Genomic DNA, 288,358 nt, shown 5'->3' on the forward strand with positions numbered 1-288,358 from the left:
AGTACTTGACTGTTAAACTGACAAAGGAACATGGACCAGCGATTAGCGTTTTCCTGAACAGCCTATCAGAATCTTCTTAAAGAAAGAGCAGGAAACCATAAACTGCCCCCCCAGACATGTAACCGTGGCAACTGACCTTCCTCATTGTTTAATCACCTCACATCAAAGAGATACTCTGTCACGCCCAGGTGTGAGAAAATCCAGGACACCAGACAAAGACCTGAACTCCCTTATGCAAACAAAGATTGATGTGCAAGTGTGATAAGCCAGGAATGCGAAAGGGGGACACAACCCCTGCCTTCTTGAGCTAAAACAATATTTCATTATAAACTGTTGTTATCTTTAAATAATAATCCTTGCTAAGTTAGTAGTGGCATTGCCTCTATTTGATTAGTTATGTTATATGTGTTACCATGTTGTTATCTGTTGTTGATATTATTGCTGAAAAGAATCTAATTAAGTTACTTTTGCAGTGTTTTAATTTCAGCAAGGTTAATGACATTCCTTCATTTTATGTGTAACCAATGCTTGTTCACAATGCTTTCTGACACCACCTTTAGAAATGATGGTAAAGAAATGTCATGCTATACTCTATTAATTGCCAGCTTGAATTTAAGGTTAAGTAACCAAATTTCCCAGTTCCTGAGCAAAGATTGTTTTAGGATTAATCAGAGCTATCCCCATGTAACCTGAGCTCCCCCAAGTGGACAAAATAAGTATGTGCCATCGTCCGAAATGCCGTTAATGTATAAATGTCACTCGGTATTTATCATGACCAATAATCTGGCAATTGTTTCCCTTATCAAGTGCTTAAAACTAAGAACGGTACAACCGTTTGACAAGTGAGGTTTGATTGTGGGAAGATGTCTGATTATAATACGCGCAAATAGATTTTCTTTTCGTTTTTATAGACATATTAAAAGCTTAGAAAGACAGTCCCTCAGAAAACCGGAAACAGCCCGCCCCTCTGGGAAACGAAGGACTGCCCTCTGGGAACCACGCCCCAACAGACAAAACAGCGACACACGATGTTGTTCGCTCTCTCTTGACGCTTCCCTCTTGTCTGCCGGCTTGTTCCTGGGCACTTCAAGGGCACTTCGGCACGAGCCCGGCACACGCCCCCTCTCCCGGCAACGAACGGCCTTTGTTTCGTTTGAAGCTACACACGTTGGGTATTCATAAATGTATTAAAAATCATACATAGCTTTAGACCTGCTACAATATATCCTCAAATATTACACACCTAACCGTTAACAGCTAGTGAGTTTATAAGAAGGCTGTGCCTAAATATTCAATTCAAATGCAAATATAAATCGTGTATAGCATAGTCTACAATTTAACCTATGTAAATCAAATAAATAGTACTAGCTGAACCTTTAAGTGTTAGGTTAATTATTATATTATACTCCTACCTTTCTGACAGACACCAATACATTTCGATAAACAACTGCAAATTCTCCACTGTCACAGTCTCGATGGTGTCCCTCAGGGCTTAGTGCTTGGTCCCCTCCTCTTCATCATCTACATCCCGCCATTTGGACAGGTTTGTTAAATGCCAACGATAGGGGCGCTATTGTAGGATACACTCATGCCACCCAGGTCCGCAACCTTGGGACCATCTTTGACCCCACCCTCTCCTTCTTGCCCCACGTCAACCAGGTATCAAAAATTGCCTTTTTCAACTTCGAGGACATTACCTGCCTCCAGCCATCCTTGTCCTTTACTACTGCAGAAATAACCAACCATGCCCACTTCCAGACTCTACTACTGCAACAGCATCCTCTATGGTTCACCTTGTGGAATATTGCCAGCTGAACTTCATAGAATCTGTACACATAAATGTTCCAAACCTACATGGCCCTGTGTAAAAAGTGATTAACTGTCAATCAGCAGTTACTCATACTGCCTCACTAAACTCCTCGTGTACTTGCATCCTTAATGAACAAAGCATTTCAAAGTTTTGCACATTGTTTCAGGAGCCTGTCCTCAACAGAAAAACGACCATATAGGTAGTTTCAGCCACACAAAATTACGGCCCATGTTTACGTTTATTGTGGTAGCTACCTCTAGTGGCTGTACAATGCAAACACATGACAAAGACGGTTAATTTCGGTGGTGATGGATTAGGTGGATGGACAGCATATTAGCTGCTTTTCATCCTGCAGACCAGTGTTCACTTACCATGTTAAACAAGATTTTTTTTTTGATTTAAAAAAAAAATGAAGTTATGTAAAGAAGGTTGCGTAAGTTACATAAGATACGTAGTAGTATTAGCTACATTAGCTTGTTAGCCTTACCATTAGCTAGCTACATTAGCTAGCTGGCTAACTTTGTTACAGCCCCCTGTAGCCCCTTACCCATACCCTAATCTTCACAGGAGTGTGTGCCTGAACCTATGTATAAACTTATGTGATGTAGATAACGAGATTTCTGAAACATAGGTCCAGTTTGAAATTCTCGTTTTGGTAGAAATGGGCATATGCCACCGGTTGGGGAGCTATTGTAGGATACGCTCATGAGTAGTATTTGAAGGTTGGTTAAAACGACCTATGTTGTTGTTGCGGTTGGAGGACTTGTTGGTTTCAGAGTCAAAGCCAATATCTGTCTGATACCCACACCAACGACCTGGCCAATCATTTCAATCAGATTTGCTTGTCCACATTTAACATTATTAAGATTACAGAAATCAGCCCTGGATGTACGACAACATTCGCAGCTGTAACAGAGAATGCAGGAAAGCTGAGCACAGATATAAAAAAAATTCAGTCTCCAAGTTCATTACACTATTTTTCTGAACTCATTTAACTACACATCAACATAATCCTAGATTTTTAGTTAAGACTGTGGATCAGCTGGTAAACCCAGCCCCTCCTTGTGCCTCAAATGAAAGCGATGATGATTGTGAATTGGTTTTATCTTATTTTACTGATAAAGTTATAAAAATTAGAGCCTCTATTGCCCCCTCTTCATCTTACTCAGAGGTCCCTCACCAGCAACAAGACAACAGTATCACAAATGAGAGTGTCTGCCAGCCCACTTGACATAGTACCAACAAAGTTTTTACTAAAAGTAAAGGATTCCGTTGGGCCCTGTTTGTTTTGTGTTTTTACCAGCTCCTTATCTACCAGTTGTGTCCATGCTTATTTTAAAACTGCTTGTGTGAACCCACTATTAAAAAAGCCTGATCTGGAGTCCAAACAACTGCCCTGCACACTGGAAAATAGCAAACTATTCAACAAACTATTGGATTTCCGGATGTACTACAGCACTGAGGCTGCCTTGCTTAAAGTCACCAATGACCTTTTAATATCTGCTGATGACGGCATGTGCTCAGTCCTAGTACTCCTGGACCATAGCTCTGCATTCGACACTGATCACAACATCATGTTAGACAGACTGAGGCACTGGGTGGGGACCTCTGCTACTGCTTTATAATGATTTTCATTGTACCTGTCCAATAGGAGGTTCTGTGTCTTGGTGAATAAATATGTCTCTTCATTTTGTTTCGTTAAATATGATGTTTTATTTTCCTTGTATATGCTTCCCCTTGGACACATTATTGAGAAAAATGGTGTCTCTTTTCATGTTTACGCTGATGACACACAGATGTACTTCCTGTCAGATCCACAGACCCTGGGGTGCTGAGTTCACTTACAGACTGCCCCTTGATGTCAAAAATTGGATGTCAAATAATTTCCTCCAGCTGACAAAACAGATCCTGGTAATTGGGTCCCAGCAAATGGCCATCTGCTGGTTCCCTGGTGAATCACGTTAAGCCGGTTTCACAGAATCTTGGCATCTGGTTTGACAGTAAATTAAGTTTCGCGCAGCACATCACAAAGATTGTGCAATCGTGTTATATATAAAATATGATCAATGTTAACTTTTGACACTGAGATTATCTTTTATTCATGCCTTTATCGCATCACACCTGGATTACTGCAGCAGAATTTTTACTTGCTTTACCCAAAAATCTATTGATCGACTTCAGTCTGTCCAGAACTCAGCTGCCAGGCTTTTAACCAGAACAAAGAGATATGACCAGATCACCCCTGTTCTATCTTCATTACACTGGCTCCCAGTATGTTTTAGATTAGACTTTAAATTTTTATTGATTACTTTTATAGCTCTTCATGGCCTCTCTCCACTTTTAGTCCCATATGCACCGGCACGAACCTTGAGATCGAGAGGCAGAGGTCTGTTGTCTGTTCCAAAGTCTCGACTGAAAACTAAAGGGGACAGAGCATTGGCAGTCGGGGCACCCGAGGCCCTGAAACAGCCTGCACGAGGAAATCAGGTCAGTGAATGAGTCGGTGAACTCCCTTTTTAAAACATACTTTTGTAGGAGAGCCTTTCCTGATTTTAGTTGTTTTTTTTTCCTTTTTAACTTCTTAAGTGTTTTCTTGCTTTGACTGTGTACATTGTCATCTGTTTTATTGTCTTTGCACTTATGAAAACACTTTGTAACATGGTTTTGAAAAGTGCACTGTAAATAAAGATTATTATTATTATGTGTGATGATATTATTCCCATATCAGTCATGTGATCCATTGTTAGCATAAAAACATTGATTATAGCAGCTTAGTTTGAAATGGACACTATACAAACTTCTTAGTAATATCTTGCAAATTGTATTTATTTTCTATACTTCTCTTACTTTCAGAATATCTAATATATTAGAGCACTTGAAGGTACCTTTGTAACCAGATTTTGCCTCCTGCAGGGGGCACTTTTTCTGCTTTAGTGAGTGAGATACCCAGTCCAGCTATGAATCAGTTTAAATGTCGTCATCATTTATAACTGATGACTGTTACCGAAACTGTGTGTGTGACACCTAAAACTTTTAAGTAGTAAATAAATCATTTTAAATCATAATTATAGTAATAATCATTTGATTTGTAATAGTCTTAAGAAACTAGAAAGGGGATCATTACAGTAACATGGAAGGGTTTTTGCAGGCTGAATGAAACAAGATTGAGGAACTGAAAGGACAGATTAAAGTGACACGTTTTTTAAAATCTCTGTACACTGTGTCTCGGAAATTATTGTGAAATTACAGACAAGCAAAATTAAGCCTCACCTCAGAGTGTACTGGTGAGTAAATAATACTTGAACATGGAAATGTAACCTTAGAGGCCCGACTGAACCAAAGTCCACATTCCTCATTTAAAGCCAATTTATGGAGAATACAATAAAAGCAAAACCTGCTGAGAGAAGTGCACAGCTTGTCTCACTGCATTGTGGCCCATGATGAGTTTAATCTCAACATAGTCTCTGTGCTATGATGAGCTCTAAATCCTGATCCTGCTACAGCTTTTCACAAGAGTGATAATGATGGTAAGTTTGTAAGACAAAGCTTTAGCAAAGATTTTACAAAGTTAAATTTTGGAACTCTCTCTTATTTTGCTGCATGCTGCAATAGGATCTGATGGTCAATGGTATCAAATGCAGCACTAAGATCTAATAAAACCAGTACAGAGACAAGTCCTTTGTCTGATGCAATAAGGAGGTCGTTAGTAATTTTCACCAGTGCTGTCTCTGTGCTATGATGAGCTCTAAATCCTGACTGAAAATCCTCAAATAAACTATTGCTCTGTAGAAAGTCACACAGCTGTTTATCAACTGCTTTCTCCAGAATCTTAGAGAGAAATGGAAGGTTAGATATAGGTCTATAGTTGTATTATTATTATTAAAAAAAAATATATATATATATATATATATTATATAAATGCATTATTGTTGTTGTTTATAATATTTCATATTTATATATTTTATTACAAATAGGTTTTGATGAAAGGCCTAGCATCTTTGATATATTGAACTTTCAAGCATGTTGGGTCCAAAATTCATGAATTTAATCAAGGACATACATAAATACATATGTATTATGTAAACATTGCCTGCTTTTATCCTTTTAGCCATATCCAGGTACAAATATGAAGGGTTTTGTTTTTACCCAATGACTGAATGACCAATAATCAGATGACATTTCCACAAAATGGTTTCTTCTAAGGCAAACTGACAAAAAGTGAAAACCTACTTGTAATAAAATGTATAAATATGAAATATTATAAATAACAACAATAATACATTTACAATAATCATAAATGGTATTTTAAATGACATATTCATTGGTAGTGTAGGTACTGTTTTCGTTTATCTTGACGATATCCTGATCTTCTCCCGCGACCCTGGCCAACACACAGAACACATTCGTCTGGTCCTGCAGCGGCTTCTGTAGAACAGGCTTTTTGTTAAAGCAGAGAAATGCGAGTTTCACACACCCTCCGTCCAGTTCCTCGGTTTTGTTATTGAAAGGGGGCGGCTCTGCGCCAACCCCTCAAAGATCCAGGCGGTCGCGGACTGGCCCGCTCCCACCTCTGTAAAGCAACTGCAATGCTTCCTCGGTTTCGCAAACTTTATCTGCAATTTCAGCACCGTCGCCGCCCCCCTCACCCGCCTCACTTCCACCTCGGTCCCTTTTGTCTGGTCTCCAGCGGCCGCTGCAGCCTTCTCCCACCTCAAGTCCCTGTTCACCTCCGCCCCCGTCCTCACCAACCCTGACCCCTCCCTTCAGTTCGTGGTCGAGGTGGACGCCTCGGACGTGGGCGCTCCCTCAAAGATAACAAGCTTCACCCTTGCGCCTTCTTCTCCCGCCGTCTTTCCCCCACCGAACGAAATTACACCGTGGGGGACCGAGAACTGCTGGCCATTAAGATGGCCCTAGAGGAGTGGAGGCACTGGCTTGAGGGGGCTGAGCTCCCTTTCCTAGTCCTGACCGATCACAAGAATCTCTCCTACATCCAAACCGCTAAAAGACTGAACTCCCGTCAAGCCCGGTGGGCCCTATTTTTCGATAGGTTCAACTTCTCCCTCTCCTACCGTCCTGGATCCCGAAACACCAAGCCAGACGCTCTCTCCCGACTCCATTCCCCGGACACTCCCACGAACCCCCCGGACACCATTCTGCCCCGCACCTGCCTCATCGCCTCTATAGTCTGGGAAGGTAGAATCTGCTGTTTGCCGCGCCCAGTCCACCCGGCCCTTGCCTCGAGCCTCCTAACCGCCTCTACGTCCCGCCGAGTGTCTCCTCGCTCCCAGGTTCTCCATTGGGCGCACGCCTCCAGATTCAGTTGCCACCCCGGGATGGCCCGTACCCTCTTCCTACTTCGCCAGCGATTCTGGTGGCCCTCCATGGATAAGGACTGTCGTTCCTTTGTGGCCGCCTGTGAGGTGTGCGCCCGTGCCAAATGCTCCCATCAGCCACCCGCCGGTCTGCTCCGCCCCCTCCCAGTCCCCGGTCGCCCCTGGTCCCACATCGCCTTAGACTTCGTCACCGGTCTCCCCAGATCCAACGGGATCACAGTCATCCTCACCATCGTCGACCGTTTCTCCAAATCCGCCCACTTTGTCCCCCTACCCAAGCTCCCCACTTCCTTGGAAACCGCCCGCCTCCTCATCAACCATGTCTTCCGTCTACATGGCATCCCTCAAGACATCGTCTCCGACCAGGGGCCTCAGTTCACGTCTCAGGTCTGGAGAGCCTTCTGCCGCGCCTTTGGCGCCACCGCCAGCCTCTCTTCAGGTTACCACCCCCAGACCAACGGAGAGGCTGAGCTGGTCAACCAAGACCTGGGGGCACACTCAGGTGTGTGGCGTACAGAAACCCAGCCTCATGGAGCTCTCAGATCCCCTGAATCGAATACGCCCACAACTCCCAGGTTTGCGCTGCCAATGAATGTCCCCCTTCATGAGTTCACTGGGCTACCAACTCCCCCTGTTCCCGTCCCAGGAAGCAGAAGTAGCGGTCCCCTCAGTATGGGCCCACTTCCGCCGTTGCCGCCGCATCTGGAGGGAGGCCACGGCCGCCCTGCCAGGACAACAAGTGTGGCTTTCCTCCAGAGACCTCCCCCTGCAAACTTCGTCCAAGAAACTCGCCCCCCGGTTCATCGGCCCCTATCCCGTCGAGGCCGTCATCAACCCCTCCGCAGTTCGCCTGACACTCCCCTCTCACCTGAAAGTCCACCTGGTCTTCCACGTCTCGCGGATCAAGCCCGTCTCCACCAGCTCCCTCTCTGTACCAGTGGCAGCGCCTCCCCCTCCCCGGATGGTCGACGGACACCCCGCTTACACTGTGCGCCGCCTCCTGGACGTGCGACGTAGAGGCCGAGGCTACCGGTACTTGGTGGACTGGGCCGGCTACGGCCCAGAAGAGCGCTCCTGGATCCCTGCCAGTCAGATCCTAGATCCTTCCCTCCTGTCCGACTTCTACCGAGCTCACCCAGACAAACCGGGGGGGTCCGTCTGGAGGCGTCCGTTGAGGGGGGGGGCCCTGTCGCGGTGGCAGCCCGGCTGTTGGTGAGTGTCCTGTTTCTCCTTTCCCTCACATTCTGGTTTTTCCTGTGCCCTCTCTGTGCGTGTGTGTGTGTGTCTCCCTCCTTGCTCCGGAGCCCGGCTGGCCACACACACCTGCACCTCGTTAACCTCCATCCCCAGCCGCCGCACCTGCCAGCCATCAGCCTCATCACAACCAGTATATCTACCCCGGCTTTCCACTCCATCCTCGCTCGATCGTCGCAGCTCCTGACCTGGTGTCGCCGCTTCGTTCTGGCTCTTTCTAAAATTCCCTCTTGCTTCACGTCCCCATTGCCTACTAACCCTGTCTCTCTGTTTCCCCCTGCCAGGTTCACTCACCTCTGCCTCCCAGCTCGGCCAGCCGGGCTCGCTTGCCTGCCTCCTCCTCTCGCCGCCTCCACGACGCCCTCCGGCTTCTCCTCTCGCACCCCACCTGGACCCCAGTCTCCGCGCCCTCTCCTATCCGTCTGCCAGCCTCCCTCAAGCCTCCAGCCTAAGTGCCCTCCGTTCCTCCAGCTTCCTCATCAGCCTCTCCCCCTCCTTCCACCCGCCCTCGCCTCGAACCCCCTTCTCCTCAATAAACCTCTTTTTCTAACCCTCAGCGTTGCATTTGGGTCCGTTCTGTCTCCCACCGTTACAGGTAGTTTCCTTTTAGTAGTTTGATTCAGGAACCAGAGCTTTAGGTATGAACCCACCCTTGAGGATTATTGTAGAAATTTGTAAAGTGATGCATATGAAGAATCACAATTACTTAACACCAAAAGGACATTTTTACCCTCTGTAAATATAATATTTGCTGCTTTGCACGTATCAAGTTCCAATAGACTGTATATTGGTGAACCAAAGATTTTAAAAAGTTAAATTAAAACACTTAACTACCACCTTCACTGAAATAGCATTCTTACAGAAGAAAAAAGACTATTACTTATTATGTTTAAAGTTAAGCATTCATGAATGCAACATTTATTTATTAAAATACTCAGCTTTACATCTCACACCAAGCCACATAAGAGGGGAAAAGGCTTCACTACATCTGGCACATTTTCCAAGGCTGGTACTGCTGAGGAGCCCTCCTCAAGTTGACCGTTGTGCTGACAACAATATTGATTATGAAATGACATTTTCATTAGCAAATTACACTTCTAATTTGGTGAAGAACTTAGAGCTACTCAAGTGCACATGAACATTGAACTCAACATGGATGGCACCAAAATGCACACTACAGTGTGGACCAAACAGTATCTAGACAAATATTTAACACTTTCAGCAGTCTATTCAACTATCTTAAGTCTTGCAGGTTGCAATCCAACAAGTTTGCGGCAACTATTTTCTTCACAAACAATCTGAATTACTTTAAACTTTATACATACATATAAAAAGTAAAACTGGCTTCCATGTAAAAACTATACAGTCTCCCATTTTAGAATCTTATGTTTGTACCTCTATACAAAGTTTTAAAACTAATTTTCTTGATAAATAACAAAGAAACACACAAACAATCAATTTGCACCTCAATTAAAGTGAAGTGAAAAATCAATCCAACCAATGAATTGCACATGCTTCAAAACAAACAACCAAATTAAGCATCTAAATGATTATTAGTATAGATTTGCTTGATACAATGAGTTTTGTTATTTACTTTCAACAGCAAAAATCTATATTTAAGCTCATTAAGTGTCATTGCGGAATTATTCTCAAAGTTATGTATTCACTAAGACTTTATTTTTAAGAACCAAGTTCAAGTGAACAGAATTTATCAGAGGAGGAATATGTACCTGATTCTTACAGTCAGTCAGACTAGTTCATGGGAAAGCACAGCAGGACATTCAAAATATTTGCAACCCTCAGAAGAACTTAATATTAAAATGTTCAACACTAAGACTGCAGTCAACACAGAGTGAAAACACTTGTAGGGAAATGAAGCAAGTACAAGTATCAGAAGTTCAGGCTAAAGCTCTTAATGGAAATACTGAAGACACGTCTGTTAAGGATAGTGCTGAAACTAGTGACGATCAGTACATACAGTCTTTAAACACATCCTTTTTAGTAAGTAATATAACCTACTGCTACATTTGTGGAAAACCAGTCAAAATGTACACGTCATTTAAAAAGTTTTGTTTCTCCACATGGGAATCAAGAAAAGAAACATTGGAATTAGCGTATAACACATGATCAACTATATTGTGGTATACTAGCCTATACATTCTGCAGGGATGGAGAGAGTCAGGCGATTGATTCATTGCATGTAGGCTAAGCAAAGCTACCGTATTTCTATTAAATTAATTAATATATTCTTAATACATGTTTTTATTTTCCACCCCAATATATTAACACCGCTCTGGAAGGCACATCTCTACAGGTATGACCGAATTGAAATGTTTAACTAGCAAGCCGCTTTTAAAGCTATTTTAATGCTAGTCAGTGTCAATATCACCAAACTTTAAATTTAAAATTAGTGTCTTCACTAGTATTTTGTTGGACAGTACAGCTGCTTGTCCCCATATAAACCTATGTCAGTTTGGTCTCTCTGACTCTTGCTCTCCTGCTTTGCATTTTTTTTTGTCACTCAAGCATTTGCCCTTTTCACTTTAGACTGGTATTTGGTCAGATAGGTGCACATTACATATAACTTCACTAAAAATTGCCATCACTTTCATGATGTCCCTTTCCAGATGACTTAATACACCTCCTAGCCAGTTGCTGTAGAAAACTCTGAAGCTAATGAAAATGTAATTAACATTGCTTTGAAGTTTTAGATTTATAATATCCTGTAACTGACATAACACTTGTAGTAAAGTTGTAAATATTTATACATATGTATTGTTAACATCACAGAGTACGGTCTAGACCTGCTCTTTTATGAAAAGCGCTGTGAGAGAACTGTTGTTGTGATTTGGTGCTATATAAATAAAATTGATTTGAAATTGAATTGAAATTGTTTTGGTTAAAATGGATAAGATTTTTTCTTTTGCACCGTGTAACAAGAACACAGACGAGAGGGACAAACAGGCGAACATGAGGAGGGAAGGGCATAAACCCCATGGTAAATACACAATACAAATACAAAAGTATGTGTTTTACTATCAGTTCAGAGTCATAGTGAGCCATCGACTCAGTTTTTAGTGCCACAACAACCGGTGGTACATACTAATGTATTTGTCATGATATGTAATTCTGTTACTCAAAATGCTTCTTCACAGCAGGGGGCTTCTTTGTTGTTCTGCAATAACCTAATGTTGACATGTAAAACCACTGCTGATTGTAATTCAATCCTTCCTGCATGTGCTTCTCAAAACAAGTAAATAGTATGAAGGCGGGGGCAGGATTTTTTAAATGTGAAACTAGAAGTTTTGATGGTGTGATTTGGGGCTAGCTTATCACAAGCAAAAAACAGACTTCTCCCCAAAACTAGATTTTCACATGCTCTTTTCAGTGATGTAGAAACATTGTGGGGCTGAAATAAAAAGTTTTCACGTCTCATAAAACTTGACAAAAGCAGCTCAGAAAGCAGCTCAGAAAATGAGGACTACTGTTGCGTGTCATGTACTAACTCTTAGTAGCAAGGGTAAAATTTGCAACATGTTAACTTACACAATGAAGATTGAGTGTTGCTCCATGCTAGCTAAGAAGGAACTAAGAGGGAACTCTGTGTCATTACATGCCAGCAAACAATGGATGTTTCTGTAATGCAGTCAATAAATAAAATGCAATCCTATAAAATTTAGACTGAAGAAACAAGTACATTGCAAAATTGATAGAAATCTTGTGGTCGCAATAACTGGTCAATTTCATTTCACAATATTTGGGGACAGAATTATTCCAAAGGTTTGGCAAAAGTTGATAAACCTGTTTTAGTGATTACTTACAAAAAAATTTTTTAAAAAAGGATCTTGCTGCTGAGCATTTTAGTCCTAATTTATAATTATGAAGAGCAAATACAAAATAAGATAAAGATGAAGGCCCTTTAAAAAGGCCTACTTCACCATTCCACAAAGGTCATAAAAATGACCAACCACCACAGACAAACCTGAATTCCCCTAAGAGAAAGTTTAAATGACTGCACTAGTGCAATAAGACATTTTATAATTGAACCCTGGATAAAGTACCTTTTGGTGCTAATACTGCAATCTTTGATATTTGTGCATGCATCCAAATTATTTCTGAATAACAGGTAAAACTATAAATTCTGTGAAAATGTTACTAACAATGATGTTAAAATTTCCATTTTTGAAAGAAACAAAAAGTCTTTAAGAGATACAAACACTCATTAGCTGAAAAAAATTCACCGCATGGAGGTCCCCTCTTTGGTGGGTAGATACTGTTCAAGTATCCAAGTGCCCTCAATTTCTTGAAGACAATGTTCTTGTTTTATTTTCACAGACTCCCATCATTGGCCTATGGTAACCCCTCCTAGTCTCTTATCATTGGCTCACGGCTAACTCTGCCCATCCTCTTATTTTGTATGTGACAGCATGTGGGAGATAACTGGTGAGGGGTTGGGGACTTACTTCTGGTACAACCAGATTATTATATAATGTAGTTCCAAACTCTTGTCTGATAAAAATAGGTTCCTGTTTCGAAAACGAACTCTGTCTGATAAAACCAGACCGTTTTTAACAACCGGAGTCTAGGGTTATAGATAACCATAGTTAATAACTGGTCTGCAAGATTACCTGAAGATGCTAATGACAGTTAAAACACACAACTTGACACAGACTCTAGAAGGATTAAAGTTTAAGACTAGGCTACAGCTTTTCACAAGAGTGATAGTGATGGTAAGTTTGTAAGACAAAGCTTTAGCAAAGATTTTACAAAGTTTAATTTTGGAACTCTCTCTTATTTTGCTGCATGCTGCAATAGGATCTGATGGTCAATGGTATCAAATGCAGCACTAAGATCTAATAAAACCAGTACAGAGACAAGTCCTTTGTCTGATGCAATAAGGAGGTCGTTAGTAATTTTCACCAGTGCTGTCTCTCTGCTATGATGAGCTCTAAATCCTGACTGAAAATCCTCAAATAAACTATTGCTCTGTAGAAAGTCACACAGCTGTTCAGCAACTGCTTTGTCCAGAACCTTAGAGAGAAATGGAAGGTTAGATATAGGTCTATAGTTGGCTAAAACATCCGGATCATGTTTGGGCTTTTTCAGAAGAGGTTTAATTACAGCTACTTTAAAGTATTGTGGTATATAGCCTGTTGATAAAGATAGATTGATCATATCTAGTATAGAAGTGCTGCATCATCTTTAAGCAACCTAGTCGTGATGGGGTCTAAGAGGCACGTTGATGGTTTAGATGAAGAAATTATTGAAGTTAGTTGGTAAAGACTGAGGGAAGCAAAACAGTCTAAACATGTATCTGGTTCCCCTTCGAGGGAACTCGAACAGCGTCTGTGACGACACTATGGGAACGCCTCTGGGCGTGGCAGGGCTGAAACATGAATGAAACTACTCCAATCCTATTGGCGTTGCTAGAACGGTAGCGTGTGACGGCATAACTGGAGGCGTATATAAGCACGCCGGCACACAGGACACATTACCTCTTTTCTATTCAGCAGGCACTCTGGCATGTTTAGAAAGACTACAGCAAGAAGTACCCAACTCTTACCTGGAAGGATGGCAGACAGACAGAAGGCCCCCTCGAGAGCTGCCGCATGCACAGGCAGCTCTCGAGGGGGCTGCTTGCGGCCATTGCGAGGCCCTGCCCCTGAGGGTGCTGAGGTCATGTGCGGCTCTCTTCTCCCAAGACGGCAGGATGTGCTCTCCCCGTGGATCGGGCCCGGCATCGGGATTGCCGAGGCTTCCCATGTCTCGTCTGCTGACTCCGACTCCCCTCGTTCTCGTTTGGGAGGCCGCTTCGCGGTTTCTCCCGCTCGAGGTGTGATCCAGGAGAGGCTACAGCTATCCGGCTCTGAGGAGCTGGACGTGCTTAGCATTGTGGAGGAGGAAGACTTCCGGGAGAGAAAAGCGGAGCGTCATCAGTCGCCACGGAACGGCACCTATGGCTCAACCTGTCGGGCAACCAGGAGAAAGAGAAGACCTTTCTCCTCGATGCACCGATCGCGACTTCTGGCCTGTTTGGCGAGGCAGTTGACGCCGTCGTCAACATGTTTCAGCATGCCAGGACGCAAGGAGAGGCGTTCCGGCAATATCTCCCTCGTCGTTCGGGGACCAGGATGGCTACAGCTGTGGAGAGACGTGAGAGGGCCCAGCTGTCATCCAGCTCCTAACGCCAGACCCAGAGGCAGAGTGTCGCCTCTCGTGCTCCCCCTCAGCATACTCGGGTTTCGAGGCGGTGCTCTCACCCACAACCCCCCAAGACGAGGGATCTGAGGACCGTTCTTCAGTCTCGCCAGGGCCGGGGGAAGAGGTCCTGAGGGTTCTACCGGGGGGTAGACCTCTTCCCCCGGCCCCGGCGAGCCCCCGAGAAGGGGAACAAGACACTGTGTCGGTCCGCCACACCTCACCCCGCCTGGAGTGCCTTGCTTCATAGAAAAGGGCTAATGTGTCCTGTGTGCCGGCGTGCTTATATACGCCTCCAGTTACGCCGTCACACGCTACCGTTCTAGCAACGGCAATAGGATTGGAGTAGTTTCATTCATTTCATTGAATCAGTTTCACAGTTTCATTTGGGAGGGACTGAAACTAGCATAGGAGTCCTCTGTTACTTTGTGACTAGATAATGTGTTTAGAGCTGATGGAATCGCATCCTTAAATTTAGCTACAGCACTATCAGACAGACATCTTGTATAGAAATTTTTGCCCAATGGCGAGTAGTTCAGCAATACAAACTCAAAAGTTATCAAACAGTGGTCGGACAAAGACGGATTCTGTGGGAACACCACTAAATGTTCAATTTCAATACCGTATACCAAAACAAGGTCAAGGGTTGGTTAAAACAGTGAGTCGGTTCATGAACACTCTGAGAGAAGCCGATGGAATCTAAGAGAGAGATAAACGCAGTACTGAAGCTGTCATTCTCAACATCCACATGAATATTAAAATCCCCTACAATAATGACTTTGTCCGTTTTAAGGACTAAAGTTGACAAAAACTCTTCATTCAGATAAGAATTCAGAATACGGACCAGGTGCTCGGTACACTATAACGAAAAGAATTGGTTGCAGTGATTTCCAACTTGGGTGCGAAAGACTATGAACAAGGCTTTCAAATGAGTTATAGTTTAGTGGGGGGGGTGGATTCACAAAATAAATCAATATCATAATCTGATATTAATTCATTTACAAGTACACCTTTAGAAGAGAGAGATCTGATGTTTAAGAGTCCACATTTAACTCTCCTATTAGTTTACACTATTGCTCTTGTGGTTTTAATTTTTATGAGGTTTTTATGTACAGCTCCTCTTCTGTTTACCTTTGATTTAAATAATTTTGATGGTCGGGGGAGCAGTAACTCCTGAAATGGAGGAGTAGAGAAGTGTGTTAAACTGCGACTCTGCCTCCTGGTCTCAACTCTGGGTTGTCATGGATTTGGTCCACTAATAAACTTGGCCAGATTTCTAGAAATGAGAGCTGCTCCTTCCCAAGTGGGATGGACGCCGTCTCTCCGAATCAGACCAGGTCTTCCCCAGAAAGTCTGGCAATGATCTACAAAGCCCACATCGTTTGCTGGACACCACCTCGACAACCAGCAGCGGAATGACGACATGCGGCTATACATGTCATCACTGGTCAGATTTGACAGGGGTCCAGAGAAAACTACGGTGTCCGACATTGATTTTGCATATGTACACACCGACTCAACATTAATCTTAGTGACCTCCGATTGGCGTAACTGGGAGTCATTACGTGAATAACAATCTTACTGTATTTACGTTTATCCTTAGCCAGCAGTTTCAAATAAGACTCAATGTCGCCCGCTCTGGCCCCAGGGATGCATTTAGCTATGGCCGCTGGCTTCGCTAAATTCACTTTTCTCAAAATGGAGCTGCCATTGATCAGAGTTGGTTTCTCAGCGGGTGTGTCGTTGAGTGGGGAAAATCTGTTGTGACGTGAACAGGTTGATGATGCCCCGTGGGCTTTGAATGCTACTATTTTAAATGCTACCATGCTCACAATGACAATGTTTAGCAGGTTCACCATCTTCATTTAGGGTGTAGGATGCTGACATTTGCTAATTCATGCTACACACAATGTATATTTTAAGGCTGATGGGAATGTCATTCATTTTGTAGGTATTTACTCACAAACCAAAGTATAAAGAACAATTTGACCAGGTAATGCCACTAAATGAAACGTCAGGGGATCATCAAAATGATTACACTTCCTCCTATCAGCCCATGAATGTGTGTAGAATAATGGTCAATTGTTTGTGAGATATTTCAGTCCCGACCAAAGTGGTGGACCAAGCAACGCTACAATCCTTAGAGCTATGTAGCTAGCACACTTAAAATACCTGCATAACATTTTAAAAGCCAATAAATAAGATAAAGTAAAGTATGACAATGAATTGTCAAATAAATATGGCAATACATACATTATTGGTAAAATTATAAAACTGTGATTGCACTGAATTCCTGTCACGTAGTATACAGCAATATTACAACCTGTCATTGGTAGGAAATGCATGCAAACTGTTTAAGATGTGGTCTTTGCACCACCCCACCAGGTTTAAATTCACACAGAGATCCTGCTTTATTTTTGACTAGCACTTGTGAAACTCCATTTTTCACAACGTCAACTTGTGACTGCTGTTCCTCTTAGTCAGTTCTCTTTTAGTTTTATATTGGTTTTTTTTCTGTTCCCCTTAAAATATTAAATAATTTTACGAATGACCTGCAATTTATATTGGCTGTTTTATAACGTAAGAGTTTTGCAGGTCTCTGAACTCAAAAAGTTCCAGCTGCTCTTATTTAGCTGGTAAATTCTTGGCATTCAAACTGCTTGATAACAGCGAGGGTTTTGACTGCAAAGACTTCTTCCAATTAATCTAGTAATTTAATTATATTTCCCTGTAACAACTATGGACCATCACACCTCATTAGCAGCAATGTATACTGTGCATCATCACTGATAAATAAGTTTTACTTTGCTCCTAATAAAATTTATTGTTAAGGTTCTTGTGAATCAGATTTTCGCAAACACTGAGTGCAAAGTGAACCTGTTCATCATGATTTTGTGCAGAAATACAGACACGTAAAAACTACTGTAGACTGTGTTGATAGCTGTTGTCTGTCCTGTGGTGTGAGCACAGGTGTTATAACAGGGGCATGACTCAGAGAATGTCCGTTACAATCAAACCTGTCACTTTTCATGTTTCAAAAACATTTTCTTCAATTTTCACATCATCAGAAAAGAAATAAGTGAGAAACTGTTTGTGATCAAGAATCAGTAAAAAGAAACTCAATGGGAGAGTTTTAGCTGTTTTTTTCAAAGACGTTGAGGTGTGTTGTTTCATTGATGAACATTCAAGGTTTAAGATGTACCGAGTTTTACTGGTCATTGGTCTGTTACACTCCACTTACGTGGGAGAATCTGACTCAAGAGGAGCTTTTTAACTGAAATAGCAATGTTTTATTGGCCAGAGTGAATCAAAGGTCAGACGTGCATGTGACCTCACATCATACAGTATTATAACATGCAAACATAATCTCAAAACATCTGGCTTTAACAGTCTATGAAGAGCAACTTTAATTCTAAAGAAAAAAGCAAAATCATCAGCCACTACAAACAGCAGGTCACTACTATAAATGTATGTGGTGTACATGACAATATATATATGTATGCATTTTGAGTTTTAGGCTACATTTTTTTGTCTACATCTTCCACCTCATACTGATAACAGTAAACATGTAACCAGCCTTCTATGATTTTAACAAAAGAGCGTATGAAAAATATAATTTGGCAGACATGTCATAAGCCCTCAGCCCACAACCAAACGGTTGCGTCCTATCGACCCACGGCCTGTGTGGTGACCACTACGGTGTTGGGGGGCCGGTTGCCTCTGATCTTCAGCTCACGATTCATCTGGCACCAAGCACATGTGTAACACCACAATACCTTGCAGCAGTCGTCACAGCACGAGCCCTGCGGGAGAAAGAAGGAGACGAAAGAGAGAGTCTGAGTCTGACAGTCAGTGAAATTAATGACAGGGCAGAAACATACAGTCTCAAAACTATGAAGACTTCTGTACTAAAAATATTGACCAAGACTACTGAAGACATTGCAGTCGCTAAATTTGGAATATCTACTGATACTAAAGATGTACAAGAGCTTGGAGGCGGTGATAACAAGCTGGAACAACATACAGATATGGAGCAACATTTACATTAGTTTGGAGTCATCTTTGTGTCCAACTGGTAGATGAGAGTCCAACATTTACTATTTTCTTTTAGCTCTGTTTTGGTCTCCATCTCTGAGACAGTGTTTCTTTCTCTGCTAAATGCTCCACTGTGTTCACCAGCTAGTCGCTAACTTGTCTGTCTGCCGTTTGCTTCTGGGGAGATAGTGTACAGAGCTTTTCTGATGCAAACAAGGAAACAAGGTTGACGTAAATATATCCAGTCCAGTTGCAGTTTCCTCTGCAGTGCAGTCGAACACAATAAATTAAGTTCAGAGATGATTTGAATAAAATTTCCATTTCCTCCTTTCTATTTTGTCACCTAGACACCAGCTCCCTGGTACATGTTCCATCAACCAAAACATGCAAAGTTTATAACCTCAGTGCAATTTCATTTTAATCATACAGTCTCACTGCACAGTATGGTAACCTGAACAGTAAATACAGGAGTTAGCTGGCGAGGGATCAGTGTGGCCTGTAAACTAATCAGAAGGCCACAGAGCCGGTTATTTGAAGTAATTTAGGCTCGTAATTGGCTCGCTAAATTCTCAGAGACTCTATTTTAATCTTTCGTGTTTTAATATAATTTCTTCTTAAATTAATTCACACTGTCAGTTTTGTTGCAGTATGTGTTCATATTTTTATTTTGCAGTATGGGCCAAAAACACATTTCCAACTTTGTGAACAATAAGGTTGAAATGAGACTGCACATACACCTCTGGTCTCTTACTGCAAACAGTCTGGTCAATGCCACTGACTCAAGAACCTAACATGTTTTTTGATGGTGGGGTAAACTGGATCACCCGGAGGAAACTCATGCAGACACAGGTAGAACATGCAAACTCCACATAGAAAGGCCGCGACGACCGGGTTTTAACCCGGGAACTTATTGCTGTGAGGTCACAGTGCTATCCACTGGACGTCCGTGCTGCCTGTCAGTGTGTGTTCATGTGCTCTTAAGTCTGAAAGTGGAATCAACATGGACGCTACTAAGACGTTGTGTTGAGCATATAAACAAGACGCAGACATCTAGTTCACTCTACATGGACAGCAAACTAACCGTTATAACCATATTACAAATGAAATGTTTGCAAAATTTTCATATGCATTACGTGATTTTGCACAATCAAAGTTTTGTATGCTTCTTTACGTCTCATGTACACTTTTTTTGGCTTTTTGCAATAAAGATTTAAGGAGGAAAAAAGATTCTGATTATTCCGACACCACATGAATGCACCATCAATCAACGCTCACCCCTCCCTTTCCAAGCGAGCAGGAGAAGCTAAGGTGGCCGACACGCTGTTTCGGCTCTTGTGCTAAATAATATGTTTAGTCCTCCATTTGTCCAAATTTCTCTTCTTTTCTTACTTCTAATAAACCAGTCGACTACAACTTATACTACTAACATTACTACTTCTTCTTTCTTTTCGTACATATTCAACATAGTGACGAAACACGCTCTGAAGAGCAGTTTCTCCATTTCGGCTAATGAAAAATGGTGTTGCAACATGGCGACATCCATGTAAGAGGACCGGCAGTGTATGTAGATAGAAATGGCTCATTCTAAGGTAATAAAAGCATAATGGTTTATTATGTAAGGTTTATACACCACTGAAAACATAGTTATGGATATTATATTGCATTTCAGCACATTCCTAAACATTATACACTGAACCTTTAATTGTTTGTGCAGCTTTAGCAATGTTTGAGTGCTCTGAATGCAATGTTTTGATACACACAAGCTATTGTGTGTGCACATTATAAACAGGACGCCATTCACCATCATTTGGCTAGCATCACTGGGCTTCCCATGAATCCTGAAATCAGCGAACAACACATGCAGTGATCAATTTAAATACAACGTTTTAGGAGTTTCTAACAACATGAGGAATCAATCTTTGACTTGCACTCTGCAGACATCGGCCCCCACAATAACCTCAACAACTAAACCTGACAATTTCCTGTGTCTCACACACAGCAAACGAGACACTTTAGCAATGTCTGAATGTTCTGAATGCAGTGCAACACAATGCAGACACACAAGCTATTGTGCGTGCACATTATGCACAGTGCACCATTCCTCATTTGCCTACTGTCCCAGGGATTGGACTTCGCAGGAATCCAGAAATCAGTAAACAACACATGCTGTGATCTATTGAAATACAACATTTATAGAGTTTCTGACAACATGAGGGATCAGTCTTGTTTTTTCCTTATAAAAGGACTCGCACTGCAAATATCAGCACCTACAATAACACTGTCTGTCCAACATGTATATCAATATCTTGGATGGTACTGATCAGATATTTGTCATTTATCTCTCTTCCACATGTAGAATTCAGTATAAAATCTTATTTATTACACATTAAAAACTCCTGGGTTATTTCTTCAACCCATTTTCTGGGTTAGTTGTGTTAGGTTAAAATGATGGGTTATAAGTGACCATTTTCTGTGTTACAGAGCTATATTTTGACCCAATTTCTGGGTTATATGGTTGGCTTTCTCTCTCTCTCAAACCACCCCGCAGAATTGTCTCACAACAGTTGTTTGAAATAACCGTCGCTTCGTGCTCGATCTGTTTTGGCCTGTGCTTCTTCGGTGCAACTTCGTCGTGTATTCAAGGTAAACGAATATTTTCAGTGTTGATGTAACGTAAACTTTTCTGTGCCCATGTCCCTGTTGCTAGTTTAGCACCATTTGCTGAAAAAATAACCATGGCTTAGTTGCTACTAGCGGTAGCCGTGGTCATTCTGTGGTTGCCATGTACATCTAACTAGTTTAAAGTCTGTGTAAAGTCACACATGACATGACACAACCAATGTTTGAAGACTTTAAGCCTTAACTTCAATCCAGTTATTGAATGTTGTCGAATGTTTGAGAGAGAATGTTTGAGAGTTGTTTATTTTTCTATTTTTTATATAGAGTTTAATTTAATTTAATGCAATAAAAATGTGTGTTCTGTTGATCAATGTTTATCTGTGTTAGTATTTAGTTCCTTCAGTTCAGTCAGTCTTTGGCCATTCTACTTTGTAGTCTTGTTTAGTGTGTGTGTACATCCTGCCCGTCTGTACCTTTTGGAGTTACTTTATTAGTAAAACATTTGAACTGGAACTTTGGTCTCCTCCTCCTCTTCTTCCTCTGCCTGCACCACACCGTGACAGATATAATGTAAACTAAAGTTTTATATTCTGAAATAAGGCATACTAGCATAGTAACCCAAGTTAGGTTATTTTTGACCCAATTCCTGGGTTAAAAAGGGACCAAACCAACCAAATATCTGGGTTATTTCAACCCAGATATTGGGGTTGTTCTTTTGACCCAGAAGTTGGGTTATATTAACAACAATGTTGTTGTTTTTTAACCCAACATTTGGGTCAGGTATATAACCCAGAAGTTGGTCCCTTTTTAACCCAGGTGTTTTTAGTGTGTACCTTTCACGCAGCACAAGGTGATGACCCTGAGTACATTTCTAAATTGTTGAACCGATATAGCAGTGGTCGGCAATAGGCGGCCCACGGGCCAGAACCGGCCCACCAGCAATAATATCTGGATTCAGATTGCTTTGATAGCAGAAAAATAAAAAATAAATTGATCACGGCTGGTGCTGAAATAGATCTCATGACAGCAACAGTTACTCACACAATCACTTCCTCTTAAGTGATTGTGCCTCTAAAATAAAAGCACAAGAACATCTTTTGCAGCAATGCTTCATGTTGAGTTTATTAAGAGCTTTTACTTTGAAAAGTTCTGAAGGACATTCAAAAGAGTCTCTGGCTTGCTTGACACACCTCTGAAAAAGCCGACTGTAAATGTGTGATTGGATTCCCCTGAATTTTCTCAGGGAAATGAAAATAAGTGTCCACAGGTTTATGAATGCGGATCAAACGCCTGAACACGCACACACTGCAGCACAAGCTTTATTGTGAGCATGTGCAAAAGTGTCCTTTTATTCATTTATTTAACAAGGGAGAAAAAAATATCCGCAGTAAGATGGAATCGATTTCTCAACCTATTCAACGTGAGCCCCACACAGTACCAACTAAATATGCTACATGATTTGAAATAATTTGACTTTGTTCTGGCCCGCCATAAAATTTGGCCCAATGCCAGACTTATTTGCAGAACCCTGCGATATAGTAACTTTCTCTCTCAGCTTCACTATTAAGTGTGTACTGGAGGTTCCCACATTACGGCTTAGCGAGCGTGGAGATTATTTACCCCTAAATGTTGGAATAGTCTCTCACAAGGATATTAAAGGACAGTACCCACCCCAGCAACAGCCCGTTCACCGTGCTGGCTGAAGAGATATAAAGAGTTCTGCTGCCGCACCACCAGACTGCAGAGAAGCTTTTTCCCCACACTATCAAACTTTTAAACACAAATTCATCCTCAGCACTGTCATAGTTTGGGTTGGTTGGGTGTGTTTTGTATTTGTTTCTGTGTTCATTCCCTGCCATTGTGTTTGCTCTCTTCTGTTTGTTTATGTGTTACTTTGGTCATTTGTTAGTCAGGTTTTCTTGCTATGAGTTCATCAGTATTGCTAGTCTTGTTCTACTGTCTCTGTGTTTACTTTTGTCAGCAAGTCACTTATGTTGTCTGTGTTATGTTTGTAGTTAGTCTGTCCTTGTGTTTCTTGTCTTGTTTGGTCTCACCTGTGCGTAATTAGTTTCTCCCTCACCTGTGTATTTAAGTGGTTGTCTGTGCTTAATTGCCAGTTTATTGTTTACTGTTAGCTTGTTTCTACAGGAGTCTCTTGTTAGTCTCCTGTGTAGTTTCATGTCTTGCGTTTCCGTGTGGACTACTCTCTCATTTGGCTTCATGGACATTCTTGTTGCACCTGCACTGTAAGTTTTCACCACTGTTGGGAATAAACCCCACTCGCTCTCCAGTTACCTTCTCTGTGTCTGCATTTGGGTCCAGTACCTCTGTCTCCAGCGTTCAGCCGAGAGGCAGAACGTAACAAGCACTGCTGCACTAAATAACATTTATTCAGTTTACAATTTTTATATTCCTCTATATTTACTGCTAAGTAGCAGAAGGGAGTTACAAACTTACTTTCACTTTACAACCTGTTGAAATGTGACAAATAAACCTTCCTTCTACCTTCTTCTACATTCACTATTAGATAATCCAATTCAATTGACATTTTTTAAAGACTAAACTCACTTATATTCCTCAACTCGAGATTATACACTACCTCACTTTTGTAATAACAACCCTCAGTATTTCCATGAACTTACATGTAGAAGCAAGGCGGGAATCCAACTCACTTTAGAGGTCAAGGGTTGATTTACCAATTTAATTATTAATATTATAATTTTTAATTATAATGAATTGGACAAATATGATTTTTTTAACCAGCCTTAGCCTTAGCGTGCACCCACTTCTCCATGTATGCTCCCCTCCCTCCCCGAACCAGCCTTACTGGGATGCCATGGCGCTGTCTAATCTCGGAGCGGAGGATGCAGGACACCACACAACAGACGTCCAGGATTGGCATGCAGCAGCACCAGCCGTGTTTAGAGGCTGTCTCACACTGCATGCAGGGGAAGCACCACAGGGCGCAGCAGCCTTGACGTGATAATGAGAGAAAAAAGAATATGAGTTCATTAAGACATAACATTAAGGCATGCTGTAAAGTAAGAATGCTTTCAAAAACAGACATGGTAATTGATTAAAGTGATCAATTAACACAATGCAAAGTGAGTGAAAATATAAAAAATCTAAATAAAATCAATATTTGGTATATCTCTGACCCCCCCTTTGCCTTCTAAACAGCATCAACTCTAGGAAACTGGAAAGTAGGTTGGCCCAACCTACAACATTTTCTCATCTCACACTTGTTTTGGATCACAGTTGTGCTGAATGTTGTGTAAAATGACCAATCATGTGACCCTGTCCTCCCAGGTCTTCAACCTAATTTAAAGAGGAACTTTAAATCTAAAGTTTCACACTTGCATAAAAATCAGTTTACTGGTCATGTAGAGTGCTACTTTTACTGTGAAAACAGTTGTTATTTGTGACTCGGGGGTGGGGGGGATAAATTGCTATTTAGTATAGCAGTTTTACATATGTCATTTATTTCCTGCATATACATACATTACATTTATATTGTAAATAACAAATAATGATAAAATTGGTTATTTTGCTTTTAATAAAAATGTTAGTAAGTTAATATTTAACCCTAAATATTAAGTTTTCTTTATATTTCCTACAAAGACCACTGTGCATTATTGTCTTGTCTTGGACCAAAGTTCAATTCTAGCGTCTTTTTGGAAGTCAATAAAAATATTGACCCCAAAACAATGCTGGTAATACCTTTCATCCAGCCCTGCATAGTTTCTGCAGGTATTCCAGTAAAGAGGGGCAGCCTTTATGCTGCCTGAGACAGGAAACTCAGAGCAAAAAAAGTTTGCTGCTCGTTAATCTTATTTCTTTTCAGCACACAGTAGACTAATATCTGAGGGTGACTCAGATGAGCGTATCAACATTTTATGGACCTTATGTTGACACTGTTTTCTATCTTAAAAGATAGTTAGGACAGTTTGTCCAGGAAAGAGTTTCTGGTGGTCTTATCTTCACTTCAGACTCTCTGATTGCTATTGATCCTTAATGGCAGTCGGCCAGATTAGCAAATCTGCATCTATTCCAAGAAGTTGTTTTGTCATGTAATATTGCTCACTTAGCTTTGACACCACTGATCTGCTTAATAAATGTCAGGATTTCAAACTGATCAGTGACTGTTTGTCGAGCAGAGTTGCAAATATTACCTCTACCACTAATATTTCTCCAATGATGGGGAAATATTTAGGTCTGTGTTGATGAACAACACAAACTGTTGAGCAACATCAGTGATGGGTTGACTTACAGGTGCCCATGTCACTGCAGCAATCGCAGAGGCCGGTGCTCCATGTCCCAATGTTTTGGGTGGTTTGGGTCACCATCATCACCTGTGCTGGCTGGTGTTGGACGGCCATGCCTGACGGACACGAGACATAAATGGAGAAACCAGGAAGGGCGTCAGGGGATTGCTCCATACACAGGAAACACTGGATTATGATCAATCTTTTTCAGTGCTTAGTTAAGACAGGAAGAAGGTCACAGCCTGTTTTGAAGCTATACTGTCCACGATGTAGCGACTGTAACTTGTATCTCAGTGTTTTCTGGTTAATGCAAGTGACAACAAAGACCAAGTGTTCTTTACATACCTAATGTATGTACATGACTACATCCTTTTGAGCAAATTATATTAAAGAAAAAACAAAGTGTTTGGGAATGCGCTGGTATTAAAAAGCTATCCTTGTGATGGTCTGACAATGCACAAGTTGGGTTACAAGCAATGCATGCTGGGACAGGTTACAGCACCTCTATACCCATTAACATTTGTCACACTTTGTTTTGTCATATGAGCAAAGTGAAGGACAAAATGCTGATTTCTTCCTCATCTCTCTTTGACAACAAGTATGGTGACACCACAGCCCTTAACCCCAAACACCACCCTTTGATTGAACAGGAAAGCCAGCTGTGAGCCCGGAAACAAACAGTCCTCCCCGACCTCACTAATGCTGCTGTGAGAGCAAAACCCAGCCAAATTTCGTACATTTCCGAGAAACGTGGCCCAGGGGCTGCTCTTTTAAGAGTTGAAAATTATATACTTATAAACTCTGTGCATCAGTTTCATGCTCAAACTAATATAATAATAATATAATAATAATAAATGTGATAAACAAAAGTTATATTTGGCTGTTCATGTCCTAAATTACAGCTTCCACACAACTAACTAGCTATGCCAAATCTAAATATGTAGCAATATCTAATGTGTAGCATTAACCTAACTAACATTAATCATCGTCTTTGGCTAGCTGTGCAGAGTGCAGCAGTCTGAAAATTTCAAATACAAATTTCGGGCACTAAATATTTTATATGCTTTATTATCTAAATCCCATGGCAGTTTAAGCCTCATGTTAAATGCCTCATACTTTTACTTCACACATACACACACATATATATATATATACCCCAAAGGAATAGAAAGTATGGGTTCATATGTGGCAATGCAAGTCTGTCATTGAGTAATTAAATGAAGCAACAGGACAAACTCTTGTTCTTCCAGCCAGCTTAGTATTTGTATCGTTTTTTTATCAATGCAGAGTCAGCAAGCAAAAACAATGTTGCTGGCTGGAATTAACTAGTTAATTAGTTATTATTTAAGCTCACTACAGGCTCAACATCAGCCAAAGACCGTCCTCATATTTAGGGTTAATTTTTAAAACAAATTCTTCTACCTTTTCTCCGGTTCGGTGAGCTCTGAAAAATTAAAAGTGTGGTTAAAGGCAGGTAAAGCTCCACTTTCCCGAAGAGAATGAGCCACCAACTTCACTTTCTATTTATTCAGAAAGCCAGCCCCCCTGCAAACCTCACACACCCTCACGGACGACTAACGTTTGCATCTGCCACACGAGCACTCCCGTAGACCTAAGTGGCGGTGAATAATGCAAACAACATGTTATTCACAATATCTCCGTTATGAGGACCAGACTTATTAATAGATCCAACTTTATTATGGTTTGGGTTCACAGCGCAACAATGGAACACCACACATCATCAGTCGAGTTAATGTGCATAATAGATTTATGCAATACAATGAAACTATTATTATTAATTTAGTAGATGCAATTACTCTTTCTAAAAAAACTCCCTGTGTAAAATGATAGGGGCATTAGATTAGATTAGATTCAACTTTATTGTCAAAGCAAGGAAATGCAGATGGCATCTAACCAGACGTGCTTAAGCAGTATTATGCTATTATGGCAGTACGGTATGAATAACTATGACATACAGTAGTGCAAATATGATTATTGTGGGGATTATACAGCATGTACAGTAGGAATTTCTATGTCTAGGGAACGATTTACAGTATATACAGAATGTGCGTACAAATATACAGTAGTGCAATGGTATGCTTAGATGAAAGGTGCGGTTAATGGTGCAGTGGTGTCAAAGTCCATCATGACACACAGTGCAATTGGTAAGTGTAGCTGGTTCAGTCCTGGGGAGGATGGTGAGTGTGAATGTGAGAAGATGAGTATGTGTATGAAGGGGGGTGGGGCGTTGGGGGTGCAGAGTTCAGAGTTAATGTGCTGTATGACTCAAAGATCAAAGTACGTACAAGACAGGCTTCCTTCCATTTTGTCCATTCTGCCTTTTACTACTTCCTATCTCATTCTGAATTTTCATTCAACCCACAGTTCATAGAGATGTCTAATTAAAAGCATTTTGTGTACATCTGCTCTACAAGAGTCCATCTTTACATAATAATCAACTTATTAGGCTATACAGGTAGACCTACACTTCTAACCTGTTTAGCCATTATAACTACAATATATTTTCAATGCATAGATTATCAATATAGTGATAACTTGTATTTAGCCAAAAAATAGCCTACACTTTATAGGCTATATTTTATTTAATTCCTTCCAAGTATTCACTACAAAGGCTGCATTAGTCTGGACAGACGTGGATGTAACCTGCAACTTGACAGGTTGGCGGAGGCATACAACCGTGAGGCGGTTATTCTAGTTTCAAGCAAAGACAGGTATTTTGCATACCCCTTCAAACAAAATGACAAATGATTTAAACAAATATGAAGGTGACAGCAGCATAACAACACCTGCACGCCTGTAGATGCCGAATAGGCAAAACGAATTAGACTGAAACTGAGGACTGAAACTAGTGCTATGGCGACCCTGTGAGGCTGCATACATGTGGTGATAATTATATATTATACACAGCTAAAGAAGACCACAGATTTTAGGGTAGTGGTGGGAGACACAGCCAAGGAATCTGTCAATTACTTAGGCTGTGTCTCAGACAATCATTCATTAGGAGAGCGCATGGCTCAGATGGTGCTCACTAAAGTCAACCAAAGAATCAGATTCTCGCAAGAATCTCGATATTTTTTGATAGAACAGCGCTAGAGACTTTGGCAGAGGTTCTCATCTAGTGTCATTTTGATTATGCATACCTCTCCTGGTATAAAAGTGCACCTATGAACACTATATGTATACTATACACCTATAAAAAGAAGCTACTCACATAGCAAATCAAACTGGTGCGAATGGTCCTTAAACTTCCATATAGGACACATCTTCTTCCCACTCATTTCATCCATTGAGAGAGTTTCACAAATCCAAATGTGTCTAACCCACAGGATTGTTCACAATTAGGCTATGCACAAACGTAGCTGTACAACTACTTTACCAAAATTAGGGAATACCATCACTATCCCAAGGGGGAACTGATTTGGTTCCCATTAGGTTTAAGAGTTCTTTCCTGTATTCAGCTGTCATTATGTGGAATGGCTACCAATGAGCATTAAAACCTTTTAAATAGGTTGAGTAACAAAATGGCTGAGTGGCCAATATCATGAAATGTTGTCAATATGCTGTTGTTTTAAATTTCAGTTTAAATTTTGCTTTGTAGCCCACAGGCCAGTTCAATTTAAGTCAAATTTAGTGACCTTCCTTATATATTGTATAGCAATGTGATAGAAATAGTTGAATTGTACATAGGAGTGTGTAAGGATTAATATTATTGTATTGTTACTGCATTTTATTTTTTAAGAGAAACGATGTAGGCCTATACTTGGAAGCTGCTAATAACTAACTATAGTTGTCTTTTCATGAAGCTCCTACCAATTTGCCTTCCTAAAAAGGACCACAATAGAAATAAGCCGTCTGGCTTTATTGTGTTTTTTTCCTTTTGATGGTATCTGTAGCTGGGGCATCTCTTGCTGCAGGTGCCACTTTTATATTTACAATCAATAAAGAAGTTCAATCAATTCAATCAATCATTTCAGAAAGTGAAGCTTGTTGGACAGATGAAAATAATGAGAGTCAGACTGCTGCTTTCATTGGGGCAAAACTTGACCTGATGATGGCACCAAAGGAAAGGCCATCACATAAACAGGTTTACGTCCAGACTCGAGGTGGAGGCAGGGGAGGGGGACTGAGCCAGTACCTGACTGCTGTTGAAGGCCCTGCACACTCATGAAAAACCCACACAGGAATTTTTTATTTTGCCCTGATTAGGACAGAGTCTGTAGCCAACAGACACCGCTTGACTGATGTCTCCCTCTACTGGTAGCTTTGTTGTTGGAGCAGGACCTTTACTAATTTTACAACAAATCATAACACCATAACTGACACATCCCAGCGACCTTGACTTCTCCTATCTGCATGACCCCACAGAATCAAAATGACCTTTAATCGCCAGGTATGTGTGCATATACAAGGAAGTTGACTCTGGTTTTACATTACTCTCAGTGTACACAAGAATGAACAAACAGGATAACAAGCTCAGCAAAAACAGACACAAACTAAATTTTAAAAAGTAAACACATATTTAAAACCAGTGATGGTAAGGTTACTTTGGAAATGTAATAGTTTTACTTTTCTCATTTTCTAATAAATGTTTTCACCTCTTAACCATTATCAAAAGATAGCTTGAGAGGCAGTTTAACTGTCAGGTGGCGCTGAAAACCCATAAACCAATCAAAAGTATCAGAACGGTATCAAACTTTACTAAATGGCTGTGCCTAGAAATGGCAATGGAAGACATTGTGCAAATGAAAAATATGCAAAGAATATTATTCAACATATAGACTAGCTTTTTACAGAATATTTTCATAGCCTAAGTAGGCTATCTCTAATTTAATTAGCCTACACAGTTTTCCCCAGTAACTGTGACAGTTTACAGTTACATTTATTTTGTAATTAAATTAGCCTGCATCATTAAATTTCACGTTACTCCCCAACACTGTTCACAACCATAAACAACATTTGTTGACAGAAAGACATTAGTGTATTGAAATAGTGAAAAGGATGCAGGAATATAAACAAGCAGTAATTATGCAATGTTATTATGTACATGAGGCAGGTGGATGTGATAAAGCCTATGTACAGTGGTGGAAAGTAACGAAGTACAAATACTTCGTTACTGTACTCAGTTTTTTTTCGGTATCTGTACTTGAGTATTTTTAGTTGTTGCAACGTTTTACTTTCACTTCGATAAATTTCAAAGCCAAATATCAGACTTTTTACTCCGTTACATTCTGCAAAAGACTTCCTTACATTGTTATTAGTAGCCTATGCAGCGCACCTGAGTTGCGCGGCACTGAAAAACAAATGCAAAACTGATAAAGCCGACTCGGCGCGAATCAACTTCAGCCAGCTGATGCGACAACTGCATAAGCTGGACGGCCCCGTTTCACTTTCCTGTCAAAGGTGAACGCGAAAGTTTAAAACCTTGAGAGGATGAAGAGGGAATATCCTTCCAGGCACGAGAAAAATAGTCAATGAGAATGAAGTGCGTGAACAACAGTCAAACTTGTTCTCTCGTCTGTAAATCTGATGTCAGCAGATAGCTTTTACAGGAGTTTAGTTCCAACTCTGGACAAATCCAAGATGGGAACTAATGGATCCACATTGACTATTAAAATGTTGATTAACTGGACAGACTGGGCAATATGGATGCACATCTCAGTAAATAACAAGCATCACATAATCAGCCCAGTCATTTTATAATTAGTATAACATATTTTAAAATGTATGAAACCTGGACGAGTCAGTTTGAATGGGCCTGATGCAGCTGATAACATAAAGAAAATATCTATAATTTACAGGTGCTATGGTTAAGTCTGTCGGAGTAGATGCTGGATCATCAGCCAGTACAGGAACAGACTCCAGCCAGTCAGCCAGTATAAGCACAGCTGATCCACATCCAGTCAGAATTTTTTAGCTGGTCCCACAGACCAGGTGAAACACGTCCAGCCTCAGCCAGTACGAGCACAGCCAGAGATGTAAAGCCAGCAGCTCAGACCCTAATGGAACAGCTGCTGCTCCATCAAATGACCCCGCAGATTGTCCACCAGTCTTATCAGACTTCATGAGGTCTGAGTTATGGTGCGCAGAGGTCTGTTCAAACCAGCACTAGATTTTTCTAGAGGTTTCTATTCAGGCTTCTTACAGAGGGAGGATTGTAGTGAGAGCTTTGTGGTGTCAGGTGCGACTGTGCAGCAGCTCTGTTTTTGCAATGTGGGTCGCAGCCAGTTTGTGACCAAGCAGAAATGTAGCTGGTAGAGTTTTGAAATATAAACATCTGAAAACTGAAGCCAACTTTGCTTTGTTTGGGACTGCGAGCTGCACTTTATGAGCAGTGCTGAAGTTAACATGTGTGGGGTTTTGGTGAGATTGTGAATTGAGAAGTGTTTTCAGTTAGTTTTGGTTTCCGCCTCCTTGTCTCATCTTATCCAAAGTCCCAAATGGGGTTCTGTGTCTGTCAGATGGTCTGAAGGGGATACTACCACAACAGCAGAGCAATAACGCAGACGTATGCTACCCACAGTATGGGATATATCCACTTGTCCTCTTGGAACTCAGTTTTCCTTATTGTGATTCACTGTAACTTATAATGCTGTATTCAAACCTGTCTTGAGTGAATTTAAAAATATTGCTTTTTGTGAGATCATTAGATTTTGATGTGTAGTACTTTTACTTTTGTTTACTTAAGTATTTTTACAACCAGCTACTTTTTTACTTTTAGGCTACTTGAGTATGAATACTTTTGAATACTTCTTCCACCACTGCCTATGTACTATATGACAGCTACACAATAACTAGTAAGTAGTAAATATACAGGTGGATACACCTACACACTGTGAAGCTGTGATGCGGCCCTGTGTTCTGTGTTGTGTTCAGGGGTCCATCTGATAATGGGCCCATGATATGAACTAAATCAAAGAGTTAGTGGCCACAGCTCAGACTCAGCTTGTTAGATTCAGCTCTACATTGTCCTCCGTGGGTCTAGTCGTTTCTAATGACCATGGAGCAGCAACAGCACCTCTGACTGGCCAGCTGTTGAGCTCACAGGACTCTTGGAGCCTCATCCTGCTCACAACAGAAGGTGGCAGCAATATGAAACTGCTATCAGACGCCCTGTTAGTGCTCTGTGGGCTCGGCATGCTGCACTATTTCAGACAGAGGAAAGTGAATTAAACATGAAATGTAAAAATGAAGGCAGGGGACAAATCAACTAAGACATTATACTATAGCCTAGGTGAACGCTTATAGCCTAAGGTTTTTTAGGCTTCATTTTGCAATTCCATTTTGAAAGGAAATTGTCTTTTCATCCCAAAGACTAAATGTTAATTCATTAACCTATTTAGAAGATTATAATTAAACACTTAAAAGTCGAGATGAAGTTATTTAAGAGGCTCACTGAAAACTGCAGGATGTCTGTTCTACAGCGCGTGTGAGAGAGCGAGCGAGAGAGAGAGAGAGAGAGAGAGAGAGAGAGAGAGAGAGAGCGCGAGAGAGAGAGAGAGAGAGAGAGAGAGAGCGCGAGCGAGCGAGAGAGAGAGAGAGAGAGAGAGAGAGCGCGAGAGAGAGAGAGAGAGAGAGAGAGAGAGAGAGAGAGAGAGAGAACTGAGCGGATGATCACACTGAGTCAGACTTCAGTGAGGCAGCGGTGAGAGAGGATCATGCGGCGAACAAACTTTCTTTCCCATCCGCTCCACCGCCTTCATCGTCATCGTCATCATCCTGTGAATCCCACCAACCCCAGCTGAGGAATTATGTCAGCAAACAACACCACTTGGTCACCAGAGACGGGAGACGGCGAATACACCTGCGTGCGCTTTTATGTGTCCACCGTGTCCTTCTCGGTGCTGCTCTTCTTCAACTTCCTCATCAACTCGACCATAGTTCGCGTGGAGCGGCTCCGGAGTCATGCCCGCTTCGTGCTGGTTTTCCACCTGCTTGTATCCGCCCTGGTTTACCTGGGGATGAGCAGTGTCTTCTACTATCAGATCCACCTAGGCGCGCGGCCAGGCCGCTCCGCCTGCCTGGCCATGATCACCATCTTGATCAGCAGCGCCTCCAACATCCTGCTGACGCTCACGGCCATGGCTCTGGACCGCTACTGCGCCGTGTGCCACCCCATGCGCTACACCTCTACCTGCATGTCGGGTCACTGGCCCTGGCTGCTGGGCGTGCTCACCTGGCTGGTGGCTTTGGTCATTCCCCTAAGCTTGATCCTCAACCCAGACTCCTCCAACACCACCACCGGGGACAACTATAACGGGGAGTGCGGCCGGGAACAGCTGAAGAAAGGCGAGCTGCAGAAGGTGCTGTTCATAGGTTTGTGCACGCTGCTCATCCTGTACAGCTACGTGAGGATACTAGTAGAGGGGCGGCGGTTAGGAGTGCTGAACCGGCGGAACCGGGCCGGGTGCAGGACAATAGCACTGCATGGGAGCCAGCTGGCTGTGTACATCCTCCCCAACTTTGTGAACTTCGTGCTGACGATATTGTTCAAACGGGGGCTCATACAGCCAGAGACTAAACAGCTGTCAGCCGTGGTTATATTTGCTTTCTTCAGTTTGGCGCAGTGCGTTGCGCCGGTTGTTTACGGTTTGCGCAAAGAGGAACTACTGGAGCAGCTGAGTCGCAGGTTCCCCTGCTGCTCCCGATACTTGAAGAGTGCCCTCGGCTGGACTGTGAACGTAAACTGGACACAAACCCAACCAAAAACAAGGTAGGCCTATGTCCCAATAGACATTTGTTTTTACTTTCCATACAGTCATAAAGAAATCAAGGTACCACTTTGCTCATTATCACCCTTTATAAAAAGTCTATTTGTAACTAATCACTTAGCCTATTGTGAGCAATCTATGAAAAAACGAATTTACTGGCGAGTCCTTAATTGTCGAGTTATTTAAGGTTCAGTAGGTATAAAAGAAATATCATCTTATCATATTTGCTAAAGCTGTCAATATATCCTGGCAGTAGTTCATGACACAGATAATCTGGAAATGTTCCTCTGGCTCCTCCTCATTTTCCTAAGGCCATTTGCAAGAATCCACCACAAACAACTAGTGAGAGCCAAGAGCAGTCTCAATAACAGTGTCATTGCTCCTGAACAGGCTGCAGCCGCATGCTCTCAGTCAAGCTCAATATCTTCAGCATGCGACTTCAGAAGTTTTGAAAAACACAATGGCCGAGAAACAACCAACCACAAGGGAAGAACTGCCCCACCCGGAGGCATGATGACAAACAGTGGGGAATAACTTTTGAGCGTGGACATTGGTGAACTAGCCTCTCATCCAGCTGTTAGACGTTGTCAAAGCTGCCTCTGCCCTGGGCCGCGAAGCATTGGAGGTGCGTTTTTGAGAAGACCAGTCCAAGCGAGAAGGATGTGGGGTTAGTGTTAGGATTAGGGTAGGGCAGTGTTGTAAAAGGCGTTAAAATCTGAGTTTAGCACATGCGTAGAACAAATCGGGCACTTACAAGCCCTTCACCCGATTACGTTTCGAGGGGCAGGCGCCTTCTGCTGCTGTACGAATTTGTGGGTTTGGATGGGAGGGGCTTAAAGGAGGGATACGAGCAGCAGAGGAAAGTTTTGCATGGCATGTTCTTAATTTGTTACCGACTGCAGCTTAAATGCTCACCATATTCTCACTTTTTAATGATTCAACAAGTCTGCAGCAAAAGACTTCATTGCCATCAAAAGTTAGAAAGTAAACTCCAATATGTTAATTAATCATCCATAAAATATTGTTGCAATAGCCTAATTCATGAAATTCGCTGTCGTAAATGTTAAAATGGGTTAATAAATGGATGGGTTTTTTCTTTACAACACCAAAATACATAATGAATTTTTAGTCCAGACACTTAAGTAGGCCTCCCTTAGAGCTCCCATATTTAACTTTGTGTTCACCCAAGACGCTGAATACAAATACTTATTTAAATGCGTTCATTTAGGAGAGCTTCATCGGCCTACTCTTCACTAAAAATAATAAACATTTGATAACCATAAAGATATAAGCAACAATGCAAAGAAGTGCTGAATGCAACATCTAAAATGAAAAAGTGAATTCTTTGAAGACGGCTGATCAATAACAAGAAAAGGTCACCGGATTGAAAGAAATGTGTGAAACTAGTTGATCTGCATAAAGTTCAACATTACTGTGGCAACTGTTGCATGATTTGAGGATGAAAGCACAGCCGATCATAAAATGCTTCCCCTCTGTGTGTTTTGGAAATTAGAGCGTGTCACGACATTTCACCACATCAGAGCAACTTGATGTACTGCTGAAGCTTTACTGTTTCATTTCAGGTTCTTTTTACTCCCTTTTCCCCCCTCAGGGAGCGAACACTGACAGCCCAGACGATCATTTCCCTCGAGGTCCCGCAAGTCCCACAGGAGGAAGAAACATCGCCGATGCCAGTCAGGAGTTCCTCACATGACTTGCACTCATGTCAAGACGATTCGGACAACGCGTGACGAGGGAAAAGGCAGGTCAATGTCAGGATCAAGACAGCCACAGGAACATTTGGATAAGTGGCTGTTCTCATTTCAGGCCTGAAAGGAATTAAAGGAACCGCCTTGGACACAATCATCCTGATCCATAAGGTTTCTTCCTCACCAGAGAACATTAAGACCTGGAAGTGCATCAGTGTCACGCCACCACATCAGCATGTTTATACTTTGCTAAAACCTTTTGTCAGGGGAGCACAAGGTGAAGCTGCTCGCTGGCCAACAGCAGAAGACAGGACGGTTTCCGAAGAAGTGGGTAGTTCTCTTATTGTACATTTTCCTGGCTGGTCCAGGAAATCTTCAGGACATCTCTGGCCTCTACAAACAGCCCTGCATCATTTGGGATTGAAATGATTGGGATGGAGGATAGACTTAAACATACCATCCGGTGAATGTTGTTTCTATGTTTGTTCAACCTTGTGGATATTAAAAAATTGTGAGTTTAATGATTGATTCACTTGAGTATTTCCAGCACTGCTGAAATCAAGAGAGGGCAGGTCACATGCAATTTCACTTTTAATATGAGAATTATTTGAGAAGACGGACACAATTCTTTTATCTATCTGTTAAATGATAGGTGCAGAGGCGGATGTAGGCTACGCCAAAAGTGTTGTTTTGAGTGTCAGTACTGGAGATAAAAAGATCTATCTGGTGTTAGATCACACTCTGGGCGCAGTAAACACTTGTTATTTTCCTTTAAAAGTTTTTTTTTCACATTTTAACATGCAGTAGTAAATAGATTAGACTTCGTCACCAGAGGGAAATGCTTTTTCACAACACAGTACATCACCAATCAGTATTCAACATTATCCTCCCCATATATATATATATATTTTCCCAACCTATATACACCACAAATAGCATATATAACAACAGACAGGACAGGTCCAGACTCACAGTGCATCGAGACACCTTGTTGAGGGCTGCAATGGCTACATGTACCAGGCTTTTTTGCCCAAACAGGCCCTTCTTCACCTCAGGGACCTGAGCCTGCGCCCAGAGGGTAGAAGAGAGAATTGGCCATTCAGATGTGACCTATTAATAATGCATTCACCTCATGAATCATGACATTTCTCTTCCTTATTTGGTATTACAGTAGCTGCTCTTAACAAAAAGTATAAACACTGATCAATATCAGCGATCCTGGCTCTGCATTACTTAGTACTGGATCAGAAATAAGCTATCAAGACTGTTGGCTTAGCTTAAAGAAGCGGGAAAAGGTTAGCCTACCCCCCCCCCCCCCGTGAAAAAATCACTTACAGTCACCTCTAAAGCTCACAAGGTAACATGTTATATCTCACAAATTGTCATTTTTACATTGTGCTTTTCATATGGCGTAAACAACAGATATAATGTGTTAATTGGTGAGCTTTAGCTAGCTGTTATCTTATTCCCAATCTTTATGTTAAGCCAAGTTAACCGTATCCTGGCTAAAGCTTCACATTTAATGGACACCGTTATCCATCTTCTGATCTAACTCTCTGCAATAAAGCAACAGACTTCCCAAAATGTTAAATTATCCCTTCAAAGGCAAATTATCTTAAGTTTTACACAATTCTGAGCTAAAGTCCCCTAATGGAGATTTGGCCTGAAAAATCTCAACTTTCTCAAAGAAAAGCTGACTTTTCCTTTCCTTTAATATTAACCACTACTAAAAAAGAGGAAATTAAGCCTATATAATGCGTGGGGAATGCCTCAAGCTTTTGCTGCTGAGCTCACTAGTTAGTTTTTAGTCAGATGGAGCGAAACCATGCCTGGGGAATTCATGTTTTAACCACAGGGCTTGTGAAGCACTGGCACAACCCTCATCTTCGCTCAGTCTCGCACCCACAGCACTGTGTCAACTCAGTGTGTATATGAGTGCAGGAAGGGGTTCCTGTTTGAATGCACCAGCAGCCGCCATAGCATTTACTGGTATTCCTGTACAGAGCTTTTGCCCTGCAAGATCATGGGCAGCAGAAGTGAAAGTAGAGTTGTTAACTGCTGTGAGCACAACAGAAGTAGGAAGGGAGATTGGCAGTGGGGAAATATTGTTTCGATGGGATTTTTTATTTTTATTTTTTTGCTGAGCTTAAATATTTAATTGCTTTTTACTGAGTTTTACCCAGGCAGAGGCCTAAAAAAAGATATATTTAATATTAATTTAATGATGAAAATGATCAGCATAACACATATTACATAAATACATATTAAACTAATATAGACATTCATAACTCTCACTGGTGAAAGCCAAGACAGATACATGGATAGACAAACAGACAGATACTTTATTAATCCCAATCAGTACATGCGCTGTAAAACCAAAAAAGGTCACAGTAGCTCCGCACAAACACTGATCAAACAAGGTGGGACAATCATCTGGCATCATTAGAGGTATTTTTAGATAGATAACATGTGATTTCTTTGAAGGCATGTGATCATATCTGTTTCAGAATCAGCCACACTGCACATTAACTGTTCAGATAACAGATTACTGACTTAACAGCAGCATTGTTTCTACACGGTACAAGTTAATGGGAAGGCAAGAATGTACAGACCTAATTTAAGTTTTAGGAATGCGTTAACACACTTTGATAACAGCAGATTAGGTGCATTTATTGTACAAGAAATGATTTCTTAAAATTTCTAAACTCCAGGTATGCAGAGTGGTGTTTAACTTTCTACAATTATAGTTAATGACGTCTGCGACTTTCAGCTAAGAAAATAAACACTTGCACTTTGGAAGTTAATGCGACGCCCTTTAAAGAGCTTAGAGTGAAGTTGACCTGCACTTGTTTAAAAATACACGTGTAAGCTGCATGTGAGGAACTACAAACGGCATCTGTGGACCGGTTTCTAAGGCAAAAGGTTTTGCTCCTGACACTGTCTCTGTCATGAGCTCAGAGTGAGCTTATGAACATGCACATCGTTATATACATTTGAATTCTCTTTTACAATACCTTTGTGTATAACTTAAACCCCTTTAAACAGATGAGCTTCCTGTTCCACTGGCCTCAAAGTTGCATTGACACATTTTCCCTTCAACACCAAAATCACACCATAACTTCACGTTTCACTAGATTCAACCGCAGGAAAGCTACAAAGGCTGAAATAAAGTAAACTTAAAAGCTCCGTGCACACAATCGATTAGATGCAGGTGGTAGTAGGGCTGAATGATTTGTAGAAATAATGTGATTTTTCTTGCCTACTGAACAATTTTAATCATTTTCCCCCCGGTAGATTAAACCTCCAGCTCACAGTGAGACTTCCAGCACCAAAATCTAGAGGTTGTGAGTCAGAATTTAATAAATAAGTACCTGAAAAAAAAAAAAACAACTGCTTTGTATCACATTGTAATTTCTGTATAAAAACAAGAAATCATTCAGCCCTCAGTTGTAAGTGCAACTCAGTACACAGAAGCTTAATTACACAAAGCAGATAAAAAGGGCACAGATGTATGATGGAGCAATTGTGGCAATAACAAAAGTTGATAAATTGTGGGAATACTTGGCATACATGGCGCTGGTTAGAGATGCATAAGTGTGGAAAAAAACAGACATAAAGATCCATAAAGATACAAGCGTGTTTAGAAACCCAGAGGATGAGGAGCCACCACTGTTCCGTTCTCCACCACGGCTGCAGAGATGGCTCGCAGGTTCTTGAACAGCCGTCTGGACTCACTGGAGCGCAGAGACTTGATGTCATGCATTATCCTCTCATGCGCCTGAGGGATGAAGGGTTAATCAAGTTAGATTACCTGAAGTTTACAAATGTACCTGCTACATCTCAAAACTACTCATCAAGAGCCTTCGGCAGCAGAGATGTTGGGCAGTAAGTTGTGAGACGTCAGCGGTGTGGAATAAAATCCTCCAAAAAAACAGAAGTTAAATCACCGCGGCAGGCAGATATTCATGACCTCAAACCATTTAAGAAGTAGAACGTGAGAAAAGCATTTTAGATTCAAGACTAAATGGAAAAGGTATGGACAAGGTGAATCTGTTTACGGACATTGTAAATTGCATTAACTTGTCACCCAGTTGAGGCAACTGAAAAGCATTAATTCCTCAATCTAGTTTAGGACTACACCACATGGGTTGGGTCATGTTAATTTGAATTTGTTTGAGCTTGACTTTTTGGCAAAGTGACAGCTGCACTCAACATGAACTGATAGTGTAGGAATTTCATTCCTAAATGCATGATTTCTCTCTCTCTATCCAGGCTACCTGCGCCTCTAAAGCTCACTAATAAACACACATCTCATTTGATTAATCCATATAAACGAGATATAATGTGTTGATTAGTGGGCTTTAGAGGTGCTGGGAGCTTCATTCATAGCATTCAGTTAATACTAGCTTTATTTGGCAGATGGGAATGTGTTAGACAATCTTACTCTCACCAAGAAAGCGAATAAGCTTAACTTTTCCTTCACAATTCAGGATTTTAACTTCACAGCCTGCTAACAAAGTTGTTCCGCCGTATTTTGTACGTAGCACAAAGTTGTTGAATACAACTCTACCTCCCAGAACAGTGAACAATGTATTATATGTCTGGCAACCATTTCCACATTATAATTTATTTTCTACCTGAATCTTCCTTCTGTGTAAATAGAATGATGTATAGAGCACAATTACACCAATATAAATATATTATCTTTTTGGAAAAAATCATGTGGTATTTGATGTCTTTCCCTCCCACTTACACCCAGCCACCCGAAAATTGGCAAGCTATTTGTCCATCCTACTAACAAATAATGGTACCTCAATTTACAACCATAAAGTACTAATATTGATGTTGAGCAAACAGCTGAAACACCCTCAAACAGGATATAAGTACATGATGTAGCTTTATACTTTTTTTTTTTTTTTTTTTTTACATTTACCTTAAATACACGACACAATCTCATCACACAGACATTTGTTTTCAACTGTGTTTGTGGGTTTGACGTTGACCTTACCTCCATACACCAGGTCTCACACAGTATCTTCTCATGCTGAGCTGAGGATGAGCCCTGACTCAGAGAGCGTGAAGCCCTGCAGAGAGGAAAAACACACACAAATGTCACTTAAGGCTGTGTAGGAGTATGTATGTGGAATAAAAGCAGACCAAAGAGAAAGTGTTGCAAGAGAGAGGATGAAAGAGTCAAACTGAGACAGAGAGAGACAGTTGGTCGGTAAACCAAACAGCTCACAAAGAGAGAGCCTTGACGTGCTTGAGTGTTTGCATACCTGGACAGGACGACCACCATGCCGTAGAGGTCAATAGCGCTGTCGGCCACTCTCTTCAGGACAAACTGTTCATCTGCAACAGGCAACCTGCTTGTTCAGTTGACTCAAACGTATTACACCATCACAAAACAAACATAACAAGTGATAAGAGGATATATTGGCCCCAAAGCCCACACCTTTAGATGTTGTACCACGACTGTGAAAGAATCCTAATTCTTCCTCCAGAACCAAATTATTATTTTTCTAGAATTCTAAAAAAAAGCAAATCGCACCTGAAATGACTCCAACTCTAACCACAACAACAAAATATTACCCACAGGATTTCTCTATGTCCCGCTCTCACACACACACACACACACACACTCACCGATGATCTTCTTGCCATGTTTGATCAGCAGCTCCTCAATCACTGCTCCAAACTGTTCGATGGCTTTAATGGTCTAGAAATAAGAAAACCCACACAACTGCCGGAATGAGAAATAGGTGAAATGAAAACTGAAGAGAAAGCAGAAAAATCCATTTGCAAAATAAAAAAAGTTCCGTCATATGGTAACTTGGACACCCACTCTCTCAGTACAAGTACTTAAATAAATGCACAAAATGGAAAATGTATCACACACATAAAGAAAAAAAGGTTCCACACACCAGTTCACCGCTCTGCGCCAGCTCGGGGTGTACAGTTCCCTGCAGTGTCAGACCTGTGCCCAAACCCGCCTTTCTGCAAAGAAGAAGACAGCTGTTACATCAACATGGCTGCTGAGGAAGTGTGGTGAAAGCAGCAACACATCTGATGTGTCTGTTCTGCCATTATGCAGCCAGTGTCCACAGCTACAGGGACGTCCTGAGCTGACGGCATGTCGCACGCTCATTACAGATGTTTCGCTCTTAAGAACCAACATTTCACTTTAACAATTCTGTTGTTAGCGTTTATCATTTCATGTCAGTTGAGTTTTCCAAAACCGATGAAATTAAGAATTTCCTTAAGAAATAAACATTTAGTATTTATTATAGGTATATCTAAAAAAAGGTTTGTTTCTGACAGCTTAGGAGTAAATTCCAGCTGTTTGGGTGTCCGGTGCTTTGAGCAACGACACGTTAAACGGCTGTGTTGGAGATGTGGGGAGGACAAAGTGGATACAGACAGATGAGCTGCATCCGAGTGACCGTAAGACGAGCCTTTTGTCTGCAACAGCACACAAATAGAGCCGGTCTGAAAGCACCAACTGAACTGCTGCAGGCAGTTTGTAATCACTTTAAAGGGAAGTACAGTGCAGGAAAGTGTGTGTGTGTGTGTAAAGCCCAGATGTAAGATATCTCATTTTATTTATTTATTTTTGTGTGTTTATCCATAGGCAGACAAAAAACTCTTATCAGATATTGTAGACAAATGAGTAATTTGTGCTCGGATGTCAGTTGCAACTGCAAAGTGGACAAATTGAAGGATGGATCTAATGCTTATCGCATCGTATTGTGCAACGGGAGTCCCTGTCTCCCACCTTCTGCTATAGTGGTTAAGCACTTCCTCTCCCCCAGACAGGAAGTGACAGAAAGAGCCTGTGGGTATGTGAGGGTGATACAACCTTTTAGCTCTCTTGGTGATTTCTCCAGCGAGCATCCCGGCATTGCCAAGGGGGTTCTTCAAGGCCTTCTGCAAGGTCTTCAGTTGGTTTCCAGCGTTCTGGAGTGAAGCGGAGAAGGAAATGCATGATTTATCAGTGACGAGGGCTTCTTCTTAAAAACCATATTCACATGAGATTTCTGTATTGCATTATATTATGTTCTATTTTATTCTGTCATGTGTTAATAAGAACAAACATAGTAAGATTGTTAATATGTCTGGTTTGTCAGTAACAGCACAGTATGAAACTGAGTCCCGAGTGACGAGGAAAGTCGGGCCGTCCTCAGCCATGTATCATAGAGGCTGACATGGCGTTGCGACAAGTGGGCGTGTTCCCGTGAAACTGCCGCGGTCGTGCTCGTCTCACGCACACGCCCGCCCCTGCCAAAGTTAAATTCACTTGAACTTTTTGTAGCCTACGTGACACGCAGCACAAAAAGAAGATGGATGAGAGAGTGATCCTCGCCGTCTGTGACTTCCCTGAAATATAGTAAGTGTTCATTGAAAAGTTACCGGGACTTTAACCAGAGGGCGTTTGCATGACCAGATTTATCAGCTATATGAATAATATAGCCTAACAACTAACGTTACTTATAGTTTTACTTTTAGCTAGGCTATGAAGGAATACAGTGGCGCACAGAAGCCATTGCCATGGTTACTATCTATTGACCGCCTTCCGTTTACTCGCGGAGCGCTCGTCTCGGTGTCTGTTCACATGAGAAGTGCAGAGCGACCCCGCAGGGCCAGGCGACCACGCAGGCAGTGTCTCTTCCCGTGTGAAAAGGCCTTTATGCAGACGTGTGGACTAGAGTCAAATACGATGACTTTAGAGTCGACTTGACAAAATCAAAAGAAATCGACTAAAGACTTTATCCACAAATGACTCGTGACTTCACTTGGATTTGAGCCTTTTGAGTTGAGTTGAACTGACTTGATACCCTCTCAATAAAATTAGGGGAAGGGTAAATTTTAAGACTAATAGATTTAGAACAACAAGGAAAAGATAATGTTTATTTGCGGAGTTAAAGTGTGGAATAAACTAAATGAGAACCCAAAGCAATGACCAAACATATTCCTTTTCAAAAAAAATGCACACAGAAATTACTTTCAAGAGGTATCGAGAAGCACTGTAGTAAAAGTAGGAGTGCTCCTTTGTTTATGTTTTTTTGTTTGTTTTTATATTTTGCCGTTTGAATAAGTACATAATCGAGGTTAGATAAATAAATACTTATCAGTGGTCACTTTAATACTGTGTACATAAACAAAATACACACACACAAATATAAAAACTGTTAACTGAAGGAAGAAATAAATGTGTGGGAGTACATAAGTTCTACTTCTTCCTACTCCTTTTCACACATGTGACAGAAGTATGTTAACACAGGAAAGAAGGGTACTTTTGTTTGCTGCTCATCTGTTGTTTTTCTCCCTTATGTTTTTAAACACGGTTTTATTTTTTTATACTTTCTCTTGCATGTTCAAAATTTCAATTCAAATTCAATTCATAATATAAAAAACAAACTATGCAGCGCATCAACATGGGGATGTGCAATTAATGAAATTTTAAATCGGTTAAGATTTTGGCTTCCACCGATTATAAAAACAAGTAACTTAACATAAAACGATTATTGTGCTGCATGCCGTTTCTTATTTCATGGGTTATTTGGGAGTTTTGTGTAGCCTAATGCATATAATCACTTTTACAAACAAAGCATTCAATTTTAACAGTTCAATAAATTAATGATTTTTCCTAAGTCAATGAGTAATCGTGTTAAATAATCATGATCTCAACATTGACCAAAATAATTGTGATTAGGATTTTTGCCATAATGGAGCAGCCCTACATAAACACTTTTCAATTCATGAAGTTATACGACATTTGTTGAGTGAAACTGCACCTCTGCCTTTTTTCTTTAGGAGGTTAAGAGCTTTATAAGCGTTTTTTCCCCCCTCCATTTTTTAACTATTGTTAAGAATATAAAATGGTATTAAATTTGGTGAAGAGCACATTATGGCTTGCTTAGGACTGGAAACTCAAAGTTTAGGACTTGAGACTTGACTGCTTGTCACAACCAGTCTTCACTTAGGCCTCTAGTGCTAAGACTTGAGACTTGTGTTTTGTAAAACAATGACTCGGCCCCACCTCTGCTGTCATGGGATTTGGACGGGACAGCAGTATTTTTGTGGAAACTCCACTCCTGTGTCACCCTCTTCATGTATTACACGCTCTGTATGGTGAATGAGTTGTTAGCGTGAGGATGGAGGTACAGAGCGCACTTTGATCCTTCATATCTTCCAGTTTAACTGTTAAAGAAATCCCTGTGATACAATGTTGGGGGGTGGCACTTGCATTTTGTTGCACTTAATTCTTGTTTGTTGGTGATGTGGTTGTCGAGCACTCTGCTGTTAAATGTAATTCTTTAGTTGTGGTTGTATTTGTCTGACAGTTGCCAAAGACACAAAAGGGAATTTCCGAACGGACAATAACGGAAATAAGCGCACTCTTCTCCGTAATTACCTGTAACACTCTTTCCCTAACACCTGTAACACCTAGTAGGCTTGAGAAGTGTGCAGTAATACAGCAGCATCCCATTCTAATGACGCGGCACTTCCTCTCCTCCGAGTGGTGCAAAACACAGGCTCGACACAGATGCTGGGTTTAAAATAACTATAAGGAAGTTGCTTCTTAAACCTACAAGATGTCACAGAGTCTAATACAAAATACAAAGGAAACACTAGTAGGAGTTTCAGCTCAAGCAAGCAGAAATCACTTCCTCTCTACAGAGCGTCTGTACTTTTCCACACAGTCTTTATCAGATCACCGCAACAGAGTCAGCAAAAGAAAATACAACAGAGCTATCATTTTGATGAAAAGAGCATCTTGTCTTATTTCACCTGGAAGCCATTGAGGGCCACAAAGAGCCTCAGGATGTCGTTGGTGCCCTCGAAAATTCGGAATATTCTCAGGTCCCTCAGCACTTTCTCAACTCCACAGTCCTGCAGAAACAGATACAGAAAGATTATGACCTTCAACTTTACAGTAAAGGAGCACAGGCTTCTTCAAATAAATCCTAACGCTGTAATAATCTGCATATATTCTAAAATTCACTCTTGATATCAGTCTGAAATCTTAGGTACATTTTTATTTTTACCGTACTGAGTAACCAACATGGGGCACAGAGATGTGTTATTTATCATATTTTACACATAGAAAGACATTTTGACACAAGTTAAAATAAGGTACTGAAAACACCAGCTGCAAACAGGAATAGAGACACTTCATTTCTGCACTTTTGAATTCTGCATGTGAAAGTCACTGATCATATTTCAGGCTGCACAGAGGAGCAGAATTGAAAATGTACAGGGAACACACTTCTGACTTGGAGAAATGAAACCGTGACTCAAAATACACAAAATGTGAGGGGACTTCACGTGTGTTGTATCAGTGTCCCCCCCAACCCCTCAGCTCATAACCAAGCACTAATTTCACAACTTGCAGAAGTGGACAAAATTAAGAGAACATCTGCAATACAATATCAGTATCAATACAGCGTAACAACATATAATAAAGTTTATTTTGTGAAGCGTAAATGTTCTTTTTAGTCAACTCTGGGGGAATTTCTGAGATTTTAAGTGTTGCTAAACTAAATTGCCCTTCAAATATAATGTAAATGCTTGTGAATTTGCCTCCTCTGCTTTTCAAGTGTTCCATGACAAGTCAAGCTTTCCACTGTAATGAGTGTGTGGCAAATCAACACCATTGTCAGACAGGTGACCTACTGTGTAGCCTGGTTTATTTTAAGCATAGCAATATTATTGTTTACACAGCTTCAAGCCGCCCACGTATCTTCAGCTAGCTTGTACCGGTATATTCTTGAATAACTTTGTGGTAGTTTTTTTTTTTACCTAAGGAAACCAACATCGACATGGGTCTCAGTGTTTTCTGAGCGTCTCACATGAAGCAGCTACGTGTCTCTTTGCCACAGTGGCGATAACGTACGCAAGTTCTGAGAAACAAAGGCGTTGCCAGAGCAAAACCAATAAGTGTAGTGGCTGTTTGAAGCTTATATTACTCTTGCTCTTGCTGTCTGAGCATATCATCGCCAATGAGATGACTAAATTAAAAACAAAGGTTTCTACTGATCCGTGCAGGGCTGATCAGAGAGCTGTTCAGTAAATATGATGAGTTCTAGTCAGTGGTGACGGCAAACAGAGGATTAGCATTGTGCTAATATCCAGTGCACGCACGGAGTGAGGTAGTAAAACAGGAAAACCCTTTACTTTTTCAATAAACAGTACCAGGAACTAAGGTCTTCTTTACACCACACCTGAAGAACAATCAAGACTAGGCAAATAGATTGATAACATACGCCATTAATAGACTGCTGCTTTGTTTGACATGCAGTTTTCCACACATCTACATTGTTTGTGTTTAACTGGAGTTAAGTTTTGTTTCTCTGGTTTACGTGTTCGCTCGATTGTTACTCACTTTAAAAGGCCAATCAAAAATTACTCCATAAAAGTAAATCCCCGGTCCCAATATTGATATTTCTGGCATATAGTGCTTGCTGAGTGCGCATATGAATGCTGTACCCAAGTTGCAGCAGACTTCATGTTGAGTTCCTAAGTTTCTAAGATAGTTTCTGGAAAAGAACCTGAAGTGAAAACAACCTGTTTGACCGAGGAACTATTAGACCCTGGTGTGGTTATTGTGGTTGGCTATTCTATTCCCAGAGAAGGGACTTTTTTAGCACCAGGGAGCAAAGCCCAGCAACTTTTTAGACTCAGGACAAGTTTTTGAGCTCCTAAAATAGTTCCTGCGTGACTGCAGCAAACACGGGATTTCAGTACCCAAAGGAAGTACTTTATTGGGGGCCACGAAGTATGGGGCAGACAATTTTTACCTGGTTCCCTCCAGTTGAAACTCAAGTTAAGTTCCTAAAAAGTTCCTAGTTACTAGAAATAGGGCACAGATTTGCTGCTTATAGCTAGCCTCATAAAACAAATCTAATATTGCTCATTTACATTGTAAACCAGTTGTTTTATTAACCCGTTGTACTTGTATTTTTAAAACTTTGTGCTGTATATGGCAGTATCTGTTTTCCAGGGTCTATGACGTGCTTAAAAACAAAAACACTTTTAAAGAAAAAATTCTAGCAGGTGATAAAACAAACAGTTTGAATCTATTTATCACATGCGGCTTTCTCTGTGGTCCCTGGATTTGTACGAACCAGGATGTGGACTGTGCACTCACCTTCATGAAACCCATGCCGCCCATGACCTGAATACACTCGTCAGTCACAGTCCACGCTGCTTCCTGTCACAATTTTGAACAAACACATGGATGCAAGTGAGCTTTTGCTTTGCAAAATAAACAAAGTTCATCTTAATTCGGCAGATGAGACGTCTACTTCCTCAATCTACCAGCCGTGTCATCAGTTTTCCACAGAATAAGGAACATCATCAATATTATGAAAGAGGTGTTCTGTTTCCCAGAACACCAACTTGGGAGTAGCAAGTAAATACACTTCATTAGGGCTGGACGATATGGCTAAACAAGGTATTAAGATTAATAAAAAAAATTCATACCATTCGATATCAATAATTATTGTGATAAATGACAAATCATTATTTCTTTCAAGTTTAAAGGCTGATTTTTGCTCCTGAGTGAAAGTTGAAGAAACCTGATGGTTAAATGTGTTTTTTAACTATTCTTCATGGTCAGAACAAACACAGTGGACCACTTAACAAATCTGAGGTCGAACATTCAAAACAATTATGATAAGATCTTTTTTCAGTCCCTTTTCCTCAACAAAATAAATATCTTATAGATAGTTAAAGCAAACATTTATTGAACATTATATTGTTATTGATCGTTATTGTTTTATCGCCCAGCCCTACATCCAAAGAAGAAACGTAGAAACAAAAGAATGCAATATTTTCTAAAAGGCTCCCTGACTGCAATAACAGCTTGTGTAAGAGGCAGTCCTGCACAGGCATGTGGTTTGCATGTTTAAATAATGTATGTTATTTGAACTCTTACAGAGGCAAAGATTTTGCTGATGGCAGCTTCTATCTGGAATTCAGTTGCTCCACTGTCCATGTTGCTGCTGATCATGTAGGCCATCGACTGCAAGAAGACACAGAGGAAGTAACGTATACATTTGCAGGAACTTTCAGCACCAGTAAACAATAATGCAAAGTGTAAAAAGCAGTTTAATCTGTTGAGAGTTTGTGCTCAAGAAATGCTTGATAGGCACAATAAAAAAAGGGGAGCTGTTAGGCAGGAAAGCAACATAAAAGATCTACTTCTTTACCTACTAGTCTCTAAAAGTGGATGTTGGATACTGGCAGTATTTGTTTAGATGCCGCAGAATCAATCAGAAACAGCATTACACATCTCAGTGTCAAACTGAGATAATTGTGCATAAGACTGTGGTACAGGTAGAAAGTTCACTTTTAAGTCGTCTGACCTCAGTGACATATTGCATCATTGTCATGCGAGCTATCTTCTCCTGGATGGTTCCGTAGTTGTGGATCTTGTTGCCAAACTGGGTTCTATTGGCCGCATGATCCACCTGATGAAAAGAAGAACACGACAGTCACAACCACACCTTAATTCAAAGTTACAGGCTGTATATTGTAACAACATCAGACAAGGTTAAAGCAACATAATGTAAGAATCGGTATTGTTTGCAACGTGGCACCCCTGCAGTCTCAGTGAAATTCAGTTTTACAACGCGGTGTGTGTCGATTTAGAGCAGCTGTGACTAGGACGCATATTTGAAAATATTTTCTGTTTTTCCACCCCTGGCCGCACAGATCTCGGGAGTGGGGGGTGCTCAGAGTCAGCTGCACGGCTAACTGAGCTAACTAGCTAACTGCAGCTTCAGTTAGCAGGCTTTTTCGAGAGTCCTATTGAAACATTACTGCTGCCTAGTTTTTGTGCAAAAAGAGGAAGTTTGTCAAGACTGCTGAAAATAAACAACTGATGTGAAAGCAACCAAAGTATCAAAGTGCTGCGGTATAAATAAGTGGAGAGCTATGTAGTTTCTACCTTCATGCCGAAAAAAAATATATATATATCACGTTGCATTTCTCTCATCTAAATGCATCACTCCTCTTAGCACATGAGACCACACAGAGACAATTTAGAAGAGACACGCCTCTCAATCACATCCTCAATACAAGTCTATGGGGAAAGCCCGTAACGGTAAAGATGGTGGTTATCCTGTCCCTCCCGCTAGAAAGCCAATCGTCTGCTTTTAACAGCCAATCGTGTGGTCTCACCGACATAAGGGTCTGTGTTACTTCTACTGTGCAGCACGGAAGGGGTGACGCACGCGTAGCAGAAGTATAACCGTTGTGAAAAACGCTCGTTATACCTTATTTTGGGGCAAAGTTGTCAAACTTTATCAGATTTTAATGCTGATTCTATTCATGTAGTTTTTATGTCCCGGTGACCTGTGTAAGTGCAGTTCTGGCTCTCACCCCATTCATTTATATAGGAGCCTTGTCTTGTTCGTCCGAAATAGCTGCCCAGAGGCGTTGCCAAGATGGCGGCCCAGTGCCATGACTTGCCTAAAAAGGACTTTGGACCACACAGACTGTGTCTCCAATACATGGGCGTCTCCTACCCACCTCTAAAAATATCAATGGAATCAATATCAAATATCAAGGACAGGGATTTCCCCCATCTTAACTTTTTCAAACTATGTAGAAACTACATAGATCTCCACTTATCTGTGTCTCGTCAGTAGAATTGCACAAACAGCAAATTAAAAGTAACTTTTATCCACAGCAATTTCTGGGATATGTGCTTATTATAATTCATATGGATGAAAATTCATTCTTTTCTTTGTTTTACATGATTGTAAATAGAACATATTTAAGTTTCATGATGTTGGTTTCACTACCTCCCTCATTCTCCATCACTCCTACTTTCTGTCCTTTTCAGTAGCACAACGCCTCACCTTTTGCTTCCACTTTATGTACTCTGCTACACCTTACTTTATTATGCCATCTGTATTTACTGTTGTGTATTGTAATTAATATACTGAACTTTTAACACTTTTGTTTTTTGCCCCCATTCATCATGAGCTGAACCCAAAGACCTAAGACTTTCTCTATGTAAAATTCGCGTTTGGTCTGAATGCGGCATAAGACTTTATCCATGTACACAAAAGGCCTATTTCTCTCAAATATAGTTCACAAATCTGTCAAAATCTGTGTTAGATCTGTGTGATCAGCACCTTGATGAGACACTTGTGAGGTGGATGGATTATCTCGGCAAATGAGAAGTGCTCACTAACACAGATTTTGACTGATTTATGAACAATATTTGAGAGAAATAGGCCTTTTGTGTACATAGATAAAGTCTTATGCCGCATTCAGAATAAATGCGAATTTTCACCTCGCCACACTTTCCTCACATGAGTACATTCGCTGCAACTGTTCACACACACAACGCGAGAAGCCGATTTTAACGCAATAACGTTAATAAACACAACTCGCTATTACTACAGCTGTATGAACACAAAGTAAATATTTTTCTGTGATTAAATAGCAATAAACGGATCAAACTGATGCCGAAATAACTACAACATGATGCAGATTTGTAAAACATATGAATTCATGCTTTGTCAGGTCTGTCAGCAAGACAACAACTTCTTGTTCACTTCGTTTTCTGAATGGAGTTTGGATCAATCAGGGTTAGGCTAAGCTAATTTGGTCACAGTAAAGTACAATGATAGCTGGAATAAAGTTACATACACATGTTTTCTTAACTCACAAGGTAGTTCAACCTCCTCGCTTTCTTTTCTCCCAGCAATGTCCAGTTCTTATATAAATATGAAGTAGCGTCATTTGACACTAACAACAACAACTCTGGAACCGGATGTGCACGGAAGCTAGCTGCTGAGAAGCTCCAGTCAAGATAAAGCAACGTTTTAATCCTATAAAAGCAGTTTACTCCGAGCTCCTCCCTCGGTCAAACGGCGTAGTTGTCAGAGGAAAACCCAGTCCGACCACGGGTGTTTATTTGTCCGAAAGCTGGAGCGCTGCTCCCTGCTCCTCTCCCCCAAGTTTAGCAGCTCTCAGCCGGCCTGCAGATTTTCAATCGCCCGCTCTGCCTGGCCCTCTCCACACAACGCTCTGAAGCTGTCTGTGACGTACGGACAGTCTCAACGTTGATAGGCTATCGCGACTCAGCGTCATGCGAATTCCTTCGCTTCGCCTTGGCTTACATGGCCCCACCCCCTTCGCGCCGCCCGACAGGAAATCACGGCTCAACGCGTGTTTGCATTGACTTTGTATGTAAACTCACCGCCCCGAACGCTCGCTTCGCTTTTGGTCTGAAAGCACCTTTATATCTTTGACTTCAGCTCATGATGAATGGGAGCAAAAACGAAAGTATTGCTTTTATAATTTTGTTCAGTGTACTTTTATATATTTTATATTTAGATATCGTCATAATTACATATTTACTTATTTTTTAAGGGAGACTTGCAAAGTAACATTTTCATTGAATGGTCTAAAGCCATTTTTTACTGCGCGAAGACAAGCAACCTGAATCCATCTCCTACAGCTGTGGGAAATTTATTATTTTATAGATTAAAACAAAGTCAACATTAGCACGGATTGGCACTGAATGTCTGTGCACCAATTATCACCTCTATTAATAATATTTTACTCATAGTACAGAAAGTATTGTAATATGAGTTTGCATTTTTAGTTACACTAACACATTACTAACTGATCCCTAATTTTGACACCTTCTCAAACAGTCACTAGTGTTGAAATCTTAAAAAAAACAAAAAACACACTTGGTCATTGCATCATACTTAACCCCTAGTTGCTCCGGTGGCATGCGACCTCTGACATGCATAGCAATTGTAATTTGCTTTGGATAAAAGCGTCAGCTAAATGAGTTAAATGTAAATGTTTTGTAACTACTTTGCAAACAGAAAATGACAGGGCTGATTATCGCACAGGAAAATTTGTGGCACATATCTGCAGTGTTCAAAGGAAAAACAAACAAAAAAAAACAACCTGCGGTTGATTTCTGATGATGCAACTATCAAACAGATTGACTTTCTTAGTTTTGCTTCTCAGTAAATGAGGCAGATCATTAAGTCTACCGCTGCAGTGTTGCACACACACACCAACTGCTGATTGTGCAACATCCTCAATTTTAATATTAAGAGTTTAAAATTATCACATTTAGGACAGTTCTCATTTCAGTACTTTTTATTAAAACCTTATTCAATAACACCATTAATAAAATTACAAAATGTTTATGTTTGAGAAAAACAAAAATATGACCACAATCACGTTTGAATTGTCAGCACCTGTAACCTCAGCAGGCTGTTGCATTACTGAAACTTAGTGAACGACACGAAGGGGAATTTCCCACAAACCCACAGTAAAAGAATGTAACATAGACAATACAGACTAAAACCAATGCAGCAGAGAGGAAACGCATATAGAGACGTAAAGCTGTAAGTGGAAGCTATAGTGTCTCAACTAGGAGAAAAGTTCACCTTGTTTTACTCTGTTATAGGAAAGGATGTTTACTCACAGCTTTGGTGATGACTGCCTTCATGGTGCCAGAGAGGGCGGCCGCCATGCCAAAGCGCCCGTTATTCAGGATGTTCATGGCCACCTTGAAACCTCCGCCCACCTCGCCCAGCAGGCAGTCGGCTGGCACGCGAACATTATCGAAATACACCTCGGCTGTGTTGGATGCCTTGATGCCCATTTTCTTCTCTGGAGGGCCACTGCAATAAAACCCCGGAGATTTAATCAGGCCGGACAGACAGACAACAGACAAATTCTTGAACTCGGCCTGTCACATTAACTACTTTTGTTGGACGATATATTGTTCCAGGAATAACTGCGATAGGCGATATTATTGTCATTTTAAGACCATTTTATGTCACTTATATAATGATCATATAATGGCATAATAATGTAAGCCCACCCTCTCAAAGAGCAACTGAAATTTTTAGTTTTTTATTCAGGCATTAGATTTAAGATGTGAAAAAAACATTTTAAATATCCCAAATAAAACAACCTGTAGCCCTGTGCAGCTTCTAACGCCACTGGAAGCGCTTCAGGAGACCCCACATTGTTGACTTGTTCATTTGTCCGTTTTGGGCTTCTACTCTTCTGTCAAAAAAGACTCACTGTGTATACTCTGCTAAGCGGAGCATCGTCTAGAATTGTCTAGAATGATCAGCTCGGACAACCGTGTGGCAGCCGGAAAGCAGCGCTTCCGTGCCCTGTGTCGACCTGTTACAAACTTTCTGGGAGGAGTTCTTCGAGAAAAACACCAATTAAAAAATTTAATAGCGTCGAGTAAGTTATCTACACAGCTTACTGTGTCACTCCTCCAAAGCTTCTCTCCACGATGAAGGCAGAGATCTTGTCTTTCATCTCCCCAGTCTTGGGATCCTTCATGGGTGTCTTGGCAAACACTGTGAAGATCTCAGCCAGACCTCCATTGCTGAAAAGAGAGAGAGAGAGAAAAAAACTGTATTACTGGGCAAGTTGTATAATGCTGCCCCCTTGTGGTGAAAGTAACAAAACATCAACACTCTCTCTCTCATACACACACACTGGTTTGGGACATTATTGAACCTTATTATTGAGCCCAAAGCCTAACCAAGTTAGAACCAATAGGCTTTGGGCTGACAGCCACCGACTGGCAGGGAAGTCGCAAAGTCGTAAGAGACGGACTTATGCTGCCAGTGTGCGTCATCACAATTGCTTGTCGGATGATCGAATAGCTCCAGAAACCCCCTCCCGTCACACACACACACACACACACCCCTACTGTGCCCTCACCTGATCCAGATCTTGCTTCCATTAAGAGTGAAGTACTGTCCGCAGGGGGACTGAACAGCTGTGCTCTTGATGGAGGCGGCGTCAGAGCCGCTGGCTGGTTCAGTTAGGCAGAAGGCGGCTACATGCTCACCTGGAGGGACAAACACATGTGCAGAGTCACACCACATACACGCGCAACAGAAATGATTTAGCAGTTTTATATTCTTCCTTTATTACATTATGTTCCTTCTCAGTACAATGAAAACATGTTGTATTTCCCCTTGGTTCCAGAAGTACATGAATATGAAACTGTAGGAGCACTTTCTAAAGACAGACAATCCGAAACAAACCAACTTCACACTATGATTGTGTGGAGGTGAGAAAGTATGGCGGGTTTGAACTCTGTCTAGCTAACGGTTTCTGTCACTTTTCACAACTGAGCGCAACACTATGAATGTCTTTAAGGAGAGACTGTCTGAAAATGTGTGCCGTTATCCCAATATTTAATCATTTTAGCCCCACACACACCTATGACAGCCGGCTTTTTACTCTGCCTTCAAGTACGACCGTTCGGAACAACTATCATGTCCAACGACGTGGTCCAATAACAAGCTGTACAAACCACTTGTTTCCTAGAATAACCCAACCCTAAACACACTGGTTTTGGGATTTGCAGACAAAATTACAGAAACTTTGTCCTGTATAAATTAGTATGCTTGCTGTTGTATACAGAGCTACAATTTACATGTGACGATCAAATGCTGGCCTTCTTACCTGAGGCCAGCTTAGGCAGGTACTTCTCCTTCTGGGCTGGATTCCCAAAAAGCAGAATGCCCTTGAAGCCGATGGACTGGTGGGCACCCAGAGTGATGCCAACGCCGAGGTCATGACTTCCAACAATCTCAACCAGCCGGGCATACTGCAAAATGTCGTCACATTAGACTTATTGCACCCCCAGCTTTCATAGCTGACTGACTTAACTAACAACTATACAATTTTAAGTTCGTAAATATCCATAAATCTAATCAAGTAGACGTACCTGCGTGTTTGAGAGGCCGAGGCCGCCAAGGTCAGCTGGCACCTGCAGGCCAAAGGCCCCCATCTCCTTCAGGCCCTGCATGGTGTGATCTTCTACCTTCTCCAAGGCATCGTTCTTGGCAGGATCATTCACCTCCTAAGCACCGAAAGCAGCAACATGGAGGTTGAGGAGTGAGTATGGGGGATGTGGAGAGGTCATGAGCATGAAGCAAGACACATTTATTTAAAAAAAATAAATAAATAAAGGTTTGAAATTACCTCAAAAAATTTGTTGACAGGCCCCACAAGCTCCCGAAGAAACTGCTCCTGCTCCTCATTCAGGGCTACGACACAAACAAAACAAATTACGCTACAACTTTTTTAGTTCTACAGAGCTTTTTAAAGAAATGTTGGCAAATTTCTAAACATATCGATGATATAATCTCCTCTGATTTACCTGAGGGGAAGGGAAACACTTGGGCAGTCTGGATCTGGCCCTTGAAAATGTTTACAGCAAATGATTTGGATTCCTGCAGAGAATTAAGTCAAACATAGTAAAGCTTGTGCAAACAAACAGACAATAACATTTTTTTGTTCAAGAAACCCTGTGGCATTTTTAAAACACAAACAAAAGGCACGTTTACATTAACTGTAGTTGTGCATCCTTCGGGCACAACACATGTTCAATGCATTTTCTTCCACGAAACACGTCCATGTTTACTAGCTTGTAGTCTTCTCCTTCACCGCCTTTGTCGGCGCATTGCTTTTGGCGTGCTACTTCCACCTGCGGATCAGTGGAATCTGCAAGTGGTACAGCCAACACTGTGAATCCACTGTCAGGACTTTCTGTCGTGTCATCCACGAGCGTGTGCTTGTGAATCCAAACTAAACGGGGACCCATTCATTAAGAAATTTAGTTTGTAGCTCCTACAAGAGGTCAAAAACTGCACAGGGTACCTTTCATTCTTATGACGTGTTAACAACATGGCAAATTCTAACTGCTCCAATACTGTTTAAAAGCCATTTTTATTAAAAATAAGACAAGGACAGCATGATCTCAAATACAATAACAATAAAAAGAAAAGTTAGAGAATGAACGTACAGCAGCAACTGATGTCTTCGCCACTTTAGTGGCAGTGTCACTGCTGACTGCTGCTGGCTTCTCCAGCACCGCCTGAAGAGAAAGAGCAAAACACAGAGTTGAAACTGTCTCTGTGAAAAATGTAAGACTCAATAACCTTTAATTCAAAAACACACACTGCTCAAATAAACAACAACAACAACATGGCTGGGAACAACCCTCAGGTCAAAAGATGTGGTAGGACACCACAAAACAAACACGAGTGAAAGTTTTTCCAATTCCAGCCAGAGCACTGGAACGGTACGAAGCTCAAAGGGCTGCGTTCAAGCTCCAAATGGGTGAAAGGTGACGCCAAGGGCACATCCAGTCAGCTGAGTCACCGAGCAGCAGGGGTACTGTGCATACAGTCATATTCATAAAAATGTTTCCAATAACTTGTTGCACAAATCAGCAAAACAACATAGCCTCTGACACCAATCTGCATCCAATAAATCTTAATGACAAGACTTATTACAGGGCTGTTTGCATTGCGTTTGACACAGGTACCTTAACCTGACATGTAGTCTCAAGTCAAATCAATGCTACAAATCTATTTCTGAGCGCTACTTGTAACTGCTCTCTACAGAAATGGAGCCCAGTGAGATTACCTCCTGCTCTCTCCGACGCCTGTACTGTATTTTAAAACAGCCAAATTCACAACGCATTTGTTCCATTTCTGCTTTTTCAGAAAACAAACAAATCTGAAATTTCCTTGCTGCTCATTAATGCTATGTTGACCAGACGTCATTGCCGAGCTGCTGATAAAATTATGACTTTATGATCATGACGTCGTCAGACAATAAACGCAGGTTAACAAAAGCAGCGTTAAATAACAAAGTGGTCATGGACATTAAAAATGAGTGTCAAAGTACTATTATGATACTTACAACTACAGAGCATCTGTTACCACACCTAAATAAGCTGAAACAGTGTATTTAGTAAAGCGCGGAAACATTTAGTTTGAGGGTTCTCAGTCATCCAGGCCATAGTTATCCAAGGAAGGTTAAAATCAAGGACAGCTGGACTGGATTTTAAACCTTCCTCAGATATCTAAACTATATTGTAAATGTAGCTACTGAAGAATCAAACGCTACTTCTGCAATATAAAGGATATTTAACTGCTGAAATGACAAGATAAAATAAAAGTGTGCGTTGAACAATGCAACAGTGTTAAGCACAACATGAATGGCATCTTCCTTACAGCTGCCTGAACTACTGAGGTGTCACCTTTAGGAGTCATGTGACTGGTGAACTTTCCCCTACATACAGCGGGAGGGGGAGTCAGTGTTATGTCAGCCAGCCACTGCGTTAAGACAAACAACAATAAACAGACACCCCACAGACTGAAGCAAACATATCTGACATAAGTGCTCATTAAATGGGAATATCTGTCACATTGTAGGCTAATATTATATCACATTATGATCGTACCTGTGTAGCCTGGCTTGCGTATCGACGACCGTTTTGCACAGCGACCACAGCCCCGGCGTGACCCCTGTAACCCGGACAAGAGACGATAGGGGATATTTAAAAAATAAATAAATAAAACCATGTTAACATTCGTCAACAGATGTGTTAAAAGCTAAATAATAACAGCTTTAAACGTGACCTACCCGGACAGCACGGGAGGCATCCTGAGGATAACGCCGCACAGCGCGGAGGACTGGCTCACTTTACGAAGCAGCATGGTTTTATTTTGTTCTAAAAGACAAAACAAATGAAAAGACAATAATGTTAATTTATAATATAACCAAACACACACATACAGAACGAGTCTGGGTTAGCTAAGCTAGCACTAGCAGCTAAGTAACGACGTCAACTTGAACAGTGTTGACAAAGGACAGAAAACAGGAAACACGGGTAAATGTTTGGATTCCTTGTATCGAAAACCATCAACATCGATTTATAGCACAATATAATGTAGTATAGTATAGTACCTGTACAAGTTATATTATGAAACGTCCAGAGCGTCCGTCTAATAGCCGGTTGTTCCTCCAAATGACCCACCAGTGCCGCTTCTTCTTCTTCCACTTTTGACGGCAGTTGGCATCCATGGAGTTGCATTACCGCCACCTTCAGGTTTTATTTACCCTCAGCTCAGCTTTCATGCATATTAAATCCGCCTGTCTAATCCAGTCGCCCTCAACAAAAAACACAAAACAAGTATGCATTTCCTGCCTTCCACTCTCTCTTCATATTCCATAATACTTTTCAAAGTATCATCTACCCGCCCTATTTTTTTTGGAACTGCTTTATCATTTCTTGTCTCTCCTGAATAAATTTCCTGCATGTTGTGAGAATATGCACTACTGTTTCAACCTCCTGACACTGTTCACACATTCCTGTTGGATGCTTATTATCACTTGCCTTGACCTTTTGTTGTGGCCAGCCTAAGGGCACACCCATGCTGTCTGATGCCACACCTGCGAGGTGGACGGATCATCTCGGCAAAGGAAATACGCCTTTTGAAAGTCTTAGATCTTTGAGTTCAGCTCATGATGAATGGGGGCAAAAACAAAAGTGTTGCGTTTATAATTTTGTTCAGTGTACAACATATTTAAGATCAGCATTCAGTGTGCGCTCTACGTCTACAACACAGTCTAGTTCTGAGGCAAAGCATGTGAAGGAGTGAGAAGGTTCATGTTCACAATCTGACTTTTAAATCCCGTCTTAAAATAATTAAGTCGGAGCAGTATGTAAGTATCAAATTTATTCTCAAATACACAAACAAAAAGGTGTTGATATGAAATCAAACAATGTGACACTGTCAATGTCATTCTTTTTAGAAATGTCAAATCTTCATTTAGCACCTTTAATAGTTCGGTTACACATGATTTATATAGTCACTCATACAAAAATGAAATGGGTGAATAATGCAAGTCAGTAAAAATAAGCATGGGGAGCTGGGGCATTTGGATCACAGTTCTTAAAGATATACACTGTACGTAATCAAAAAGTACCGGTTTCAATTTCTCGTCTTTTCAGCTATGAGTACCGTTAAGCCTCTACAGTCCCACACTGAAAACTCACTCGCAATGAGAGTCATTTCACGGCTAGGCCAAGACAGTGATTACTAAAGACAAGTTCACCTGACATTTTTGGACCTATTTTCTTTTCACATTCGAGCTCGCTGCTCTGTAGTGTTTGCATTTTACACGGGAGTAGTAGATATATACACAGAGAGGTTCATTGTCAAACAATGCTAGAACAAGAGGAGTTATTTTATGTACCTGGAGTGTGAAAAAGTCTCTAAAAATGCCAACAGTTAAGGCACTCAAAATGCTCCTGCGCTGCCACGGAATCTGGCAGGATGATCCAGATATGTTTACAAGATTGTATCCGTTTTCAAGTACAGTGTACCTGGTGTAAAACTGCAGTCTGTGCGCTTCCTGCATGGACAGCACTGACGTAAGTAGCTAGTTTGTGGAGGTGCATCCCCTCCTAAAATATTATATTTCTGTTTTGAGGACTGCAAAAAACGAGACTGCTGAGCAGCTCTGATAGGCACTCTAAATATTGTATTGAGAGTTTGCTTTTTGAGAAAAAACAAACTCATTACTGAGATAAGTAGGTTGAACTGGTCTTTCCGCATTTAGGATTAAAAATGTTATGTAGTGGATTTGAATGAGAGAAACTAGACTTCGTAGACATACAGTCAGACCATATCCCACTTTAATTGTGTTTTAATTTTGTCTTGTTTTCTTTGTCAATCTTAAACCCTGTTCTCACCAAATTTGTAACAAGTGCCTTCAATCCAATCGGCCCTTGTGAGCTCAAAAAGCTACCACCATATCCTCGTCAAAACAAGTGGGAACCGTGCACTAACTTCACATGAATGGTCACTCAACACCAAGATAGGGGAAAAACTACATGACATCCACAAAGAACTCGCTGGGGTTCCCCATGGCCAGGTGGAACGACTGACGCGACGCAGTCAGCTCTGGGGGTACGGAGCCTAGGTCACGGGTGGGCGGGGCGCCAGGAGGCCCCCCGGGAGTGGAGGAAGGGGGCGGTGGTAGAGCCGGGTGCATGGCTGTGGCCATTTGCTGCGTGTGAGGAAGAGCGTGGGCGGCTGCCATGGCCGCATGTGGGTGCTGGGGTACCATCATCACCATCATGGGGTTGTAAGGCAGGATGCCCGGAGGGTAGGGAGACATGTGGGGCGGCTGGGGCATGCGGTGATGATGCGAGCGCTGGGAGGAGGCGTGGCTGTGCTCGCTGGGGGCGGCTGAACCGTGGCCACGCCTCAGGCTGCTGCGGGTGGAGTATTCTGATTCGCTGCCGCTGCCGGAGCGCGAGTCAGCCCCGCCACCTTCCCCACCTCCGCCTGAGGGGGATTTCTCCCCTCCACCCACGGTGCTGCCGGGACCTTTAGTGCTGCGGCGTCGCTCGCCCTCGCTTCTCGTCGATCCGCTGCTTCGGCTCCCTGAGGGCGGAAAGGAAATGTTGTTAGATAAGACGTAAACAGGGGAACGAAAACATCGGCGCCGCTACGGCCGAACAACGTGTTTGGTGGGTGTGTCGGAGGTGTGGCATGATCAGTAGAGACGTGTGTAGAAACCACTCCCCACAGTTTTTCCACTCAATCTCACTCGACTGACATGTTCTAATATTTTGCACAGCAAGAGCAGTAACTGTAACACAGAGGGATTTTGAACTATTTCAAGCAAAAGAACAAAAAAAAAAAAAAGGGCCTTCTCAGCCGCCACAGTGGCAACGCTTGCATTACTGAACAGTGTATTCAACGGACCACGTTTCCATTTAAATAAACATTTTGCTATGTTGCATCGGAGCTGAATTTCACCTCAGGTCTAAACAGCTAAGCTAGCATTAATTTGCACACCTAAAAGAGAGAGAGTGTAGGAAACCAGCGTGACAGGTGAGTGTTCCCATATCGCTTATCCCCAATGGTTACAAATCACCTACCTCACTGTGACTCACTTTCCATCGCATGGCATGCCTTTTTAAATCGTTTCCCTATTTTTCTAGCTGCATTTATATAAATATTTTGTAAATATTCCTTTACTTTTAAACAGATGCTGCACAGCAAGAAAACAAATCCTACACGCTCTCCCCGACACAACATCCATGGTTGCTTATAGTTTGTTTTCTTGGTTTGATTTTCTGACAGCGTGGCTCATGAATGCAATGCTTTTGGCAGCCGACTCTCAAATCTCAGATGTCAGAGCGTCCCTCTAGAAAATGTTTTAAAAAGAGCACAAAAGGAGTCTGTTTCACAAGCAAGAAAACCTCATGAAAAATCCCGCTGACATTTGTAACGACGCTAATAACTAAAAGGAGCAGGGCCTTTCTCAACAGTACAACTACATGGTTCGCTTCATGTCTAGATAAGGGCAGTTATTTGAAAAACAAGAGGACACAAAGTTTTTAAAACAGCAGAAAATACAGATAAAAAAAAAAAATGGGAAAATGATTTTAGAAGAGAGCGTTTAGTACATGTTATGGATATGGACAAAACAAAGTACCTGTGCTGCCGCTCTGATGAATTTTCATGAGAGCTGTAGGTTTTTCTGTAAAAAAGTAATCATTGTTTAACTACAGAATGTGGAAAATTAACCAGGACAGTAAGAAAAGTCTAATTTCTTTCCAGAAAGACTGAGGAAAGAAGTGCTGCGTTACAGAGACTAGACAGGAAGTGATGTAATGACCTCGGCTCTGTCTTAGAGGACTCATAAAAGTGAAGCAACAGAGGCTGACATATTTGTTTGGGTTTTTGTCCCTCACGACTCCTAAACCCCTGGATCGTACAATTCCCATAATGCAGCTCAACAGTGTGTTCAACGAATAAGCCCGATGCCGTCATCCAGAGCCACAGAAGACATTTAAAAAAACGTTTCATAGGTTGTGGCGAGTTAACTGAACTTCATGAGAAAAGTTGGCGGAGTGCCCCTTTAAACAAGGGAAACATTACAATGCCACCAGGGCTTGACATTATCGTCCGCCAACCCGCCAAATGTGGGTGGATTTCAGCCATGGCGGTAACACAGTCACTGCCACTATCCACTTTGGCGTGTTGAAAAATTGTAGTCTTTTCAAACTGCATCTGAAATAACAAAAGAATTGCAATCTGACATTACAACTCCCATGAGTACTACCTGCACATAGTGTTTGCTCATTGGTCCATTCATCAAGCCTATTGTCTTGACCGACAACACTGTAAACAAGTTGACGCTGTGGAGATTAAACTAGCGGACTGGCCGTCGGACTGAGGGCTGTTTTATCCTGCTGTTAATAATCAACTTAACCAGCGGCAGCGATAGCAAGCTTTCTTAATAGCAGGAGAATCCACACAACAGGTGTGCCAAATATGACACCCAGACTTTTGTCAAACGAGAATAAAAGTTGAATCTGTCACAGGTCAGCCACAGTCCCTCAGACCTGTAGACAGTCAGCGTCCATTCTTGTTTTAACCTGATGGTATGACCTCTGTCATCACACGCGACTGGTCAAAAGCATACACACACACATCAACACAGCGTTAAGTGAGTGAGTGGAGAAAAAAATTCAAAGGAGAACGAGCGAAAGCGAAAAGTCAGGAGGGAAAGTGCTGTTAAATGCTGTAAAATTACAGATAGCTTCATGATTAAGGGACATGGTGGTGTTTAAAAAAAGAAAATACCATAAACTACCAGCAGGGCGGCCCTTACATCACATCATATCGTCATATCACAACTAGGCCATCTTTCCAGAGTTGATTCTATGTTGTAAAAGACCTGTATCCTCATTTCAGGTGGAAGGATCTCCAGTTACTCAGAGCTTCATGATGATCAGAAATGCAGATGCAAAACAAACAACCCAAAAGTGCACAAAACTGATAAGTTGCCTTAATTGAGGATTTTTTCTTATTCAAAAATAATTTGTTATTCTTTGCTCTTGTTTCCAATGCAGATCATTTTCTACTCTGTATTACAGTATTTACTGCTGTTATAAATAAAGTGTTTCTGGGAAAAAATAAATCTGTTTAGCTTTTCAATTAATATTTTACACCCACGTAGCACTTTCATTTTATACAATAAGAAGCTACTCTTATGTGTTTATCCTAATAGATTACATGTTTTCAAAAAAAAGGAGCTTTACACACAACCTTCTCAGAGCTAATGAAAATATTAGTATATTATATAGTACATTTTAGCACACCATATTCAAATTTTATCATATAAACGTAATTTCCCAACAACAAAAATGTGGCTAGCTTTGAACGGTGCCTACAGAAGAATGAATTAGAGAAACCAATCCACAAAGTTATGGCATGCTTTGTAAAATGATCAGCAGCGATACTAAACATCCATGATTTTTAGTTAGTTGGCTGGTGTGTGCGAACCAGGCCGCATGGTCCTTTAATGATGCTCTAACTCTTTTCTCACATTTCTCTGCAGGGTGAAATCTGATCACCGTCGGTGCTCACCTTCGCTGTGCTGGCTGCCGGTGCTGCCGGGGGCGTAGCTGTAGCTGGTAAGCTCGTGGTACGGAGGTGGCTGGCTGGAGAAGGGATGTGTGGGGTAGGGCTGATATGGGAAGGTGTGCATCATGGGCCACGGGGAGGCCCCAGGGAGGGGCAGGGGGGCCAAAGTGTCTTGGTCTGAGGCCCCGCTGGAGCCGTCATTGTCATTCAAGGACAGGTTGGCCATGTCTGGGTGGGGATAAGAGGAAGGAGATGAACAATGGAACGACCAAATTGTTTACAGAGTGAGATAAGGCTAAACAAACGGAACAAATTATACTACTGCTGCAGATACAAAAAGTTTCAGATGGACTCATTTACAAACAATCGTCTTTATCGTTGTTTTGCAGCTTGTAGACAGATTGTTGTTTTTTTTCTTCTTCTAAGTGCTTTCTGGAAAGTTTAGAGATGGCAGGACATTAAAGAAATCCCTCCATAACTGAAATGTCACAAATTTGACCCTTACAAACCACCAGCGTGCCACAAAAAGGCATGTGTGCAAATGTGATTAGGCGTAACATTCACGCAGACTGACCCAAGTCAGTCTTTGATGTCAGCGTTTGTTACTCACAGTTCTCACAGTCGCTTAAATCTCCGAAGACATAGTAACACTGTTCGGAGAAGGTGATCTTGTTGACGGTGTGCCGGATAAAGCCGGCCTTCAGCAGGTTGCTGGCGTACTTCCTGGCTTCACGGCGGTCCTGGAATCCCTCAATGTGGTGGAAGAGCCACTCCACTACGTCTGAGCCTGGTGGTGGATGCATGACGTGTAAAAATGAGAAAAGACAAATTAATTCATCTCAAAGGGTGTTTTTGTGACAAAGATGCCCAGTATACACAAATAAAGAATGTATACTATCTATACACACACAAAGTAAACTGAGATAAATATGAAGTTATATTAAACAAAAGGTTATAAATAGGAATAAACAGCAGAAGACTGTGCATGAGTTTAAGGTATGTAGATTCAAATCAAAATAAAAAATCCTGAGGGCTGGAAAATAAAAACACAATGATAATTATCAAGATATAAATTTCCTCAATAACAAACAATATAACAAATGTTTAATAAATGTTTGATATAATTAATTTGAATCACAAACACATTAACACTTAATTTTTCTATAAAGATATTTATGATGTTGAGGAAAAGGGACTGAAAATAAACTTTACTTCATTTTGCTCCTGCATATACATTATAAAAAGATTTTTATCATAATAGTTTTCAGTGTTCTACCTCAGATTTGTAAAGTGATCCACTGTTTGGCATCAAGTGTTTGTTCAGACCATAAAGAAAAGTTTAAAACCAAGATGAACCATCTGGTTTCTTCTAATTTGACCCTGGAGCAAAAATCAGCCATTAAACATTTATCGTGATAATTATCGATATCAAATGACATGAAGTCTTTTATCTTTGTAACATTGTTGGCCATATCGCCCAGACTAATAGTGACCACGCAGTGCGATTACAACAGCAGAGAGCAACAAATGCATAATATATATTTACACATAATGATTTAGGATTGCGATTCGATTATAATGGAACAAATGGCACATGGTAAATCCACATCTGTCCACTGCAGAGACTCTATCCAACTCCTATAATAGTTCAGTGTATAGTAGCCTATACTGTTAGTATAACGTTATTACTATATTCATTATAATTTCATACAATAGTATACTATTTTTCCACTAGTTGATTATTATATCTTACAGCTGTTTCATTTCTGTGGGTTGTTTTTTAAAATGTAATCCTTGTAAAAGTAAAATGGTTCTACAAGGTCTTAAATTTGTTAATGCCAAGTAATGAACTTCATAATATTATCATCGTTATTATCATAAATTGTTCAACATTGTAAAGTTTGCTGTAGCACGTCAAACTTTTTTTAATGTCCCGCCCCATCCAGGCTGGGATTGGTCGACGGCAATATGTCTGTCACAAAGCGACCAGCCCACCGGCATTTCTCTCGATGCTCCGGTGGCGATTCGGGATATGTTTTGAACGATTAGTGGCGGGGCGAGAGGGGGGTTAACGGTAGGCTGTTGTCTGAAAAGTTATTGGCACGCTGCTCATGAATCATTTTTTTCATTGCACCTAACGTTATCCGTTTCAGAGGCACATGCGAGATCCCGGTGTGGGCGGGGATAATGAGCTGACTGCAGCGCAGAGACGAGAGTGTCACACACACTTTCTGTTTTCTTAAATCGCACCCTTTTTGCGGTTATGTAATCAATTGCGATTAGATTAATCGTGCAGCTAAAAATGATGAAAGCAGTATTTTAAGATACCAGCATTATTCCTATATAGTGAGTGGCTGTTTAGTGTTTTGTTCCCAGAACAGGATTCCAACAAAATACTTTAATTATGTTGTGGCAACACAAAGTCTGAGTGAAGTCCGTGCAGACCTTCCTGAGGGGGAATTTAGGAATACCTAAATCAGAAATACCTTTTTAAAGACACTGCTAACTCCAGCCGTATTTACTGCAGGGAAAGCGTGACTTTCTCCTCCCCCTGTAGAGATCCACTCAAAACAAAAATCTTTTTTAGGCTTTGGAGAATTAGTGAGAGTAGTACTGGCGGCTTGTCCCACCAAGTATCTGTTAATGCAATTCAGCAGTTCAACTCTCAACGCCTGATTATCTGTAAGCTTTTACTATATTATGATGAAATGCAAGTTGAATAAGAAACTAAATTTTTATTTCAAAAAGCACACAAAGCAGTTTGCCTAATGACACCTTGTGATTCGGTTGCAGGTGATTCCAATTTAACAGATGTTTTCAGTCAGAACAGGCACTCAAGTTTGTACTTTAGGGTTTTTTTTCCCCCTTACCACAAGTCACGCAGTTTTAATTCTGAGAACATAATGCCTGCCCTGTGAAGCCCTGTGAGGCACAGAAAGTTCATGAAAATAATGTAATTTTTTTGCCTCGCCTCCGCTCTTTAGGCTTACCGAGGAAAGCGTTGGGGATGGTGATTTTAAGCCACATGCGGTCCCTGACCTCCAGACCAGACTCTGGTGAGGCCATGGCCTTGGCAACCGATGCCATGTCAGAGTGCAGTGATAAGTTGAAGTCATCAAAACCTGGAGAAAGACAGGAGAGCATTTTAGGGAAGCTGAAGAAGTATAGACAAGCAAGGATAAATAAAAGAATGAATGAGAAGTGAAATTTGAACTGGGTCAAAACAATGAGGAAGGCAGCGTTAAGATCAGAGGCAGCAAAGCAGCAGGCATCATTAATCACATTACATAACAACAGCGACAAAGAGAGCAGAAAGGCCGATGTGAAAGATGATTCTTGTGCAACGTCATTGAAAGATGGAAGGAGACCATAACAGGAAAAAGATGCCTTACAATAATGACCATCATTCAGGCGTTGAATATCAGACGGACAAAGAAACCAGGGATGGCTTAAAAGTGGAGGGTATAGTTTTATGAGAGGATGAAATAACTGAGAATAAAAGGAGAGGTGAGTTACAGAAAGGGAAGATGGTTAGGGAGACACTGGAAGAGGCTCTCACGTTCAGTCTCAGTGACGGAGGAGGAAGAGGTGATGGTGCTGAGGGAGGAGCTGCCTGGGAAGGCGGGGTAGGCCCCGGTCATAGCCACCGAGTGGCTCACCCACGCCGCTGGGTCAATGGGTCGGATGGGTTCATCTGCACAGGCGGAGAAGAGATTAGGAGACAGTCACTGACCCTAACCCCCACAGCCAAACATGACAGAAAGGCTTCTGTACTTACTGCGAGGCAGAGTGAAGTAGCCCTGAGGAGAAGGGTCCCAGCACTTAGCCACTGTCAAGATGATGGGCCTGGCAAACGCCACAAGAAGAAGAAATCATCAGCATTGTTGACCACTTTTTTTTTATTTTATTTTATACTTTGTTTATTGTGATAATATAGATACACAGTGTGAAATATATCCAACGAGGGTTAAAATGAAGGGCAACTGGACTTGGTTGAAGATACTGGAAGACGTTTCGTCCCTTATCCAAAGGACTTCTTCAGTTCTGACTGACTGGCAGGGAAACTCAGCTATTTAACCTCAGTGGGGTCGTTATCCCGGGTCATCGATACCGCTGGTTCGTTAGTGTTCCTTGTTGCTGTGACGACAGTCGTTACAGTCGTTGAGACTACCTGTGGCCAAGACTGAACGACCATCGTTGGTATCTTCACCTGAGGCCAAGAGGTTACGTTTGTTGAGTTTCCTGGGAAACACTAACGTACCAGCGGTATTGATGACCCGGGATAACGACCCCACTGAGGTTAAATAGCTGAGTTTCCCTGCCAGTCAGTCAGAACTGAAGAAGTCCTTTGGATGAGGGACGAAACGTCTTCCAGTAGCTTCAACCAAGTCCAGTTGCCCTTCATTTTAACCTTCGTTGGATAACTATGACCTGGATGACTGAGAATCTTCACAGACAGTGTGAAATATAAAAAGGCACTTGTACAATAAACACACTATTTAAAAGGAAAAATAGATCCTTGAGAACAGGTTGGTTAAAGTTGTTGACCACTTCTGTACAGACAGAACTTGAACAATACCATCTAAAATAGGAAAACAGCAGCTCACCCTGGCTTGTGTACGATCTCCCTCAGCACCCGCACTGCATCGTCGTTACTCATATTCTCAAAGTTGATGTCATTTACCTTGGAGGGTGTTAAAGCACAAGAAAAATATTTCAATTAGTCTTACGTTGTAATAAACTGACGATCTTTAGGTTTCAGAGTGTTGGTGGGACAAAACAAGCTATTTGATAACATCACCCTGGGCTTCAGGGTGCATTTTTCACCATTTTGTGTCATTTTATACACCAAGAAGTTTATCAACTAATCGAGAAAATAATTTGTAGATTAAATGCTAAATAATAATAAATAATCCTCTGTTGCAGTTGTACACATGAGAACTGCTTAATCAGTCGTATAAATCGGTGATTATTTGAGTGAGTGGGGAAAAAAAAACAACAACAAAAAACTGTCGACACATTAAACCGACAAAATAAATTAATTGAGCAAACACTGAGCTGTTCCTAAAAACCCACTGGGAACACTCCCGAAATGAAAAGCTACACCAGTATTCACAAACCAACACAGTCATTTAAAAGATAAACACTCCCTTCGCACCAGGATTAAGGCTTTATTCTTCCTCACCTGCAGCAGCATGTCACCAGGTTCGATGCGTCCGTCTGCAGCCACAGCTCCTCCCTTCATGATGGAGCCGATGTAGATGCCTCCGTCTCCTCTTTCGTTGCTCTGGCCCACAATGCTGATGCCCAAGAAGTTGTACTTCTCTGTATTGTTGACAAATCAGAATAGCGTCACTACGCACACATTTAGCAAACAAGAAAAGTGTGGGGCAGTACGTCTCGGCTGTATAACGTCTGTATAAAAATCATTGCAGGTTTAACAATATTTTTAACAAAAGCCTACTTAAACTCTGCAAAGTGATGTTAATGAAATTCCACAAGACACATGCTCTCTGATATTTTGTTGTACATGATCAAAAGTTTAACATTTCCTTAGTACTTCCAGGAAACACTGAGGTTCAAAGACAAGAATAGATCAGGAGTTTACGGACCCATGTTGAGAGTGACGGTGATGATGTTTAAGGACATAGTGGAGTCTGTCACGCTGCTGAAGGATGACGCCTGGAGTTGAAAACCACAAAGTGACCACTTGAGATTTGCTTACAAATGCTGACTGAAATACTCAAAGGCTCTCTAAACACTTGATTTAGCAAAGAATAGCAGAAAGCAATCACAGTGACACAGTAAACAAAAGATGTGAGAAGATGTAAGGCAGAAAAGATAACTTAATAGCACATACCCTCTCCAAGCGTGGGGGGCGCTGTTTCCTGCGTCGACGATGCCGTTTCAGAAGCCTGGAAGCCGTGCTCTGCTCTGTTGCACTGCTGAACCTACGAGTTCAAGGGTCAACAAAAGGGTGAGAGATCAGACGAGAAACATGCTGTCACAAACCTTTAATAGGGTTAACTTCTGTCTACCCTTTTGTGTTGCTTTTTGTGTCTGAAACACACAAAAAGCTTAACAGGGAAGCTAATTTAGAAAGGTTTATTTTCTACTCTCACATTCATCCTGGTGTTTCAAAACTCATATTAGCTCAAGATTAAGCTAGGCCTTCTCTACAGATCAAAATCATGCCTATCCACTAGAGCTAGAAAATACCTGGTGACGGCAACCTTCCCACCCACACTAGATTATGGTGATCTGATATCCATGAGTGCTTCTGCCCAATGTCTGCAGAAATAGAGGTTGTGTATCATTGTGCATTGAGTTTTTTCTCTGGCTGTAGTTAACAGACTCAGCATTGTACCCTTTACTATAAAGCTCTATGGCCCTCTCTCTGTGCAAGAAGGTATACTGTGTTTTATCTATAAGGCACTTCTTGGACTAGCTCCTACCTACCTGAGCATGATTAAGAACTCAAGGCCATTACGATGACGCTCTAAGGACGTCCTACAATTGTTGGTTCATTGAGTCTGAACAGAACGAGGTAAAAAGAGAAAAGCCTGAAAACCTTCTGCAGAACTGACTGACTTTATTTCTTATTGACAGTTTGTTTCAAATCTGAAGGATATGGTGAATATTGGTCAGTTTCTTTGTTTATAAAATAGTATTTTGCCTTATTTAGTGAATTAAGAGGCTTGTGTTTGTTTATTTATGTGTAACTGCTGTCTTTTATACGTTTAAAACTTCTCCTTCATGTTCTTTTATGCTGCGTCTTGGCCAAATCTAAATAGACAGCAGCAACGCAGACAAACAATAAAATAAAACAGAAAAGTAAACATGCCAAAATAAAAACCCCGCAAGGCAGACGATCAAGTTGGAGACACGAAAAGCCCAGAAACACTCAGCTATTTTAATCTCATTAGCATCATCTTTTAATATTGTAATATTGTCTTCTCTTCTCTTACTGTAGAAATTACAACTAAAACATATCATATTCCATGGTTATTGTTTATTGTTCATATGTTATTGTTTATTACTTAGAAAGTTAGTTGGGCTGTGACTGTATGGAGAGGAGAAGCAGAAGTGTAAATACAAATAATAGAAAAACTAAAGACTGAGTATAAAGTAAAGTGGAGGAGTGGATCCAGCTGACTTTAACATTAACTACGCTCAACTGTTGCAGAATTATTCATGCTCTTTCTTAATTTGATGTTTTGATACACACACATATTTCCAATCACACCCATGTTACTAGTGTGGGATACATAAAATGCAGGTGTCTGAATTCTTAGTGAACAATCTTTCTCAGCTAACCCTCTTTCATCACTCCCTCACCTGCTCATGGTGTCGTCGTCCTCCGAGTCACAGAAACTGGTGGTTTCCAGCTCGCTGCTCATCACTGTACTGGAGCTCTCGTATCCCGCCAGGTGGCGCTCAAGCCGAGTCTGGCCGTTCATACGAGGCCCTGGAACACCAAAGAAGAAGCCCCAAAAGACGAGAGGGAAGATATTCAATTTTCATGTTTGCTCAAGTTGATGTTTGCTTTCTTTTACTTTTTTTTTGTAGAGATCATAAACATTCCTGACTTCTCAGCATTTCTGGATAACATCACGATCCATTCATTGTTTAGATGTTGGGAGCGTGCCAAATCTTCATGGCACATAGTCATAAATAAAAGAGCATTTTTTCCATCAGTGTTGGGATCTGCCATTTCTCACCGTGTTGCTCCATGCTCTCTCTGTGCCGAGGCCTCTCTCTCCTGAAGGAAACTACAGACTCTGTCTCGGTCTGGTCGTCCAAGGTCTCCACGCTGCCTGTAGCATTGGGGCTGTAAAAGAAGAAGCGCGGCAGCATGTAAACATTTGATCTAACTGTTTAATGTTATGATTTTAGCAAAGCGATAAGCATCTTTCCCCCTACTCAACACCTGTAAACAGACTTTGATGTGTAAAATCAGAGGAGCTCCCCTTAAAAAGTAAATTATTTTACTTTCTACTTCTACGAACGTCTAGTAGACTTTTAAAGAACTCAAATGATTCAGTAATGCCAACAATTGACAATTACTAACTCAATCTGGAGTTTCATAAGTCACGTTGATTATCTGGCAGCTCAACAGTTTTGGAAAAAGTTAAAACATTTTTCTTTTACCCTTTGACAAAAACATACATTTGGCAGGGTTGTCTGTCTTTCTTCCATTAAAGAAAAACTTTATTTATCCTTTTTTATTTATGTGGCAATTAGTAAGTACGTTTATGCAGCAGAGCACACGCACAAACACACATGTGACACAATACAAATGCAATACAAATATGTAATACAATGCAAACACTGGATAAAATACACAATCGATAGTTTGAATGCTATAAAAACAAGTATATGCTACACTTAAAAATATGATCCAGTTACACTTCAATCTAGTTTTTGACTTAAGATAATAAGATCTGGTATTATGAGATCACATTACATCGTATCCAGAAAATTTCCTCTCCCATATCTGCACTTACATCTTCACAGAGAAGATCAGATGACAGGAGGAACTTTGCTGTATGATACCTGACATTTCTGTAGTTCTGTTTGATTTAATCTCCTCTCTCACGTAATGTCAAATAAACTAAATCAACTAAAAGCACTAAATCAAATCTCATGCATGTCTGAAGTCTCCCATCAGACTGAATGCAGCACTTAACATGAGGACTGTCGGTTGTATCTCAACAACATGCTCAGTCTTCTGCAGGAATGTCCGTTTGTTTGTTGTTCAGAGGAAAGATAAAAAAAGAAAAAAGAAAAAAAAAAAAGAATCCAAAGCCTGATTTAGAAAATGTTTGTAGTCCATGTGCAGAAATTGAGCTTTTATTTTAATTTTGTAATGTCCCCCTTTCAGCAATTTCGTTTACAGAGGAGCCAATGAATTTCAAATACAACAAGTACAAAGGTTAACTGTACAGCCCGACTGATTTTTCAGTATGGATCTATTAGATTGATCTTTTAAAAGAATTGCGACCAAGAAAGTAAGCAGAACATTTTAAAGTGTAAAAATCAACATGTCAGTGGTGGACAAACTATGTAATGGTGACAGTGTTTCTAAATGCGCTCAACCCTAGTTTAGTATTTCTTTATAGGAATTTCTCGTTTATTATTCGCTGATATTAAAGAGATACCAACATCTCTGCAATCATCTCATTTCAGCCAATATATCTCTCTAGTTAAAAGCATAGTTACTTTTGTCAGTCACATGTCACCAAATCCATCTAAAGATAAGAGCAAGAAGCAGCCACGGGACCAACCCCATCACATCCACAGCTGGTAAACAGGCCAACATGCATGTAGCAACAAGAAAAAACCCGAGTAATCCTACGTGAGGCAGCAGACTTCAGTACCATGCGCACACTGAAAAATGTGCTGATTACATAGATAGACAGAGAAAGTCTTGTGGTTCACGATCAAAGCAAAGATGAATAAAGAGAGCGGTTTTCTTCAGACGGCCACAGAGAGCCTCCAATTTGAATTACATTTAATTTTCCAGTATGAGCGATGGTGTTGATCCAGCTCCAAATACAGCATGGGAAGAAATAAGTAGCGCGGTTAATACGCCCACGGCTGCAAACCGCACATTTAGTGAGGTTGAAAAAGAAATTGTTTAATTTGACACTGGATTCAAAAACCTGCTGCAGCCACGGGGGACGGACAAGACGACGTCAAGAATGAGAAATGACTGAGAGTGCTGCAGCTGTAATGGGAGGTTTCATTGGCGGGTGTGAACTCCAATTGGCCCCTAAACCAAACTAAAGATAATTTACTTCTCGAGGAGCTGAGAGCGATGATAAGAAGTTACACAAATTATAGATACTTTGTTTGTTTTGGACACAACTGGGCCTGTTCAAATTACAGTAATGGTTTCCTCATATTTTAGTAGGATAACATGGATGCTACAGGATGAAGAAAAGTCTGTTTAGAGGATCTTTATTTCTTTCTGAAAATGTGTGTGACTAGACTTCTTTGTGGCTTCACACTTTAAAGCTGCCATAATCACTATTTTTATATGAACACTGGATCAAATTGCTACGTGTAATGTGAAGGGGATAGTTTGTCGTGACAAACCCACAGAGTTATCACCCAACTCTGCAGGTACCTTTGTCTCAACACAAGGGGTTTTAGCTTTTTTTTAAGCTCATTGTTTAGGTTTTACATCCTTTACAAACTTTACACTGAAAGTTTGGTTCAATCTTAACTGTCTCGTTAGCGTCATTTCAATGCTCTGTTAAACTCACTATAAGCTTCCTGCCCAGCACTTAACAGGAGATAAACATAGTTAGCAACTAGCTGGTTAACATAGTGGAGCGTTTGCTTCAGGAGATGGTGGAGACCAGATCAGAGCTAAATGGAGAGTGAATATTGGATTTACATTGATTAGGTTGCTGAAATGAACGCTGCTTCGTGTCTGCTGGATGTGTGAATACGCAACTGTTAACCTGTTTGCATTTGAACTTAATATGCCATCAATAGGTGCAACTGCTGTCGCCAGAGTCAGAAAACTGCAGTCGCCTTCCTCCTGTGAGGTTTTAATGTCATGTCACTTGGTGACTTTTTACAGCGCCTGTGAGTCGTAAAACATTTCTAAACAGCATGCCTTACGTTAATTCAAGCTTAACTCACGTTAGGTCAGCGCTCTGATGTACTGCTTGAAGTCAAACACACAAACTGTTGCGTTTACATCGCGTCGCACTGCCCCAAAGTGGCCAGACAATCATTGCAAGTTTAAAAATACTTTAAACGAAAGCTAACTTACTACTTTAAGCCTACTTTAACTCTGCAAAAAGTGATGTTAATGACATTCCATGAGACACGTGCTCTCTGATGTTTTTTTTTTCTTTTATAGCTTTAAAAAGCAAGAAAAATCTAAGTGTTAAAACATGTTTATGTGTAAGAACATTATAAAAATCAAGTCAGTGTGTCTAATGTACTGAAAGCTGCTCCCAGAACCGGTCACGTTAATAACAAGGGCGGCCCCAGGTAATATCAGGTTCTAATGAGCTGCAGTATTCTTGCCACTCTTGTTGCAACCTGATCCTGGGAGTGTATGAGATATTCAGGGAAATATACAGTATATACATCACAGCTATGGGAGAAGCACAAGTGTTTGTTGAGTTTTAAATTGCTGGCGTACTGTGCAGCTTTTGAGAAGGTTCTTGTCCATGTGATGCACCTCTTCAGGTAAATATACAGTACTGTAAATCAAATGAGTGTGTGTGTGCTTTGCTTACTGGAAAGAGGGCGGTCTGGAGTCCCCGATGCCCCCAGTCCTCTCTACAGGTGGGGGTGGGAGTGGCGGAGGAGGGGGCGAAGGCTGGGCTGTTGTTTCCGCAGGGGGGACCACTGCCACCGGGGGCTCTGCTGCGGGAGTGTCCGACGAAACCAACTGAAAAGGGGGAGAGAAAAAGAAAAGATGACAAGACAATGTAAAAGATGGAGAGTCGGGATGAAAACGAGCAGCACAAAACAAGTGGTACAAATCAAGAGAGGGTAGAGAGAAGAGAGGGTGAGAAAACAAGAGGAATGAGACTAGGAGTACGAAGGAGGTGGAAGGCAGAGAGAGGATAAACGGCTAAGATGTCAAATACTTTGACACACAAGCACTGTACTCTTTTCAGATGGACGTCTCAAGGGCATACTGAAACGCTATCCTACACTTAACCTGTCTCTCTTCATTATACAACAAAAGTGCCTACAAGTGCGCACCCCCCCCAATAATTAGGATGAATGCTATCCAGCATCCAATTACCTCAACCATAAAAACGCACACAGGAAGGGAATAAGATGTATTTAAGACCGGTTTACTAAAAAACACATACGGGCATACTGGGCTAAAATATTAAACAGAATAAAGTATTTTAATGCTGGAAACAGGGCTGAACAATTAGTTTTAACCAAATCACAATATGGCCTACTGAATTTTAAATTAAATATTGTCGTGCTGCAGAGATGTCCTGGCCTACACATCATATTCTACAGACTTAAGAAAACATCTTTGTTTGGGACAAAACGTGCAAAAATCACACTGCCGGGGCTCCAGAGTCACACCAATTTGGTCAGTTCGGTGCGACTACATTTTTTCTGTGCCGCACTGGTGCAACTAACATTTCGAGGGACAAATTTTGGTCGACCACATCTCTATCTGTGTGTACTTCCTCCCAAAAGACACTCATAGAAGAAGGTGAGAGCCGATCAAAAGAAAAGAAGGGGTGCTCGACTGATACTCCTGCGGCAACTCTACCCTGATACACATGGCATTGGCAACGCACGCAGCCTCGCATTTATACCTGGCATTTTGCAATTACACTGGCCAATCTGCTGGTGAGCCGGCTAACTAGCCGTCCTCTAACCTGAATGGTGTTAAAATAATAATCGTGTGGCTCTCCTAGACTTTCCAACTGTATCCGAATGGATCAAATTCTAATAGTGAAACGGATTCATTTCACGGGGGTTGTGATGCTCAAAAGAAAGTATCCACTGTTTAGCAGCCGCTTGTTTGGCCACTAGTTAAACTGTCTTCAAAGCACAAAGCACTTCCTGGGAGCTTGGAGGATGCTACCAAGCCGACCAATCGTTGTTCTTGTGGTCTGCGTCGCCACAAGGTGTAGCTACATTTTTCGGTAAGTTCACATCAGGCACACTTTTCATCTTGTTCAGCACAGATCTGCACTTTTAAAGTTTGGTTTTTTTTGGCCATTTTTTGTTGAAACATTTCATGGGAAGTGACAAAAGGTTAGAATATACTGTTATTTTGCTAAAGGTGCTAGTCCAACTAATGCAAAAAGTCTAGAGCCCTGACTGTAATCATTTTAATATGTTTATCAATGAAAATGAGAATAAAGATGTAAAGTACTCTTTCCCTCTAATTTTGCAAATCATAACACAATATCAGTCTAAATAATCGCATTGAGTGAGTTTAGATAAACAGGGTTTGCATTCCTTTATAACCTTCATAACCTTTAAAATAATTCCACCAAATCATCAGCCTGTTCAGCCTGACGTTCACTCTCTTTACTGAGTCACTGCCAGTTCTTCTCCCCCCACTAATGGCTATGAAACACTCGTCTTCTGGGATCCCTCCATCCGTCTTGGCCTGCAGATCACATATCAGTCCCTCTGGTCTCTGAGCTTTGTTCGCCCCCTTTTAATGCCTTCCTTCGTTCTTATGCACTTAACAGATGCTTCAGCCTCAAACCTGCTTATCTGGGCCCAGTCGCGATGTTTTGTCTCTATTCAAATGTGACCTGTGGGGTGGGGCGCAACAACGGGGCCCTTCTGCTAGAGAAATGGAAAGTATGAAAGCTGTGCCTGGCGACTCACTGTACTGTAGCTGGTAACAAGCTGTGCTGTGTGTAGCTCGCCAGCTTGAGTATCGATTAACAAAACGAGAGAAACATTTGCCTTTGTCATTATTTTTCAGAAAGCAGAAAGCCATTTTGGGTCCACATGTTGCATCGTCGTCATAATGTGCAGTGCTGTTCGATTACGTCATGCATCTGCAGACTTCACCAATACAGTGACACGGCAACACTGACCATATAAGTCTGACTGGGAATCTTTTTTCTCATATCAAGTATATAAACTCAAGATTGACAAGGAGAGAGTTTCCACTTTCCAGTTATTTTACTCGTGTCAGGAATCTTAAGATAAAAAAATATCATGGCTGGTTGTCTGCAGAACTGCAATAACTCAAAATACAAAAAGTCATTGGTATAAAAAGGAACCTCCCTGGCCTGAAGAATGACAGTGATGGCTTCACTGCAACCAATGAGAACGGATTCATCTAAAGACAACATTGATATCAAGCCAGGACAGCAAGAAACAAACCACTTTGTAAAATGTAGATTTGAATAATAAGTGACATATATATCATGAAACAAGACTACTATAAAAGACATTTTAAATTTGTTGCGAATCAATTAAACAAATAAAAAAAGACAAAGTAATTGATATGAATGCAAAGCTTGAATTGAGCTAAACTACTAGTACATGTTACTGATGAAAGTGACTCAGACTGTGGCTAAAATCTTCCTCCTGGTCAGTCTGGTTCTGGTTTCACGCTCTTTCCAGGACATTTTTTCCCCCCTAAGATATTTTTTTTTACCAAACACTCGCCAAAGCACAAGAATAAACGACAAAAGAGTTGATTGTTGCAATACGATGTACAATCATGCAAACTCAGTGAATAATAACTGAATGACTTAATTTTACTGCTGCTCATTAGACGAGATCATTATCCTGAGGGAGGTCTGAGGGAATGCACAGAAAAGGAAAAGTGGTATTTGAAAACAGGCTCTGGCTGATGATGTTGGCTAAACGTCTTGACATTTTCACAGAAGTCTCACACAGTGAGGTCATTAACAGATTTGGAGTGGTGGTCACCAATCTGGATAACTCCCACTCTCACGTTTATTTAAAACAGGTTTCTTATTTCTTACCCATGACACCACTCTGCCGTTGAAACATGGCAACTTGGCACTGTCATCAGAAATCTCTTCCTTCACCACCCTGAAACACAGAGAGCCAGAGTGAGGTTGAGGAGTTATAAATTGTTCTACCTTCATAACATTATGGCACGGTGTGTAGTGTCTGGATGGTGCAGCTGGGTGGAGGAATGAGGGCAGAACACAACACCAAGGTTTTAGTCAACTGCAGGGGGATTAAATGGTTTACATTACTTACACATTACATAGAATAAATTAGGATATGAAAACAACATGGCTGAACTAAATCAAACGTTAGCTTGTGTTATCTCACATCAACACAACAGCAGTAAATTCACTCAAAACTAATTTCACCCGAAAGTCATAGTAATAATGTAACCTATGTGATTTTAGGCTTTTGTATATAAAATGTCCAGAATCAAAGTCCTTTAAAAGGGTACAACGTGTAAGACAAACAGAATGTGAAGGAATAATAGCTCTATATATTCTGCTTCAGAGATATTTACTGAAGTTACCATGCTAACCAGCTAGCCCCTGACCCATCCCGTGTACCGTGCCTTCAACTGTCTCAAGCAAACACTTTTTACAAGCAACGTATTTTAAGACTTTTAATAATTATATGATTGAAGAAAATGACAATTATCATGTTTAATCAAACACAACATAAAAGCTAATATGTTAAAATCAGTTACATCATAACATCAGTATGTTTAAAATCAGATCAAATATAACAGAAGCAGTTTTCATTTATAGTACACAGGGTTGTGAGTGTTGTGTAGTTTGTTATATGTTCCAGTAATATTTGTTGAAGCACGTCACGTGACACATAAGCTCCGTTTGAGACTGAAAACATCAAAAACTGATATAATGTTTACACAAACGTAGATCTTTCCCTGTTTTTGAACCATTTAAAAATGAGTAAATCATGCAATTCTTGCACAAGGTGAAAAGCTGCTCCCTATTTGTTTGGAGCATGTGGCCAAAAATCACACATTGTACCTTTAATACTGAGTATCTGCTGATTCCTAAATATAAACACATGAGGTCTCGGTTCAAAACTACTAAGTTTGAACGCTTAAAGCTGATGATACACAGGGCAACTTTTTGAGCAATGTTGCTGGGCAATCTTGCTGGAGGCAAGTCCGACTATGTTTTGAACGATAGCGGCGGGGCGGGTGGCGGGGGAAGGGGATTACGGTAGTAATCTTTACTCATTACCACTGACGGCAACGTTGGCCCGAGTACGATTGCTCTAAAAGTTGCTCCGTGTATCATCAGCTTTACACTTGATCTGATTATGAACAAAAGAGTAACAGGAAGAAAGCGACTCCTGAAACTGACGTGATGTAATCTGCTACTCTCTTAAGAGTTGTTGGAATTATAGAAACACTCGGGAATCGCAGACACACTCGCAACGCGATCACGATAGTTTGCCCAGGATGCTGATCATCTGACCATACAGGCCATTCCTAATCCTAATACAACACATAACGATATCTGTGCAAGACCTTTTCAACTATCCCTACATTCAATCCTTGTCTGTCTATCAAGGTAAACAACACTTAATAATTTTTAATTAAATTTAATTTATTTTTTTGCAATGTTTTTGACAGGCTAGTTTAGCACAACAGTCTAACTGCAGAGAGAGAAACTGACAGCATAAAGTCGCTAATCTGCCTGTCAGCTAGCACCGGTGGGTGTCCACCAGTGGATTTACCATAAAGGCTTTAATACGTGTGCACTACAAATTTAGGTGCGGCTAGCTTAATCGCCTTCTCACAAACGAGTGACAGAAACAGACCGTTAACGTTACTGTAGTTACCTCAAAATAATAGTGGTTGTCTCGAGTGTGTGAGCATGCAAGCTTACAGCAGCACAGAGCAGCGCCCACAAAACACAAGGTCTGAAATGTTATGAGATCTGTAAAAATATTTTCGGTTCATTTTGAAACTGTGGCGGAGTAAATTAGACTGTGGCGGGCCGCCATGGTCTCATTAATTAACGGCCAACACTGGGCTGGTGACCAGCTACAAACCAGGCTAAAGGGAATTATTATTATAGTCTAAAACTTGGTTGGTGGAACCAACTATGGTTCGGAGCAGTGGATCTAGAAAGGTAACACATGCACCCAATGGAAATGAGGAAGTGGATCTCTCAATAAACATTTGGCATGTAAACCGATGAAGGTGCTACCTGGTTTTAGTACATTGAGCTTTCCTAAAGATAAAGTTATCCCCCCTGATAACGGATATGTGAGCATCAGAGTTTAGCGAATATGTGAATTTTGCCAATCTCATGTCTGAACTCTAAATATATTCACACAGCAGCAGGCTCTAGTAATGGAGAGCAACGCTGCAACACTGGCAAGCTGAGGTGGACGAAGCACAGCAGAGAAACCAAAGGATCTGCCCCAACCCTGGATACTAAGGATTGGCTCAGGACGTCTCAATTTTTATACGTGACAAAGAAAGCATGTAAATTAATATATAATATATATAACATCACCAGAGCATTGTACAGCAGAATTTATTACTTTTTGTGGAAACTATTGAGAAACTGTGTATAGATAAAATAATGTGTCTGTTTTTGGTTAATCCAGTGAATTAAATATCCAACAAACCAAAGAACTTCCTCACATTTCGGCCACAATTTGTGTAACAATCAAATATTGCCATGAAGAAGACCTGTTCATTGATTTGCAGCTTTGGCCCAAACACTTGTTGATAAAATGTCTCATGGTATATCATGATGTCAACCTGCAAGCTTTTGGACTTCTGTTCATGTTTCCCCAGATTATTTTCTCTAAACTATAACTTGAGGAAATTTGCCGTTTTGGCTTAAAAGTATTTTATCCTTCGTGACTTCAAATGTCTCATTTAATTAACCCAATTTAATTCATTTTATCTTAATGTGACTTTGCAGTTTTGTACGTGATTCCACTAACCATTACAAGCGGTCACTCATTCGGCTTCAAAGTGAACCCTCAAAACAAATTCCACTTGTAATGAAAAGTACAATTATAATCACAGGGATTATACTCTGTTCGAATCGTATTACCAAAACACCTCCCAAGCCATTAAGACTTAGCCTCGCAGATATCAAAAGGAAAAAGAACAAACAACCTTAATTTGCTTCCTCCGGCAAGTGACAAACGCTGCGGCAATGAGCTAAAACGCACACACACGCTCCTACTGGGTTTGAGCCTCCTTGCAAATTTGACACAACCTGGTCAATTAAATATGAATGAAAATCCAATACACATAACAATAACTTCTCAGCCCAGTGTCCGCACGGCACAAAGCTCCTTAAAGGCCGTCCAGCCATTCTTCCTCCTCCGTACTCGCCCTCCATATTTGTCAGAAAGGCAAACATTCGGCTTCAGCTGTGTAATTTCCCCCCCAGCGGCCTGCCACCATGTTATTACAGTAGTTTGCTGAGGACAGGGGCTGGGCACAAGTGCTACAGAGAGGACACTTGACTGCTCCAGCTCCTTGAAAAGTTTTTCGTTTTCCCAGCGTCATCTGCCAGTGTGCCTCCTCTTTATGTGTGTGAGACTTGGTCAGGCTCCAGTGGGCTTTCGTAAGCAGCTGTTGAGAGCTGGTTTTGCGGGTGAGTGTTAGCATACGGCCAGATTGTTGTGGGCACTGTTGCAGGAAGACATTTGAGAGCTCGGTGTGTGTGTGTGTGTGTGGCTACTGAATGTTAGTTAACAAACGATCTTTTTCCTCCATCTGATTTGTTTAACTGTTCGCCCCTCACGCGCTGCGGGAAACTGCAGCTCGGCAGTAGATGAACAGATGCAACATTCTTCTCCAGAGAGTGTAATTGTCTTCATTCCTCTGCCCTCCAAACAAACAAGCGACTACAGTCGAGTCATTTCACACACACACACACACACACACACACACTCCTTAATGCCTCAAATAATCCACAAACCACCCTGAAATATGCAGAGTCCTGAACCTGGCGTTTTTCACCCCCACTTCCCTTTTTTCCAGTCCCTTGCTACCATTAAATTCCTCACACTCAACACAGCATCCTTTCTAACAATGAATCTCACTTGTACGGCTCCCTGATCCCCTTAGCAGCAGATGCACAGAGAGGAATATCTAATAACTCTGAGCGAACACCACCCCTCTCTTTCTCCCCTTCCTTCTCCCCGTGGACGCCCCCAGACACCCGGCAAATGGCCTCAGTCCAGCCCCAGGTTTCCAGCACCGGCCCTGCTCCACTCCACGGATCTCCCCCCACTGCCACACACACAGCTCTGGCCGACAGCTGGCCTCATACCAGGGCAAACGAAAACACACACTATTACACACTCCTATCCTGGGTCGGAGAGGTGGTGGTGGTGGTGGGGGGAGTTCCCTGCTTTGATTGGACAGCTGACTCTGAGCTATGTTTGAAATTTTTCATCTGAACTCAGTTGGAGATATTTAAATGAGGGTGCGTGTGACGCCAAGCTGCACAATTTAGGTTATGAACAGGGAATTTTTGTTGCCATACTCTTTTGAAAATAACTTTCCTTGCTGTGCTGAGAGGGTTTGAGTGGGCGGGTCTTTTGAGATGAAGCCTGTTTGCCTCTGGAAAAACACAAAACATTGTGTGTTCGCTTACAAGCGTGCAGGGTTTTAAAATCATGTCCTGTTTGGTTACACAAACACTTAATTGGACTGCTAACTTGGAAATTACACTGCCGTTGTGGCAAGCCTAGTCTTAACAGAGACCATTAGAGTATAAAGAGGAGGGCTCTACAGATATTACTGCGCCCGTAGAATTAGCAGGCAACAGCTTTTCAGTTATTATATACACATCTGGCTAAAACGATGTGGATCTACCTGAATGATCTTTTTGGAGGATGTAGTCTGTGGTGCTGTTGAATTGTTTTGCATTATATGAGAGGTCTTCCTGTTTTATGGCCCACCCTCGTAGTTAAACAATATCGAGCTGAAACAACTTGTCGATTAAGCAGTATTTTGATAACCCATTAATGGTTTAAATTGTTTTTTAGCTCCTCAAATGTGAGGATTGCTGCTTTTCCTCTGTTTTATATCTTTGTTAACTCACAGAATTTCACTAATATTTGAGTGTAGTACGTTGAACAGAACATGTTTTTAGACGTCACTTTGGGCTCTGGGACCTTGAAGGCAATAATCGGTAGATTCATCTGGAAGGAAACGAATCATGAGTTGCAGCTCTAAAGTATTTTACTGTGAAATCCCAGAGGCCACGCACTCAATTTAATTAATTTACACAAGAAATGAGTCTGCAAACGGTCAGAAATATGGCAGAAGCCAAGTTCCCAGAGCACCAAGTGGCGTCATAACGTTGCTTTCATAGTGTGACCAAGCATCATTTATGGCCATATAACGTGATAAAAAAAAGAAAGCAGCTGACCCAATTTTGGAAACTGCATTTTTAACTTGGTAAATAACTAAAACAACCAACAAAGCAGCAATCGACACATTTTTGTGCATGAGCTAATCTAACTTGGCTAATCCTTTCAACAATCCAACACACCAGATGTTGAATATTTTTAATGGCATTTACTGCAGATTTAAACAAAGGAAATCTCTAAACAAGTCAGGATTATTGTTGCCGCTATTAAAATTCAAAAGATCTGCATCCGAGGGGCAGCCGTAGCCTGCCAGCTCTGTCGCGGCCTTATGAAAAACCATCTCATCCATTTAATCTTGGTGTTTGAGTTGATACTGAAGCTTCCTTGGCACAAGCTCCGGTGGTGCCATCCAAAGAGGAAAAGAGGCAAGTGGCCCGGCCTTAATACTAGACTCATCCAAGACTACAATGCATTTAACAGAAGCCCTGAGGGTCTCACTGGGTGAATAAACCACAAACATGCATTCCTGTGCAGGAAAATGCACAGCAGCCACACAGGGGAAGAAGGGGGGAAAAAATTGATAGAGGAGAGGAGACAGCTCTTTTCTGGAGGAGCGGGTTGGGAGAAAGGGGAGAGGAAGCCGGGGAATGAAAAGGATGGCTGGCAGGCCAAAGTGTTAAAGAGGGGGAGACAAAACCCTGGCTTCAGTCTCGAAAGAAAGAAAAGGCGAGGATTTCACCAGATGATGGACTGAAGGAGGGAGGGAGAGATGAGGATTAGGGCAAAGAAAAGCAGCAGGGATGGGGAATGCCTCCTCATTGTAATGATGATGTTTTCTGAGAAATGTCCCAGCCTTCATACCCGTAGTATTTATAGAACCACTTGGATATTCATCACCACTCATTACAACTTTGCAGTTGCTGATTAGGGGATGTGTTGGCTGAATGGCGACCTGGCAGGTTTTATTCAAGTGTATTATCCCTCTAATATAAGTACCCTGTGACGAATAAACGACAGTCGGTCACAAGATAGGATTGCATGAAATTCATTAAAGATGGCTATTTTTTCTTTTTTCTTTAATTAAACAAGCATTTGTTGGTGTTAACTTATCCTAAATCAGTGCTCCTCCACTCAGAAAACAATGGCACATTAAAGGATTGCTTTGCAGCGTTTTACAACTTTAGTAACGAGCATAAACTTTTCTTGTATCCTTACTACCTTTTGGACGTTTCTTTATCACTCCTCATTTTGCATGCAAACCACAAAGCTCATCCCTGCATAAGAAATAAAAAAGCTCACCCGAAGTCCTGGTCCATAGACTTGAAGAAGAACTTGTAGTTTGGCTTGTTCAAGACCTGTTTAAAATCCAGCAAAGTGATATTTTCGGCAGCAATAGGTATTTTCACCAAATACGGCGTCTCCTCTTCGTCGATGTGATAAATTATTTTGGTTTCTGCCATCCTTACGGTTGCTTTTTTTCCCTCCAACCCCCAAGCTGGGAGTCACCACAAGAAACACACTATGAGGCGAGGTAGCGTTAACTTTGTTGGGTAGTTAGCTAGCGGCGGAGCTAGCTAGGTGGCTAACGAGACGGCAGAGGTGAAACGATGATGGCCACTGAGATTTTTCAGTCCGAGCCAGAGGACGTAAAGCGTCGTTGCCCTGCTCACAAGCTCGCTCTCCGACTTCAGGGAAGCAAAACACTCGCATTCCCGCTGCTACCGAGGGGCGAAACACGACGGACACGCTACATTCACACGACCTAACTACCAACAACTTTTCCCCCAACAAAAACATACAGGGGAGGGGGTCTGAAAAACTTTTCTCCACTTTCTGCGAGCCAACGCGGCGTGTGACGCAATCACGTACCCCCCTTTTCCCTACGTAGTCTCCCAAACCCCCTCCACCCCCCAGCATGTTCATTATGTTGCAGTGTTAAGTATTAAAAAACTTGTTATACACGAATAATCAGCAGTACAGCCACAACTAATATACGGTAATAACACCAAGTTTCATGCAGTATTTATTGAGGAATATTATTGGTTTGATGTTGTTTTTAAATTAATGGGTAATTATTTCCAGTGTTATGTTATTCAAGTTGGCTAACTGGGATGAGAGCACTGTAATTCCCATGGTTTCATGGATTAATACATTGAACCTTGAGTCAGATAAACCACTGAGGGGAAAGAAATTAATCATCAGGAGAAAAATACTAGTGATGTAAAATAAAGTACTTTATTTTTCTGTCAAACTGATATAATGTTATAAGCTTTATGTTTTAAGTATTACTGCTGTTTATACTTTTGTTAAATGGGAGCTAATCACTCGACTGGATTTTTAAAACTCTGACAATGCCTCATACCTCATTAGGAGCTTTAAAACATTTTTAACTACAGCTTTCAGATAAATGCAATGAAGTAAAAAGTACAATAGAGTAGGTCAGGGCAAACTGAGCAACTGCCTCGGGGGCCCCAGACCCTTAGAAGCCCCGTAGGCCTATGTTCAATGTGACTTAGTTGTTTTTTTGTACTTCAATGAGCAGCAAATTTATTTGGGAATGTGCACCACTAAATCACAATATCAACTGAAATAATCCTTCAAGTGGAAACCCAATCCAATATTGCCCAGGTGCCAACAAACAATGAAGTTTCCATCCCTGTATCTGAAATTAAATTGTGCAGTTGTACTTCTACTAACTGAACTTGTACTTACTTGTACATCTTTGTTCTGGACCTCCATTTTTATTAGTTCTATACTGAATTAGATGTGTTGTGGCTTGCTAAAAGTGTCTGATAGTGGGCCACTTGAACTCACGAACAGGGTTAAATATATTTATCTATCACCATTAACAAGAAAAATCATCTACACAGCCCAATAAAGAAAGAGTACACACCATGGTACACACACACACACACACACACACACACACACACAGAAACACATTAGGAGTACCTTACAATCACTTTTGCATCATTATTCTATTAAATGCCATCATTAAAGCCAATAGATTATCTAATCTGGCTTATTGCATCCTCGCCATCACAGCCTGCCAAGAACAGTTATCCACATAAGAAGTCATTGTTCTTCTGGAGGTAATTTAATTCTTCTAATTCTTTATTCTGTGAATGGTTTCTATGATAAGGAAATTAAATTCTTTATCTTAGAAATTGTGTATAAATATCCAAGAGCACAGATCTTTCTAAATGCATTCATCTGACACAGTGTATATGCGTTATGCAGGCCAGCTTTATTCATTTTCAGTCATTAGCTGTATTATAACAGTATCAAACAGGCACACAGAGAGAAAGCACTGTTAGTTTTTAATCCTTTTATTTACAGTTGTGCTCTCAGCTCATCTGTTTCAACATAGACCACTAGAGGGAACTCTTCATCAGTCTATATCATTAATGAAAGAGCAACAAATAAGCAGTAGCGAGTAAAGGCAAAATGTCTATGGTAAAGGTTGGTGTAAGTGGGGGTATTCTACAAGTAAAGTATAATGTGAGTTGGTCCCATTACTACAGGGTGAGTAGCAAACACAGTGGTCAAGAAATCTACATAAAAATATAAATGAAAATGTTTTATATTCTCAAATTGTTTTGTCAACCTACTTTTTTTTACAGTGCATCCCTGTTGACTATATATCATGACTTTGTATTAATAACATATCTGAGTTAAGAGATAAACCATGTTTCCTGTTAAAGATGCCTGTTCAACAGTTGTGGCCCAAACACCACCCCGACCATGCAGGTGATCACAAACACCACCCAGAAGATGACCGCCAGCAGCTGAACACAGAACAGCGTCTTCTTGCTCTGCTGTATGACTTCCTCTTCCCCCACCAGGCCTGGCGCCCCGCCGTACGGCCTGTCCGGGTGCATCTGTTGCACCTGCAGGCTGATGGTGGGCAGGATGATGAAGCGGGTGTCCCTGCTGTCGCCCTCCAGGGAGAGCACCACTCTCTGGGTGACGGTGGCATGGCGACTTGCCATGGCCACAGGCAGGCGGAAGGCCACGGGGGGCAGCCTGGCTAGGATGCGGGAATTGCAGGGTAAGGAGAGGGCATCCCCAGTCTCCAGAGGGGTGAGGTGGCGGCAGAGGGGGCAGGGGATGGCTGGTGGGCTGTGGTGGCGCCCGCTGGGGCAGAGCTGGATCCTCTGGAGGCATTCAGTGCAAAAAACATGGAGGCAATCCAGCATCCGAGGGCATTTGTTGTACTGGTTGTACTCCTGGTAGCAGATGGGACACTCCACATCTACAGGCTCCCCAGAGGTGATGCTGGGGCCTGGTGCTGCAGCAGCTGGGTCCCCTTGCTGGGGAGCTGGGACAATGTCCCCTGTCATGGTAGGAGGGAGAGGGAGTGGATGGAGTGTGCTTGTGAGGTCAATGACGGCAAGATGTGACTTGTGGATTAATCTTTAACAGAAGATTGTTAAAATCTGTAAAGAGAAAACAGTTTTAAGTCTACTTCTGTGAGATTAAGACAACTCCAGAGGCCAATGTTTGTTTTAATGGCTAGAATATGCTCTCCATGGGATGTTGCTTTGTTACGTCTAGGTTTTATGAACAGATTCCACAGCCCATGAGTCATAGCATTCATCCATTTAACCACTCAGCCATCTACCGTCTAACCCCCTCCCCTCTACTTACTCACAATAACTCCAGTTCCATGTAGCGTGTGCTGGCCGCCACGCTCAGAGCACGTCCAGGAACTTGGGAAATGAAAAAGCAAAGCAACAGAAGAGCTGTGAAAGGAAGTAATAAGTCACTGTAAAGATACATCCTGCATGTGCACATGTGTGCGTGCACGTCCATTTTTCTCCACTTGGATTTGTTTTATTTGAGTCATTTAAAGTGGCCCTCGACGGATTTTACTGATTTTACAGAGTTTTATTCAGTCTGTGAAAACAGTTGTATCTTCGGTGGCTCTGGGGGAGCTTTCTAAAGTATGGCAAAATATGGCAAAAGTGTGATGTCATTGGCTTTGAGAATTTTTAGAGGCAAGCTTGTGTTAGACACTGACAGTTGAAAAGAAAAAAGCATATAGGCAAACACTATTGAGTGGCATCGTGGCAAATGTAGGATCCAATGTTTAGGTAGCTTGATCTATACCTTCATAAGTCTTCAAACTTCATGGAAGTGCAACACGAAATTGTTGGAGTGGCCCTTTAACACTAAGGACCATTTGAAATGAGGGTAATTGACACTGAATAAATGTAAACTGCTCAGCCAGGTAGTCAAGGTTTTTGCCGCATTAAAAATTTGTATAAGTGGCAAATATTCAGTTGAAGTCTATTTGCTCTTTTTTGTCAAGAGTTAGATGAGAAGATCGATATCATTCTCATGTCTGACGACTCTGCCATTGTCGGCCTCATCATTGATGATGACGATGCAGAGTACAGAGTACTGACACAGAACTTTGTGGACTGGTGTCAGCGAAATCACCTCCTGATCAACGCGGGAAAGACCAAGGAGATGGTGGTCGATTTTCGCAGACGGCGGTCTGCCCTCCCCCCTCCGGTGAATATCCAGGGAATGGTCACTGAGAGAGTGGACACTTATAAGTAGGCCTGGGTGTTCACCTGAACGACAAACTGGTCTGGACTCACAACACAGATGCTCTGTACAAGAGGGGTCAGAGCAGTCTGTACTTCCTGAGGAGACTGAGGTCCTTTGGAGTGACAGGGCCCCTCCTAAAGACTTTTTATGACTCTGTGGTGGCGTCAGCCATCCTCTACGCTGTGGTCTGCTGGAGCAGCAGCATCACTGAGAGGGACAGAAAAAAGTCGGGCAAGGTGATCAAGAAATCCAGCATTGTCCTGGGCTGTCCTCTGGACTTAGTGAGGGAGGTGGGAGACAGAAGAGTCCTGGCTAAACTGACAGCTATGCTGGACCATGAGTCACACCCCCTGCACTACACCCTGTCAGCCCTGGAGAGCAGTTTCAGTGACAGGCTGCTCCACCCCCGCTGTGTGAAGGACAGATACCGCAGATCTTTCCTTCCAGCGGCCGTCAGACTGTACAACGAACACTGTTGACTCTGTGCAATATATCCCATGTGCCATTATTACATCTGTGCATAATTTCCATAAGTGCAATTTTACTAATTCATGTGCAATTATTGTATAATACAGTTTGCTATATCTGACTTATGTGCATTGCCGTTCTACAATACTTTTATATTACCAGTATTTATTTATGACGCAGGAGACTGTACTGTATAAGGTCTATTTTAGTCTTATTTAACGTACAGTAACTTTGTTTTTATTTACTGTAAGAACGGTACTTCTTTGTTTGACACTTTTTGTTTATGCTACTTGTACACTTATCTATCTCTGCTCTTGTCTTTGCTTACAGCAATTTCCCCCACTATGGGACAAATAAAGGTTTTTGGGTTTTTTGATGTTTGTCTCCTGTCTATAAACAGGAGGAAACAGCTATCCGAACTCTCTCTGGAAGTAAAGTGGAAGTAAAATGTAAAAGGTATAAGGAGTGAATTTTAGAGGTGCAGGTGTTTTTTTTATTATCTTTAAAACCAGCTTTCCCCCTATTCCCAGTCTTTGAAACAAAGCATTAGATTTGCTTTTCTTTACCAACACTTTTTTGTCCCTGTTTGTTGCTCACATGGGACAATTACAAGGCAACCCTAGTTCACTCATGGGGGGATTGTTGCCTAGCAGATGGGGTCTCCTTTGAATTGCTGCATGGCAACACATATCCTGAAACCTTTTCTTACAGTCAACATTCATAGAATCAAGGCAAACAATAGAGGTTAAAATATAGATTTACTCCAACCGTAATCCTTCTGAATTCCTCCAAAATCACAATGACAAACAAGTTGTGAATATTGAAACTAAGATCTGATTGACACGGTTGCTCTGTATAAATGAATGAGCCCTCTTGTATCAGTACAGGCCAGCAGGTTCAGTAGGATTTTTACAGAGAGAAACTGGCAGCGATCCATCATTACACACCAAGAAGAGAGAGCCACTTACCCACCAGACACGCCTTTGATCAGAGCACACTTTGATGCCCACCTCCGACCCAGGCGCTTCCCCTCTCACAGTTCATATTTCCTCTCATGTTGGTGCAGATCTCATCCTGGCTGGAGTGTCTTCCCCCCTCTTCTGTGTGCACAGTTTAGTTTATAGGCCTACCTTAATATTCTGTAGCTATACGAGTACGAGCTTGGCTCGCTGGCAGTCTCCTGTTTTTTGATCCGTCTGACCTGATTGTACTCGTCTCCATGTCTAGTCTCCCCATGAGGCATCTGTGTGGTTTGCTCAGCAGTAATTAAACCCTTGGTGATGTGAAGGTAATCAGGACACACAAGACAGAAAATGACAGATTGGAGCCTCTTGATCCCTACACCTCTTACTTTACTTGCATATTATGTTTTTATGCTTCCGCACAGTCAGCATGTAGGACTTTTTGAACAGCAAAGTGTGGATTAGGGTGTAATTATTAACATCCTTATATTTCTCTGCATTGAAAGTTAGTGTTTAAAAGCCTGTGTGTGTGTGTGTAGTGTAATAAATAAATATATAAAATAGCAATGTCAAATACAACAAGTTCCATGCTTACAACAGGCCCCACTACCGGGGTAAGTTGTAACAATAAGAGTAAAGAATTAATTGCAAAAATTGATCACCTGCCTGTCCCCAAACTCCAAGTACAACTAAAAAATAAGTGCCGTATCTCACGTGTCAGTGTGTGTCAAGAAAACAGTTAATGTGTTCGTATTCTGAGCTATGAAGTGTCAACCTGGTTAATTATGGTGTCTGTTGCATACCTATTGCCAGTCAGGTCTCTTCCCAGGGCGTGAAATACCAACACTTTGAGAAAGCCTGACAAAGCGTCTGTATTTGATACAAAAGGTATGCTTCAACGTCCATATGAGACACCCTTGGCTTTCAAGTAACTTCAATGTAACCCATCCACCGTCACATAATAAGTGCTTATTTCATCCCAAAACCACAAACTTTTCCTAAACCTAAAAGTATTTCAAATGGATGCTGAAGACCACATATCAAAAAAGAGTTTTATACAGATACTGAAGAGTAGGACCTTGTACCTCAAATACCGCCGCTTTGTCAGGCTTTCTCAAAGCGTCAGTATTTGACACACTGGAATGACTTGTTGCTATTGCTTGTCTGTACGTCCTGGTACAACACGGTGTAAGTTGTAACAAAAAGAGTAAAGAAAAATTCGCAAAAATTATCAAATCGCTGTACCCAAACTCCAATTACTACTACAAATAAGTGCAGTGTGTGTCAAAAAAACCCAGTTAGGCTAATGCGTTTATGTTTAGAGTAGTTACTATGATAAAACAGGTTATAACAGGTTAATTATTGACAGATAGGCTAAATAAAGCAGTCATCACCTGCAGCATGGTGTCTGTTTCCTGGTAACCAGTTTGTTTTGTACAAACATGCCCCACGCCTACTCTGCTGTTTTCAGTTAAAACTATCTTTACACTGACAGTCTGATCAAACCACGCGATTAAAAAACTGTTCAGATGAATTTCTACAAGATTCAAAACAAATTAATGGGATTATTGGGAAAGGGAGCACATGTTAAATTGTTTTGTCAATCCCGATTTTCCATACAGTGATTTTATTGTGTTGGTCTATGCACACCTATTGCCAGTCTGGTCTCATCCCAGGGCGTGAAATACCAACACTTTGAGTAGGTCTGACAAAGCGTCTTTGATACAAAAGGCATGATTCAGCGTCTGTATGATGCCCTTGGCTTTCAAGTAACTTCAATGTAACCCATCCACCGTCAAGTAATAAGTGCTTGTTTCATCCCAAAGCACAAACTTTTAGTTAACCTAATGGAGTTTTCAATTGATGCTGAATACCACATATCAAATAGAGTTTTATATAGACACTGAAGTGTAGGCTACCCTGTATATCAAATACCGAAGCTTTGTCAGGCTTTCTCAAAGCGTCAGTATTTGACGCACTGGAAATGACAACTTATTGCTATTGCATGTCTGTACTTCCGGGTAGAGTGATCCCTACGCCGTTGCTCTTCCAAGGTTTTCCCCCTTAAAAGGTACAATGTGTAAGATTTAGACAGAATTTTAGTTTACGACGTTCAACAAATGAATTAACATCATCAACAGACCGTGAAGAAGCAACAGTTCTGACAGACTTTAACAACATTTTGGAGTATGAATTCGACAGGTGGAGAGTAGTCTCAATTCTAAAAGAGCTTTTGTGGGGGAGTTTTTTTCTTATTCAGGTCAAGGGTCAAAGGATAGAATATGTCCTATGGTGTAGAGCCGTGGTTCTCAAACCTTTTCACATGAAGGACCCCTAAACTGACACAAATTAGACAATGGACCCCCCATTTAATAAGATTTTGTCCCAGGATTGTCCATCTGATAGGTTTTCTGCTTTTAGATGTTTTATTACAGAGAGTGTATTAAAACCATGACCGAATTAGTCAAACTTTCTGTCGTTGTGTTACTTACAGTGAAAATGAATGATACCCTTTTTTTTCTGGGGACCCCCTGCAATCCCCTCAAGGACCTCTGGGAGGTCCCCTGACCCCACTTTGAGAACCACTGCTGTAGCTATTGTGAAGGCCCTTCAGGCAAATGTGTGATATTGGGCTGTATAAATAAAACTGACCTGACTTAAAGGGAATGTGCTCAGCTTGTTCCTCTGTAGTTACTTTATGCTACGCCTGACACTATAGCCTATAGTCCAGTCAGGGGAAAACGTTGTGATGGATTTTTTAAGCATTCAGCAAGAAGAAGAAGAAGAAGAAGAAGGAAAAATCACCCAGACACATGGAAAGGCACACAAACTTGACTTTGCTTAAAAGTCAAGAAAATCATTTCTTAACCGTTTCATTGTAACTGGGGACATTTCCTTCCTTTCATTCTCCTCACTTTTTGGAAAAGAGTTCCTTTTACAGTCATCCAGGTTAAAAAAGTTGTTTTTGCATGAAGCCCTTACAGTAAGCCTCAATGCTGGAGGCAAAAGCGGGAAGGTTAGCCAGAAAAAAATAATCAACAAAAGACTATACAAAACACACAGAGAGAGAGAGAGAGAGAGCGCTTGTGATTGCCAAGATTTCAGCGGAAGTAACCATGAAAGGAGTTCATACTGAAACAACTGATAAGAGGAGGGCTGCTTGGGGTTTACCATGACCGGAAGGAGCAAACGTCACGTCTCACACACAAACACTAAGGCTAAACAAACGTCCGAGAAAGTCGGCACAGTCCCGAATCATGTCCTGTTGGTCCCGAAAATTACTACTCAACCAAGTCCAGCTCTTGATTTTAACCTTCCCTTGATCTACCTAATAACTACCTACGTTATTTGTAGCTACCGTTGCTGCAGCAGGGACTGCATAGCACCGTGGACAAAGGCGCTTTGACCTTTTTATTTTCTGGTAAGCCTAAATGAAGATAGTGGTGTTGCTGCAGGCAGCCACGCAGAAATCTGACACGCGCGTTTACACGGACAGATGTGACATGCAACACACCGATGTAATTAATACTAACTAAAGTTAAATAAATAAATAAATTGTGGGCCTATGTAGCCTACGGATCATGATTTAGGCACAACACAGTCATTGTTTTGTTCCAAATGACAGACAGGTAACCTCATGGTAAAAGGTGAGAAAGGTGTGTTTTTACTTTGGCATGTTTTCACTGAATCCTTGAGAGTGAGTGTAACAAACTGGAGGCCACGCCCACCCCCGATTTCACCTGTTACTAATCTGGTCACACTACCGCAGACGTAATTTTTACTGAACTTTAAATAAAGGCTTTTTTATACTGTGTCTTGCATCAGCTTGCCCTTGGCTTTGTTTCTGCTCTGGATAATCCCTGATCGTGGTGATTCACCGGAAGGAGGCGTGTGTGTGTGTGTGTAGGCTATAGTGTCAGCCCATTAGGTGCCATTACATTACGTGTATTTTGAGCTGGGTGACTCATAGGTTATGTTTATTTATCTAAAATCTAGCTAGGCTACTACGAAGCCCTCCTCCTCCTGCTCCGCACCCCGCCTCACAACCTGGGTTAGGCTATAAGTCTGGGCAGCTCAGCTTTCTCTTTATTCAACCCTCGAGGTGACTCGCTGAGAAGCAGCTCACATCAGAAAGCAAGATGTATTCAGAGCTTGAGTGCGGAATTTGTTATCGGACCTATAACACAGGTCGGCGGTGTCCCCGGGAGCTCCACTGCAAACACAGCTTCTGCGAGAGCTGCCTGCTGGCCCTCTCACGATCCCCGGGACCCGAGGAGGCGCGTCTGGGAGCTGACAGGTCAATCGTGTGCCCGCTGTGCCGACACACCACATCCATCTCCGGACAGGGGAAGATGAGAGCCGAGCTGAGGGTGGATGAGTGCGCCCTGGAGCGGCTGCTAGCCGCGGGGGTCCTCGACCAAGAAGAAGAAGAGGAGGAGGACCCGGAGGGAGACGAGGACGGTGATGATCAAGGCTGCGACGAGGAGGCGACGCTTCCCGAGATTCCAGCCGAGGAGAGTGACTCCTTCCCGGGCTCCAGAGGTGGGAGGCTCCGGCGGACTTGGAGCAAAGTTTGGCGGAAGATTAGCGGGAAGAGCTCACGGCAGAGAGGCGGACAAAGTAAGTAGCATACACAGCGTATTGTGGTTTATAATTAGTTTTTCAAGTAGTCATGTTGTTGGGTTAATGTGAGTGACAAACTATTAAGTGTTTTGAAAACGAACATTTTGGTGGGGGGGGGGGCACGAGTCCATTAGCCTATTAGATTCTGTTTTTATTTAAGGCTATGAAGTTGAGCGAATAAGCCACAACTATTTTATTGTTAAAGTAGGCCTACAAAGTTTAGGATTTTGGTTTCAGGTTAAGCAAATGTGTAAACTGTGACTCTGATTCCATAAAATCATCCATTAAGTAGGCCTAGGCTTACATAGCAACATGTTCTTGTTGATTCCCTTATTCATAAAAGTAGCCTAGTCCTGAGATAGGCCAGAGCAGAATACAAGACTTGATGTGTAACTTTTTGGTAGCCTATCCAACACTAAATAGAAAGGTTTATTTAATAAAAAAAAAAACTTGTATTAATAACTAAATGTGTCCTGTTTTTTCTCCTACAGACTGTATGACCAATGACGAGGTGAGGAACCTTGCCATGATGTCCTGCTACATGTTTTAAGGAGTCTACACCTTCAGATACCCTGGATAATGTGATACTATAGCCTATTTATTTTCAATGGTTCTACTACACAACATGAACTTGATGATGATGAAACCTCACTGGCATGGGACATGGACACAGTTAACCATGACTTTAAGCCCTCTGCTTGCTTGATGTAACCAACCACTACATACACTACATGTCATGTTCACCCCTTCATACTTTGATGGCAGTGGCTCCCTTGCAAGGTGCCAACTGCTCATCAAAAGGAGACTAACATTCACATACAACGATGGCACTTTGGGGTTCAGTATCTTGCCCAAGGACAGCCCCCCTCATTGTTAACTGCCAAGTGGTCCTTTTTTAAGCCTTTTAATGCACACATGTTTGTGATATTTATTATTTTTGATGAATGTATTTATTTTGAAATATTTGTTACTTATTTAAGGAAAAATAAATGAGTTCTGTTTAAACTCACTTTGAAGCTTTCTGTGGCTGCATGCTGAATGACATGGTCATACAAAATGGAAAACATGCTTTGGCATTTATATTTATATAAAAAAAAATTAGTTAAGATTTCATTAAACTCTTCTTTTACCTTTTTACAAAATGAACCAATAACAGCTTTGGCCTGTGTGTCTGAGTGTGCGGGAAAGTACAAAGTCAAAATAACACACTGCATTAAGTCTAGGCCTAACTAAAAGCAGACTTTATAAAGTCAAGTTAAAGGAGGAGGCAAAAACATCCTTGTATTTAAAGAAAAATAAATAAAACTGGGGAAAAGATCTCATTTAAAGAGCGTTCAAGGTATTTTACATGAACTGTGCTAAAATAAGAAAAGTACCCTACAGACAATTTCAGGAAGTGGAGGCCAGGTGAACAGCATTAACTCCAATCAGACTCACAACCAGCAACAGAGCGTCAAACCTCAATGACTCATTTGTTTGACAAGTAAAACACATGGATTGACAACACAGCAACTTTTTTTAAGGTCCTTTTTTTTACATTCTAACAAACCTGGGAACGAAGCTCTCCATCATGTTGGAAAATTCTGCTGTCTACTCAAGGTAAATATCACAGTTTACAGGCTTTTTCCCACATGTAATCAAAACAGGGCTGGCGATTGTGACTGACAGCATTACAATACCCATCAATTCCAACAATACTCCTGTGAGTGTATTTTTTTCTCTCTGCAGACTCTTGTTTGCTTTTGTGCTGGTCTGTGCAGCTGTCATGTCGTTTATCATGTATTCAGATGCTGCAAGAGGTGAGTGCTAAACAATACTGCAGCATCTGCAGTTTCAATGATGCTCATCTTTAATAGCTCTCTGAAAAATGCCATGAGGAATGTGTTGGCTGGTTGGGTTAGATAGGGGCTGGCATGTTTGTTTCCTTAAAGCTACAGCTGATTGTTTTTTAACATTAACAAAATATATTTCCTCACTCTCTTTAACTTGGCAAACCAGAATAAGGACTTCCTAGGCAATGTAACAACAAAGTAGAGAAGCAGATGGATTATATTTTAATGAGATTTACAGCAACTAATGTAAACATATTTGGAAATGTATTTGATTTTGCTGCATAGTTAACGGGTTCTATTTAACCAAAAGTAGAAATAAAATGAGCATAAAACAGAAAAGTGACAATTTAATAATTAAAGGGGGAACTTTGACTTGAGGGATTTTCCTCTGGTATTAGTACAGTGTCATGTAAATTGTTTGCCTGCAGCCTAGCATAGAGTTATTTCTTATGTCCCTATTCTTTTCCACCTTTAGCCAGTCCCATAACAACCAAAGTGGACAACAGAGTGAAGCATATTGTCCTCAGACGACTGTTTACTCCATACAGTCAACACCTTTCCCTCTCTACTGGACTGCTGTCAACCGAAACGGGACTCCAGACTGGAACTAATAGTGAAACTGAGACAAGCACAGATTACGGAGAAGCCTCGTCAGTCACTGACCATCAATCAAACCCTCTACGGTTTACAGACGGTAGCTTTAGTTACAATCAAAACAACCCAGATAACAGACACTCCCAAATGGGAATCACTAGAGTGCAGAGTGAAGTGAGGCCAGCAAGTAACATTTTCACCAGCCACTCTCAGCACGGAGGACAAAGCTTTGAGAGACGACAATCCAGAGTAAATCTCCCACTCTCTCAGAGAGTAGCCAAAAGTGCAACTTCTTATAATTCATACCCAATGACCATTAGAAAATCATCTCACAAAGTAGCTTCCAGCCCCTTTCATCAGAGTTCTAGTCCTTCACAAGTTTGGGAGCCCACAGATGCTCAGGAAGTTCTTAGGAAGGACTCTTCACATGTGGCTGAAGATAAAATAGTCTGGCAGCCCTCTGACTCTTCATCCCAGACTGGTAAATATTGGAGTACTTTATTGCCATCTCCAAGAGGCCATTACAGTGTCTATAAAGAGACAAACGAGCTCACTGAGGCCTGGCAGCGGAGTACATCTAGTGGGATTCAATCAAGTAAATTTCCCAGCTCTGCAAGTCAAACTGCCCCTCACGCACCATCAGTCAGCAATAGCCTAGAAGCCTCTGTTATTAAAAGCAATCCAAGCCCAGAAAAACTGACATCATCCATCAGAGATTCTTCCCAGGGGTTGGACTCGAGTGGCAGTGAGACACTAAGACACAAAAACGTCCAGTCGTATCTGTTCAAGGACTCCCAGACTTCTGTTGGTGGGTATGAGACAGGTAATACAGTAACTGGTGATGGACCCAACGCTTTGGCCACAACACCACATAAGCAAAGGCCCTCTGATGCACAAGTTTATGGTAGGTTTTCTTCAAATTTTAAACAATTACAACAGTCGCAAAAAAAAGACCCAACCAACGATGTACAGAATCGCTCTCACTATGCCGCTCCACTGTATCATAATGTTAATTTGGCCAAGTATGGTGCTCGGACAGACAGTTTCACCAAATATCACCGCACCACAGCAGAAACTCTTGCTCAAAACTCTGTACATCACACTCCAGGGAAAGACAACACTGTGGAAATATTTGACCCTATACCTCATGCAGATTTCCAGGGTAACTATGCCACTGGCAGCGAGAAATCTGAAGTTAGTAGCCTGGTTACTGCAGCCATAAGAGGATCAATGCATGCCTACAAACCTGGACAAATCATCAAAGGCCTCTATGGTTTCAGAGGATGTAAAAATGCATCTGTTCTCTCCTCCAGTGGCTGTAATGAAAGGGCCAACTCTCAACAATACAGCTTTGAAAAAGGAAAGTTTAAAATCACAAATAAATACCCGTCTTTGTCATCAAAGTACAGCTTTGGCCAGAGAAAAGAATCTACTTTGACTACTACACCAGCAAAGCTTGAGAGGACACCCACAGTTTATTCCTCACCTTCTACTGGCACTTTAGATATCGCCCAAACCATGACTACTCCAAGGCCGTTCACATCAGGATTTAAGGAAGCCCTGACTCTGATGCCTGAAATTGATGCTGGTATGGGAAGCAACCCAGATCGCGGACAAGGCAGAAGCTATGGTGTCAAAGGATTTGGCCCTCAACCAATCGAGGGAGCCAAAACTTCACTTGGTGAGCCAGAGAAACCTGCCAGAGTCCAGCAAGGCTTTGAAAGGTTTAAACTTAGAAGCTTACAGATCCAGCAACCAAAAAGCAGCAGGATTCACAGGTGCTACAATAAAACCGGTGAAACAGAGCCAGGCAGTAGCCATGTATTCACAGTGAGTCAAGATCAGCTAAGCATTCGTGACCTTAAACCACTTTTAAAGACATTAGGAAGTCCGGAATCAGCTGCCAGATTTACATCTTACAAATACAAGAACCACAAAATCTATAGTTCTGGGAAGTTCAAAGGACAAAATCCAACTACAGCAAGTCACATTATCTCCTCCTCGTATCTCAGATCAGCAGGGGACCTCAAAGTTGAATCCAGCCCAAAATCTGAGCCAAAAATGCTTGACAAAACCAAACCTGTTGCAAAGACGGCGAGCCTTCTTAACAGATCCACCAGCAGTATGGTGAGAGGGACACGTGTGAAAGGAAAACGCATTAATGGCAACAAGTTGAATGACTATACCTCTCTGATCAATGAAACTACAAATGTAGCCATAGTCAGGCTGCCCACGCGGCCTGCCAGCGTCAAAGCTGTCACGTATAAACTGGCAACGTTTGCTGATATTCTTGGAAGTGCTTCGTTCAGTGGTGTCAGAGCTACAACACTGACACCAGTCGCACCGGCTGATAAGGATTATGTTCCAAACACTACAGCTACGACCAAGCAAAGAGAAGGGGCTGAGCATAAAAGAGATAAAACAAGGATAGGTCCTGAAGCACGTGCTGAAGATGAGGAAGACCATTCCAGTAGTGTTGAGGAAAACAAGTTGGGTGTTAAAAGTGAAGACGTTGACAGTGACACGAACACATCAGATTTATTCCTGGATCACGAAGGAAGTGGAAGTGGGGGTTTTAATATGTTTGATGTTTTGTCAGCTGATACCACAGAGAGTCAGGGACTTAGTGAGGATTTGTTAGAACTGGATTATCTGCGAATATCAACAGGGAACATTTCCTTCAAGTCAATGAAACTGTCCCATGCTGAGAAATGAGAGAAACTTGTCATGTTATGTGGAACAATTCCAATAAAAGTTGGAAAAGTACTTGTGATTTTGTTCTCAATGACTGTTTACAGAATTCCTAAACAAAATGACTGAATTAGTGGATTTTTAGTATAAATAGTCTCACACTTTTCTGCGTAAGAAAGTCAGAGGCATTTGGTGTTTTGTATCAAATTTCATAATTATCCAAATCTTCTCAAATGTTGTTAATTTAATATGTAATTCTTAGTCTTGGCAGTAATTGGTTCACAGTAATAGATATTTTTGTAACCAGAAACTTCCTGGAGTCTCTGGTCTCAGCAACTGGTCCCGACCAAGAAAAAAGTCTGGCATTTAACTGGCTGGTGAAACGTTTGTGTGATATATATATATATATATATATATATATATATATATATATATATATATATATATATATATATATATATATATATATATATATATATATATATATATATATATATAATTAATTAATTAATTAATTAGTGAGCTTTACATGTGCCGGTAGATGGATTTTCTTACTTTTGGAGGGAGCAAGCAAGCTGTTTCCCCTATTTCCTTTCTTTATGCTAACTAAGCTAACTGGTTGCTGGCACTAGCTTAATGTGTTATGGACAGTGGTATCCATCCTCTCATTTGGCAAGAAAGTGAAGAAGTCTATTTCCCAAATTGAACAGAATAGCACAAAGAACAATATAATAAAATGCAATATAAATAAAAGTACAGCCTAAAAACTACAACATAAACTGAAAAACTGGAACATATAAGCTTTAAAATGTATGTTAATGCAGAGGCTATTATATAATTGCAAAAGCATATTTAGTTTACTAGCTAAAACAACTATGCTAGTTGAATGATCAACAGAAAATTAAACAGCATCTGTTTTGATAAGTTTTTAATCATCTGAGCCAGGTGTTTGGTGGTGCCTACTACTTTAATTGGAGTATTTTCTGCTTTTCTTCATTGTCTGTGATGGTCAACTAAATATGTGTGGGTTTGTGCACTGTTTGTTAGACAAAAAAGGACATTTGAAGACGTCACCTTGGGAAAATATGATGGACATTTCTCACGATTTTCTGTTGTTTTAATTGGTAACTAAAATAATTGTTGGTTGCAGCCCTACAGTGCTGTCCATTGTGAACATTATCGATCAGCTCAAGGCCTGATTGTGAAAATTAATGTATTGACTTTTCAAATATTTCTGAGATTCCCTCAGCTTTCTGGGTTTTTCTGTACATGGCATTTTTATTACATGACATCCTCAAACTCTGACTTCACACTACTCTCCTGCGAGAAACCGAAACCTTTATGAGTGGAAAATCAAGAGGTCAAACGTGGATTTCTGAGAATAACTGTTGCCTCATTTGGCAAATGATTTGCACAATGTAATGTCAAGCATGAAGAGTAAAAGGGTCACACTGGAAGGCTTTTTATAAATTGATTGCATTCCCATTTCTTGTGTCCTCATTTTCCAGGCAGGCAGTGGCTACTCAGTGTGCTGACACAGATTTTCCATCTCCTCTTTTGAGCTTACAAGCGGGGTTTCGGCATGCTGGTCTCTGGGCTAACATTCTATTGGATGGAAAAACTTGTTCTTTCTCTTTTGTGAGAAGGTCTATTTCTGACTTTGATAAGCCATTAATAAGTATTCAAAGAGTAATTGAAGAAAACAAGTCATTGTGTGGTTTGTTCCTATTGATTTGAGCCATGATGGTTACACACTGTAATGACAAGAATTATGCTGTTATAATCTTAGGCCAATCTGTATTGTCAGGCAGTTTCACTGGCTATGGATTTTACCTGCGGTGACCTGGTCTGTGTTTACACCAGGAGCAGATGTTCCACTAGATGGCGTTACTGATCCATTTTATTATCCCATGTGTGACCTAAAGCACTGGATGTTAGTAGTAGTTCTTCTGCTGTGGTGTCATGTTGGGCAATAAAACTGTGAAGCAAAAATCATTTTCTAAACAAGTTAGAGAGGACAAGATAAACGGCAGAATCATTGTTACTGATTTTGTTCTTTCTGAGCATTAAAAGGCTTATCAAAATGTGTGTTTTTGCTTCCCCCTTCATCAATCAGCGAACGAGGCATTCTGTTCCAGGGGCATTGGGTCCACGCTAAGCCCACATCACAGCTCCCACCAGGTCCATTCACACCACCTGACCCTTTTTCCCAGTCAGCCAACTCCACCTAAATACCAGTTCAATGCTTGTCCTCAATCTACAAGCTCAAAGGGGCCCCGCAGCGAGGAGAGGGTGGGAAGGTCTGAAGGAGTTGCCTGTCAAAGTTAAACACATTGTACATTGGATTAACATCCCCCCGCCCCCACCTACCACCACCACCACCACTTTCCCATAGCGCTGAGAGCTATTTAGGTGACATGATGGTTGGAGGTTTCCGTGTGCAGGCATGTCAAGGTGCTGGCTTGCCGGCTCCTTCAAAGTCCCACTCTTTCTGTGTCGCCTTTTGTGTGGTTGAGTGTTTGCGCGTCTGGTTCACACACTCCCTTCCTCTCCAAAGTGTGTGTGCTGGCCTATAATATTTCCCAGTGTGTGAGTGTGTTTATCACAGACAGTGTGGTGTTCTCTTGCAAAGCCGGCCCTCCTCCCCCTTCTCCTACTATGAGGGGAATTCTTTACCATGTGTCTGCGGTTTTCAGAGAGCTTTCAAGGAAAATAAAGCACAGAGGCCTCACAGCCCCCCCCCCCTCACCTCTTCTTGTTTTCACTCACTCACTCCATGTGGCCCTTTTTTTTAATTTATTTTTTTTTTACACAGTTTCAACCTCCCTTTTTCTCAGACCAGCCAGCAGATATGGAGTGACAGAGCTAATTTCGCATGCAGCCTGTAATAGATACAAGTCCATAATCACGGCAAACATTCTCTTATGAGGCGAGAGAGAAGGGTGCGCGTTCGTTGGTGGGGGGAGAAAGGGAGGGGAGGGGAAGACAGAGAAAGGCCTTTTTGTTTGGCTAAGTACACTATGTGAAAGAGGGGGTGGTGAGGAAAAGAGAGCTGGAAATACATTAGAAAATGGTTGTGGCATTTGTGGATCAGATTTTCTCACACCAGCCCTGTAGAGGATGGAGCAAACCATCGGATCCACTTGGTTTGACCATGACCGTGTGTGTAAACGCATTTTATTGAGTCTACAGTGATTAACTTTGCCCTAAAGCCTCTATAGGAGGAGAGGGGGGTTGGTGGTGGTGGGAGGATTAGCAGAGGCAGCTTACAGTGTACTGTAATACAGTAAGTTTACCTTAGCTAAAACACCTGTAGCTATGTTTATTACAGCAACTTGCCATGGGGAAAACACTGGCTCTACACATACCTCAATCACTATAGATATACTTTCTGTACCTCAACCTCTACTGTATGCTTGAATAAGAGTGAATGATGGGAAGGAAGCAGTTTAGCAGCATGGAATAGTGCCTACATTAACATTCCTACATCTGCTATGGGAGCAAAAGCTATTTCCGTGTCCTACATCCAGCGAGCTTCCTGTGGTCTGCGCCATGCAGGAAGTCATAAGACGGGAAGACTTCCTGTATTGTTGCCAACATGCAGCAATACGGACTGTACATGCCCCATAAGGCCGGGGACCAATGATGTAAACGGCATAGCACTCTCAAGCCTATGGAGGAGGCCAACACATACATCTGATTGGAGATTTATACCACTCGTTTTTTCCCAGTTCTTTTCACAGGGAGACATGTGAAACATGTTGAGACATGTTTTCACTGGGCTTAGCAATCATGTAACAGCCCTCCCTTTAAAATAAAATACACATTGACAAACTTTAGTGTTGTCCATAAAGTCTATAAAATGTACACTGTAAGAGTTAGTGCATATTTTCCAATCACTGCATACCATGCAGGGCAGTGAATGTTCAATACCTTAGTCTCACGTATTCATTTTAAACAAACAAAAAAAAAAGTTCTTCAATACAGTTTATCTACATGTCATCTTCAATGCTCAAGTTGATCAATTATAAGGCCATGCTTCATGGGACACATAGTGAAGGGCTTGTCTGTTGCTCATGCATTTTTGCCTTGTAAACAGTTAAAATAAAGCAATGACTACTTGTGATACCATTATCATCACAAGGGTTTCCTGCAGTGTTTTATAGCAGAGACAGACCACTTCCACTTAGGGACTGTACAAAAAGTATTTAGGGGGAGAGAGTGTCAAAACCAGGGGAGGGTACTAAAAGTTTCCATTTGGCTGAAGAAAGATAGTCTGACTGTATCGGAGTGGTTGAGGATCTTGACATTTTAAATTTGATTTCAGCCCTCCTTTGTAATATAGTTACAATTTACATAAACAGTTGCATCAAGAAGACTTTTTCATGTGATTGTTAAGGCGCCCATGCAGAGGACAAGAGTTCTGCCTCTGCATCAGGGTTTTATTAATGAGTACACTGGTGGGTGCTGCACATTAGAAGTTCCATTTAGACAGGTTTAAATTGGGGACATGATCAATCAAGCTGTACAAATTTAAGATAGTGCTACTGTGCTATTGCTCTGACATGTTGTGGAGAGGGTGTGCCAAGAGGAATGTTCAAAGAAAACATTAATAACTCTGGGGAAGGTAAACAATCCCTTGGGGCAAATGTGTATGTATGCCCTAAGTACGGACATGAGTTATGAGCAAGTGATTTTTCCTTCTCAAGTTTCTCAAATAGGTGGAGCTCTGAAGAGGTAAAAGGGTCTCCTAACAAGAGAAAAAGCAACATTTTTGAGAAAAGCCTTATTCCGTGTTACAGAACTATTTCTTCTTTCTTATCCTTTTCTCCTGAACCCAGGCTGGGAAACACTATTGTTGAGTGTTGACCCTTATATAAGTAATTCATATAAATAAAATCTAAAACATGACCACCAAAAATTACATCATCAAAAAAGCCCAATCTCTTAGTAGCAGTTCTGCAGCTTTGGAGTTTGCCCTGTTATAGAGATTTGGATGTTCAAATTTCCATTTGTTTCCCTGCCCACTTTAAGAGCTTCCTCAGACACGAAGTCCACATGCTGATGACAATCCTGTAATATGATCAAAAGCTCCAGAACAGCTACTCAATGTGTTTTTTTGTATTGGATTCATTCGCCTGTGCAAGTATTCCCGTATCCACCCTGCAGTGTGGAAATAAGCAAGGTTACTGAGTCTGTCTGCTGCTGTGTGCCAATAGGTACATGTAGGTGTGTTTGCACTCAAAGATACAGTATCACACACTCAAAATCAGGAGATGTTGGACCCGCCCGCTCAGACACAACAGGTCCACCTTTTGGTGTTCATCCAGCGCACCTCTCTCCAAATGAACTTAGCGTCCCCTTGCCTTGGCTCCCATCCAGCACCCCTCCTCGTCTCGCCTGGAGATGTTGCCAACGCAGCCGAGGGCGGGTATTGTTGCTGCATGTCGCCACGACAACCAGATGGCAGCTGTGCCCCTTCGCCCGCCTCCTCCATTCTCTCCTCATCCAAGAACAGAGCTGATACGGCTTTTACATTTCCATCCTGCTCCATGTGTACATACAGACTTTGCTGGGATTGAGAGCGTGGGTCAGATGTTAGTTTATCTTCTCACATCAACCAAAGAATGAAAGCTCAGTCTTAAATGTAACTCTGGTGGATTTACAACTTCCCCACTTGCCCAAGGCTGCATCACAAGGAAAAGAGTTGACTTTTTCATGATCAGTTCATTCATTCATAAAAACTTAACGTGAGAAAATGTTTCATGAGGCACATTCTCGCCAATAATCGTAAAAGTCAGCCATGGAATCAGAAGCACTGGTTGTGCCGGTGCATTATGGGGAAAAAAGTGAACAAAAGTTAAGAGAACATGAGCCGTAAAGAGTGTAGGTTTCAGTAACCCTTCACGTGTGGGGGCTTCTTCTTTTACACAGGTGTAACCAAGGTTTGGATCGTTCAACTAACCTTATTTCTATTCACTAAGGAAAGTGAGAGGATCTGCAGGTGCAGGCCTGATGTGTGTGTGTTCTCATTTCTATTAATTCTTACGGTGCCTCAGCTTGGGTTGAGTTACTTGGCCATCTGTGGATGAGGATGACACAAGATCCCATACATGTTAACAATAAGATGCACAGGTTTATCATGCCTAAAAAAAACCTGCGTGGTTAATTATACAGAGTGTTGAGTGAGAGGGTAGTATCAAATCAGACAGACAGGGAGGCCTTTGAGCTCACCCTGCAAACACCATGTTGGTCAAATTACCAGTAAGATGAGTGATAAACTCCGCTGGCAACCTGCCAATGTTGAGTGCAAATGATCTTATCAATGGGTGTGGTGAATGGGACTAACTAAAAAGGCTTTTCCACATTACAGTGTGACATCTGCACTGTGATCGCAGCCTTTCCGAGTGTGAGTCAAAGGTGGCGAGTGTGTGAGGGGCATGAGGCTGCCTGTGTCTGTGGCATTTCATGCAGATGCTCACACATGCTTCAGCCCGTAAATTGTAGTGTGCTGCCCCCCCCCCTTAAAATCAGTAGCGCTTTTATTTTTCTGTCCTAGGCCTGTCACTTTTTCAACAATCATCCACATGACAGCAACCAAAAAAGGAAACAGTCAGTCAGAGAAACAAAAGAAACCACAAGTCCTTTTGTTGTTTGACTTTTTTTCCTTTTAGTCAAGATTTTTTTTTTCTTAAGCAACAGAAGTAAAACTGTCTACATCAATGGCAAATCTCACAATATTCCCATTCAGTACCATCCCTCAGGGGAACAGGAGCAAGAGACATAACAATTTAGAACAGCAGCAACACGTTCCTGCACATTTTATGAACATCTCCAAACTCGCAATGAATTAAATCATACAGCCACTTAAAAGTCTTGAATGGCTGAGCTTTCCCAAAAGAACTTTTATCACAGGTGGCTGTGACCATCGAGCACTTCGCCACAAACAGTCAAAGGATTTTCCAGACTGCAGGCAGATTTGATAAAGTAAAAAACGTTTGTTTCAAAAGTTCATGAGATGCTCAGAGCGTGAACAGGGCTCTAAATGGCAGGATGGTAGTGTAAGCAAGTCAGTTTGGGCGCTCTCTTTCTTTCTTTCTAAACTACAAGTACCCTCGAGCATTTGTGTTTTGCTGAAAACTGCCGAGTTTCAACATGAGAACATCTCCAAAAGACATTAGAAACATTTCAACTAATCCCCATGTGTTTGCCTGCAAGTCTGCATGAAAGCATGGATTTATGTGCTGAATCTGGCTTGAAGTCTAATTGTTTCTTTTCCACTTCTGCATTTGTAACTGCTATTAGTGGCAATTCCAACCCCAGATCCCAATCTGCTCATAATAAAGCTGTATTGTTATGCTCTAGGCCCCCCGACAGTCATGTGACCAGAATGGGAAAGTTCATGAACTTCCCAAGGCAGGCAGACAGACAAACACACGAGTACAATTTATAGCTACATAGATGCACATGTATTTAACATTAGGTTTTTGTTGTTGTTTTCCGTGGTGGCCTTTTCTCTCTCTCTGGTCATATATTTCTTTTCTCCTCTGGTCAGACTTGTAGGCAAATTCAAGGTTAAAGCATACGCAAGTCTTCACTATGACCTTCATCTCCGAGAGTCACGTCACAAGCAGAATGCGAGGCGAGATATGTCACAGTTTCTTCCCCCACACTGCAAATAAAACAACGGGGGAACACAAAAGATTACATTTTTAAAACAAAACAAAGCACTAAGTCCAGATTTGGGAGCTGAAGGTTGCTTCTTGAGGTGCTGTCGGAGCTTAGTCTTTTTTTGTTGTTGTAGGGATTTGGCACGGACAGCCCTGCGACAATTAAGTCCTCCATTAGCGGCAAAGAGAAACAGTCCGAAAGTCCTCCGGTTAGCGCCATGGCTGTCGGTCAAGTCATCTGATAGATCATTGTCACACCGAACAAACATAAACAAGTTATTTTATGAGAACTGTACAGCCAAAACAGACAAAAATAGACTTGATATTTCCTGCTAGGACAGCCCTATTTAGTGCTAGCTGCTAAGACGGGGCAGAGACACAGACAGATAAAAAGGATAGACAGGCACTTAAGTGCTGATGCATAGCGGAGATTAAAGTAAGAGCCAAGCGAAAGACAGAAAGTAGGGAGACAGAAACAAAGAGTCTTAGAAGAAGGATTAAGGGTCAAATCACTTTCAATTCAACCAGTTTGAAAATTAAAAACTGTAAAGTCGTTCTTCTTAAAATGTTTGCTAACTTAACGTATAAAAGACTGAGAACAGATTAGCAGTTTCATTTATTATTTCATACTGACAGTATTGAAATAAAAACTTGACTAGCTTTCCGGCGCTAAAATCAGTGTGCTGAGCTAGCATAAGCATGGCTATAGATAGGGTCTCTATCCTCTACTGTATGTACTGTATGTTATTTAGCATCCTGAGACGAAGAAGATTAAGTGAGACATACGTGTCTGGAGCTAATAGCACTAATGGGATTGCTTTTCTCTATATCAGGGGTCTTGCTCTGAGCTGTTGTCAGCAGGACAGTTAATTTACGTCCTGGCTCGATGCTAATATCTTAATCTGACCTAGCTGGCTTTAGCTTACTAGCAAGCTACTGAATCCCCTGCAACAAGTGCCTTTTGTTTCAAGCACGTGTGTTTAATACTTCAGGTGTGTGGCTCTGTTAAAAAGTCAGAAGAAAGAGAAAACGAGGATTGACGGAGTGCTAACAGCGGCTACGCTAATATTTCTCACAGTAGACAGGAAGGCCAGCAGATTGCTAGTACCATTATCATTATTAATGTTAGTGAAAATGCTGCATTAATGTCATATCAGATTTATTGTGATTTCCAGGTTTCGACTTGTAAATGTTGTTCTTGTCTACATCCAAGTTATGAATTATGAATGTTAAGAGTTTTATATCCAACTTGGCGCGCAATGACAAACAAATGTAGTCGAAATACTTAAGAATGCAACATGTGAGCCAGAGTCTGTCATTCAAGGTAAATAAGCCCAAATTTTGTGGATACAGTGTTAAATTGACCATTGCGTAGTATTTTTAACCCTCACACGACCAACTCTGTAATCATAAAACTGTTGCTCACATATTAACATTGGAATCTTTCTGCAATTCATCCCATGTGACATGAACGCGGCAAAAGCTCACACCAGTGCTTCCCACTTTATATCTTCTGCTGTTTTTTTTGTTGTAACTACATCAAATCAAGCACAAAAAAATACCCAGTGCCTCAGTTAGTTGAGGCTAAGTTGGAGTTCTTCGTAAAATGGCTACAATCTGAAAATGAGGCACTTTTTGAGCTGATATATAATTGTTTTTATTTTCTTTTTCATACACTAGTCAGCCACCAGTCGTAATGATTATGAGTTTTTCTCTCCGATCTCCATAATTTTTTTTGTACCCTTCTCTGATTGGCTTTCACTCAAGGAATGAGAGCAGCAAATGGCTTTTTCAAGAACGTCATTTGGCACACATCCCCATTGGTTTCCATAACCAACAAGATGAAAGTGAAGGAGAAAAAAAATGCGTTCAATCAATCTCTATCAAAGTGCTTCAGGGGTGTGTACGATCCAGCTGCTCTCTCGGTGTGATTGGTTGTCACAAAAGGAACAGGCGGAGCTCTGAGGCTCTCTGAGCGGTACCAGATTGTTTCCCGAAGGACGACACACTGACATCAGCACTCTGGAAGAAAAAGAGACAGCAAATAAGGAAATGGTTTGGTAAGATGCAGAACAAACAATAACCCAGATATGAACAAGAAATAAATATTTACATGTACATACGGCGTCTGCTGCTTATCAGGTTAATTCTAATATCAAATGTAAGATATCAGTGTCTGCTTATCAGACTGGGAACACGGTGACCCTAAAACGAACAACAGGAATACACAATAGAGCTAAATAAAGTGAAAAAAGACACAGACAGGAAGAAAGTGATAACGGGAACAGCGGAGGAAGGAGAAAGTGAGGACACCTATTGCTGCAGGCGCAGAGTCAAGTGTGTCTGTGTGTAAGCACGAGGGTGAAGAGAGATCCAGAAAAGGTTTTCTCCGGCAATTTCAGCATGACACATGACATTGGATATGAGAGCACACAGGTGTGTATCGTCAGGCAAACGCCACTACTGTAATAATTCAAAAGGTCGAGTCTCACCCGCACATGTCAGTCTTTCGTGGTCTTGCTTGCACAGTTGATTGGATTAAGCAGAAATGCAGAATTAATGGTAATTCTGCTCCAGAGTAGAGGGAGCAGAAGAAACACATGGCGCCAGGGAGCCATCTGCTCGTTTTTACGGCTCGTGTACTCCTGTGTGATTTTAGGGGAATTGTGAAATTTTTGGTCGTCAAAAATAGTGGTTCTAACGGTGGATCTGTGGGACATGTCCACCGACAGCTGAAGGGGTAAGCGTGCTTTAAACAAAGTGTTTGGAATCGCTGAACGGCGCCTGAAACCAACCTCCTCCAACACCTTTCCATTGCCATAGTTGCCCGCATCAACAGTCTTCCCCAGCCGTTAAGGCCCCCATAAACTGGGCTATTTTGGGCAAAGAAAGTTTGCTAGCCAATTGAAAATAGTCGTGCCAGATTGCACTGTATGATACTTCCAAAGACACAACAGGCGTAAGGTGTTGGGAGCCCTGGGAGCCCAACAATTGTTTGTTTCATGTCACGTACTGTAACATAGTGGAGGACAGCTGAAAGCCTCACAATGTCTTGACAAAAACACTATTTTTATTGCTCTGCCTCTTGGCCAAGTCACACCAAGAATTTACGACACTATCATTGCCTAATTCATTTTGGGCCTGGGTCAAAATTCTGTGTCAGAAATTTAGGACTGAATTCTCTCAATGTGACTGTGGTGGCTTTTTAAATCAATGACGAGCTCATGCTACAGTTCAGATTAGGACCTTGTTGAGCATGATTACAGTATAATTGCTCTGTCACGCCTGTAAAGGTTTTGTCATGTATGTTACAGAGTGAGAGTGAGTGAAAAATGCAAAATAGTGGGTTCTACTGTTTGCATAACAGCAGGATCATGACAACTATAAAGATTAGTCGATGCCCTTTAAACTGGGTTACTTTCTGTCAGATGTGATGACTCACACCAAAGGCACTCAGGCTGCCGTCAGCCAAAATAACAAATGCACAAAGCTAGTAAAGAGAACAGGCTGAGAGTTCCCTGTCCCTCTTTCCCTAAAATTTCCCAGCAGCACTTGACTCTCTAATTGCATGAGGGTACTCTATATTTACGCCCCTCCCACTCTCTCTCTCTCCAGTTTGTCTTCATCCTGGTGCAGTGAGCTATATTTAGTCCTCCCCTCAGTACAGACGGTGCCCGCCAGCCGGCCAAGCCATGACGGCCTAAAGCGGAGCGAAGCGGCTCAGTCATTCAGGCAGCCAGCTCGAAAACAGCAACACAAACAATCAAGCCAGCCAACCAAAGGGACCGGAGGAGACAGGCTGGACACGCACTGGTGCACTGCCATGGCCACACACACACACACACACACACACACACACACACATACAGAGGAAGATACTATAATTATGCGGATGACATTCACTTAATGATGACCTTTCCCCAAACACAGACATGGGAAATTATAGAGGGGGAACATGCTAAACAACTCTCCAGTGCCTCATCCTAATTCACAGACTCACATGCACTCTCTCATGCACAGGAAACGTTCCCACTCTCATCAGATATTGCTTTCTTATTTTCCCCTGAGCTTCCTCTTCCATCAGTCTGACCCTCCCTTGGCGGTTTGTCTATCAATCTCATTCATTTCCTTGCATCATTTCTTCGTCTGTGGGCAGATCGATGTAATAATGACCATGGTAACGATTGTGTGAGTGTATGTGTGCTTGTCTTTCCCCCATTTTTTTGTGTTTAAACACTGTTTAAATGTAGAGGTTAGACAAGGCTATCTGCCTCCGCAGTCCGTGTCTAGCCAATAACTCTAGCTGCCTCGGTGTGTGTGTGTGTTTGTGTGTAATTAGGAGAGTCTGGGTCTATGTGATGTCTCAATCGAGGGCTGCTTAAAACTGAAAGCCACCCTGTTCTCCGGTCGTAAATTGAGTGTGTCGGCCTGTCATTTTCATGCTGCCCCGGCTCCCACAAGACACAGAGCTGGTATAAGCAACATGATGTGAGTCACCGAGTGCACTGGTCACTCAGTCACTTTGGGTTAAATCATATTTTAGTTTTAAGGAAAGTGGGCAGACCTACACCAGGGACATTAGACTCCATCATATGGTCACAATACATGAAATGAGAAGCTGGTGAAAGACAAAACAGCACTAAAAGCAACCAACCTGCATCAGAACAGAAAGCGTCTGCTGTGGTTCTACAGACTTTACTTGGGAAAAGACGAGTGAGAATAACTAGAAATCCCGTGGTGTTCTCTATATCTACCTATATGTGCTTTGCATTCAGGCAATAAACCACAGGAGTCAAGCGCCACGTCAGCAAGCATCCAACCTGCAGAGATGTCTTTGTGCATGATACCAGATTCCTTCCAGCTCCAAGGGAGCAGCTATGTAGCTAACCCTGACCTCCGACCTACACATTCAAGGAAGCAAAGAACTTTATCCTGGAAAGTACCATAATAAGGATGTAAAAATCCCAGCAATTCCAATCCCAGTTGTTTCCGCGATGGCAACAATTTTTCCTGCCAGTAACTTCAGCTCTTGCAATCCTCCAGTGCTGTTATTACACTTGATTCCATTAAATCATATATCCTGCAAGCAGGAAAGTGGGTAAGACGTACAACTGCGCAACATGAGCCGGGGTTCAACGTCAAAGACAGCTGCAGATACACAGAACGAACACCGGCAGACTGAAGCAGCAGGATAGCTCCTGTGTCACCTCATTTAATTTCTAGCAATGACGCCAAAGAGTCTGTCGGTTATGAAGATATAATGTTTGCAGTGTGACCACATGATATGTGTCTGATTTCGCAGTACTTATTCGTTAGTCATGAATCCGGGACGTCTGTGGAAGACAATGAGATTCAGGCGATACTCCCCCAAAAATCTATCTTTGAGTATCAAACAGTTGCCTCCTGTGGGCTTCAAAGGTGGCTGTAAAGAGTTTTAAAATGGCTTCTTCGTGGAGGGGCAGCAGCTGTAGTCAGTTTGGATTCACAATGGGTTGCAATGACCCAGATTCACAGTGAAACAAAAGTATCAAAACATCCATAGTAACTTTTAAAACGACCCCCTTGCGGTCCAACAATCATCACGTTCCACATGAATAAACTGCTAAATACTTCCATTTCATTCCTCATGTATGACCATGCTTAAGCTAAAACCTTTTTACTAGTCTTCCATTGACCAATTACTCTTTGTTTTGAGCTGGTCCGACCAACGGAACAGCAGATTTGATGATTCGTGCACAAGCCAAAGAACACACTGGTCACAACCTCCACAAGTTAACGCACACGTTTTTTCATAAGCTCAATAGGTTCTTGCGTAAACATCGGAAGGGAAAAAGTATTGGTTCCTTGTAAATCTATGGCTCCCGGTTAGAATTAGAGCTGCAGCAGTTAGTTGATTAATAAAACAGAAAAGTAATTGGCAGCTAGTTTTATTATTAATTAGATCGTTTTCATTTTTTTAAGCCAAAAATGCCAAACTGGTTCCAGCTTCTCAAATCTTAGAATTTGCTGCCTTTCTCTGTTTTATAAACTGAATATCTTCATAAATCATCTAAAATACACCTGAAGATGTGACCTTGGGCTGTGGGAAATCATATGGGCATTTTTTCAGACACAAATTTGTCGATTAATGGAGAAAATAATCTGCAGATCGTTAATGATGAAAATCAAGTTAATTATAACAAACCCTAAAACTTTAAAATCACCTTTAAAGTCTACAGGGAAGGAGTATTTGATAGTCAGACAACAGACTTTGAGTACCAGCTTTCACATTTACTCCTTTTGACTGTGAAGGGAACTAACTAAGAGAGAATACATTCAACCAGTTTAATAGAAATACACCGATGATATAAACAGATGTGAAGACATTTTTAGAAAAATAAAAACATAGCAACGAAATTGTGAGAATAATTAAAATAAATTACATCCAAAATAGTAAAACTATCTGAAAACCTTAATATTTAATTGACAACTGCGACCACGTTGACATTTTTTAGCTTGATGCTGAGTTAATAATCAGTGACAAATTTGCAAAACATTCCTTGTATGTTTTTTTTTTCCCCACTGTCCAAACCAATGTTACTATTAATTGGATCGGCTGTCCTGAACAGGCACGGGAGCCGCCAAAAAGACTATTATGTTTGCAGGAACAGCAGCAGTTTGTTTGGAACAAATACAAGGAGAGCCGGCTACTGGGTGAGCATCGATCATCGGCAAGACTGAACACATGAACGGAAAATCCGAGGAAGAAGGCCCTGCAGTAATCCCACCGTGCTGGACTGACACGTGACTTCTGGGAAGTGTAGAACACGACCACATTAATAATGTTGTCTTTTACAGAAAGTTAAAGTGATAACTAGACAACATCCCCTGGTCCCACCCATAAACGTCCGACTGGAAGCTTTTTATTGTTTTAAACGCCCCCCTTATGAGAACAGCGAACGCAGCACATTTTCCCTTTATGTCGAGCTTTAAATTTCCATACATTACACTACGCAGTTGGCAGAGGAGAGCAGGTTGTGTGGGGTTGAAAGACGAGTGCTGTGTGTGCTTATTGCACTTTCACGCACACACTCTATCCCGCCTTTAACTCTGCTGCTGTCAATCACACTCGCCGCAGCTACAACGTTAACAGGCTATTATGCAGGGGTGTGTGTGTGTGTGCAGGTGTGCAATGTGTACAACAGTGTGTGCGGGGGTGCAAGGGAAAAAAAACCCCACAGGTGTTCTGAGGATACATAGTGCAAACACACACCAGACCTCGTTATGACGTTAATGAATTCTCAAGAGAAAGGTGGTAAAGTGAGCCAGTGAGAAAAGGCCACAAGCAATTTTTACATGACATATTAAAAGCTTTAACCCATTAAATATTGTAATTTCTGTCTGCGTTTTGTCAGATTTCTGGACACGACTGCATATTTCAAGTGTAAAAACAAAGGGGACGAGGCGGCAGGGTAGGTCTTATTATGCAGCGACACAGTAGCAGAAACTGGGTGGGTGTGTTACGGCACACAGAGGAGCTGGAATGTGTGGGGACAGGAAGAGACAGACAGAGACAGAGCAGCAGTGCTGAGTGGGGAGAAAAAGGGGGAGAAAAAAAAAAGGACTTCTGTGGGAGAACCGCATTCACTGCCCATGTGCAGCTTCACATCTGAGTATTTTTAGACCACCCTTGAACAAAATGCGAAAGTCCAGTTTGCATTCGTTATCCGGCCAGAACACTGGGTGAGAATGTGGGCCTTAGGTTGTAAGTGGCAGAAGATTTTTGCAATTTCAAAATATACAAAGAATGTGTGGACGCTGCTGGAGCATAAGCTGAACCTTACACTGTCGCTGTCGTGTGTGTGTGTGTGCGTGCGTGCGTGCGGGGTCTCCCAGTCTTGTAGTGGGTGGTTTACAGACTGCAACTGAGCTAATGGTGCGTTCCAGTTGACATGGGAAGTCGGAATTTCGGGGGTTCAAGGGTCAAAATTTCAAAGGGAACGCCCCCTTAAATCGGAATCCCGACTTGGGAAGTCTGCACTGCCCCGACTTTGTGATCCAAGATGGCTGTCGGGGTATCAACACTTAGTGAAAGCTGTGGTTATACTGTTTATTATTGTGACTCATATAAATGTTTGTACACAAAGTGCTGTCCAACAGCTGTTGTGGACGTGTTGCTACAGTGTTTAGTGTGAGTAAATACCACACAATGCGTTTTTTTTTTTTTTTTAAATCAACCGGCGAATCAATAGCTAACCTGGCTTGTTGTCAACAAACAGCTGGCCGAGCGAGGTTTTCCGACTTGTTGGGCCTTTCCGAAACTGCTTGCTCCTCCCTCTCCCTACCTACTTCCACTCCGTCTGCGCGTTCATGCGGAGGCTCCGCCACAATGACGGCCATCCGAAACCAATGAGTGCGGAGTGGTACGATGCTGGCTTGTTGAAGGTGTGTAACCCTTTGCTGCATGATGGGGGACCCTTCTTTCATTTGCGTTCCGTGTGACTTTGCCGGTTAACATGTAGGATTTTTTATTTCGAAACTACACCAACATTGCATGTCACGTCACTTATTCACAGGTTAACAATGTAGCCCAAAGGTTATATTGTGTTTAATAAAAAAATGCTCTTGTCTGATAGACAATACAAAGGCTGTCTTTATTGAATCATATTCATCTTATACGAAAATCTTCCAAAACAAAACAAAAATAGCCTACATTAAACAACAGAATAATTCAACATTGACACAACGGGATACACAGGGGGATTAGACTATGTAACAAGCAACAAAGGCATTAAAGAAAAATAGTTAACCTAAGTCTTTATATAGGCTATTTCAATATAATGTATAAATTATAGTGAAATGTTGTATTTGTGAATGGAACATTTTTCATATAGGCTAAGATTAAGAGGTTCAAATAGCCCATGTAGGCTTTTCTTTATAAAGAATATCAAATCTTTTCATGAAAGAATATACTAATATTCATTTTTCATAAAAATATAAAGTCATGTTCTTAAAGAAATATTCGAGATGAACACAAACACAAAATGAATGACAAATGCTTTCAGTTTCGTTATTGTAAAAAACACACTTTTCCTCAACATCAATCCTGAATCTTTATACAACTGTTATTTATTTGATACGCATATTATAGCAGTGAGTGCAGCTGTAACGTCAGATCCTATTTACGCTGTGGGGAGTGGGTAGTTCATCCGAAAGTTGTCGCTGTATTTAAACCCTACGCGGGTTAGGGAGCTCGATTTGGCTGTGAGGGTGACTCCGACCAGAGTTCACTCGTGTCGGAGCGGAAGTGGCGAGGGTCTAGTTTCGGAAAGGCCCCTTAACTGGAACGCCGTCAACTCGGGTGTGACGTCATTCCCCGCTCCGACCTGCGATCATAACACAGACTCTGGTTCCAGACACTTCAATGTGAGAATGCTGCTTTTCTTGTTTTATATCATTGTAAATTAAATATCTTTGGACAGTTGGTCAGAGACTTTTAATGACAGCTTAGAACTGTGATGGGCTATTTTAGAGACTTAACAGTCATTTAATCAACAAAAAATCTTCAAATGGATGGATAATCAAAATAATCACAACTTTTCACCTCCCTGTATGTCCGTACAGTGACAGTTTAGCCCAAATGCAGAAACGTCCTTCAGTGGTTTAGTTGTAAATGTAACTTTTAAAATATGGGCATCCTTGTGTAACAGAAACTGGCTACTGTTCTGAAATCTGACATGGGACGTCCTGTCCCTGGACAGGACACACAGAGCTAAAGCCAAATGGGTTTTGAGGAATGTTATCTCATTCACTGTCTCTCACACACACACTTTCAATGTTTGCTGACTCAGACCACCGATTTCTCTCTGTGTCGCTCCACCAGTTCGGCCACTTTCTGCCATTGTGGCGCTCCAGAACGATCACACACACACACACACACACACACACACACACACACACACACACACACAGGCGGCGTCTTGAGTGAAGTGATATACAGAGTGATAGCATAAGCAGGTGGGGTCCTCAGTTCAGAGTAAGGCTTTTCCCGGAATCCCAGTGGCCAGCTCGCTCCGATTAACAAAATGAAACACAAGAAGCTGTTGCACCATCTTTAAGAAAGGCAGCTGAGCGACAGAGCTGCTGTTGAGACATCTGTTTACCGTCATACTGTGTCAGATAAGCATAAGAGTTAGCATCATTACTGTCGGGAACATTATCTGACTTTTGGAAAGTTGGAACATCTCGACGGGAAGGTATATCTTTTGAGGAAAAGATAAATCTTCAGTGAAGTAGTTTCTTAATAAAAGGCATGCCATGATACTTAAATGGTTTAACTGCATCACAGTTTTCCTAGGATTGAAATATAAAACATAGTTTCTTAAAAAAAAATAATAATCAAAAGTCCATCTTCAGGGTTCTGAGACTGATTAAAAGCTAAACTGCTGTCAGACGACAGCCTATTGGTTTTGAGATTGCATGTCGGCCAATGTGTTCTGCCTCTTTTGCTCTCTTTTGTTTACCTACGTGCAACCAAAGTCCGCTCAAACGTGATTGGTCAATACTTGGACTACAATTGGAAACCAGAACTCTTCTGATCCCAGAATCTGTCCTACAGACTCTGCATTCCTATGCAGATGTGTGTTTATTGAGATTAGCTAGTAAGTGACTGTAAATAATAAATGTGGCCCTCACTTACCTATTAAACCAGATTCACCCTTGTTGTCTGACTGTTTCACTGAGTCAGAAGGTACAGAGAACAACTGACAAACCTCTGGACTCGCTGACAGTGTGGAATCTGGTTTGCATTTGGAAATCATGTCCCGTGTGTTTAGAAACTGATGCCAATCTGTGTTTCACAGTGCCTGCGAGTGCGCGTCCATGTGCCAGCTTCTGGCCTTCGCTCCAGTCTGAAGATGAATTGTGTAATTATTAATAGACACCCATGCCCCTTCATACTGCAACAGCACAAACGCACACACATCAGAGAAGATGCCCCATTTGTATTAAGTTACATGTTGCTTTATTAAGGGCTCTCGGTTTAGAGGGGAATAACCAGGAGTGTCATATGTGTGAGTGTGATAGCTAGAGTTAAGGTGTGGTTGAGTGTCTATATGTGAGTCGGTGTGTGTCTGACTGTGGGTAGACAGCTAGACTTGGCCAACAAGTACCGCAAATATTTATCTAGGAAACTTCTGGAGGCTCAGCTAGCGAGGCTTCTCGTCTTGTCCTCGTCTCCACAGGAGGTAAAAGACATTTAGCAAGAGAGTCTTCTTCTATTCTCCATGTCCATCCTGTTTTTAGCCTCCCCGCCACACATTTTTTCTATTGTTTTGCTCTACTCCACCAGATTGGATGTGAAATGAAAATATGACCAAGAGGTGCCGACTTCCTGTTCCACCTTTAAATCTGCACTAATCAATATTTTTGTATTAACAATGACTACATGGAATGTGAAAAAGGAGGGTCGCTCTGTGGGGTGAACCCACAGAAAATCTCTACATCCAGTTATTGAGCCAGAAATTTTCCTCAGAAAGAACTGTAGAGCAAAACAGCACTAAAGGTGAACTGTAAAGGCAGGAGTAATATTCCTTTTTATGGCATTTTTGAACAGTGCAGCAGGACAATGACATGGCCACGTCTCCACAAAGACCGGTCAACCAATATGGATGTAAAAACCCTGAAATTAAACCCCACAGTGCCCACAAGGTCCCCACATCACAACAGTCTTTTCATTTTAGAGCTAATGTGCAGGAGCAAAACCAAAAAGACATAATGTCACAGAAGGACAATGAATTGATTAAATTACGTATACTCATACTTGAAATGTTTGCTGACCATTTTCAAATGTAAGTGGTACTGTTTTGGATTTTTGATGCAGTTTTCCTTCTGTTTCAAACAGCCACTGGTTTCCATTCAGTATTTAAATCAAATGACACACTCTTTATACTTGCTTCAGTTGTATAATCCATCATAATGAACATAAAGTCTGCATTTATTTTTGATAAAACCTGCTGCATAGTGCAGTTTAACTAAGCGACCCCACAAAATAATGTGACTTGGGACAAAAACTCCTGCAGGTTTGATGTTTACTACAAAGAATTACAAAACCCAAGTGTCTGGTAATAGTGGGAAAATGTTGTGAAAATACATTAAATAAACAGTATAATATTACATTTATTTAGCTGATGATAAAAGCTTATCCAAAGTGACTTGCACTGCACACAATCCAAAACTACTGAGTGGCAGCTGAGTCGTAAACAAGCTGGCAGTAGCAGAGCATAGTGGACCAACTGGGGTGTATGGTTAGACCACGTCCTGGAAGTAGGATGGTCCCGAGCCATGTTTTGCGCCATGCTAAGCTGTGATGTAAAGTACATGTGATTTGTAAGACACGCAAAAACCACAAGTATGTTCCTTTAATGTCTGCTCTGTGTGGGATTTCTGACATAGTGGGACAAGAATGGAGACGGGCTGAAACAAGAAAACGACTTAAATAGAGACACGGTTGCAAGTGTCCGGCACAATAACACCAGGACACGCTGGTCGGGTGCGTAATGTATGAGTCAACGGACCACAAGCCGTTGGGTAATGCGCGCGCGCGTGTGTGGAATAGAGCTGGGCAGCGAGGCGACAGTGGTAGCTGGCTTGGGTCATGGCTGCACAAGCACATTACTACAGCTTATGGCTAGACACGCACACACGCACGCACGCACGCACACGGCGAACAAATACTCAAATCATGCAAAGAAACAAAGTACCCCAATGTGATATTTTTCTCTGTAGCCATATTCTCTCTCACACGTGTATCAAGTCAGATCCCGGTGGACCTGAAGTCCCCACGTCATGTAAATGAGCTGCATGATGAAGCATGGTCGGTCAATACCTGTGTGTGTGTGTGTGTCCATATGCTGTTTTGGACAGGAGGTGATGATTCATATTCAGATACTGCTGCAAAAAAGCCTTTAGCTGCAGGATCATCAGCACACAGTGGAAAGGGACACGCTGTCGCTAGGACGCGGCGAGCGTAAACACGTGCTGATGATGACGACGATGACGACGACGACCACGTGCTCACACCTACAAATATAAATCAACCTGTCGCACACAACGGGGGGAACACGTGCAAACAAAAACTCATGTCACCTTTCTTTCAGCTCCACAGGATGACAACTGGTCATGAATACAAACAATTCCATTAATGGCAAATGAAATTCAGCAGGGAGCATAAACAGTAAACACAGCGTGCGCATGCACAGATATATAGAGCCTCCCGACTCCGTCTCTTGCACACGTCATTTCGACTTGTTTGTTCTTGACCACGTATGACTAATAAGTAAACAGGAGAGTTGTGCGCATTTCATTTCCTCTCCTTCTGCAGATTCGAGGCTTTTAATGCTCTGGTTAGGCGCTGTGACGCCTGCAGTGGAGAAGAACATTGTGTTAACAGAGAGAGCTGAAGGGCGAGGGCATTAATTCTCATTTCCAGAGATGTTGTTTGTCCGGGCAGCAGAAACAGAACATCAAGTTTACCAGGCAGGGAGAAGAAAACGACAATGTCTACTCACGAACAACAGGTAGACATACAGCCAGCAGTACATACAAGGCTTGAGTCCACGCTGCGGGCAAACACACCTGAAACACCTAGATCACTCAAATGCACGTGCAGAGAAATTCAAGCATATGTGCGGTCATTCACTCGCAAACCGTCAAACGAGATGGTTCCAGTTTGTGCCAGACAGGTGTGGTTTCCACATCATTTAAATTTGGCACACATCGCTTGAGTGGCAAGAATAATAAATCATGACTGGTAAAGCTGGGCATAGCTTCTGAATCCAAATGAAAAGTTATTTTCTTTCCCAACACCTCAAAGCTGATGGAAGTTTGGCCTTATGATTGATTAAACGCAACCACAGACTAAGGCTGGACAGGCTTTATATGTTGCTCTCATTTGGTATTTAACTGTCTTGTTCATTCCTACTAGAACTCATCCTTTGCAAGCAGTGTCACCACAGTGTTTGATCATCAGCTGATCGGGATTTAATGTCTCTGATGTTTGCAGCAAGACCAAATGGAGAACACACATTCATCTCATCTGTGGTATATTTCCTAAGACGCAGGTTCACTCTATAATTAATTCCTGTTAGTTTTGCGGTATGAAGTTGTCCTCCGTGGATATTTATGGGCTGTTAAATTTAATTGCTTACATTCCTGCCAAAGTCAGTAACTAAGATGTCTTAAATCGACTTTCAGATGAGTCACTGATAAGATTTGGGAGAAATACAGTTTTATGCCTCTGAAGGATTATTTGTTTTTATGCATATCTAAAGAACAACTAATGATACAAAGCTGACTAATTACTTTTATTGTCAACTGACGGTACATTTAAAACTGTCCGATAATGAGCAACCATGACTTGGTGTGCATGGCTCTCTAATAAGAGTGATACTAGGCCTTAAAAGGGTTTGGAGGGCCCCGTTTTTAGATTTACCTAAACCCACAACACAAGCAGTGTGGATTAAACCTTGTGTTTGTCTGCTTTAACATGCTCTGTCCTGCTCTAGCCTTTTAGCACAATATAATATTTGTGGCCATTAAGTTCATATTTAAAACCCTTTTACAGGGTTCTTGTGTTTTAAAAGTTGGAAGTTTTAGCGTAAGCATTCCCTTACGCTAGCTATCTACACCTTATATCCACAGTCAACAGCCAGATATAGAATATAGAAATAAGAAGCTGCTTTGGTTTACTTTTATGTGAAACCGAAGACCAATTGTCTCAAAAATCAACACAAATGTTGAGTAGTAAGATCGCTTATCATTAGGAAAGGTCAATTATTCTGTCAATTAATTTTTAAAAGTAATTATTTAGCCTATAAAGCCTAAAGCTAAAAGATATTTTAGCTTTCGGATATAAAACAAAAGAAAAAGCAGCAAACATTCGACAATAAATTACTTTTATTAATGTAAACAAACATTTAAGAATTTTTAAAAAGCGTTTAATTCCTCTTCTGTCAATCAACTATTGATTAAATTGGCTAATGGTTCAGCACTACAGGGTGCAGACTTGTCTCCTGATGCAAGAAATCTATGTAATCCCAAGAAAATCATTTCCAGCCAGAAAGCACATGTGGTTCCACGTAACTGACTCTACAACACACACACACACCCACCCACCAAATTGTGCAATTTAATCAAGAAAATGCTGCAAAGCACAGGAAGCTGTTAGTTCTAATACCGAGGCCCGGTTACGGTGCTGACGCCGAGGTGACGTGAAGGTGAGGCAGCACTCTAAAGGTTAATGACCGCTCTCAGGCCAATAATGGCAGCGGTGAGCAAACATCACTGCCCCTTCATTCGATCTGTACCGACGAGTTACATAAGGCGGGTCAAAGGACTGTTTGTTTTTTCTCTCGATCACCATAAAGAAGATTTCAATTATCTCGACTGTGGAAAGTGTTCGGGTGAGAGGGCTGTATATTGAATTTATACATATTTGTATGTAGATAGCTAGACAAAGTGTGTGTCTGTGTGTTTGAGGGGAACAGCCAGGGGGTGAGTCTTTCTCAATTTGGCTTCCTGATCACATTAAGGAGAGCTGCAGAGAACACGGACCCTGGTTGATGTGTCAGGATTAGGTAACTGAAATGTAAGCTGTGTGTGTTTAGCCTATAGTTTCCCTCTAGGCAGTCAGAGTTGAGCAATCCGCATGAACTTAATAGATGGCCCCACTAGTCCCATGATCCTCACACTACTTTCTCCTTTGCAGAAATCTCTCCAAGCCCCATGTTGTAGGATCAGTCGGCTAAAGCTATAAATAAAAATACTTACTTTAGTTTTTTTCTTTAAACAGCATGTTGATTCCAGGTTACTGCTGTCATAAACCCATTACCTCTGAGTCGTCTGACCTTCAACCATCATCATCAGGTAATTATGAACATCTGGTTTTATGTAAGTAAAAGTCAGCTGTTTGAAAATCTGGCTTTTATGTCATAGGTTTGATCTGCATTCCTATTGGACAGCATTTTTTTTTACTGTCCTCTAAATGAGTTTTAACAGGCTGAAAGCTGAAACTGCCACAGGCAAACTGAATCACCTGTATCTCATTAACATTAATTAACAGTAAAGTCTGCAAGCTGTATCAACCAGAAACTGTTGTGGTGTTGCTAAGACAGAAAGAAACAACATACTTGAAAAGATTCCTATTTTTAATTCAGTGTTCAAATAGACCAACAGAGTGGTGTGTCTACGCAAACACACAAGTTTCATTTTCAGAAGCTATTAACAGCAACTAGGTAGCTGTTCAGTGGCAGATACTGAGCAGTTTTATAATATCATTGTTTTAAACCTAGACTCTAGCTTTAACAGTTATGAATTTCTAACGCTGAAGCTACAGTTAGCTAAAACAGCTAGAGTGCAGAGCTGTACATACAATGTGCACTCAATTTATCAGATAAAGCTAGCTAAAATCAAAGCAGTCTAACAGTGTAATAAATCCTACCTTTATGAAGGTTCTGATTTTCATTGTCGCTGCTGAACTGTATTAAATCATCCTGAGAGATGTTTCTAGTATTTTGTCTACCCTCATTGATAAAAATGAGGATCATAAACCTAAAACATTTTTGCTAGGTGTACCCAATAAAGTGGCAATTGAGAGTAATTCCCATACAACTTCAGCCTGACTAGAAGTGTAATTAGCCAGATTAATTGAAATACCTGTGGGGGTGTGCAGGGCCTTTCAGTATATAACTAATGTAATATCTTACTTATTGTCAGCTAAAGGGTCCATTTTTTTAGATACTCACAGATACAATTTCCCTCAGAGCAGGTTCAATACAGAAGGAAAAACGCCTAGTGTCTTGACAAGTTGACGTCCGTTTTTAAGAGATAACCTTACATAGTATGACAAGAAACGCGTTTGTGTCTTGTAAATGAATAATTTAAAGCAGTAAATCAAATTACAAATGATGTGAAAGAAGAAATACTCAAGAAACAGAACTACATCCTACAGTATTATCTACGACCAGTCCTCCAAAAGTTGGAGCTGTAATTTTATTTCCAGCAAACATTTTATTTCTTTAACTATGAGCCAATCTGATGTTTTCTCATCACAGAGGACAATTAACGGAACTAAAATGTGCGTCTTGTAGGTAAAACGTAAAATGTAGGCTGTTGAGGGAGTTTAATGTCGGGAGTTGCTCTGTGGTATAATAAAGCCATGAATAATATACTAATAACACAATAGTGATATTAGTACATAACAGCCATGACATAACAAGTCAGCCCAAACTGGCAACTTTTAAGTTTGACTTGAAAGATTCAGGTACAGCCTGTGTCGACTGTTCCAGACAAATGATGAAAACATTTCTGAATGTGATCACCTTCTTTACTTCATTGCAAAGTTGTAAGGAGTTATTCAAAAACAGCCGCCTGGTCTAAAATGACTTAATTGGACACAATTTAAACAGTCAAGCCAGATCAAGGCAAAGCCCAAGGGAAGGGGGAAAAAAAGGGATTTCATGGCGGCTCCTCTGAGAATAACTTAACCCCCCCCTGCAGCAGTCTTAACTCTCACCCTGTGGACAGTGTTAGCACTTCAGCTGACCCCGAGATCAACTCTGACCACCTCTCATCTCCTGAAACTTCTCCACTTGATCCATCCACCCCCAATACAGCTCAAGATGCAACACACACCCACCAACATGTACTGAAACCGCATGCAGCCACATAAACAAACAATATTCTAGCCAGACAGAGGTACACACACACACACACACACACAGTCTCCATGTGAGAAGTGGCTCATTAGGAGACAGTAATCAGCTTAATGCTCTCCAACGCCCACCGGTGCTAAGCTCTTTACAGACAAACCCAGTTAGAGAAGTAGCATCTGAGGGATGCCATGGCCCCGAACCCGCCGAGACGCACACAGTCAGACACACATAGATCATGGTGGAGACATGGCGAAAAACACTGCAGTGGTGGTTGACATCAAGACAATCACCTAAGACAGAGCAGAGATGTGTGTGAGCGTAAGGAGAAAAGAAATTTATATGGGAGAAGGAGACGGAAAAAAGGGTTGGGAAACAAACACAAAAGAGGGAGAAGAACGCAGAAAACGGCACACAAAAAACTCAAATAAAGCAAAAACAGAAGCTCAAATGTTTTCCTGGGAAAGTGTGTGAGGAAGGAGAAAAAAAAGAGAACAAATAAGGAGGGGTGTATGAAAGGAGGGAAACACTCCCTCCTCCTCCTGTGCCCTCAGTAACCCCAGTCGGTTGGTGGGTGGCTGCTCCGTTCTTTTAGGCAGCGCCCCGACGCTCTCTGAGCCCGGCATACATCCCATACCACAGCACACAATCAACGCTCTGTAGCCAGGATCATGCTTATACAGGGAGCTGGCACGCCGCCAAGCTAACACATTCACACAGAGGCATGTACATATGCAGACGCACACACAGAAGATACAGTAAAGGAGGTTCATGTCAGTGTAACCTGGAAAAAAAAAACTCTAAGAAGGGCTGTGAATGGCAACTACTTCCAGTTTCAGTTACTTATTTCAACCAACTGATTGATCATTTAGTCAATATGGGGTTAGAAAATGGTTAAAAATGCCCACCACAATTTTCCAGAACCTTATTAGATGTTTTGAAATGTGCTCGTTTTGTCCGGCCAACACTACAAATCCATAATTTATAACCATAAAAAAGGAGAAAAGCAGGAAAACCTCACATGTGAGAAGCTGGAAACACAGCGTGTTTTACATTTTTAGTCATGCTTGCTGCGTGGCTTGAGGTATGGCAACCAAGATGGTGAACATCATACATGCTAAAAAATAGCAAATTTAGCATGGTCACTGTGAGCATTTATAGCATGCTAATGTTAGCATTTAACTCAAAGCTTCACTGTGCCTAAATACAGCCTCCGAGAGCTGCTAGCATGGCTTAGAGTTGTTTTATAATGCCTTAAAAAATGAAAAGCTTACCAGAACTGTAAACTAGTTGAATTAATCGAGTAATAAAAGGATTGTTTTGACACGTTAGAAGATCCATATCCTTATATCCGTCTGTTAAATATGAAGCTGGAACCAGGAGACGCTTAGCTTAGCTTAAAGACTGGACACAGGGGGAAACAGCTAGCCTGGCTCTGTCCAAAGGTAAATAAAAATATCCATCTACCAGCAAAGCTCACTAATTAACACCTTTGTTTAACTTGTACAACAACTGAAGTGTAAGAACAAGTTGTGGTTTTATGGGGGCTTCATGCACGGGACTGTTTCTCTTGAATGGACAGACATGAGAGTGGTATCAATCTTTTCTCTCTAAATCTTCCTTTGACTACTACAAAGTGACGCAAAGGCACCGCAAATCAACAAAGTAATAAATCGGGCATTCTAACTACATGTACATAGACGTGCACACATAAAGTATGCATTACGCAACTGAGAGGTACATTTACACATTCATACTAACTGCGTTGGCAGGTGCCTCGCCTAAACTTGGGCGTTGAAGGCATGTATCAAGAAAACATGCTGTTTGCCAGTGATTTCTTAATGCAGACATGCCCTGTAAGTTATCTTATAAGAATGCCCTGTAAGTTATCTTTCTGTATGTAATATCTGACGCATGGCCTCGGACCACAGCGACCTCACAAGAGGTGTATTCATCCATTCAAGTACAAACATGGCTCTCACACGCCCAACTGGAAGCTCCTTAATCATGGAACATGATTATGAGAACGAAAAAAAGTCTGGTGTGACAATAAAAAAAGAGCAAACAAAAAGTCCACTCAGAGACAGAGAAAAGACAGGAAGAGGAGGGGAAGAAAAGGAGGTTTGGAGAGCGGAGTAGAGAGGCAGACGGGCTTTGTTCAAAACAGAACGAGCAAAAAACGGCATTGACAAAAGAGACAGGAGGTGTGTGTGTGTGTGTGTGTGTGTGTGTGTGTGTGTGTGTGTGTGTCTCTTGATGCAGAGCCAGGTCAGTGAAGGTTACTTGGCCATTAGTTGAGGAGCTTTTGGCTGATCCCTGCTTCCTGAAAGGTGATTGGCTTGGATGATCTGTCTCAGCTTTTCCTATTAAGAGCAACACAGCGTCGAGACTTTTGCGCGCGCGCGTGTGTTTGTTTGTGTGTGCACGTGGTTTGTGTAATTTATGTATGTAAACCACACATAAAGACTTTCTAATGTAATTAAAGAAGCTCTGAACGGAAAAGCAAGCAAGCACAGGTGTGGTAATCAAACGCTTTTCTGTCACAATCGTGACAAGTTCAATGGCTGAAGTCCTCAAGGAACACACAAACACACACACACGAAGTCTGTCCAGCGGCGCCTCTTTGACTGACCAAGCTGCCAATACAATTCATTCCCCTGCCGCAGTGTTCTTGTATATGTCTGTGTGTGTGTGCGCCAAACGCATGTGAATAAGGCACTAGTCAGTCAAAACATGACTAGAGTACTGAGCCATTAGCCGAGGTTTTACTACCTAATTACCATTCACTGAGCCGGGCAGCTCACCAGAAAACAACACACACACACACACACACACACACACACACACACACACACACACAGGGCAAAGAGCGTGACTGAGCTCCTGCCGAGGACCCCCTTGAGCAAGGCGATTCAACCTCAAACAGCTTTACAGCTCACAGGACAAGATTTCAGATATTTATATAAACTTTTGCCATTTGCTTGTCAATCTTCTTCTGATGTTTTTGTCTGTTTGGTCAGAAATTTCAGAGGGTACTTTTTCGCCAAAAGTAGCTCTGTTCTTGTGCACGGACAAAATGTCTTCACAGGGCATATTTTATTCCAGCTCACCTCCAGAAAATGCCTCTTTTTCTACCTCAAACCTTTGTTACAAATGCAAAAAGAGGTAGTTTTGGTCCTATAGCATACACTGGATTATTTGATATGTTACAACATGTAATTAAAGTTCAGTAAACTTTGTTACAGTTGTAATTCTTTGAGTGTATTTTTTAAATATTTGAGTCTTATTTTTCCTTACCACAGCTTTAGTTAATCTTTGTCGTAGTTGTTTATAATTGGTATTGATACAAATTCTGTAGTTTTTTTGCTTTTATTTTTTAAAAACTATAATACGTCCCGCTCATCACACACCTTGGTCCCAAATCTCTAAATGCTTGTTTATGTGTTGTGTTTAGGTGAAAAACATGCAGATGCATTTAGCTAGGATTTCTTGATTAACTGACTGACCGAAAACTACATTTTCGTTTCAGGACTGCTGGCAGATTGATCTCATGAACTCTCAAATATTTATATCGCTATCCGCCTCAAACATCCAGTATCAGTTGAGCTCTAAGGTGTCGCTGCGTATCTTTAATGTTGTGGTCACTGCATTTGTTCCAAGTCACTCCAGTTTCTTGTCAGACTTCCCAAAACGCCCCATCATCACATGAAACCCCTGTTGAAATAGCCTATATTGTATTTGTTGTGTAACAGGAAGTGTGTACATCTGTGTATAAAGTTTAGTTTGAACACAGAAAGTGTTGAAACATTAATAGATAAGGTGTGTAAGTGATTCCTGGGGAGTAGAGCAAAGGATGGATGTGTCTCTTACATTGAAGCCCGGAAACGAGATTTAATCTTCACTGGCCGAGTGGAATTATACACACACATACACCTTGTCTTATCAGCTAATCTGTCCCTCTTCAGGATTCATGTGACAAGCTCAAGAATGAAGCCACTCAGGTCTGCTGCTCTCGCCCTGACCTTGTGAAATATGGCTTCAACGTCACACAAACACACACACACTTTTTCTCATTTTCCTGCAACAATCAGGAAGAACACACTAAGCGGAAAGATCCAAGTATGTGTGTTCATTTAAAAAAAAAAATGGTATGTGGTGGGAGAAGAGCAGCGTGGTCTGGTCAAGGTCTTGGGAAGATGAGCGACATAAAACAAGACCAGGCGGGTGAGAGAAGCAAAGAGAGGCAGCGGGGGAGTGGAAAAAAAGAGATATGAGACATCAGAGGGAGAGTTTTCTGTTAATTTCCAAGGCAACAAACACAGTGTGTTATTTTCTTATACCATGTTATTACAAATAAATATCATCACTGTTCTCTTTCCCCAGCACTAACGCTCTCCTGTCTGTCCTTGGTACATCTTCTGTCTGTCTTTCCTTCTCAACATCCATCTCTCCCTTTGTTTCTAGAAAAAGCTGAAAAAACTACCCAAAGCAAGCATCCACATCCATTCTCTGTGCTTGCCGGTGTCTAGAGCTTCGATGTGTCCACAGCGCTTTATGAAAAGGCCTTCTGATGTCTATTGAAATTAGGCAAACAGTAACAGTGGGAAAGCAAATATGGTGGATTATAAATATTACGCATGCACGTACGCAATCTGGGCCATGAAATTTCCATCCAAAGACAGAAGAGAAGCTTAACTGATCATACTTATTGTTATTCAATACCGATTGCTGATGATGACGTATGAAGGTTCAACAAGTGCTCAGAGTGCGAACACACACACACACACACACACACACGGATGCACAGACAGACACACAGTAGAGATTTATTCTATTCTATTCATTGTGCAGAACCAAATCCTCCCATTTCCTCTTCTTCCTTACCCTTGAATCAATGGAAGATTAGTCTGTGGTGGAGTGGACCTCAGGCAACATTTGAGTCAACACACACACACACACAGACACAGACAAGTCTTAACATCACTTCCTCATGTAGACAAAAGTCAGTACTTTTCCTTTGAATGACACCATTAAATCCCACTAATCAAGAAGACAAATTAGATTTTCTTTTTAGTAACAGTTGTTGCTGTTTGAATTTCCCAGAACAGGGAAGTCTCCGTCTACTGGAGTGAACAAGTGATAGTATTACGACACATAACACTGATCCTTCTTAAAATATGCAGTTTATGTCAGGAAGCTGATATTCCCCAAAGACAAATCTTATCGATTTTGTTTTATGTGCTGAGAATGTGTCATCCATCATAGAACGTCGTTTTGTAAACGGAGTCTTAGCGCACTTTGGTCACGTTCAGACTGACATTAGCACTGCATGAATCAACACAGCCTTTTCATTCCCTTCACTGCTGTGGGGGAGCAGGTGCCACTTTAAATAAAATAAACAAGTCAACATACCATTACCTGGTGACTGCTGAAATGAAGTTCGTCATTGGTTGTCTGAGAAGCACTCAAATTCATGTCCTTGATCGTATTTCAGCGTTTCAATAGTACCTGAAGTAACATGCCCACATCAATGCAGCTACACACGCTACAAATTTGCTCATCCCCTCAGTCTGTTTTTATTTTCCATTTAACACTTTTAACCCTGATTGTACACTGCACTGTAACTTTTACTGTCCTGTTTTAATGTGTATTTTTTTCTTTTTTCAATTTCCCTATGTTGCTTTTAAACTTTATATTTCCCTGTTGCTTTTATGTTTTATGTAAAGAACTTTGAATTACCTTGTTGTTGAAATGTGTTATACAAATAAACTTGTCTTGCCGTGCATTTTTTGAACTCTGTTACAAAAGCCAAGATCAGAGACCGTTGTGGCGAGTGGTTGCATGTTTTCTATATGAAACTGCTGGTGAGAATGCACTGAAAAAACGGTCCTGATATAAACCGTACAATATCAGAGAAAGAGGAGGCTTCTGTGCATTATATGTACCTTACAGATGTCGTGCAAAATTGTCTGTCCTCTGTTCTTGCACTGCTTTGCTACTGTCATTGGCTCACATGGGTTTGTAGAAACTCTGCACACAGCTGCTTGCAGAAACATCACCAGAGTTCACCAGATTTGTTTTTAATCAATAGCTGCTCCGTCCTACTACAGTTTTGTGGTGTTGAATTCCTGACTGCTGCTGGTCTTTGCCATGCTACATTGAATTCTGCATAGCGAGCAGCGGTGTGTGGGACAGCTTGATAATCCGCCACAAAGCTGTGTGTGTGTGTGTGTGTGTGTGTTTAACTCAGATAACTCCTCTAGCCCTAGCCCTCGAATTGGACGGGGCTTGTAACGAGATGAAGCTGCCGCTGCGGCGCACACAGATGACCTCATCACACAGTCTGTGCTTGAAGTCAGTGGGGAAAAAACACCTCAGCCTTTGAGTCCTCCTAACATACACACACGCAACCTTCAAGACTCCCTGAAAACCCAAACAGAGCAGAGCTGTTGCTATGTGCGGTGTGAGCTCGGTGACTCCCTCAACAGACCACCCAAACAAAGTAAACTTGATTTCAGAGAACTGCACGTCCTTGACTTTAACAAAAACAAAAAAGAACCTGTGATGTCTGTCCTCTTCGATTTCCCGATATTTTCCTAATCTAAAAATGTTGGGGGAAATATTTGATAAACACAGAAATATGGCTTTTGTTTACTCAAGCTGGCGAGGAAATGGATTCAGGCCTCCTCTGCTGTCCTCATGTAACCGTGCAGGTTGTTCTGCGTCTTCCCATGGGGCCAAATTAGTTGTGTAATGCTGTAATTAGGCTAATGAAGGAGAGTTGAGTTTGCAATGCGGAGAAATTTGAGCTAATTTCCATCTTAATATGGATTATATAATCACAAGATGCAAGAGCTTACCTCCCACCACATCCTGTTTTTCATATCCATACAGTCGATTATACAATGCAAGAGAGGGACTAATAAGGATTTAAAATCTGATATTATGCAGTTTTATCTCTTTGCCTGATCTAGCTTGCTCTTAAAAAGGGGTCATACTTACTAAATAAATGCTGAATTAATAGAAAATAAAGCTGCTAAAAATATCAAAATCATATAAAATTTAATTCTAACCGTGCTAACAAACTGACAAGAAATGCAGAAATTTTAAAAGTTTAAAAACACTGTTTTTTGTCCTTCACATGTTCACTTCTGCTGTTTTCCCCCACCTCCGTGTACATTTACATTTTTGCATAAATTTTAGTGGAGCTGTGTCACTGTGCTGACAGACTAGGAGCTCAGTCTGCCTCCTGCGCATAGGCACAAACTGGGTTAAAAGACAAAAAGCACAACAGACAGACAGACAGACAGACAGACACAAACACACACACACACACACACACACCCCTGAGCCTCACCCTCTTTAAGGGTCATGCCCCTCCCACGTGATTGTGTTCTACATAACACTACTAGTGCTGTTAGTTTAACCTACAGTAATTTTGCCCTGAATTACACACCCTGCAAGAAAAGCTGGATGAGAACTGTGTGTTTTGTGCAAAGGAATGAATGTGTGTGTGTCATTTGTTATGACATGGCCTCATTAAATACAGCTGGCCCGGTTTAATTATTTAATTATCAGATATTAAAAGTATTGTTATGATTTATTACAAGCTTTTTTTCTCTGCCTATTGTAGCCTTGACCATCGTTTCTACCAGTAACGATAACAATATGTAATTACCAAGTTAATTGCTGAGATCTGGGTGCCCGCCGACATCGCTAGGACAAAGTAACTTAAAATTACTACCCAAGTTGTCTGCTGTAAACATCCATCACAGCTTTCAGCCTGCCTGTTAGCCAGCTTTGACCTACCGTACTTTCTATAGTGTATTATTATTATTATTTCCAGTGTGCTCACTTTCTGTTTTGATACAGTGCTTTAGAGATAAAAAATTTACAACCTCAATTATAGCCAAAAGAAACTAAGACCCAGTTAACCCAATAAAACAGTTGAAAACAATTTTTTAAATCTATGAAATTCTCATTCCCTGATGAACCGCAATCAATATGCGTCAGAAAGCCTTTCACATCCAACATTCACACAGCAACACAGACAGACGGGGAGTGAATGGGAGTGAATTACACTTCTAAAGTCTGCGGTGGACAAGATTTGTATGCTAAAAGGACTTGGTTGTGTGTGAGTTTCAGGTCGCTCCACGTGTGAATGTGCCAACCAGCTGCGAATTGGGCCAAGAAACCCAGCAGGGTTACCAATAAAACTACGTGCTGCTGGGATGGGTAAGCGTCAATATAGTTTTATTTCTATGAAGCTCAAGTTTTTAAATATATATTGATAGCAATTCTTATTCATATTTTTATGGGTTTTCATATTGGAATATTATAAATTCATAAAACATTTTTACATTGATCTGACATCTTTATTTCATTACATTAGCCAAGAACTGACTTCTCATCTCGTTATTTTATCTTTGAACAGTGTCTTAAATGAATTTCCCAGAAAACTTATATCACAATAAAAATGACTACCACTATATTAAATTACATAATGTATACCTTGATAGAAGATTGGACTAAAATCAAACTAAGTGAACTCAAAATGTTTGGCATTTTTCCTAAAAGACACTGCACTGAATGCTCGAAACTATCTGTGAAAATCAGTGTATCTGTGTAACAACTTGACAAAACAGATAAAAGATGCACACAGAAAACAATTGATCCAATTGGTCAGTTATACATGACTTTTGCCCAGTTAGCCAACAGAAAACAAATGTAAACAGTCCTGCTTCTGTGAACAACAACAATGTTCATGTGATTGAGGAACTGAGGCAAACAAAACAGAATTTAGTTTAGCTTTAAAGGCATTAAATGCATTTACAGATAAAATCCAAATATAGTTTTTGCATCTGGGCTACATTTCATACTGCCAGTGTGCATGGATCTCCCCATTAGAAACGTCTTCCTCGAAGCAGTGTGTCCCAGGGAATGAATTTTAAAGGGCTACAGGTTATTTTAAGACTGCCATACACACACCCCTCCAGATGGTAAAAAAATAAAGTTATGAGACAGCTGGAAGTGCGGCTAATACAATTCTCTCACATGGTTTTCCTGGAGGAGATTGTGGGAGTGGTAGCTGATTGAATTTAAATTAACATTTTGTCCCGAAAATCCTCTCTACTTCCCAAACTTCTGTTTCACTCCATTCTGCTGAAGGTCACAACACTCCTCCGGTATGTGGGAAACACCAACGCACACAAAGATCCACACAGCTAAGTGAAATATACATATTACATTCAGTCTCTCTCACACTTTGGCTGAACTTGACGCTCGAGAGGCAGTCTATATAAAGACACACATTACATTTGTTGTAGTAAATGCATTTTGATTTCATTTTATTTCTAAAAGATGTAATCAGCTCACCCTGCTTTTCCTCATTATCTAAATTATGAGAGGTTATTTTTACACGTCACATATTACATAACCAAATGTGTCAAATAGGATTGTTTTTGGCCCATGTCCCACTACTGATGTTCAAATTTAGCCTTTGGCTCTCTGTGCCAAAACTACGCATACAACCCTATTTTCCTATACAAGCTGGTGCCTGTTGGGGGAAAACATCCCTGTAATTACAGCAGATCAGAACTCTTTAAAAAAGCACACAGGATCCACGCAGACAAGATAATTAATCGTTTCTAAACTGTATTTTGTTTATAGTAACGGATAGATTGCTGTATTTTTGCTCTACAGCAAAAAGAAAACATCTCAGTGCGGTACTAAAATATATTTTTAAGTGTCTCTGCAAGCGTTTAAAGGATGGAGTGAAATACAATGTTAAAAGGGAGGAGGACAAAAGGCATAAAGACAAGACAGATCTTGGTAAAAAAAAAAAAGTTAAACAACAGTATGTGTAGTGAACAGAAGGGAGGGAAGGAATTTCAAATATCTATCAGCCCAGATGTCAGATGAGGACAAAGACTGAAGAATTTATAACTCTGCGGACAAGTAGTCAAACACAAAAACAAAGACATACCGACAGCAATAAAAAAGAAAATAAGGTAAGAAAAGAATCAAGAAAGCAAGATAAAAAAAGCCTACAAACTGCAACAGAAAAGAGTTTCAGGAGAGCCCACTAGTCTTGGGGTTTGGCCCTGCTGAGGTCCGTCAGCCCACCGTGGCAAAAACACTCGAACAAAAGGATCATTTATTGGAGGAGGAAAGAGGGGGAGGCGGAATGGATGAAAGGAGGGGGAACACTGTACAGAGGCATTTGAGAGCAGTGTGAGTGAAACACTGGCCCCATCTCCACATTCAGAGCCAATGTGTAACAACCCCCCCCCCACCCCCCCCCACCCGCTGCCCCATTGACATACTCCGCAGCCAGAGCCCATATGGTCCCACTGTGGTAGCCTGCTAGCATTTATATTTAAAATACACCCAAAAACGCCGTCTGCTTCCACCAACATGGCCTCCATTTCCCAATAAAACCAACACATAGATGTACGGATGCAGGCAGATGGTTCATTTCCATCTGTGGAATCTCTGAAAACCAACTGTTGAGCTCAGCCGTGCTGTGCTCACCGCAAGATCCCATGATGAATTTTTGCTAATGCCTTACATTTTTCATTAAATCCAACTTTGGAGCCGGGCTATGAAATGTTTACCACAAAAACCCATGAGGTTTAAGTCTAACACAACCTACGGTACAAATCATGTGGGAGCTAGCAGGGCTACATAAACAACAAGGCTTGGCAGGATGCATTCATCACAAGAGCCCCACTGTGGAAGGTTAAGTAAGACGAAGAGTGTTTTACTGATGCATATAAATCCACATCTCCATTTAAATGCTGCTCTATCTGCTTAAACTGCAGGAGTCTATTTCTTAACAGGCCAATTAAGTGCAGACAGTGGCTCAAAGAGAATGTTTTTCGATGAGTAAACGTCTCACAGTGACCTAGTTAAAGCATTGTTTAGCTGTGGTGGTGCCCCGCAGATAAAAAGTTGCCCTACACAGTAGGAAAAAAAATGTAAATACAATTAACATTCATCATGTGGCCTTACTGACCTCCCTTCCTAACAATAAAACTGTAGATTTTTGTGTATGCTTTCTAGTATGCGATCATAGAAAATAGAAAAATGTTAATCAACAGCCAACATCAACAGTTGTTAACCTAGTACGCCAAACTAAACAACCACAGCTTGATTAAGCAATATATGAAATCATAGTAAACCATATTTTTATAGGTTCAAACCCGGAAATCCCAGTAAAGTGCTTCCATACTTTCCTTCATAAAAACATTATAATTTTAAAGTTAGGTTAGGAAACTCATTTAGTGACATAAAATCTGATTCAGGGAGGATTAAAGTTTCTCCTCCATTGCTTTCTTCTAAACATGTCACATTGGAGGATCTTGGGTATAAAGATCAACAGGAAACAGGGTCTGAGTTCAACTTCACTGAACTTGAAGTAGAATGCTTCAACGTTAGGTCTGAATGGTTGCAGTGACCTGTTTGCGAGTGCTCATTGGAAAACAATGACTCATCCAAAGCAGAAGGCTTCTGCTGCTTGTCATATCTGTATAACAAACATGTCTTGAAACTGTACCCAAACACCAAAAGTGAATTGAGGGGGGACTGTGGCACTAACAATGATTACACAACATTCACAAAGCCTCGAGAGGATCAATAGTAATTTCCAGAATATCGGTATTCATTGATATTCCATGAGGTTGTCTGGCCTTCGGTGCCTTACATAATCTCATATGGTAAAACGTGTGCATATGCCTTTAGAAGTACACCAATCATACAGAGAAGGAAATCTATTTAATGAACTGTTAGCGCAGCCGATCTATATCTCATATTGTGGATTCTTCAGACATAAAAATCAGATTGGTTTTTACATTCTAATCTGGCGTCAGGTGAAGTTTCATTACAAGCACAAGAAGGAAAAGGAGGCTGTGCTCCATTGAATTATCTTGAAAGCGTATAGTTTTCCATCTGAATATGTCACAGAGCCCAAGTAGGAAGAGAAAGAGAGAGGAGGACGGCACAAAAGCAGTGATAGAGAGATCAAAGTGTGTTTGAGTGAAAACTAAAGAGACATGATGCTGAAGTCCAACAAAGGTGTTAAAATAAAAGAATAAGTAACTCTCACCTGTTCCCTCCTTGCTTCCACTCTGGTGGGTCCGCAGCTCCTCTGATTTGTAGAAGTCGATGCTGGCGTAAGTGTTGAGGCTGGAGCTGCTGCTGCTGCTGCTGCTGACTGCTGCGCTTACTCCCCCGACCCCAGAACCTCCACCCAGTACAGAGAAGAGGCGAGAGGGGGCTTGGCTACCTGAGGGTCCATCCAGGCCCAAATGGGGGCTCTCTTTGTTGGCCAAGTCCAAGTCTATGTAGTTAAGGCCTTGCTCTGTGGACGAAGTCTGACTGTTTGTTGGAAGGGACTGCTGTCCAGGGAGGGCGAACTGAGTGGGGTTATCAGTCACAGCACCATTCCCCCATAGCATGCTTTCAAATCCCAGCCGGCGGGCCACAGCTTGGGCGTGTTCTGGAAAGAGGGAGGCAGTGGAAGAAGAGGAACTAGAGGTAGAAGTGGGGAGGGAAGGCGAGGCAAGGAAGGTTTCTGAGCAGTGCCGTCTGCGTCCTTGGGGGTCGGCCCGGATAACTTTAGCCCCATGGTCTGGGTTGGTTCCTGGTTTGGCTAGGGAGAAGTCTAGACCCCGAGATAGCACTGGAACAGAAGGATCAGTCCTGGTGGGGGAAGGGGCATTAGGGGAGACACTGGATGATGACCTAGGGACGGTGCTGCTATTCAAGCTAAAGGCCATCTCTGTGTAGTCTCCACAGGATGTTGGGGAATCAGACTCATTCATTGATGGAACACTGTCTCTGCTTTTCCTAAGTGGGGCCTCAGCCACTTCAGCCCCCTCTTCACAAGGGCCAGTAGTACCTTCATCACATGCTTTGGGGGCATGAGCAAGGGTTGGAGGTGTCGGAGGAGTATGGAAAGAGGGGAAAACTAGTGGATTAAGTGAGAGGGGTGAGGGGGACGGAGAAGGGCCCAGGTCCATGTTAACATACTCAGAGGCAGAAGGGGGAGTGATGGGGGCAGAGGGGCTACGGGAGAGGGGGATAAAGTTCCCTAAGCAAGAAGCTGGCCTGTGTTGAGAATGCTTGCTGCTTGAGCCTTGAGGCAGTGATAAGCCATGCCTGAGACCCCTACCCCGCCCTCCTCCAAATCCAGTCTGACTGCACTTGTCCCCCTTAAACTCGATGCTTACATACTCCCCAGGGCTCTTTGGTTCTGGGGGCAGGGGATTCTCACGAACCCTAGGAAGGGTGTTAGCCTTGGATACATCAACAAACAGGCTCACTGGTCTGCTTTTAGTATGGCTACCCTGCTTGGACAATCCACCAGAGCTCCGTCTCTGCTGCAGCTTACTGCCATCTTTGGACTGAGCTCCCCCAGCCATGGTGCTAACTGAATGGGTAGCTCGGTCCTCGCTCTCCCCGAGGCTTTCGCTGCTGGCTGAGCTGGAGGAATATGAGGAAGAGGAGAGTGACAGGTGGCGTCCAACCCCTGAATTGCCCGCTGCTGGTTGCTCCTGAGGCCCTCCCGTAGTCCTACCTCCACCCATTCCCCTACTACAACTCCCGTTGGGCCTTCTGCCTCGTCCAGGTCCATCGTCAAAGTGTCCAGCGGAGGGGTTGTGTTTGTATGAACGGGGAAGAGAATAGTATGAATACACCATCTTAGGTGCTTGCTGTTGAGAACTGGTCTCCAAATGAATGGTGTGCTCAGGAGGTGGGGGACTGCCATTTACAGAACGTGCGCTGATTGGAGACATGTTCATATAATCACTGCCTGCCCTGCTGTCTGCACTGCCACTGCCCACCCAGGCCCCTCCAGAGAGACCTCCCCGCTGGTCAGGAGAGCAGCTGCTATTGGGAGACATTATCATATAGCCATCAGAAGCTGGTGGAGGCCGGATCTGCTGGGGAGGGGAAACGCTGTTGTTAGGGGTCATGGCCATGTAATCATCAGCAGGTTTGGAATCTGAGTCTGGGACAGAGACGGCCAATGATTGGGACAGGGATACTGGAGGCTGAGTGACACCAGGCAGCATGGACATGTATCCATTGTCCATACCCATATCTACACTACTACTTGCTCCTCCACCCCCATCATTTTTTAATTCACCTGCCACATCCAAGTACCCTCCTCCTCCCCCTGCTGACCCCGCACCCACGACAGATTCCCTCAGTGTGGAAGAGGAGGTGGAAGTAAAGGATTCGCGGCTGGTGCTTCTCGACATGATGGCATAATCGGCTGAATCTTCATCTGCTGGCTCCTCAGCTTTGCGCTGGCGTGGGGCCAGCCTCTCCAGAGCCATAGGAGGTAATGAAGCCCGCTTGCTCAGCAGCCTACGTTCAGCTTCACATTCACGGCTAGAGGAACGGCGCAGCACTCTCTTGGTCTGGGGTTGGGAGCCAGAGGCTGATGTTTCTGGCGCTGGCAGCGAGCTGGATTTCAAGCTTCCTTGATTACTGTTGCCACCGCTGACACCACCACTACGTTGGCCCATTAGGATATAATTGGCTCCTTCCTCGCCAAGTGACTGGCTGCCGACGCTACCAACTGAGCTTCCAGGGAGGCTTGGGGAGGGGAGGAGCGTGTGCTCCCCAGGACTAGAGCCATACTCGTCTGAGGAGCCATAGTCACTGGGGGAGCAAGAGACAGACTCGTGATGGGAAGGGACACGACTGTAGGCACCACACGGACCAGCACTGGCAGAGGATGTTACACCTCCAAACTCAGAGCCATGCCCAGAGCTGGAGGAGAGGCTTGGGGCAGGAGACGGCGCCGGGGTGGATATGGAGCGCATCAACCCAAGAGGAGTTTTAGCAGCTGTAGTGGGTGCAGAACGGACTGACTTTGACCTGAGGACTGGGGTGGTGGAGCAGGAGCCATTGGTGGAGGGGCTGGAACTCCGCCCCTGGAGTGGTGTGGTCCCTGCTATCCCTTCCTCACCTTTTCCCCCATCACTGGCAGTGCGAGACCTCGGAAAGCTATGCCGTGGGGTGGGAGAGGCGTTGGCACTGCTGACCCCTGCTCCACCATTAGCTCCTCCAGGAGGCTCAGTTCGGGGCCGGCGGGTGAAGCCCACCTGGCTGGGAGGCGGGTTTGGGTGGTGGCGGCGTGAGGGAACACTGATGGGGTTAGAAGCAGTAGAACCTCCTCCAGGGCCGGAGTTCGACTGGGACTTGCTGCGTTGGCGGAACTCTTCGCTCAGTGCTTTCATGGCCTCTAGCAAGGTTTCATGCATGTTCTGGGCCACCACAGAATCATCCACCTACAACATGACACAAAAACCTCTCAAACTGAAATCATAATGAATTGAAGTGAATTAATTCTTCGTTACATATCAAAAAAAGAGAATTTAAACATCTGAAAAATATTTGGACATTTACATTGGTGACCGTCCTGGAAAACCATGATTGTATTTCAAATACATTTGTATTTAAGGAATATCTTTAAATCATAAAAAGCTCAAATACTGGTTGGCCTAAGGTGGGGTTACATGAACTCTAACCACAATACTGGGTAACTTGGATCTCACCTGCATCCAGAACTCGCCCGGGCCTGTAACGGCAGAGCGTCCCACCTCAACGAAGAAGAAGTTTTCTGAATGGCCGCAGCGTCGGACGTTCATCAGCTGCAGCACCACAGCAGCAGCATCAGAGTTGAGCTTGACAAAGTTGACTGTCTTGTCAGTCAGGCAAAGGCGGTAGATGCCCACCAAGTTCTTGGCTTGACCCAGGCCTTTGGGCCACACCTTTACCTGCCACACTTCTTTGAAAGCAGGCCCGGGATTGGGCACTCCATAGTCCCCCGCAGCCCCGCTGTCAATTGGGTTCTTACCTTCAGGGACAGGAGAGAGATAAAGGAAGATTAAAAGGTTGTTGGAGTGAAAAAGGAAAAAAAGAGATATGGTTGGATAGAAGAAATTTGAGAGAGGTAATTAAAGTGTTATACAGGAGGATTTATTAAGAACACTGGCAGTTACAACTGCTGCAGCAAAGCACTAACATGACCTTCATGCATCTATGAACAAAGTGATCACCTGGTGAAACCACCACTATTTACCCATTAGTGGAGGGCAAGGTGCCTTTATTATGTAAGCTCTGCTGATATTGTGCTTTTCACTGATTTTTTAACCAGATCTGGGTTCAAATGAGCATGCAGTAGCTTGTAAGACCAGCTCGCTGTACCTGCAGGCTCCATACCTAGGGTCTCATTCTTCAACCCCACACAGACATCCTGACATACACACAAGCAAGCATATCAGTGTGAGAAAATGAAACCGTTGACAACCGAAGCCCCACACAAGAATGACGACTGAAAGAAAAGCAAGCGTTGTGGAAAAACTTAAGTGGACCAACTTGGAAAATGCTTGACACATGAAACTTCTCCAAAACCAGAGATTACAATTCCAATAGATGGCCAGAAACCTAAGAGCAAGCACTCAATAGCCAATTTCTGGAGCTGCCCTGGTGACAATAAACTGGCTTTGTAAACTAATAAAATCTAGTGTCTTTTAGAGGGAGTACAGGCAGTCCGTTCACCCTTTGTGTTGGGTATTTTGTACTCAAGACAGAACGGAATTACTGATGCGAGAAAAAACAGGAGAGAAGGCTCTTGGTGAGATCTGATACTTGGCTGGCAGGGGCCATACAAAGGCAGAGGAATTACTTAACCTCTTAACTACATTTGATCGCCTGTTTGGCGTTTTAAGTCAAGTAAGAAAATTACGTTAATTCTGTTACACAGTGCAACTCGTCAGCAGCCCTTGACACTGCCTGAATATATCATAGATTTACCTCTAAGCTCTTTCACTTCCAGCCACAAGGGACCTCACATCTGTTGCCTAAAAAGCCCGGGGTTATAGGAATATCATGATGTGACTCATGGTTTAGGGTGGATTCTTCAACATCTTTAAGGAACCACCCTTAAAATGTTCCTTAAACATGGCCCCTTTCTTCCCGTGTACCACATGTCTTAGTTTTCTCTGTGCAATTGTTGGTTGGATTAATCTGAGCATGATAACTACAAATCTACAACACAGAATCAATCAATGTCATGACAAGACTGAAGAAACAAACCTCCAGGAAGAGCTCACCTCTTCCCTTCATTGGAATAGGATGTTCTTTGTGCAGTAATGAACTTGTGCACCTGCTACCACACCTGGCATATTTAAGTATTGACGGGACAAGTAACTTTTTTGACAAGTAACTGAGTGAAGGATAATATTTTCACAAAGCTTGTGTGGTATTCTACTTTAAGCAATGACTTTGGCCCAATCAGGCTAATCACAGCACACCCTGACCGCAGAATTACAAATATATGCTTGGATGTCTGCATGCGTTTGTTCTTCCTTTCCCATGCCTCTGCTGCAAATCCTACAATGATAACCATATGGAGACAAGAAGCCTCAGCCTCACAGTGGACGCCATATGAACTGAGCTTCCGTTATGACAAACATATCCACAGATCCTCTTCCCAAAACATTCTACTTGTGATTGCAAAAGAGGGAGAAGTCTGACGTGTCTCGCTGTGTCTCCTTCCAGTTTGCTTCCCCAAAATTGGAGGATCGCTCACAACTTGAAAGCGACTTAGAATAGATGTTTTGTGAAAGCCATGGAGGCTGTGGCTTAGTGGCTGTGTGTGTGTGTGGAGGCACTCCCCCTACATTAGATGACTCACTCAAGGCCACGCATGGCTGTTTCATGTACTGCTTTTCTCTGTGTGTGAGGAACTGTGTGCAAAAAGCCCCGTTTGCCTTCTCAATTTAGATTTACAACAGGAAGAGATGGTTTGGGGATTTTTCAGTGGGGACTGAAGGAATGAGGGACTGCAGGAGATTGCACAGAGATATCAGAGAGACCATTAAGGTGGGGAAAGAAGGGCCTTGTAAAAGAATCTTTAAGGAGGAAGGAGAAAAGCTTGTTTTAGGATTGCATGGATTAAAAGAAATCTAACTACAGGCTTTATTTATTCTAAAATTAAAACTTTTTTAGCCCACTGCTTCTTGAAATGAACTCAGACTGCAGTGCAGTATATTCCCCAAAGAGAATCTTTTCCTTTTTAAGAGCCCATTTAACGTGTCTTTAGGAGAGCACAAGTGTGTTGTTTGTTTGGAGTACAGTGCAGCCTTAAACCTCAGCTGTGCCCTCAACAGCACTTCAACACATACACATACAAACACCCTTGATCTCAGGGCCACTCAGACTGTGCACACTTATCGTCAACTCTCAAAAGCACTGAAAACATTTAAGATGTTTATCCAGACTCCTACAGGGGTGCAGACCGATGTAGCCCTATCGAACATCCCAGACCTTTCTTCCTGGTTCATAAAGCTAGGGTTGATCCTACACGGAGCCATATGAATTATAGATTCCTCTAGATTTCCTCTTGGGGAGCCTTCATGGTAGTGTGGTGCTCAGCAAAGATGGCTGTTCAGAAAGCGGTGCATTCTTTCCCCACTTTGAGAAAGAGGTTATTATCCCGTCAGCTTCGGTGCAGCACAACGCCACCCCTATACAACATAATGAACCATCAGAAAAACGTGCACTCATGGCTCAATGGCCCTTCTAACAACTAAAGGCGGATGCACATGAAAGCAAAACAAACCTTGGAGGTAATGCAGGATCTGTGTTAAGCTTGCTGGGTGGATAAGGGTGATGCGTGACGGAAAAACATTCAGCCAACCTTGATACAACCTTGAGGGAGGGTGAGCTCAAAGACTCCATACACAGTTATAAATTTAAACGTTTCGCCATCGTGCTGAAAAGAACTTATACTGGCTTATTCACGCACCGGTTGTTTACTTCAGTTTCACCACGACCACACATGAAACTTTCAGCCTTACGTGTGGCTCGAGAATGGCAATGTACACGGCCAACACTGCTGTCTATTCATGCAGATTTATTTGCAACGCTCGAGCTGCCTCCCTTGAGAACACAGACATATATATGAATAAAGAGGCCATATTCCAACCCAATTTTCTCACACGGCAATATTAAATGTGTGTCGAGGTATTGGCGTTGAGGAAACTCTGCGCGCTCTTCCTTTCTCAGTGCCTTCATGCTATAAGGGAGTGTGTGTTTGAGAGGGTGCACGGGAGCGATATTTACCCCAGGGGCTGCTAGATGCCTGCTGGGATATTGATAGCTCCTCCCTGAGTGACACGCTGACCATTATGGTTATCACACAAATCCTAAGGAAGTAGGTCTTCCACAGGGGTCTTGAGGCTGAGTTGATTGTATCAGTTCACCCACAACAAGAACAGGACAGCGGGGCATTGTTACTAAAGCACTTTGCCACTGGGTGGAATTCTAGTTGGTTCAAGACTTAAAAAAAACAAAAAACAAAAATTAAAATCTAAAAGGGCTCATGTTTAGTGTCTCCACAATCTTTTCTTTCCACCTTTAAGTCAGGCAACAACTTTTATGTAACGCATTTCTGTGAGAGACAAAAAAATTCAATGACTGAAATATATAGCAAGATTCACACTATAATTCCTCCAGTGTTCCTCCATTAATTAACGAGACCATGGCGGCCCGCTAATTTGCGCCTCCATAGTCTGAACCAAAAATATTTTTACACCTCAAAATAACGTTTCAGACCTCTAACGTTTGTGTTGTGTAATGTTTGTGGGAGCTGCTCCGCACTGCTGTAAGCTCGCACGCTCACACACTTTGGCATCCGACTTCAGACAACCACCTTTCTTTTGAGGTAACTACAGTAACCTTAACGGTCACTCGTTTGTGAGAAGGTGATTAAGCTAGCTGCACATAAATTTGGAGTGCACACGTATTAAAGCCTTTATGGTAACTGCAAAGGACCAGCTCGAGCTGACAGGCAGGTTAGTGAGTCCTGCCAGTTTCTCTCCTTACAAAGACCAGTGTTGCAGTATGAGAGTCCTACCTGAAGAGAGGCTGTGAAGTCTTCATGTTACGCAACAGAGAACCACATACAACATTATTTATAAAACTGGTTGGACTTGATGAATTTAGCGAGAGGATAAAAATGTGACAACGTCAGTTTTTCAAAATAAGGTGCCTATACAGTATGGAATTAATATTAATTGGATTATATCATATTCACAGAAAGTATAAAACATATTACGTGTCCATTAAAAGTAATAAAAAGAAAAAAAACAACAACAATAAAATGTTAGGAAAATTACATTAAATACATTTGTTGACTTTTGTTGCTGTTTCATCACCATCTACAATGGGTTTATGATCAAACAGATTACTAGAGCACAACATTGTTTACAAGAGTGCAAAGTTATTCATAGATAGCCTCTTAATTTTGCACCAAATTAATGCATTTAACTTTAAATGTCCAAATTTCCTACCTGGGGGGCACGCCCCCGGACCCCCGAGAGGGTCCGAGGTCCACCCACCATAGTCTCTTAAAATCCTGTGGGAAACACTGTCCTCTTCTTTGTTAGCTAATGCAGCCTGTAAATCAGGCAAAGCTCTGGCAATGAACCGGCTGACTCTCACTAGGTTCTGTTTCAAGTTTCTGACCTCATTGCCCTAGCACGCTGTGCAGCGCCATAATACCGCAAAACACTGCAAAGAAACTTCTGAGGAGCTAAACCCCAATTTTCTACCCCCTATCTCAGCTACTGTGCCCTCTATACCACCCCCCACTGCCATACAAGGTTACCAGCAGGGATAGATGGGAGACAGCTGTGTACTCTTTGTGCTGGCATGTATTTGTGAGAAAAAAAGAGAGAGCCACCCAGCAGTAAAAAACAGTTGGTATGATCTCTGGCTTCCATGTGTACCCGTTATCCTCTTTTTCAACTCCTCCACTTCCTATCTCTTCGTCCATCTCTACCATTGGCTGTCCCCCTATCTGGGCCCACACTCAGGGACACAATGCTTCCCCAATACCAGCATCTGCCTGAGGTTAATTTCACATGTGCTTTGTGTTAGTCAGAGGAGCGCGCACACACACACAAGCACATGAAATTATCGGTGACACATCCAAGGTTTGCTGCCCTTTGACGAGACACAATAAAAGCTCTATGAATGTAATCTGAAGCAAAATCAGATCTCGCCACACCAGCAGCCATCTTGGCTTTTGCTGTAAACAACCCTGCTCTGGTGTAAAAAACAGAAGAAAAAATCCAGACTGTGACAGGCACGGTCAATCATTTATTTTGGTCCGAATTAAATGATTGGCTGGCCTACCTGCCCACCTACTCTGACCGCGCACTCACTGCTGCATGAAAATGTGTTTTGGGGGAGTGGCTTCGGAGGGAGGCCTGGAGGCATCTTTTCAGCGGGATACTTTCACAATCTAGCTGCCTCTTCCTAGTTCTCTCTGATGTTGCCTACCCTAGCTCTAACTTCCAAAATGTTGACTTTAAAATAAATAAATAAATGCTTTTGAAGAACTTTCCAGTAAGTTTCCTCTTGCACACATTTTCCAAAGCGAATAAATTGAATTTTTGAATTAAACAGTTCAGGTTCGTTCTGGCCTACCAGGCAATTGGCCTCTCCAAGTTTCTGTTTTCACAGTAAGTTTTCATTTAGCAACAATAAAAGCTGCGGAGAATTCAACTGAGGTTAAGCTTTATCGTCCACATTTTATAAAAGGAAACTGCAGCCCCAATAACCAGTATACATTGCTTTGGGCCCAGATGTAGAGACTGACTGAAGGTTTTATAACATTTTCACCTCGTTCACTCTGGGATTTCATTCCCAAAAGCAATGCAAAAAGGCTCCTTTGATATTTTTTATTGGTATGTTTACATACCATTACCAGAACAGTAGAAAGCAAAAGGATTTCCTGCAAAGACTGGGAAAGGCAGGATGTGTCGACAAATGTCTCTGCATGTTTTTAAATGCATTCACTGTAAATCTCAACTCATGAACTTCCTGACCTCCACTATGACAGCGGTAATGGGCTGGTATCAACCAACAGCAATCAATACGGTCCTCTATAAAAGCCTGCTATGCATTTAAAACCCCACGGCTCTTTCAAGCTCGACATATGGGCGCTTATTGACTAAATGGATCTTGTTGCCCCTGGCCTTGCTCAGCTGTCGATCAAACCCGACCACTTAATTGATGGGCTGCTTCAGCGGTGAGCCGCCACGGTGCACAACAGCAGACATGGGGAGGAGTGCTTAAAGGCCATTTCAGACTCGCTATGTTTTACAGTAACTCTGATGCAACAAGCCAGAGCTGGCCATGCTGAAGCCTGGCTGGCCAAGCTTGTCGTGTTAAATGAAATTACAGGGTGTTAATGTGCACAAACTATTTATGCAGAGGAAACATCATGTGGCAGCTCACCGCGCGAGCCTGGATTAGAGCTCTAAATGAGCACAAGTGGACAGTTGAACAGATATGGTGGACGGGGAAGCCCACAACTCTAGATTTTATGGCTTCCTCTTGTAACGACAGCATCCGCACCTTGCACTCTCTCCTCTCTGACTTTGTTAGCACACAGCCTCTGCTGTGCCACCAGCGGCTGACCCTCGAGACAGTAATTACTGCCTAATTAGGGAGATGAGCAGAGCTAAAGCGCAGCTTAACGTTTAATCGGCCAGCTCGATGAGCCACTGTGAGATCCAGATCTCACCGGCCAGAGCGGCCAAACAACACTCCAGAGCCACGGGCTGTCTGACAGAGGGAGTCTGATGCACACCGTGAGGGACAGTTCATGCAAAACACACACAATGTTCCTCATATCATTTCAGATGTAAGAATTTTGGTGCGATTTGCTGAGGTCTGGATATTGGTTAAATCTGTATTTGTTTTGTGGTGCTCAAAGTGACAAAAATGACATCACGACCTAACGGGAAACAGATTTATAGTGAAAGGAAATCTGTTCACATTGAGGCCTGTGGATTAGCATGAATAATCATATCACTATATCTGCAAACAGATGTTGTTTCCTCTCTGCGTTTCAAATGCAACCTTTGGAGCTTTGAACACAGAATACTAAATTCTACTGAGACTTACTGTACTACCGTGATTACAACAAACCCATCTGAACAGACAGACTGTGCTGAGGCTGCAACTAAAAAAACTTTCATTTTGGTTCTATCTGATCATTTATTCATGTTATTAAGGTGACATCTATAAATGTGTCATTTTGTTTGACCAGCTGTTCAAAAGCTCAACTTTGTTCCATTTATTATCATGTATGACAGAAAAAAGCAGAATTTGAGAGGCTGCAAACAGATCATGTTGGTAAATAACTGATAATCAAAATAGTTGATTCATTATCTTTCAATCGATTAATCAGTTGTTTCACCACTAAATCAGAGACAAACCTGTCAGACTTCAGCTTTTTGGCCGTGTTTTTTGAAGAACTTCTGCAGTAGGCAGTGTTTCGCTCACTGGCTCCGAAGTTTAACTCTGCCATATTGTTTTATTGAGGTCAATAACAATTCCTGAGGTGGTGCCCGAGCTGTGGGACAGTTTTCCTGGCAAACGACGATTGTGGGCTGGACCTCCGCCCGTTTCGTTGAGGTTAAGCGTTAACACACTCCACTGACTCCTAATAGTTGAGCAAATAGCTGCCCTCAAGCCTGATACTGTGCTTGCTGCCCAAAAGGGTCTTACTGGACTCAGCTAAATAAATAACTGGGATCCTAATATCGCCCTGCATGGCAGCTGGCTCGTGTTTGTGTAATTATCGCCGGCTCGAGGGGAGGCTGTATGTGATACCGGACGGTTCCTGGGCTGCTTTAGGCGCGTTTCCCAGGCCCCGAAGCACAACAGAAAGGAGGAAGCTGCACTACATAGCACCATGGACATGCACAGTATTGTGCTTCTGCTGTAACGCATGCTCTCTAGCCTGCAAGCTGAGGAAACTCTTGCTGTGCAAACTCAAACCCAATTATTCTAAAAACGTCAACCACAACCTTTGATTCCACCTCCAGCCGAGGCGTGCTGCTGAGAACTTCACCGCCCTGTAGCAACTGACAGGGCCTCACATGAGCAGCTACACAGGTATCAAATTGAGGGAGTGGTCTTCTGGAAAGTATGTGACACAGACAGTGCAGCATCTCTTGGCTCTGCGCCCCTCAGCTTCGCCCTGTTCTCAGTCTGCAGGCTGTGAATTTCTCTGTCTCCCCACTGGGACAAGTGGGGGAACGAATACTTGACAGTACTGTACCGAGAGTGGTGGAGCAGTGACAGTATGTGTAGAGGAGGCTGGAAAGATATGACGTGTGTGTGTGTGTGTGTGTGTGTGTGTGTGTGTAGGGAGGGGGGTGCGGAGGTTCAATCAACATACAGACACCGAAGACTTGAAACTGTGTATGAGCTGCACATACCAGAGGAGGGTTATTACAGGCAGGAATCCCGACAGTGTGTGTTTGTGTGTGTGTGTGAGCACGCATTTAAGCTATTTTCACACATGCAGGTTGAGGCAGCATGCAGCCGTGACCCTGCCACTCACCCTCTTATAAAACACTCCCTGCACACCCCTGGATCATCTGTGTGTGTGTGTCCCGTTTTTTTTTGGAATGAGCAGAAACTGTGTACAACACATACCACAAGAAAATGCCTGCCAGAGTGCAAGTTTACATAGCAGCCGGCTGCAGCCCTTTGTCATTGTCAGCACGGGTGATTTACAGGAGAAACCCAACACTTGGAGAAACAAAAGAGGACGGCGATAAGCCGTCAGTGCGTCGGACCTGTCATTTTAAAGACAACTCATAGCAGCGACGGCATGATGATGCTGGAGCCGGCTGCTTGTTTAGGTTACCTCGGAAGGCCCGAGCGCACTCCCCTGCTCAGCTGCTGCCCATCAAATCCAGGGTTTCCTTCCCACATAAGAAACTGCAGATTAGATTATTTGCATCTCTGCTCCAACATCTGTCTATTCACTTCTTGTACAAAAGTCTTCAAACACTTAGGGGGAAAGTGGGCTGCACGCACACAAACACACACAAATCCCAGCTGTGTTGAAGTGACAGGGAGAGAGCCACAATGCTGACACCAATTTCAAATCTTGCAGGGTTTCAACTACATTCCCCCACTGCACTGACTGGCCGCCTGCGACTTTTTAGAGCCAGCCAAATCTGTCTGCAAGCCTTAAAACAACTTGCTCTCTGGTCTGTTCAGGCGTTTTTACTTCCTCGTCACTAATCAGCTGCTTTGTGCAACAGAGCAAGAGGGTCAATGTGTAAGAAACTCCTTGAACTCGTACCTTTGTTTGCCAAGATTATGTCACACGTCCCTTGTGGACTGTCTAGTCTCCACGGGGTGGGGGGGGGTGTAAAGCTGAACAGGTGATTTGAAGTTGCCCTGCTCACCACCACTGCTGCTCCGACAGCTGTGTTGACACAGCGGCTGATAGACGCCATTTGAGAAAAATTTAAATGGGTAATTTTGTTTGATGGTGGGGATTCGATAGTCGAGGCTTTTTTTTTGCACAAGGAGGCAGCATAAAGTAAAAACCACTGCAGGAGAAGCTACTCGGTCAGCCAGGAAGTGTGAATGAACGGTCAGGCGCAAAAAGCCCTCTGACAACTTTTGGGGGCCATTTCTCTCTGGTTTCTTCTGGGAGCAACGCCTGATGTAATATTGCAGCGTCAGCAGAAAAGAGCAGAACAGGCAAAGTAAACAAGAGGGCAGGGTGTGTTTGAGCAGTTTGGGAAAGAGAGGCGAAAGGCTTGTGCACAGCTGAAGCCCACACAGAGGAGGAAAAAAAACATCAAAAACAAAGTCTCAAGCACAACTGGGGAACAAACATCTTGACATGACACCAGTATGATAAGGACTGATGGGTGGGGAGGGGAGGGTAAACTCCACAGTGCAGCTTTAAAGGGAACACACGCACTCCCTTCAGAGGCAGTGTGTAAACAACTATAAACTGTATTAAAAGTGTAAAAATGAACATCAGACAGCTTAGAAACACCACAAATGGGCAAGGGAGTACGCCCACGCCACACAGACCCTAACTATGTAAACTTGGCCTGGCGTGCTGTAATGGTTTTTAAATCATCCCTTCATATTTATCCAAAACACTGGAGGAAAACGTGCCCCGATCTGCAGTGCGCCTCTGCTGCTCTGCAGGCATTGCCACGTTTCTCCTCCCGTGCAAGAAGCCTCATACAGTATTGAGTGTGTGCATGCATGCGTGAGAAAGCGTGCACGTGCGGAGCCCGTCTCCGCGCGACTCTCGCTTACTTCTGCACTGAAGGTCCACCATGGCCTGGTACCACTCGTCCTGGTCCGCCTCGTTCTCCGCGGCGACGGCGAAACTCTCGGCCCGCGTGTACAGCACGATCATGTGCTTGTTCTTGGAGTCGGCCCGCTTGTTGATGTTGAAGCACGTCTCCAGCGCTACGGCTTTCTTCGGGACGGGGGCCTTGCCGCGGAATTTCTTCTCGTTCTCGTAGTACTCCAGGCGGGCCGGGCCGCGCTCCGAGGCGGCGCGGAGCACGAAGTACCGCCGGTGCATGGACTTCTGCTTGCGGAGATAGCCGCTCTTCCGCACGTCCTCGCAGCTCTGGTGCTCGCCCGCTTGGCTCTCCATGACACCCCGATATCTCCCTTATCCCCCACACACAAACAAACGCGACCTCTTTTTTTAGTTCCCTAGCTGTATTTATGCAAGTTTAGAGAGGTAATTCAAACATCCCCCGGCTCCTCTCCCCTCCCTCTTCCCCACATCAACGCAGGCATGTGAGAGGGGAGGCAGAGGGGTCGCTGCCAAGTGTCCCGGAGATTAAACCTGGACCAGGGGTTGTTTGCAGCTACAGCTTCGGTTAGTTTGCCTCTTCTTTTGGTTGTTCTTCTCTGTGACGGACGGGCCGGCGCAAGTTTTCCACACGGGCGAGCACATGCGGCGCAGCTCAGCGCGGAGCTCCCCCTACTCTCCACTTACTAAGCTACTACTACAGCTGCTCGTGTTCCCAAGCGCTGTCTGAGCGGTTTAATCCCATTTACTGCACACCACAGTGACCAGGGCCCATCCCGCTGCCCGTCTCTCGGTCTGTCTGTCTCCCTGCCCTGCTCGGCGCCGGTCTTGTAGTGGTGTTGTTGGGAGGAGAGGAGCGGAGCAGCTACCGTGAAGCGGGACTGTCACTCACCGCTGTACTAGTACGGTGCGTTTACGGACCCAGTCGAAGGTCGGACAGCAGAAAGCTCGACAGTGTCTTCGAGTATTCCAGTGCGTTTAATGATAGATAGAGATAGATTATTTTCCACATGGGAAATAAAAACAGCCCCAAACAAGAAAATATAATAATAAAAATATATAAATAGCTAAAATCTAAATGAACTAAAACTAAAAAAAAACATAATCATGATGGCGCCTGGTACTCTAGCAACGTGTTTAGTTTGAATTGTGCTAGGAATAACTAGCCTACACATTGAATCTATACAAATACAGAGTTATGTGTGTGATGTGAATGTCACTTATGTATGTCAGGAGTTTGGACTAGTGAAGAGAAATTGTCTTAAAAGTTTGGTAACTTTCTTTGGTGCTGCTTTATTCTAACTACTAAAATAAGATACTCTTACATAGACATTTGTAAGTGACTTTTAAATTGTATCAGTGTTTTCTTTATTAAAATAATACTGTGAACAACCATATTTATATTAAAATCACATTATTATAGTGATACTTAGTCAGCACATTAATTTGGAACTGTGAACAGACAGTTTTACTGGAACTACTTAGGAGGTGTCCATTATCAGGAACTAATGGACACCCTGCAGCCAATCAGAATCAAGTTTTTACCCAAACAATGGTATAATAATAGGTAATAATGCAGGACCTGTCTTACTTAAGTGGCGTACATTTCCTAAAAAGTTTGTAATTAATCAAAGTACATACAATCAATTGATACACGACAAACCTTTTAGTATTCAGTTTTGTTCTAACTGCAGTAACACACAGTCAACTTCACTCACTAACTCCAGTGGACTTTTAAGCTAACATTATATTTAAAAAAAACTAAAAACTGAACCATCTATGAATGATCATTATTACGTACAATGAATACTAAACAGTACTGTTCAGTGATATTTGCTCCCTGTATCCCAAAGCAGTATTTAGTAAAGCTACACTACTGGACTATTGTTCAATGTGTATATTTTCACAAGTGATGTAGGCCTATATGGTCTAATATACTGGCAGTTAATGTAAGATAATGTAGCTTTTGCATTTAACTTCTTAATTTTATTTCAAATTGTTATTTTTCTATTTATATTATAGTTTGATGTGAATATTGTCATTTGCAATATTGCATTTTAAACGCATCTTAGGGGGTTTATGTGAGGTTCATTAATCTATCAATAAATATTGTCAATATTTCCTACAGCAAGTGAAGGCAGCATCACTTCCAATGTGTGTGTGGAGTAATATTTCAGTGTTGGCGCTTCACTGACTCCATCCTGTTCTATTTATTGTAGAAATCCCCCTCTGTCCCGCTTTCATGTGTTCACTTTTAAAGCAGCAAATATTTGCTACATCAAATGCAATACATCAGAGTGCATACAAATATTCAAAATCTAGCTCCATGGTGGGTCCTTTTTATTGTGACCATTGATTCCTAAATGCGGTCCAAACAGCAGATTAGGCTGCTGTAATTTAATAAATGAGACGTTGTTTCTGCCACTCAGACTGAGTATCTCTCACTGGTGCATGGCCGTAATAAATCCCACCAAATAATGCATGTAATAATAATGCATGTTTTAAATTTGGATGTACTCTGAATTTAAATGAATCTACATTTTTAAAAGGGTCTAATACTAGCCGTCCTGAAAGCTTCAAAAAGGGGTCCTATCTTTGTACATCATGCTTGTGCACCATCTATGTTGTTATGTAATATGCATCCATAAGTAACCTTGTGCACGAGGTCAGACAAAAGTGAATATCACGCGCCGCCTGCTGTTTGAAGAAGTCATTGCAGCCTTTTAAAAACACTCATCAGGAACTAAGAATATTATATCACATTTACATATAAATGAACACCCAGAGCCAAACTGTCTTAAGAAGCAACCAACTGATTTTATGAACATGAATGCTTTTCATTACAAAGAGGTTGTTACATGAATCTCTCTTCTTTTTTTGTCCTTTTGGCAAAAATAAAAAGGGAAATAAACTTTGCCTGTGTGTGAACCAAAAGAACAAACAGAAAAACGAGCGAGAAACATTTTGGTCCGGTACATGAAGCGATGGTGTTTGTTTTTTTGTTTTTTTAATATACTTTTACGTTAAGTTATTCTGAAATTGCTTTTACATTCAGTAGCATCTCCTTTTAGCCCTCTAAGCGCATGCAGCCTTGGAGTGGAAACAACATGAGATTACCCTTCAAAATTAAACCTGACACACACACAAACAAAAAATAAAAATGTGACTAATGCAAACATGTTCCACGCATCCACTGAAGAGGAAAGCCTGTCTTATCACATGCATCAGGAGGCCGTTATAACCACCTGTAGGGACTCGAGATGCAGAGGCTCAACTGGCTTTTCCTTTGGACAACCGAGAGACGTATACGCTGATGTAAATACTGACGGGCTGGGTCTTTTTTGCACTTTTAAGCAGGAGATGAAAGCAAAGTAGCAGCAGCAGCGACATGTGTGCATCATATATATATATATATATATATATATATATATATATATATATATGTGTATGTATGTATATATGTGTGTGTGTGTGTGTGTGTGTGTGTGTGTGTGTGTGTGTGTGTGTGTTTCTAAAAATCATAGAGGCGTCATTTGCTCGTGACTCCCACAGAGCCCTGAGGTGGCGTCTACTGGCACACAAACACCTTTTTTTGACATGTTCACAGCGGGGGGGGAATCACTCTCATACATACGTACATGAATTTCATAATTACATTCACACATTCCCCCCCTCCTCCTCCACAAACACGTAAACACAGACAGAGAGGGAGGGGAGAGAGAGAGAGAGAGAGAGAGAGGAGGAGAAGAAGGGAGGGGGTCAGACCCTCCCTTTAGAGGGTGAAAATACTCCAAAGGCATTGAAATGGCAGTGACTCCTCAAGTTCACTTCTCCCTCGGTTCCCAGAGATGAAAGTTGGGGGTGGGGGTGGGGGGGGCGCTAATGTAGGGAGAGAGGAGGGAGGGTCAGATGAAAGGATTTCGCGAAGTCCCTCCACTGGGGTAAACATTCCCCTGAAAGACAAGAGAGGCAGGGTGAGAATGAGCAGAGAGGACTTTACTACACTTCCTGTAGTTTGCAGAAAAAGAGAGCATGCGCAAAATACCAAATAGACCCCCCCCCCCCCCACACACACACACACACACACACACACTTCCCCATGAAGTGCACCTGATGCCACTTGTTCGTAAGTTTGCACTCACCGTAAACGGGTTTACCGACATCGGCCGAGGGACTTTGGGCTGAGAGTCAGGTGCAGGGAAGGAGGCAAAACCTGAAACACACACACACACACACACACACACACACACACGACCCTGTTCAAGTGGTGTGAAGACGGCATTGAAACCAGAAACCGCAGATGAGAACATGAGCCACAGCAGCGACTCTACCTTCAGTGTGTGATGGTATTCCTGGGCTGCTGATGCTGGTGGTCACTGTTCAGATAATGAAACATGTGCGGTGTGTGCTGGGGCCTTACCGCCTCTCAGTTTTTAGTCTGCAGCCAACGCACATACAGCATCAGTACTTGTCACACTGGCAGCCACAGCCACACTGTGTGTGCATGTTTTCTTTTTGTCCTCGTGTTTGATGTTAAATATATGGATGAGATGGTGTAAGGCTGACCAACAGAGATAAAATGTTATAGTGTATAATATAATATATTAGAGTATAAGGAAAGATGGTTTGTTGATGTATGGTAGGAATCTAAATGAGTGTAGAACCTTATTTAAAGAAAAATTTAACCCAAAATTAAAAGATCTTTTAGCTATAGAAAGCAGGTTTAATGTTCTCCCTGAAGAGGAAATGCTTAGTTTTATTGCTCATTATAGCTCTTTATCACAGAAGACATTTTGGCATGTCACAGCAGGAAAAGCACAGGTGTAAATAATAAAATGAACAATGGCTTGATTCCATTTAGCTGCTTCAGAAACAGAAACTCAAAATTTAAACCAAATACTACACAATCCCAGAACATCAAATATTGGACTTCAAATAAAAAATAATTTTAAAAAATGTTACCATTGGCTTCCTGGTTGCTGGCGGACTCATGAGGAAATGCATTCTGGGTGGTGGGCGCTTGGAAAGAGGCGGACGGAGGAAAAACGGAGGTCGGCGAGGTGACAAACGCGCTGGAGTCACCTGGAGAAAAGGTACACCCACACACAGTGAGATCAGACACAGCTAAGTGGTCCATGTGAAAAAAGATTGTTAGCTACCTCTGAAGTTAAACAAACCAGGGAATTGTTTTCCTGTACGCGACCTGAGCTGAAAATCAGCTACCTGATTGCTCAAATGTAAAATGAATGCATCAATAAAGAAATAAATAAACGTAACAGAGAGAGTTTTTAGTCATTGAACAGCATGTCAGCGGAACATGAAACAAAAAGCCTACAATTCAACCTAAATGAAGAATAAAGCTTCCAATAACAATAAATACTTAATGTTTGCTTGTTTTTCCAATGGAGCAGAAATTATTACAAAATTACAAACTCGCTAAATAAAACCTGACCTTATTTTTTCACCTGAGTTTCTTTTTAGGTGTTTGTATTAGTATTGTGTTTTATTCACCTTCACAGCATTAAGGACGTCCCTCTTTCTGACTTCTTTGGAAAGTAGCCATTGTGTGCATGATTTATTCACTTGTTTTGTTTATTTGTTTTTTTTTAACCAAAAAGTAATACATAATTGCTCACAAATCAATAATCATAGTAAAAACTTAGTGTAAAAGGAGATTAGGGCAGCACCTAACAATTATTTTAATAATCAATTAATCTATCCATTATTTTGTTTGGTCCGTGAAAAGTCTTTGTCAGACCAACAGTCCACGACATATTCAATTTAAAATAATATAAAACACACAAAAACTGTATATCACATGTGAAAAGCAGAAACCAGCAAGTATTTGCTTGATTAAGCAACGGAAATCATTAATCTAATATTCAAATTCAACAACTGATTAATTGGTTAGGCAACTAATTGATTCGATTCTTCTTTCCCTTTAACAAACAGGTAATAAAAAGCTAAATCTTGCTGTAAGATCTTAAGACTTTTTCTGGGTGGAATAATTTATATAATCTATATAAGAATATTATAATTTTTTTTTACATACAGGATCAGTATTATGTTACCTTCAAAGTAATCCAAGAAACACAAAATACTTTCGCTAAAACAAAACCACAACTTTTGATGTTAAAGTCATCATATTTAAAGGTATAACAAGGTTAGTCCTAAAGAAAACACACGTAGTGACATTTTCCCCATCTCAAAAGGAAGTAGCAGAGTCTGAAGGACCCCGACAATGAGTCTCACCTCCTGATGCGTTGCTGAAGGGGTTACTGGGGGAGAGGGCAACGGGCTGCTGGGAAGCAGAGCTGGAGCCGGAGCTGAATGGGTTGGGGAAATCTGAGACACACGGGGAGAGAGGGGGAGAACCAACACACAAGCGTCCTAGTTAGACGGCTTTAAAGATGAAGGAGCTGAATGTAAATACAGAGCATGTTGGCAGGAGCGATCAATGCAGTTCGTGCTGGGTACCTACTTGCAAAGGTTTGGGAGCTGGAGACTGTATCGACACCGGGGGAACTGGGGGGGAAAGTAGAAAAACAGCAGATCAATATAGGATACGACCTTTAAAGGGCTCCACGCGCAGGACATTTTAATACCTGACATGTTAAACAAAAGCTGATTTGACAAGTCTGTTTTTTTCCCCTCTACCTGGCAGGAGTAGAGCTGGAAGAGAGCCTGCTGCCAAAGATGGTGCTGTACTGCGGAGGACCAGCAGGTGGAGCTGCAAGCAAGCATTTCACACAGACCACAGCATGACTTCAGGGCTCTAACAAGAGCTTAGTTAAGAGATCAAGTGCTACTATTATGCTGAAATGTGAGTTAAAAAAAAACAAGGGTTCAAACAGTTGATCAAAACAAAAGAGAACAAAAGCATTACAAATCCCCTGAATAAAATATCGTCCCTGCGTTCAGCTTGATATGAGTCAAAGTGAGTCGGGGCACAAAATCAATAACCTCATTACTCTGCCAGGCAGGGGAGGCTGCACTGAAGGTGGAGAACAACAAAGCTTATTGTAGAAAGCTTGAGGCCTTCTCACATGAATCCTATGCATTAAAACCCGCCGCCTTGGTTATTAGACAAGTACAGTTGATTTAAAAAAAACGTATCAACAAGGTCCTTTGAATCAGACTGTGCGAGATCTGGAGCAAACAGAATGAGCATAATTCAGCGGCTGAAAGCCTTGGCATTTAGAGTAAGGATGTTATGCAACCTAGCTGAGCTGGCCGTGACAATCTGCATCACAAGCACACTCTAACTCTGCCTCTCTATCTATTAGCTTGTGGTGGAAGAAGTACTCAGGTCCTTTACTTCAGTAAAAGTGCCAGTATAACAATGTTAAAATACTTCATTACAAGTACAATCAAAAGAAGTAAAGGTATGAACAGCAAGATGTACTTAAAATGACCCGTTCTGCAGAAACATTTATTCTAGAAAAGAAAAAACTATTTTGAATTCATTTTGTGGAATATGTTTTTTCCTTTTTGGGACTCAAACAGTTATTAAAATGTTACCATCTCAGAGGTTCAGAGGGGAAAACTGCTAACAACTCATACATCTGAAACATGACAATGGATCCCAGATGTTGAAATGTTGGGAGCCACTGGTTTAATAAGTTTATGATGAGTTTTCATATTTAAAATCTTAATCTGAAAAGTAACTAGCAACAATATCTGTCAATAAATGTAATGGAGTATAAAGTCTAATATTCCCATCTGAGAAAGTCTGGCATTGTACTGGAGTATGAGTATAAAGTTGCATAAAAAGGAGATATTCAAGTACAACTATCTCAAAACAACAGCAGTTGGAACATTAAAAGCATCTCCTCACAAACTGAAATATTTCCCACCTGTGGCTGTTGATGTGTCGGAGAAGACGCTGTCCAGCTGTAACACCGCAGCATATCTATCCTGGGCGTTTCCGCTGCTAACTGGCGGTGTCGTCTGGCCGACGCTTCCAGGCTGCTGATGTGACAGAGCCTGGGGCAGATGCTGCTGCTGCTGCTGCTGCTGCTGCTGCGGCGGATGGTTCAGACCTCCAAAGTCGACGCTGAGAGACTTGGGGAAGGCCCTGAAGGGCCCTGTGGTGCCCGAGGCTGATATTGTACGACCTGAGTGCGAGAAAACCAGACTGAGCTTCGGTGCAAAGACAGCAGGGGAAAACTGTTGCAATTCATGAGCAATTCACAATTTGAATCTTCATTCACAACTAATTCTACATGTAGCAGTTTAAGTGAGCGAGGGCTGAGCAGAAATCATAAATAACTCATAATGAAGAAGAGAACAATTAATTAAAAAGTTATATTACAGAACATAGCTGGAACATGATCATATCACATGATTTGCACAGGTAAACTTCATGTGCTGACGAAGGTCATGAACTGATCACAACAACAGCCACTATATGGGCCTTGAGATGAGATTGTTCTGTCAACTGCTGAGTAACCTCAAAGGGACTATTCTGGAGCTCTCAATCATTTTGCATGATCTTCATCCACATTTTGCCAAGCTGTCATGGTATTAATTGTAGGTGTTAAAATTCTCATTTTTTTCTAGGCACTGGCAAACTTCATCTGCTGAAGAAGATCATGGGATACGGCTGAAAGGCCCAGAACAGCTATTGAACAGACCAACAATCTCACCGCAAGCGATATCTTTTTCACAGCTGCTGTTTCAGTCAAAGGTCAAGAATGAACTGTGAACTTCAGGAGGTTCATTTAGTAGCAGTTCTGGAGGTTACAATCAGATCATTTGATGTTCATCAGCAGATCAAGTTTGACAGTTGTAGATGTTAAAAGTTCCATTTTTTCTCAGCTCTTTAAGAATTTCTCACCGATGTTGGTTTAAAAGCTGAGGTTCAATGTTTATTCTTGGAAACAGCAGTTGAAAAACACCACAAAGTCCATTTAGTAGGTATTCTGCAACAAGTGCTCAGAAATAAACCCTGAATACTGAAACAAATTAAGGAATACTAATTGAGTAATTTTGTGCTTTATGAGATGAAATCCGATTTTATGCTAGTACATGTTTTAATACCAATTTATAAATTATATGATTATTCATATGGAGAAATATAAAGTCAAAAGCTATCAGCGAAAACACATAAAACAGTCCATACACTACTTAAACAAAGCCATCTGTCTCATGCTATTTTAACATTCTCATGCTACAAGGCTTGTCAAATACAGGATTAGCCTGACATATCAAGTAGCATGGATGGTCATCGCGGTTAAGCATTAACAACACAAAATCGAAAAGGCACAGCAGCGAGCCAGTAAGTTCTTGGATTGTTTTCAAAAGCACAAACAGTAACAAAGGCAGGGATTATTTGCAGGTAGCAAGCTTTCCACAAACACTGGCAAAGAAGCATGCTAGTATCAACCAAAATTGTTAGCATGAGGATCCAAATGAAAATGATAGTTTTTTAAAGCTTGTTTTCCTCTGTCAGCTGAGGAGTCAGTGACAGAAACCAGACCAGACTTGACCTGATACAGATAATCTGAAAACATATAGCATGAGAAAGTCAAGCTGCATGTTTTAGGGATATGATCATATACTTCTGTAGGGCTGGAGATAGGGCCTATCTTTGCATACCTGAACTATCTAGAATACTTGTTAGGGATGTTAATGCGTATCGTGGGATTACAGCTGCGCCCTACATAGTTTTTAAGTGCGCCAACGCCAACGTGGTGAGAAATATCAGCGGCCCTCTGCTGACGGGGGCAGCAGCAGCTATGGCCTAAAAATAGCATTACTTTAAACTTGTTCTTTTTCCTCTGAGGGAACAGCGTGTGCATCTCTCCTTGACCCTCCCAGCCTTCAGATCTGGGCTTTGAAGTGGAAAAACTGACTGATGAAGAAACATATCGACCACAATGGCAGAATATGACACCTGCCAGCCGTGACTCGGGCGACTAAAAGAATATAGAGCACTGTCTTCACTCAAACTGCTCTAAAAGTAAAGCCAAATTCACATGCACGTGAGGCACGGTCAGCGCCAGCACGGCCCACAGATTGGCCATTAAGAAATGAATGATACAGCATGGAAGAGCTTATTGATCTCAGCCATTCAGCACACACTCAAATGCATCGGTTAGTGCCTGTATCTTACCTAAAGTGAAGTGGTTTTTGAAAGAGCTACTGACTACGAGGCCAGGGAAAGAGAGGAGAGTGAGAGAAGACAGACAGAGACAGAAGAGAAAGAGGGAAAAATTGAGGGAGGAGTGGAGAAAAGAGAGGAGAAAGTGTCACTGACGTCATATGAAATTGCTGCCCCTGCTGTTGTCTGTGGCCAGCTGCTATTCATGAAGAGCAACCCAGTGTGCTGATGATGACATAGAGCCATTTTAAACCCACATTATATGGATAAAAAAAAAACCCCACTGTCAAGCTGAATGTAACGACTGAAGCCAAGTCTCTCTTTGTCCTTCCCCAAAGTGACACTAAGGGCCAACCGTGATGAGCGGACGGTGTCATCAGCGAGAAAATATTCAACAATCTGCACATTCTGGACAACACGCTGACACTACACACTGTCATATTTTACAGCTAGAGGCCCACTGAACAAGATAGAAAAGGATACAGATATATATATATATATATATATATATATATATATATATATATATATATATATATATATATATATATATATATATATATATATATATATATATATATATATATATATATATATATATATATATATTTTTTTTTTTTTTTTACAGAACAAAACCATGTCGCTGGATCATCTTCCTGTGCCACAGAAGGAGGAATTGGGATAATGAATATCAGAAATATCACGCCAGTTAGCAGTTATTTGTGTCATCTTCAGTGTGCATCAGGCTAAACAGTTCAGGCCTTATAACTAGTGGTAATTTGCCAAAACTTTTTTCAGGAATAGATTAAATCTGCTTGAAGGGTAAGGGGCTAATATTATTCTTATTTTCAGCAAATCCCAATGAAAGATCTAAACCAACAATGTGTCTGTCTCTTACTACTTAATTGCTTTTCGTATCTCTCAGCCCCAAGCCCACTGGGTACTAATGCAGTATACTTTCCTGAAACAGGTGGGCACAGTAGTTTCTGTAAATGTTACACAAACAGGGAGGGACTATTTTCAGCAGTGGATCAATACACATTTGGTGCTCTAGTTGGGTATTTACAACAGAGGGACAATCAATGTGGTTAAAATACACTACAGTGCTTGTATTCATGGTAATGAAGGAGGATGACAACCAGTGCGACGGTATGTTTTTAATAGAAAATGATGGCACAGAGGAATAAGATGTTATCAGGCTTTAGCCAGACAGGCAATGCTTGTTAGTTGGAATAATTCATTGTTGGTGTAGGCCTTTTAATGGGATCATGGGACAACAAGAAAAAATATAAAATGTCACCAGACTTATCCATTAAGATGAAGGTGTGATCCAGGTACCATCACAGCCACGTGTTCTGGACATGTCTTTGGCTGGAGGATTTTTGAACAGGGGTTTTTAACGCCCCCTTAAATGTAGGTGGCACAGGTATTGATGCTAACCCTGATGACAGCCATATTGAAAGTGGTCCTTTAAGATCACAGTTAATGTATAAAACCCACTATCCCAGTGTATGGTTTTATATTGCGTTATCATTATATATTATCATCTTTAATATCACAAAGCTTTTAATTTAAACACAGGTACATTACATGATATTTACTGATGTATGTAGAATGTGTTGTTCATATGTGTGATGCCATTTTCAAGATTAATTGAGACCAAGAAGGAAAATAAGGGGATCAGTGGGGGGACAGACCTGAGGGGCGCGGTAGGGCGGGGAAGGAGGGGCCGTGGCTCTGAGCTCCCAGTGCTGATGACAGGGAGCCTGGCCGCTGCCGTTCTATCCCACACAGGGTGGGATCTACATCAGAGAGAGATAACAAAATAGGTGAAGGGATTGATCACATTCAGTCCAAAAATATCAACTCCTCAGATAAAGATCAGCCTCCGACCTTTCAGAGAGGGATCTCTGAAGCTTTGGGAGCGCGATGGCCGAGCGGTAAACATGTCCGTCCGCATGTCAGCAGGCGAGATCACAGGAGCTCGATCCCAAGACGGCAGCTGGGACTGAGACTACAGGACAAGAGATGGAAAGAAAAAAGAAGCAGATGGGAGGTAGAAAGAGAGACACAAAGGCAGAAGAAGTGAGTCCCTTTCATGTTTTCTCAATAATTTATAAGCTTCAGCTTTGATGTCGAGGCTACCTGGCCCTCTCGCTGTCCGACCCATCAGTCTCTGTCTCTCTGGAGCAGCGTGGAAGTGAAGTCAGGTCTTTAGACACTCTGAACTATTTATCTGCTTTCACTTCCTCTTTTTCTACCACACCCGCACTTACTCTCTTAAATCCTCATCCTCTCACTTCCTCCCCTCTCCCCTCTGACTTCATTACTCTCTCAAGCCATTACATGCACAATTAGGATGCATTGGGCACTCTCACCAGTGGCCTTGTGGACCTGGCGTTGGGGGGAAGGTTATGCGAGGGGGCCTGGCTCGCCAAGGGACCATGTGAAGGGGGCATGGCCTGGACCCCTGGGCTCCAAGGACCCTCGACATCCCTCCGGTTCTTACTTTTAGAAAAATGCCTGAAAGAGTTATTTTGTTCAGATAATATTAGTCTGTGTGACCAACCGCCCTTATGAAAAGCACAATTAAGGCTTGACATTTAGTCAGTTGTCCACCTATCAAACATCATGACAAATACATTCCTAGGGCTTGAAAATACACCCAAAATAATGCTTTTATTCCCAGCATTAAAGCAGTTATTATCCTTGAGCAAATTTTTCTGAGTAGGCGTCTCCATTATAAACAGTAAATGTCTAAATTTGGAGCAAACGTCATCAGTTGTTTGGATCAAATTTTGTCCGCTTAGGCCCTTTTGCTTAGTCTTGTCTGAACTTGTGTTCTTGTGGACTTGTGAAACGTCAGTCGCAGCCCAAGTACTGTTCCAGTTCAAAAGTACGCATCTTGCCAAGTACAGTCAAATACCCGGATGTGTTCTCACTCCCCCCGTTTTACCGAACCTGCATTGGGTGGTGACTTGTGTGAACTTCGGATAGCCAAGTACTCCCAGAATGCAATTTGCGCCAAAAAGCGGAAATGTCGGTGGAGAAAACCCACAACTGTAAGTTATAATACTGCTGTTATTGTGTCACGAATGCAGTTTTAATAGTTTTTTAAAGCTGGAATATAGTTGTGTAAACTCCAAATATGTGGTCGATTTCTCAAAACAGAGCCGATTTGAAAATTTGCAACAACATTTTCGGAGGTGTGAGGTCCGGTCCACTAATGGAATTGCTGAATGACTGACTGTGTGCTCCCGTTCCTGGGAGTTTGTACTCCTGAGCAGAACTTGCCTTGCTGAAGTCTGAGCTTTAAAGTACAGAAGTCAGAACTTGGTTAACTCTGTATGGAGAAATAGAATAAGAGTCTACAGCCATGCTAGCAGCTCTGTAAAGTGCCACAAGCTAAATGCTAACATCAGCATGCTAACATGCTCACAATTACAATAACAAAGCAGCTCAAAGGGCTTTACATTAAATTGTAAAGCCCTTTAAGATGCAACAATAACAATGCTACCACACTGTTGAGCAGGTGTAATGTTTACGATGGAAGTTAGTTTTGCAGGTCTTTAGTCATTATCCAATGTGTAGTATGCTAACATTCTTAAAATTCATTGTTGGCATCTTAGCATAGCATGTTAGCATGCTGACATTTGCTAATTAGCACTAAAAACAAAGTAAGACTAATGTGAATGTCATTAGCTTTGCAGATATTTAGTAATAATCCAAGGTTTTGGACAAACTGAGATTTTACCTTGTCATGGCACTGCATGAAAAGTGAGCTAAGTGCTAATGTCAGCATGGTAACATTCTTGACAACGTGTTTTAGCAGACATAATGTTTACTATTGTTTGCATCTTTAATTCAGCATGTTAGCATGCTGACGTTTGCTAATTATCTCTAAAGACAAAGTAAGCCTAACGGGAATGTTATGTAACTGGGGGGCATAAATGTTTGCACCGAATTTCACAGCCATCCATCTAATAGTTTAGATATTTCAGTCTGAACCAACCGACGGACCGACTTAGCCATCCCTAGAGCTACGATGCTAGCAAAAATCATTGGTTCCAGCTTCTCAAATTAAACTTTTCTTCATCTTACATTATTTAAAACTGGATATTTGAAGATATAACACTGGGCTCTGAGAACTTGGGATGGACATTCTATCCATCAAATACTGAATCACTTAATATAAAATAATTGTTAGTTGCAGTCCTTTTCACCTTAGAGCATTTACTGCTACTGCCTGATTACATCACCGTGTGAAATGAAACCAAAATCCTCACCACTTTTTCTTCTCATATTTGTCCTGGAGGAACTCTTTGAACTTCTGAGAGTCCTTCATGTCTGAGCAGCCGTCTGTCTTTGGGTCAAACACACACAGCCAAGTCCTCCTCCCGACCTATACACACACATTTAGCCAGAGAACAATTCAAATTTGCAATAATTAGTCAGGTCATGCAGCATCGGAAAGGGCCGGTGTCTAAATCCTTGAGCATAAAACCCCTGCCTTTGTTTGACATTTAGTCTCAGAGAAAAACACAAACAGATTTTGTCTTCAGAGTCAGAGTGCGGCAAATATTTCTGGCTATGAATCATGACTAGCCGGATCACTCTTCAGAGGATGATGTGGGGGAAAAAGCTGGACAGCGCACACCTCTGCCTCTCCTCACCTATACTTCACACACACACATCCTGGCCGACAGGGAGTTGATAAAAACAGCACTCATCTTGACAGCCTGAAACACTTCATCCTTTATTTGCGTGATATAAGCCCAGGAGAGAGCGATGCCTAAACCACTGGTTTCCAAAATGGGTGCTGCGGGGTGCCTTTCTTTCATGTTTCATTGCACATTTTTAATAAAGTTTCACCACATAAAAAAAGGAACCGACTTCCTTTTTATATTTATGTTTTCAAACTCATCAAAATGGAAGAAGTAAGCACTAAACATGAAAATTGCCAGATTATAAAACTCTTAAAAAAAAAAATGCCGCAGCTAAGATTGGTGGATCGAGGTTGTCAGTCGTCATGGTAACGCAAGTGGCAGCTCGATCGATGTCGATGTTTGACCATTTCAAAAATAATTTGGTGACTATTTTGATCATTGTTAATTGTCACATAAGGAAACATTTTTGATGAGGATTCCTTACGTTTGTAGGGCTTTTTTTAAGAAGTGTGATCAAGCTATGTACTTAGTGGGGAAGTTTTACAGTTATGAAGGGGTTTCCCCGGTTTTAAAACATTTGGGAACCACTGGCTACACACACACACATCCAGAGGAACTAGACTGTAGTTTGGGTGAGACACACAGTGCTGGTCCTTTAGTTTCTTGGCATGGTGTGAGCTGTAGCATTCTTCCTCCCCCAAAAAGAGCCATGAGGGACGTTTCATATTCTGCATCAGAACCAGACAGTTGAGTTAAAAACCTAAACCAAAAGAACTGGGACTAATGACCTTGGATGACTTTGCAATTGTGAATGAAAAGAAAAAACTGATTTAAATGCATTTATGTCACTACGAGGTGCTGCCTCAAGTCCTGCCTTTAAGCTCACCTGAAGCCTACGACCTGTGGATGTCACTCACCTCGTTGCCATGGTTTTGGAGGAACTCCACTTCCTGTTGGGAGAAGGTTGTCATGGAGATTGACTTGACCCTATGGGGAGGGTTGAGGCCTCTCCTGGGACACAGAGGAGAGAGAAAGTAAAATTGGGCAGAAATATTAAAGACGCCTCGAGGGGACACAGCAGGTGGGAGAGGAAACATCTGACACGTGACTGTGAATTTAAGGACAGAACTGGTGTGAAAGAGGCGCCACACACACACACGCACACACACACACTTGTGATAGATAAGTGTGTATTTCAGTATCCAGCAGAGGTGGGACCAAGTCAGTGTTTTACAAGTCACAAGTCAAGTTCCAAGTCCAGACCAGTTGAGACAGGCAAGTCCCAGTCAAGTCTCAAGTCCTAAACAAATCATAATGTGCATAATGTGTGAAACGTAATAATTGGTGGAAGCCAAAATCGTAATCGAGATTAAAATTAGATTTATTGCACAGCCCCATGTTTATGCGCTTCTTAAATATCATAATTTATATTTGGACTTGGGGAGGGTGTCAAGTCAGTTCAGTCAAAAGGGTCAAGTTCAAATGAAGTCGGGAGTCATTGGTGTTAAAGTCGAGTTGCAAGTCTTCTCTGATTTTGTCAAGTCCAGTCTAAAGTCCACATAACTGTGACTTGAGTCCAGGTCATATGACTGGAGTCCACACCTCTGGTCCAGAACCTCTTACTGTCTCCATGCTGGGAGGTGGTGGTGGTGGGTGGGGGACACACAAAGTGGACACTGCTGTATGTGTGCAGGATTGCCCAATAAAGTGCTGAGACCGTCTTCCTGGGGAGTGTTGGGACTAGGCTGAACATGCATAACAAAATGTGACCGCACACGCACGCACACACACGCGCGCGCGCGCCCACAACCGGAGAGGAGCCTGAGAGAGAGAGAGAGAGAGAGAGAGAGAGAGAGAGAGAGAGAGAGAGGGGGTAGAGAGAGGCAGTGTCAAACCTGCACCATGACGAAATGAACCGTAACTCAGAGCTGGAAAATGACCAACTAGCGGTTTCTCGTTTATGAAGCTGTTGGGAGAGACACGCACGAGAGAGAAAGAGAGAGTGACGCGTAAATCAACGTGTGGCTGTTGCACCGCACCAACACTCCCTGTTAACGCTGAAAAAAATACAATAACACGCTGTAAATCTGGCTCTGGGTGGTGCATGGTGCAATCTCAGGGCCTGGCACTTCTTTAATCTACTGCTTTCTATCAGTATCTGTTGGTCCTCCTCACGCACTGATGCTAAAACGTGCAGTAAATAAACCCAGGAGGCGCGGCAGGGTTTTTATTTATTTTTTTTACTCACAGCATTCCGGAGCACGACGTGCAGACGAAGCTGCCCACCGTGATGTCGGTGTAAGTCACTCCGGGTTGGTTGCACTCGAAGCAGTGTTTGTTTACTCCGGACTGGGCCAGCTCACGGACCTTGCGGGCGCAGATCTCCTGGTTGTCCCGGTGCTTTCGGTTCGACATTTTATTCCCTCCCGGTTCCTGGCACGCAGGCTCGGTGTAAAGCCGGTAACCCTCCGCTGTCCTCCTCCTGAATCCCTCTCCGTTTACTACATGGAGCACTTCACGGCCGCATTGTGGAAACGCTTTTATGCGGCTTCGCCCCTCAAAATGCGAGACTACGCGGAGGAGAGGCGCGTCAAGTCACGCACAGTGAGCTGCACGCATGCCGGAAGCATTAGAGATTTACTTCAAAGTAAGAGCAAGTGACAGGTGACGCTTTAGATAACGGTCATTTTTACTTTTAGGTTGCCTGTTTCTTTAAAAATTTGTTCCAATATAACCGCTGGTTACCTCATCAAACTGTTTGTAGGTCAAGGTATTTTCCAGTATCTCTGTGTGTATTCTGTGAATCATTACTTTGACATAAAGACTATGAGATAATGAATAAATGTCACAGTTATGTTAGGGAATATATATATTTACAGGTTTCATTTTAACTGTGAACTAAACAAAGGTCCACTTAGCAGCTGTTTTTGGAGCTTTTTCTTGTATTATTATCTCCAACAAGCAGATGGAGTTTTCCCCAGTTGTCCCAGTTGAGATGTAGATGTTAGAATTTCCATTTTCTTCAGGTCCATGCTGGCTTAAAAATTGAGTGTTGCGTAAAACCATGAGATGTGACTGAAAGCTTCATAACAGGCTCTAATGGATGTTTTTTTGTCTTGTATTTATTTATTTGTTTGTTTATTCAGAAATGCCTGTTTTTGACTGGCCTGTTTATAATCTGCTTTGTGAAATACCAAGGATGGATTACAAACCAAGCAAAGCAGACAACTGCCCCCAGGGCCCCAGACCCCCAGGGGGCCACAAAGACACCAGCTTGTCTGTTTAGCAACAACTTTGTCTTCGGTAACATGTACCAGAAAAGCACAATATAATCTTAAACGATGAGGGTTTTGAGGTTGCTGTAGATTGATGATGTGTTAAAAATGTAGTTAGTCTTTTGGGCTTTTATGCTTTTATTTGATAGCTGACAGTAAAGAGATTAAGGGAAATGAAGGGAGAGATGGAGAGATGGGGAATGTGATGCAACTAAGGTCGTTGGCCTGATATGAACCCAGGATGCTGTGGTTTTGTAGTTAGTGCTTTAACCCCTCAGTCACCAAGGTGTCCCTAAAATCTAGTTCTAATACTTTTAATAATCCAGTTGACATTACAGTGTGTTTACTTGCTGCATATGCTTGAACAAATGTGCGTTTAATCAAAGGGATAATAGGGGCCCAGACTTTATTTTTACATGAGCAGGTTAATCTGTGTGGTGCAGTTTATTTTTATTATAACCCAGTCATGGGTATGGGTGATGGGCAAAGCCCTCACTGGGCTATCAAAAATCTGTTTGTGGGGGAAAGGTGCTACAGGTTAGATGTTGTCTCGAAAAATGTAAGACAACAGCCGTTTAAATTCCAGCCAGGCCTTTATTTTGAAAACCTACGATACCTGAAATTCTGTGTGGTTTGACACTTGGACAGATGCGCAGGGATTCTCCTGTCAGAGACATGTAAGAGCCTGTCTAGAAGCCAAGTTTGACATCGTCTGACAACCGCTCACCCTAACAGAACCGACTGTCTGACTCTGCTGCGCCATTTACGCCCTCTTTAGTAATTTGTGGCGCAACGCTGCGCTTCTGACGCTCGAGCGCGCTCTGGAAAGGACCGCTTATTTTTAGAGCGCAGATAGGGACAGCAGGGGAAATGAAAGACAGCAAAGTTTCGATTACTATAACGGAAAATTTAAAGTTTATGAAAAGCTAACCGAGATTCTTCATTGTATATTACATAAAGTAGGCTACAGTTTGTTTGTGTCTTTATATAAATCTGTTTTTGGCCGTCAAATTTTCCCACGGACCTTTTGTGACTGGTATGTTTTTAAATACAAGTTATTACAAAGCTCTTTGTCCTCACAGAGCTGGACTATTTATTTTGATAAAGCGTCTTAGCAACGAAACAGACGAAACTACGCCCTTCCCGTGACGTCTGTGAAGATATGTGAGATTGATCACTCATTGGCACACAGACAGAAACAGTGTGAGCAGTGCGGTGGTCAGTGAAGGCATCACAGTACTGTGATCATCTGACCGATGGACTCACGGAAAAAATTATCATCTGCAGCATGAACCAAAGTGCAGAAAGAAAATGATCAAAACAAGTCACATTGTTGTCAGATGAGCTAAGCCTTACAAGCCCTGCAGTGACTGTTTCTGATCAGCAGGGGGGGCCGCACACATCCTATGATAGATAGACAGATAGATAGATAGATAGATAGATAGATAGATAGATAGATAGATAGATAGATAGATAGATAGATAGATAGATAGATAGATAGATTTGTATTATGTTTGTGCATTGCAACACAACACTCTAGCACTAGCAATAACTAGCACAGACAGACAAGCCTGTTGATTAGCTGTAATTACACTTCTCTGCTCAGCAGTCAACCACAGGCTTCAGGCTGTCTGTCTGCACCAGCCTGTGGCGATGATGACAAAGTGCAGATAGCTTATTTAATGTTGCCCAACACTTTGAAATTGGTTGTTTAGTCCTTTTTTTTTGTAAGACCTGGGGATTACGGAAGACCCTTACTGCCAGAAAAAAAAGTAAAGTTAGTCTTTAACTAACTAACTTAGTCTTTGTGTCTTATGTTCCACTGAGTAAGTCTTAGCTTTTAAATAGTATTTCATATTCTGATTTAGTAAGTCTTAGTCTTTGACTTAGTATTTCTTAGTTTCTACATAACAAAACCACAATTTTGGCTTCCCCATAGTTTTGACTTTGTATTTTGAACTTTTTTATTTAGTGAGCCTTTATTGTAACGTAATATTTCAGAGTTTTGACTTACGTTGTCTTGTAATTTTGACTACGGCATAGGCTACTTTTCACCTGGTATTTAAAAACTTTAACTCACAATCTCATAATTTAATAAATCTCAATTTACCATGAGTAGGCCTATTGTTATTTAAATCATGTGTGATACTAATCTATTTTCACACCTTTCTTGGCAGGTATGGACTTCCATACATTAAATTTCTTCACAGAGGGTGGCTTTTTAGCTTATAGGCTGCCTTCTTCACTTCACTCACCAAAAGCAAAACAAACAAACAAAAAAAGGTTGCCAGACAAGAATACACACCCAGTGAAGTGTAGGCCTACACATAACAGTAAGTGAAAAGGGGAATACACAAACAGCAACTGGAGAAACCAAGTGAGAGGGAGAAAATGTCCACATGGCCTGCTGTCATAATATCACATATCAGATTATTGGCAATGAGACTCTCATATTTTTATATGATGATGCAAACTAATAGATATAGACCAAAAAGTATATTAGAGACTTTTTAGTCTTACCTTTAATTTTGTGCAGTTTCCTACCTCAAAACCACAATTTACCATGAGTAAGAAACCCGGAAATAGTGAGATTGGGGGTTGGACCTCGTGTGTGTGTGTGTGTGTGTGTGTGGAGTTAGAGAGAGGGTGAGAGAGAGAGAGAGAGAGAGAGAGAGAGAGAGAGCGAGAGAGCAGTACTCCAGTCTGCACCCTTGGGAAGAAACATCTTATTCATTTGGGAATATCGATATGTATTAATCAGTAAGGATAGGAAACTTTCTGCAGCATCCTCTCCCCCGGCACACGGACCAACCTGCTTCTTATTTTTTACTTCCCGGATTTAAAGGGTTTCAACGCGACTAACATCTCCCTGCGTTCATTCATAAGCGGTGACAAGTCGCGTTCTGGCTCGGATGTGCGACAGAGGAGCTTCAGACCAGGCACACGGTGTCCCCCCTTCAATAGAAAGGAGTAAACAGGGCGAGCTGCGAGAGGAATACAAATTGTACCGGTGAAAGAAAACGTCCGACAAGAAGAATGAGTCGAGCTGCCGATGTGGAGCGTTAAACCCCGAAAAGATTTAGTTTGTACTTGTCAGGCCGATCCTGTCCGCCTCCAGCCCCAAAAGAGGATTCAGAGGAGTCTACTTTGTTGTTTTTGTGTGTGATCTACTAACTAAACGGTGGAATGACAGTCAAGCTGGACTTCGAGGAGTGTTTGAAGGACTCCCCGCGCTTCAGGTAAGAGTTTCACCTGTGCTTTACTGCTGATAGTGATGTAGTCAATGAAAAGGGAGGCTGACAATGCAAAATACCAAAAAAAGTTTAAAATCTGGATAGAAAAGGTGGATAAACCCACTTATCGTGATTTTAGAAAAGCAGTAGGCCTATATAATTTCATTGTATTCCTTTTTGAGCGTCTACTCTGTCACATCCTCATGTTAGTGGCTTTTCAGACTCCCAGTGACTTTCTCTGCGTGTAAAAGCATTTCATGTTTCGTAATTACTGCTGATGCTAACTATCAGCAATCCCTCTGGGTCTGAGGTCAAGCCATGTCCTGTCACTGCAAGTGTTTGGGGTCAACGAAAGAAACAAGACACTACAGGCAGGTCCCTGCTCCGATGCTGCTGTTCGGGGGCTGCATTTTGATGTGTCACTGAACCCACAGGAAGTTGAAATTCAATTTTGTCATTCAGCATCTGTCTCCCACAGATTTCTGTTGATCACTTGTGCTTTTTTCTTCTATTGTAAAAATCTAACTAAACTCAAGCAAATGTCCACATACTAGAACAATAAAAGCCTTTAAAACCTCAATGAATGCCTTTAAATTTCCTAACTGTGTTGTGAGTAGCTCTGCTGCATGTCAGTCAATCTTCTTTCAACACAGAATCGACATCTGGTCAAAAGGGAAGTATAGTTAAATTGGTTTTGCAAGCAGCTCTAGAGAGTTTGGCAGAATTTGGGTGTGCCCTCAGTTTTTGGCACCCTGCCAGCACTGCTTGGTGTCATCTCTTCCAGCTGATTTGACATATTTCAATCCAGACTCCTAGCCCATATTGAATTTATGAGGCCTGCACAGTGGTGGAAAGTTTGAGTTGTGGCAGCTGCAGCGGCGAGGTCTCATGTCAGGCCGAGAGGATAGGAAGGAACGAAGGGAAGGGATGGAGGGGGCTCATAGATATAGTCAATCAAACAGATAAGCGGAGAAAGTGACGGAAAACACAGGAGACAAAGAGCAAAAATGTGCTGCCTCCTGTTGCTCAGTAACGCTGGTGTGGGAGGGCAACAGGAAGTGAGCCGAGATGTGCAGAGGTGATCAACAGGAGAGACAGGAAGTGAGTTTTCTGTGGGGACAACCACGGCGGAAACTCAGCTTTAGCTCTGTCTTAATTTGCTCTCTGTTTCGCATGCATCCTAAAGAATGTGACGCTAATTCAGAGAGAAGTGAAAAGCTTGCGCCTCTTTTTATCTTCCTCAGGCCTCCTCTTTGTCCTTTCCTCTCCCTTTTCTTTCCCTCACCTCCTTAGCTGACTTCTCATTTGGTCGTATTTCAAGAGGACATGACCTCAGACTTTGATTCAAACATCCCCGTACTAACAAACACAGAAACACAAACGGTTACTGTCTGTCCAGGCCCTCCTCTCTTCACTCAGTCTTGCCTCTCTTTTCTTCTTCCTCTCTCTCTCTGTCTCTCTGTATCTCTGTACTGTTGGTGGAAGGCAGCGGAAACCACATGGTTGAGCTGTTGGTAAGAGAAGAGAGGAGAGACACTGGCTGTTACACCAAAAACTGACAAACTAGCCATGCACAGGACTTGTGTGGGAGATGTTTGAGAAGGCCAGCTCTTGTACTTGGAACAAAGCTTATAGGGACTATTGATCGATTATGAGCAACAAGTATAGCAGTATATTTGCTTTTACAGTCTAAATACTTACAAGAGGGCCCATTCTGCAGGCCTGCAAAACATCTCCACGATGCTGTTCACATTTTATTTTGAACTGCTGCCCAAGAGTTCAGGTTTCTAAAAATACCAGAAGTGTCATGCTGAATTACAGTGAAGTGATGAGGATGCACAGGAATTTTGCATTTGCTGTATCAATGCAGCCATGAGTGCTGTAGCTTCACTGAAGCATTAAAACAACTAAATACACAGCACTGTACGTGCAGTATATGCAGACCTGTTTGAAAGCCCTAGGGGAAATGTTATGGAGACAAATCAGGGTCATATGATAAATTACAAATTATAAATGAAAAGGAAACAATTGAAAATTAAAGTTGAGTCACGAGCATTATATTAAACCCTGAAAACATGATTATGCAACACAATTACTTAAATAAGTTACACCTTTTTTCATAGTTGAAGATGAATACTAGTTATGCAATTAGTTATTTTCATTAGTGACTGATCTGTTGATTATATTTTCAATTTTTGTTACTCCGTGACAGACAATAAAGTTATTTTAAATGCGCTCATCTGTAGTCCCTGGACAGATGTTACATAGTCACCTTAAAAGAAGAAAATAAGATTTAAAGTTATTGAAAAAGTTCATAACCCCTTAGTGCAAAAAATAAAAAGACACTATTACTGTTTGTAAAGAAAATAAAAGTTAAAAGATTGATACCATACTGTTAGCTACAAATTAAAACGCACGCAATGCAAGAACATGGGGAATATGAGTTGAAGTTAATAGAAATATTGTATGCGCTAAACGAGATGACATAAAAATTAGTATTAAATAAAAATATTACACAAATAGTTAAATTCACAGGGATGCTAAAGTGAAAATTTGATAAGTTTGAAACCTGTGCACATTTGTCATATTTTCTTGTTAAACGACTAAAAAAATTAGTCAACAAAATTATTTAGTTTTTTTGTCAATAGGTTTTCTGTCGATTGACAAATCATTTTATTAATAAATCAATTGAGTCAACATTTGTCACATTGACATAACCTGTGGCACTGATTTCTCTCCATAAAGGTTAACGTAAATATTGTATACATGTGTTTATTTTTCTTAATTTTTTTTTGTGACCTTTGACACAAAGCTCTTTGTGTGTTTGTTTGTGTGTTTCAGGGCTGAAATCGAAGTGGTCCAAAGTGATGTGAGTGAACTCGAGACGCGATTAGACAAGGTGAGATACTTGCACCTACACCTACACACACTTTTATAATATCTCACTCAGTCACAGCTCTACTTTCAAAAATGTTCCCTCGGACACACACACACACAGACAGCAGTTGTTGGACGTGCTCATCATGTGAACAGGCTGTGAAGTGAGAGGTGGGCGGCGGTTGAGGTATTTCTCACCTGACAGTGAGCAGGAAGTAACTGCAGGTGCTGCTTCCCCATCGTATTGTCCTGCAACAGAGAAAAACTACTAGTTTGTTCTGCTTCCATACGTTAACACATATTCCCTATTGTGTATTTGGGTGTTTGCGTGCATGCGTAACAGTTTCAGATCTATTAATCTGATAGAGAGGTCACATGTTGCGTTTCTGTTCCTTGATGATACTTAAAAAGCATGATCATAATGCCGTGTCACTCTGTGATGTTTGTGAATCTCTGGTACTGTTTATAAAAAAAAACAAACAACATAGAAATAAACCAGAAGTTCCAGACAAAGCACTTGGCTCATTTAACTTTCCCTTCACAGCATCATAAAAGTGAGTGAATAATGTGTTGCAACGGGGAGATGCAGGGATTTAGAAGAAACTGGTCTAACTGGGTTCAAGCCCTTCAGGCAAGAAGTGAGCAGAAAAAACTGACGCCTTCCCTGCTCCAGTGTTGCCGCTCTGTCTTTTGCTACTGAACTCTGATCCTACTGTTTAAGAAAGAAAGAGAAAGTTCCCTCCTTACACTGGACGCTTTTAATATAAGAAGGAATCCTGTTTTTTCTTTCTTCCATGTCCTGATAGCCTACCGGGCTACACTGTATCATGGTCTAACAACAGATTAAAACGACTTGAATAAATGTTTAGACCATGCTAGAAGAAATAGCCAGATCCTTTACTGTAGTAAAGGTAATACCACAATGAAATTATCTAAAATAATCAGTTAGAAATAAAAGTCCTGCATTCAAACTGTTCAAAATGTTAGTACAAGTTTTAGCAGCAAAAAATACTTATATTGTGTTTGCTGAGTTATGTTATTACATTATTGGATTCTGATGCATTATTGCAAACGTACCATTTTAATGTTGTGGTCCAGGTGTAGCTGGTATTAATTTTTTTTTGATTTGTTTATTATTTTTTTTTTTACACATACTGCTCTATGTAATACCTACATATGTTTTGTATGTAAAATCTAAAAATTTTCAAAATAACTAGTATAGCTATCTGATCAAATGGAGTGGGGTTAACAGAACAACATGTCCTTTTGAAAAAAAAATAGCAGAAGTATAAAGTAGCATAAAATAGAAATAATACTCAAGTACATAAAACCACCATCCTACTGTTGAATGTCAAAATGTCTTATCAGACCTATCAGCACGAGTAAATGCTGGATAAGCTAAAATAAACTGTGGTATACTAAAGGTGCATTCACATCCACACAGGTGTTTTCACTTACTCCTGCTGATTAGACCTCATAAAGGTGTGGTTTGTCCATTGCTAACATGTGCAGTAAAGCTAACTGAAGAGTGAGGGAGCTGTCAAGTAAAGGGAACCTGTGTAACTTTTGCTGAAGATGGACTGTTGTGGCCACAAGCAGCAAATACAAGAAAACGGTAAAATGTAGCGTTAAAAGTGGCACAAGAGGCAAAGAGTGATAAAGTCAGTGACTCTGAAATGTCAGTTACACAGCAATATCCATCTGAAATTTCCCAACATGAGCCACCAGTCACCAACTCTGCAGTTCCCCTGAGAAGCTCTGTAGCATGTTTCAGCGCATTGGTTTGGCTTTTTGGTCCACAACGTTACTGTCTGGTTCACTTTCACCCCTCTCCTCTGTGTTGTTCCCAGGCTAAACGCTCTAAAAGCAACTAGCTTGTGATCATAGTGGAGTGTTTAGCAGCTTGAGCCAGATATTTCCCTCAGGAGGTGGTGGAGACTGAAAACAAAGCTAAAAGACGTGTGAATATTGGACATTTGTCAGGTAGCCAGAAACACGACTCTAAATAAACGCTAAAGTTGCAACTGTTTGCCTACACAAGGTTAGCCGTAATAATTTTATGTCGATGTTGTGTTTACAGCTTGTTCTACTTCCAAGTGTTGTTGCTGTAAATAACTTGTTTTAAAGTGTGACTGTTCTAAATGTAATCTTGTATAGGCCTACAGCAACTGTCATCTTTAATATCTGTGAACTATGTACAAAAAAAGCCCTAAACTCTTTATGTTTTTGTAGAATAAACTATTGGTGATATATTGTTATTAGTTTTATCAGAATCATAAAACCCACTATTCAAAAAAAATAAAAAAATCCAGTTCTTGATCTAATGCAGTTTAATGAGCTCCAGAAAGTATTTAACAGAAGCCTGAGGTTATTTTCAGCATGCGCAGTAATTACGCTCGAATAACCTCTAACTCTGGCTGTTTTATTGCCTTAATGTGTGGACTCCTGGAATAACTCCTCCATTATGTTTAATTATTCATACTGTTAATGACCAGCCGTTAGTCACCTCAAGTGTCTCTTGTTTGAGTATTCAGTACAGAAATTGCATTTTGTGTCATCCAGCTTGTGAAACAATGTCAGGCCATGCTGGACGCAGGCAGGGTCTACTGCCAGACCAGCAAGAGCTTCGTCAACGGCCTCCGGGAGCTGGGACACCACTGCTCCGGGGACAAAATGATGGAGGTGAGAGGAGCACAGTCGTCGGAGAGTTATTTCTCATTTTTATACTCAGATTATGCCACATTTACTCAAAGAAAGTACATATTGTGGGTTTCAGTGGGACTAAATTGATTGAGCGGAAACTGGGATCACAATCTGCACTCTAACTACCATACAGACATTGTTGTTATAGATTAAAAAGAGTCTAATTTATGATGTCTGTCTGCAGGAGTGTTTGGACAAATTTTCCAAAAAGCTGTCCATCATCTTGGACGCGCAGGGGGTGAGTCTGTCTGTCTGGGCCTTTTGACTTACTGTCTTTGCACCAAAATCTCCATCCTGGTCATGACGCTTCTCAGCCCCAGTGTGTGGTAGCGTGGTCAAATAAGGCCGCAGCACGCTGTTGAAAACATAACATTTGACATTTAACAGCTCTCTGTGTTCACAGTATGTGTTCTGTCTCCTTTCTAGGAAGTGATTGAGACCACGCAGATGGCAGTCAAGACGAAGCTACAGAACTTTGTCAAAGAGTGAGTGAGCTGCTTTGGTGACCTTCCCTTTATTTCATCAGATATTTTGTGTTTGGTGCCTCTCACCACCAGCAACAGTGTAGCTCATCCAGTCAGCCATCTTCTTCACAATGAGTCACTCTCCTGCATGTCTGGCAACCATTAGCACACCACATGAAAAAAATATTAGAGGGTTATGATCCTTCATTTTCCTTCCTCCTCGTGCAGAGTGCAGAGCAGACAAAGTGTCTGCTCTTATTAGAGGGAACGACACGGTGGATTAGACGAGAGAGAGGATGTCTCATAGCATGTGACAAAAGTGGTTAGCTGGATTTTTAACCAGTGAAACATTTTGAATTTGTGGTTTAACCCTCTGAGCTGAGCAGAGTTTGCAGAGTGGATTTAAACAATGTAATACCACACAAATAACTCAATAATACATGACATAACAACAACTGCATTTACCACCTGCCCCTATGTGCACAGTCTGTCATTGCTTAATGGACGTCACATTGTTAAAGAGGTGGTATTATGCTTTTTGGCTTTTCCCCTCTCCTTTATTGAGTTATATACCTTTTTTGTGAATGTAATAGGTTTGCAAAGTGAAAAAGCCCAAAGTCCAGCCCAAAGGGAGTTCCCATCTCCCACAGAAAACTCTGCTCGGCCTGAAAACAGCTCGTTTGCAGTCCAGCCACTTCCCTTTCATCACTGTGATGTCACAGGGATGAAAGCTAAATGCACCTCATATAACGCTCGCCAAGCGGCTCGTACGACACACCCTCAAACACTGGTGGAAAAACAGAGCTGCAGCACACACCTCTCCTCTCCCTTCCAAACACTAGCTACCCTCCTGGCAGTCAATGGACATAAAGTTGTTACAGTGATGTAGAGACAGAGCTCAGTTAAAACTTCATGGATGAAAGATTCTTTTGTTACAGATTAATAACTCACCACTCTGAAACTCTTGCTCCAGTGTGCTAGCTAAGCTGGTAAGGGGAACATATACAGCTGAACCAAAGCTGTTTACCGGCTTCTCACAACTCGCCCTTCTCTGCTTCTGATTGGCTAGTAGTCCTTAACTAGGTACTGCGGCATGTGCAACTCCCAACAAAGATCTTGTAGAGGTGAGCTGCATCACTCTATAGCTAAAATGAAGCATTCAACACTGAAAAGACACTGAAAAGAGGAGCTGCAGCAATGTGCAGTATTACAAAAACATGGTGTTTTTTGAAAATTAAACCATGTAAACCTGTTCTGGTACAACACCTAAATAAGATTTTAAACCTGAAAATGAGCATAATACCACCTCTTTAATATGGTACAGTGCAGTATAATATGTAATATAACAAGTACTGACCCCTTACAAGTAAGTGATATAAATCTACAGGTAAATAATCATGACCAACAACAACCTGTTTTTTGCTTTTAAAATGGCTCACATAGCAGATACTCAAGGAAGCAGGTAAATCTTACAAAAAATGCCTCTTTCCCTCTCTCCCTGTCTCTCAGGGATGTTCGCCGGTTCAAGGATGTGCGCAAGGAGTTTGAGCGCGGCAGTGAATGCCTGGAGGGGGCGCTGGTGAGGAACGCTCAGGCCCCACGGGGGAAACAACACGAAGTGGAGGAGGCGAGCAATGCTTTGCTCAACGCACGCAAGACCTTTCGGGCTACAGCCCTGGATTACGTCTTGCAGGTGAGAAGCTGGATGAAGTAAAATTTTACTTTTCACCACTTTCATATTTTTTTATCTTTAACTACAATAATAAAAATAGAGTCGCTTTAGACTCTCTTTTATTCCGGTAGCCACTGAAACACTGAATCTCACACCTGCACTACAAACTGGACTTTATTGAGATCTCTATATTTGGCATTGGTCTTAATTTTATCACTTTTATAGACAGGATGGTAGCAGTGTTTCTATTTATTGATTGATTGTTTTTTCAATATTCTTATTTTTATTTCTTTTTATATGAATATTATAAGTGAATGTTTTAATGCTTTTATGTCCTTCACTTCTTATGACCTGTGTTTTAATGCCTGCATGCAAATAATAAATAAATAATAAAGTTGCAGTATTAATTCATTAACCTGCATTTGTGTGTGTGAATAAAAACAGGCTTATACAGGTTCCACAGAATGTGAGAATACAAACAACACTATTTACAAAAGTCAGTGCATCCAGGTACCAAAAACAGCCTGGATAAAATATACAGCAGCACGTCTAATTATAGTTGTGCTTTTTCTGTTTTGAATGATAACAGGTTTGCTTCGGGGATTTTCTCCAGACTTGTGGTTTAACTGGCCAGTGAGTTTTTTTTGGTTATGGAAACATGAACACTGTCTCTAACCGCTGTTTCCTTTTGTTTTAGGTTAATGTCATTGAGGCCAAGAAGAAGACAGACATTTTGATGGCAGTGAGTTCACATTGACCAATTTTAAGTTCATTTAGTTGCTTTTGTAAATATGTGGCGTTTAAACATGTGAACTGTACTGGAAGCATGTAATCCCTGTGGGGGACAATGTCTAATGTGTGTCCTGATGCCTTTTTGCTGGACTTGTTAAGAAAAGCTCTTGACACTGCCTTCTCATGCTTCCTGTCAGATGTTGTCGCTGATGGAGGCCCAGGCCCAGTTCTTCCAACATGGCCACCAGTCTCTGTCAGAACTGGACGAGTATAGGCGAAAACTGAATGAAGAGGTAATTTGCTTGCTAGAGCCTGATTGATTTAATTTCCTTTGTCACAATTGTAGTGACACTGAAAATCTTGTAGCGATGTTAACAAGGCGTTCGATGACAGAACTGGTTCGGTGCAAATACTGACTATATAAATAACAGCCGGGCAGGAAAAAGAGACATTTAGTCTGACAAAGTCTTGTCTGAAGTGTTGTTAAGAGGCTGAACATAGCAGCCTAAAGATGTTGCAAGGACGGCATTTAAAAGAAAACAAAAAGAGCTAGAATAAGTGGTTATTGACAAACCAATTAAATATATAATTGTCAATACTATCTCACCTCAAGCTCCATAATGAGCTGCTCTGGAGCGTTCAATCAGATCACTTGAGCTTCAGCAGATCAGCAAATGAAAATTTCCAAGTTGTCATGGAATTGTAGTTGTTCAAATTTCCCATTTATTCTTGTCCACATTGGCTTAAAAATAGAAATCGAGCAAGTCTCAAATGAGGTCTTTACCTTTGAACAGCTGTAGGCAAAATTATCAGACCACAAGGTCCACAAGGTCTGGTTAGAAGCAGTTCTGTAGCATTTTTATTAGACAATATTTTTCACACCCTGTGGAGGTTTTGACTAGACTACTGGTGAGAAATGTTTTGAAGAGCAGATCTCTGTATTGCAATATCATAGAAGGATGCAGAGGTGACATGATGGAATTGGACAGAGGAAAATGCTAAGTTTTGCTTTTTTGTGGTTTTTTTTTCATTTATACCTTTCCCTAAACTTTGCACTTTTACTTATTTATATTGAGAGAATGTCAGATGGTTTGTTTTCAGTTATTCAAATCAGACAGTTTTTGATTGGTGGCTGTAATACGTCATAAAGGTCTCAGGTTAAGTTTTTTATTTTGGCTTAGCATAGATATTTGAGATATTGGTGAGACATTTTGAATGTAAACAATAACATGTTTATGTACAGTAACCCACATTGTACCCTTATTAATAAGACACAAAATGTTGTTTGGTTAAGTTGCGTCAGACGAGTTCTTGGTTGGCGTCTTTCTAAAGGGGGGCAGGGCTGAGAAGTCACAAGATGACATCACATTTTCATTGTGACAGGAAAAAGTGTGCAACAACAGGAAATATTTCACATGTCTCTGTGTGTGTGTGTGTGTGTTTCATTTTCTTATATCCTTGTGGGGACTTTAACCTGGATGCACGCTAGAAGCTGCTTTTTGAGGGTTAAGACGTGGTTTTAGGGTTCAGGTTACAGTTCGGTTAGCGTTAGGGCTAGTTGCGTGTAGTTGTGATGGGTAAGGTTACGGTAAAGGGCCAGTGAATGCATTATGTCAATGAGATGTCCCCACAAGGACAGGGGAACGTGTGTGTGTGTGTGTGTGTGTGTGTGTGTGTGTGTGTTGCATCATCAACGATGAACATCAGCAGTATTATTTTTGAGTGTTTTGCTAAATGATAAGAATTTAAGACAGGAAATGAATTTGTCAACGTTCACTGGCCAGTTCAAACCACAACAAAGCTCTTCCTGTTTAAACAGGAAATGCTAGGAAGACTAAGCAGATGAAAGAGAGACACTGAGGAATAATACACTGAATACCCTGACTCTCTACAAGCTAAAACCACCAGAGTTGTCCCTCAGTTTGGCACAGGGTGTAGGAAGAGGTTCAACGCTTCCTTATTCCTGTTTCCTGAGTAGCAAAGTCTGCAGGAGTGATAACCAGCGCTGAACTTGTTTCATCATCCCTCCATCGCTGTCTTTCTCACAGAGGCAAACATGCTAGAGAGGAAAGGAAAAGGAAGAAGAGGGAAAGTAACCCTTCAGTGCAGTGAATAGACAGAAAAGACAGGATAAAGGATATGAAAGGAGAAACGGGCACAGATAGAAAAGATTTTGATTCAGATTCCAATGAAACTAAGTCCTCATGCATTATATCTGCATAATAAAACAAACACGACAACAAACTTAAAAATATAAAAAGTTTGAGCTAAAGAGGTTCTGAATATAGAAACATAGAATATATAAAGAAATAATCTAAATATAAAAATATAAATTGTGCAAATTACTAAATCTGTAAAAACAGATGTAAAACAATACTGTGCAATAGCTTATTGTTAAGGAAGAGGGAGAAAAGTATACAAATCATTTGATATAGGTTTTTAAAACACTTCTTTTTAATACTTCTCTTTAAAGAAGTGAAATCTTTCAACAACAGTCTTTTAATTACATTCACTTCCAACAGTGTGTCAGACTGTCGTCTCCTTTCAGTTTAAAACTAATATTTCTCATTTTTTAATTTCTCACCAAATTCACAATAGTCGTCGTATTGTTTAGGATTTCAATACATTACTTATATTAGTTTTTCATAGTTAAGGATCAGTTATTGTAAAAGTGTAAAATTGCTTGTGTCATTAATGTTGGACTGGATTTTAAGCCATAACGTTTGTAATAAGCCTGCTGATGTGTCAGAAAACTTAATCACTTCCTGTTTCACTCGGCCAACTTAATATATTTTACATAAGAGCTTTTAAAAACCGTTGATGTTGGCATCCTGACCAAAGCTTCAATAAGTGAAATGCATTATGGGAGTTATTATAAGTGGAATAATATACATCATTTAAAAATCAATACTTGTATCTGGAGAAATGACCTCTGTGTGTCTGTTTCTGTCTCAACAGCACACACAGTTTGTCCTAAACTCTGCCCGGGAGAAGAGGGACATGGAGCAAAGACACGCTGCAATTAAGAAAAAGGTCATTTACAAAAATTAACACTTTTACGTACACCGATCAGCCACAACATTGTGACCACTGACAGGGGAAGTGAAAAACACTGATTATCTTGTTAGCATGGCACGTGTCAGTGGGTGGGATATATTAGGTAGCAAGTGAACGTTTTGTCTCAAAGTTGATGTGTTAGAAGCAGGAAAAGCGTAAGGATTTTAGCAACTTAGACAAGGAACCAAATTTTGATGGCTGGACGACTGGGTCAGAGCCTCTTCAAAACGGTCTTCAGTGGTCAGTCCCTGTCAGAAGTGGACCAAGGAAGGTCAGGCCAAGGCTTATCGACCTACATTATGACCAGAAAGTGGTCATACTGTTATGGCTGATTGGTGTATATACATCTCTTAGAAATTCATGTATTAAACCACAATTAAAAAAAAACAAAAAACTACAGGAATATACCCATAAAAAGATAAACAACGCTTCAAACTTTAGCTCTAGCTTTTAAATCTCTACACAGGGATTTCAGTGACACTAAACGACTTCTTAAATATTTTTAGGATGTGTCCTACGACGACTCCATCATGGATTTCAATGCCGACGCAGCTAACGGGATCGCCATGGAAGGATACCTCTACAAGAGAGCCAGCAACGCCTTCAAGACCTGGAGCAGGTACAAGTTTACCCACATCAATGTCTCACACAGAACAGCTGCACTGTTTTTGTGCTTCTCTCCCTCCGTACATCTCACTACAATGACTCAAATGTCCAGAGAGAAATGCTTCTAAAGGCTTAATCCTTGACTTTATGATCTTCTCGTGTTCTTTCTCCACTCCAGGCGTTGGTTTTCAATTCAAAAAAATCAGCTGGTGTATCAGAAGAAATTCAAGGTATATTTTAAATAAGTGTCTCTATTTTTAAAATGTCTCTGTTCTTAAAAGGCTGGAATAGTCATAGAACAAAGAGCTATATGAAACACAAATGTGCATAATAACAAGCACACGGTCTGACCTGCATGTTTTTCCTACATGCGTCTCTCTCAGGACCAGCCTACAGTTGTGGTGGAGGACTTGCGTCTTTGCACAGTCAAGCCCAGTGCAGAAAATGAGAGACGATTCTGCTTTGAAGTGGTCTCCCCGTCAAAGTGAGTGTGTGTGGGCGAACATGTTTGAGCATTCATGCATACGTGTATTTAAGCGATGCTGGTGAATTTTCATCAGTTTTAAGTGCGTGGATTAGAGCGTGAGGGGTCGGGGGTGGTTGTGAGAATTTGTCATGTTCTCATGTACTGAGAAATGAGATGAACACAATGTGTGCATGTGTGTTTGTGTAGGAGCTGTTTGTTGCAGGCAGACTCGGAAAGACAGCAGCAGGAGTGGATTAGCGCCGTCCAAAACAGCATTGCCTCAGCCTTTCAGGAGCACAGAGAAGACCCACACAGCCCAGTGAGAATACACACACACACACACACACACACACACACACACACACACACACACACATTATCTTTTCTTACTATATCTGCATTTTTCAGTGGGAGTTTAATCCGAGGAAACATAAAGGAAGTTGGTGCCTCTCCTCATTCCTGTGTGTGTGTGTGTGTGTGTGTGTGTGTGTGTGTGTGTGTGTGTGATCAGAGACAACGCTGCAGCTCGGTGTCGGTGAGCAGTTTGGGAGGAGGAGGAGGTGGAGGAGGAGGAGGAGGAGGAGGAGGAGTGGATCAGGAAAAAGAGGGCTGCAAGGCGCTGGAGGAGGTTCAGGCGATCCCGGGGAACAAACAGTGCTGTGACTGCGGGGAACCCGGTCCTGATTGGGCCTCCATCAACCTGGGCATCACGCTTTGTATCGTCTGCTCAGGAATACACAGGTACACGCACACCCACACACATACGCACTCACACTTGGCTTGAAACCATAGCTTTAATTGTTTCCTCCTCTAACAGGAGCCTGGGAGTCCATTTCTCCAAAGTACGCTCCCTCACTCTTGACTCTTGGGAGCCAGAGCTCATTAAGGTAATTTAACCTTTTAATTGCAGCAACTACACACCCTCAATATTGCCTTTTCTGTGTTAACAAGAAGTATAATGATTATGAAATGCATTATAATTTAACAATAATAATAATAGCTTTATTTGTATAAATAATATATTATGTTATCATTTAATTTAAATAAACTCTCCATATAGAGCACATGAAATAAATGATCTCTTTGCTTCCTTTAGTTAATGTGTGAATTAGGAAACACAGTAATCAACAGGATTTACGAAGCCCGGATCGACGAGATCACCATCAAAAAGCCCCACCCCTCCAGTCCCAGGTACAAACAATCAACACTAACCAACGTACACACATTAAAGGGGCATTACATGGACAAAGTACAACTCAGCAACTGCTGTGTAATGTCTCATGTGGCTCTGAAGGAGCTTTCTGTAATCACAAAAAATGACCCTGGTCATCAGGGGTATCTTGGCTTATTCTAGGGCATGGAGTTAGAAATGTGGACCTTTTTAAAAGGAAAAGATGCTATTGGTTGCATTGTGGGAATTATATGATCCCAGCATTTTTGGATCTTGACCCATACAATAGAGTAACACCCAGGGTATCTCTGCCTCTGCTGCTTCGAATTTAACTTCAATATTTATTTTCTTATATTTGTTGAAATTCCCTTTACATCCTGGCAGCAATCAATAAATCAAACGCCCTCACACAATTAATAAAATAAATATGGGATTTGTGGCTGTAGCAAGATTGTAATAAGCAGCACGGCCAATAATTTCATTTGGTCGGACCGATAGAAATGAGATAGGCTAAATTCTGCTGAAGGAAAGTTAATCCTGATGTGAAAGAAAAAGACAAAATTAAAAATCCAGAATTAAATGAAATGTGGATTTATAGATGCGTAGAATATCTTTGTGGGTTTTATTTATATAATCATGTATTAATGCATGTATTTATTTATTATTAAACTGATTTTGATTTGCAATTTACTTGTTTGGTCCTCCGTAAACCTGTCGAATGTCCAACCAAACACTCCAAAACTAGAAACACACTCTACATCTCCTCCTGCTGTTATATTGATGGCATTACATGAAGGTTTAATTTTGCCTGTGGACGTTATATTTGTACATTGGTTGAAGACTAACTTTGAGTCGATTGGCTCCAGCTGTCCTACCTTTGAAATGGCTCGTGTGTCTTCTAAAGTTTCTGAAGAAATTTTCCCTCTGCAAAGATCTATGTGGTTAGCAGATGATCATATCAGCGGCCTCTCTTTAGACTTATTTATTGACTTCCTCTTCTCTCCTCTGTGTTGTGTCACAGCAGACAGGAAGTGCCACAGGTACACACAACACAGATGGTTAACGTCGTGACTAATGCGTCCTCCGGAAACTTGCCGTGAGGCTGCATGCTTTCTGCAGCATGAGCTTTCAGTCTTGTCTTGTCAATGCAAAGGTTGCTGATTAACATAGATTTAATTGTTTTTAAGCGGTAGAAAGCTTACATTTGTGCTCTAATTAAATAGTAATGTAAGGATGCACTTAATACACGTCTTTTTAACTGAATTTATGACTCATTAAAAGACTGAGTGCCTCAGGGACATGTGTTATGCGTTGTTGTCTCACAGCTGCACAAGCAACTTGTGAGGTCCAACTGAGATCAAGCAAAGCCAGAAACATACTGACAAATGCATGTCGGCTTCTTTTGTTTTGCACATTGTCTCGTTTTATGAGAGAAGATTGCCGCTCGTGTTCTTTCTCTCTTTCCAATGTGTCTTTTTCTGTCCCTCAGAGGAGACAAGGAGTCGTGGATCCGATCAAAGTATGTTGAAAAGAAGTTCATCCAAAAGCTTCCTGAGACCGGCAGGAACCCCGTACTGAGGCGATCCAGCGGCAGGAGGAACCGAGCGACCACGCAGATCGGACCGCGACCGCCACTCAAACCCAAACCAAACAGAGCCACTCTGCCTCGGGTCACAGGTAAATACAGAGAGACAGGAATCAGGACTGACGTGTGGAAAAAGCAGTGACATTTGAGAGTTCTAATAACTGCAAGCTGGTTGCTTGCTTGTTGTCTAGTTCATCATTCACTTACTCCTGCTGGTGTCAGCACTGAAACACACAATCCTCAAAGTTGGTGATCCAGCACAAGTTGATAATCCTGAGAGCCTAGTCCGCTGTATATTATGTGCTGTTGCGGTCAGCAGGATAAATCAGTAATCGTGGCTCTCCTTCTCTTTCCCTCAGGGCTGAGCCCCAGTGACCTTGTCCAAAAGAACAATACGGGCTTTCACAAAGGTGAGATAAAACACACACACTCTGATGCACCCATCTGACCTGACAACAAAAACAAGCTTGTACAACATGTTTAACATGGACTGTTAAAATAGAGCATTTTGAAAAGTGTCATACTGCGTTAAACCTTTGAAACTGAGCCTCTACATGAGGGAGAAAAAGGGAACAGTAATATGTGCTTAAAAGAAAAAGAAAAGTTAACCCTCTGCTCCTGTCAGATGTGGAAGAGGAAGAAGAGGATCTGAGTGGACTTCACCCTGGGGCGCTGCTGTACCGCTCGGCAGCCCTGCAGAACTTCCCTGTCATGGCCGACGCTTTGGCCCACGGGGCTGACGTCAACTGGGTCAACGTGGCCGAGGAGTCCAGCACGCCGCTGATACAGGCTGTCACAGCAGTAAGCAGAGCATTAAATCCGCTATTAAGTTTAAAAATGGTGGTCCTCATGGTTCGATGGTACCCAGACAATGAATCACAGTGATTTTTTTTTAATGACCTCCTGACCTCTCCTTTAGCACCACAACAGGCCATCATCCACAAGCAAAACGAAAGATCTGACAGCAAATGTACTAAACTCATTAAGAGGCTGAATTGTTTGACTCCCTATGATGAGCTGGAGCATCACCCTCGGGTCATAAAGTTATCTCAATGTTGTACTCAAAATATATAATAAACGCCATAAAATGTGCTTATCACATTAAACCCTCAGGATAAACTTAAAATGTTTAGCCCCTGTGAATGGTAAAGCAAAATACACCGAACTTTGCAGCCTTGAGGGGCCACTAGTGAATTCATGTAGTGTTAACCTGTTTGGACAAGGTGATGTTAGAGAGACGTTAGTAAAAGTTTTATAAATGTCAGCTCATGTGTTTCTGTTTCCTTCCCAGAATGCCCTGGCGGCCTGCGAGTTCCTGCTGCAGAACGGTGCTAACGTCAACCAAGCAGACAGCAACGGGAGAGGACCGCTTCACCACGCCACCATCCTGGGTCACACTGGGTAGGACACACTGCTACACACACACGCACACACACACACACACACACGCACACACACTTGCACACACTTGCACACATACTCAAACATGCTGTCACACATATGTAACAGTCGCATTTCATAGAAAAATCAGCCCACACGCTGACAAAAAATGTAGTAATGAATTTATTCCATGTGCGAATGATGACACAGTGAAAAACTGATGTAACGATAAAATAATACATTACAAAAGACAGACAGTATTACAGGAATACAATTTATTGATGACTCAGAAAAATAATCATTTACTTTATATACACACACTCAAAGAAAATGTGCTTAAGCCTTCAGGCACAGTGCCCAGAACCATTAACAAAGCTAAAGAGATTCACCGTTTGCCCCAGTTGACAGTCCTGTGTTGTGTGTAGTGGGAAATCTCAGTACAAAGGAAGTGATGAATTGAAACAGAATACAAAAGAGTCTCTTAAAGAGCAAGTTGACATGATTTATAGGTATTGAAGTTTAAAGTAGTGCAAAGTTGCCCGCTGTAGCTTCAGAACAACATGTCAACTAAGTCATCTTTGACAAATGAATGTGGTTGTTTATTGTGTGTTATATCTGAGAGGGGGAAATGCAGATAACATGGAGCCCATTTATTTTTAGTCCTACCTGAACCGCTTATCTGAACGTCTGGGCAGAATCCGGCTCTAATCTCTTCTGGCCGGGGTCAAACAGTTTGCAGCATAATTTCATTTTAGTTTCAAATTGAAAAGTGATTTGACAAATTTATCAAAGATCTTGTGTCTGGACTGAGTTCATGAAGGTTTCTTGTTCAGAGTCCCACAGGGACTCAATTCAGGAGCAAAACTAGGAACCCTATGTGCCCACTGCGGAAATCTTTAGATCCTAAATCCTCCACTTTATACCCAGATGAAAGTTCCTGTGGTGGAAACTGGCTACAGAAAGCAGGGGTTACTTGGCTCTCAGGCATTCAGGTTTTGCTTTTAAGACTTGGAAGTCAGCTGTCAATGCGATTCACAAACACCCTCTCACACTCTTTATGTGTCTCTTTGCTTTCCCAGGTTGGTTTGTCTCTTCTTGAAGCGAGGTGCAGACTACAACGCCAGAGACAAGAACCAGAAAGACCCCATTACTATCGCTGTGGACAACGCCAACGCTGACATCGTCACTTTGTGAGTGTTCAAGATGAGGACAAACCTCTTATGTGGCGATGTAAACCACTTAACCACAGCAGCGTTTCTAACCGATCATCTCCATTTCAGGCTGCGGATCGCCAAGATGAATAAGGAGATGCGGGAGATGGACGGAGCCTTCGGACAATCAGGTCACTCGGGGGGGCAGGGATCTGGGGGTTCATTGGGCGGGACTGGAGGTGGGTTAGCCCACACCAGGAAGAGCCTGCAGGCGATAAAGAACCATATTAGTGGCTGGGCTCTTGGGGGGCAGAATGATTAGTGCGGGTAAAAAGCCGGGGACAAGAGAGAGGCGGTGAGACTGGAAGGAACTTGTTTTTTCGTCATAAGCTAGAAGGCAAAAGATAATTCAATTCAGACATGTTTTTGTCAAGTTGTCAAGCATCAGAAATCACTAGTTTTGCAGTGTCATGTGATGTTTATCTGCAGATCCTTCCACACAGCAAACATGCATCATCATTTCTAAGATTAAAAAAAAGTTGCCTTTATTGAGAAACCATAAAATCCAATTCTTGTAAACCGAGAAAGAGCCAGAACACATGGTACGACAGCACAAAGGCAGAGTCTCAAGTCGTCATTGCACTTTGAATTACAAACACACATCATGCTGCACTTTGAAACCCACTAAATCCTCCAACGCCTGAAAGTGCTACATGTGGGTCTTTCCAATGTTTCACTGTTGTAAACTGAAGTTTAAGAAAATGTGCATATATATATATATATATATGCCTATTCTTTCTGATATTGTATATTTGAGATATATTTATACACAGTATGCACAGCATTCTGGCTTTATCAGTTTTTATTGTGTATTGGACTCTTTTTCAGTCCAGTTATATTAAGCTACATTCAATGTTTGGTTCTCTGGCACTATTCTGTGAATAGTGACGCAGTTTATATATTACGTGTTTGTATTTATGAGAATTTTTTTTTTTGAAAGAGCTCCGTGCTGTAGCTCTTCAGCTTAAGGTCAGCAGCGGGGTTTTGTTTGCGTTTTGTCATTCGGCTCCTTTTCAAGCTGCAGAGTCCATTCTTTCATGATTGTCCTTCAGTCGACATCACAACTGTTGTTAAGTGTCTTGTGTACGCTGTTCAGAATTGTTGTTTCACTCATGAAGGAATGGAAGATGTGATTGCTTTTGTCTGCTTGAAAAACAACTGCTGGTCAGTATTTGATATGCTGTGCTTTGTTACTGTGTGTCTCTGTCGTGTGCACTCATGTGCCTTTGCCTTCTGCCCGCTGAGATGTCCAGCTGGTCTCAACTGCTTGTGCAGTGTGCCCCCTACTGCAAACTATGAGGTAAAGTGCATGTGCATGCCCTGATGTGTGTTTATTTGTTTAGTTGCATGCTTCTTGCTTTAGGGCTACACCTCTAAATGCGTTCAGGAAATAGTTGGTGGAGTCACAGCTATTAAGACTGAATACCTCCTCTCCCAAATGATGTAGCTTTTTGATGTTTTGGTTAAAACGCAGCTGTGTCTCATTAAAATAGAGGAGGTGCTCTGAAAGAAAGCCAAGATTTAAAATCCAGAAAAGATGGCATTCGTTTGAAAATGGATTCTTAAGCTTGTAAGAGTTGTAGTACAACTTTTAGGCTCATGTCTTCTTCTTCTCCGATCTTTTCCAGGTGATGAAACCTACCACGACATCTTCAGAGACTTTTCCCACATGGCCTCAAACAACCCAGAGAAGCTCAAACGGCGCAGTGCAGATGCCAAATCTTAACCAGCCCTCTTCACCCCTTGCTGTAAAATGCCACATGTCCCACTTCAGCTGACATATTTTCAAACACACACGCACACATAGAAAACATGCTTGGATCCAACTCACAGGCATGCAGACACACATACATTCATTTCCCCTGGCTACCTGCCACATGTTCAGTTCAGTCATAGCTCAGCTGGTGTTGACTTCAGAGGGGATGAACGCTCCAAACAGTGAATTCTTTGTGTGAACACATCAGACCAGAACAATTGTGTCCAAGTGGGAACACTGGATCAGCTTTATGAGACCAGCATGAGGTGTCTTTATGTGTAGCAGGGGGTAACACCATCACTCTGCCAAGATTTCCTAATTAAATCCTGTTAATCTTTCTTTTAAGCTTGAAGGGCTGATTTTATGTTCTTCTGCCATTTCCACTGAATTGTTACATGAAAAGGAGTGAAAATGTTTATTGTAAGTGAACACAGCTGATGAAGATTTTTACATTTGGGACATTTGTTTTGACACTGTACATGTGTGTTTTGTTAAACTGTGTGAGGTACGTGAGATTTATATGATGATCAAATAAACCGCAATGAGTGTGTTAAAGTTTTAAACAATAAGTACAAGTCCAGGTTCATCTTTTTAATGATAGCATGTGTTTTGTTGTCAAGGCTACAAATCCCCAGCAGAGGGCGCCATCATCTTGTGATGTTCGCAAAAAGTTTCTGGTCATCGGTGATATCAGCACGGATAACGGTGCCTAATCTGTTACAGGCAGACACACAAAAAAACCCCAAAAGTAAATAATATAAAATGCTTTTTAATCAAGGAGGAGTATATCAAAATATCAATAGTGTCAGGTCGCAGCCTGGATGTTTGCATATTGGGTTTAAGACTAGGGTGTTAAAGCTTTGAATCACAGACGGCAAGGAAAATCTAGTTAAGAAAAACTTTTTCAACAATTTTGCGAGCTCTGCTATTCAGTAGCTGCCAGTAACCACCACAGTGATCGTGTTGACTCCGTCCTACAAACCTGGTGTTCAATCAGCCAAACAACTGATTTACAGATTTGTTTATGGTTTACAAAAGTACAAAGTGCTCATGCGAGCTAATGCTTGTATGAACAGGAAAGGCAAGTAAGAAATAACAGTATTCCTGTCCAGCAACATAGTGATCTGATGGAAAGTGACCGTCCTGAGGCTGAAGGAGAGGTGCAGAAAGCAGTGCTGGTGTCTGCCGCTACATTAGTGTTGATGATGAATCAGTGTAAACAGCTAGCAGCACAGAGGGATGCTGCTAATCATTAAGACATTTAGTTTTTAGTTTGGAATATCTGCCAATAAAGCACTGCTGAGGTACATATGACAAGTTCTGCTTCATTACCTGAGTGAGGCTCTTATCTTGTAAAGGGGCCCTAAAAAAATCTAGGTATTGTTAAGTTGGTATTGTCCTTACATGGTGTACAAAATAAATATTCTATTTCATTTTAATTACCATACAGTACTGGACATACCACAGCAGGCAGTTTTGCTTGTTTGCTAGGTCTCTGTGTAAAAAACAAAAGTTGTCATCTGTAGCTGTAGTACCTACCTTTTTGGAGATGATGGTGCAAATAGCACACAATGCACTAACAGCAGCAGATATGGGGCCAATAGTAAAATAAAAGTCAAGGATTAAACAAGTATGTGCAAAATTTATATGCTGGTGATTCTTACATCTCCACAATCAGATTCACACTTAAAATTCACATAAACAACCAAGACAATATAAGACTTTCCCACAGAAACTTGATGACAATAATAACAATAAAAACAAAAAAAAATCTTTTCCTTCACATTTCCTATATTGTGCATGTAAAGCAACCATACATCTGAGTTTCCTTTTAGGCAGAAGGAACTGGCCTAGATATTAAACTGAGGTTACGATGGCCGAGTTGTCACAGTAAGCTTATATCTTCACTTTGGGTCTGAGTCTCTGAGGTATATATAGCACACACATGACGAGAATTAACAAGGCTGTCGGACCCTTCATTTCCACAGTCTTGCGGAATATTGAGCCTGGTTATTTCACCAGATCAGATCATTCAGCTCCTCTATGGTTCTTGTCAGAAGGTAAACTATTAATTTGTTCCAACTCTGAATGCAAACCCTTATTTTTGTCATCAAGAGAGCATCTTTGAGGAGACGGTGGGTCTGTGCAGGAGAAGAAGTGAGGCAGAGTGGCCATGGTCAAAGTACAGAGAATGACGAAACTGCCTGCCACCATGAAGGAAGCCGTGTAGTTTCCTGTGACGTCCTTTAGAAACCCTTGGGACATGGAAGACAGGAGAAAAGAGAAGAATATTCATACTAAAACACAGAAGACATGAACAAAAGAGCAATAAGATGTAGCATGAGATGTGTAAGTAATCCCCAAATTGAGAGTGAGATAATCAAAGAACAAGTGTGCAAACAATACTGACAAGAAACTGTGATGTTCGTTATGCTAAGGGAGAAACACATGTTGCAATGTACAGTATAGGCTACTAAAGGCCTGATTACATAATGGTGGTTTTACTCTGAAGTGATGATGTTGCAGAATCATGCGTTTATGCAATTAAAACATCCAAACAGAGAAGCTTCTAAGGTTTTATCACCGTGGCTGCTGATTGATACGACTAAGCTAGGAGTTTTTAAAGGGTCAGTTTAACTAAATTAAAAAGAAGAAGAAAAAGAACCTCTAGTGAGAAATATGTTTCTGGGTTGTTGACATGACCGAGAGAGAAAAATGTGCAGAGGAACTGAAAATAACTTTTTCACAGGCCACATGTTCAAACACAGGTGTAATTAACACTATTAACTGTTCTGGAGCAGAGCCATCCTTAATGTTATCAGTGTCGACATGTCTCCTGTGGCAAAGTCTGTGAATATTTGATTTATTTGGTAACTTAAAAGAAACAGGAGTGCTCTGATGCTAGCGAGGTTAGCGAGATTTATGATCTTTATGATCTATGTCACGAAAATGACATGTAAAGCACAAGATCGACTTTTCATGAGGTAGAAAAAGAAAAACTGCTGATGGTTAAGCAAACACATCAGTCATTTGCAAAACTGTTAAAGAACTGCTAGTCTTTATAAACCACAGACTCTCTGTCCAACATCTAATGTGAGACTGTATTACATTTACATTACAAATTACAAATAAATCTTTTGTAATTTGGGATTTCAGACCCTGTAAGGAATTCTGCTTTAACTATGTTGGCTATAATTTTTAGCTGTGTGGTAAGGTTGGCTGACCCGATTACTCAAACTAATGTTTGACTACGTTTAGCTTCAGTGTGTCAACTCGTTTGTTTATGGACTTATTTAGGTCACAGATAACAGGGAACAAAGTGCAAGAACTATATTCGGAGAAGAAACTGCAAACTTTGTACTATTTTCTGTGCACTGTTTTATAAATCCCGTCTTAACTTGTTGTACTGGATGCACAACCTCATTAACCCCTGTCAAACACTTCGATCCCTCTAGCAAAATTCCAGTCTGCTCGTACCTGACAGAGGAGTCCCAAGCAGTCCCGCGCCGCTCTCAATGAGCTGCAGCAGCCCGAGGGCCCCCATCACTCGCTCCACACCCACAATCATGGGCACCACCGCAAAGACCAGAGAGGTCAGCGCCCCGGAGCAGAAGCCATAAAGGAGGCTGATCACAATCAATGCAGAGTAGGAGCCGGACAAGGAACTCACAGGCAGCAGCATGATGAACGCCCCTGCCAGTGTTATCCACACGCTCAGTAAATGAATCGTCCGAAAGTGACCCAGGTCTGAGAACCAGCCTGACGCTACGCGGCCAAAAATGTCTGATACACCGGCGGCTGACATGACAAAAGCAGCTTGGTACTCCGAGAAGCCAGCTTGGCGGCTGTGGGCCACCAGGTGGAAATATGGCACGAAGTAGCCGACGTTAAGAAGAGTGATGGCCACGGTGTAGGTCATGTAAGGCCGTTCGAAGAGCAGTGACAGTTCCAGGTGGGAAGAGATGCGGTGCAGCAGTCCAGCACGTGATGACCTGCTCTCTGAATCCACCTGAGCGGAGGAGAAGAAGGAGATCCTGAGCTTCAGCTGAAGTTAACATACATTACCTTCTATATAGTATGTTAATGTAAAGTCATATTTTTTTACCAAACACGAGAATAATATCATGTCTGAAAGTAGAAAGACAGTCAGAGCATGAATAACTTAATGACAGGCGGTTTTATGTGAGGTATTTGAATCTAGCAGGCCTTTTTTAAAAAGGGATATGATTCTTTATGGACCTTTTTTTAAAGTTTCAGAGGAACTATTTCTTGGTTTCACACACCACATGGCTATAGTAATGTGACTGTGGGATTTTTAGGTTTTGGTTTGTGTCAGCAATGAGCAGCACTTGGTTAGTTAAATTCTCTGTGGGAAATGGTGCAGCTTCCCTTCATACAGAACAACATATTATTTCAGGAATGATACTGTGGTCATCAAATTCTTGCTAAAACATTTTTTAGTGTGAAAGATGTATTATCATCAGCTCGTCTCAGCTCGTCCCACCTTTGCTGGTGCTTTAGAGCGTCGCCGTGGACAGATGAGAGCCCCGCAGGGCACAATGTTGAGGCTGAGGCCCCCCAGAATCAGAAGGGCCCCTCGCCACGTGTACATCTCCACCAGCAGCTGGAAGAGCGGGTTGAAAGCAAAGGAGGAGAGGCCGATGCTGGAGAACGCCAGTCCCAATGCCAGGGTGCGCCGGCGAGTGAAGTTAGCCAAGACTGTAGCTACCATGGGAGTGAATACCAGCCCCCAGCCCAAACCTGGAGGAGAGGGGAGGGAAGCTGTGAGAGGCCCCTTTATTCACCTGCAATAAACTACGGTAACAGTAATATACGTAGGGGAGACCGGGGTGATTTGAGCCTGTGGGGAAGTTGAGCCACCCCTTGTTTCTCGGCAGCCACAGACAAAATTGGTCACGTGAATACACATTTTTGAAGAGTCCTCCATTTTACTCACCCTGTGGTGGAGGGAGGTCCATAGAATAAGTGATGAGCATTTAAGATCAGAAAACTTTTTTTTGCCGTTCAAAGTGATTTTCTTACGTTCTAGGAGTCCTGATTCTTGTGTCTGAACAATTGCAGACATATGAGAAAATCTTACTCATGTGTTAGTGCTTTAGGAAGTTACAGTATGAGGCTATACTGTCAGCATGACGTTACCCTTAAACTGCGGGATGACTGAATTTTATTAAAATGGCAGGATGGGGTAATTTGAGCCAAAAGACCCGGGGGAAGTTGAGCCAGATATTTTGCTATAATTTTACATTGCATTCTTACGCATCACCGAAATGATGTGACATTGTGCATTTTAGACCAGAAACCATCATGTCATGCTTCTATAAATGGAAGACAGTTTGGACAGATCAGTGGTAGAGGTACAAAACTGGGAAGTTGATATATCAGGTGGCACGGGACGTGACGATAAACAGGATGACTTTAAAGCGATACATCAATATGAAACAACTAGGAGACAAAGCTGCAATGTTTCACTATCAAAGTGCAATTAAATGTTGGGATCTGGCGTTTGAGTTTGCACGATGAAATGACACTGATGTCCCGACCCCCATGTGGCTCAACTCATCCCCTCATATGGGGCAAGTTGAGCCACTTTTTATTGGAAAGCCATATTTTGAAAACAGATTACTTTACATCTAAATTGATTATTCCCAGGGATGCACCACATCCTAAAATATATCGACATGTTTTAGTTGGAGACATTACTGTCGTGTCCTCACTTTAAAGACACATCAAGTAAAAACTGGCTCAACTTACCCCGCTCTCCCCTAAACAAAGATGCCCTGCTTTGCAAAGCATCTAAAAGTAGAGAGGTGATGTGTTCTACCTGTTACCTGAAATAACTCCCATAGTGAGGTAGAGGTGAACAAGACAGGTAGCCTGAGAGGCAAGTATGAGGCCGAGTCCAGCGAGACAGCCTCCTGTCATCACCACCAACCGGGCATCGTATGCATTACATAGTGCTGCACCTAGCGGACCTGCAAAACAAACAAACACACACACACACACACACACACACACACACACACACACACACACACAAAGACACTGCAGTCAACCTGCCAACTACAGTGTGCTGTGAAAACACCTTTGTTTTTTTATCTTATGCTTTATTCTTTTTACTCAAACCAGAAAGGAACATGCTATCACCACAAAATCTCCATTTTAAACCCATAATGTACATGTACGTACAATTTTGTTTCCCCAGAAGTATCATTCAGGTTGCTAAACACATCTTATTCTACACATATAGATTATGTGTCATATAGATTCTGCATCAGCGTATTCCAGCACCTCATTGAAGCTATATAATGCTTTTTACTGGCTGCACAATTTCATCAAATTTAATTTTCTAGATGTCAACACCTTTCCCCCAAACTAAACTAACTAAAGTTTTAAATAATGTTCTGTGGACTTCAACAATGTTTGTCTGCACAGCATGAGTTTGTAATGAGTGACCCCGCCGCTGCTAGTTAAAGGGTTAATGAGTTGCAGCCCCCCTTTTTCAAAAACAACCTATAAAATGGCTCATAAATTAAAAGTCCTTGCATAAAATGTCTGTTTCTCTTTGGTAAAGATTTAATAAGAGGAGTAATACATGATTGTGTCTGTTTTATGTCAACAGATTAATCAATGATAAAAATTAGTTGAAGCCATAATAACAAACAGCCCCGTCCGCCTTTAACACAGTGACTCACTGAAGAACTGCTGTGCTGCCAGGCCTGTGGACGAGATCCAGGAGATGGCGTGAGCGCTCTCATCAAAGTACCGGACAAACTCTACAAAGAAGATCCCGAAGCTACGCATCAGGCCGAAGACGAGGCTCGTGCTGACGAACAGGGCTCCGACCAGCACCCAGCCCCAGCCTCCATCCGGACCCTCGGCTTCATCACTCTGGCTTTCTGCTTTGGCCTTGAGGCCGGTCATGTCTAACAGAGATTTATCTGCGAAAATACAATGAATGCAGGTCAGCGTGAAAGCAGAGTGAGGAGGGCAGATTAGAAGAGAAAGGAATTGATAGCACTTTCTTTTAGCGACAGTGCACAGCAGGTCTCAGAGACCGTCTGTGGGTGTTAATAGCTGTAATGATTAACTTCCCACTGGCCAATAGATTACCTGGATGTGCCAGGTAAGTTTGACTAGGCAGCTTAACAAGTTGGCCATCGATTGAGAACAAGATGTAGGTGAGAGGTGAACTCTGACAATGGCTGCCGACAAGTGTTCATAGATCAGCTATGAATAAATAAATGCATGTTCAATAGCAGAAGACAACAACGCCTTTTCTTTTTCTGCTACAGTGGATAGACACAGTCTGCAGAGGTGACAGAAAATAAAAAAGGTTTTTTTTAGTGATGAGTGAAACTTTGAGGAAAACACATTTTTATCTCTTCACCACAGCAGCACTATGATCACGATCACATTAGTACTATTTTTAAGGGGATAAGTACGAAGTAAGTAAGCTGATCATATGATGCATCTTCTTTCACCACACAAAGAAATGTTTGCTGCAGCAGGAACCACAAACAGCTGAAAGTAGGCTACTGAATTTCCTCTTCTGACAAAGTCTTCAGCTTCCGTGCCAACATGCTGCCATTATGGACTTTGTGTGATCTGCTATTACCAGAATATCTGGAAGAGTTTCCCTCTTAGGATTTCCTAACAACTGTGCCTCCTCTTTGATGTGAGTGATCCTCCTGCTTTCTACATACACATACTTTGTTTTATTTGTCCTGCAGCTGCTCTCTGTTAAGCTTTACTGCAAAATATATATATAAAATAAAAAATATAGCCTACTATTATTTGTGTGGCCAGTTCTTATGTCATATTACTATACTGTAGTATATAAAAGCAGACAATAATTCTGAATAATTGTGCTGCTGGTTGAGCAGTATTTTGCTCAATTTGTGAGTTGAGCTGAAAATAAGGCAAAAAGCAACAAGCAGTACAGCACTGATCCGTTCATAACCTCGTGCCACTCACTTCACTGCTGCAGGAATTACAGGAATTTGCTCACAGCTCTGTCTCAAACACACAAGCACTGAAAGAAAAATGAAAACTTGCAGAAACAAACAATGGCTCAAAAACCTGATTTCATATTGGCGCGAAGACATTATGTGTGTCTCTGTTCTGCGTTTCCATATAGGACGGACATTAAAAACCATCAGCTTGCGTTTCAGTCCATAGCCTATGTATTAGATAAATGATCGTTTGCAATAAAGCCAAATCATTAACATGTATTGATTGTATGGTCCTACCTTATGGGCATCAGGGTCTAACGTTTTACACACGCACCCGTAGACACGTGCTGGTCCTCAGCTTCACTCCTTCACTCATTATTACATACACACAGCAATGAACTGGTAGGTAAGAACGACATGAACGCGCACTTCATCAGTGCACGCGGGCTCTCCAATCATAAATCCAGGCTTCACATGCGCGTGCGCACTGCTTGTCATGTTCTTGATGTTATAGTGAACATTTCTGCGGGGTTTGTTTTGTTTTTCCAGCTGTTGCTTGCTAGGTCTTTGCTGTAGCGGTAGTAGTGAGGTTATGATAATGTTTATTGTAAAAATGAACCGTTTCATAACCCGTGACTGACTGAAATCGTTCAGCCTGAGAGACTCGCGTTGGAACAACAATGTCGCGGTTCACAGCACGAAAAGCTTCAGTTCGACTCGACACCACTCACCCTCGCGCTGTCAGCTTTCCCCGGAGCAGCACATGGTCCACAGTGTCCAGGTTCACTGTGGTAAACAGCAGACTGACAGCGAGACACGCCACCGGCTGGATCCAGTTCTCCACACTTCGAGTCCGTGAGGGCTTCTGGGCTGTCCCACTGTCAAATAGTCAAGCGCAGACTTTGCCGGAGGGAATAACCCGCAGTCCACAACGCTGTGACTCTTTAAAAATGTAATACGTACGTAACATGACTTGGCGTCAAGGTAACAATATGTCGCAAAGTGCTGTCCCTAAAACCATTTCGGGCCCTTGCAGCTCTTTTGTTATTTATCATCTTTATTTGAAAAAGAGAGCTGCAATTTACAAGTATAACACAAGTATAAAGATATACATAACAGTATACAAATATATATAAAACTCAAATAAAATTATATAAAGTTTTGCCAGGGGTAGAGGACCATATCTTTTACAATTTTAACTGCCTTTTTGTTGTTGGAACCAGAAATCAAATTGACATAATGCACAACCTCATGGAGCAAAAAAGTTAGGTTTTTTACTGCTGAATTACATTTATGAATGTGTAATTCTGCCATCAGAATTAATACATTTATTGTGAAGTACTTACACTTCTTTACTTTGACTTCCATAAAAGCAAAATACCACATTCTTGCAAATTAAAGCAAAATCTTTATAAATATGGTCAATGATGAATCTGCTGAAGTTTGGCCAAAATGTTCTGGTGTGTAAGCAATACCAAAAGAGTTACAAAACAGTTTCTTGGTGGTCTTCACAGAGAGAACAGTTTGTATTGATGTTATTTTAAATTTATGTAATGATTAGCAGGGTAATATCTATGAATTATTCTGAACGACACTTCCTTCACCTTGTTTACTATCAGGTATCTGTGAGGAACATTTTTCCAGCCAATGTCGTTTACAGACGGTTCCAATAAAACATAACATGTGGAATAAATACAATTTCTTTCTGAAACAAGGCACAAACGCTCTTATTATTTTGAGGAAGTTGAGAAAAAAAGATTTTTACCAACTAGTGATTCAGCTACACAGGGAAGGGAGACAGAAGTAGGTGGAGGTCTCTAAAAGGCATTATTGTGCCCGAAGGAATGGCGTCAAATACAACTACAAATTATTTTGGCGTAACTGGTAAATTATATGTTAATAAAAACTCTCTACCCTATACGCAGGATAAGTGGTTGACGATGGATGGATGGATGGATGGAAAAACTCCATCTCCTTTAAATAGCTGGTTCACTAGCAGAATCTGATTCTGTACCAATTATTAAAATAATTGATTTGTTTTTATATAAAATATCTCTATTATTCCAAATTAGATACCTGTGAGGTGAGAATTGTGTTTATAAATGAGAGACCATGCAGGACCTGCTTGGATGTGCATGTGGATAGTTTTACAGGGAATCTGTCCACATTGTAATTACAGTTCAAAATAAAGTTCAGACCGACAAAGAGAGAGAAAATATTGTGGGGAATAAAATTCCAAATTGAGACAAGGTTTTTAAGAAAATGCTTAGCCCAATTAATTAGTAGTATTGTTTAGTGTAATGAAGTCCAAAAGGGTTGAGCCCACCAGATTCATAATTATTCATAACCACACTTTTTTTATATATAATGTGCACGATTTTTCCAGATGAGCTGCGTATATAAGCCGATATCCCGTCACACTCGGTAAGTGAAGAAAGAAAAATTTAAAGGACATCTTGCTTTCTGATCTTTAGAGATAAGAAGTGGTTAGAATCAGAATCAGAAATACTTTATTGATCCAGAGAGGAAATTCTTTAATTCTTTAATTACATGAATGGTGACAGATATCTAAAATTGTGGTATCGTCAGAGTTAGTTGCACTGACAGAAGCATGTAAATAGGCAAAAGACAAAACTGTAAACATTTTTACAGACAGCCGTTATTCTTGGGGTGTTACTCATGATTTTGGGAGATTGTGGGCAAACAGACAGTTTTTAACATCTACAGGCAAACCTATCGCTCGTCACAAACTGGTTGCTGAATTTCTTTATGCTGTACTGTTGCCTGAAATGATTGCTGGGTGTAAATGTGACGCCCACACAATCTTGATCCTATCTCACAGGGGAATGCCAGAGCTGACCTGCAGCAAAGTAGACATTAATATCTCAATATACTGTTTTAACTGACCCACCACGGACTACACAGCTGTTTTGCAGCAATTACAGGCGAGAGGGAGTCCAGAGGAGAGAGCTGTTTGGAAAAAAGCAGGCTGCACTCTTTATGACAAAGCGTGGTATCTGGTATGGCCAAGATGAGAAGCCACCTCCAGATGAACCATTTGATCACTTGCAAATGGATTTCATTGAACTAACACCATTTGGAGGACTAAAATTTTGTCTTGTCATGGTAGATGTGTTTTCTAAATGGGTAGAGGCATTTCTAACATCTAAACAGGACACAGCAGCAGTTGCAAAAGCTTTGATAAGCCAGATCATTCCTCACTGGGGAATCCCAGCTAAGATCTCCAGTGATAACTACACACCTTTCATTAGCGCAGCATTGAAAAGTGTAGGGGAGTATATGGGGATTGATCTGAAGCAACATTGTGCTTATCATCCACCTAGCGGAGGTGCAGTGGAAAGAGAGAATGGCACATTGAAAAACAAACTTGTTAAATGTTTTGAAGTAACAGGTTTAACATGGACAAAGGCTTTGCCACTCCTTTTAATGCACATGAGAAGCAGGGTGAGGGGCAGAGGGGGTCTCACTTCTTTTGAAATCCTATTTGGCACTGAACACTGGAATTCGGCCAGTGAAAAGACACCTCCGTGACACTATGTGAGGATGAAATGTTGAGATATTGTGCGAACTTGTCCTCTGTACTTTCTGAAATCCACATACAGGTCAAACAGGCCATCCCAAAGGCCACAGAGGAAAAACCTGCCTGATTTGGAGCTGGGGGACTGGATCGTGGTGAAGGATTTCAGAAGAAAGAATTGGCGATCTCGCAGGTGGAATGGCTCGCATCAGATACTGCTCGCAGCAGAAACAGCAGTAAAGATGGCAGAAAGAGCAACTGGGATTCATGCCGCCCACTGCACACGAGTGCTGAAGCAACCAAAAGGCCTCAAACAAGGTGAAGATCAAGATCAGTGAGTGGGCTGAGCTTTCCCCTGTCTTGTGTTCCTAGGGAGCGAGGGGAGTGGAGGTCTCTGAGACCACCTAGAACCACTAATCTAAGGGGGCACACTGATTACGTGGGTAGGCAAGGTGACACAACTGATTAGATATGACACCAACAACCAAACAGATGGTGCTGGAGGGGCAACAGACTGAGAGAACAAGGAGGCATGGTTCTGCTCGCGCTCACCATTGTCCTGTCATCATTGCCAAACTTGGAGACAGTAGACTAGGCCTGACTGAAGAAAAGAAGAAGGCCAAAGAGGAGGAGACGCACAACCTCCCTGGATGTAAGACAATGCATGGTATGCAACCATGAGGATAGATGAACTGACTATTGAATTGAAAAAACTGACAGTCCTAGTGGAAGTGGGTTTTTCCACCTTATTCATATATGTTGGAGTTAATTTTGATATTAAAGGGTCATATTCTTCACATTTGAATTATTATAACCCACTTTGATTCTTACCTGTTGAGTACCTATTGTCTATTCCTTGTAGTCTTATTGTCTTGTCCATTTTCCATTAAAAAACTTTTCCAGGTTATAGGGCTCTATCTGACTCACATGTTTAAATGATCAAAAATAAGGCTTGAGTCGTTCGTTTCCTCTTTTCTCATTCATTTAAAACAAAATTAACAACAAAAATACTGTCAAACTAAACATGAGGTCAATGACTGTGTTGGTCCTCTCTCGTTAGTGTCTGCCTGTAGGTTTAGACAAAAGGACCTTTTCAGACACACCTCTTCCTCTTTCCACAGCTGACCAAATCCAAGTTAATCAGTAAGGTTAAACAGAACAGCTAAATTAATAAACAATTAATTAATCTAAATGACTATTCTCAAAATAAATCATCCAAATTATAAAATAATTAAACAAAAAATTGGCTCTAACATTCCAGCCCCTAATTCCTTTAATCTTAAATGTAGCAATTACAAACAACTCAAAGGCTATTTTAAATTCATATATCATTTTTCATACTAACAGAAATTACAATTTTTGTTCTATTCTTCAGACTCCAGGCGTAGACAAAGTTTGTTGATAGGTCACTGTAGAATATTGGTTTTGGTTTTAACCAAGACACTGCGAACCAGTCCTTTGCTTCCTGGCAAAGTCTGTAAAATCCGTCCTAAGACCCAGGAGTTTCTTGGAGCAGAGTCAACTACAATCATGACAAGGTCTCTGGTTCCTTTTGAGATTATTCCATTTGCTCCTTTTTTGCATGATTGGAAGATATTCTCTGACCCATCTCGTCCAAAAGAGGTCTGCCAGATATCGCACCTGTCTCCATCTTCTCCTGGAGTACAGGTCATCTTTTTGAACGGTCCAGGAGGCATGACAGGATTTGTTTTAAGAAGAAGCAGATGATTGGGTGTTAAAGGTTCCACATTGTTCAAGTCATTTGTTACAGATGTGATGGGGTCTATCATTCATGATTGCTTCCACTTCACATAAGGCTGTTTGCAAAGCCTCATCGTCCAGGATTTGTTCTCTTAGCACAGAACAGAGGATCTTTTTGTCTTTTTGAGTGACATGATAAGTCTCTCCCATACACCACCGTGATGAGCACCTGATGCTGGGCTGAAAATCCACTTTATCCCATTTTGTAGAAGGTTTCTTTGAATTTTGTCATGACTTAGTTGCTTCCATGATTGTTCAAGCTCCCTTTGTGCACCAATGAAGTTTGTACCTTGATCTGATCTGATCATTTTTACAGTACCTCCATGGCAAAGGAATGTGCGCATTGCGTTGATGCAGGAGTTAGTGTCCAAGCTGCTGGCTACTTCAAGATGAACTGCATGGCTCACTTCAGGATCAGCTAAAGGGAGATAACTGTGTGATGTTTCATCTGGATTTTGAGGCCATTGAGATTTCTGGTCCTTGTAACCATCTTTTTGACTTTGGGAGGGATTCAATGTTTAATCCTCGTGAAGCATCATCTGCAGGATTTTGTTGAGTCCACATACTTCCATTGATCCTCCTTTGACAAGTCATGTATTACTGCCAGTCTATTAGAAACAAAGGTGTGACATCTCTTGTTATGATTGTAGATTAAATACAGACTGACTGTCTGTCCAGTAAATAGACATTTCATGGTTTAGCTGCAGATCTGAGTGTAGCATTTGATCTACTCGTACAGCTAAAGTGACTGCTGTAAACTCAAGTCTGGGGATGGTCATTCTTTTTAGGGGACTTACTCTAGATTTTCCAGTGACTAAAGCAACATGGACTTCCCCGGTTGTTGATTAATCTAATGTAACTTTCTGTGCCGTAACCTTGCTCACTGGCATCACGGAAGTGATGCAACTGTGCTGTCTTTACCTGGCCAAAATCTTCAGGTTTCAAGTGCTTTAGCTGCTCAATCTCAGTCAGCCATTCCTCATATGGTTTTGAGTACACACAGGGAATTGTACTGTCCCATCCACACTTCCCAAGTGAAAAAGAAACATACTTAAGTAGCACTTTTTTTGGATGCACTTATCACATTTTAGTTGTAGTTTAGTTTTAGTTGTATACCCTTTTGTGCTATACTTGAGGAACAGTTTAAATACTTTTTAAACTTCACATAAATGTGTTCCCTGAACATTTTTAATAGCATTTCAGCTTATTAGTAATTTGTTACAAGTATACTCCAAGAGCCACTATTAATATCTTGGGAAGCCGCTTTATGAAACCATTCAGTGTGAGAATAATGCATTATTAACGCATTAAAAATACCTAAAAATCTGTAAAAAAAAATAAATAAAAAATTTTTTAAAATTTTTTTTACAACACACACATACAACTAAAAACTTTAATTTTGTGTAAATTACAAAAATAAATTCCTTTACATTAAAAGGTCCAGCAGCATGTATCACATCTTGACCAAAACACCTTCAAATAAAATAAAATCAGTAAAATGATGACATTTGATCAGTATTACTGAAAAGAACACTATACACATCCCATCATTAATGTTACACATGGGGGTCCCTCATACGGTTTGGACTCTGGGCACAGCTCAGATAACCTCATGGCAAGCCATCCCACTTCTGACATCATATGCGGCCAAAGGCGAGAGCAGTCACCCTACCCAGATTCAAACACAGCTCTACAGGGTACCAAACATGCGACTTTGACGCTAACGCCAAAGAGCCAGGCTCGTTGGTATGGTAGTCCAAGCGCTGAAACTGAAAAATGTCACAATCCTTATCCTTGGAGTGGAGGGTTGGTTATCTTTGAGTAGGACTCGTTGCATTTTCTGTGACTGCAGACAGTGTGGGATTTGGAAACTGCTTTATCACACAGCATCTGTGGAAGGGAAAAGGAAATGTTTTGTCTATATCAAAGCAATATTACCTCTAATTAACTAACAACCATTGTCAGATTTTTTATTTTGTTGCTGAAACACAATATGACATCATGTCTAACTGTTCTGATAATGCTAACCGTTTAGGTTCAGGTGAAATGGTTTTCCACAAGGGACCCCTCCCAGTTAATGCTCAGTTCTTCCATTAAAACATGATCAAAAACATTAAATAAACACAACTGTGCATTCAGCCAAGGAGCTGTACATGATAAAATGTTATTAAACAGGTACAACAAATAACACAAACATTCAGATTTGCTTAACAACTGTTCTTTCTACATGTTATTTCACATGAACACAGCAGTCAATTTGTTAAGTACAAAAGTAGCCAATTACTTAATGTATAACAATATTTTAAATAAAATTATTGTTTCACAAGAATATTTGTTTATTTAGTCTGACCCCGCTGACATGTAGTGAGAGCAAGAACAGCGATCGTGTGCAGGAGCCAGACATACCTACGAGCACATCGACCTTGTGAGGGTCCAGCTGTTCCTTTGAGGTTTTCGGGGCCTCTAAGCCCTCTGAGTGAGGCAACGATCCCAGGATGCTCCAAAAGAAAAGAAATGCAGTTGCAAATGAGATGTAATAAATATTCAGTTAGGCCAGTACTTCCACCTAGTTTAGTTCTTCATTTGCGTATCATTATAAACACTGCAATTCTATTCTTATAGCAAATCTTTATTATTATTATTTATTTAATTTTCTTGAGCTAAGGCAGGAAATTTCAACTCTGGGTTTAGCATTAAGTTGGTTAAAGTTGGCAAAGGGTAGGTTCAACTTTTAAAAAAATTAATACAGAATCTATGACCATACAAAGAGCAGTAGTCTATTTTACATAACATCACATGCTATTATATCATGTGGTCAGGCATTGCAGTACACAAAAACATTATTTCAAGCGCGTCTTAAAACAATTCTCACTCGACTGTCACAGGTGTCGAATTTTGCATGCCTGCCGACAATTGTATGAAAATGCATTAAAGTTCTGCTTTTAAACGCTATACTATTCTTTGTGGGGTTCATCGATAGTGATAAATGATCAGTATATATTTTATGAATGTTAAGAATCGTTAATATATTATTACACTTAGTAAAAGTACTATTTCTTGAGATTCAGCAAAAACACGTGGCGTTAACCGCGTTCAAACAGCAACGTGTCCTAAAAGGACCTTAAGAAGTGAATTGCATTATTTGGCAAAACAGATTTTGTAGGCTACCTGCCGAAATTTGCATCCACCTCTTCTCAGTATAACAGAGAGAGGTAGATGCAAATTCACGACAGGCATGCAGAATTCAGCACACCTGCACTGCAAAACGTCACTAGACCTTGTGGAAGCAAGGCCTGACCATTGTTATAAACTCACAGTAAAGCTCACGCAGTCTACCGGAGGTAGATTGTGTCTGACAGTGCTGTTTTTATTCTCCTATCTATCAAGTCGGCGAAAGTCAGCCAGTTATCTCGAATACACCTGTTGACTACCAGTTATATAGCGTGCTAACTTTGACAGCTGTTTCGCAAAGTTAACTTAGCTCTCCTTAGCTAGGCGCCTTACATGCTTGCTAATAACTGTTTTGAAGATGGGTCTCCGACATTGACAGCGTTGTGTTTGACAGTTTTATGCAGCGGTGTTAATGATACCAACCATTCAATTCACAGACAGGTCTGTTGTCCGTGTTTGCGAGAGAGCGAGACTGACCGAGAGAGAGGATGTGCGGAGCGAATATGCGCTGCGCTGCAATCAAGAACAATTTTAAAATGGGTCGCCAAATTTACTTGGGTGGCTGTTAATCTACCTGGGCGGCCCGCCCAAGTAAAGCCAATGTGTGGGAAACACTGTGCACAGTTTATTCAATAGAGGTTGAGCAGGGGGGTCGGGGGGTCGAGGAAGAGGCTCCCTTCCTGCTCCTGTGCTGAGGGAAGCACAAGGTGGCTGCTGGCGGACTGGGAACAGGGGAAAGACCAGGCTGCCGGCGGAACAGAGAGTTTTCTGGCTGACTGCTTGCTGAGGCTCAACGGAGGTTTTCTGAGGCAGAGAGAGACACAGGTTAGACCGATGCAAAACAATTCTTCGAAAGACAAAAAAAGAGATTTCAGGGGTGGCTGGGGCTGACACTACGTACGAGTGAATATTCAACAATCCGGCGGGGACTGGATATTTGAGTCTCCCTCTTAAGCCGTGGCTGATTACGGAACACGGAGCCTCGGGTGAGAGCAGAGCCAGCAGCAGACACGCCCCCAGCTCCCAGACTAGAGAGAGAGAGAGCCAAGCAGAGACAGACAAAAACACAACACGCTCACAACACACTCCAGACATACAACATCCACAACACTCACACCAAGCTCACAGCCGGGGCCTCGTGACATTATCAGCTAAACTTTAGAATGAATTTATACAAAAATGACAATTGTGGTGTCTTTACAGACTATATGGGCAGGAATAATGATGACAGTGACCAATAACTTCCTGTAAACATGGACATGTGAGTATTAAGGTAGACTTTAAAAATGTGGACCTTTAGCACACAGACAGCAACATATTAGTTGCATTGATTACTCTGTTAAAGACCTCACTGGTAATTTTAACAGTGCAAAAGCAGAATTGAGGGCTCATACAAACACATTCACAGGCCTGCCTTGTTAAAATCTCATGCATCAAATTCCAGCAACAGGTTACTGAGATTGTATATTATCGAAATTTTAGCAACGTTAAAAACTGCCTTACAGCAAAAAGCAGTGCATTACTGTAACGTTAATTGCGTTACTTTTGTAACACGTTACTCCCAACACTGTTTATAAGGCAGTCTAAAGTTGCTAACAACAATAATAATAATAAAGAAAGACAGTCTCACAGTCTGTCCTCTCCTGCTTGTCCTTGCCAGGCACGCCTCTTTAGCTCTTGTCAGTAAAGTAAAACAAAGGAAACCTGAGAAACAAAATTACTTCTGGCCAAAACAGCTTCCCCCTCAACAACAGTTAACACATTAACTTTCGTGAAACGGACTTTCACGCTGTGTGATTGGGTCGTCGATTTGAAAACCTTGATTCTGATTGGTCCAATTGAATGCACTGCGCACAAGTATTCGCCTGAGCTATTTATTAAAAAACTTTTAATTGCCATCACAGTAACCTTTCATGGATAAACTGATAGTCAATTTGGCAGGCCCTTCTATAGGTCAGTCCCAAAATAACACTGAACAACGATGACACTGAAGTGTCTTGCACCAGAAAAGTGGTTTAATATCCAACAAATTCACAAAAATTATATTTAATAAAATATATTTAAATTTAAGGACTAAAACAATAAAACATTTGACCTACAAACATAATGACATTTATTTAGGTCTTTCTGAGTCTGATATGCCATGAGCCCACAGAAAATGGTTCAGTTTAATACTGAGGCCTGGCAAGTCTACTAACCGCAAACAGAGCAAAGGGTATTACATTTACATTTACTCATTTGGCAGACGCATTTATCCAAAGCAACTTATTTGAGAAACAACATACAGGCATCAACACAGCATCAAATACAGCAAGAGATCATACTAGTAGGAGCAGTTATATATAATTTTTTTTTTAACAGACAAACTGGTACAGTTGTATGTTTACCATGAATACTAAAATAAGTGATGTCAAACAATTAATGTTTTCACACGCAACACAAACATCTTTTTTACACAATTTTATAATTGTGTCTCAATAATAACACAACTTCTACTGGCAGCTTCTCAGTCAGCGCATATCATCAGCAGTGGTGTTGTGTACATAATATATTTACTCGAGTGCTGCACTTCAGTACAAGATACTATTTTAATGGCAACTTTATAGGCCTACTACATCTCAGAGACAAATATTATACTTTTACTCCACTACATTTTTTGACAACTTTAATTATTTACTTTTCAGATTACAATTTTTCACACTCTTCTAGTCCATAACACCAGAGTGGACTTGAGCTAACTCTTGGGGGCACTTGGGAGCAGCTGAAGTGCAACTTGTGTTATTATAATGTGTCCCAGTAGGAAATGTATACAGAGTAGGTTTTAAAAAAAGAGAGCTTTTCCATACTTCGGTTTTTGCCGTCTTTGTCACCCATTCCACCATCTCCCTTCCCGGGATACGTCCCTCCCCCTGGGTAGCATCTCACCATGTCAATGACTGACATGTGTTGGATTCCATATTCAGACAGCAGAGAGTCGTCATCCAATATTTTATTACGGAAGATCAGTCGGACATTGGTTGATAAGATATCTGTAACGTATACTGGGACATTTTTGGTTTGGTGGTCAGTATGTCATAAAAAATATGTTATTATATATAGAAATGGGGACAATTTCATAATCTTATAATCTGACAAATATAATTTATGTCAAATATAATGAAATCAAGTCATTTTGAGGCAGAATCTACCTTTCAGTAAATACGTAATAAGATGTAATCCCTTTCTGGCAAGTGGAAAACTGCATTACATGGGTTGCATTTAAAGGTATTTTAAGAGGTAAAATGGACTGGATTAGCTGGTACACAGTCAAATAATGTAGAGGATAATTGCAAAAGAGAACAGGTCTTTATATATAACTCACCAGTAAGTCATGTTTATTATAGGCTCACTATAATCATGTAAATGTCAAATAATATAATGATATATATTTAAAATAATAAATAGTAAAACAATACAAACGCTAACAGGGCAATTAAAGTGCGTTTTAAGTTAAAGTAATTTTTTTTGAGTCCCCCCTCCCTTGCCTGACAGTGGTTTGGTCCACTGCCTGCTTTCCCTCTCAGCAAACCGGTGGCAGAAAACTAGTTCAAATCCGTCAGTAGTTGTGGAGCTCCAGTAATGTTAAATAGGCTGGCAGGGCTGTTTTATGCATTTTAAACATGATAACCGAATATTTTTCCATGAGCCCACTCTGTTATTATAATATTGCCTAGCTTATCTGGTAACGTTAGCTTGTTTAACAGCTTATTGGACTGGAACTCATCTTCTACAGCTAGAGATGTGCAGATTGATCAGAAAACTGTATTCACGCTATTTGGAGGTGATAGTTAAGGTTACTAGAGTGTCAAGTCAGGGTGTTCCTGATCGCTAATTTAGAGTTTGGAGTAGTTGTGCGTTCAATTTACCTCGGAAGTCGGAGGTCAGAGCTAGGAATGATGTCACAGCCGAGTTGATGTCCCAGTTAACAAGTTGGAAAACCTCGCTCGGCCAGCCATTGTGTACAAATAGCCAGGTTAGCTATTGTTTCGCCGGGTGATAAAATAAATGCTTTGCGCGGTATTTACTCCTACTAAACACTTTAGCAACACGTCCACAGACAGCAGCTGGACAGCACTTTGTGTACGAACATTTATATGAGTACAGTACACAGAAATACTAATAAACAGTATAAACTACAGCTTTCACTAACCGTTGATACCCAGAAAGCCATCTTGGATCACGAAGTCGGGGTAGTGCGGTTCTCCTGAATTCCCAAGTAGAAAATCCGTCTTAAGGGGGCTTTCCCTTTGAAATGGAACGCACCATAAATTATAACATGTATGATGGGTGTTATTAATTCCTTTTTCAGGGTTTTGTCTTCTATACTGTGTTTTATATATATATATATATATATATATATATATATATATATGTATATGTGTGTATACTGTATATATGTATGTATATGTATACTAGGGCTGAACGATTAATTACATTTGCAATATTATCGCATGATATGATAAAACAAGATTTTCTAATGCAAAGGCTATGATTGCACTCTGGTCACATGACACGCGAGAGTAAAGCAGTATGCAGATGAAACATCAACTTCGCACGTTATGCTGTTGTAGTGTACCTACTTGGGCTACTGTTAATAAAATTATGAATATTAATATTTGAAATATTAATTCATATACTCCACTTTCCAGGGGCACCACCTAAAGATTTGCTGTCCGCTCAAGGCTTTAGGGACCTTGAGTATAGCCAAATAATTGCACAAATTTCTGGTAATTTGTTAGTAATCAATGATTCAAATATGCAAAATCGTTGAGTTAATCAATCAGTCAGTCTCAAATCTAAGGGTGAATCCTCTGTACAGGGACCGAGGACGCTAAACAGTACACACACAAAGTACTCAAGGTGAAATTTATTGACTAACTAAAGGGAATACAACACTGTGAGTAAATATGGGAATATTACAAGAATAACAGTCGGACATGGAACAAATCAGGATGTAATGAACAGAATATGCAGTAAGACCAAAATCAGGATAATAGGCTCAATGGAATATCAGTTTGGTGTTGTGGAGGGAGAGTAATTCTAAGGGAGTGAGGGAACGAAAGATCGTGAGTTATGTTGCAAATGGATTTTAACTAAACTAGGGATTCCTAAACTAAGTATTAGGACCAACTACAGGACACCAACCAGTCACAGAATGCAGTTTGTTTAAGCCTTACTTTTGACGTTTCCCCCCTCGGTGATCAAGGCTCACAGTCGGCTGGCTCGTGCTGTGATCAGGCCTTCGGGTGCTTGGCACACGACCTGACTCCTCGAGCAAGTTTTAACCAATGAATTGTCCAGAGTCCTCGATTGACTGGAGGTTGTGGGAAAGACGCTCGCAGTAATGGGCCGTCCGCCCTGGCTTGGCGCTCTGAGTTCGGTTGGTGTCGCTAAAACTCAGTGGAACACACTCCAACTCTGTCGTTGGAGCAGCGGTTTAGTTTAACCCGAGATGAGGATTGAAAGAACTTTCCGGGTTTCTGAGTCAAAAGTTGCTTAAAACAACAAAATCAAAGAAGACACATACATTCTGAAGGTTCGCGAAGCCCAGGCAATATAGGCTAGTTGACATTGCCGAGTTTAACAAAGTCTGGGGAAAGTTTCTTCCCAGGCAGCTCCAAACAAATAGTCAAAATCAAATCTCCCGCTAAGGAAAAGGGGATTCAGAAATACAGAGCTTTCTCAGGTCGTCTGGATGGAAGTTAAAAGTACGGGAAAAAAAGATCAGAATTACAAGAAAGTTACAAGTTTTAAGAGAGCGTAATTACAAGAGAGTGAGTTCCTTTTTTAAAACTGTACTTTTACTCTTTACTCCAGTATTTTCTTTAGGCCAGTAATCTACTCTTTCATTACATTTTCCATTTATACCTTCATAATTTAACCAGTCTGTAATCTGCATTTTGCTTCATCAGCCGAAATGATCCAGTCCAGAGTTACGCAGGAGAGTGCCTGGTATCGGGCGCTTGTCACAGTCACAGAGCTGGACAGATGCAAATCAGGCAAAAATCTTTTTCTGTTTGAGGATATTGTAATAATATAACTGAAATCCAGTGAGCGCACACCATGGCACTGCTGGCCTTGTTGGAAAGCTGCCTGCATCGCTCTTTAACAAGCCTGTAAAATAAATACTTTCACTTAACATTAACGCTTTTAAAAGCGTCTTCAGAGCAAACATAGACTTCACACTGTAACATCTGAGTTAGATGATCACTAGATTGATTCTGATATATTAACAGTATCCTGTTGTTGAAAAGAGCATCACTTTCTGGTGATGGACATTAGCCTGTTTATTTTATATTGGTTACTATTTGTTTTGTAGCGAAGTCCGACGGTGAGTCCATAAACAGAATGTCGCGCTGAAACTAATCTTGGCTTTCACTCAGCAGCTACCAGCTGTTATTTATTCAGGAAACTATCATTTTTTAGATGCGCAGAGAGAGAAAATATTGTGAATAAAACAGTCCTGTTGGGCTTTACGCATGACGCACAGCTTCCTCTGTATATAGTTTTACCTGCTTCAGCAACAAGTTGCTCCATGTTACTGCCACAATAATTTTTTGTGTTATAAAGATTATTTAGATGCTTTAGGAATAATCAGATTGTATTGGCTTCCTGTGCTACTGCAAAGCAAGTGGTTTGGTTGGCTACATGTTCATAATAAAAGATACAGGCAACAACAGTCGACTGGGCAGCAAGTTTGATATTTTAAAGTGATCTTATCAATACCTTCATGGAAATTTTAAAAGGAAAATAATTGTATTGAACAGAAATAGCTAAAGATAAATCAGCAAAGCAAATTGCATTCCCTAGAAATAACCATGTTGCAGCTGTTTCAAACCTGATGAACAGCAGATAAAATATATTATACTTTTTCTTGAGTAAAGATATTGAGCACTCTACCCGCCACTGGCCAGCGGCACCAGTACTAGCGCTGACATGGTGAACATGAGACAGACAGCAGAGATGAGGGCAATAGTAGAACACAGTCAAAGCCAGCACAGCCCAAAGCACCAGTTTATGGTGAGATTGATGATGATACGGCTTCTTTAGTTATCTACTCAAGGGCTCAGCTGAAGTGATTACTTTTCTTTAGGAGTGTTGGGCCCCGTGTCCACCAAAGTGTTTTTTGCCAGCTGAAAAAGAAAGATATCGGGAAAATCCCGGCTTAATCCGCTATCTTGGTTTTGTGAAACAGCCCTCAGGGGCGAGTTCAATCTCAAAACGTTTTGCACCGGTTAGCAACGTTTTCAGATTGAACGGCATGTTTCCTTGAAACGTTGCGCAACGTTCTGCAACAGGCTTCCAGGTATGTTTTCTCCCGTTTGTTGGGCGTGTCTTAGGTGTTATCCAATCAGCTGCCACAAGTTTGTATACACAACAATGTTAGAAAAGCAAGAAAATGCAGTGCGCTTGCGTACACAGCAGGGTGTTCAAGGCACCACCGTTTCTGTTGAAAAAAACGTTTTGCTATGTTTTGTCGGCGCTGAACTGGCTCCTGGGTTTACCCTGCTTGAACAAGGAGCTGCTCCTGTGTTACTGCCACAATAAGTCTTTGCGTTGTAAAGATTATTTAGATGCTTTAGGCAAAGCAAGTGGTTTTGTTGGCTACACTTCCATAATAAAAGATACAGCAACAATAGTGGCTGGGCAGCAAGTGTGATATTTTAAAGTGATCTTATCAATACCTGCATGTAGATTTTTACATTTTACATTTACTCATTCGGCAGACGCTTTTATCCAAAGAAACTTACATTTGAGGAACAACATACAAGCATAGACAGAGCATCAATTACAGATCTACAACTAGATTTAAAAAGGAAAATAACAACCAGCAAAGCAAATTGCATTCCCTAGAAATAACCTGTTGCACAGCTGTTTCAGCAGATTAAATATATTATTAAAGATATTATAAATGCTCCCAAGCTTTTCTTCTGATACAGATAAACCATGCTCCAACTGTTGTTTGACCAGTATTTATTAGTTCCTTCTCATAAATAATCTTCTTTTGACCAGCACACACTGTGAAAAATTGAAATAAAATAATTACAAACACAATCACCTTCAGTATGAAATATAAGATAAACAGAAATATTATCAGTTTAAAATAAAATACTGTACATAAAATTAGGAGCTGTTACAATCCTCTAATGTCGCAATATAGTCTTCTCGAACTCTCTTTTCTTCTTTTTAGCTTCTGATAGCAGCTTTACAATCAATTTTTCTTGATTGATCATGTGAGCCCAGCATGCGGTTCATTTAGTGTAATTCACATGTTAAACAGTAGGTGTCACTATCACTCAAGAGCAACCATATTACACTAGAGAAAGAATAATACCATAATTCTACACAGCTACATACATTATACTTTTACTTGAGTAGGTTTGTCTTTTTTTTCGTTTAATTGAGTGAATTCTTTATTGGAGTACCTTTTCTTGAGTAAAGATTTTGAGTAGCTACTCTACCTGCCACTGGCCAGCGGGCCCACTACTAGGGCTGACATGGTGAACATGAGACAGACAGCCGAGAAGGGGGTAAATAGCACAACAGAGTCAAAGCCAGCACAGTCCAAAGCACCAGTTTATGGTAATCATGATGATGATGAAATGGTTTATTTATTAATTAGGGCTCTGCTGAGGTGATTTCAGAGTTAAAGAGGTGTTTCTAGTTTTGAAAATGTTGTGCTGCCTTTCTTAGCATGCAATGTCTCCACCTGGTGGTGGCTGTAGTTTAGGCCACTGGGAGTTTTGAGTTGGGTGTTGACCCTTTGGTTTTTCTAGCTAGCGAGCCAGTAGTGATGTGCGATGCCACTTAATTCCTATCCGATCCAATACCAAGTAATACCCAGGCTGGTATTGCCTATACCGATACCAATACTTTTTACATATTTTTTACATATTTTTTTTCTAGTTTAATGTGACTTCCCTCTCCTGTTTCTGTATTTATGAGAGAAATAAGGAGTAGGCTGTAGCCTTACCATTTCAAAATAATAACTGCATAATGACAAGACATCAAACTACTGTTATATACTGTAATTATAATAAAAATATCCTGCTCAGAACTGACGCTTCATAACATCATCATATCATTTTGACTTAATCTCAGATGTTTAGCGAAGTTTGCAGTGTTGCCAAACTTTCACTGACAGCCCACATTCAGCCCTGTTTTAGCCTAGACGTCTGTGCTCTCTTTAGACGTCGATTAACCGTGAAATTGCTTGCTGGGATACATCTAATAGACAGTGAAAATGGGTCTAGGCTTAAACAAGGCTGAATTTGGGATGTCAATGAAAGTTTAGTAGACATCTAACAATTGCTCAAGAATTGACTATTCAACAAATAAACAGCTTTTGAATGACTACATATAAACACCCAATAGACAACAAAATAATGGCTAAATGAGTAATAAATGGCAATCCATCCAAACAAATTAAATATAAAGATTTTATTAAGAAAAAGAACACTTTTAATGTTGACAACTTAAAATAATACCACATGATAAAAATATGGGATAGGACTTAGTATCAAAATAAAATATTACAAATACAATACAATTATAAAGATTATAATAAATCACTGTTATCCCACTAGTGTCTGACCACTATCATTACATGATTTGAAATTATCATTCTATTAAAAGTAATAGTAACAGATTTTATTTTCATTTATAACCTATTTTTAGTTTTTTTACTCAGTGGAACTACAGTTGCCATCTAGCTGTTGAGAATCATAATTGCATTTTACCTTAAATCAGAATCAGAAAGAGCTTTATTGCCATATTGTTTTTACACATACAAGGAATTTGCTTTGGTGATAAAGTGCTACACGTAAACAAACATACAGACACATACAGAAATATTTAAAAATTGGAATAAACAGATGCAAGATATATGAGAATGATAATAAAATAGAGGACTTTCCCAGCTTCACGTGCTGCTTCCTGTCCGTGAGGAAGTCAGTGATCCACCTGCAGGTGGAGTCAGGCACGTTCAACTGAGAGAGCTTGTCCTGCAGCAGAGCCGGGATGATGGTGTTAAAAGCAGAGCTGAAATCCACAAACAGGATCCTGGCGTAGGTTCCTGGGGAGTCCAGGTGCTGGAGGATGTAGTGAAGGACCATGTTTAAAAATAAAATAAAATAAAAGAGTCGAATAATATAATTTTTAAAATGTATGAATGTTTTGTATGACAGCAAAAATAAGGCTAATTTAAATGTTTCAAGTGTTTACTTTGATGATATGATGTCATGCACCTCACAAGCTGCATGGGCGAAAACTACATGTAACCAATTTTAACACTATTATGGCTGTACTCATCGCTGGTCTGAATTAGGACTATTCTAGACAAGCCATTAAAGTTACAATTGATTGCCTTGTTTTCCCTATGTGGGCTAAAAGCAGACTACAAGTAACCCTTCCAATACAGAGCTAAATCGTGCTTTTACATTGACCATGTCAATGAAATGACACTTAAATCTTGACATTGCAAAACGGATGGGATATTATTGCTGGTAGTGCTGGGCATCCTTTCCTTGACGTAAAGTAGGCAATGCATTAAGACACAGGCTAGCTACAGATTCCAGGGGCTTTATTTATAAAACTATGCGTAGGATTGACTTCAAAATGTTGCTGACGGACAAAATACAGAAAGTGCATATTAATAAATGCACGTGCCTCACAGATATCCCTTTGCCTCAATTAGCAAACTTTTGAATTGTTTAACTCGTTGTTCTGCATGAATTGTTATGATTATGACAAGTTAGTACTTAGCCATATCAAATCAGAGACTAACTACCATGTAGAGCATTTTTCTTGCACAATAATTTAACGCGACAAGACAGTACACATCAAGCTTCACTCACCACTCTGTTGTTGCACGTTTCTCTACCAGCTGTTACACTCACTATGGACCCCCGTAAAACTACAGCAGGAAGGAACCACAGTTAGTAATAATTAGCAGTAGTAATATCTATCAACTTTTACTGGCCTCTCCCCAATCAGTGCATATCATCATCAGTGGTGGAGTTTAACTTATACATTTACTCAAGAGCAATTTCAGGTACTTTATATGCATCTCAAAGGCAAATTGTATATTTTAATCCACCACATTAGACTGACAGCTATATGGTTACTTTTTAGACTACAATTGTTCACACCCTTCTAGTCCAGTAAAACCGTAGGCTATCTCCAAATGGTGAATGGTCTGATAAACTGAATGATGAAGCGTCTCTTTATCAGGTAGAGAAAACTGTCGTGTCCCCTGCTGAAGTGCAGCTCTGGTGTGTTTCTCTAATGTGTCCCAGTAGGAAACATATCTATATTAATGTTAAAAATAAGAGAGCATTTCCATACTTCGGTTTTTGCCTTCATTGCAGGCACGTGCACACCTTTTTATATACAGTCTATGGTGCACACATAGACATCAAAAGGGGCTCAAGCACCTGCCCTTTTTCTTCCTCAAGAGAAAGTGCCCTTTATCTGCTTTTTTTTTTTTTAAATAAATGAATTGATATATACAGTATCTATATTCCTGTTTGTGCACAGCTCACTTTTATTTTTAAAATATATTTACTGAATAAAAAAATCTAAATATCAAGTGGGGAGATGAGACTTTGCCGAGTTCCGATGCCCTCTCTCTCTCTCTCCCTCTTGCTCGCTCCGTGTCTCCCCGCGGCAGCGCGCACACACAGACAGGCAGCAGCCCCTCCCAGTTGTGTTTTTCTTGGCTTGTGTGAAGGTGAGTGGCGACTAAGCTACCGGTGCCTCGAGTTTACAGCTAATTAGCCAAAAGACAAAAGACAAATATAAGTCTTGCAAACATGCATGACTCATGAGCTGAGCTAGGCCTAAATGTAAAAATGTTTCATGGTTGGTCATACAGGCTAATGAAGCCTACTTAATGGAGGCACTACAGGTGAATACAGTAAAATTTGTGTCTAATAATGTAATCACGATCGCTACATTGATATGCAGATTAGGCGTTAATTAAAATGCACTAATTTACACACATTTGACAAGTGACTGCAGGTGAATAGGATAAAGAAAATAACAAAAGCACATCACCACAGAGCTTCCTCAGTTAATGACATGCATCAAGAGTATTTTTTTCTGTAATGTTATGTTTAAATATGCAGATTAGATTGTTTTAGTTTGTTTAGAAGAAATCTATAGATGCATACTGATGAAGGGTAGTAGGCTTAAAACAAACTCCTTCTAAATGTGTATTTCGGAATTTTTCTTTCCATTTGAGTAAAAGAAGATATATAGAAGCAAAATAGACCACAATCTCACAATTGACCACTATATGAAAAAGTGTCGTGTCTTAAACAGTAACTTCATAATTTTGATGGTAGGCTCCTCATCAAATAACTATCCATTCTATTAGTTTGTTGGATGCTGATAGATCCTTATTACAGACAGCCCTCCCTCAAATGTGAACACAAGTCCTAACGAAAGTGTTATGTATATGTTATATTCCAATAAGACCAAAATAATTAAAATTATTTATTGCCTTGTGAAAAATAAACAAATTAATAATGAAACTATGTCCCTCTCCTTGGTGCACTCATTTATTCTAAATATATACTAGTAGCATAGAAAACATGGGCATTGTGGCAAACTTTACTTTGCTGTTGCCTGTTCTTGTGATTAACCTAGTGAATACTAAAGAAACCATGGTCTCTCTGTGAACTGATTATTTTGTAGAAACATGTTGAGTATTAAACAATAGCGTGAGTGTAACGGAATTAAAATAAACTAGAACTGCAAGTAGTTATAAGCGGGGTTCAAGCCTCCCGGCGCAAGCCGCCCCCCCTGGCCCCACGGAGGGTGGGCGAGTCGGCCCGGGTGCCCAGCCGCGGTTCGGGGGGCTGTGGACAATAAATGACCAGAGTTCAAAATGAAAGGGGCTTGAGGTTACAGAGATCTGAAATGAATGGTGTCTATGGGAGTGTTATTTCATTTCAAAGTAATAGCGCCACCTAGAGGCCGATTGATGCCAAATTTCACACAGGGAGGGCGTGGCAGATAAGGTCTCCGAGTTTGGTGTAGAAGGGCTATTGCAAACGTATGAGCTGACATGATATCCCAGTTTTAGCGTTAATTGGCCTATAATTCAGCCGTTTTTTGGCGGATCAAAATTCCCTCTACAAACATTCTTTGGCTCGGTCTACAGATGGTCCGTGCCAAATTTCATGGCGATCGGCCTTGCAGTTTTGGAGGAGTTAATAAAAATAGGTATTCCAGTTTTTGCGATTTAGCAAAATGGAAACGTCATTACACAGAGACGTGTCCTATACCACAGGAATTGGCAGCATCCCCCAAACACGTAGACATAAGGTTTATGAATGTGGCATGTAGTGGGCCGTAGTTATGAGGCAAAATGTCCTTTTGTTCAAAATCCCAATGAAATTAATGGGGTATTTGAGCTTCGTTGATAGCGCCACCTTTAGACCGAATTGCACCAAATTTTTAAAGTATCATCAGGGGCAGATGGGGAACAATTCCTCCAAACTTGGTTTGAATCGGACTTGTGGTTATGGAGATATAAAATGAATGTAAGTCAATTAGTTAATTAAAATTTTTGTGCCTGTAGTAAGGAGACTGTGCTGAATAATTCCAGTTTACTTTGAAATGTGGAAATGACGTCATCAGCGGGCGTCAGGCATCATCACGTGGTCTACGAAAACAGCCAAATGACACGAGTTGATTTTCTTTCTATCGGCGGAAAGTTCGTTTCAAAACTCCGTGTGTGAAGAACTGAGATCGACAAATACAGGCGGGACTCACATATGCCTGTTTGAAAGTGAGAAATACTTTTCAACAATTTGTAAATTAAAACTGGACTCACAAATGCCTGTTTGAAAGTTATAAATGTTTGGAAGATATTCAGAAATGTGGTTTATTTATTTGTAAACTATTAAATACATTCACAGATATTTTTATTATTTGTGGAATTTGTTTTCTATTTGCAAAATATTTTTGTTTGTTTACAAATCTTCATTTTGTGTTTGTGCAAAGTTTCACATTTCAAAGTAAAACGGCCTCCGAACTGCCTGAGTGTGCGAGCTTGTTGCTATGGCTAAGGAAATATCAGCTGCTGTTTCAACAAAATGTGAATGCAGACTGAAATTCAACTGTGTTGTTGTGTCGGGAGAGATTCAAACCAGCGGTGAGTAAGAAATAGTGTAATTATATAATATAACAATGTATTAAGCTATGTGCACAGGGAAAATCTGCTAGCTGCTAGGCTAATTTCAGCAGTTTGAAAATGCCACTGGGTCTAGCTAATGATGGTGTTTAGCAAAAAGCAAACCATGACTATGAGCCGAATGTTTGTTGAAGGTTGGTGTGAGCTATGTTCGATGCATGTTAGTGGACTGTACTGAATTTACATTTAACCATATACTTTTTTTCTAGTATGGCCAAAAGCCGTGTGGACATCGGTGGTAGTTCCTGTCCTGCAGTCAACACCAGCATCAAGAAGTGGCCAAAAAGAAGAACAATGAAATTAAGAATTTAAAAGTCTTTAATAGAAGTGTTTTATATTTACAGATTACACATTTACACACAGATCGCTCATCTGTTCACACAAATAATATTGAAACAACTACCCCCATATGGTTACAATTTGAAATTGAAATCAATATTCACAATTAAGTGTTCAAATTATTTGATAATCCAGTGTGACAATTTACCAGCCAATGGGGAAAACTGTCACTAGTGCACACTCTCTTCAACAGTCTACAACTCCATAATGACATAAGATATGAAGAGGTAATGAATACAAAAATTCTGCCCAGGACTTAATTCTTTCATTTGATATATGACATTTGTACCATTGTGATGTACGGTGCTCAGTAAATATTAGACCGTGTGAAAAATGTCACAACATACCCCGCTCTCCCCTACTGTACAGTTTTTAAAGCAAAATAAATTAGTTTGATAAATTTAGGAAACCCAAAATATAATGTGTACAGTAAGGAGACCGGGGGCATTTCTTTTTTTATGTTTTCCTTCATAACTCACAGACTATTTTAAATACACCAGTCATCTTTTGATACAATAAACAGGTGCGCTAATTAATAATACAACTGGTTTCACTAATAAGAAAAAGACTATAATATTAAATTAAATGCAAGACTCCAGAGTGTCACTGCTACAAAGAAATCCTACTGGTGGCTGGAAAAGGCTGGACTGAAGGACAGCACAGAAGCACTAATCATGGCGGCACAAGAACAGGCACTCAGTACAAGATCAACAGAGGCTGGGGTCTACCACACCAGGCAGGACCCCAGGTGCAGACTGTGCAAGGATGCCCCTGAGACAGTACAGCACATAACAGCAGGGTGTAAGATGCAGGCAGGAAGTGCGTACATGGAACGCCATAACTAGGTAGCTGGCATAGTGTACAGGAACATCTGCCATGAATATGGGCTGGAAGTCTCAAGGTCAAAATGGAAGACACCTCCTAAGGTAGTTGAGAATGACCGAGCTAAGATCCTGTGGGACTTCAAGATCCAGACTGACAAACTGGTGATGGCTAATCAACCAGACATCGTGTTGATCAACAAACAACAGAAGAAGGCTGCAATGATAGATGAGGCAATCCCAAAAGACAGCAACATCGAGAAGAAGGAACACGAGAAGCTTGAGAAATACCAAGGGCTGAAAGAGGAGCTAGAAAAGATGTGGAAAGTAAGAGCAACAGTGGTGCCAGTTGTAATTGGAGCACTGGGGGCTGTGACCCCCAAACTGGGAGAGTGGCTACAGCAGATTCCAGGTAAACATCAGAGGTCTCTGTCCAGAAGAGTGCAGTCCTAGGAACAGCTAAGATACTGCGCAGAACCCTCAAACTCCCAGGCCTCTGGTAGAGGACCCGAGCTTGAGGATGACACATACCACCCCGCAAGGGGTAAGAGGGGGATTTTTAAATTTTTTAAATATAAAATAAAAAAAGGCATTTTAATGGTTGAAGTCTATATCTTCTAAATCAGAGCAGTGAGGTGAAACAGAGGAATTCCAACCTGACTGGAACAAATAAAGTAAAGACAGCCATGTTGCTTTTTCTGCCCTGACTAAACTTTCTCTTCAAAGGCAATAATGTACACATGTCAACACAAGAGAGCAGTGTTGCACTTTAATTTCCACACACAGCTATTGAAAGTAATATTGGTAATGAGGGACAAAACTATTCTATGACAGTCTACAGGATGTATTCAGGGTTCTGGTTAAGCACTCAGTACAGTGATAATAGTGTACTGTGTGTATTAGCAGATAGAGAGTACATTCACCAAGGACTACAGATAAACAGAAGTACAGTTATATTTTAGTTTTAGAGCTCAGTCTTGTCCTCCTTGTGGAAGACTTTCCCATCAGGCTGCTCTCTCCACTTCAGGGTGACTCCACTCACTCCTTTCTCCTTCAGCCTGTCCTGGAGCTGGGCAACACAAATGGCAGCCATTTTGAAACATACGCACACTTTTTATTTTTGTCACCAAGACAAAGTTTCGTTCAATCTTGACTTAAAAAGCTTTAGGCTACAGAGTGACTGTTTTGTGATTACCAGACCAACGTCTATCTTATCATTTATTGATCCTGACATGGCAATCATTCTGTGATCACAGGTCCACTAAGGTTGCTCTGCCAAAATCAGAATTTTCAACATTTATGATTATATCCATGCCTGTGATTCTTTGTCATGTTGGGATGAGGACGTCTTTTAGTTTTATCCTAATCATGATAATAACAATTCTGTATCTAGTGGCTGCTGCTGTCTACTCTGAGCAGATGAAATTTGGTTTTTACAGTCACACACCCAAAACATGGTTTTTAGATGCTATCAAACTCAAGCAAGCCATTAAGCAAAGACATGCAAATTTCTTTATAACTACTTTACATTTGTCCTGGAGCTGGGAAACATTTGCTCAAATCTACATTGTTAGCTTTAGTTTGGCCTGCTATCCACAGAGAAACAAGAAAGACACACAGCAAGCGATGTAGGTAGTAATAATGGGCCCCAGTGCAGGCTGTTATGATGGGCCCTTGGGCTACACCGTTACGAAGCACACGCGCACACACACTGCTGTCTAGAAGGGAACCCTATACTGGCAAATTTATGTGCCTTGTTTCCTCGTTTTGCACATTTTAACAGCTGATAATATTAGATGCAGTAAATACTTAAGTTAAACTCCTTAAATCGATGTATTCCCATATTAATATATTAAATTCAACTGTTGTCTTTGTGTGCGTCTCTCTCCAACACACACACGCTGTTGCGGCGGCGGCTGTGTTGCGTGTGCCCGGACGCAGCAGTCTAAAGTAAAGTCTCATGTTCTGAAAACAGGCCAGCTATGGCGAACACCCTTTCATGCATAGTGGTCACTGCAGTGGACAGCTATTCAAAAGCCATTTACTTGAATGGGCAGAGGTTCTGATAGTCTATGCTGCGTTCCATTTACCTCGCAGGTCGGAGCTGGGAATGAAGTCACACCCGAGTTGACGGCGTTCCAGTTAACAAATCGGAAAACCTTGCTCGGTCAGCCATTGTTTACAACTAGCCAGGTTAGCTATTGTTACACCGTTTGATAAAAAAATAAAACTAATTGTGCGGTATTTACTCACACTAAACACTGTAGCAACACGTCCACAGACAGCAGTTGGACAGCACTTTGTGTAAAAACATTTCTGTACACAGAAGTGCTAATAAATGTTATAAACTACAGCTATCACTAACTGTGAAACTGACACCCCGACAGCCATCTTGGATCACGAAGTCGGGGTAGTGCACTTTGAATCCGGAAATTCTGACTTCCCATGTCAAATGGAACGCACCACTAGCCACTACAGTGGACGCTAGTGTGTCATGCTAAACACTGCCACCCTCTGGTAAGCCATTGTAAGTGCAACTTAAATTTGTCAAAGATGGCCAACGGGCGATCAGAAAGCAGCTCAGGTAAATCTTGCCGTTCCTCCAATTACAGGTAAATGAAACAACTACGGAGTAACACAATTGTTAAACTTTCCAAGTATTGAATTTATGTTGGGAGGAAATTAAAATTAATCATCTGTCCACTAAATGGACATTATGCATCGCTGGCTAGATTACGGAGCCTTTGTTGTTGTTTTTTTTAAATACTTCATGTGCACTAACTTTTTTGATGTAAATCAATGGATTTAAGTTATTGAATGCTTCGTACTTGTATAGCGCCTTTCAAGTCTTTTTGACCACTCAAAGCGCTTTTACACTACATCTGCATTCACCAGTCACACACATTCATTCACTGAGCCTAAGTGCTCAAACGGAAACTAACATTCACACACATTCATACACATTCATACACTGGCAAATTGGGGTTCAGTATCAACCAGGGGAGCCAGGGATTGAACCGCCGACCTTCTGATTAACGGCCAACCCGCTCTATCTCCTGAAGTAAGGATAATACTAGTGGCAGTGATGATGAATGGCTGCCAGAAATAGGAGGATCCCCAAATGCTAGCAGCAGTGATAGTGAAGCTGAGGATGCTGAGAAAGAGAGGCTGAGGAGTAAGAGGCAGGTTCAGCGTTTTTGCATTGTATTAAACTGTATTACAATATTTTAAAATATGTGACCACATTAGTTTAACAGCATTAAAAATATAGTTTTCACATACTATATTTTATTCATGAGTTTGTTAATGCGCACGCTGTCCACCCTAGTGGACATCCTTGAAAAATGTGTGTTTAAAAAATTTTTATTATAATTTTGTTTTTCATGCCTGAAGAGCCATAAAAACACATAGGAAAAAGATCCTGACAGAGGCTGTCATAATTCATGCACGAAAGGGGTAATTACCCACAAGCACATCCACACAATTAAACAGGTAGGTCCTACTCAGCGGCGACCTGTTCCCAAAATGATAACAGCCTTTAAAACTACAGTCAGTAGTTTTACCCACAAAAGTCTGTGGGTGTCATACACCACGGCAAAGGGGAAAATGCACATATGAGTGTACAGTATATATACACCACCTGATCTCTGTCGAGAATGTAGACTGTGTTGAAGTGGGTGTTTACTGTTTGATTGATAACGTTTGATGCATTTTTACCATGACAAAGTCCTGCTCAGAACTCGGCGGAGACGCTCCCGTCACGGGGCGCAGTGCAGCTGCACTGTGTGCACTGTCTATACCTACGCCACTGCACACAGCCAAACAAAACAATGGGCCCAGAAATTCAACAGTTTGAAAAGTGTGTGGATTTTGGAGACTCACCTTTTTAAGCATGTCTGCTTTCACAGCAGGGTCATTCAGATCCACAGAGGAGTCCTCTGGCTTTATCTTCAGATTTACTGCCTGTTTCATTACTGGTGTGGAGACACAGAGAATAACAATATGCTGTGGAATTACCTTTGTGATACCAAACTCATACATGTAAATGAGCACCATGTTTAACATCAGTTATTCTCTCTCTTCCACTAAAGCAAAGTAAACCACTCACCAGGGATGCTGTAGCAGACAAATGGAAATCTAGTTTCACAGGGAATCCAACGAAGGTTAAAATGAAGGGCAACTGGACTTGGTTGAAGCTACTGGAAGACGTTTCGTCCCTTATCCAAAGGACTTCTTCAGTTCGTCAGAACGAAACGTCTTCCAGTAGCTTCAACCAAGTCCAGTTGCCCTTCATTTTAACCTTCGTTGGATAACTATGACCTGGATGACTGAGAATCTTCATAGACATCTTTCACAGGGAAGAAACTTCCATTTTCCTGAACTCTGCAAAGCAAAACCACATGCAACACTCATTGGTTTAAACCTGTGTTCCAATATGTGAATGAGGAGCCACTCCCATCAGACCAGTAAATGTCAGGATCTCTGAACAAACCAATCCATGCCGGGTATCCAATCGGCACCAAGTTCCTGATCTCTTGGTTCTCAGTCTTGTTCCTCACAGTGGCCAGGTCTGTGAAGTTCTCCCTGCAGTAACTCTGAGCACTGGATCAATTCATTGTTTCATTCACATAAACAAATTCAGGATCCTGCTGTGTTCCTGCAGTTAATTTTTAAAAACAGTTTATTGAATTGAATTTTGAAATAATATTTATTCAAAATAAAAATAGACACTGTTACCTCTGTAACAGATTAATTGATATTTTATAGAGCAACCATCATCCCACCAACTTCGACCATTTCCAGCGCACACACACAACTGACTAGCTGAGTAAAAGTTTGGTTCTTTGTCAGAGTCACTCCAGCAACTAAATCCAGCTCCTGTCTCTGTGTAGCCGTCTGACCACCTCCAGTTAATTTTAGTGTACAGACCGATTTTGGTGGGCCGCCTGATTTTTTTGTCCCAGTCCAGTCCTGATTTCAACATAATAAGGGGATTTTCTTCAAAACAATTATTTTAAAATATTGCTGTTCAGCCGCTAGCACGTTGTCTCGTTAGCTAGTTTCGCTAGTAACTTCAACCAAATCCAGTTGCCCTTGACTTTAACCTTCTTTGGAAACTATGACCTGGATGACTGAGAATCTTCAGACATCTTTGCTAGTAACGTCAGTTACCTGGTAATGAAGCTGTGTTTTTTACATTTAATTGGTGACTTGTTAGATTGCTTGATGTGTGACATAACATTACCATACAAGAGAGAGTACCACAGCGGAGGACGGCACATTGGAGTTGTTTTCAATCGTTGTCATGGAGAAATCCTTTAAAAACTCGTTGTTTCTGTTAACGTCAGAGCCATCGTCGACAACTGATGACGCATCGGGTTCCTGAAGGGTTGTTCCATTTTGTAGAGGAATATTTCAACCCCTTGGTGGTCCGTGGACGCAAGAGCGAATCACCACCGCGGATAAGCCTCTCTAACCGCTCTGTCTCACGACACTCCGGTACACACAGCGGATACATCTGTGGGCCCGGCATGACCCCAGTATGCGGACAATGCCGGCCAACACTGCAGTCTTCCCTCCAGCTAGCGGTGTTCAGTTGGGTCCCCGGTCTGATTCTCGGCCACCATCACGGTCAAAGACCTCCGCATCCCGGCGTCCCTGATGGAACCTTGCTCCCTCAACACAACATTTGACTGTCCACAAACTTCATCCTCAGTCAACACAGTGTGGAATTTGATTCTGCGCTGTCCCACTCCAAAACCTACAACTGTCATCTCCTCGTCCCACTTTTCTCTCCAAATACATTAATAGTTGGGGACTCCATAATCAGAAACATTTGTTTCTTTAATGCAGCCACTCACTGCTTCCCTGGAGCCATGGTCCCTACCCTCCTGGATAAGCTCCCAGGGCTGCTGAGCTCACTCCCATCCTACTCACACCAACCAAAAAGGATTTTTATGACCTTTTAAGCTTTTTAAGTACATGTGGAAAGTCAGTTCTTATTTCTGGTCCTATTCCCACACTGGCCCGTGGAGCAGGGCGCTTCACCAGAATCCTCAGCCCCCACATTAGGGCCTCACATCAACGCCACCTGCAGAGCACGCAATATAGGTTTCATTGATGATTTTAATTTGTTTTGGGGGCATTTCTCTCTTTTAAAGACAGACCCAAACAGGCTGGGTAGACAAACAGGCTGTGGAACCAAATGCTAGCGGCTTACTGGCAGTAAGCTGTATAGTCTGCACCACGTGAATTACGATTTACATCTCACACCCCCTCTCCGGAACCTTCCTCGCGTTTCACACTGTCAGCTCAGAGTACAGTTACCCGGCTACAGCCCCCTGCTGGCCTCATTTTACCCATACAGACCGTTATTAAGCACAGGGTGTCCCGCCCACAGAGTATACAGTGTGTCGACTTCAGTGTTCTAACTCCACTAGCCAAATCATCTGCACCCCCACACATGACCTGTCATAAGTTTGCTCTCTTTAACATCAGCTCTATTGCCAATAAAGCCCCTCTAGTCAATGACTTCATCACAGATCACAAAGTGGATTTTTTATGTCTCACAGAAACATGGCAGCCACATAATGATTTCCTTCATCAAAATTCAGCAGCTCTTCAATACGTTAACATTAGTACTTTTTATACAGGGTTGCTCATTCATCATTTGCCAGACTGAAATTTCCTTAATAAATGATAAAGTGCTGGAATTCTCCTTCAGCCCATTACATTCATTTTAAACAGGAAGGCTATTTTTTAAGCTGTAACCAGACAGGACAAAAAAAAAAGAAAAAAAGATTCAAACTGACTGTAAAGTTTGTTGTCAAGGTTGTCAATTTTACAGGTGGTGTGGTGTGGGGACAGAGAGGACCCAAATGCAACGTTCAGAGGGAAGGAGGTTTGAGGGAAAAAGGGTTAGAGGGACTGGAGTGGAGAGAGAGGTGGATGCCGGGGAAACACAGGCACGGGGAACCGAGGAGACGGAGACCAGAGAGCCGGGGGACACTGGGGCCGAGGAAGCGAGGAGGTGAGGGAGAACAGGGAAGACACCGTGGGGGAAGTCCGAGGAGGAGAGGACCGGGGGATGAGCCCAGCCGACTGAACGGAGGACGAGGGTGAGTGAACCTGGGAGGGAAACAGACAGAGAGACAGGGTTAGAGATAATGGAGACAAAGCACAGGGAAATGAAACTAATCAAAATACATGCGAGCTTGCGCGCAGGGGTGGCACCGGGTAAGGAGCAACGACGATCAAGCAAGAATGGTGTGGAGAACCAGGGTTGAAATACAGGCAGGCATGAGGTTGACTACTGGCAGGTGTGGCAGGCTGACGAGGTGGCTGATGAGGTGCAGGTGCGGGTCGTTGGCTGGGCTCAGGAGCAGAGGGAGAGAGAGAGCACACAGGGGAGAAAACACAGGGAGGCAGGCAGAGAACAGAGAAAACCAAGGAAAAGCAGAATAACTGAAGAAAAGGAGAAATAACCAGGACACTCAGCCGGGCCACCACCACAATAGTCAAAACACATTCAGAATAGGCTAAATGCAGCTAATAATGAAAAATTAACTTTAAACTACATTTAGGCCTATTTGTTTCAGCTGCACCACAGTCTCCCTCACTCAGAAATAGTCACATTATCTCCAGCATGATAACTATGATAGGAATGTTCCGATCAGTGCGACTACAATATGAAAGATTAGACTACACGAGCTGGTTGCACCAACAGGGCTTACGCCTGGTCTTAAGGTAAGTAGGTCTTAACTCAGCATTCTAAGCTCGACCTAATAGTTACGCCAGTTGCACCATATAGGCTTAAGTCCTCGCTAAGAAGATGACAGATTGATCATAAAAGCGATCATGTTCGAAAATGTTTGGATGAAAAACTAATCGCCTATTCAACCGGGATTTTAACGTTTTTAAAGATGTAAATGCATTCAGAAATGTGCTTTGATATTGACAGCATGAATGAGGACAGCCACCTCAGGCTCTGCAGGAGGGGAGGAGCTAGAGAGAAACTGATGGTTTTCCGGCTTACCTCGCAGCAGCCTTTGACACTGTATCACACTGATGCTGTAAAAATTCTAAACTACAGGTCAGAAACCTCCATAGTTCATTATGGAGTACCGCAAGGTTCAGTGTTAGGACCACTATTGTTTATCATTTACCTCCTCCCTCTTGGAATCTTCCAACACTACAACATCCATTTTCACTGTTATGCTGACAATACACAGCTTTATGTGTGCACAAACCCCAGCTCCACAGTTCCCTCTACACTCACTGCATATCTACATGACATACAGACATGGATGAAAACTAGTTACAACTCAACAGTAGTAAGACTGAGCTACTGCTCATTGGTTCAAAATCTACTTTGTCCGAAACCAACATCAGCTCACTCCCCATTAATGGAGCCATCATATCTGTCTCCATGCAGGTTAAGAGCCTCGGTGTAATATTGGACAGTACCCTCTCTCACTCCAGCCATATCAATAATGTATCCCGGACTGTCTTTTTCCATCTGCGAAACATCTCCAGAATACGCACTGTTCTAACTCAACACTCAACGAAAGTTTTAGTTAATGCCTTGGTCACATCATGCATTGATTACTGCAATGCAATTTTAAGCATCCACAAAAAATTCATTCAACGACTGCACTACACTCCTCTGCTGATTCAACTACACTGACTCCCTGTGTCACAAAGGATTAACTTTAAAATATTAATATCAACATTCAAAGCCATCCACACTCTGCCTCCTTCTTATCTCACTGACCTCATTCAGACTTACACTCCATCTCCTTCCCTGTAGAGAAGTCTTTTGGCACTACCAACCATCAACCTCAGTACAATGGGTGCTAGGGCCTTCTCCTACGCTGCACCAAAACTCTGGAACCCCCCCACATCCGTACACTGGACTCAAAATTCCGAACTGCTCTCAAAACTTGTCTTTTCAAACTAGCATACTAATGCACACTGATTCCCAGTTGATTGTTGATGTTTTACGTAGATGATATACTCTTTTTCTTTTTTCTTTTTATGCTGCGTACTATTGCTGCTTTTTGTAATTTATGATGTAAAGCGACCTAGAGTGTTATGAAAGGTGCTATCAAATGAAATGTTTTATTATATTTTTATTATTAAAAAGTGATGGGGACAAAATCAGCCATTTCAAAATGTGATGTCTCCAGTGTCCCCAGTGTAAATGACACCTATGAAAGGGTGTTCCACTTGAACCCAGTACTCCTCTTCTGCATACCTTTCCTCTGCTCTTCAAGTGGCCTCTGGCCAGGCTGTGGCCCATCAGGACCACAACCTCTCGTCAAAAGAAAAGTTTCTTTCCGATGGCAGTGGGCTTCCTCAACAAGGCCCGGGTCCCCACTGTCACTGACTCTCATGCCCCCCTCCCCAAACACACACACACACACACACACACACACACTCATACACACTCCTGACTCCACACTTTACAACAATGCTCAACTGTGCTTTATGCTCATGTTGTCAACTTTTGCACATACTTGTCAGCATTGTATTATAGTATTATTATATTTTTTGAATACTTAAATAAAGTATAACCTATATTTCTGTTTGTGTTCATGTGTACTGTAAGCACCAATTTATACTGATTCTGATTCTGATTTAAAATTGGTTTAAAATGTGTTTTTGCCATTGTAATTTTACAATACCTGCAGCAACTAATTGTGAGCAGGTCACTGTATGGATTAAGACCTTAATTGATCGCTCCCGACTCATTTTACAATCTAGTCGAATTTCTGCCACATCGTTGAAAGTCTATGGAACTCACTAAGAAGTGACAAGTGGCCGGTAGTGACCCTCTCCTGTGTTGTGTTGTGTTGGTTTGATGCCAAAGATGCTGGCCTAAGGAGATTATAGGTTGCAGTGATGGTAAGTAACTAACTAGATGCAGGGCCGTAACCAGGGTTTAGAAATTAGTGAAGTCCAGATTTTAAATCTTTTTAATAGAATCTATTTACGTTAATTCATAGCAAAATTACACCTAAACAGAACCAAAGTTACACAATACAGTCACACAAACTAACGATATATAATGAAAGACATACATAAGGGACCTGTTACCCAAAAATACTTTTGAATTTTGCGTGTACATGTGCATGTGCGAGTGTGCATGCGTGCGGTGAAGGCTTAAACCCTGCAGTGGGCAAAGTACTGTTTGGTTGAAGATCACACTACAGACATTGTTTTTCCCCACTGCTTGGCTTATTAAAATTTCACAAAATAAGAGATACAGACACACAAGCTCTGATCAGGTACAAAGTGCAAACAGGGAATCTTCTTATACTAAGCTTCACCAACTAGGCTAAATCAAGGGGCTAACTTTGTGTTGAAAAGGGGACATAGGGGCTTAGTTTACAGGAGTACCTTACACTTAGGTCCCAAGACATGATGAAATATTCAACAAAATATATGACCTGGGGGGCCTGAGGGTGCTCCCTCGGCAGGTGACAATTCAAAATATAAATATAATGAAATATAATGCAGTAAGGCTCTAAGATATGTATGTAGCCTGTAGATCAACATTTTTCATTTAATATTGTCCCTGCTGAGTCAACACACATGCTGGCATGATGTGAGACCTTTTTAGATGTGTTGAAAAACACCGTATGTTATTTAACATTAGATCCTGATGATCCTGTAGGCTTGTCGGGATATTTTAATATGAAGTTTTGCTTCATGTTAAAATCTTCATATTAAAACGGTTTCATTTCAATAACTGTTACAGGTCAGTGAAACTTAAATTAATCAATTATCAATTATTTCACTTGTTTCCTCACTTGTTAATCATCTCACAACCTCTCAAATTTATCTACTGACCCTGTGGAAGACCCTGAACCCTAGGTTGGGAAACGCTTAACTAAATGAATATAATAAACAAAAAATCATCACTTAAATCGTCACAATACACAAGTACATTTAGCTGATGTTACTTTTGTACTTTTACTTCAGTATGATTTTGAAGGAAGGACTTTTCAACATTGCTTTTACTGAAGTAAAGGATCTGAACTCTTCCTCCATCGCTGGCAGATGATTGTTTTCACAGTTGAGTGACTTGCGAGTGACTTATTTTTTTCAGTATTATACAATAATTTGCAAACAGTCATCAAACAAATCACTGACCTGAGAGACACATGACACCCAGTAAGATCCTCTCCATCATCGTGCTGCTCTGAGGTCTCTGTGTTTGTCGATTTAAACCAATAGGGTTTTTGCATTTTTTATGCAAAAAGCAGTGTGATGGCAGACTTATGAAAATGTTTGTTTCCACAGTGTTTTTTTTTCAGTCTCTTGTTTTCACCTGGGTTTGCCCTTGGCATGTTTATTTGATGGGTTAAGTTCACCTCAATTACAAAACAAATGTGTTCTTACTAGGGCTGTCAAAAATAGCGCGTTAACGACGTTAATTCGTTGTTTGTCGTTAATTACGTCAATTTTTTAAAAGCATTTCACGCATGCGCAGTGTGACAAATTATTCAGGTCAGGAAAGTGGTTGGGACGGGAGCTAGAGGCGAGATGGAGCAAGGTGAGCAAAGTGGGCCTATTGACGGATTCAAATATAAAAAGAATGATGATGGTACAGTTAACAAGTACAAGGTTATTTGCAAGATTTGTAACAAGGAGTTTCAATTTCACCGGAGCTGTTCAACGCCAAACATGCGTTTGCTGGGTCGTCAGGTTCAGCAATTGGTTCGCGCCAGACCACGCTGAATTTTCGCGGGCCATTAACAAAATCAACCTCAGATAATTTGACCAACAAAATAGCAAAATGGATTGCAAAGGATTGTAGACCCGTTAGTATTGTAGAAGACTCAGGTTTCATTGATGTTTTGCAAGTGGCGTCTCAAGAGCTCTATCAAAACAAAAAAGAAAAAAGGAAAGAGGTCTTGGCTCAAGTAAATCATATCGCCCTGACATGAGACCATTGGACATCAGTGAATAACAACAATTATTAACAATTATTTGGCTGTGTTAATAAACAGACATAATATGAAAATTATGTTTATCTTTTGGTATGCATTTCACAAGAAAAAAAAATGGTTAGGATTCAGGTGTAATTGCAAATAGTGATTAATCATGATTAATCCACTGAAGATTCTGATTAATTTGATTAAAAATTTTAATCATTTGACAGCCCTAGATCTTACTTTTCTCAGGTGGAATCAAGCCATGAAGATGAATTTGTTTTTATTGGACCAGAATAGAAAGAGGTTTCTGCATCCAAAATAACGAGGACCCTCCTCATTATTTTGGGTTCCACATTATCCAGAGAATTCACTGTAAGCATTTTTTATTGGGATTTATCTTATTTATCTTTAGTCGAAAGTAGTTCCAGTGAAAACTGTCTACAGTGAAGCTGGATGTTTGAAATGTTAATTTATTATTAAAGTAAAAAAAACAAATGAAGGTATTAACATGTACATAATGTGTAATGATGATCCAATATAATTCATCTTTAAACATAGAATGTGAGTAAGGAACCTGCAGCCATGCACAGATATTTTATTTGTAATACAAAGGCATAGTGAAGATGAGGATAATGTCGATCTGTGTGTTGACTAACAAATATGAGAACATCCTGAGGTTTCATACAGGGTGAGAAACTAGAAATTAAAGAGTGAGGTTAATGACATTTGAAAACCATTAATTTGTTACTCACGCTGAGTGAAGACAACTTTCATTCATGTGTCAGATGATTTGAACATAAACTGTAATACAGCAAAAGAACAGTCTTAGATGAATCCAGCCTTTGTTAATGTCTACTATCAGGACTTGTATGTTCAAACTGGGGTGACCTGCTCCATTGCACATACATAAACACTAATACATAACCATGTGCAGTTATGTACAGCGTCCACTTTATAAAGTCAGGACATTTATTAATTTATGTTTGAGTGCCTGTCACCGAGGAGAGGACTGTCAGATATACAACAAACACAGATGCAGAGCCAACCTAAGTACAGCAGGTTCACATTTACTGCACATTCACCATGGGTTTCACATAAGCAGAAGCTGTTTTGCAATTTCAGAGCTCAGGTCTGCTTCCTACTTTCTCCCTTTGTTGTGGAAGCCTTTCTATTCAGACTGCTCTTCTGGAAGCTCAGAAGGGACAAGATTTTTATTTTGCTGCTTTGTAGCTTTAACTTGCAGGTGGGCCTGCAACTAATGATTATTTTCATTATCAATTAATCAGTCAATTATTTTCTCAATTAATCAATCAGTTGTTAGGTCCAAAAAATGGTGAAAATGACGACCAGTGTTTCCCAAAGCCCCAGATGTCTTGTTTTGTCCACAACCAATTTGTGGATGAACCATTTGTTTACTGTCACAGAGGAATAAAGAAACCAGAAAATATTCACATTTAGGAAGATGGAATCAGAGGATTTGGATGTTTTTTCTTAAAAAAGGCCCAAAAGCAATTAATCAATTATTGAAAGAGTCTGCAATTAATTTAACAGTTGACAGCTAATCAGTCATTCCCCGTCTCTGGCCTTTCTGTGTTCTCCGGCTGCTCTGGGTTCCTCTCTCGTGACCCTGTACACAGGATAAGCAGTTGATGATGAGTGAGTGAGTGAGCTTTAACTTGAAAAAAGAAACGCTTATAAAATAAATACTATAAAGAAATGAACTAATCAAATAAAAGTTTCAGTTTCACAAAATATATGTTTTTTATTAGCGTAAGAGAGAATTATACATGACATTCCATCAAACTCATTTTTGACAGCTATTTCCGGTCCACACCCCATACCAGTATGTAACCGATAAGAGGGTTGCGTACATCCTTCCATTGTATGTTTTTGACTGATAATTGGAGGAGGTTTTTCATTGATTTAAAGACTTTATTAAGTAATGAAACTTGAATGAATTAACTAGTAGGTGTTTATGACAATAAATTTATCATTAAAAAAGTATAGCAGTGAGTTATAAGTAAAGGAGGAATCTCCGGGGCCAGCAAAGGATCAGTAGGAGGTTTCTTCATTGATTTGGAATCAAGTCAGTCTTTATTATTAAACAAGTTAAGAATAAATTGAAATAATGACAGTAAAGCAGTAAAATGGTATAACGGTGAGTTAAAATTAAACAGATTTTTAAATTACCTTCAACAGCATGCAGCAAAATCAGAGTGAGTTCCAAAATTAAACTTTGTAAAATCTTTGCTAAAGCTTTGTGTGACAAACTTACCCTCATTAAAGAACTAAAGAATAAAATGAAATAATTACAGTAAAATAGTATAACAGTGAGTTAAAATTAAACAGATTTTTAAATTACCTTCAATAGCATGCAGCAAAATAAGAGAGAGTTCCAAATTACTTTGCTAGTGCTTTGTCTTACAAACTTGCCATCATTATCACTCCAAAGCTGTAGCCTAGTCTTAAACTTGTGAGTCTGTGTCTCCTCTTCTCTGTCCTCTCACTCTTTCTGGTGTAGCAGGCTGTGCAGGGTGAATTGAGGAATGTGCTCCACCCCCTGCACCTCCCTCTGCTTTCTCAATGAGTCGTGTTGTGTGTTTAACTGTCATCTTCAGGTAATCTTGTAGACCAGTTATTAACTATGGTTATCTATAACCCCAGACTCCGGATGTTAAAAACGGTCTGGTTTTATCAGACAGAGTTCGTTTTTGAAACAGGAACCTATTCTTGTCAGCCGGAGACAAGACTTTGGAACTACAGACTATATAATAATCTGGTTGTACCAGAAGTAATGGCCCCAACCCCTCACCAGTTATCTCCCACATGCTGTCACATACAAAATAAGAGGGTGGGCAGAGTTACTGTGAGCCAATGATAAGAGACTAGGAGGGGTTACCATAGACCAATGATGGGAATCTGTGAAAATAAAAGGAGTCCATTTAGTCATTCAGAAACATATAACAAAACTATTCCAAAACAACCTAAACATGAGCAAGAGAGCAGCCAATTCGAAGATGATCAGCCAGACACATGTAACGAGTTATCAAAACTCAACCCCGGGAGGAGCCCCAAAGAAACTAGTGTTGTATTTGAGTCGGATCCAGACGCCGCCCCCCGATACACTTCACGAGGAATGGAATTTAGATTCAGGACGTGTCTGGGAGTATGCGTTCAATTATGATGTAAACGAACTTTGTTTTTACCAGTTGGAGAAAGGTGAAACATTTGGACCCCCAGCAAAAGCAACGCTCACATCAACGGACTGGGCTGTGCTGACTCTGCTGGTTTTAAACAATCTCAAAACCGCGACGTCCGAGGAACCTGCTACAAAAGACAAGCAGACTCAAACAACTGTGAGAATCAAGCAGGAAGTTCCACCCATGTTTGTTCCTAAAAAAATTGTTTCCTGTAGTGTTTGGGAGACAAAAAGCTCGGCTTCCGGCAGATGGTTCTACCGTGCAAGCCATCAGAAGAGCGAAGGAGATGAAGCCTTGGATGAATTTGTCTTGCAGTATTTCAATACTGAATGTGGCGTGTTTCAGACTTCATTAAGGATACCTGTCGAGGTTTGGATGGAAATGATGTTTGAAAAAGCAGAAAAGCTAAAAGATCTCTTTAAAAAAAGTCAGACCTCCTGGGAGATTCTGCAAATGAAAAAGACTAATGTGGGACCCACAGTAATGTTGGCCTTGTTAATGGACTCTGTTGGGCATGTTGATGGACACACAACAGTGGGCATCCCCCCCATTCTAATGCAGTTTTAATTGTTTTGATTTTGCTTTGGTAATCTGATGTATGTGCTATTGTACAATAACAACTGTAATATTTTAGTAGGTCAGTTTATGGGTATAATGTGTAAGGCTCACACAGGCACTTTGGGCAGCGTGTGGGGTCCTTCGGGTTAGACAGGAGGGCACACACGTCAGTCAGTAGACGTAAACAGCCTGCTGTACGTAGCGACAGCGTTCTGCTGATGTGCTTGTGTTTCTGCATTCACAGGTGAGCAAAAGTGATGAAAAGAGGTAAAATGTGGTTACTCAGACGCATAATGAATGTTTAAGACGATAACGGATTGTCGGTAATGCGGACATGAGATGTATATTGTAGTTTTGCTAGTTAAATGAGATGGCATGTTGTGGTAACGAATAGCCTACATTACCAAGTATGCTAATGAGGACAACAGTAATTTAGCTACCTGTAGCCTGCTAAATATTCAGTGTGTGTGTACAGCATTCTCAGTGTGTGTTCGGGAATGATGGCATTTTATGTGATGCGAGTTAAAGAGGGAATATGAATGTAGACACGTCAGTCAGTAGATGTAAACAGCCTGCTGTACGTAGCGACAACGTTCTGCTGATGTGCTTGTGTTTCTGTATTCACAGAATACGAAAGTAAAGGAGTTATTGAAAACTTATGCACGCCTGGAAGTCCTTTTGTGTCCAAGTGTGCAACACTAACGTTCACAGAAGACTCCTCCTCCAACAACGCCCCCTAAGAAAACACAAATTAAAGGAGGACAAATTCTGAAATACTATGTCTTCGAACCAGCAGACTCATAGAAAAAGCAACTCTCTACCTCTTCTATCACATCCAGGGTCAGAGGAGACAACTACCCCTTCTACAACACATCCGGTGATGACCCAATTCAGCATGAGCAACATGCCTAGTTGGTGGTGTACGGATTGAGAGCATGAGAGCCTCGATACTAATCCTGCACCAGCAGCAGCAACACAGCAGGCCCGGGGCACCACTTCCAGTCCCTCTGCTTCACCATCACCACTAGCAGGGCTGCCAGGGACCCCTTTCATGCTAGACACAGACTCTGGCTGCATCTCCCCTCTTTCACCACCTCCATCACCCGACTGGCCCTCTTCTTCTTCTTCGACATCCTCGACTCCGTGCGCCTCACTACCAGACTCTCCCAAAAGAACAGATGAGCCTGACGGGGTGCTCTCTGCTGTGTTTTTGAACACAGTGAAAACTGTGGTGCTTCGACTGCTGAAGAAAGTTCTATTCAGATATAGAAGTCACATTTGTAATGGTTGTAAGATACAACACTCGAGCCAGATGCAACACGAGTGTCTGTTTGACATGCCTGACTACTTCCTCCAGCGGCATTATGATGAGGTGTTAAAGCAGCTCTGGACCGATCGTTTCATTGCTACCATTCAACGGGCGCTTCACGCGCGAAACATCTACGTGTCTGTATACAAGGTCCATGGTGCTACCGAGGCCTTTCTTCACAACCTCAAAATGACACGACGCATCGGTGAGAAAATTGACAAATTGTATTACATGTATGACATGAAAATATGTTACATATTGTTGATTTGTTGAGTTATTGTGTAAAAAAAATTACCTTGACTGAAGTGAGAAGATTGCATAATAATAGTTACCATATTGTAGGAGGGAGTGTATTGAAAGTAACATTGACTGTGTTGAGAGGATGATGTTTGTGAAAACTAACAATTAAAAACTAACAATTAAAAAAAAAATCATAAAGACCCTTGTATCCTGCTGTTGTTGTTTTCAAAAACCCTCAAAGAGAGCAGCAGGAAACATGTCTGAAAAACGAAATATGAAAAAAGTGTATTATAATCCATCACATCCGGCTAGTTTTGGCGGAGTAGACAGACTCCATAGAGCGTTACAGGATGAAATGGGGAAAAAAGTAAATGTAGAATGCGTCAAAGATTTTTTATCTGAGCAGGATTCATATACTTTGCATAAACCTACCAGGATACATTTTGTAAGAAATAGAGGTTTTGTACCACAACCCCTAAATCAGTTTTAGGCGGATCTTTGCGATATGCAGGCTTTGGCTGAACACAATGATGGCTTTAATTATTTATTAACAGTAATCAATGTTTTTTCCAAACGGACATATGCTAGACCCTTGAAGAAAAGAACAGGGGTCGAGGTCTCTAAGGCATTTGAGTCTATTTTAAAAGACAGCCGGAGCCCTGAAAAGTTGCAAACGGATGCGGGTAAAGAATTCTTTAACAAGACTTTTGAAAGATTAATGACAAAACAAGGTATTAATCATTGTGCAACTGCCAGTGACTTAAAAGTGTCAGTGGTTGAAAGATTTAACCGTACGCTAAAAACGCAAATGTGGAGGTTTTTTACAGTTACAGTTACAACACCTGTGGATACTTGGATGTCTTACAGGAATTGCTTGAAAGCTATAATAATATCTATCAAAAGTATAAAAATGACGCCTATGCAGGTCACGTCAGAAAATACCTCTCAAGTGTTTGAAAACCTGTACGGTACATTTCCTATTCGGCGCAAAAATGATTTAAAGATGAAATTTAATGTGGGGGATTTGGTAAGAATCAAAACTGAGAGGAGTGTTTGATAAAAATATCAACAGAGTTATACAGATGAACTTTTTACAGTGACAGAATGCATTCCTCATCAACCCCCCGTTTATAAACTGAATAATTATGACGGAGAACCTATACAGGGTACATTCTATGAAGCAGAGTTGCAAAAAGTAAAGGTTTCTAAAGACAAAGCATTTCAAGTGGAAGAAATCTTAGAGGAACGTAGTATCAGGGGGAGAAAAGAAATGCTGGTGCGCTGGAAAAACTGGCCTGAGGTCAAACAGCTGGTTAGCAAGAGACCTAAAAAATATATTAAAAACAGATACATTGGATTTGTAGTCATTACAACATGGATCAAGCCTCCGGAGAGGGGTTTTACGTGACTTTACCTTCCAACGCCAGTCTCGAAGTATTTAAAAATAATACGAGCTCTAGCTACCATGTAGATTTAGCCCAGCACCTTAATTTAGAGGGTCGGTGGCAAGTGGCCTTGACAGAGATTTCATATCCGCATACCTGGTTTAACATATCTAATGGGGATGCCTACTTTGATTGGAGGAATAAACCCTCAGAAGGAGAGTCAGACAATGACCGCCGTCAGAGGTTTAGGGGAGGATATTATCACAACATAGAACAGCTCAGGCTCGAGCTGCATGCATTTCTTAGAAAAACACTGATATGCTCTGATATTTATTTTCTCTTTAGTACCATTCAAAAGAGATTTGAGTTTCAGGCAGGGGGGCAATTTCATCTCCGTTTTTATCCTCCTGTTGCTTACATGTTGGGGTTTTTTACCGGGGAAATGGTTACAGTTCAATCAGAGGATGGCACCCTACCCAGCAGATATAAAAGCTGGTATTTCCCATCTATATGTCTACAGTGATCTGGTTCGGCATCAGCTGGTTGGCGATACATACGCTCCGCTCTTGAGAACGATCGATATACAAGGAACATACGGGGACGTCATCACACAATATTTTAATCCCCCCTGTTACCTTCCAGTGATCAAGAATCACATTGAAAACATTCACATAGAGATTAAAACAGATCAAAATACACCGGTGAAGTTTACCTTTGGAAAGACTATTGTGAAACTCCATTTTAGACCTTCAAAAAACTTTGCATCTTCTGTGACAAAATGATACATCATACCCGCGATCCTCACCGTTTTGTGAGCTATTATGAAAATCAAGTAGGGGGCGCTCTCCCTGGTTTTAGCGGGGCTCCCGTGATGTACGGGAGAGGCATAGGGTCTATATTCTCAAAATTATTTCATTTTGTTGTGCCGCTGATGAAAAGAGGTTTTGCCATTGCTAAGCCTCATCTTAAATCAGCGGCTAAAAACATAGCCTCAGAGGTGATAACCCACGCCGTTGGTAAATTAGGTGATCGATCGGCCCAAGGTGTTCAAGAAGGATCAGGCAGCATGATGGTGTTGGCTCGAAGAGCAAGGAAGAGACCGCCAGGGCGGCGTGTAAAAGCGGGGCAGACAAAAAGAAAAAGATCAGTTGAAAAAAGTAAGACCAAGAGGAAGCACACTAGCAGAAGGGCCTCTGATATATTTTAGAAAAGATGGCTCTTTTACATCACAAATCAGCCGAATGCACTATGGGGGAATTGGATTTATTTTCAGCTCCTATGACACAGCTCTCCATCGATGAAAAGATTTACACAGAAGTCATGCCTCTGTCAGCCATTACTGATGGAGGTCCCGTTGAATTTTTTATCCCTGGTGATGGGGAAAAATATTTGGATTTAAACGACACCCTGTTACACCTGCGCTTGAAAATTACGAATGCGGATGGATCAGACCTGGCTGATGATGCCTCTGTGGGTCTCATCAATTATCCCCTAAATACAATCTTCAGCCAATGCGACGTTATTTTGGGAGATAGACTGATTTCACAGTCCAGCGCTATGCACCCCTACAGAGCAATGATCGAAACCCTGCTCAACTATTCTGAAGATACTCTAAAAAGCCAGTTCACCACCGGACCACAGCTAGGTCTATGGACTCAGTTGTGGTAAATAATGGGCCAAACAAAGGATTAGTACAGAGAGCTCAATTCAGTGAAGAATCTAAGGAGGTACACCTGTTGGGCCCTCTTCATAGTGACATTTTTTCTTCTCCTGAACTCTGTGGATTTAAGAATTAAGCTAACCAGGGCTAGCGATGCCTTTTCTCTCATGGCTGGGGCTGCCAGTACTTACAGATTAAAAATACTGGGGGCCTCTCTGTTTGTTAAGAAAGTCACTGTATCCCCAGCAGTGCGATTAGGTCATGAATCGGCCTTAATGAGGGGCAATGCCCTCTACCCCTTATCCCGTGTGAATGTCAAAACCTATTCTATACCCGCAAATTCACGGATATGCAACCAAGAAAATCTCTTCCTAGGAACGTTACCTAAATATCTAGTTATTGCCATGGTAAACCACAACCTTCACAGGAAAGAGAGACCTGTCACCCTTCAATTTTATACACAATGATGTAGAATACATGGCACTGTGTCAGGACGGGAGACAGGTCCCAGCCAAAGCTTTCCAGCCTCAATTTAACCACGGGTTGTCTGTCCGAGAATTTTATAATATGTTTACCGCCACAGAGAGACATCTAAAAGATTTACCTCTGAGCATCAACCGGGAAGAATTTCAGCAAGGTTACTCTTTGTTTGTTTTCAACCTCAATGCCAGTGAAGACAGCGACGCTTTGTCAACCATTTCCAACGGGAGTTTAAGACTTGAAATGAGATTCCGAGTGCCTTTACCCCATACCACAACTCTCATTGTTTACGCGTGTTACGAATCTATTCTGGAAATAAATTCAAAACGACAAGTGTTGGTGGACTATTACTAAGGCAATATGAACAACCATGAATTGGAAGGAATATTGCGACATTTACTTGGAGATTCCTTTTGGGGTTTTGGATCAGTTACCTTTACTGAGACAGTCCTTTAGACTACCTGCTTACATGATAGTTAACACCCACCCTGCACACGATCCTGGGGAGCACTGGCTTGCGCTCACTCTTGAGGACGGCCAGAAAGCTAGCTTTTTTGATTCTTTTGGATTCTCACCAGAGTTTTCACATTACCCTAAAAGTATCTTGGAATTAAAAAAAAAAACGCTGTGAAACCATTTCATATCATACACAACAGTTTCAGCATACCACATGTGGTATCGAGCCTGCAGTCTATCTTTTGAGAATGTGCTGTCTTTGTATCATGATGATTTTACAAGAAATGATTCTATGGTATCAAATTTTGTGAAAAAATATCAACGTTGTATGAGGCAACAAAGAGCCGCATCTTTTCACCACACAGTTTGTTCTTTACAAATGTTCAAAGACTGTTACAAGTTATAAAGATGAATCTTGAGACAAATAACTTTAGTTTGAATTGTTTTTATATGGGTTAAAACTAAGCCATTTTTTTTTTCTCTTCTTGAGGGTGGCGAGGCTTCCACCTCTTCCCACTGGGGGGTTAAAGATGCTCGTCTGTGTTTTCTTCCCTTCTTAAATAGTAAGGGCGGTTTCTCATCATCCTCAGCATCCCTGCGAGGGGCACGGGGTGTCTGCTTTTTCCTTCTTCCCCTCTTTATTGGCAGGGACATCACCTCCTCATCTTCCCGGTGTCCTACCGTTTGAAGTTGCCTATATTGCAAAGTATTCAAAAAACCTGTCCAACCCTTAGGAGGCTGGGATTTTTTAAGGGAGACGGTCAGACTTTTAAACAAGTCTAGTAGGTGTGAACCTTTCACAACATCTCCATTATACACAAACTCTCCCCTGGGAGTCCACCCACCTCGGCTCTTGGTTAATTTCTTTATGATGTACTGTGCATTGTTACGATAGCGAGCCGGCAAGTTTTGTACAACCTCCCTTGCTGTTTCATCCAGTTTCTTGTCTTCTTCTCTTTCTACTCGCTGCTTCAGTGCCTCAGAATTTTTAGCTACTGTCAGAGTAATGTGGCGTTCTTCCTTCTCTCCTTGTTTGACCAGAGCTAGGTATCTTTGCAGCAGGGCATTGTATTTCTTAATTTTTTCATAAGCGTTCATACCATCCTCGTTTAGTATTGCCCTCTGTCTCATTGTTTCAGCGTTGGATGCAGATGGTACAGAATGATTCAGCCGGTTTAGTTGCTGAGGCGTCACCAAAAACATTTTCTGACTCATGATTTATCTATTAATTAGCCCTCCCAAAATGACAGGAAGGATTGTTGAAAGAAGAGGTAACAGAAAGCCGCCAGACTGTTTTGTCAGAGCCTTATGTTTGGTTTTAAGACTTGTTTTTTTTTTTTTAAGCCAGCAACCTTATAATTTTCTTTTGTTTTTAAAAGATTCAAAGAGAGTTCACACTAAGACTGAAGAAAGTCCGATGAGCAATTGTTGAGAATATCTTTACGCTTTTGAGGCGTGGCGTGACAAAGCCCTCAGTAAAGGCGCAGTCCTTTTTAAACGTGCTGACATGTTGGATCAGGACTTTGATTTGGGAAGGGGGTAGTACTCCTGATCTTAGTCTGTAAGTTTCTGGGCAACTAGGTGTGAGGTCCAAGATTAAATACCCGTGAGGATCTTTGGTAGCATCTTCAAAACTTTCTAAGAAAAAGGCTTTTCGTCCGGGAAATATTTGTTGAGCTAATATACTCATCTGTAATCTATCGTGAGGGTTTTTAAACAAAATAGTTACTATTTAAACTAATTGTCCTACTGTACTTTCCACGGTGAAATACATTTTGAGTCAACATGATGACACTCATTTTTTTGTGATGCCTGTACTGTGTGAAAATTTTCACAACTTCAGGGTGATCAGAGGCCTGGAAAATGACATCATCCAAAATTATAAGATGATCTTGATCAGGTGGGAATAGAATTTCATCGTCAAAAGAATCAGGCAATCCCTCGACAAATTTGATCTTTTTATTCTTCTGTTGCAGTTCAGTGTACATCGGTTGATAAGTAAAAATCCAAACAATATTACTAGGCATGTTGTCGATGACATGATTACAGGATTCCAACACAGACTTTACAAAATAAGTTTTACCGGACCCGCATGGCCCCACAATTTGACAGGAGAAAGGTGTTCTTAGTCTAGGGTCAAACTCAATTTCATTGGATGAAAACATTTTTCTTCAATAGCCAAAAGGCAGGGTTTGACCTTGGCTCAGTAACCATCTCTTGTCATACACCACTCTAAACTTTTTCTGGAATGAAAAAAAAAAAAAGAAAAACCCCCTTTTATCTCATAGAATATTGTGCTGAGGTGTTTCAATGACACCCCCATCAGAGTTTAGCACATAATTCTCCACCAACTGTTTGACACTGTTAAAGTTAACTTGTTCACAACAATCATGCGTTTGAGGGGGATTCCCTTTACACGAAGTACTACTTTGTTGTTACAAGTCTGGTATGCATAACTTTTAGGACCCGTGGCCGCAAATTCTTTTCTGCTATCACCATCTAACTCAGTCAAATCTCCCATGTAATTACCCAGGTCAAGCCGTCTCTCCCCCTCTTTTGTGACATAGATAATACTGTCTGTATTATGATACAAGACCCTGTTACAAGACCCAGCTGCTCCAAATAACTGTACAACTTTAGAAGCCCATAAGCTGTGGTGAAAGCAGCTATAGAGACGTCATCTACCTTGTTTGGAGGGGCAATACATTGCTCACCATAACTCCACTGCAACAATGCTGTTTTGTCGTTGACAAAGGAAAAGTATTTAACTTTATAAATTCCAGAAAACAAAGTTAAACTCTTCAGGGTCAGTGATTAGTTTAGTCTGTGTCTGATTCGAGTGTTGTGCAAATTTCCCCCAGAATGTGATGACATAATTTGGAGACTTGTCTTTTTGCAGGATTCGGATGAATTTTAGACGCATCTAGCAAAATACCCTGATTGGTCTGATAGTCTTTGATGTACTTTTCTCGGGCTGCCTGATCTTTGGCTTCAGGGGGTAACCTGAAGCTTCCAGTTTACCCTTCAGAAAAGTGCGCATGTACTGAACAAAAACCGAGTCTATCAAAATGCCATACCTCTGTGACCTCAGCTACCCGATACCCCATCTTGTTAAATTCAGGAGTGACCCAGACCCCTGTCAATGCTCTGTCCTCACCACTGTGTTGACATGGACCCTCCTGAAAATTAAGTTCAGCGCACGTTCGGCAGAGTGTGAAGACAAGTTTACCAGCGGCAGTTCTATATGGCCAAAAAAAAAAAAAAAAAACCTCTGGTGGACAGATTTTGGCTCTTATTATTCCAGAGTAGCTTTGGGGTTCTTTGAAATCTTTGTAGATTATTTTTGGGTGCCCTAAAGGATAGGGAAAGCTACAGTTGACATAGGGATACAGCGATGTCACCTCAATTAGTCTACCGTTTCATTAGCACCCGCAGTCTCTCAACTTTACTGCACAGGTTCGACCACCATACAAAGCTTCGCGGGGTGAGAGAGGTTGAGGAGCTTTATACTGATTGAGAAAATCTTTTAACCCCTGATGTTATTTACGATTAATCTCTGTCCATGTGTGCTCTCTCATGACAATCACTTTAGCATTGTGGATGGCCTGTAGCTCACGTAATTTCTCCTCACACGCAACTCCTCAAAAGGGTATCCGATCAAAGGATTGGTCTCATGAGCTTTGAAACAACTCGGACAGCCATGGAAAAAAAAAAAAAAAAAAAAACATCCTAGAAACTCCCATACATATTTCACACCTTGGATCTCTGCAAAACCATCTACAAAGTATTTTCCCAGTTGCCCCCCCCATTTAAAGCATGTTGAATGAAGATGTTTTCAGTGCTCGCCACCCATTGCAACCACTGAATGCCTGCGTTTGAATACGTTTTGAACTGGCGTGTGTAGTTATTGGGGGTCGGGGATGGCCAAACTTTGCAGATGCTATAGTCACACGGCTAAACGGGTCAACCGCTGTTTCATCTATACTGTTTTCTGAACAGCTTGCATCCGCAGCGCGCCGTCTCGTACCAGGTGTTAAAGTCTTTCAGCTGTACCGTAGTCATGCGTTCTGTACCGTACATTTTTGGCTCCGGGTAGGGACCTATGTAGGTCAAATGGGCATGAGCTAAAATTATGGGGAAAATAGCCTTTAATTCTGTCATCGAAACCGAGAGCTTTTGGCATATCGGCTAAACGCATGGAAATAAAGGACAGTGAGTCAATGTATTTGTGATTAAAATCAGGATCTGTCATACAGATGACTTTTGAACCTTGCAAAATCAAAGAGGGTTTTAATGCTGTTCAAGCATCACGTTGAGTAGGTAGGAGTCAAAACCTCAAGCATTGTGAGCAATAAACACAGCAGGCGTCTGAAATGCATGAGAAACTCGTTGGCACAATTTCTGCCTTGAGAGCTCCATCTAACGTTTTTGTACACACCAAAAAGGGTATGTGAACACCTTTTCCTTGACGTATGTTTCAAAATCATAAAACACCAATTTTTCTGTGCGTTTGTTTCAGGTGGTAGTGTCTGGATGTAGCACTGATGCATCTCATTCATCTGTAACGTCAGAGGTCAAATTCTCACCACAGATTTTACACTTCACTGCAGGACGTGTGTGGTTTACCTTCACCACACATTGCTGAGAAGTAAAGCTGTGCACATTTTAAAAATTTTTTGCACAACGATCAGTCAGGCAGGCAGAATTCTGAACGACATGTCCTGTTACACTCTTTACACACAACACGTTGAAACCCCTTCTGATTACAGGTAGGGTCATAGCAAACGGAACAATGAGCAGGGCATCTGTGACTCCGCACACAGTTGTACCCTGTGTAACAGTACTCACACAGATATGGGGAACCCAGAAAGACATTTTATCCAAATGGCTCTCTTACCCGCCCTTGTAGGGCAGGTGATCACTTGGAGAACCAGTTCTAGATCACCGTCTGTCATAATGGTCCAATTAGATTATACAATTCCCCTCTTAGCGCCAACTGCACCACATCTTGGGGTCTCCTGTGTGACAAGGCTTGTTGTAAAATCGCATCTACCTGCTCCAGTGTACCGTTGTAAAACTGAGCATAATCCACTACACCCTCTGCATTGGTTGGAGAAGGAAAGCGCAACACCTGGCGTATTTCATAATTACAGAATCTATGTCGTGATATGACTCCTTGAGGTGGCACAGGTTCAATATTTTGAGTCGTGCTACCCCCTTGCTGTTGCAAGGGAGGAGCGTTGGCTACCTGCTCCATGAGGGGGGAGTTAATGGGGGTCTGGTAGGCTGAGGATGTGGAGGGGATTAAGGCAGGGATTGCATTATTTTCAAGCTCGGAGTGAGCGTTTTGTATTTAAAGAGGGGATGTTGTTTTGGTTAAAGGGTTCATTTCATCTAATAAAGCAGTTGGTATTTCATTTTCTAAGCGTTCCAGGTCAACGAGAGCTTGATTTATAGCGTGCAACGGATCTAAGAACTGACTGGAGGAGGTCTCGTTTTCAGTTAACTAACCCTATTTTCAGTTATACCATTTTGAAAGTTTGACTCATTCTGAAAATGTTGATCTACCTCGTCTGATCAGACGAGGTTAAACGGTTTGTTTTCATCCATTATCATAAAATCAAAACACACTTAGACCTTAAGAAATATCAACGTCATAAATTAAAATGACGAAGTTTAACTGTGCAAGTGAACACAACAATCATACAATTACCCAATGAAACAAATAAAAGATAAATCACCTTACTAATTATGATCACTGTAGACAGCCAGCATTTCACCCATTAGCCGGAAAGCATTACTCATTAAAACTAGTTGATCATGGCAGTCCAACAGCAATTCTGACAGCCTTTCACGGATAGTCAGGGTCTGTTTGCTGGAGGGAGACAAAAACAAAGACACTTTAACCTCTTGTGTATTTTAATAATGAAAGTCAGACTTCACCCTTAAAAATCACTACATTAATACTTTATAGCAAACTAGTTTTTTTTATTATTTGCATGGCATCATTAAAGTTTTTTAAAACTCTTACATTATCTTGTAACTAAATACCCTGAATGTCAGACATCAGTACCAAAACACTGTAGAAGTGCAAAACAAACATCACAGTAATAGCCTACTTTGTGAAAAAGCAGCAAAATAGCTTTTAAAGTCAGGTTAAATAACTCATAAGACTACTTGGTGCATAGAACATTTGACATGGTGTTGTATTTGAGAAATTAGTGTGGATTACTTTTAACTCATTAATTGTATAGCCTAATAATCAGCAACATGGTATCACGGGAAACTGTATATAGGCTATACTATTTTATTATGACTGCATATTTGCTAGGTTAATGGTTTTAGAGCGACGTCTGTTGGCTGGTTAATGATATTACATGAGCTAAATAAAATGCACAGCCCCCAAGCGTTATAATAAACAATTTCACTTACTGCTTGTGGGTGGCCTGCTGCTGCTCCTACTACTGCTGGTTGAAATGAGCCTTCTACGGTGTTTCCTTTTCCGAGGTCCGTTGATCGGTATAGGCTCAGTCTGATTCAGCGGCGTAAAAGGCTCGTAAAAGGTAGTGGAGAGACCCTGCATAAAGTACTGTTCACATTTGCTTGCACCATCTGCGGGTGTATTACCACATCTGCGTAAAAGTTTGTAAATAAATAAAACCTATACACTGATTAAAAGTTAAGGTAACCTTACTTACCGACTTCTCCTGAGAGATCTACAACCTGCTCTGATGGAATGCCATTCTCCCTTGTAGTCCGTATTTGCTCCTCTGAGTAGAAATCTGTAAAAACAATATACAAAATAGACATCAGGATAGGACACTTTAAAATATAGAACATTTCTAGAAGGCCCTCTTACCTTCAAGGTGATATGCGGTTGAATGAAGCTCATTGTCGATTAAGTCAAAAACTGTTAATGTCATAGTGCAAAAACTTGAGGACTCAAAGGCAGACTCGGTACAGTTTGAAGGGGTGACGAAAGGGCAGAATGGAGAACACGGAGGAGGGGAGTAAGTCCAGGTAAGATAGGTGCTGAGCGGGGTGTGGCGTTCGGCAGGGTTCCCGGAGGTAGTGTGATCCTGGGCACAGAGAAAAACAGGTTAATCCAGGGAGAGCCAGAAATTACTAGGATTCTTACAGGAGAAGATTGTCGGCCTTGACGCATGTACCACATGTGGTTAACTGACGATCTGGTGAAGAATGTGAGGAGGACTGCGGTTGAAATACTGCAGGAGCTTGATTAGTGGAATGAGGACCAGGTGCGCCGCTAGAGCCAGAGAGTGTAGCCACGCCCAGACAAACACAGACAGGGAGAACAGACAGAAAACACAGGGAAGGGGGGAACAAAAGAACACAAGGTAGTGGGGAGACTCTGTAGTACCACAACAGTTAATTGAAAACACGCAGGAATGAAAATACAAAGTGTCGATTTTTGCTATTTCTTAAGTTACGGAGGAAAGGCTGAATGCGTACCGTGTTCTCTTTGAAGGGTCATCGCTCTGGTTTCAGGTCACTAGTGTGAAGACCTCTGGATTTCTGGTAGGGTACTTATAGAAGTAAGAAAAAAAAAAGACAAAAAAACGCCCAAGTGCTGCTCTGCATGTGGGAGATAACTGGTGAGGGGTTGGGGCCGTTACTTCTGGTACAACCAGATTATTATATAGTCTGTAGTTCCAAACTCTTGTCTCCGGCTGATAAAAATAGGTTCCTGTTTCAAAAACGAACCCTGTCTGATGAAACCAGACCGTTTTTAACATCCGGAGTCTGGGGTTATAGATAACCATAGTTAATAACTGGTCTACAAGAGAGAGAATTATAAATGACATTCCATCAAACTCATTTTTGACAGCTATTTCCGGTCCCGCCCCCCCACCGGATGTCTGATAAGAGGGGGTGCATCCTGTCCCGCCCAAACGGAAATATGTCTGTGTGTAACTGATAAGAGGGTTGCGTACATCCTTCCATTGTGTGTTTTTTATTGATTTAAAGACTTTATTAAGTAATACAACTTGAATGAATTAACTAGGAGGTGTTTGTGACAATAAATTTATCATTAAAAAAGTATAGCAGTGAGTTATAAGTAAAGGAGGAATCTCCGGGGCCAGCAAAGGATCAGTAGGAGGTTTCTTTGGAATCAAGTCAGTCTTTATTATTAAACAAGTGAAGAATAAATTGAAATAATGACAGTAAAGCAGTAAAATGGTATAACGGTGAGTAAAAATTAAACAGCATTATAAATTACCTTCAACAGCATGCAGCAAAATAAGAGTGAGTTCTGAAATTAAACTTTGTAAAATCTTTGCTAAAGCTTTTTGTGACAAACGTACCATCATTAAAGAACTAAAGAATAAGATGAAATAATTACAGTAAAATAGTATAACAGTGAGTTAAAATTAAACAGATTTTTTAATTACCTTCAAAATCTTTGCTAAAGCTTTGTGTGACAAACTTACCATCATTAAAGAACTAAAGAATAAATTGAAATAATTACATTAAAATAGTATAACAGTGAGTTAAAATTAAACAGCATTTTAAATTACCTTCAACAGCATGCAGCAAAATAAGAGTTAATATAAGAGAGTTCCAAAATTAAACTTTGTAAAATCTTTGCTAGTGCTTTGTCTTACAAACTTGCCATCATTATCACTCCAAAGCTGTAGCCTAGTCTTAAACTTGTGAGTCTTAAAACTTTAATCCTTCTAGAGTCTGTGTCTCTTCTTCTCTGTCCTCTCTCTTTCTGGTGTAGCATAGGCTGTCCAGGGCTGAATTGAGGAATGTGCTCCACCCCCGGACCTCCTTCCATCCCTCCCCTCCCTCTGTTTTCTCAATGAGTCACATCAAGTTGTGTGTTTTAACTGTCATTAGCATCTTCAGGTAATCTTGTAGACCAGTTATGGAATAGAGTTATCTATAACCCTAGACTCCGGTTGTTAAAAACGGTCTGGGTTTATCAGACAGAGTTCGTTTTCGAAACAGGAACCTATTTTTATCAGCCGGAGACAAGAGTTTGGAACTGCAGACTATCTAATAATCTGGTTGTACCAGAAGTAACGGCCCCCAACCCCTCACCAGTTATTTCCCACATGCTGTCACATACAAAATAAGAGGGTGGGCAGAGTTACCGTGAGCCAATGATAAGAGACTAGGAGGGGTTACCATAGGCCAATGATGGGGTCTGTGAAAATAAAACGAGAACATTGTCTTCAAGAAATTGCCAAGAGGGCACTTGGATCCTTGAGCAGTATCTACCTACCAAAGAGGGGACCTCCATGCGGTTAATTTTTTTCAGCTAATGAGTGTTTGTATCTCTTAAAGACTTCTTGTTTCATTCAAAAATGGAAATTTTAACATCAGTGTTAGTAATATTTAAACATTTCTCTGTGATCCAAAAATATTCAGGGCCACTTTATTGAGAATTTACAGTTTTAACTGTTATTCAGAAATAACTTGGATGCATGCACAAATATCAAGGATTGCAGTATTAGCAGCAAAAGGTACTTTATCCAGGGTTCAATTATATAAAATGTCTTATTACACTAGTGCAGTCATTTAAACTTTCTCTTCAGGTTTGTCTGTGGTGCTTGGTCATTTGATGAAGTAGGCCTTTTTAAAGGGCCTTCATCTTTATCTTATTTTGTATTTGCTCTTCATAATTATAAATTAGGACTAAAATGCTCAGCAGCATGATCCTATTTTTTTAAGTAATCACTAAAACAGGTTTATCAACTTTTACTAAACCTTTGGTATAATTCTGTCCCCAAATATTGTGAAATGAAATTGACCAGTTATAGACAAGATTTCTATCAATTTTGCAATGTACTTGTTTCTTCAATCTAAATTTTATAGGACTGCACTTTATTTATTGACTGCATTACAGAAACGTCCATTGTTGGCTGGCATGTAATGACACGGAGTTCCCTCTTAGTTCCTTCTTAGCTAGCATGGAGCGACACTCCAGCATGGAGGAATTAAAGAATGGGGTATTTCTATTAAGAGAATATTGTAATCTAAACTAAATATTTAATTTATAGTTACACTTACAAAATAAGGACAATTCTTATGTAGCAAAAAAAAAAAACTACAAGTGTTAACAGCGTCCAAATAACTCTAAATTTAGTCTCAGTAACATATAGACTATGTCCCTCATTCTAAACTAAAGCCTTACTCATAACTAAGTCACTAGTCATGCTAACAGGCCTCCTCTTTCCCTTTAGTAAAAAAAGCTAGAATTAAAAAAATATAGTTTACAACTTCATCAACTGGAAACTTCAAGAGCTAAAGTTTGATCCTTCTCCTGAGAACCAGCTGCCTTTTGCTAATTAGGGTTTATTAGACTATTACAGAGGTCATGAAATCCAGAACCCTTCCCTTGGGGATGAAGTATTCAAATGCTAGTTAACTACTTTGTTGACATAACAGGACAGTAGTTTTCTGTTGAAAATAAAACAGAAGGTTATAATAAATCTCCTACAGGTAAAAGAATAAAAATCAGCTTCTTTATTTTGGCTCAACCGTGACCTGTGCTAATAACACTTATTGCACGTTCCAAAGCTCAACAGGAACCAGCAGCTTCAACAACAAAAGTCTGTAACAATATCTATCATATGGCTTTTTATTTTTATGTAATGCCCAGATTTACCACGGGGTTCTTGACTAGCCAGAACAGGATGTTCAGCAGTCTTACACTGTTTCATTGCAGGTCTTGCATTCAGCCATAGTGGCTAGTTTGCCCTTGACGATAAGGCTTTAGTAAAAAGTCTCATCACTGCTTTGAGACCATGCTGTTTCTATTTTTTTCCTTCCATAGCATTTTTCAGAGACACTACAAAAGAGGAAAACAGATTGCCATCGATAACCCAAACTCTAGGGTTAACTCGTAATTTTCATTACATTTGTTACGTAGTAAATCTACAACTGCAAAGCAATTTAGTGATCCCTACCATGTAGTGATCAAATGTCAAGGCTCTCTCTCTCTTCCCCATATTTAAAATGTGTAAAACTAATACCGCAAAACTCATCGGGATCAATCTTCTAAGTGTAAGTTAACATGTTGCAAATTTTACCCTTGCTACTAAGAGTTAGTACAGGACACGCAACATTAGTCCTCATTTTCCGAGCTGCTTTCTGAGCTGCTTTTGTCAAGCTTTGTGAGACGTGAAAACATTTATTTCAGCCCCACAATGTTTCTACATCACTGAAAAGAGCATGTGAAAATCTAGTTTTGGGGAGAAGTCTGTTTTTGCTTGTGATAAGCTAGCCCAAATCGCACCATCAAAACTTCTAGTTTCACATTTTAAAAAATCCTGCCCCCGCCTTCATACTATTTACTTGTTTTGTGAAGTACATGCAGGAAGGATTGAATTACAATCAGCAGTGGTTTTACATGTCAACATTAGGTTATTGCAGAACAACAAAGAAGCCCCCTGCTGTGAAGAAGCATTTTGAGTAACAGAATTACATATCATGACAAATACATTAGTATGTACCACCGGTTGTTGTGGCACTAAAAACTGAGTCGATGGCTCACTATGACTCTGAACTGATAGTAAAACACATACTTTTGTATTTGTATTGTGTATTTACCATGGGGTTCATGCCCTTCCCTTCTCATGTTCGCCTGTTTGTCCCTCTCGTATGTGTTCTTGTTACACGGTGCAAAAGAAAAAATCTTATCCATTCTAACCAAAACAATACATATGTATAAATATTTACAACTTTACTACAAGTGTTATGTCAGTTACAGGATATTATAAATCTAAAACTTCAAAGCAATGTTAATTACATTTTCATTAGCTTCAGAGTTTTCTACAGCAACTGGCTAGGAGGTGTATTAAGTCATCAAGGGACATCATGAAAGTGATGGCAATTTTTAGTGAAGTTATATGTTATGGGCACTTATCTGACCAAATACCAGTCTAAAGTGAAAAGGGCAAATGCTTGAGTGACAAAAACAATGCAAAGCAGGATAGCAAGAGTCAGAGAGACCAAACTGACATAGGTTTATATGGGGACAAGCAGCTGTACTGTCCAACAAAATACTAGTGAAGACACTAATTTTAAATTTAAAGTTTGGTGATGTTGACACTGACTAGCATTAAAATAGCTTTAAAAGCGGCTTGCTAGTTAAACATTTCTATTGGGGCATACCTGTAGAGATGTGCCTTCCAGAGCGGTGTTAATATATTGGGGTGGAAAATAAAAACATGTATTAAGAATATATTTAACATAATAATTTAATAGAAATACGGTAGCTTTGCTTAGCCTACATGCAATGAATCAATGGCCTGACTCTCTCCATCCCTGCAGAATGTACAGGCTAGTATACCACAATATAGTTGATCATGTGTTATACGCTAATTCCAGCGTTTCTTTTCTTGATTCCCATGTGGAGAGACAAAACTTTTTAAATGACGTGTACATTTTGACTGGTTTTCCACAAATGTAGCAGTAGGTTATATTACTTACTAAAGAGGATGTCTTTAAAGACTGGATGCACTGATCGTCACCAGTTTCAGCACTATCCTTAACAGACGTGTCTTCAGTATTTCCATTAAGAGCTTTAGCCCAAACTCCTGATACTTGTACTTGCTTCATTTCCCTACAAGTGTTTTCACTCTTGGAATGGAAGGGGACACTAGAAAAAAAAATAGAAACAGCATGGTCTCAAAGCAGTGATGAGACTTTTTACTAAAGCCTTATCGTCAAGGGCAAACTAGCCACTATGGCTGAATGCAAGACCTGCAATGAAACAGTGTAAGACTGCTGAACATCCTGTTCTGGCTAGTCAAGAACCCCGTGGTAAATCTGGGCATTACATAAAAATAAAAAGCCATATGATAGATATTGTTACAGACTTTTGTTGTTGAAGCTGCTGGTTCCTGTTGAGCTTTGGAACGTGCAATAAGTGTTATTAGCACAGGTCACGGTTGAGCCAAAATAAAGAAGCTGATTTTTATTCTTTTACCTGTAGGAGATTTATTATAACCTTCTGTTTTATTTTCAACAGAAAACTACTGTCCTGTTATGTCAACAAAGTAGTTAACTAGCATTTGAATACTTCATCCCCAAGGGAAGGGTTCTGGATTTCATGACCTCTGTAATAGTCTAATAAACCCTAATTAGCAAAAGGCAGCTGGTTCTCAGGAGAAGGATCAAACTTTAGCTCTTGAAGTTTCCAGTTGATGAAGTTGTAAACTATATTTTTTTAATTCTAGCTTTTTTTACTAAAGGGAAAGAGGAGGCCTGTTAGCATGACTAGTGACTTAGTTATGAGTAAGGCTTTAGTTTAGAATGAGGGACATAGTCTATATGTTACTGAGACTAAATTTAGAGTTATTTGGACGCTGTTAACACTTGTAGTTTTTTTTTTTGCTACATAAGAATTGTCCTTATTTTGTAAGTGTAACTATAAATTAAATATTTAGTTTAGATTACAATATTCTCTTAATAGAAATACCCCATTCTTTAATTCCTCCATGCTGGAGTGTCGCTCCATGCTAGCTAAGAAGGAACTAAGAGGGAACTCCGTGTCATTACATGCCAGCCAACAATGGACGTTTCTGTAATGCAGTCAATAAATAAAGTGCAGTCCTATAAAATTTAGATTGAAGAAACAAGTACATTGCAAAATTGATAGAAATCTTGTCTATAACTGGTCAATTTCATTTCACAATATTTGGGGACAGAATTATACCAAAGGTTTAGTAAAAGTTGATAAACCTGTTTTAGTGATTACTTAAAAAAATAGGATCATGCTGCTGAGCATTTTAGTCCTAATTTATAATTATGAAGAGCAAATACAAAATAAGATAAAGATGAAGGCCCTTTAAAAAGGCCTACTTCATCAAATGACCAAGCACCACAGACAAACCTGAAGAGAAAGTTTAAATGACTGCACTAGTGTAATAAGACATTTTATATAATTGAACCCTGGATAAAGTACCTTTTGCTGCTAATACTGCAATCCTTGATATTTGTGCATGCATCCAAGTTATTTCTGAATAACAGTTAAAACTGTAAATTCTCAATAAAGTGGCCCTGAATATTTTTGGATCACAGAGAAATGTTTAAATATTACTAACACTGATGTTAAAATTTCCATTTTTGAATGAAACAAGAAGTCTTTAAGAGATACAAACACTCATTAGCTGAAAAAAATTAACCGCATGGAGGTCCCCTCTTTGGTAGGTAGATACTGCTCAAGGATCCAAGTGCCCTCTTGGCAATTTCTTGAAGACAATGTTCTCGTTTTATTTTCACAGACCCCATCATTGGCCTATGGTAACCCCTCCTAGTCTCTTATCATTGGCTCACGGTAACTCTGCCCACCCTCTTATTTTGTATGTGACAGCATGTGGGAAATAACTGGTGAGGGGTTGGGGGCCGTTACTTCTGGTACAACCAGATTATTAGATAGTCTGCAGTTCCAAACTCTTGTCTCCGGCTGATAAAAATAGGTTCCTGTTTCGAAAACGAACTCTGTCTGATAAACCCAGACCGTTTTTAACAACCGGAGTCTGGGGTTATAGATAACTCTATTCCATAACTGGTCTACAAGATTACCTGAAGATGCTAATGACAGTTAAAACACACAACTTGATGTGGCTCATTGAGAAAACAGAGGGAGGGGAGGGATGGAAGGAGGTCCGGGGGGTGGAGCACATTCCTCAATTCAGCCCTGGACAGCCTATGTTACACCAGAAAGAGAGAGGACAGAGAAGAAGAGACACAGACTCTAGAAGGATTAAAGTTTTAAGACTCACAAGTTTAAGACTAGGCTACAGCTTTGGAGTGATAATGATGGCAAGTTTGTAAGACAAAGCACTCGCAAAGTAATTTGGAACTCTCTCTTACTTTGTATTTAGTTATTTTATTTAGTTACATACAGACATCCTGTACGGTGGACCGGAAATAGCTGTCAAAAATGAGTTTGATGGAATGTCATGTATAATTCTCTCTAGCGTATATCACTGTGAACAGAAATATGGTAAATCTATAGTGATAACTAGCCTAGGCTACTTACACTACAACTGCATTATATTCTGTTATATTTTTATATTTATGAATTGTCACCTGCGGCCCTGCGATGGACTGCCGATCTGTCCAGGGTGTACCCCGCCTTTCACCCAATGTCAGCAGGGATAGGCTCCAGCACCCCCGCGACCCTGTACGAAGGATAAGCGGTTGACGATGGATGGATGGATGGATGGATAGATGGATGGAATTGTCACCTGCAGGTACATTTTTTGTTTCCCTTTATATTAATAAAGACATTTCCACCATAAATTGGAGCAGAAAATGTCTCCAGAATGCAGGAAATTAATGCTCAGATTTTCCTGGGGTGGACCCCCAAACCTCCGGCTCGTATTTTTCAGTTTTTTTAATATTTATTCAAAATAAAGTAAAAATCTACTTGTGCATTATTACGCCCCTAAAATAACAACTCAAAAATCCTTTTGATGGTTCATTGACTTGCAATAAAGTGAATGGCGTCTCTGATGAAGATGCAGTCGGAGGAAGTGAGGATGAGAAAAAGACAAACACACTGGACAGCACTTTCAACCAATTCATGAAGCTAATTAGCTTAATTAGCTTGCTACTGTTAAAATCTGCTATATATGAGTTATTGTTATTAATAGTTTCTGACTTGTAAACAGTGTTCACATCAACTGAGAAGTTATATGTATGACTATGAAACAGATTTTTTGTTTAATAATATAATAATAATAATAATAATAATAATGATATTCGACTTGGCACTTCATAATATGGAAGTGCCTGAAAACTAAACAATTATTTGGTTTAGTTTAATGGATATAGTGTAACGTCAATGCACAGTATTTTAGATCTCATACTCTTTAATCACACAACTGTCTTGATGAGGTGAAAACCTGTTGTTGTTAACATGGGACTCTTTACCATCTTTTCATCATTTGCTCATTTATTAATAAAAAAAAAAAAAAATTCTGTAGTCAAGTTTTTAGGCCCAAATTTGAAACATTAAATCTATTATTAAACTAATATGGTTTCACAAGGTATTTGGGCAGATTTAAGTCTAACGCCATTTTGATGGTTGAAGTCTGGACCTTCTAAATTAGAGCAGTGAGGTGAAACAGAGGAAGCACAAGAGCAACCTGACTGGAACAATCAAAGTAAATTTCCCTGACTAAACTTTCTCGTCAAAGGCAATAATGTACACATGAGGTTCAGATGAGGGCAGTTTTGCACTTTAATTCCCACACACAGATTGAAAGAGCTCAGCTTATTTACAGTTTGAAGTACAGCGCTTTCTCAAAATAATGTAAATATAATTTTATCAGGTTCACAAGCTGTAATGCTGAAGCCAAAGCCAAATCTCATTTATATGTTATATTTTGAAGATAAATTAATGTCATTAACACACTTCACTCAGTAATATTGTTGATGAGGGACAAAACTCTCCTATGACAGACACAACAGATGCATTTTGGTAAATTTCCCTTGATTTGCCTAAGAACTGAATCTATAGAAGTGGTGTTTACTCTAGTGGTGTACATCGACACAAACAGTCCACAGAGCAGCACGACAAAGGAAAGGGATCTTACTGGGTGTCTTGTGAATTCTTTGATAATGTTTAACATGTCTTGTAACAAGCTATTTTTTTTTATCATCATCACTAGATGTTACTAAAACATACACACTTAACCTTTAACACACTTCACTCAGTAATATTGATGATGAAGGACAAAACTCTCCTATGACAGTCTACAGGATGTATTCAGGGTTCTGGTTAAGCACTCAGTACAGTGATAATAATGTACTGTGTGTATTAGCAGATAGAGAGTACATTCACCGAGGATTACAGATAAACAGAAGTACAGTTATATTTTAGTTTTAGAGCTCAGTCTTGTCCTCCTTGTGGAAGACTTTCCCATCAGGCTGCTCTCTCCACTTCAGGGTGACTCCACTCACTCCTTTCTCCTTCAGCCTGTCCTGGAGCTGGGAAACATAAATGGCAGCCATTTTGAAACATACGTACACTTTTTATTTTTGTCACCAAGACAAAGTTTTTGTTCAATCTTGACTTAAAAAGCTTTAGGCTACACAGTGACTGTTTTGTGATTACCAGACCAACGTCTATCTTATCATTTACAGATCCTGACATGGCAATCATTCTGTGATCACAGGACCATTAAGGTTGAATAACAATTCTGTATCTAGTGGCTGCTGCTGTCTACTCTGAGCAGCAGAAATTTGGTTTTTACAGTCACACACCCAAAACATGGTTTTTAGATGCTATCAAACTCAAGCAAGCCATTAAGCAAAGACATGCAAATTTCTTTATAACTACTTTACATCTGTCCTGGGTGTGTGATGTGTCTCAGGGTGGATTTTGAAGACTCACCTTTTTCAGCATCTCAGCTTTCACAGCAGGGTCATTCAGATCCACAGAGGAGTCCTCCAGCTTTATCCTCAGCTTTACTACCTGCCTCTTTACTGGTGTGTAAACACAGAGAAGAAGAACATGCTGTGGAATTACCTTTGTGATACCAAACTCATACATGTAAATGAGCACCATGTCTGAGCGCAGTTTAACATCAGTTATTCTCTCTCTTCCACTGAAGCACAGTAAACCACTCACCAGGGATGCTGTAGCAGACAAATGGTAATCTAGTTTCACAGGGAAGAAACTTCCATCTTCCTGAACTCTGCAAAGCAGCACCACATGCAACACTCATCGAGCCTAATGGGTTGGAACCTGTGTTCCAGTATGTGAATGAGGAGCCACTCCCATCAGACCAGTAAATGTCAGGATCTCTGAACAAACCAATCCATGCCACTTTTCCACTCTTCAAGTTCTGGATCTCTTGGTTCTCAGTCTTGTTCCGCACGGTGGCCAGGTCTATGAAGTTCTCCCTGCAGTACTTCTGAGCACTGGACCAATTCATTGTTTCATTCACAACAACAAATTCAGGGTCCAGCTGTGTTCCTGCAGTTAATTTTTAAAAACAGTGAATTTTTGAGTTCATACTGAATTTTGAAATAATATTTTTTCCAGATCAAAATAGTAAGTTATATCCTTACCTCTGTAACAGATAAATGGATATTTTGAAAAGCAACTATCATCCCACCAATTTCCATAATTTCCCACGCAAACACAGAGTTGACTAGCCGATATAAAGTTTGGTTCTTTGTAATACGTATCCCAGCTCCTAAATCCAGCTCCTGTCCCTGTGTAGCTGTCTGACCACCTCCAGTTGATTTTAGTGTACAGGCCAATCCAGACATCAGAGCTGAGACCAGAAGATGAAACTGTTTTATTAAGTTGATTCACTTCTTCAGTGTTTTCAATGGTGGCCAGGTCTGTGTATGTCTTTCTGCAGTAGGTCTGAGCTTCAGTCCAGTTCATAGGATCAGCAACATAGTGATACTGAATGAGGAGGCACGAGGAGAAGATGTCCCAGCCTGTGAGGGGAACAAGTGTTTGATTTGTTAAAGGTTCAATCTGTTATAGAATATTCTATTTTATTTAATATTATTTAATATTCTAAAATATTATTAGGGGGTTTAATTGATGATTGAATCTTACAGGGTTGAGTCTTACAAGAATGTTTACAAAATCTTACTGGCTCCACAGATTAGAGTACAACTCATGGACAGTAATATATTCCAATATGAACGCAGCATTGGAGAATAAACATCAGATAGATTAGTTGTTTTAGGTTAAGGCCAGTTAAAAATGACCTAATAGGGAAACCTACAGGAACTAGGGGGGAGACATAAACAGATGTTATCCTTCAAATTTGGTGTTGGCATTTGACATGTTGTATGCAGGCACTGTATCTCCTCCGCCATGCTAAATAAACCATGCTATGTTAAGTCTTCATCAGTCTCTGAAACTTCTTCACACCTGAACCTGGCTCACAATATTTCTTCAGCAGTATCCACAGTCTTTGTTTGTCTTGTTGTGGTGGCAGCCCGGCTGAAGGTGAGTGTCCTGTTTTTTTTTTTTTCGTTTTTGTCTGTGATTCTGTTTTTTTGCCCTGGTTTTCTCTGTTCTCTGCCTGCCTCCCTGTGTCTCCTCCCCTGTGTGTGCTCCCTCCCTCTCTCTCTCCCTCCGCTCCTGAGCCCAGCCAACGACCCGCACCTTCATCTCGTCAACCTCCTCCTCTGCCTGCCACTTCTGCCAGTACTTCAACTTCGGTTCCCCTTCGAGAGAACAGCTCCCGAGGGGGCTGCTTGTGGCCAAGCTCGGCCTTTCTTCCCAGATTTGCACGAGCCCTTCTGAGCACGTCTGACTACTCCACCGCTCCGGGTTTACAGCGACGTCGCGGGGGTTAAGGGTTTCGGCTATGGGACGATGCCCTGGGTTGAGGATGCTCTGGCCAGCTATCTCTTGCCCGGTCTTGCGTCATCCCTTAAAGAGCCAGCGCCGCCCACCAGGCCATATGACTTCTGTTCTGGTGGGCAAGGCTTACATGGCGGCGGGCCGGGCTGGTGCAAGCCTGCACACGGTGGTGGTTTTGCAGGCATACCAGGCCGACCTGCTGAGGGACATGGACTCATGAGGGGTCCCTCTGAGTCCATGCACTCTCCCTTCGCACGTTCACCAAGTGCATGGATGCAGCTCTGGCCCTGATGAGGCTCCAGGGCATACGCATACTGAACTACATCGACAACTGGCTCATTCTGGCTTAGTCGCGAGAGTTAGCGGTTCGGCATCGAGATGTTGGTTCCTGTCCCAGGGTCCTGTGTTGGGAGCGTCATGTTGCCGGACAATTATTTCGACAGACGCCTCACTTCCTGGCAGGAGCATCATTTCTCTTGGCACATAAATTGCCTGGAAATGTTGGCGGTATTCAGAGCTCTGAAGAGTCTTCTGCCCGCTCTCCGCGGTCACTACGTCCTTGTCAGGACCGACAATACGGCAATGGTGACCTATTTGAATCACCAGGGGGGTCTGCGCTCGTGCACGTTATGCAAACTGGCGCATCAGATCCTCCTGTGGTCCGAGCAGAGACTGCGGTCTCTCAGAGCGATGTATATCCCTGGGAACCAGAATCAGGGAGCAGACCTGCTGTCGAGACAGGGGCTGAGGACCGGGGAATGGAGACTTCACCCCGAGGTGGTGGAGTTATTGTGCGAAAGGTTCGGCCCAATAGACGTGGACTTTGTTTGTGTCTCAAGAGACTACGCACTGTCCACTGTGGTTCTCCCTCTCGCCCCCAGCCCCGCTAGGGCTGGATGCCATGGTGCAGACGTGGCCAAAGCTGCATCTGTATGCTTTTCCCCCAGTTGCTCTGCTCCCGGGGGTTCTGGAGCGGGTCCATCAGGACGGTGTCAGCCTGCTGTTAGTAAGTCGGCTGGGCTCGCTCACCTGCCCTCTCCCTTCGGGCTTCCCCCCACGGCGTCCTCCCAGTTCTCTCGTGCCTCCTTTCTTCCTCGCCCCCAGTGTCCCCCGACTCTCTGTTCTGCCTGCGTTTCCCCAGCATTCACCTCTCCCTCAACTCCAGTTTCTCAACCCCTTTTTTCCCCCAAAAAACTGTCTTTCTTGAGCACTGCATTTGGGTCTACGCCACACCACCGTAACATGTCTGTTATTATTACTGAAGGTTTTAATTTGTTGGTGGGCTGATTGGTTCTTTATTAATATTAATACCATCTAAAAATAGATTTAAAATGGGTTACACACAGTGACTTTGCTTTGATCTTGAGAAGCTGCAGAGCTGCAGTCTCTATTCGTTAGGCACTGTAACTTACACTGTACATTTACAGCTAAACTGAGGTTTATTGTTGAGCCTTTATTTGCTGCTGGCCTTCCATTCACTGGTTTTATGCCTGCCAATAATTGCATGACCGTAGCAGTTTCTTGTGAGTCTGTTTAAAAACAACATAATAGTCAGTGTGTGGTTCATCAACAGTGATAAATGATTCGAATGTTCGGCAACACTGGCACAGCTGGTGCTCTGTCTCTCTACCACACACATATACATTCTACGCCCTTTGGATTTATTCACGCAGATTAAATAAAAAGATTTAGCAAAAGCTTCTTTCTTTTCATATGTTTATTTACAGCATTATATATTGATAATTTTTATCATAACAGGCTGAAAAAATTATTAGGAGTAAACCAGTAGTTCTGTGTAAAATCAGACATAGAGCACCCTCGTATAACCAAAATGGCATGATCTTTGTTTTATAACGCCTCTGCGACGCTTCGGCTGTGAGATCGGCAGTTAGATCAGGCTCCTTCTATCGAAGCATCAAATCTTCGACTATTCAGGGTCACCCCTTTTTTCAGGTTCAGGTTTTATATAAAAACACAGAGGAAAACCTTATAAAATACATTGTTCGGGATTTAACCAGCGGTTCGACCGCTCTGGCTCGTGGCCCTAACAAAGAAGCAGTTGGGGCCCTTTGTCCCGTTTCAGATGTCTATGAGTTGTTAGCAGTTCAACCAGAGACACATTTCCTCTAAAAACTCACATGCTTTCATTTCAATAACAGTTTGAAGCCATTAAAATACAAAAACCTTCCTATCCTATTAATCATCTCACACACCGTCACATTTATCTAGGGAAAATTAATATTTACCCGACTTATGTTTTATTTTAGTATTAGTTAGTTTTAGCAAGTTATTATAACATAATTTTCAGACAGACATCAAACAAATCAAAGAATTCACTGACCTGAGAGACACAAGACACCCAGTAAGATCCTCTCCATCATTGTGCTGCTCTGAGATCTGTGTGTGTCGATTTAAACCACTAAGAGGCTTTTTGCATATTTTATGCAAAAAGAAGAGTGATGCAGACTGATGAAAATGTTTGTTCATTATCCAGAGAATTCACTGTGAGCAGTTTTCATTAGCGACTATGTCTTCAATAGAAAGTAGTTCAGATGAAACCTGTTTACAAAGAAGCTGGATGTTTGAAATGTTAATTTATTAATAAACGTAGAAAAAGAAATGAAGGAAATGATATACAGTAATGATGATCTAATATAGTTTATCTTAGGGTGTGTGTAAAGTACATGCAACCATGCAAATATATTGTATTTGTTTTGCAAAGGCAGAGTTCAGAACGGTGGGAGTAGAGGGCTCTGTGACATAAATATATATATCTATTTTAATTGGCTTCTTTATTTATTGACCTTTGTAATAATTACCTTATTTATTTATTGTCCGTTAGAATCTTCAAATTTATTTATTAATTACTTATATTTTAAATGTATTTATATACGTGTGTTTTAATGTTTTTGTTTGTTTTATTCTTCCATTTCATTTTCTACCTTTTCTGCATTTTCTAAGTTGCTAATTGAAAACTCTGTAGGTCAGTGTGTCCACACGAAAAGGGAAGGAAGATATGGCTGGTAGTATTGTCTTCAAATAGAGTTGCTATACACCTCAGCGCACTGAAGGAAGCCATCTGACTGTGTGAGGAGCAAGATCGTTGATGTGTGCAGGTAGAGTAGGCCTAGAGCTCTCCCGTCTGACTGGTCCACCAATAAGAGAGAAGTTCACCCCTTGAGTCACAGCCCCTCCTCATTTGCATAATGAGGCCGATACGCATAGAGAAATGTAAAAAGCACAGGCAGAAATAAAAACCATGGGTGAAAATAAATAGGGTAGAAAATGCAATGGAAGAATAAAACAAACAAAAACATTAAAACACACATATATAAATACATTTAAAAAATAAGTAACTAATAAATAAAGTTGAAGATTATAACGGACAATAAATAAATAAGGTAATTATTACAAAGGTGAATAAATAAAGAAGTTAATTAAAATATATATACATTTATGTCTCCTTGTATAATTTAATTACTACCTACATTTATTTATTGACTTTATCTTTTGGTGCATTTAATCAGATGCTTATTTATTTATTCAGCATTTATATATTTCTGTAGGCTATTTATTTCTGAATTTGTCAGGATCAGTCCTCCATAGCACAGTGCCCACTAGTGGCTTTAGTGTAAACATGACATTTTCCACAGGGCTACACATGTAAATGTGTAAATATTGTTTCATCACACTGATTAACAAACTGTAAACTTGAAGCCAAAGCTACATCTCATTAATGTTTTATTTTGAAGATAAATAATTGTCATTAACACATTTCACTCAGTATTACAGATGATGAGGGACAAAACTCTCCTATGACAGTCTACAGGATGTATTCTGGGTTCTGGTTAAGCACTCAGTACAGTGATAATAGTGTACAGTGTGTATTATCAGATAGAGAGTACATTCACCGAGGATTACAGAGAAACAGAAGTACAGTTATATTTTCGTTTTAGAGCTCAGTCTTGTCCTCCTTGTGGAAGACTTTCCCATCAGTCTGCTCTCTCCACTTCAGGGTGACTCCACTCACTCCTTTCTCCTTCAGCCTGTCCTGGAGCTGGGAAACAGAATGGCAGCCATTTTGAAACATTTGCTCAAATCTACATTGTTTGTTAGGATTTGGTTGTGTGTTCATGTTTTTCCTGTTTTGTCTGTTTTCATAGGTTTGGTTTTGTGTTCTGTGTTCTGCAAGCTTGATTTGATCTTGTCATGTTTGGGGTTTTGTAGCTTAGTATTTTGTTCATTCGCATGTTTAAGTTTCTTAGTGTCTGTCTTGTCTCTTATCTTACTTCGCAGTCCTGTGTTTTAGTTCTTAGTCAGTGTATTTCCTGGTCTGTGTACTACTATGTTTTATTATTTTGGTCTGTGTCTTAGTCCTTAGTCTTATGTCTCAATGTTTTAGTGTAGTCCAGTCTCCTGTTTGGCCATGTTGTTGATTACCTGATGTGTTTCAGCTGTGCTTCCCTCCCTGCTCGTTGTGTCCTTAGTGGTGTTCAGTGTTTGTGACGTCCTTGTCTGTGCTGAGTGTTCTGTCCTTTCCCTGCGTCTTTGGGATTATTTTGTAGATTGTACCTGTTCTTGGATTCCTCCCTTTGGATTATGTTTTGTTTGGAGTTACCTTTTGTTTGAACGTTCGCCACTGAGCTCTCAGTGTAAGCCTACTTTACTTGGTTAATAAATCTTTGTTGGACTGCAATTCCCTTGCCTCTGTCTGCATTTGGGTCCACTCCTCTGTTTCCTGCCTCTGCATTCAACTACCTCTCACATTCTTGAACAAACTTTAGTTTGACCTGCTATCCACAGGGAAACAAAAATGACACACAAACTGTTGTGGTGGCAGCCCGGCTGACGGTGAGTGTCCTGGTTTTTTCTCCTTTTTATCCGTTTTTCTGCTTTTTTCCTTGGTTTCCTGTTCTCTGCCTGCCTCCCTGTGTTTTCTCCCCTGTGTGCTCTCTCTCCCTCTGCTCCTGAGCCCAGCCAACTACCTGCACCTGCACCTCATCAGCCACCTCATCAGCCTGCCACACCTGCCAGTAATCACCTCATGACTGCCTCTATTTCAACCCCGGTTCTCCACACCATCCTCGCTTGATTGTTGTTGCTCCATACCCGGTGCCATCCCCACGTTCAGGCTTTCATGTTTCTTGTTTTTTTTCAAGTTTACCCTGTACCTTGTCGCTGTCTTCCCTAACCTTGTCTCTCTGTCTGTTTCCCTCCCAGGTACACTCACCATCGTCCCCCGTTCGGCTGGGCTCATCCACTGGCCCACTCCTCTTTGGACTTCCCTCTCGGCGTCCTCCCTGTTCCCCCGCCTCTCCTCGCTTCCTCGGCCCCTGTGTACCCCGGCTCCCTGGCCCCCTGTCTCCTTGGTTCCCCGTGCCTGTACTTCCCCGACGTCCTCCAGTCCCTCTCCCCCTTTTTCCTCCAATAAACCTCCTTCCCTCTGAGTACTACATTTGGGTCCTCTCTGTCCACACACCACACCCCGTAACACAAACAAAACAATGGGCCCCCGAAAATGAACGGTTTCAAGAGTTTCTAAGTGTCTCAGGGTGGATTTTGGAGACTCACCTTTTTCATCATCTCAGCTTTCACAGCAGGGTCATTCAGATCCACAGAGGAGTCCTCCGGCTTTATCCTCACCTTTACTGTCTGTTTCATTACTGGTGTGAAGACAGAGAGAAGAAGAACATGCTGTGGAATTACCTTACTGATACATGTAGATGAGCACCATGTCTGAGTACAGTAACTGTAAACCACTCACCAGGGACGTTGTAGCAGACAAATGGTAATCTGGTTTCACAGGGAAGAAACTTCCATGTTCCTGAACTCTGCAAAGCAACACCACATGCGACACTCATCGAGCCTAATGGGTTTATATCTGTGTTCCAGTATGAGAATGAGGAGCCACTCCCATCAGACCAGTAAATGTCAGGATCTCTGAACAAACCAATCCATGTCGGATATCCACTCGGCATCATGTTCCCGATCTCCTGGTTCTCACTATTGTTCATCACAGTGGCCAGGTCTGTGAAGTTCTCCCTGCAGTACCTCTGAGCACTGGACCAACTCATTGGTTGGTTCACAACAACAAATTCATGATCCAGCTGTGTTCCTACAGTTAATTTTTAAAAACAGGGAATTGTTGAGTTCAGGTAATTTTGAAATATTTATTCCAGATCAAAATAGACAGTTATATTCTTACCTCTGTAACAGACAAATTGAAAATTTAATGAGCATCTTACATCCCACCAACTTCCACCATTTCCAACGCAAACACAGAGTTCAGAACCTGATCTAAAGTTTGGTTCTTTGTCATTGTAATGCCAGCTCCTAAATCCAGCTCCTGTCTCTGTGTAGCTGTCTGACCACCTCCAGTTGATTTTAGTGTACAGGCCAATCCAGACATCAGAGCTGAGACCAGAAGATGAAACTGTTTTATTAAGTTGATTCACTTCTTCAGTGTTTTCAATGGTGGCCAGGTCTGTGTATGTCTTTCTGCAGTAGGACTGAGCTTCAGTCCAGTTCATAGGATCAGCAACATAGTGGTACTGATGAAGGAGGCATGAGGAGAAGATGTTCCAGCCTGTGAGGGGAACAAGTGATTTGTTAAAGGTTGTATCCACAGTCTGAGTTTGTTTTACTGAAGGTTTTAATTTGTTGGTGGGCTGATAAAAAGCACTTTGTTTTGTATCTGAACGGAATTATATTATTGGTCAGCCGTAAATGGAAAGCACGTAACAATCCGCCCTTAATGTCAAATAACCCAGCACTGAATCAAGCGGACTGTAGGAAAAGTTGTAGTAGTTAAAATGAGTGAGAGAAGATTGTAGTAAACACAGAGGAAACAGAGAAGAACAGGAGAGGTACGCATCTTCACTGAGACATGTGCCATCCATTCAAAAGGAGCCAGGTTGAGAATCAGGGTGAAGAAGTTGTAGAAGATTGAAGATGATGAGCAAGCTAACCAGGGACCGGAGGAGGCTCGTGTTAGCAGTAGCAGTAGCAGCAGCGCACGGTGGATTTATTAGCTGTCTGACCCGGTGTTGCGCGGGGCAATCAGCGATGATGCTCGTGCCGATAGTGGAAATATCCAGCCTCAGCCTGTGACATGGTTGGGCGGTATGGTGGGCTCCCTCACTAATTATCTGCTGTGTTGTCAAGCCCCAAATAGGGAAAAGTTTACAGAGAGTGGATCGCCCATTCACCATCCACAGGTAATATTTTTTGCTTCACCTGTAGGCCTATGCTTTATTCAACTAAGAAAATATATTTGTTGGTGTTTTCTTCTGACTGGAACCACGGTGACCATGTGCGTGAGAAAAGCACAGAGCACTGTTATTAAATATAATCATCGCCTCTGCGTTCATTTGTCACTGAGAGCAGGACTGTGAAACTAAACTAGTGCAACAGCTGGAGGGAGAGAAACAGGAGTAGCTGAAGCGGGTTGTGGCTGTAAGTTTTAAGTGAAAGAGGGCTGCCTTTACGTGGTGACGGTAAAGTAGCATATTTACTGGATGTGTTTTTGTGTGTGAATAGGCCTTACTGAAGAATCTGATTCATCGAACTGGATTAGAGGTGAGGCTTGAGGTTTGTGCTTGCATAATGTCATTTACTGTAAACAGGGGGATGTATTGATATTGTGGTCGAGGAAAGCATTGTTTCAGTCATGTGGTGTAAGGTTAAATCCTGTATGATGGAGGATATGTAACGTTATCGTTGATCGGTGTAAATCCTGTAGAGCCAGACCATATGGGTTATTGGGTGCAGATGCAGATTTAAAAGTGAAAGAGACTATTTAAAAGCTGATATTATGATTTTGAATATATGTGGATCGGTAGCACTGTTATCTTCAGGGGAGTTGCACAACGCCTTCTAGTGAAACTATGCAACACACATGACATGATTGACAAATCTGTCTCTCCGTTTCTTTTAATAGTCATTAATTTTCCAAGATATGGTCAAGCACTGTTACAGGGTCACTTGTTTTACAGTCACTACCCAGTGAGGTTGAAAGGAGAAGTACGATTTATTCTCCTTCCAAAACCTAAAACAAATCTAGAAAAAAGTAGACTGTGGATTATTTCTAATGTAATGTTAGCAAGCTAGCTAACTTACAACTGAATGTAACGTTATATAACCCTACTGTTCTGCTTTTTAGGGATCCAAGCAACGAAGCTGCTGGTGCCCTATTGTTGTTGTTCTCATTATTCTTCCTTCTTTCTTTCTTTCTTTCTTCTTTTTCTTCGCTAAGTGTTTGGGCAGCAAAAACTGCTGGACAAAAACTAACAAATTCCCAAATGGTACTCATAGACCTCATGGTGAAAGAATAAAATAATAAATAAATATATGCAGGAATGAATGAATGAATAAAAGAATAAATAAATGTGGGAATATAAGAAAGAAAGAATAAATTAATTAAAGAATAATAACAACATATATTTACTTTTACCTTTTTTACCCTTTATTGTCATTGCCTTTCCTTTGCGAGCCCAACCTGTCAATCAGAGTGTCTTGGCCCGCCCACTAAGTCAAGTCTGAGCAGCCGAAGACTGATCCCTGTGTCGATATGCTGCGCACATTACTGTGTGTATTATGATGATTGACTGTATAAAAAATCAACAGTGTCCATAATGTCACCTGCTGATTTCTAAACAGCTATTTTGAAGGAGCTGCGGTTCCTGAAACCGTGCACCTATGGCTGCCAAGCTATGCTACTCTGCGTTGCTAGCATGGAGGTAGCTTATTGGCTAAAACTCCAGTTACACTGGAGGTAAGTTAACCTGAAACCATAGTCGGAGCGGGGGGGCTGGCTAATTGGGCTTAAGCCCCGAATGTTTTGTCAAAAACCCCAGATCTTTTAGGTTTTTAAAATAAGTTCAACTTTGTTTAATTTTCCCTCTGTCTTTCTTACTGGCAAAGCAACGGAGCAAAAGCTCTTTTACCGTGGCGGTGGTAGTGCATCTTTCAGGTGGTTTGCCTACTTCTAATAAACACAAAAGAAGAAGAAAATTGGAACTCTTCCTTGTTGTCGTCGTGATGGGGGGCTGTTGTCTGTGTTGTTTCACTGGCGCCCCTTCAGTGAGCCAGTGTACTAGCTGACTAACCAGCTGATGTTACGGACAAAGTTTTTTATGCAGAGAGGTAAACCTCACCGGCTGTTCACAGAGAGAAGCAGCAGAAGTGTTTCAGGTTTGTGAGTCTGCAGTTGTAACACTTAAGTTAAGTGACTCTATTGCTGGCTAGTTAGATAGGTGGTATAATCTCGCTATTAGAGATGTTCGGCTGATTCCGAGGCTTGTTTCCCTCCTGTGAAGCTCACAGATTCAATACATTGAGTCTGAGCTTGTATCAAATGATCATCTCATGGCCTTTTACAGCTAATCTCAGCACATCAGTGGGATCAGAAGAGAGAGTAATTGAGAAATATGGCGATAGATTAGAAAGGGAGACTAAAATTATTAGTATCAGCGAGTTATGGTGGCATTTGATACTCAGTCTAAAAGTGCTGCTATAAGTTTTACACACCACCATTTGCAACAGTGTTTGTTTAGCTTAAAGCCCCAAAGCAAATATTTTTCCTCTGCTAACTTTCACCGTCAGGTACTGCCGCTCTCTCTCTCTCACTCGCTCGTCCTCACACACACAGTAGGCAGGGAGATGTCTAGCGTCACCATGCTCACAGTGTGCAAGTTAAAATCATAACTTGCATTAATGATTGTGTGACATTTTAGTGTGGTGGTTATTCATTCTGCAGTGGTGGCGAATACAGGGGAACACTGGTCTCTGTTGTGCGCGCTTCGCAGACGGTTCCGCCTTTGCGTTCTGTCAACATTATGTTATCAATTAACATTTAAATAATCGATTTTTAGACATTTGTTAATCGATTCATAATCTTCCACGTCTGCATCGCGATGCATCTAAGAATCGATTATTTCTCCCACCCCTACTACCCGCTAGCTAATGTTTGCTTAAGCATTTAATATTTTTGGCATCTTACGTTTAGCATCAGTAGGGGTGAGAGAACAATGGTGGTGACCAATAAAGTGCTTAAATTCGTAAAGTAAATTTGGGATGCAAACTAGTCCTTTTAATCTAATGAGGAGACGTTTTGTTTTGGATTTTAATGTGCAAATGAAATGCTTAGTAATTATCCAGAAATCACATCGAAGATTTCATCAAATGGAATCACGAGGGGCTTAGAGAATCCCACCTCCAGTGAAGAAACTGATCTATACCGTACCTTGGTTATGTAACTTAAAAATAGTAACATCAGATAAGCTATGTCTCTTTTTAGATGCCAGGAGAGAAAATGAGTGATCCTCAACATTTGTTGTGTTTTGGATTAACTACAGCTGGAGAACAAATAAGAAAAAAAGATTTTAGGCTCTACAGGATGATTATTTTTCAAAGAAACATTCATCTTTTTCCAGATGGTTTATAGATTTTTATCATATCAAACAGCATGAAAAATTGTGCATTTAGCCGGCTTAAGGGGAAAAAATCTAGGTTTGGGCTAATGGTGCGTTACATTTGACGTGGGAAGTCGGAATTTCCAAGTTCCCAGTTGGAACTTTCAAATGGAACGCCCCCTGAAGTCGGATTTCCGAACCGGAGAACCGCACTACCCTGACTTCGTGATCCAAGATGGCTGTCGGGGTATCAACAGTTGGTGAAAGCTGTAGTTTATACTGTTTATTTGCACTTCTGTGTACTTGTGACTCATATAAATGTTCGTACACAAAGTGCTGTCCAACATCTGTCTGTGGACGTGTTGCTACAGTGTTTAGTGTGAGTAAATACCACACAATGCGTTTTTTTAATCAACCGTCGTATCAATAGCTAACCTGACTAGTTGTAACAGCCGGCCGAGCGAGGTTTTCCAACTTGTTAACTGGAACGCCGTCAACTTGGGTGTGACGTCATTCCCAGCTCCGACCTCTGACCTCCGAGGTAAATGGAACCCAGCATAAGCCCCGAATGTTTACAACGTCTGGCTCCGCCCCTGCCTAAAACTACTCATCAAAACTTGAAATATCAATTTATCTGTTATTGAGATTATACTACACAAGGTTAAAAATACATAATACATCTCAAAAGATAAATCTGAAGCAAATCAGTTAACCTGAATTTAGATTTTCATGTAGGTTAACTGTAGTTCGGAGTTGTTTATTTCGATGTCACTTGATTATAACGTTACCTGTCACAACGTTAATAAGGTAGCACTAAATTACATATGATGGTAGCTATTTAGCTTGCAAACCATTAGACATAACTATTGTTAACTTTTATTGCCTAATAGCTAGGGCTGACACCTAGCTATTCGAGCCGATGCTTTGATGGGCGGAGCCTGATTCAACTGTCAATGTCACAGTCGAAGCTTTGCAGCAAAACAAGGATCATACGATTTTTGCTAAATGGGGGTGCTCAACGTCTGATTTTACATAGAACTAACAGTTCTATGTAAACTTTAATGCTGTAAATAAACATGTAGAAATAATAAAACTTTCAATAAATGTTTTTAAAGTAAATCATTCCAAATTTGTAACCCTAACCTTGGGTCGTCAGTGTGGATGTGTAGGCGTACCATCATTTACTATCTGGTTAAAATTCTGCCAGCATTAAAAGTCTGTGGAACTCACTAAGACGTGACAAGTTGCCGGTAGTGAGTGACCCTCTCCGACAGGATCTGGATTAGTGAGTCCCAGATTTATAATTTTTTTTTAAAAGAGCCTATCTACGGTAATTCATACCAAAATTCTGTGGTGGTTTTGTGGGGGAGCCAACAGGGGCTATTGCCCCTGTAGCCAGGTACTTTTCAGGTTCAGATATTACATTAAAACATTTATATAAAGCTTAAAAAATACCTTGTTCAGGATTTAACCAGTGGTTCTACCTCTATAGCTCGTGGCCCTGACAAAGAAGCAGTTGTTGCCCTTTGTCTCGTTTCAGATGTCTATGAGTTGTTAATAGTTCAACCAGAGACACATTTCTACTCTAAACTTCTCACATGGTTTCATTTCAGTAACTGTTAGAGGTCATTGAAACTTAAATGATCAATTATTTCACTTCTTTCTTCTTCCATTTATCATCTCACAACCTCTCACATTTATTTAGTGACCCTATGGAGGATCCTCAATCTGGGAAACACTGAACTAAATGAATGTTATAAACCATAAATCATTTGTCACAATACACAAGAACATTCAGCTCTTTTTACTTTTGTACTTGGCAGATTATCATTTTTGCAGTCGAGTGACTTGTGAGGACAACAGCTGTGACTTATTTTTTATTTCAGTATTAACTTATTATACAATAATTTGCAAATGGTCAAACATATCAAAGAATTAACTGACCTGGGAGACACAAGACACCCAGTAAGATCCTCTCATCATCGTGCTGCTCTGAGGTCTGTGTGTATGTTGATTTAAACCACTAAGAGGATGTTTGCATTTTTTATGCAAAAAGCAGAGTGATGGCAGACTTATGAAAATGTTTGTTTCCACAATTTCCACAACTTTGTTTGTCCTGGGAATGTTTATTCAATGGGGTCAGTTGACCACAATTACAAAACACATATGTTCTCACTTATCTCAGGTGGTATCAAGCCATGAGGATGTTTTTTTATTTGACCACGATAGAAAGAGGTTTCTGCCTTCACCCTAATACACTGAAGGTGAATAGAATTAATTTTTGGTACATTCAGAAAATTCAACAGCTTCCAGAGACAGGGTCCCAATTACTCTGTGGTCCACATCATCCAGAGAATTCACTGTCAACAGTTTTCATTGGGACTGTGTCTTCAGTAGAAAGTAGTTCCAGTGAAAACTGTTTACAGAGAAACTGGATGTTTGAAATGTTAATTTATTATTAAAGTAAAAAAAAAAGAAATTAAGTAAAATAACACATGCGTAATCTGTAATTATGATCCAATATAATGCATCTTTAAACATAGAATGTGAGTAAGGAACCTGCAGCCATGCAAATATATTGTATTTGTTATGTAAAGGCAGAGTGAAGATAAGGTGATGTCCATCTCTGTTTGACTAACAAATATAAGAACATCCTGAGGTTTCATACAGGGTGAGAAACTAGAAATTTGTTACTCACGCTGAATAAAGACAACTTTGATTCAGATGACAGACAATTTGAACATAAACTTTAATACAAAAGAACAGTCTTAGATGAATACAGCCTTTGTTAATGCATAGTATAGGCTATTAAGGTGGGCTGACCAAGATAACAAGACAAACTGACAAAATAAAAGGCATAAGTCCACACCAGCTCTGGGGTTGGTGGTGGACTACCCCGCCTTTCGCCAGATGTAACATTCATTCATGACGATGGATGGATGGGTTGGTTGTGGACATGGAATCTGAATGGGGCAATGCTCCATTTTTGAGGCGGCTGGCAGGAGCTGAGGTCAGAAGGTGCAAAGGTGCAAGGTGCAAAACATGTAAGAAAGCAGCTAACTAATTGTTTATAAATTGTTTTAAAAGTTGGCACATGAACTTTAAAAATAAAAGAAAAATGTTAAATGTATACCCTACATGGTCAATGGATCTCGGGAGATACAAGAAAATAGGAAATAGGAAAATAAAGGTATTTTTTTAAAAACAAAATTGAAATTTTTACATGCTTACCTATTTAAGGGTTAAAACAGCAGACTTTATAAAACGATGACACAGATGTTGAGTGCCCCCATTTCCCAAAATGGCATGATCCTTGTTTCACTGCAAAGCCTTGACTGTTTGATTGACAGTCGAATCAGGCTCCGCCCATCGAAGCATCGAATCTTCAACTATTTGGGGTCAGCCCCATCACTATCCTTATGACTCTACATTATTTTACTTGCTGTGTACCTACTTGTTGACTGAAAGGTAGTTTCTGCCCTTAAAAGTGTTGATTTCATTAAAAAGACACTGGTTTGGGAGTCTGGGAATGTGTTAACTTACGTTAGTTTATAAGCTGTGATTAGCTGTGCTCTGTAAGTGTAAAACAGGTTATGTGTTTATTGTTGCTCATGCAACGTTTTATTTAGTTAATGTTCCACTGGTTGGAGAGTCTGCGGGGTGTGTTGACTTACAGTAGTTAATGAGCTGTCATTATTTGCGTTGCACATTACATGGTTGTGCAAGGCTAAATTTACACAAGCGCAAAGAGCAGCAGTTGGTAAAATGCAGGACTCTTCTAGACAGTTGGTTGAAATTCACAACCTCATCCCTAGTTGCCTCTAAATTTTACACAATTAACCTTCTAAGCACTAAAGGTAAGTTATAGTTCACATCTCACCAACACATCCAACATTTATCCCAATGTTTATGATTTAGTAAGGAGAGTAAGGGCTTTTTTACATTTATTTTAGAAAGTTGTGCTGGACTGTGCTCTATTTTCTGTCATGTGTGACAGCAGTGAGACAGACACAGCCTCTGTGTGAGGGATTTCACCAGCAGGTTACTACAGGCAGGTACAGTTAGGGATGCAATGTCTCGGGCTACAAACATCTAGTCTTGTTATTTGGACCCCAGTACAGCACCTGGAGCTTGATGTGCCTTATCACTCCACCTAGCTGTCGAGCCTGTTTGTCTCAAGACGTCCAATATTGTATGGGTGCCCAAAAAATCAGCTCTGAAAATTATGACTGACTATCATCCAGTGGCCCTCACTCTACTTGTATAAGACTGGTTGTGGCCCACATAAAGGACACCATTAACATCAATGTGGACCCCCATCAGTATGGCTTTAGGAGGAACTGGTCTGTGTCTGACGTAATGTCAGCTGTTGTCCACTGTGCTCTCACCCAACTGGAGAGCAGGGATTCCTACGTCAGGCTGCTCTTCCTGGACTTTTCATCTACCTTTAACACTTTCATTCCACAGACCGAGTAGTTAAATCTGCAACGAGTAGTTAAATCTGCTAAAAGAATAACAACAAATAGCCGCCTCCCTTCCTTGGATCTATGTTATCTGTGTCAGCAGAAGCAGAGCATCAGGTATCATGAAAGACCTTACCCACCCAGCGCACAAACTGTTTACCATCCTCCCCTAACTGTCGTGCTCGTCTCAGGCACACGCCCGCCTGCTGCCGGAGTTGAATTGTCTTGAACTTTTTGATTGTGACACGCAGCTCAAATCATTGAAGGAGAGACTTATCATCGCTGTTTGTTAGTTTCCAGAATCTATTACTGTTTACTAAATAGGACATCAACAGGAAGGAATTTACACAGCAGAGTATCCCCACAAAAGTGAATGTATCAGGGAAGGTTATGTATAATTTTACTTTAAGTTAGATAGGCTGCAGCTGTTTAGCGCACAGAAGCTGTTGCCATGGTTACTATGCACAGAGTGCCTGCTGTTTACTCGCGGAGCACTTGTCTCCATGTCTGTTGAGAGGCGCAGAGCAACCCTGTGGGGCCAAATGACTACGTAGGTGGAGTGTCGCTTCCCTTGTGAAAAGACCTTACTGGCGGTACCGAAGGTGTATGCAGTGCTGCTAAATTACGCACAATTATAATTAAATTAAATTAAATTAAAAAAATAAATTAAGGACCTTGCATTGACTGAAGGGCACTTTGGGCATCAAAGGGCAAAAGGGCAGTAGCACCCCCCTCTGTACGTGTCTGCTTTCAACTAATTTGTGACATTAATTAGCTAACTATGTTGGAGTTCTTGTAAACACTAGTTTCTGACTTGTCAATAGTGTTCACGTCAACCTCCAATTTATAATTATGACTGAAAAAACTCAGATATTTCAGAAAACTCCAATATATCACCGTGTTGCTTCTGAATGATAACGTGCCTGAAAAACAAACAAACAAAAATTTGTTTGGTATAACTTCATGATATACAAGGATCATTGACTCATCATCATTGATCATTAGTCAGTCCACATAATACAAAACTTTTCACAGTGAAGTTGAACTGATTCCATAAAATGTCTTTCAGTGGATGCGTGTTCATCCAGTTAGGTGCTGAAGATGGGTTCACATTGAGTGAAGTAGAGATCTGCCACTCTATTGTACAGTCTTCTTCAAATCACGATTGAACTAACTCCTCTTCAACTTGTTTCACACAGAGACCATTTAAAAAGGAAAAAAAAAATGGATGTAGCAACAAGATGAAGACAAGACAGATTTGTATGTTCTGCCCAGACCAAACTTTGTCTTCAAAGGCAATAATGTACAGAAGTTAACACAAGACATCAGTGCTGCACTTTAATTCCCACACACAGCTAATAAAAGAGCTCAGCTTATGTGCAGTACTTGCTCACACCATCATTCATGATTCAGTATGATATATCATATCCTTCCAGGTTTGGTTTGTTGCATGAAAATTTTTAAATATTGTTTGATCAGACTGGTTAACAAACTGTAAGCTTGAAGCCAAAGCCACGTCACAAATAAGTTTTATAATGAACCTGGGCCCTGTTTCAGAAAGCAGGCTTAACAAACTCTGAGCTTATCCCTGAGCTCTGAATTGACTGATCCTGAGTTTTAGTTTCCAGAACAGCTGATCTAAATTAGTTCAATCATGTTATATGAATATGTATGAGTATGTTGAACCTGATGGAAGCACGTGCGTGGGGAGGAAAAAAAGCCATCATGAATGGAGGTCCGATACTATGATTCACCATGGTAACGGGTAAATAAAGGGAGAGCCTCCATTTTAAACAGGTGGAGCTAGAAATTTGAATGCGTGCCAACGCGGACGTGATTGGCTCTAAAACGCAAGAGTGGAGGAAGGATCAATACAAAACATTAGTGCTTTTTATACAGTGTTGCTCATTCATCATTTACCGTGCTGGAATTCTCCTACAGCCCATTACATTAATTTTAAACAGGAAGGCTATATTTTTTAAGCTGTAACCCAACGGGACAAAAAAAAATTCTGATTATGAAAATAGGTAGCCTATAGATCACATATTAGACACAATTTACTCATGAATCTGTGATTGTAAAGTCACAGTTACACCCAGTAGGTTAGCCTATTAGTTTTATTTTTTTGCAATGGAAAATGTGTCTATGGGTTCAAACTGACTGTAAAGCTTTAGACATTTATTTTACATTAATAAAATCTTGCAGATTTTGTATTTTATTAATGCTGTCAAAACACATTGAGAATATACAGCTAATTCTGAAAAATTCACTTTAACCTAAATTTAGGCCTATTTGTTTCAGCTGCACCACAGTCTTCCTCACTCAGAAATAGTCACATTATCTCCAGCATGATAACTATGATGGGAATGTTCCAATCACTGCGACTACAATATGAAAGATTAGGCTACAGGAGCCGGTTGCACCATATAGGCTTAAGTCCTCTTCTCGCTAAGACGTAAATCTTACGCCTAGTCAGTAGCGTAAAGTCAAAATCTGTTGAAGAGCTGTCAACTGACTTACAGTTTGTGTCAGACCACAACGCAGCATTGATTACAGCTGTTAATAACTCTATGTTTTTATGCAAATGGTGCGTTTCAAAACACTGATGGAGACATGATTAATGTGAGCGAGCTGCTCACCTCCCCACTGAGGCTGAGCCTGCGGTGATGAAACACCGATTCCATGACATACAGACATGGATGACAACTAACTACTTACAACTCAACAGTAGTAAGACTGAGCTACTGCTCATTGGTTCAAAATCTTGGTTCAAAATCTACTCTACTGTTCAAAACCAACATCAGCTCACTCCCCAATAATGCAGCCGTCATATCTGTCTCCACGCAGGTTAAGAGCCTCGGTGTAATATTGGACAGTACCCTCTCTCACTCCAGCCATATCAAATCATATCCCAAACTGCCTTTTTCCATCTGCGAAACATCTCCTGACTACGCACTGTTCTAACTCAACACTCAACGAAAGTTTTAGTTAATGCCTTGGTCACATCATGCATTAATTACTGCAATGCAATTTTAGCAAACATCAACAAAAAATTCATTCAACGACTGCACTACACTCCTCTGCTGATTCAACTACACGGACTCCCTTTATCACAAAGGATTAACTTTAAAATATTACTATTAACATTCAAAGCCATCCACGCTCTGCCTCCTTCTTATCTCGCTGACCTCATTCAGACTTACACTCCATCTCCTTTCCTGCAGAGAAGTCTTTTGGCACTACCAACCATCAACCTCAGTACAATGGGTGCTAGGGCCTTCTCCTACGCTGCACCGAAACTCTGAACCCCCCCCACATCCGTACACTGGACTCAAAATTCCGAACTGCTCTCAAAACTCGTCCTTTCAAACTAGCATACTAATGCACAACACTGATTCCCAGTTGATTGTTGATGTTTTAATTTGATATACTTTTTTTCTTTTTATGCTGCGTGCTATTGCTGCTTTTTGTATTTTATGATGTAAAGCGACCTTGAGTGTCATGAAAGGCGCCATCAAATGAAATGTTTTATTATATTATTATTATTAAAAAGTGATGGGGACAAAATCCGCCATTTCAAAATGTGATGGGGACAGTGTCCCCAGTGTCCCCAGTGTCAATGACACCTATGAAAGGGCGTTCCACTTGAACCCAGTACTCCTCTTCTGCATACTTTCCCTCTGCTCTTCAAGTGGCCTCTGTTACCTAATACCAAGGGCTCAGGGGAAGATGAGGGAAAGTGGAACTACTAATAAAAATGCAGCCTGTCTTCCTTTGTTTCCCACAATTCAGTTTTCTAAGGCAATATACTCATACAGACACAAGAGGGCAGTGTTGCACTTGAATTCCCTCACAGCTACTTGAAGCGCTCAGTTTACCTGCAGTGTGTGTTGATGCAGTGATTCATCAATAAAAAGATACAATGACACATTGATGACAATGAATATGATCGATTTCATCATTCCGGAAAACTCTTTACTGAATATTTTCTACTTAGTTTCACAAGCAACATCATGCTATGGCTTCATTTTAAGTGGGAATTATTATATAGATATTTTGTCAAATTTCCCAATTCTTATTACATGTTTCATGTAGGGGACACTTAATTCAAACATTTCACACAATATTTATGGACAAAACTCTTCTATAGCTACAGGGCCACACAGTCTACTACGTTCTCTATGGGTTATTGATAAGCAGAAGCAGTTTTCCATCATAATTTGAGAACTTAACCCGCCTTGTGGAAGACCTTCCCATCAGGCTGCTTGCTCCACTTCAGGGTGACTTCACTAATTTCTCCTTCAGCCTGTCCTGGAGCTCGGAAACACAAATGGCAGCCATTTTGAAACATACGTACACTTTTTATTTTTGCCACCCAGACAAAGTTTTCTTTTGATATTGACATAAAAAGCTTTAAGCTACAAAGTAACTGTTTTGTGATCACCAGACAAACTTCTGTCTCATTATTTAGTGATCCTGACATGGCAATCAGTGGTCACCTACCAAGGAACAACACAATTGCTTGGCTGTCATTCTTGGGGCAAGTTTTAAATTAACTACTTTGAATCACTAAAGGAGATATGACACAAAAGCAAACTCAAACGTCACTCTTTAAGTGTTTTCCTAAGCCTGACCCTAAAGTCACTGCCACTTCAGGTGATACCGCACGTCATGACACAAAGGTTAACGTTACAGAAAATACAGAAAATGAGTCAGCAGTATCCTACGTGGTACAGAAAATGAGCCCAACGGTATCGTTAATGTTACCTGTTAAGTGTGAAAGTAGCATATACATTATTATTAATATTACTCCCCATGCGCTCCTCCAACAAACGCCATCTGGCTCTGCCATCCCTACACATAAAGCATCTTCGTCCCGGATGTTCTCATCTGTGGCACCACGATGGTGTTCCTCGTCATGTTGTCCTCGTCATGTTGTCCTCGTCATGTTGTGTTCGTCACGTGAAAAAGTTCCTGAGGGGGAGAACACATTAAATTACTTATAACCAGTTTTTGTAGCATTGATTTAAATGTATCTCACCAGTGTGTAAGATTGTGTTGTAGTGTGTGTGTTTTTGAGGGCTTGTCTGTTATGTCTGAGGGCAAAGTTTGGTTTTTCAGCACGATTGAATGGTTTTGAGTGGAGAACTTCATTTTGACCTGAAAATAGGACGCTCAGGGGAATTGGGTGAGAAGTTGTGGATTTGTGTTTAAAGTTATGAGAAAAAGAGGCATAATTCCAAAAAATGTGTTTAAGCAATGGAGAAAAACTGTAATTTGTTGGTGGGCTGATCATTTATGTATTACAGTATTTTCCAACTACTTGTACACAAAATCCTAACTGAAAAAGTCCTTTGAATGAGGGACGAAACGTCTTCTAGTATCTTCAACCAAGTCCAGTTGCCCTTGACTTTAACCTTCTTTGGATAACTATGACCTGGATGACTGAGAATCTTTACAGACAAAATCTTTACATTTTACATGATTTTTAAACCCTCTTACTCAAAGAGCAAAACTACACACCCAAGCTCCAAAACCATAAGCTATTTCTCACCTTTTAAATCAGTTTGCAAGTGCATAAAACACTTTCAAAACTCTAGGAAGTGACTTGCTTTCTTTTTCCAAACACAATCAAAATGCTACACACAAAGTAAGGGGAGTAAGAGGGAGAGACAGGAGATGACAACAAGGACAAGTTCAATAAGGATGAGTTGGAAGAAGTGGAGGAGGAGTAAGAGGAAGAGAATGAGTTGGAAGAGGTCGAGGATAAAGAAGAGAAGGAGGAGTGCCATCTCTGATGAGATCAGGGCCCTGTTTCAGAAAGCAGGCTTAACAAACTCTGAGCTTATCCCTGAGCTCAGATTTGATTGAGTCTGAGGTGGGAAACTGAACAGCTGATCAGAATGAATTAAATCAACTCTGTGTATGTTGAGACTGATAGCGCATGTGTGGGGATGAAAAAAAGCCGTCATCAATGGAGCTCCAATACTACAACTCACCATGGCAACAGGTAAATAAAGGCAGAGCCTCCATTTTAATCGGGTGGAGCTATACACATTCCACCATAATTAAAACGTTTTTAGACATTTGTTCCAATGTTTCCAAAATATGAGGAATACCTTGTATCACTTTTTGTATAGGTTCAGGTAAAGCCATAATGATTACATTTTCTTTTATTAATCAGCCGATACATAAATTTATGCATAAAATTCTGCAATACAGCATGAAGACCGGGAACATTACATGTCACAAACATATTCACTTGTCCATCTTGGGATCTTAAGCAGGATTCTAAATGCTTCATTAAATACATCCTGCAGCTTTTTCATTTTCACTTAAGTATACCTTTCACTCAGTTTTCAATTGCATTAAACACTTTTTTTCAGAACACTAAACATACAGTGGGTACGGAAAGTATTCAGACCCCTTTAAATTTTTCACTCTTTGTTTCATTGCAGCCATTTTCCAAAAATCAAAAAAGTTCATTTTATTTCTCAGTAATGTACACTCAGCACCCCATCTTGACAGAAAAAAACAGAAATGTAGAAATTTTTGCAAATTTATTAAAAAAGAAAAACTGAAATATCACATGGTCATAAGTATTCAGACCCTTTGCCGTGACACTCATATTTAACTCAGGTGCTGTCTATTTCTTCTGATCATCCTTGAGATGGTTCTACACCTTCATTTGAGTCCAGCTGTGTTTGATTATACTGATTGGACTTGATTAGGAAAACCACACACCTGTCTACATAAGACCTTACAGCTCACAGTGCATGTCAGAGCAAATGAGAATCATGAGGTCAAAGGAACTGCCTGAAGAGCTCAGAGACAGAATTGTGGCAAGGCACAGATCTGGCCAAGGTTACAAAAAAATTTCTGCTGCACTTAAGGTTCCTAAGAGCACAGTGGCCTCCATAATCCTCAAATGGAAGACGTTTGGGACGACCAGAACCCTTCCTAGAGCTGGCCGTCCGGCCAAACTGAGCTATCGGGGGAGAAGAGCCTTGGTGAGAGAGGTAAAGAAGAACCCAAAGGTCACTGTGGCTGAGCTCCAGAGATGCAGTCGGGAGATGGGAGAAAGTTGTAGTAAGTCAACCATCACTGCAGCAATCCACCAGTCGGGGCTTTATGGCAGAGTGGCCCGACGGAAGCCTCTCCTCAGTGCAAGACACATGAAAGCCCGCATGGAGTTTGGTAAAAAACACCTGAAGGACTCCAAGATGGTGATAAATAAGATCCTCTGGTCTGATGAGACCAAGATAGAACTTTTTGGCCTTAATTCTAAGCGGTATGTATGGAGAAAACCAGGCACTGCTCATCACCTGTCCAATACAGTCTCAACAGTGAAGCATGGTGGTGGCAGCATCATGCTGTGGGGGTGTTTTTCAGCTGCAGGGACAGGACGACTGGTTGCAATCGAGGGAAAGATAAATGCGGCCAAGTACAGGGATATCCTGGACGAAAACCTTTTCCAGAGTGCTCTGGACCTCAGACTGGGCCGAATGTTTACCTTCCAACAAGACAATGACCCTAAGCACACCGCTAAAATAACGAAGGAGTGGCTTCACAACAACTCCGTGGCTGTTCTTGAATGGCCCAGCCAGAGCCCTGACTTAAACCCAATTGAGCATCTCTGGAGAGACCTGAAAATGGCTGTCCACCAACGTTTACCATCCAACCTGACAGAACTGGAGAGGATCTGCAAGGAGGAATGGCAGAAGATACCCAAATCCAGATGTGAAAAACTTGTTGCATCTTTCCCAAAACGACTCATGGCTGTAT

At 41.3% G+C, this 288,358-nt stretch overlaps 11 protein-coding genes and 2 long non-coding RNA genes across 20 annotated transcripts; 5 read left to right on the forward strand and 8 right to left on the reverse strand.

Moving 5' to 3' along the window:
- Window positions 1-17,865: 17,865 nt before the first annotated feature.
- Window positions 17,866-27,096, reverse strand: LOC119913314 (placenta-specific gene 8 protein-like). The gene is made up of 4 exons (XM_038732720.1): window positions 26,940-27,096; window positions 25,523-25,633; window positions 24,080-24,225; window positions 17,866-18,401 (listed from the first exon to the last, which is right to left on the reverse strand). Exons 2-4 carry the CDS (start codon window positions 25,629-25,631, stop codon window positions 18,264-18,266), a joined length of 393 nt encoding a protein of 130 aa, XP_038588648.1. The 5' UTR covers window positions 25,632-25,633; window positions 26,940-27,096; the 3' UTR covers window positions 17,866-18,263.
- Window positions 27,097-33,147: 6,051 nt separating this feature from the next.
- On the forward strand, window positions 33,148-36,476 carry zgc:194312 (uncharacterized protein LOC794943 homolog). 3 transcript variants are annotated; one of them, XR_005446026.1, is made up of 3 exons: window positions 33,148-34,248; window positions 34,637-34,871; window positions 35,859-35,987. XR_005446026.1 is itself a non-coding variant. In XM_038730658.1 (2 exons), the coding sequence occupies exons 1-2, from the start codon at window positions 33,287-33,289 to the stop codon at window positions 35,870-35,872; spliced, it is 1,005 nt and encodes a 334-aa protein (XP_038586586.1). In that variant the 5' UTR covers window positions 33,149-33,286; the 3' UTR covers window positions 35,873-36,476. The 3 variants fall into 3 exon arrangements, 2 of the variants coding, with proteins under 2 accessions (XP_038586586.1, XP_038586585.1); XM_038730658.1 differs by lacking the exon at window positions 34,637-34,871 and having other exon boundaries at window positions 33,149-34,248; window positions 35,830-36,476; XM_038730657.1 differs by lacking the exon at window positions 34,637-34,871 and having other exon boundaries at window positions 33,149-34,248; window positions 35,859-36,476.
- Window positions 36,477-38,271: 1,795 nt separating this feature from the next.
- acadvl (acyl-CoA dehydrogenase very long chain) lies at window positions 38,272-58,894 on the reverse strand. The gene is made up of 21 exons (XM_038730656.1): window positions 58,753-58,894; window positions 58,429-58,516; window positions 58,247-58,310; window positions 56,798-56,869; window positions 56,153-56,225; window positions 55,975-56,039; window positions 55,718-55,852; window positions 55,453-55,597; window positions 54,700-54,829; window positions 54,233-54,358; window positions 53,432-53,630; window positions 49,326-49,430; window positions 48,896-48,982; window positions 48,107-48,169; window positions 45,748-45,849; window positions 42,815-42,912; window positions 41,880-41,952; window positions 41,602-41,674; window positions 41,235-41,307; window positions 40,964-41,039; window positions 38,272-39,733 (listed from the first exon to the last, which is right to left on the reverse strand). Exons 1-21 carry the CDS (start codon window positions 58,877-58,879, stop codon window positions 39,596-39,598), a joined length of 2,112 nt encoding a protein of 703 aa, XP_038586584.1. The 5' UTR covers window positions 58,880-58,894; the 3' UTR covers window positions 38,272-39,595.
- A 611-nt stretch (window positions 58,895-59,505) lies between these two features.
- On the reverse strand, window positions 59,506-85,885 carry dvl2 (dishevelled segment polarity protein 2). Of its 2 annotated transcripts, XM_038731531.1 has the most exons (16): window positions 85,353-85,885; window positions 78,710-78,779; window positions 75,503-75,657; window positions 71,960-72,069; window positions 71,577-71,706; window positions 70,099-70,189; window positions 69,851-69,920; window positions 69,424-69,563; window positions 68,846-68,922; window positions 68,017-68,084; window positions 67,798-67,932; window positions 67,229-67,360; window positions 64,849-65,025; window positions 64,242-64,466; window positions 62,302-62,346; window positions 59,506-61,241 (listed from the first exon to the last, which is right to left on the reverse strand). In XM_038731531.1, the coding sequence occupies exons 1-16, from the start codon at window positions 85,511-85,513 to the stop codon at window positions 60,682-60,684; spliced, it is 2,346 nt and encodes a 781-aa protein (XP_038587459.1). In that variant the 5' UTR covers window positions 85,514-85,885; the 3' UTR covers window positions 59,506-60,681. The 2 variants fall into 2 exon arrangements, with proteins under 2 accessions (XP_038587459.1, XP_038587460.1); XM_038731532.1 differs by lacking the exon at window positions 62,302-62,346 and having other exon boundaries at window positions 60,682-61,241; window positions 85,353-85,513.
- A 1,396-nt stretch (window positions 85,886-87,281) lies between these two features.
- si:ch73-335l21.2 (RING finger domain-containing protein) lies at window positions 87,282-93,399 on the reverse strand. The gene is made up of 2 exons (XM_038731534.1): window positions 88,704-93,399; window positions 87,282-88,492 (listed from the first exon to the last, which is right to left on the reverse strand). Exon 2 carries the CDS (start codon window positions 88,394-88,396, stop codon window positions 87,752-87,754), a length of 645 nt encoding a protein of 214 aa, XP_038587462.1. The 5' UTR covers window positions 88,397-88,492; window positions 88,704-93,399; the 3' UTR covers window positions 87,282-87,751.
- Window positions 93,400-94,943: 1,544 nt separating this feature from the next.
- Window positions 94,944-96,674, forward strand: si:ch73-335l21.4 (E3 ubiquitin-protein ligase-like). Its single transcript, XM_038731811.1, has 2 exons — window positions 94,944-95,662; window positions 96,157-96,674. The coding sequence occupies exons 1-2, from the start codon at window positions 95,182-95,184 to the stop codon at window positions 96,213-96,215; spliced, it is 540 nt and encodes a 179-aa protein (XP_038587739.1). The 5' UTR covers window positions 94,944-95,181; the 3' UTR covers window positions 96,216-96,674.
- A 415-nt stretch (window positions 96,675-97,089) lies between these two features.
- On the forward strand, window positions 97,090-100,857 carry LOC119912569. The gene is made up of 3 exons (XM_038731810.1): window positions 97,090-97,264; window positions 97,394-97,464; window positions 97,973-100,857. Exons 1-3 carry the CDS (start codon window positions 97,236-97,238, stop codon window positions 100,804-100,806), a joined length of 2,934 nt encoding a protein of 977 aa, XP_038587738.1. The 5' UTR covers window positions 97,090-97,235; the 3' UTR covers window positions 100,807-100,857.
- A 6,567-nt stretch (window positions 100,858-107,424) lies between these two features.
- Window positions 107,425-153,242, reverse strand: si:ch73-335l21.1 (insulin receptor substrate 1-B). The gene is made up of 4 exons (XM_038730647.1): window positions 152,324-153,242; window positions 141,712-142,013; window positions 138,246-141,444; window positions 107,425-110,474 (listed from the first exon to the last, which is right to left on the reverse strand). Exons 1-4 carry the CDS (start codon window positions 152,670-152,672, stop codon window positions 110,467-110,469), a joined length of 3,858 nt encoding a protein of 1,285 aa, XP_038586575.1. The 5' UTR covers window positions 152,673-153,242; the 3' UTR covers window positions 107,425-110,466.
- Window positions 119,143-131,179, forward strand: LOC119911749. Its single transcript, XR_005446024.1, has 3 exons — window positions 119,143-123,892; window positions 124,282-124,355; window positions 130,604-131,179. It is a non-coding gene; the product is annotated as an uncharacterized LOC119911749 (long non-coding RNA).
- A 1,887-nt stretch (window positions 153,243-155,129) lies between the features above and the next one.
- agfg2 (ArfGAP with FG repeats 2) lies at window positions 155,130-169,680 on the reverse strand. 3 transcript variants are annotated; one of them, XM_038730649.1, is made up of 15 exons: window positions 169,357-169,680; window positions 168,732-168,929; window positions 168,026-168,119; window positions 166,728-166,843; window positions 164,820-164,964; window positions 164,335-164,455; window positions 164,139-164,243; window positions 162,454-162,486; window positions 160,193-160,453; window positions 158,994-159,066; window positions 158,818-158,861; window positions 158,589-158,681; window positions 157,299-157,418; window positions 156,479-156,549; window positions 155,130-156,289 (listed from the first exon to the last, which is right to left on the reverse strand). In XM_038730649.1, the coding sequence occupies exons 1-15, from the start codon at window positions 169,521-169,523 to the stop codon at window positions 156,242-156,244; spliced, it is 1,689 nt and encodes a 562-aa protein (XP_038586577.1). In that variant the 5' UTR covers window positions 169,524-169,680; the 3' UTR covers window positions 155,130-156,241. The 3 variants fall into 3 exon arrangements, with proteins under 3 accessions (XP_038586577.1, XP_038586579.1, XP_038586580.1); XM_038730651.1 differs by lacking the exon at window positions 162,454-162,486 and having other exon boundaries at window positions 169,357-169,679; XM_038730652.1 differs by lacking the exon at window positions 168,732-168,929 and having other exon boundaries at window positions 169,357-169,676.
- A 41-nt stretch (window positions 169,681-169,721) lies between these two features.
- acap1 (ArfGAP with coiled-coil, ankyrin repeat and PH domains 1) lies at window positions 169,722-193,865 on the forward strand. The gene is made up of 23 exons (XM_038730648.1): window positions 169,722-173,622; window positions 176,458-176,515; window positions 179,056-179,175; window positions 179,381-179,434; window positions 179,623-179,681; window positions 181,170-181,353; window positions 182,030-182,074; window positions 182,262-182,357; window positions 185,023-185,097; window positions 185,628-185,740; window positions 185,906-185,957; window positions 186,111-186,211; window positions 186,401-186,512; window positions 186,705-186,934; window positions 187,011-187,080; window positions 187,290-187,384; window positions 188,854-189,041; window positions 189,309-189,359; window positions 189,575-189,750; window positions 190,241-190,350; window positions 191,409-191,519; window positions 191,610-191,671; window positions 193,169-193,865. Exons 1-23 carry the CDS (start codon window positions 173,570-173,572, stop codon window positions 193,264-193,266), a joined length of 2,313 nt encoding a protein of 770 aa, XP_038586576.1. The 5' UTR covers window positions 169,722-173,569; the 3' UTR covers window positions 193,267-193,865.
- An 852-nt stretch (window positions 193,866-194,717) lies between these two features.
- slc16a13 (solute carrier family 16 member 13) lies at window positions 194,718-202,496 on the reverse strand. 2 transcript variants are annotated; one of them, XM_038730654.1, is made up of 6 exons: window positions 202,001-202,496; window positions 200,010-200,255; window positions 199,146-199,289; window positions 197,801-198,057; window positions 196,774-197,305; window positions 194,718-195,551 (listed from the first exon to the last, which is right to left on the reverse strand). In XM_038730654.1, exons 2-6 carry the CDS (start codon window positions 200,236-200,238, stop codon window positions 195,325-195,327), a joined length of 1,389 nt encoding a protein of 462 aa, XP_038586582.1. In that variant the 5' UTR covers window positions 200,239-200,255; window positions 202,001-202,496; the 3' UTR covers window positions 194,718-195,324. The 2 variants fall into 2 exon arrangements, with proteins under 2 accessions (XP_038586582.1, XP_038586581.1); XM_038730653.1 differs by lacking the exon at window positions 202,001-202,496 and adding an exon at window positions 201,567-201,713.
- A 49,518-nt stretch (window positions 202,497-252,014) lies between these two features.
- Window positions 252,015-253,548, reverse strand: LOC119912913. Of its 2 annotated transcripts, XR_005446293.1 has the most exons (4): window positions 253,231-253,548; window positions 253,070-253,153; window positions 252,804-252,924; window positions 252,015-252,246 (listed from the first exon to the last, which is right to left on the reverse strand). It is a non-coding gene; the product is annotated as an uncharacterized LOC119912913 (long non-coding RNA). The 2 variants fall into 2 exon arrangements; XR_005446292.1 differs by having other exon boundaries at window positions 252,804-253,153.
- Window positions 253,549-288,358: the final 34,810 nt, after the last annotated feature.

The sequence above is a fragment of the Micropterus salmoides genome, unplaced genomic scaffold (genome assembly GCF_014851395.1).
Source record: "Micropterus salmoides isolate LMB-PRFRI ecotype aquatic unplaced genomic scaffold, ASM1485139v1 Ms_hic_scaffold_2, whole genome shotgun sequence".
Classification (NCBI taxonomy): domain Eukaryota; kingdom Metazoa; phylum Chordata; class Actinopteri; order Centrarchiformes; family Centrarchidae; genus Micropterus; species Micropterus salmoides.

Coding starts and splice junctions, on each gene's coding strand:
- LOC119913314 (XM_038732720.1), bottom strand. CDS start 25,631: ATGGCCGTCCAACACCAGCCAGCACAGGTGATGATGGTGACCCAAACC. Junction 24,226..25,522: donor CTGCAGTGACATGGGCACCT/GTAAGTCAACCC, acceptor TATCACGTCAAG/GCTGCTGCGCCCTGTGGTGC. Junction 18,402..24,079: donor GACAGCGCCATGGCATCCCA/GTAAGGCTGGTT, acceptor TTTCTCCCGCAG/GGCTCGTGCTGTGACGACTG.
- zgc:194312 (XM_038730657.1), top strand. CDS start 33,287: ATGTCAGCAAACAACACCACTTGGTCACCAGAGACGGGAGACGGCGAA. Junction 34,249..35,858: donor CAAACCCAACCAAAAACAAG/GTAGGCCTATGT, acceptor TTCCCCCCTCAG/GGAGCGAACACTGACAGCCC.
- acadvl (XM_038730656.1), bottom strand. CDS start 58,879: ATGCAACTCCATGGATGCCAACTGCCGTCAAAAGTGGAAGAAGAAGAA. Junction 53,631..54,232: donor AGCTTTGGAGGAGTGACACA/GTAAGCTGTGTA, acceptor GTTTTATTGCAG/TGGCCCTCCAGAGAAGAAAA. Junction 39,734..40,963: donor GTGAGACCTGGTGTATGGAG/GTAAGGTCAACG, acceptor TTCATCCCTCAG/GCGCATGAGAGGATAATGCA.
- dvl2 (XM_038731531.1), bottom strand. CDS start 85,513: ATGGCAGAAACCAAAATAATTTATCACATCGACGAAGAGGAGACGCCG. Junction 70,190..71,576: donor GACGACGACACCATGAGCAG/GTGAGGGAGTGA, acceptor TTGAACTCGTAG/GTTCAGCAGTGCAACAGAGC. Junction 69,564..69,850: donor CACCGTCACTCTCAACATGG/GTCCGTAAACTC, acceptor TCAACAATACAG/AGAAGTACAACTTCTTGGGC.
- si:ch73-335l21.2 (XM_038731534.1), bottom strand. CDS start 88,396: ATGACAGGGGACATTGTCCCAGCTCCCCAGCAAGGGGACCCAGCTGCT.
- si:ch73-335l21.4 (XM_038731811.1), top strand. CDS start 95,182: ATGTATTCAGAGCTTGAGTGCGGAATTTGTTATCGGACCTATAACACA. Junction 95,663..96,156: donor ACGGCAGAGAGGCGGACAAA/GTAAGTAGCATA, acceptor TTTCTCCTACAG/ACTGTATGACCAATGACGAG.
- LOC119912569 (XM_038731810.1), top strand. CDS start 97,236: ATGTTGGAAAATTCTGCTGTCTACTCAAG. Junction 97,265..97,393: donor AATTCTGCTGTCTACTCAAG/GTAAATATCACA, acceptor TTCTCTCTGCAG/ACTCTTGTTTGCTTTTGTGC. Junction 97,465..97,972: donor GTATTCAGATGCTGCAAGAG/GTGAGTGCTAAA, acceptor TTCCACCTTTAG/CCAGTCCCATAACAACCAAA.
- si:ch73-335l21.1 (XM_038730647.1), bottom strand. CDS start 152,672: ATGGAGAGCCAAGCGGGCGAGCACCAGAGCTGCGAGGACGTGCGGAAG. Junction 142,014..152,323: donor GGTGGACCTTCAGTGCAGAA/GTAAGCGAGAGT, acceptor CTGTCCCTGAAG/GTAAGAACCCAATTGACAGC. Junction 141,445..141,711: donor CGGGCGAGTTCTGGATGCAG/GTGAGATCCAAG, acceptor GTCATGTTGTAG/GTGGATGATTCTGTGGTGGC.
- agfg2 (XM_038730649.1), bottom strand. CDS start 169,523: ATGTCGAACCGAAAGCACCGGGACAACCAGGAGATCTGCGCCCGCAAG. Junction 166,844..168,025: donor TCCAAAACCATGGCAACGAG/GTGAGTGACATC, acceptor GTGTGTGTATAG/GTCGGGAGGAGGACTTGGCT. Junction 159,067..160,192: donor CGACACATCAACAGCCACAG/GTGGGAAATATT, acceptor GCTTGCTTGCAG/CTCCACCTGCTGGTCCTCCG.
- acap1 (XM_038730648.1), top strand. CDS start 173,570: ATGACAGTCAAGCTGGACTTCGAGGAGTGTTTGAAGGACTCCCCGCGC. Junction 186,513..186,704: donor GAGAAGACCCACACAGCCCA/GTGAGAATACAC, acceptor GTGTGTGATCAG/AGACAACGCTGCAGCTCGGT. Junction 187,081..187,289: donor GGGAGCCAGAGCTCATTAAG/GTAATTTAACCT, acceptor TGCTTCCTTTAG/TTAATGTGTGAATTAGGAAA.
- slc16a13 (XM_038730654.1), bottom strand. CDS start 200,238: ATGACCGGCCTCAAGGCCAAAGCAGAAAGCCAGAGTGATGAAGCCGAG. Junction 199,290..200,009: donor GGCAGCACAGCAGTTCTTCA/GTGAGTCACTGT, acceptor TTTGTTTTGCAG/GTCCGCTAGGTGCAGCACTA. Junction 197,306..197,800: donor GCTCTAAAGCACCAGCAAAG/GTGGGACGAGCT, acceptor TCCTCCGCTCAG/GTGGATTCAGAGAGCAGGTC.